General features: G+C 48.4%; 12 protein-coding genes and 1 non-coding gene across 28 annotated transcripts; 5 read left to right on the top strand and 8 right to left on the bottom strand.

The window, feature by feature from the left end:
• Positions 1 to 3,555: 3,555 nt before the first annotated feature.
• Positions 3,556 to 60,497, bottom strand: SLC7A8 (solute carrier family 7 member 8). Of its 3 annotated transcripts, XM_060096463.1 has the most exons (12): positions 60,022 to 60,497; positions 59,566 to 59,758; positions 39,654 to 39,858; positions 38,207 to 38,358; positions 18,321 to 18,446; positions 16,679 to 16,832; positions 15,942 to 16,065; positions 13,489 to 13,592; positions 9,579 to 9,675; positions 7,716 to 7,865; positions 6,050 to 6,227; positions 3,556 to 5,544 (listed from the first exon to the last, which is right to left on the bottom strand). In XM_060096463.1, exons 2-12 carry the CDS (start codon positions 59,714 to 59,716, stop codon positions 5,399 to 5,401), a joined length of 1,587 nt encoding a protein of 528 aa, XP_059952446.1. In that variant the 5' UTR covers positions 59,717 to 59,758; positions 60,022 to 60,497; the 3' UTR covers positions 3,556 to 5,398. The 3 variants fall into 3 exon arrangements, with proteins under 3 accessions (XP_059952446.1, XP_059952445.1, XP_059952447.1); XM_060096462.1 differs by lacking the exon at positions 60,022 to 60,497 and having other exon boundaries at positions 59,566 to 59,867; XM_060096464.1 differs by lacking the exons at positions 16,679 to 16,832; positions 38,207 to 38,358; positions 39,654 to 39,858; positions 59,566 to 59,758; positions 60,022 to 60,497 and having other exon boundaries at positions 18,321 to 18,436.
• LOC132489474 (U6 spliceosomal RNA) lies at positions 23,188 to 23,294 on the top strand. Its single transcript, XR_009531884.1, has one exon. It is a non-coding gene; the product is annotated as a U6 spliceosomal RNA (small nuclear RNA).
• Positions 60,498 to 87,133: 26,636 nt separating the features above from the next.
• LOC132489321 (uncharacterized protein C4orf3-like) lies at positions 87,134 to 87,408 on the bottom strand. The gene has a single exon (XM_060098228.1). The coding sequence runs from the start codon at positions 87,406 to 87,408 to the stop codon at positions 87,202 to 87,204; it is 207 nt and encodes a 68-aa protein (XP_059954211.1). The 3' UTR covers positions 87,134 to 87,201.
• A 1,567-nt stretch (positions 87,409 to 88,975) lies between these two features.
• RNF212B (ring finger protein 212B) lies at positions 88,976 to 111,515 on the top strand. Its single transcript, XM_060096461.1, has 15 exons — positions 88,976 to 89,059; positions 90,577 to 90,677; positions 92,522 to 92,574; positions 93,079 to 93,153; positions 98,225 to 98,340; positions 99,697 to 99,757; positions 100,477 to 100,505; positions 101,617 to 101,663; positions 101,885 to 101,927; positions 102,087 to 102,147; positions 102,525 to 102,573; positions 108,150 to 108,189; positions 108,486 to 108,586; positions 109,281 to 109,342; positions 110,859 to 111,515. The coding sequence occupies exons 2-15, from the start codon at positions 90,578 to 90,580 to the stop codon at positions 110,922 to 110,924; spliced, it is 903 nt and encodes a 300-aa protein (XP_059952444.1). The 5' UTR covers positions 88,976 to 89,059; position 90,577; the 3' UTR covers positions 110,925 to 111,515.
• HOMEZ (homeobox and leucine zipper encoding) lies at positions 110,654 to 120,674 on the bottom strand. 2 transcript variants are annotated; one of them, XM_060096459.1, is made up of 2 exons: positions 120,481 to 120,674; positions 110,654 to 114,757 (listed from the first exon to the last, which is right to left on the bottom strand). In XM_060096459.1, exons 1-2 carry the CDS (start codon positions 120,518 to 120,520, stop codon positions 113,163 to 113,165), a joined length of 1,635 nt encoding a protein of 544 aa, XP_059952442.1. In that variant the 5' UTR covers positions 120,521 to 120,674; the 3' UTR covers positions 110,654 to 113,162. The 2 variants fall into 2 exon arrangements, with proteins under 2 accessions (XP_059952442.1, XP_059952443.1); XM_060096460.1 differs by lacking the exon at positions 120,481 to 120,674 and adding an exon at positions 115,151 to 115,289.
• An 8,531-nt stretch (positions 120,675 to 129,205) lies between these two features.
• On the bottom strand, positions 129,206 to 134,361 carry PPP1R3E (protein phosphatase 1 regulatory subunit 3E). Of its 5 annotated transcripts, none has more exons than XM_060096455.1 (4): positions 133,968 to 134,361; positions 133,537 to 133,670; positions 130,051 to 131,403; positions 129,206 to 129,745 (listed from the first exon to the last, which is right to left on the bottom strand). In XM_060096455.1, the coding sequence occupies exons 3-4, from the start codon at positions 130,465 to 130,467 to the stop codon at positions 129,320 to 129,322; spliced, it is 843 nt and encodes a 280-aa protein (XP_059952438.1). In that variant the 5' UTR covers positions 130,468 to 131,403; positions 133,537 to 133,670; positions 133,968 to 134,361; the 3' UTR covers positions 129,206 to 129,319. The 5 variants fall into 5 exon arrangements, with proteins under 5 accessions (XP_059952438.1, XP_059952439.1, XP_059952440.1 ...); XM_060096456.1 differs by having other exon boundaries at positions 130,051 to 131,184; XM_060096457.1 differs by lacking the exon at positions 133,537 to 133,670 and having other exon boundaries at positions 133,968 to 134,054; positions 134,221 to 134,361.
• Positions 134,362 to 134,494: 133 nt separating this feature from the next.
• Positions 134,495 to 150,725, top strand: PABPN1 (poly(A) binding protein nuclear 1). Of its 4 annotated transcripts, none has more exons than XM_060096450.1 (7): positions 146,054 to 146,419; positions 146,781 to 146,895; positions 147,604 to 147,671; positions 147,979 to 148,085; positions 148,551 to 148,638; positions 148,725 to 148,876; positions 149,807 to 150,725. In XM_060096450.1, the coding sequence occupies exons 1-7, from the start codon at positions 146,069 to 146,071 to the stop codon at positions 149,844 to 149,846; spliced, it is 921 nt and encodes a 306-aa protein (XP_059952433.1). In that variant the 5' UTR covers positions 146,054 to 146,068; the 3' UTR covers positions 149,847 to 150,725. The 4 variants fall into 4 exon arrangements, with proteins under 4 accessions (XP_059952434.1, XP_059952435.1, XP_059952433.1 ...); XM_060096453.1 differs by lacking the exon at positions 146,054 to 146,419 and adding an exon at positions 146,546 to 146,631; XM_060096451.1 differs by lacking the exons at positions 146,054 to 146,419; positions 146,781 to 146,895; positions 147,604 to 147,671; ... (2 more) ...; positions 148,725 to 148,876; positions 149,807 to 150,725 and adding exons at positions 134,495 to 134,566; positions 134,865 to 134,952; positions 135,432 to 135,871; positions 136,494 to 136,727.
• Positions 150,726 to 160,688: 9,963 nt separating this feature from the next.
• SLC22A17 (solute carrier family 22 member 17) lies at positions 160,689 to 167,803 on the bottom strand. 3 transcript variants are annotated; one of them, XM_060098226.1, is made up of 10 exons: positions 167,560 to 167,622; positions 166,845 to 167,351; positions 166,649 to 166,752; positions 164,366 to 164,520; positions 163,619 to 163,784; positions 163,277 to 163,422; positions 163,008 to 163,113; positions 162,630 to 162,847; positions 162,231 to 162,342; positions 160,689 to 160,856 (listed from the first exon to the last, which is right to left on the bottom strand). In XM_060098226.1, the coding sequence occupies exons 2-10, from the start codon at positions 167,250 to 167,252 to the stop codon at positions 160,853 to 160,855; spliced, it is 1,419 nt and encodes a 472-aa protein (XP_059954209.1). In that variant the 5' UTR covers positions 167,253 to 167,351; positions 167,560 to 167,622; the 3' UTR covers positions 160,689 to 160,852. The 3 variants fall into 3 exon arrangements, with proteins under 3 accessions (XP_059954209.1, XP_059954208.1, XP_059954210.1); XM_060098225.1 differs by lacking the exon at positions 160,689 to 160,856 and adding an exon at positions 161,479 to 162,088 and having other exon boundaries at positions 167,560 to 167,803; XM_060098227.1 differs by lacking the exons at positions 160,689 to 160,856; positions 162,630 to 162,847; positions 163,008 to 163,113 and adding an exon at positions 161,479 to 162,088.
• A 4,302-nt stretch (positions 167,804 to 172,105) lies between these two features.
• Positions 172,106 to 180,524, bottom strand: EFS (embryonal Fyn-associated substrate). 4 transcript variants are annotated; one of them, XM_060098220.1, is made up of 6 exons: positions 180,507 to 180,524; positions 175,481 to 175,759; positions 175,083 to 175,223; positions 174,241 to 174,963; positions 173,753 to 173,842; positions 172,106 to 172,540 (listed from the first exon to the last, which is right to left on the bottom strand). In XM_060098220.1, the coding sequence occupies exons 1-6, from the start codon at positions 180,522 to 180,524 to the stop codon at positions 172,106 to 172,108; spliced, it is 1,686 nt and encodes a 561-aa protein (XP_059954203.1). The 4 variants fall into 4 exon arrangements, with proteins under 4 accessions (XP_059954203.1, XP_059954206.1, XP_059954204.1 ...); XM_060098223.1 differs by lacking the exon at positions 175,481 to 175,759 and having other exon boundaries at positions 174,241 to 174,618; positions 174,847 to 174,963; XM_060098221.1 differs by lacking the exon at positions 175,481 to 175,759.
• A 12,883-nt stretch (positions 180,525 to 193,407) lies between these two features.
• On the top strand, positions 193,408 to 198,319 carry CMTM5 (CKLF like MARVEL transmembrane domain containing 5). Its single transcript, XM_060096068.1, is given in 7 exon segments — positions 193,408 to 193,590; positions 193,593 to 193,769; positions 194,825 to 194,977; positions 195,406 to 195,498; positions 195,701 to 195,785; positions 197,138 to 197,194; positions 198,279 to 198,319. Coding segments are annotated over 7 exon segments (789 nt in total).
• Positions 198,320 to 198,385: 66 nt separating this feature from the next.
• Positions 198,386 to 222,232, bottom strand: LOC132489316 (myosin-6-like). Its single transcript, XM_060098219.1, has 37 exons — positions 222,032 to 222,232; positions 220,681 to 220,824; positions 220,232 to 220,388; positions 220,107 to 220,134; positions 219,712 to 219,820; positions 219,352 to 219,444; positions 218,345 to 218,408; positions 217,980 to 218,078; positions 217,444 to 217,547; positions 217,221 to 217,359; positions 216,394 to 216,662; positions 215,940 to 216,110; positions 214,446 to 214,755; positions 213,685 to 213,755; positions 213,307 to 213,394; positions 213,099 to 213,216; positions 212,833 to 212,956; positions 212,412 to 212,548; positions 210,911 to 211,166; positions 210,522 to 210,764; positions 210,196 to 210,372; positions 209,765 to 209,910; positions 209,448 to 209,538; positions 207,002 to 207,391; positions 206,524 to 206,650; positions 206,314 to 206,432; positions 205,755 to 205,951; positions 205,026 to 205,209; positions 204,687 to 204,852; positions 204,425 to 204,549; positions 203,210 to 203,518; positions 202,766 to 202,969; positions 201,761 to 201,886; positions 201,273 to 201,548; positions 199,580 to 199,675; positions 198,769 to 198,903; positions 198,386 to 198,409 (listed from the first exon to the last, which is right to left on the bottom strand). Exons 1-37 carry the CDS (start codon positions 222,230 to 222,232, stop codon positions 198,386 to 198,388), a joined length of 5,817 nt encoding a protein of 1,938 aa, XP_059954202.1.
• A 5,513-nt stretch (positions 222,233 to 227,745) lies between these two features.
• On the bottom strand, positions 227,746 to 248,321 carry LOC132489315 (myosin-7). Its single transcript, XM_060098218.1, has 38 exons — positions 248,121 to 248,321; positions 247,719 to 247,862; positions 247,269 to 247,425; positions 247,071 to 247,098; positions 246,338 to 246,446; positions 246,162 to 246,254; positions 245,995 to 246,058; positions 245,479 to 245,577; positions 245,147 to 245,250; positions 244,346 to 244,484; positions 244,121 to 244,239; positions 243,863 to 244,012; positions 243,408 to 243,578; positions 242,487 to 242,796; positions 242,149 to 242,216; positions 241,728 to 241,815; positions 240,980 to 241,097; positions 240,711 to 240,834; positions 240,292 to 240,428; positions 239,789 to 240,044; positions 238,920 to 239,162; positions 238,594 to 238,770; positions 237,637 to 237,782; positions 236,414 to 236,504; positions 235,322 to 235,711; positions 234,964 to 235,090; positions 234,687 to 234,805; positions 233,716 to 233,912; positions 232,988 to 233,171; positions 232,649 to 232,814; positions 232,394 to 232,518; positions 231,519 to 231,827; positions 231,075 to 231,278; positions 230,070 to 230,195; positions 229,583 to 229,858; positions 228,581 to 228,676; positions 228,325 to 228,459; positions 227,746 to 227,763 (listed from the first exon to the last, which is right to left on the bottom strand). The coding sequence occupies exons 1-38, from the start codon at positions 248,319 to 248,321 to the stop codon at positions 227,746 to 227,748; spliced, it is 5,808 nt and encodes a 1,935-aa protein (XP_059954201.1).
• A 21,356-nt stretch (positions 248,322 to 269,677) lies between these two features.
• Positions 269,678 to 277,741, top strand: NGDN (neuroguidin). The gene is made up of 11 exons (XM_060096449.1): positions 269,678 to 269,706; positions 270,057 to 270,116; positions 270,741 to 270,812; positions 274,745 to 274,882; positions 275,136 to 275,220; positions 275,305 to 275,357; positions 275,609 to 275,732; positions 275,820 to 275,988; positions 276,770 to 276,926; positions 277,068 to 277,125; positions 277,579 to 277,741. Exons 1-11 carry the CDS (start codon positions 269,695 to 269,697, stop codon positions 277,596 to 277,598), a joined length of 948 nt encoding a protein of 315 aa, XP_059952432.1. The 5' UTR covers positions 269,678 to 269,694; the 3' UTR covers positions 277,599 to 277,741.
• Positions 277,742 to 279,280: the final 1,539 nt, after the last annotated feature.

Genomic DNA, 279,280 nt, shown 5'->3' with positions numbered 1-279,280 from the left:
TGTGGAGGCCAGAAGGTTTTGTAAGTCAGGCAAGTCAGGCCAGGCCTCAGTGGTGCAAATGCAGAGGGGCTGTGTACAGCATTGGATGCTAAAATAAAGTATGCAGGCAGAGACAGGGCTGTCTGCAAATCAGGCAATTACACCTCTATTTAGCGTTCTTCCCTCCCCCCTCCCCCCCCCCACTCTCTGTGCATACCTTGAGATATTTTCTCTGAAAGCCCTGACCTGGCCTGAGGAGATCTGCTTGCACCCAGGAGACAGATCTCAGGTCCCAGACAGGGAGATTTCTGCCTTCTCTCCATTTCAGAGGACGCTGTGGCGAACAGGTACCAAAGCTGAGCTGCTCCAGTTTGGGAGCAGTGCCTCAGTTAAACACCAGGTGGTAATATTGGCCCAAAATTCGGGACTCGAGGGGCCACTGTGGTCAGGAATCAGGTGAACCGGCAGAGGGCAGCCTCCCACAGCCCTGGCAAGGGCAAGACGCCCGGAAGGAGGAAGAGGAAACATGGCCGAGATGGGGGTCTTGCAGGTTACAGGGAGAGTGGGCAGGCGGAGAGGACCAGGGCCAGGCCCTTGTCTCAGTGAGGAGGAATTCTATTCACTCCGACGATGAACTAGTGATGATAGTTAAGGCCTTGCATTTTCTGGTGGTATGCTTTTTCAGTCATTGAAACATACCTTTTTGCTTGCAGACCATTTCCCTGTGAATCAGATAGGAAAGTAAGCAAGATAGACGGTGTACTTATCCTTGCTTTATAAAGGAGGAAAACGAGGCTGAGAGGCGGCCACCCAAGGTCAGGCAAGGCTGTGGCGCTGACGTGGGGGGGAAGGGCAGGGGTCTAGTTCTTAAAACCCCCCGGGGAAGAAGGGCTAGGGAAAGGGGGAGCCGTGTGACTCAGAGAGCTTTCTTTGCCCTCAGTCCGGCACCCTGGGGGAGGGCGAGACTGCGTCAGGAGCGGGCGAGCCGGGGCTGGAGGAAGCTGGGAGGTGTGCAGATAGGCCGGCAGGAAATGAGAACGCTCGGAGCTCCGCCGTGGAGGAGATAAGTGATCTCGGCCCCTCACCTCCCTGGCTGACGTTGCCGCGTTGCCGCGTTTCCCAGTAACCGGGGCGCTCTGGACGTCTGGGCAGGGAAGGAGGGGGCGCTGGAGGGGAAGGGGGTAGGGAGGGCAGTGCTAGTCAAGGGCTGGGGGATTCTTGGGTGCTGCGGAGTTGCTCAGGAGCGGATGGAAGCCCCCCCGTGGTCCCTTGGTCAGCAGGATCATTTTCTCCCTGCAGCTGCTGCTGCTACCTGTGTGCATTAACTGAAACAAAGCCCCTGTAGTATCTTAATGACTTTGTAACAGGCCTCAGTTCAAACACCACCTCTTTCACCAAGTCCTTCCAACAGGGAGGCAGCGAGCATGTCAGGTAGAACCTGGCTCAGATCTCCCTGTCACCTACCACTCGGTGACCTTGGGCCAGTTACTTAATCTCACTTGTAAAATGGCAGTAGGAATGCCTACTTTGTCGGTTGTTTAATTAAACTTTGAATAAGATAATGTATGGAAAGCAAGTGGTCTCAGCCAGTCAGTCTCCTTCCGGCCCTCTGACTGCCCCCCTGAGGGGTTTATCTGTGTCTCCTGAGTGACACGCTACCTGCAGCTTTGTCTGAAGCCTCAATTGGACAGGTATTTTTGCACGTAGGTCCCAGGCACTGTGCAGGGCGGGTCCAGCCCTGCCTGCAGACAGGCAGAGTGGGCAGTGATCTGTGATGTGCACACATACGTGCCATGTGCATTCTTATCTTCTTTCCCCCAAAGACTATTTGCTCCTTAAAGGGAGGTCAGATACTTTTTCAGCTAGGGTGACCACATTGCCTGAACTAAAATTAAGGACAGGTGGGTTGACATACATGAATGTTCTTACGGAGACAGTGAAACAAAATATTTGAAGTCTGTGCTGACTTGGAAAATTCAAGAGTAAGTTTGCTATTCCCACAGCGTATAGCAAAATCCTGGATACAATGGTTAGAGAAATATTTATTGTTTGACTACATTAATAAATGAATGCATAAGCAGCTGTGATTTCAGTGACCTCCAAAGGCTCCCAAATTCCCCAAGATCAGAGCGTCTGAAATTCCTCTCATTAAAGTGACTGACAGGGTTAAGACAGCGTAAAGGCCCAGGTTAAAAATAAATGCATGTTGCCTAGGAGGAGACCCACATTTGCCCTTTTGAGCAGGTTGAAAAGATCAGCAAGTGTCACCTTACAAAAGAGAGGGGGGCCCCCAGGGACAGGTGTCTCCAGGGACTGAGAAAGGTTGGGGAGGGCTGGACTTGCTGGAATGGGGTGACATGAGGAAGCCTCGGGCAGCCTGGGGAAAGGAAAAGTGTGTGTTGGGGAACTGGGGGAATCCCCAAGGGGGATGTGACGCTTGGAGAAGGGCCTCTTGCACAAGACTGGCCTCTGCCCAGTTTGCTCTCACTCTTTTGGGACAGCCATGGGCTGGGAGATTCAGGAACCCTTTGAGATTAGATTCAGTCTTCTTTTTTCATCCCTCTAAAAGGGCTAAATAGGTTAACTGACTTGCCTAAGGACACACAGCTGTTTGGTGGCTGGGCTGGGTCTCAGAGCCAAGTGTCTGTGCCCCTGTGAATGGCAAGCCTCCAGCCTCAGTCTAGAACGCCAGCCACAAAACAGGCGTGTTGGGGCCAGACTGGGAGTGGAGGCCTCTTGCCTGCCAGTGTCCTCACAGTGTTCCAGATGGTGAAGGGTGACGTCTTCACACGCCCCTCACCCCCCGCCCCCGGCCCCGCCTCCTCCGCATGTCTGTCAGCAGTGCTGGCCCTGGAGTGATGCTGTCCCAGGACAGGCAGCTGGGAGGGCTGCCCACAAAGGAGGGACTCCGAGCAAGGACGAATCCTGTCAACTTCCTCCAGCGATTAACCCAGAGCGCCAGGAGGTACTTGTCCTTACCTTGACTGCTTCCTCCTCTTTCCTGATCCCTCAGCCCTCCTAGTCTTTCACTCGGACAGCTGAGTGGACCCCACCTCAACTCCCAGTCCCTCCCATCAAGCCCTTGGCATCCAGCTGGGTGCTCTCCTAACTGCCTATCCCCCCACCCTCACTGGGGTCTCTCCACAGGCTCAGCCTGTCCCTTCCTGATGCCTTCCCCTCTCTCCACTCAGCTTGGTGCTGTCTGTCGCCCATGTTCCCACCCTGGGTAGGGATGAGTTTCTTCTTCCCAGATAGTTTGCAGGCTCTCAGCATAATACATAGGCAGGAGGTTAACACTCGTGACTTCACAGAAGCAATGAGAAAGTTTTCGGTTCAAAACGAGAGGGAGCTGTTAAAACGCGCTGGCATTGGGCCCTGGGACAGCTCGAAGCTATGGAGCGCAAGGGCTTTCAGGAATGCCATCCTGGAAGGAACCTGGCAACCAAAGACCTCCCTCCTGACAGAGACAGGAAGTGCCTGGCGACTCTGTCTTGGAAGGTCATTGAATTATTAACACCACCAACTTCATTTCCATTTAAAATTTTATTACATCAACAGAAAAAAAAAACCCTCACAAAACAAAACACACAACTAAAACCTAAACCAACTCAAAGACAGAAGATTATTATCCAGGTATAACTAAAACCCTCCCCGAAAAAAAAACACAAAACCTTAAAAATCCAAAAGAAATAGAAATGCCAGCTTCAAAAATATTTATCCAAAAAGTAAGGCATCCACTTTACAAAAAACAATAATTGAAGGAGGTTGGAGGAATGAGAAGAGGGAACAAGAGGATGGTCCCCTGACCCTCCAGGGGCCAGCCCCAGTCTGCCTGGAGTCCACTCTGAAGGGACCACGACTTGGACGAAACCCGCATCTTACCAATGCAGGCCGGGTGGGAAGCTGGGAGACCCAAGTGGGCCAGGAGGACTCCCCAGGTTTTCCAGTTTCAGCAGACAGGACGGGGAGTTGGGAGAAGGGGGGGACTCCTGCTTGGGATAAAAGAATCCCAGTCCTTAGCACAACAGGTGTGGCTAGGAGGCTGCAAGAGCCCAGGGCAAACACCAGCACCTTCTTTGGAGCACAGGGAATGGCAGCTTCTGCCTGCAGGACAGGATGGCTACAAGTCTACAAACCATAGAGAACGGGCTTTTCCGAGAGCCTCCAAAGTGGGTACCTTCTGCCACTGTCCTCTCATCCTGTCTTGGAAGCTGTCCAGACAGGACAGTGGTGTGAGCAGAAAGGAGGGAGGGGTTATCTGAGTTGGGGGAGGAACTGGCCTTCAGAATACACTTTCTTCCCAAACAGTCTCCGAGGTGATGGGATGGGTACCTCTGGGGAGATGGGAAATAGCCCTCCCTCCCTGGAAGGCTTTTCATGCCAGGTCTGACCAGAGGGCTGGAAATAAGGGGGTATTTTTAGGCCCAGTTCTTGGATGGGAGGTGACTTAAGGCTGATTTGGCTGGACTTTCAGGCATGAAGGGCTTGGGGAGCCTTCACACCCCAGGAGCCAAAGTCCAGAGAGGAGGAGAAGGGCAAGATGGGGGTGCTGGCAGTGCCGGCTGCCTGGGGCTGTGCTGGAGCATCACTGCGGGGGTGACAGGGTGGCGGGCTCCTTCCCATGGGGGTGGGAGGGAGGAAGAGAGGAGCTGCTTTGTCATTAGGAGAGAAATGTCCGTTACATTGGAAATAAGCAGCTTTCTGGCTTCAGGAAGCTTTGGCACTGAGTTGGGGGGAGGAGGCAGGGGCAAGGCTGGGTTTCTACAGTCTGAGCCTTTCCCAATCTGTTCCACAGGCCTGGCCGGGGTTAGGGGAGGGGGCAGTCCTCCTGCCCATTGGTCCTTAGGTCAGTGGGGAGATGCTGTCCTGACAGGAACCTCACTCTGCACAGAAGGCCCAGGCTGGGGGGTGGGGGTGTGTGGAGGGAGGATGGGGAGGGGTGGGGCAGAGGGAAGCATCACCTCTGAGGTCACTGGTGAAGGGAGGGGCATTTGGGTCTCTTCAGCTGACCTTTAATGGTGACAGATTCGCTCGAGTCTGTCCCCAAGTGACTCACTGTTGCTGCCACTTCTCTTGGAGCTGAGGCCTCCCTCAGCCTCAGGAATGGGGAGGGAAGGCAGCCCTGAACTCAGGTTCCTGAGGAAGCGACTAAGGGTGTGGGCCCAGGAGGGAGGGCCGTGTAGGGCACCCCTGGAAGCTCCACTGCTTTAGACACAGGCCTAGGGGGTGAGAGGAGGCTGGATCTTTGGGTCCAAATGCCAGTATCTTTGTTTATAGTTTCTCACCACCCACACCCAGGTCCTGCCCCTGCTTGACAGAGGCAGAGGGGTGTGTGTGTGTGTTTGGGGGACCCAGGCAGGGCAGGAGGGCAGAGAGGGGGATGAAGGAGGAGGGAAGCAGCTGAGGGGGGGGGTGGTCCTCAGGGCTCCTCTGCATCCTTGTCGCTGGGGGCAGCGGGCTGCTGCTGCTGCTCCATGTCCTCATGGAGCTCCTCTGTCCCTGAGGCCTCCTCCACCTTGGGGTACACAACCATACACATCTTCTGGCTCACAAGGGTCAGCAGCTCTGCAGGAGGAGGCCACGTAGAAACCAGATCAGCGCTGAGCGTCCCACCAACTTGGCCAGCCAGACCAGGGCCCTTCCCAGCTCTCCTGCTGCAGCGTTTGGCCTCAGCTGAGCCGCCAGCGCCAAGAGGGGACTCCCTCTCCAGGAGACGGTCACCTCACCTACCTCCTCCGTCTCTGGGCAGCCTGTTTGCTGGCCGCTCCTTCTCCTCAAGTCTCCATGACCACCGACCGCCAATTCTAGGGTGTCCCCTGGTCTCCACGCAGCCCAGGACAGCTGCTATAGGATGGCCACTCTGGCAGGCCTAAGGTCTGTGCGGAAATATCCGCTGTTCTCCTCTCCTCAGAGGTCTCTGGGGAGGCACCTGCCCTTTCCTGTCCCGACCCTTTCTCCAGTGCTCTATGGCCCAGCCTCCTGATCCTGGTGGGGTTCCCCAGCCAGACTGCTGACCACTCTATTCCAGACCAGGGGGCCCTCTAGCCACTCAGAATCTTCAACAACTTACCAATGAACTTATTGAAACACCGGGGCTTGTGTTGCCAGTAAACACCCAGGAAATAGACAGGCACCCCTGTCAGCATGATGGCCAGGCCGATGCCACACACCACGGGCTCCGACCACAGGCTGAAGACCAGCAGGAAGGCCCAGAACAGCAAGTAGATGATGGGGAACAGCAGGTTGATCTGTGGATCAGAGGCACCGTTACCTGCATGGATCCTATGGCCCCCAGCATCAGGGCACCTTCCCCCTTCTTCACCCACGGGGAAGCGCTTTGAGGGCAAAGCTGGGTTTCACTCAGCTCTGTGGCTCCCACACCCCGAGCCCTGATGGGGCAAGTGCTGTGTCAACAGACGTTGGCGAACGTTAGCAGTGGGACAGTTAGAGGAATGGGGGGCCTAGGGAGGGGACAATCCTCATTGTCCTCCCAGGTGGGATCAGACAAGGCCTCATCATCCAGCCGTGTGCCTGTAGCAGCCAGAGAAGCCCATGTAGGTTGATGAGCTTGCTGGTATATTGATATATGTTTGCTGAGGTCCTCGGGAGAAGCAGAGCAGGAGAAATGAGTGAGGGGCAAGAAGGAGATGGCCTGTCAGTCAGGCCCCCCTCCCCCAGCCGGCAGGATGTGGCCAATGTCCCTCCCTCTCACCAGGGACAGTCCCAATTTGTTTCAAGCAGTTTCTGCCAAGACGAGAGAAATCAGGAAACCTAGTGTGGCATAAGGCAGCCCGGGGCCTTATTTACTTCAGGAAGAAGCAAAGTCTGTGGGCCCCACCCCCTCTTGTGACCACAGGTGGGAGTCCCCTGTAGAGTCTTCAAGACTCTAGACTCATCTGCCTTTCTCCTCTTGTCCTCTCTTCTTAGAGGGTATGCGTATGGTAGGGAGATGGGGTTTTTCTACTTCCTCTTCTCTCTAGCAGGCTTTCTAAGAGTGGTAGGAAAGTGGCAGAGAGATTTCGAGAGCCCTCGACTCCTCAGCTGGCAGAATCTTCTAGAAGCATCTAGTCTGTGTTTCCAGAATAAGATTGTTCAAATAGCTCAGGGATATACCCTAGTCTTCTAATTCGCAGGAGAACCCATAGCACTCTGGCATATGTTGTTCTGAGCACTCCCATCTGCTCCTATCACAAATTCCTTGTACAATCGAGAGTTTCACCAGGCACCCTACTACGTGCAGGGCCATAGTGGTTTAAAAGGGGAGGATCACGGAAGGCTGGAGTGGACTGGGAAGCTTCAAGGAAGAGAGGTCCCTGAGTGTGGAAAATGGTTAAAATTTGGAGAGGCAGATGGGAGAAGAAAACTCATTCCGGGATGAGACGGAGAGATTGCATGAGTGAACCCAGCTACCTGGAGGGACGAGTAGGAGACTGGTCAGGTTAGAAGGTCGAGGAAAAATCAGCTGACTTTAGAGCCATAGGAAACAAAGGAATGACAGGATGGAAGTATCACTCCATCTAACCTATTCCTCCAGCTGCAGTTTGCTCTGGTCCTGTCCCCAGTGGAGAATGGAAATGGCTGCCCCATTCACACATGGCCTTTGCTTCCCAGAGGGTCTCCCACACTCATGGAGATGATGAGCTGCAGTCAGCAGCGAGAACAAGGTGATGTAAAAATCTGAGCTTAGTTAGAACCAGTGGAGGAGGGGGAGGGGCCCCAAAGGGAGGTTTTCGCACCTTGATGGGGCGGGGGATGTCTGGCTTCTTCCACCGAAGAACTATCTGTCCAGCAATTGTGACGCCGTAGAAGAAGTAGTTGATGAAGCCCACATAGTTGATAAGTGTGTACATGTCACTGGTGACAAGCATCAGCAGGGTGGAGATGCACTGGGGGAAGTGGGAGAAGCTCATCGGTGATCAGAAAGGCATGAGGAGACTGGAGGAGCTGTTTACTGGTCGGGGCTGTTCCCCTGCCTCTAGGCAGGCGATGCCATTTTATAGCAGATCTCTCAAAATGGAGACGTTACAACCTCTCCTAGAAACCCAGGTCATTGCTAACACTTTCATCACCAGGAAGTTCTTTCTCACCACATGGGTGATAATCAAAACATTGAACCACAGATACAGCAGGTACAGCATGGGCACTAACCAATCAGAACAGATATTGGCTGTAAACAACTGGACTGGCCACACTGGTGGCAGCCGGCCCTATGCCACCCTGGTCTCATTTATATTTCTTCCTTGGTTGAAGCTCAAGCTAATTTTGTTGTTTTTATCCCTTAGGGAAGGTTGTTAACTGCAGATTAAGGCTTTATTCTTGCCCTCATCCTCTTTTCCTGGTTGAGTCATCTAATTTATTTTTCTTCCTTTTCTTTTTTTTTTTTTTTTTTTAAATCATCAACAGTTATATAGCACTTCTTAAGTGTCAGGTTCTTTCTTTAGCATTCTACAAATATTAACTCATGTAACCCTCATAACATCCCTGTGACGTTTTCTTGATAGAATTCACTTTCTAATTTCAAAATCATCTGAGTGGCTCTCTCGGAACCATGTTCTTTCCCTCTGCTAATTTGTTTCAGGCCAACAGAAGGCTCGGTTCTCCTGTAAGATCCGATGGTGGAAATAATCGGGAAGATTTTAAGAGATGAAAAAGCCAGATTCTTACTGTACTTGCCTTGCAGTCATAGGCCTGCACCATTGGCTTAAACTGAAAAAAGTTTGTGGCTCACCGGGAGCATTGAGTCTTCTCCAGTTGCCTTTCACCACTAACCAACCAGGATGACCTTCCTCCTGTATCTGAACATTCTGAAATTCCCCCTCATGTTGTACAGCGAATGCCCTTTACCCCTGAGAGCTCTACTACCCTGGTCTAACTGCTTCTCTGGTGAACCAAAGTCATTTTTGATATTTTAGTCAGGATCCAGAAAGAAAAAAAAATAATCCCAAAGACTCATCCCAAAGCAAAGGAACAAGTCTTTGCTCCTTCTGTTTGCTCCCTCTAAATGCTTCTACTCCGGGGTAATTCCACCTCCATTTACCACCATTTACCATTTACCCCTCCCATCCTGAGCTTCCTTTTCTCCATTTTCGGTTCACCAGTTTACCAGTCTTCCTTTATGATTTTTCTTATTTGGTGTACCCTGAGACCAAATTTGTTTCAGTGATGTTTCCCAAGAGACTGGCAGAGCCCCCTGAAGCAGGAAGGTGGATGGGGAGGGCTGGGAGTGCGCAGTGATCAGCCAGGAGCAGAGGCCCAAAGCTGCTACCCTGTGGGTAACAGGTGCAGGGGGAGCCAAGAAAGAAGTTTCTTTGTGAGGCTGTAAAATCTTGAAGCAGCCACTTCAGTCTGACCCAAAAGTATGGGAGAACGGAATGAGTCAGCCTGGGAACCTTAAGGTATTTCAGGACTCAGGGTCTTTCCTTGCTATATCTCTTGATGTTAATCAGGCCCATGTATACCATTTGCCAGATTATTTAAGGCCCAGAGAAACCCAGGAGCACAGGGGTGACAGGGGCATGTGTGGGAACTGTGAACTCCCAGCTCAAAGCAGCACAAAGAGGAAGGGTGTGTGTAGGGCTGGCAGAGGGAGGGAACCTTACTGTGAAAAGCAAGGCTGGGATTGGGGTGCAGCGCTTCACGTGGATCATGGCCAACACACTGGGAAGGTGGCCCTCCCTGGCTCCAGCAAAGAACAGCCTGGCAGAGAGAAAAGCAGGTCAGCCTGCGATGGCCCATGGACATCCAAGGATGCTTCCTCCCTAGTCCAGCTCCCTCGTCCATGCCCACCTCTGCCCACACAGGAGCATCCCCCCTCCAGCCAGGTACCTGCCTTCTCGTGCACACCTTCCAGCCCACTAGCCAAATGACCCATGTTCACAAGGCAGGTGCAGGCAAACCAGAGGCAGTCAGTGGATAAGTGGATGGATTCTGGAGTGTGGAGACCCTGAGTGTGGTCTGGGTGGCTTGGGGTTACTGATGACTGTGCTGTCACTCTGTGGGTCTCTCACAAAACCTGGAGCGCTGTAGGAGTAGCCTCTCTCCTTTGCCTAAAGCCTTAATCCCTTTAAAAATGTGCCTCCTTCCTCCTCAAGGGATATAGGTTCTTTGAGACATGGGGACTAAACTGTACATGGAAAGCCTTAAAAACATGCCTATCCTACTCAGGAAGTAGCTGCCTTTGTGGGGTGGGGAATCGGTGGTAGACCAGGAAGGGACACGTGAGAACCTGGGGGATATGTGGAAGTGTTCTATATCTTGTTCTGAGTGGTAGTTACATGGTTGTCTACAATCGTCAAAACTCATCAACCTGAACACTTACGATCTGTGTATTTTATTGTATGTAAATTATACCTGAACATTTATATCCTTAAGCTACTTATTCTATTCTCCCCCAAAATCCTGAAGAAATGAATAGAGTTAGTGAAAGGTGTACAGATATTGTGATGATAAAAAAGATTGGAAATACCCTAAATGCCATAAAGTAGATGATTACATAAATTATGGTATATCTATAAAATGGAATATTACGCAGACATAATGCTTTTGAAAAAAAATTGATTGTGTGAGAATATGCTCACAATATAGCATTAAATGAAAAAAGCAAGATAGAAAACTGTACGATTCCATGCAGTATGATTCCTATTAACTAAGATATTATTTACAGGCATGTAAAAACATTAAAATATCAACCAATTACCTCTGGGTGGTAGAATTATGAGTAACTTAAATTTTCCTTTTTAGATTTTATAAATTAAAAAAATTAAAAAATAGGAAACTTATAATTAGAATAAATTTTTTTTCTTTTTTGTTTTTGGCTGCACTGCATGGCAGCTTGTAGGATCTTAGTTCCCCAACCAGGGGTCGAACCCGGGCCCTCAGCAGTGAAAGCACAGAGTCCTAACCACTGGTCTGCCAGGGAATTCCCCCCAAATTATTATTATTATTATTATTTTTTTTTTTTGGCAGTACGCGGGCCTCTCACCATTGTGGCCTCTCCCGCTGTGGAGCACAGGCTCCGGACGCGCAGGCCCAGTGGCCATGGCTCACGGGCCCAGCCGCTCCGCGGCACATGGGATCCTCCCGGACCGGGGCACGAACCCGCATCCCCTGCATCGGCAGGCGGACTCCCAACCACTGCACCACCAGGGAAGCCCCCCAAAAATTATTTTTTAAGTTAAAAAAATAAAATTTTATTTTGAGATAATCATAGATTCCTATGCAGTTGTAAGAAATAATGCAGAGCAACCCTATGTATCCTTCACCCAGTTCTCCCATTGGTAACATATTGCAAAACTATACTGCAATATCACGACCAGGATATTGATGTTTACAAATTATTTTTAAAAAGAGAAATTTTAACATAAAGAGCAGCCTTCTTCTTCTTTCCTCTCCTAAGAAAAAGAGAGAATACTGTAAGCTGTTAGGAAATAATTAGGCCACTTTTCATTGGAAATTAGGCCACGTTTCCTTTTTTCTAGGATTTTGTAGGGAAAGGAGCACCTAAGCATTGAGAGGAAGGGGATGGTGTGATGGGGACAGAAAGGAACAGAATCAGCACACTGGGTGGTCTGAAGGGAACTGTCACTTTGTGATTTGTGTATGGCGGAGAGTGGAGCTAACAGCAGCGGCTCCTCAGAAGCATGGGAGTCGATTATGGTCCCAAGTACCCATATGTACACCACCAGTTGCCATCATCAACTACCTCGTCCTGTGTCACTAGTTTCATGCAGCCACATGACATCGCCCTCTGCAGTGCAGCCTCATGCACCCAGTGGAGCCCCAGGTGCTCTGTGGGCCTCACCATGCACATAACCAGGGTCCCAAGTTCACATCCCTCCTCCACATGCAGCCAGGACCAAGTGGAATTGGCAGGTCCAACAGCATTGGCAAGTCAAGCTCACAAGAGACAATCCTTGCCCAGCTAGCCGACCACAGAGGAGACATGACATTAAGCATGACACACATGCACACACGCTCCTACTTCTCAGGAAGGATCATCCTCTCCACACCCCCAAACACAAAAGAGTAAGAGAGAGAAGGAGGGAAGGAGGCAGGAAGGGAGGAAGGGAGGAAGAGGGGAGGGAAAGAGGGAGGGAGGAAGCAAGGAAGAAAAGGAGGGAGGGAGGAAGGAAGGGCCAGAGGGAGGGAGGGAGGGAGGGGGGAAGGGAGGGAGGAAGAAAGGAAGGATGGAAGGAACTGGAAAGATGAGTTGAGGAGGCCTGCCGGGTGAGCTGTGTCTCTGAATCCGAGGCCGAGCGCACCGGGCCGCCGCCTCCCTCATGCACACATAGCTGGACCACATGCAGACCGCTGCTCGGCCTACCCGAGGGACAAACCCCACTCTAAAGTGACTGGAGCCAGTCACTCTCCTTCAATAGATCCCAGAGAGCCTCATGGGTCACTGCTCTTCCACCGCTTGCCCTCGGCTGGGGCCTCCAGGTGGTCACTGCTCCTGTGTAACACGCACACGAGGTTGCCGTGGGTGAGTGTCGGAGGGTCCTGGGGTACGGGGGATGCCCACACTCCCTCTTTCTTGCCCTGGGTCCTGAAAACATGACACTCCCTTGTCATGTCACAGGAACTCCTCTCTGATGTGACGTTGGCTTTGGAAGCAGCTGAATTCGGGGGCTCACTGCTTTTGCTGTATCTTTTGAGTAGGACTGTGCCCTTGGAGGACGGGGGCTTTCTAAGAACCCTGGGAGGACCCTTTGGACCACATCAATGGAAATCATCCAGCATCTGCCAGCCTCAACCGCCCATTCTGGAGATAGCAAAAAGGGACGTTAAGAAGGGGGCAGACGTCCGGATGTGTGCAGGCAGGGGCTAGGGACTCCTGGGCCCATTCATGCTTCGGGCTTTCCTGAGTGTTTGGGGTAGGGGACGCGGCTTTGGACAAATGCTTTCCTTCCGTTCTTCCCCACCCATCTCACTTCACACCCCTATCCGCGTCTCATGGGTGGCCACACTAGGGCCTCCTACAGCCACCTGTCAGTTTAACAGGGAGGAGGAGCCTGCACCCTCAGGGCACTCAGAGATGAGCCCATTCCATCTGCAATCTGGGCCCAGAACTTTCATGAGAGGCCAGCCAGAGGCCCCAGGCACGGGTCCCTCCCTGGTCTTTCAGAGTGGGGTTCCTTTCCAGCCAGCACAGCCTGCTTCCAGGCAAGTGGGAAAGGGGCTCAGAGGCTGCAGGCAAGGCACTGTTCTGTTGCCAAGCACACAGCCTGGGGGCTCCTCAGCTCTGCTCCCCTGGACACGAGGTGGGATGGCGCTTCTTGCCACCGCAGCTAAAGCCACACACGTCGTGCGTCACTACACGAGCAGCACAGGCTCCTCCGTGTCCACACAGACACACGCACACGCCTTCGTGTGAGCAATCACCCCCTGCAAGGTCACCACCCAGATGGCCATTCAGAACCCCGCTGACGGAGACAAGCCTCCCACGTATACACAGAGCAATATGCACAGCAGAGTGGCCTCTGGCCCAGGAAGGGCCTGGACGGCACTCACCGGGAGGAGGTGAAGAGGGACCCATTGACTCCTCCAAATGTGGACAGGGCGACGGAGATGGGCATGATCCAGGCCATGACCCCTAGGAGCTTCTCTCCAAAAGTCTGGGAGAGAAAACAAGGGGGTGAGCATAAAAGGAGAGGTCACAGCCTCCCACCTGCATGTCACTGCTGGGACTGTTCCCTCCCAAACCCACCCCTGCTGAAGTCCTTGAGAGGAGGGACCACAGCTTCCCTGCCCCAGCCTCTCCTGCACCCCTACTTCCCTTGGTGATGACTACACAGTGGGGATTCAGTAATGTTTGGGACTGACTAACTAATGAATGAGACTGTGTATGGTGGTGATAATAACAATAAACAACTAACATTTGCTGTCCTTGTTTTATGGATAATGAAATTGAGGCACAAAGCAATTAAATAGTTTGCCTAAGATCACACACCCAGGAAGTGGAGGGCCAGGACCGGAAACCAGCTGTGTGAGTCCAGGCCTCGCGTACATTATACTAGAGCGACTCAGCCAGGCTGGGTTTCAAATCTTAGCCCAACATTTGGGAGCTGAGACCTTGAGCAAAGTTCTTAATCTTTGAGCCTCAGTCTTCCCATCTGTAAAACAGAGATAAATCCGAATTCATAGAAACAAAAGATATTGTGTGTGGGGGAAGTGATAAGAACAAACCACTACGTAGGCCAAGAAATAAAAGGTGGTGAAGCTATAGACTAGTCTTCATGTATTAAAAGAATATAGGGACTTCCCTGGTGGCGCAGTGATTAGGAATCCGCCTGCCAATGCAGGGGACACGGGTTCGATCCCTGGTCCAGGAAGATCCCACATGCCGCGGAGCAACTAAGCCCATGCACCACAACTACTGAAGCCCGCGCGCCTAGAGGCCATGCTCTGCAACAAGAGAAGCCACTGCAGTGAGAAGCCCGTGCACCACAACGAGGAGTAGCCCCTGCTCGCCGCAACTAGAGAAAAGCCCGTGCGCAACGAAGACCCAACACAGCCAAAAATAAATAAATAAATAAATAAATAAATAAATAAATAAATTTATTTTTTAAAAAAAGAAAGGATATAAAATGTTGGAGAATCAGCTTTTTCTACATTCTCTGAGCCAAGTACACACTTGATTTATAGCACATTTATATTTATATATAATTTATAGCACATTATGAGGAAGGGGTTGTTTAGAAGAGCTGTCCTGCTGGGGAGGGTTAGTGGTCATGTGAACAGGCTGCCACGGGACAGTGGAGGGCCTCTTTTTTTATGGTCTTCAGAGATGAGACACATGATGACAGTGGCAGGGTGGGGCTGTGGCCCAGGTGAAGCCACATGAGGGAACTGCAGGTCTTTCCCAGATATCAAGGACCCCAATTCCTTGGACCTGTAAGATCTCTTTCCCCAAAGAGCACAAACTGCATATGCTTTTCCCTAATGAGGGAAGGAGTCAAGTTGTCCAGGTGAGGATACGGAGGCAGAGAGAAACTACGAGTCTTGTGCAAGATTATGTCTTTCTGAGGAGGAGCGCATCTCCTTTATACAATCATCATATTTAAAGTTTAAACTGCCCTAAGGACTTCCCTGGTGGCGCAGTGGTTAAGAATCCACCTGCCAATGCAGGGGACATGGGTTCGAGCTCTGGTCCGGGAAGACTCCACATGCCGTGGAGCAACTAAGCCTGTGAGCCACAACTACTGAGCCCATGTGCCGCAACTACTGAAGCCCATGCGCCTAGAGCCTGTGCTCTGCAACAAGAGAAGCCACCACAATGAGAAGCCCGCGCACCACAACGAGGAGTAGCCCCTGCTCGCCGCAACTAGAGGAAGCCCACGCGCAGCAGCGAAGACCCAATGCAGCCTAAATAAATAAATAAATAAATGAAAGTTTAAAGTGCCCTAGATCAGGAGTTAGCAAACTTTTTTTTGTAGAGTCAGATAGTAAATATTTCCGTTTTGTAGGCCATACAGTCTGTGACAATGACTCAGTTCTGCCGTTGTAGCTGCCCATCACAACCTGGCCATCCGATTGCTTCTGGGCACCTGAAGACATGGCTTCTGCCCTGAGGACCTAAGAAGACTTCCAGTCCCACAAAGCCATGGATCAGAGGAAAGTGAGGGGGGCTAAGCCTGCAAGTCTATATCATCATTCCCAGTTTGAGGGCATGTGAGTTTGATTTCTTTCTTTCCTTTTTTAAAATTGAAGTATAGTTGATTTACAGTGTTTCAGGTGTACAGCAAAGTGATTCAGCTATATATATATTTATATATAATCTATATATATAAAGATATAAATATCTTCCTTTTCAGATTCTTTTCCATTATAGGTTATTACAAGATATTGAGTATAGTTCCCCGTGCTATATGGTAGGTCCTTATTATTTATCTATTTTATATATAGTAGTGCATATCTGTTAATCCCATCCTCCTAGTTTATCCCTCCCGAGTTTGATTTCTTACCACAGCAACTGCGTTTGATGCCAGCAGCTCCTGGGGGGACATTGCAGTGACATAAGCGACATTGGCAAAGACATACACAAATGTGACCAGTGGGATGGAGATGAAGATGGCTCTGGGAAGGTTCCTGTAGAGGGAGAGGAGGTGAGAGGGGGGAAGGTCTGGCACCTGGGACCACCTGCTTCGTCATGGGGTCCAGGGAGTGCCTTCTGTCTTTCTGCACGAAGTTGTCCTTGCAGCCTTCTGCGATGCTCCCTCTCCCTGGGGGGTGGATTTTGTCTCCATATGGGCAGGATAATTGAAAGGAAATGAAACAGCTTAGGTTGGGAATATGCTCCATACCTGTTGATCTCTTCCTGACCAGAATCTCCACCATGCACTCCCCCCGCTCCCCGAACACACACCTCAAGATACAAAGACCTGCCTGTCATGAGACAGATGAGTAAGATGCCTGGAATCCTCTCAGGGCACATTTCATTCTCTAAGACAGGGGTGTTATCTCAGCACCATTTTTTTCAGCTTTTCACCTGCTCTGGCATAGTCACTGGATCATTTTTCTCCTGGTAGGTTGGGTGACAAATGGTCTAAGTTCCTGGAAGATGAACTGGTTCTTCAGGATAGACCAGGTCATGGTCAGAAGGGGACTGAGGGGAGAAGTAGGACCTGTGGCTCCCTCTTTCCAGTGGCAGGTGCCATGGATTTTGAAAGGGGAGAGGGAGAGCTGGGCTACTGCAACTCACTTGTAGGGATCGACAAGCTCCTCCGTCACGTAATTTAGAAAGTTCCAGCCCCCATAGGCAAAGGAGCCCTGAAGGAAAGCCAGCGCGATGAGGCCGATGTCAGGTTCTTGGAAATTCTCAAATGCGTTCTTTGGCTCCAGCCAGAAGTACTGTCCTGTGGACACAGGGACAGAAGGCTGCTCAGAGAGACACGTCAGAACTTGGCAGGCCCCAGTCTCCAGTGAAGGCCACATATTGGAGAAGCAGGGCCGAAAGGAGCAGAGAAGTAGAGGTCTAGGACCCCCCAGGACATGGTAATGATGAGTCCAAATGGCAGCTCAGCTTCAAAGCACAGTTCTGAATGTTCCTTTTTTAAAAGGCAGAGTTCCTTGGAAAGAAAGGTCAGGGGAGGTTACTGGGCAGGGCAGGGTAAATTGGAACTGGCTTGCCGGGATTCAGAGATGCAGGATTGGAGTCACTGGCAATCTCCTGATCACCTTCCCTCGTATCTAAGTTGGTACATTTTCATGGAGAAAAGCACCAAGAACAACAAACATCAAACATAAGCTTCCGTGATGCGATTATTAGCTCAAGCTTGTTCTGCTTTCTTTGTCAATATCCTCCTGTCTCTTCCTAAGGTGTGTGTTTGGTCTCCCCTTTCATGGAATAGATCTCCTGAAGACACGGATTCTTCAGTGAGGAGCTTTTCAATGGCCTTCCCAGCCCTCAGCACAATATCCTGCACACAGTGGATCCTCAAGAAAGGCTGCTGATTAAGGTCGTAGTAAGATACTGAGTAGCTGACCACACTTTACATCTTCATCCATAATCAAGGATTTGGACAGGAAATAACGAGATGAGAGTGATCAGGAGAAAGCACTGGGACCAGATTAGGAGGTCCCAATAAAGACTGGGCTGTCTTTATCATCGAAAAGACAACCCAGTGATTTCTTTAAGTCTAATTTCCCGAAAACAATACAACCTGCTAATGAATTTAATCCAATGGATGAAAATAATTAGACACGTTATACAGCAGAAGCTTAATTATGTTTCCTGGAGTCAAAATCCAGGCACCCCACGCCGCCTCCAGAGCTTGTGGGTGGGTGGGAGTTCTCCTTGTTTGTCATCTGACTTTCTCCAGGAGCCGGTGACACTGGGCAGAGTCTAGTGCTGCCACAGGTCCCATGGAAACCAAATACAGGCTCGGGCTTGGAAAGGGTCACATCCAATGGGGAATGTTGGCAGGGGCCCCAGGAATGTAGAGCTCTCTCCTGTAGAGATTATGAGTAATTTTGAAAACGTATAAAAAGCTCCTCTGTCTCCCGTTTTAAGATATGGACAAGATAAAATATAAGATACAAAGAGCTTCCCTGGAGCTGGGACAAAAGGGCAGTAGTATTCCAGAAATCTGGAATCTTCATCTACCTGTGCTGGAGCCATGAGATCAGCATGGGAGGACTGAACTCTGCACACCGGGGTGGGGGGTGTGTGTGCCCAGCTCCCGGCCACCGTGGAGAAAATGGTTTCTCGCCCCCTTTGTCAAGCAAGTGAAGAAGAAAAGTCATTCAAGGAGAGAACTGGGACATCTCAGGGTGTGTACACATCCAAAGACAGTGTGAGGTATGTGTACACACAAGGGGTGGCGAGTTCTGATGACACCCACCTTTGCAGATCTGTACAACTCCCATGACGATGATCAGGCCCAGGGCCAGGAGCTTCCCAGCTGTGAAAACGTCTTGAACCCGGGTGGCCCACCGCACACTGGAGCAGTTGACCCATGTGAGGAGCACTGAAATGACAGACCCCCAAACATACCCTCAGGGCCATAAGGAGGCTACAGGACCCCTCTGCACAGAAGCAGAAACGCTCCTTGCTCCTGATGATAAGACTGTAACGGGTGAGCCAAAAATGCTACAAGCTCAGCCCCAGTGTCCAGAAACTTTGGCCAGGATAGTAGGTTGGGTTACAAATGGGGATTACGTGCCACAAATTAGAGCTTGGTCAGAACATGCCCTGCCCAGGGCTGGAAGCCAGAAGTGAGCATGGAAGTGCGGGCACTGGCTTTGGGGAAAAATCAAGCCTCTCATCAGGGCATGAGTGTGGGCTCTGTTTTCAAGATACTGTATGTTCAAGAGGATCCCTGAGCAGCTGGTAGGATCCTGGATGTCATCTTCCTGAACCTGATTTTAGGGCAACAAGGTTTAGTGGAATCCTTTGTTACTTAGGTTGATCACGTTATAATTTACATTTAGTAAAATTCATTTTTCTAAGTGGATAGTTTGATGAGATTTGACAAATGTATTGTTTAATCACTACCACACCCTCTATATAGAACATTTCCAACACCCCAGAAAGTTCTCTTGTATATTGTACTCCTTTGAGGTCAGTCCCTTTCCCTTACCTCTGGAAACCACCAATTTGCTTTCTGTCCCTTTTCCGGAATGTCACGTAAATGGAATCATACAGTATGTAGCCTTTTGTGTCTGGCTTATTTCACTTAACATGGTACTTCTGAGATCCATTCGTGTTGCTATGTATATTAATAGTTCCTTTTTATTGTCAAGTAGTACTCCATTATATGAACATATTAGTTTTCTATTCACCGGCTGATAGACATTTGGGTGGCTCCCAGTTTGGGGCTATTATAAATAAAGCTGTTATAAACACTTGCATAGAAGTTTTCTAGTGGATCATAGATGTCTTTGAGGGGAGTTTTCATTTCTTTTGAGTAAATACCCAGGAATGGGATCCTGGGTCATATGGTGAACGTGTTCGACTTTATAGGAAATTGCCAAACTGTTTTCCAAAGTGGTTATATCATTTTGCATTCCCACCAGCAGTGCACAGTCCTGTTGCTCTGCATCCTTGCCAGCATTTGGTATTGTCGGCTTCAAAAGTCTGACCATTCTAGGGACTTGCTTGGAGGTCCAGTGGGTAAGACTCCATGTTCCCAATGCAGGGGGCCCAGGTTCAACCCCTGGTCAGGGAACTAGATCCCGCATGCATGCTGCAACTAAGAAGCCCACATGCCACAACTAAGACCCAGTACAGACAAAATAAATAAATAAATAAATAAAAGATGTGGTACATATATAAAATGGAATATTAAACAAAAAATGTGTGACCATTCTAAAGGATGTGTAGTGGTATTTCACTGAGGTTTTGGTTTGCATTTCCCTAGAGAATAATGCTGTTGAGCATGTTTTCATGTGCTTATTTGCCACCATCCCTATATCTTCTTTGGTGGCATGGAGGGCTTGGAGTCACAGGGCTCCCACAGAGACACCAACAACATGGAACCTCCAAGGGCTGGCGGAGAGCTCAGAGGCTGAGCTGTAGGACAGTTTTACTGCCACACTCCTTAAGCAACTTATGGGAGATCAGGGGCTGTGGGAACCCAACTTCCTTGTGGTTATGAAGTACTTGAAAACGTGGGAAAAAAATTAAAATCCTCTTGCTTCCTTTTCCCCTGAAACAGTGACCAGGACGCCCCCTAGTCCTCCAAGGGTACAAGCCATACATGTAAAAGCACGAGACTCTCTCTCTTCTCAAGCCTCTAATCAGGCCTCTGACTTCACTTGAACAGCTGATCAAGTTATATCATTACCTTATCCTGAAACTGTGCTTTTACTTTTCAAGTACTTTCCAACCTTACTTGATTCTGAGAACATTTCTGCAGGGTAAGGACCTGACATTATTATCCATCTGTAACCTTCCTCCCTGAGCTGTTTCTACCTGGCAAGCTCCTCAGCTTTCAAGATCCAGCTCAAATGTCACCTGATCCGTGAGTCTTTATTATTTTATTTATTCCTGACAAGGTGCCTGCCAGGTAAGATGTATCAGCCGCGTTTTGTAGGCAAGGAACAAAGTTTGCCCCTCCTTTCTACTCCCAGACCACTTTGTTAATAAGGTTGGCACTTATTTCTTTGTATTACAATTATCTGTTTCTTTTTCTCTGTCTCCTTGTAGACTAGGAGGGTGGGACTGTGACTTTTTCATATTTTTAACCCCAGGGCATATCACAGTAGTGCCTGCAAATAGTAGGTGCTCAACAAATACTTAATACTTGAAAAAGAAAATGCCACAATTCATCAGTCCTCCAATCTCATCTCAGTCTACACATTCTATGACGCATACCAATCTCCCCAGCTCCCCAGGAAACTCCTCAGTTGGTTTCACAAAGTCAAAAGAGCAGCAGGAAGCATAACTTCAAGGGTAGGAACTTGACTCCTAGTGGAGGAGCTTTTATCCAAGACAGTGTCATAGAAGGAGAACCAAAACATGTTGTCAGAGGAAGGATTTCATATGCCCGAATGGGGAGAACATTTTGTAAATGTTCTGTATGGACCGAGATGTCCTGATAAACACACATTGGGTTTATCTTGCTCAATTCAATAAGGATTTCAGGATCACATGCCTGGTAACAATTCAACCTAAATCACTCCAAGCAACTGGGCCTGTAATCTCAACTTCTCTCTAGGGCCTCTGGGTACAAGGCCAGGCCCCTGGGACCCAGAAGTTCAAACAGATACAAACAATAATGACTAAAGGATACAGGAGACTGATCTATGAAAGGAAGATTAGGAAACAACACCCTTGTGGCTCGAGGATTGGTAAGGATTACAGAATAAAGACCCAGGTCATGATCTCATCATGCAGAGAAGAAAACCATCCTCACCAAGGGGAGGAGAGGGCAAAGGTGGGGAGGAGGAATGTGGCTGGCATAGAAAACACAAAGGGACCTTATCCAGGCAGCCAGAAAGACTTCTCCACAGTGTTCCTGGGGGGATCGAGATGTTTGAGGAAGGGACAATTTGTCAAATTAACTTACTGTGGGTGTCTTCTGTCCTGCCTGAGCCTATACATACAAGAACCCAGCCCTTGATTAATCTTTGACCTTTAGCGTTTTCAGGGATCTTTCAGACATAAAAGAGATATTCTGAGACTAGGGTGGAGGAGACAGGCTGCCTGTGACACTTATCTCCTTGGACAACGGCTGCAGGCCCTGTCTGACCCTTTGCCCTGCAGTTGGGCGATCACAGCATGTGACGGAGGGGAAAGAGGGTACTTTCAGTCTCCTGGTACCACAGGATAGCGTCCCTCACAGCAGGCTGAAACCTGAGCCTCCATCCGGAGAGGAAAGGTCAGTGAGTGAAGGCAACACTTGCCAAGCCCCTGCCCTGCTCAGGCGTCCTGCCTCTGTCTGTCTGTACCCAGCGCCCCTTCTGTTGCTGAGGGCTATGTCCCCACCCTCTTCCCAGCCAGATCTTGAGTTCTGCATGCTTGAGATACAGTGACCTCAGGGAAGCCACATGTAGATGGGGATCAGTGGCCACTGCAGCTTGAGATGTGAGGGTTTTCATCCAACCATCCATCCATCCAACCACCATCTATGAAGAGCCTACAGGTGCTAGATACTCTGGTGCGGGGAGTTACAAATAAGACACAAGTCCCTTCCTGTTCTCAGGAAGTTGACACTGTAAGAGCGGAGATGGATGAGCTAAAAGATGATCACAAAGCAATATGGTGACAGTACAGCTCTTCACAGAAGCTGACAGGCAACTGTGAGGAACCCCTAGCCCAGCCCAGGGAAATCAGATGCTTCTTGTAGGTGGGGAAGACCCTAGCAATACAGAGGATTTTATAATTTGGGGCTAGCTGGACAAAATAAACAAGAAGGCATAAGACTCTGGTTCTTGTCCATTGTAATCTGGCCATGGGGGTGGTACAGCCCCATGGAATACCAGCCTTCTGTGTATTTCTTGGGCATTTTCTCCCCTCTTTTTTTTTTTTTCTTTCTGTTTCCTGGCTTTAAAAAAAAGCTGGGGGGTGGGTGGTGAAAAGTCTCATCTTCTCATCAAGAAGATGCTGAAGTCAGGGGTTGGTTACTTAATCGGCCCAGTTTGAAAAGCTTATTGTCAACGTAACGGGAGGGAGACAAAAAAATGAGGCAGGCAGGAGGAGGGGGCTCAGAACTCAGAAATCTTGTACCCTGCCCAGAGCCCAGAGCCTAGCAACTGCCAAGTAGAAGAGGTGGGCTCAACGCTTTCTGCCCTGGAAAAGCTGCAGAACTGGCAGAGATGCAGAGTCCTTGTCAGAGCCATGACAGTGCAGATCCTGTGGCTGACCTGGAACATGTCCACGGTGGAGAGGGTGGGTAAGCTCCTGCTCTCTAAGAGAGGGCACCCCTCACCCCAGGTCAGCTCTGATCCTCAGAATCTGATCCCTGGGGAGTCATGAAGCCTCTCCTTCACTTCTCCCCCTGACAATGACACCAGAACTCATGGGACCTGTGGTAGGCAGAATAATCGCCATCCCAAAAATGTCAACATCATAATCCTGTGAATGTTACCTTACAAAAGGAATTTCACAAATGTGATTAAGGATCTTCAGGTGGGGAGGTTATCCTGGATTATCTGAGTGGGCCCAATGTCATCACAAGAATCCTTATAACAGGGAGATAGGAAGGTCAGAGTTACAAAGGAAATGTGATGATGGAAAACAGAAGTCAGAAAGAGAGAAAGATTTGAATGCTCGCTTCAGCAGCTCATATACTAAAATTGGAATGATACAGAGAAGATTAACATGGCCCCTGCGCAAAGATGACACGCAAATTTGTGAAGTGTTCCATATGTTTACAGAAAACAAATTTATGGTTACCACAGGGGAAGGGGAGGAAGACAGATAAATTAGAAGTTTGGGATTAACATATACACACTACTATATATAAAATAAACAGTAAGGTCCTACTGTATAGCACAGGGAACTGTATTCAATATCTTTTTTTCAATATCTTATAATAAACTATAATGGAAAAGAATCAGGAAAAGTATCCATATAACTGAATCACTTTGCTATACACCAGAAACTAACACAACACTGTAAATTAACTATACTTCAATTAAAAAAGAGAGAGAGAGAGAGAGGGAGAGAGTTGAAGATGCTATGCTGCTGGCTTTGAAGATGGAAACAGGGGCCATGAGCCTAAGAATATAGAGGGCCTCTAGAAGCTGGGAAAGGCAAGGAAACAAGCAAAGGAGAGCCTCCAGAAGGGACACAGCCTTGTTGACACTTTGAGTTTAGGACTTCTGACCTCCAGAAGTGTAAGGTGATAAATCTGTGTAGTTTTTGTTTTTTTTAAATAAATTTATCCATTTATTTATTTATTTTTGGCTGCATTGGGTCTTCGTTTTTGAGCATGGGCTTTCTCTAGTTGTGGCGAGCTGGGGCTACTCTTCGATGCGGTGTTGCACAGGCTTCTCATTGTGGTGGCTTCTCTTGTTGCAGAGCACGGGCTCTAGACACGCGGGCTTCAGTAGTTGTGGCACGTGGTCTCAGTAGTTGTGGCTCGTGGGCTCTAGAGCGCAGGCTCAGTAGTTGTGGCTCACAGGCTTAGTTGTTCCGTGGCATGTGGGATCTTCCTGGACCAGGGATCGAACCCATGTCCCCTGCATTGGCAGGCAGATTCTTAACCACTGCGCCACCGGGGAAGTCCCAATTTGTGTAGTTTTAAGCCATTAAGTTTATGGTAATTTGTTACAGCCGAAATAGGAAATGAATACAGGGCCAGGCACCACACAGAAAGACCAGAAAGCAGGGGGCATACCCTTCAAGAGGAAAGCTTTTTAAAAGCAACCAAGCAGGGACTTCCCTGGTGGCACAGTGGTTGAGAATCCGCCTGCCAATGCAGGCGACATGGGTGTGAGCCCTGGTCCGGGAAGATCCCACATGCCACGAAGCAACTAAGCCCGTGCGCCACAACCACTGAGTCCACGTGCCGCAACTACTGAAGCCCACACGCCTAGAGCCCGTGCTCCGCAACAAGAGAAGCCACCGCAATGAGAAGTCTGCGCACCACAAGGAAGAGTAGCCCCCACTCGCCACAACTAGAGAAAGCCCGCGTGCAGCAACGAAGACCCAATGCAGACAAAAATAAGTAAATAAATAAAGTAAATTTATTTAAAAAAAAAAAAAGGCAACCAGGCAGCACACACCAGGACCCCAAAGGAGTGTGTGTCAGAGGCCTTGCAGGACACCCAGTGGAGGGAAGGAGGGAGGAGCTCTAAGAGCAGGCAGCGAAAGTGAGGTCATCAATGTGCTGACCTGGTTGGCGAATTTCCACATCACATGCACCCCATGACAGCATCCCAGCTCTTCCACACACCCAGATCCTATGGCTAGAGAGTCACTGCCTTCTCTTCCTCCCCTCGGTAACTCAATACAGTAGTAAACAGGCACGCCCTAGGGTAACTCTACCTGTGCTTTTCCTCTCAGAAAAATTCAGGGCAAAAGACTCCCCATATCCCTCCTTCATCTAATCCCAGCTTCTCCTCCTGTCTCCTCCACAGTCCATACAACTTCAGGCCCATGTATGCAACCCAGATGCACAGACACCCACAGGCCCAAGAGTTACAAACCTCTTGCGAGGCAGGTGGAGTGCCGCAATGTTCACAGACACGAGTCCTTTGTTCTCTGCCCCCAGACTTTTGTTGGTCTCCTAACTTTACAGACCAGAGGCTACAATCAAAGGTCATAAAAAGATATCATGATGGAAAGCCAAGAGATGAAAGAACTCAGGAGTCCAGAGTCTGAGTTCATTCCTCCCAGCAGAGGGTAAAGAGTGGCCCCACTGTGTGCAGTCTTGTCGTGGATGACGCCCAGCGCTCTGCGGCTTCCCCAGGTGGAGTTCACCCCACGGAGTGGGAGAGGTGAGGCACACGAGCTCCAAGGATTACGAATATTGGAAGGGAAGAATAGGAACGACATTTGAGGGGAAATTTTACCTTAAATTAGTACATTAAAGACTGTCGGTAAAAGAAGCAATTGAAAATCAGTCTCTCTAGTCCATTTTGAAACAGAACATCAGTGAGTCATTAGCATAAATAAATAAATCTTCCTTCAGAAAATTTTAAGGATGGATTAGGGGATTGTGGGGCTGGTCTTAAGTCCCTACAACCTTCACAGAACCAGGGCTGTGACTTTATCACTCTTTCCCTCATCTCTACCCAGCAACACCTGGCGGGTGGAGGACCACGTGGGTTTCTGGTGTCTTTTTCAAGTGCACAGCAAGCAAGTAGAGCTCAGAGCAGCTTGTATACGGAGTGACGTGGTAACGGTGCAGGTGGGGTTGAGCAGATCGGAGGGATGGAGGCAGAGATGGCTCCCTCGGAGGGACCTGGCAGCCTGGGTGGACTAAGAATCAGACAACTTAGAACGTGAAGAACCCAATGGCCATGATGCCCTTCCCGGCATGGTCACTTACTCTCTGGACAAGCCAGTCAAACTCTTTGAACCTCCCTTCCCTCTCTGTAAAATGGAAGTGTGGTCCATTTTAATCCCACGAGGATGCTCTGTAACCTGTGTACTGCCGTATAAAATGTTAAGTGGTTATTTTTATTGTTCATACGCTAAGAAAGTAGAACTCGAAAAGAGGCCACGACTTGCTCAGGATAATGCTGACGACTGGCAGCAAAGCAGAGTGGATGGGAAAGGGGACGGTTTGGAGGGTCTCGGAGATGCCGTATCACACATCAGGACCTATCTTGCACTGTTGCATTGCTTCTCCCTTCTTGCTTCCTCCTCCATCCCTGACCCTTTGCTTCAATTTCTCATCTGTTTCAGGCTTTTTTTCAGGAGGATACTCATCCACAAATTACCTGCTCTGGGGTCCTTCAACCCAAGCTGTCTGAAAGTGTGGGCACAAAGGTGGATTAGGGGACTATGGGGCTGGTAAGCATAAGGCTGAGCCACTGAACCAGGAGCCCAGATGTTCAAGCTTGTCTCTGTGCCTTGGTCTCCACAAGAAAGTTGCACCACCCATTCTGCAGGACGGAATGCCCTACAGAAAGCAAGGAATGCTGTTGTTGCTGCGCCTGCTCTACCCATCAGGCCCAGAGAAGAATGAAACTTCCCTATTCTTCTGCAGGCAATAGTGCACACAGACATTAACAACACTCTGCTGGCAAGGGTGATCTTGAGGTCCTGTATCTGCCTGGCACACAGTAGGTGCTAACGCTTACTGAATAGAGGATGGATAGATGAACAAATCTAGTCAGAAAATACCAAGTGTGCACAGGAGCCATTGTTCTTCCCTAGGGAGTAAATATCAGGGTTTTTACATTGTGGGACAGCCCCATGAAGCAGGGAGGGCAAGTACCGGTGATGCTAGACAGAGTTGGGGGCAGGGTACATATCATGGCTCCTTCTCCTTCCCCCGAGAAAGCTCACAAAGCACAGGCTATCCCTCAGTGACCACTGGATGACCGTCTTCAGGTCCTCCCTTGCTTCTGGACACAAGACTTTGGCTTCTTGCTGAGTTGGGCTGGCAAAGGGTCATTTTGTGTCTTCATCAGAGGGCCAATGAACACTTTCCCACATGGGTCCCCAAACCAAACACATTCTTTTTGCCAAGCCAGCTTCTGCTCCATGAACCACACTGGTCTGGTCTGATGAGTGAAAGTCAGGAAGGGATCATTTGGACAGGGGGCTGGATTTTTATTTATTTATTTTTGGTTTTGTTGGGTCTTTGTTGCTGTGCATGGGCTTTCTCTAGTTGCAGAGAGCAGGGGCTACTCTTTGTTGTGGTGTGCGGGCTTCTCATTGTGGAGCATGGGGCTCCAGGTGTGCAGGCTTCAGTAGTTGTGGCATGCAGGCTCAGACGTTGTGGCTCGCGGGCTCTAGAGTGCAGGCTCAGTAGTTGTGGCATATGGGCTTAGTTGCTCTGCGGCATGTGGGATCTTCCCGGACCAGGGATCGAACCTGTGTCCCCTGCATTGGCAGGCGGATTTTTAACCACTGCGCCACCAGGGAAGCCCAGGGGACTGGATTGATTGTTATAAGAACAGTGCTGATTAGAATGACCTGGTTGGGGCTCATTTGCAGACAGCTCTTGGTACTGGAGGGAGAGGTCTGCACCCTACTACCCAGAGGCACATTTCCAGCCTCATGGGCAGTCAGAGAGACCCAGAACCTCATCTTATATGTGAGTGAAGTAAGACCCCTGCTATTAGTGCCAAAGACAGGACTGCCCCCCTTGGCCCCCCCCCACCAATTCTGCCTCTACACCAGCCTTTCTTGTAGCATATGCACATCACCCTTCTTTCCCTTCTCCCATTCCCACATCCTCTCTCTCCCTTGCTCCTGTCAGTGGTACCTATGGTCACTGCTGACAGTGCCACTAGGGGCTCTGAGTCTGTCATCTGAAGATGCTGGCCAGACTGCTTTCTGGGCAGCAGGAAGTAAGATGCCAGTGTGAAAAAGGGCAAGGCTAGGATGGCTGCCCCTCAGGATCCAGGAGCTTGTGTTCATTGCCCCCAGGGTTTTGGAAAATTATTTCCCACAAGCAGACTTGTTTTTCTGCCTTGTGTCCCCTCCTCTAGTCCCTTATCAATGTCACCATCAGATTTCCCTCCAACTCCAGGAACTCCATTTGGATTTCTTGGTATTGCTGGCTCATTCCTAGGAGTAAACTGGAGGCAGCTTGGAAAGGCTTGTTTTCCTTTAGCATTTCCAGAACCAGGGCTTTCTTTGTCTTTTCAGATAAGAGAAAACAGGCAGTAAAAATGCCCAGACTTGCCAAAGTCCATAAAGACAGATGGTGAAGAAGAGAGGAAAAGAGTGAGCATGAGAGACAACACGGGGGAGGAAGGAAAAGGAGGAACAATACACACCATTACGAGTGAGAGAGAGCGAGCTTGAGAGGAGCATAATAGAGAGAGAAGGCCAGGACAGAAAAAAGAAAGATGGAATGTATTAAAGCAGATAGCTGCTGAAAGGGAAGCTAGTGACGCCACTTGGTAGAAATCAGAACACCCTGTTCCCCTCCAGAGCTTCAAAATAAGCACCTTTCCGGGATGGAGTTCCCCAGCCCTCTGAAGCAGCCATAAATTTCACCCAGGTCATGGGCCAGCCAGAAGCTCTGGTTTATTAGTCTCCCTTTTTGCTGGGGCATGCACGTCTCCGCCTTCTGCCATGCTCTGGCCAGCTCCCCCTGACTCCCTCCCTCTGGACCTGGAGCAAAAGGGGCGGGGTGATGCCCCTCCGACGACCAGTCCTCAGGGTGGTGCCTGCACCCAGCAGCGGGTGAGCTTGCCTGCCTGCCTCGGTGGGTGTGGCAGCACTTGGCTCTGTGATAGGCTGGAGCCGGCTCTATAGAAGGAACTGGGCACGTGTTTCTAATTGTGGAAAAGATGCTTCCCTTAGCCTGCCTAACCTCAGCCGGTTCCAGATCTAGGAGGTAACCACTGCCGGCTGCCAGAAGGCACTGATAGGCAAAGAAAACACCCGAGCCCTATCTGAGTTCTAAGGCACACAATCCTGAGACTTAGATAAGGTTCCAGTTCTACCCACACAGGCCAGCCTGAGCTATCTTTCCTCCTCATAGACCTCAGAGAGCCTGGGAGGAAATTGAGGTAGGAGTAGAGACACAGAGCCAGCTCTCTAGAACCTTTCTGGGCTCACCCAGGGCCAAGACATTTTTCACATGGGACCAGGAGCCGAGTTATAAAGTCTCAAGTCTCTGCCTACCCACAACAAAGGCTGGTATTATTGCATGAGTAAATAACTTGACTGGTGAAAGACAAAAACATCAAAACAAAGCAACAACAACAACAAAGTCGAAGTAGCTCTTCCCTATAAACTAAGCCCTGATTCCAGCTCCTGTAAGGTGCACAGTGGGGCTCTGAAACAGATCTTACCCTACCACACTACAGCAAGTTTTCCCTTCTCCGGCCCTTTTCATCTTGAAGCACTGGCAATGTTTTAGAAATCTAAGAAGCCCCTCTAAGCAGAGATGTGCTGAACCTTTGGAAGGGCCTCTCTCCTCCAAGGACAAACAAGCAGCGGAGGAGGGGTGCACAGATGCTCTGGAGCTTCTCGACCCGGACATTTACAGCTAAGCGCCTGCCCGTGTGCTGCCCCACCCCCTTCCCTTCTCTTCCTGGCTCCCTCTTACCCTTCCTTCTTATCCTCATCCCTCCCTGCCAGTTGTTGGACCTGAAGTTTCTGCTGAATCACCATCCAGTACTTAGTTTAGCCAAGAAGCCCGAACACCCAGCTCAGCAATTTCCAAGAGCTGAGTAATTCTTCAGCATTAGCTAAACATGGCTCCTGAGCTGGGGTGGGGGAGAAGAGAAAAACAGAAGACACAGGGAAAGCAGGGGAGACAGGATACAGCATGCTGTGCTACCTGGGGGAGCCCCCTTTAGTTCCTACTCATTACTTTTCCAGCCCAGGCCTAAAAAATTCCAGCTATCTCGTGCCCCAATTCTCAGGGCCAAGAACAGTATCGAGCACATCATGGCCCTTGATAAATGTTTGCTGAATGAACAAAGTGCTGTGATTCTCATTTATATAAGGCTTCCCCAGGGTCCCAATCCCCTTCTATTCCAGAGCAGGCTTTTGAGCAGCATCCTGGGGTAACCACCCTGAGGAAGACTTCCAACCAAAGACCTGCTCAGCATCTCAGGGATTTGGAGAGGATGTGGAAGGCAGAAAGAGAGAGAAAACATTGTTAACTGCTCATTACAAATGCTGGAGACGGTTAAGTAGAAACATATTTCATTTGAAACTTATTTAATTTTGATTTGTAGATCAACTAGATTTCTCTCTCTTAGTAGTCAATCCGTCGACACGGCCGGCTGATTCTACTTCTAATCCTTTCTTGTTTTTGTCACCTTGTAACTTCGTTTTTATTTTGGGCCACCACCTCTTTGGCCTGGAAAAATGCTTAGCCTGCTGACTCGTCTCCCTGCTTCAAGTGTCACGGTCTTCTTCACTTAAATGTGAACCTAGTCATGTTACTCCTCTGCACAAACTCCTTTGATGGTTCCTTGGATGAAGTCTGCTCTTCTCTGCATGATATGTAGAATCTTTTAGGATCTGGCTCGTACTCACCTCTTCTGCCTTATCTCCCGTCTCTCTCCTAGGCCTCACCCACACAAAAGTACTTGCTTTTCTCTGAGTCATTTCTTTCTTGACTCCAAGTCTTGCCTATGCTCTTCCCGCTACCTGGCTCTTCTATCGTATGCCCACCTGGAGACTGCCTACTTACCTTTCCAGACTCAGCTCAATCTGGGAACCTTCCCTAGCACTCCTGTCCCAACTCTGAAGCACCTTTCTCTGTGTGGTACATTCTTTTGTCATCACATTACATTGTAATTATTTGTTTGTACACCCATCTTTTCACTAGCCTTTAATCTCTTCCAAGACTCTGTATAAATAATGCCTCACCTCCACTCAATGTAGGAGCTCAGTATGGTAATTAACTGACGGATTTGCAGTTTCTTTTTTCCTTGGAAATCCATTTAAACGGGTGACCCTGATTTGTTCCATCTGCCAGAAACCCAATTGAGTGGATTTTATATAACTGTACCCAATTCATGGCTGAAATTTTGAAATGGGACTATGGGGTCTCTGTGTCTGTTTGCGTGTTTGTATATGTCTATATACATGTGTTATAGATGTGTGGTATTTTCTACCTCCAAGCGGTATTGCCAAAATTAACTTGTAAAAGAGCTCCATTTAGTTGGCTTAAAGAAAATTAAGCAGAGGGACTTCTCTGGTGGCGCAGTGGTTAAGAATCTGCCTGCCAATGCAGGGGACACGGGTTTGATCTCTCATCTGGGAAGATCCCACATGCTGTGGAGCAACTAAGCCCGTGCGCCACAACTACTAAGCCTGCGCTCTAGAGCCCACGAGCCACAACTACTGAAGCCTGCGCGCCCTAGAGCCCGTGCGCCACAACTACTGAGCCCACATGCCACAACTACTGAAGCCCATGCACTCTAGGGCCTGCGTGCCACATCTACTGAGCCCATGTGCTGCAACTACTGAAGCCCACATGCCTAGGAGCTGAGCTCTGCAACAAGGGAAGCCACCACAATGAGAAGCCCGCACACCGCAACAAAGGGTAGCCCCCGCTCGCCACAACTAGAGAAAGCCTGTGCGCAGCAATGAAGACCCAACGCAGCCAAAAATAAATAAATTAATTAATTAAAAGAAAAGAAAAGAAAAGAAAAATATCTTGGCATTATGGTTGACTTTGTCTAATGTCTCAGGAAGTTTTCATGGGTAATCTAAACATTAATTGTTGGAAACAAGTAAATTAAATAAATGTAAATGGGATAACAGTTTTTAGGTGAATTCTTTAATAATTATTATGTTTTATGGTATGTCCACTTAAAAATGGTTTCTCAAAATCTTTTAGTAATTTAAAACTTTGGAGTTTTGCTAAGTTAAATGATGGGGATTCACTGAATGACTAGATCACTTCCAAATAAGATAAAATACTGAAACATTAACTGCTAAAGAAGTCTAAGTTTACCTACTTCTGTCTTATTACAGAAAAACTAAAGAAGTTTACATTTATTAAAAACATGTCTTGTGGGGCTTCCCTGGTGGCGCAGTGGTTAAGAGTCCGCCTGCCAACGCAGGGGACACGGGTTCGAGCCCTGGTCGGGGAAGATCCCACATGCAACAAAGCCCATGATCCACAACTACTGAGCCTGTGCTCGAGAGCTCGTGAGCCACAACTACTGAAGCCCGCGTGCCTAGAGCCTGCGCTCAACAACAAGAGAAGCCACCCAATGAGAAGCCCACACACTTCAACGAAGAGTAACCCCCGCTCGCCACAGCTAGAGAAAGCCCGCATGCAGCAACAAAGGCCCAATGAAAGCAAAAATAAATAAATAAATTTATTAAAACAAACAAACAAACCAAAAAAAAATGTCTTGTACCACATTGAAAAAAAGCATTATGTTATGAGGAAATGTATGGTTTAGAAATTATGATATGCATTCATAAGTTTGCCAATCAAAAAAACACTGGTATGACAGTTTACAACTGCTTAACAAAGATGACACAATTATCTTTTTTCTCCCTACCTGATGTCTCTAAAATTTGGAAACTCAGTGAATATTCTTATTTTCATGGCAATATAGTTATTTGTATAAGTTCAGTAAGAATCTGTTCTCCTTATAACATGATACAATTAGAAATATTGGTTATGGGACTTCCCTGGTGGTCCAGTGTGTAAGACTCCAAGCTCCCAACACAGGGGGCCTGAGTTTGATTCCTGGTTAGGGAACTAGACCCCACATGCATGCTGCAACTAAGAGTCCACATGCGGGCTTCCCTGGTGGCGCAGTGGTTGAGAGTCCGCCTGCCGACGCAGGGGATGCGGGTTCGTGCCCCGGTCTGGGAAGATCCCACATGCCGCGGAGCGGCTAGGCCCGTGAGCCATGGCCGCTGAGCCTACGCGTCCGGAGCCTGTGCTCCGCAATGGGAGAGGCCACAACAGTGAGAGGCCCGCATACCACAAAAAAAAAAAAAAAAAAAAAAAGAGTCCACATGCTGTAACTAAGAAGTCCACATGCCGCAACAAAGATCCCACGTGCTGCAACTAAGACCCAGCAAAGCCAAAATAAATAAATAAATAATTTTTTTAAAAAAAGAAATATTGGTTATATTACCAGGGCTTTGACTGGATTGTCATATTTGAGAGAGACATACATAGAATTAAATGTGACCAGACAGCTTTAAAGAACTAAGGCTGACTTCATGGAGCCATAAAGCCCCTTGGAAAAACCACCTGGTACCTTGCCTTCAGGGTTCCCAGCAGCTTTACCAGGTGAGTAAGGAGAGTTCCTTCCTTGCAGGGACAAGAACCTCAAGATAATTTTGGGAACCTCAAGGAGAGAAAAATTCACCCAAATTCATAGGTATTACAGGTGAATCTAATGTCATGTCCTCGGTGTGGCTTCCTGGCCTAGAGAGGCAATTAAAAGTTCAATCTGGCAATTCCTTATGAACAGTTCCAGCAAAGCATATTTTAAAAGGCCTGGACTTATGTAAATAATCAGATCAAGTTTAATAAAATTAAATTTATTTTACAAACAAATGAGTCTTAACTTGGCCATCTTTGGTAAAGATGAAGGTGATTTTAGAGAGAGAGAAAAAATTATGTTTCAATAGAAACTATAATACATGCTTATGGATATTAGATTCTAATTCTGTTAATCATCTTTGAGGTTTTGTTTTTCTACCTGTAAACTGGACTGGATCCTGAATTCTTCTAGTTTCCTCAAATATTTGGCTACAACTCTCCAAGCTTACATTTTCAATTTTTCTCTCACTTTTGACTTGAAATTATTGAGAACTAAAACTCTCCTTTTCTTGAAGCCCTAAAAACTGTAACTGAACAACCTGATATAAACTTAAGCAAGATCACCACAATAACCCACATTTAGACAATCTTTGTGCCTATTGCTTTGTAAGCCACTCAGGAAGTTTACCTGAACACCAGATGACATCACAAGAGATTTCAAACTACAAAAGATGCTTTGAGCCTAACCTCTAGAAATCTCAGCTGGCAACTCTCAGGACTCAGACACTGGGTTTATAATTTGCTTCAACCACTAACCTCTATTCTTCTTTGTCTCCACAGAAACGCCTCTTATTAAATACCTGGTTGGTTATACCCTGTAGGCCTAACTTTGAGTGCCCACCTGCATCACCACCTCCTGAAATGAGTAACTGAAGTCCTGACCTATTGTCAGGACTAAGAGACTCGTTCGAAGAGATATAAAGCAATCTATCAACTCAACTTTTGGACTGTGACAATTCTAGAAGAAGTTTCGAAGGCGAGACTGTAGGGGACCAAAATGTTCTACCCCAAAATGTCTCTGGCATGCAGATTAGTTCAAGCTGAAAACAATCAAGGCCCAAAAGACTCAGGAAGAAATTTTGCCCTTCCCTGCAACTGCCTAAAAAGAATTTAGATAGAGGACCTGTTCCTGGAGTAGTGCTATCACCAGAGGTATCAGCAAAATGTGGGCTGGGCAGTGGGGAGATTAAAGATTAGAGTCCACTCTCTGTCCCATTGTCTCCACATGGCTAAGCAAACAGTTTTTACCAAACATTTGCTTTTCATTTTCATGTCAATTACCTTCCTCCCTTTGAAGTCCTAAACCTCTACCCCAACATTCTCTTTTGTCTTTAGCTGAAGGTGGTATTTAAGGTGAGGGTTTTGACTATTTTGGCCAATTACTCAGTTTTTCTGGGGCTCTTCTAAGTATAGTTGTTACTAAACTTTTGTTTCATTTTTTTCTTGTTAATCTGTCTCATGTCAATTTAACTCTTAGACCAGCCAGAAGAACCTAGAAGGGTAGAGAAAAATTTCTTCCTTCTCAACAATATATACAAGGCTGATGAGATACGCACAGCACTCTTTGGGGACCAGGGGAGGGCAAGAAGATAACACTGTCCAGGTACCTGAGGTGATATGCTTAGTGCATGGGAATGAGATGTTTGGGGCTCGAGAATATGAAACCTCAAAGGAAAATGAACTGAGAGTAAGGGATTTAGAAGTTAGGAAGGACTGTTGAACACTCTGATGTCAAGGGATTAATCTGTAAGAGATTTACAAAACAACACACACAGGTATCTACCAAATCATCATGCATCATGCATCTGGAAACTTCCTGAAGAGGAACTGCAAAGCAACTCACGGTTAAAAGTAATACCTACAGTGAAATCCTTAACCTTCCAAATCACTCAAGGAAGGAGGAGAAATCTGAAGCCCTGGAAAACTAGCCTCTTCAGAATCATAGTAGAAAGAGAGAAAACAAGATAAGGAGCTTTTTTTTTTTTTTTTTTTGCTTGTGAAACGCATGCAGGGTACTCCTTTCTCCTCAGGGCAAGAAAGGAGAAGGAGCTTCTTTTGTACAAGGCATTCTGGAAGAGGGGGACTTGAATGAGAAGAAAAGATTCTAATTCAGATGCTGGATGTGACCCCAGCCCCAAAAGAGAGGAAGGAGGTCAGGAGCTGCCCGAGTGAAAGGTGGCCCAGTCCCCAAGAGAGGGGGGACAAACAGAAGGAAAACCCATAGTTAGGGAGCAGGATATATGAATGGGGGACCCCAGAACACCTGGCGCTCCTTCTGTGTCACTGGGACCACTTTGTTTATAACTAGAAACTCAGGTAGTAGCCACAAGATGTGGCTAAAGGATAAAAGTGCAAGCTGCAGTAATAACTTGTCAAAATGTATGTCTATATACCCAGATGTGTGTGCTGAGAGATGCATTTTACTTAGAATTATTAGGATACCTATCCACTGTTACCAGGGCTCCTGGGCAGGGGAGAGGGGTAAAGATAAGAGGAAGCTTTCCTGGTCAACTCTCTTTACATATTACTTGACTCTTACTTAGAGAACATAGTCACTTACTTATGAAATAAGAAAGGAAGGAAGGAAGGGAGGGAGGGAGGGAGGGAGGGAAGGAGGGGGAGGGGAGGGGGAGGGGGAGGGGGGGAGAGAGAGAGAGAGAGAGAGAGAGAAAGAAAAGAGAAATACCCAAGCAAATCACAAAAGGAAGGTACCAAAACCAAGTTCTAATCCCTCCCATTCCCCTGCTTTCTAACTCCCCCCTCCCACTAACATACTTGCTCTGGAGAAGGGAGAAAGGCTTTTCATTTAATTAAAATATAAAAGACTTTCTTTTTTTACTGCCTGGTGGCTAGGGATATTTGCTGACTCAGCAGTGAATAATCAGCTTTGACCTAAATAATAGAATAACTCAAAGTGGCAGCTGCAGTTGCATAAGCTGGAGCCAAATCTGCAGTTCCTCCTCTCTCGCTCTCCTCCCCACTTCACTCCCTTCAGGCTCTGAGAAGGCAAGCCAGTTACAGCAGGTTCTTTCTACCTCTCCACCCGCATCCGGCCATTCCCACCATCATTTCTCATCCGATCTTTTCCAAAACTCTAGAGGGTCTTTGCGCAAGGAGTCACCTGCCTAGGCTTGGCAGGTTTGGGGAATGCAAAGGAAGTCGTGGGGTCTAGTTGCCCGGGGAACTCTACCCTGTGGCCTGGTTTCTCTCCTAGGGGAGGACTGTACAGCCTCAGGGTTCTTGATTTATAGTTGGAGGGTAAGGGTGGCCTGTCGTCTGAGGTACTTTAGCAGCATCAGCAGGAAAAAGGAAACTGTGTCTGTGGGCACGAGATGCTGAAACAGCAGTGGCCTGCACTCTGTGGTCCCCCTTCCCACCCCCATTAACCTATCTGATGGCAGAGACAGCCACTCCTCCTGCATTCCCATGCCCCCTTCCCCCTCCTCTCACCTCCTGCAGCTCCAGATCCAGCCAGCAAGCAAGGACCAAGTGACTATCCTCCTGACCACCCTCGGTGACTACACGACAGGATCACGAGGTGCCCGATGCTGTGCTAAGAATACTCTTGTCTTGGGCAATCCGTGCCACGGCAACGTACAGCACACGCGAGATCTTAGCTTCATCTCATGGGAGGTGGGCCGGTGACCTTGCCAAGCACTGGCTGCACTTAGAAAGTGGTGCGGAGATGCAGGCTTGGGAAACCCGGTTCTGGAGCCCATACCCCTCTGCCTCCAGATCCACGAGCAGGCCCAACTGGCACAAGGAGTACGTTCCAAACAAGTACGTTGGCTCCACAGTGCCACTTGCCTGGATGATGGGGTTTATCCCGGGGCCGCACACCACTGCCAATGAGGGCACACACCCCTCAGGTCCCACCCCAGCTCCTGGGTGGGCGAGTGACCCCTCCCTCCCCTTCCCACCAGCAGGACAGAAGGAAGTGTCAAGACCAGGGACAGAGTGTGACCAGGATGGTCACTGCCTTCAGCTAGGTGGATGTGTGTTGGAAGGTGTGGGAAGGCAGGGACTGAGCTGACTCTAGAAGTGGAGCCTCTGAAAAAGTCCAAATATTTACTTTAGAAATTAGTTTTGAGCTAAAAGGTACAACATACCCCAATCCATTGAGATCCCTGATTATCAGAGATTAAGTGTTGAGACTTCCTAGAAATACAGGTTGCCAAACTTCTCCATAAAGCCTCTCTAACATATTCCAGCTCACAGAGATCTCTCCCTCTTTTCGGATTTTTTACTGCAATTGAATCCTAACCATGGAATCTGTCTATATGGCTTTTCTGCCTAGTTAGACAGAAAACTCATCAAGGGCGGGGACCATGGACATGCTATTTGTTTTCTCCCAACTCACACCTTTACACTCTCCTCCCAGAGAGTTTTAAGATGTGAGCTGGCAGGTTGAGAGGCCAGAAAAGTCTTCCCACGAGAGGCAGGGAGTCTCCAGCGTGGTGTGTGTGCTGGAAAGAGAAGGAATCACCTTAGCTAATTCACTTTCTTAGCTCCGTTCCCTTTTCTGCTCTAGGAAAATTGTAAGACTGGCCCAGCTTGCCTTATGGATTTGTTGTGAGGCTTGGGTCAGATGATACAAGTGAAAGTACTTTATATGATGTAAAGAACCCTGCCAGTGAAAATTACTGTGCCTGTGAACAGCTATCAATACTTAAGTTTCTTCTTCTTCTTTTTTTTTTAAAAAACCAGATAATTATATGTGGAATCCATGTGTCCACAGCATGCAAATCGGAAACTGAGAAGTAACAAGGAAGAAAAAAAAAGGAGGGGAGGAAAGAAAGAGGGAGAGGAAGGAGAACCAGAGATGTGTAGACCACGAGGAAGGCTAGAAGACGCCATCCTGAGAGCAAGGACCAGATGGCACTTACGTAAGCAGATGGCAGCCAGGAGGCGAAGGCCAGACTCTGGGGGGAAGCAGGTGGGGAAGAGCGGCTGCAGCACATAGTTGGAGAAGGTGAGGGCGATGACAGCCTGGTTGGTGGGGTAGATCACCAGCACCGCAATCCATAGCCTCAGGAACCTGGTGGGGGAATGGGACAGGACTTGAGCCAAGACACCAATAAAGACCCCCGCTGCCATCGCCTGGCAGGGCAGGGATTCAGAAGCCAACAGGGAAGCCTGGGCAAGTCACTGGGCAGTGTTAGGAGAGGCAGATGGGTTAAAGGGGTGCGGTTCCTTTTTGTTTTCAGGGATGCTGAGGAACCCAGGCACTGCTCAAACGAGACACCTAGCCCTCTGCAATGACGGTAAATTGGTTTAACGATCAAGAGCTGTTTCAACTAGTACTGACACGTCTTGGTGTTCTTTCTCTCTCCCTGCTCCTTTCATCATTTCATCATCTCTTCTTTACCACTCTGGCCCCCAGCATCCACTGGTGGAAAAGAAAATTTGCCACCCCAGAATCTTCACAGCCAGGGCATGCTAAAGGTGTGGCCACTTAAGCAAGTGCCAAGGGGAGGCATCGGCTGGGGGTTTGAGGGGGAAGTGTCCTCCACGCCCTTGGGCCCCTTGGTGAGGTTTGAGCTCTTCAGTAACAGGGCTGCAGGGGCTGAGGATATTCAAGATCAGGGTCTGGAATCAGGGATACCGTTATCCTTGGTAACGTGAAAAGTACCCCGTACCTTAGTGGTCACTCTCATTTGTCAGGATAAAAGGGCTTTGTTTTTGTGATGTGCTTTCCCTGTGCATCTCCAATCAGAGTTGTCACTGAGTTCTACTTGTTCTCACTCATAGAATCTTGCCCACTAAGGTCAACAGAGATTAAGGGAATTCCCTGGAGGTCCAGTGGTTAGGACTCCATGCTTTCACTGCCAAGGGCCCAGGTTCGATCCCTGGTCTGGGAACTAAGATCCCACAAGCTTCATGGCGCAGCAAAAAAAAAAAGAAAAGCAGAAAACAAAAAACCCTAAACAGAGATTAAAACTACAGTCTGGGGCTTCCCTGGTGGCGCAGTGGTTGAGAGTCCGCCTGCCGATGCAGGGGACATGGGTTCGTGCCCCAGTCCAGGAAGATCCCACATGCCACGGAGCGGCTGGGCCCGTGAGCCATGGCCGCTGAGCCTGCGTGTCCGGAGCCTGTGCTCCACAACGGGAGAGGCCACAACAGTGAGAGGCCCGTGTACCGCCAAAACAAACAAACAAACAAAACTACAGTCTGGTTCCTCTGCCACTCTCAGGGCATCAAGAGGGCACAGGCTGAACTGACAACCATGACTTAGAGGCAAAAGAGGAATCCCAAGCTCTAGCGCTCTTCGGCATGCTGGAAAGCCCTGGCCTTGGCTTCTGGGACCGCTCGGTCCCCTGAACATCCTCTTACCCAGCCAGTCCTCCGAAGATGTCCTTGACGTAGGAGTAGTCACCTCCAGATTTGGGGATGGTGACCCCGAGCTCAGCATAGCACAGGGCTCCCACAGCTGTGATGAGGCCTGTCAAGATCCACACGATGAGAGCGAGGCCCACAGAGCCGGCGTTCTCCAGCACACCTTTGGGTGAGACAAAGATTCCGGAGCCAATGATGTTCCCTGCAAGAGGCACCAAGGGTACCAGAGGAGACGGTACAGTCAGTACAGTTGGCAGGACCAGCACCTGCAGGGGTACTCTCACCTTTGATCTGATGCAGTGCCTTTGGGATGTGTTAATCCCCTCCAGGCAGGTATGTCTAGCAATAATTCTCCTTAGAAGTAAGGGAAAGAGGAGCAGACACTGGACACGTAGAGACCAGGAACTTGGTTGGGTACTTTACATGCATCCTTTAATCCTCAGGACAAGCCTATAGAGTCAGATACCATTTCTCCCATTTTACAGAGGGGGAAACTGAGTCTCAGAGATACCAAGTGCATCACCCAAGTCCACACAGTAGTAAGTGGTGGTGCAGATTGAACTAACTGGGCTGAACGAACGTAGTCCAGCCAAGGTGGTGACAAAGGCCTTACTTAAGGCTGGCTGGAAATGGAAGGGCTGGAAAAAATGGGCTGTTCTGAGACCGGCTACCAGTAAGAAAGCTTTAAAAATGAGCTGAAGGGTAATGCCTTTGGACAGATTGTGGTCACACCCTGTGTCTGGGGGTCTTCAAGACCCACAAGTATGGACAGCACTCCTGGAGGCTGGCCTCTACCCAAGACACACAGCCCCACCCTTGGTGCGGAGCATGAAATAGCCCTATCAGAACAGCCCTGGTAGTTTGGAAGTGGTTTGTCGGGGTGCAATATGTGCGAAGCCTCAGCACCATATTCTTCCAAAGGTCGCTCCCCTCCATTGTCTCATGTGCCCCTCACTACCACCTCATGGAATCAGGAGGAGGAGGAAGTACAGGCGTTTCTCTCTATTTTACAAACACAGAGACTAAGACACAGAGGGGTTAAGTGGCTTTCTCCAAATTCCACAGCTACTGGTAGGTAAAACTGGATCTAGAAGTCAGTCTCCTGATGCTTACTGCAAGGGCTCTTTCCTCTAATCCACTTTTGATCTGTGTGCAAGGGGATGGTCTGCTGCTGAGAGGTGAGGCTGGCCCCAGGGACTGAATGTTGGCTACTAGGATGTGTGTGTCAGGCGGGGGAGGAGCAGAAGTGTGGAGGCAGCTCCTGACATGTTCCTTCCTAAGCTTTCCTTTGTCCACTTCTTATGAGTCCAGGGATCAGGGTCTGTGGGATAGGTGCTTTGAAAGCTCTCTCTTCATGCCCCACCCCGCCAAACTAATGAGGGCCTGGGGGAAGAAGCAGAGACTAAATAGATCCAGGTCGAAATATAGAGCTGGCGGCCAGCTGAGGCCAGTTGGATTTGACAGTGTTCTGAGGACACCTCAAATTCCCACCATCTCTCTTTAGTGGTTTGGGGACTTCCCTGGCAGTCCAGTGGTTAGGACTCTGAGTTTCCAGTGCAGGAGGCTCGGGTTCGATCCCTGGTCAGGGAACTAAGATCCTGCATGCTGCACGGCACGGCCAAAAAAAAAGAATGCCCTCTCTCCAGTGGTTTGGAACAAGTTCTGGGCTAAGTAAGACGCAGAGTATACGATTTTATGCTCTAATTTCAAAAACTGACTTTTGGATCTCAACTACAACTCAACCTCAATCCAGTCCTGAAACTTTCACTTCTAAACCAAAATTCAGTCAAAGGGGAAGAGAAGAGAATATTCACATCCTAAAAGCGGTAATATTTCATTCTTTCGGGACGTAGAATATGCTGCCCCTTTTCAAACTAAAAAATTGCTGTGTGAGATGAGTAATGAGAGAGGGAAGGGCCCAGGAGGAGCATAAGAACAGCCAAGTGGTGAGACTGAAATACAAAATCGGAGGGCCTGGGGCTACAGCTAGATTCAGATGGGAAGGAGGCACATTTATGTCTCAAACAGGCCTTCTTTCCCCTAGTGCTAACTCTATCCCAACAGAACAGGGCTGCATATAGAAGTGAAGCTAAAAGAAACAATCCCTCATGTTCAAGTTTGTGATCTAAACATCAGGCAAAGAGAGATAGAAAAATGAGATCCCAGGTGCCACCAGTTCTTAAAGGCTTTTCCTTTTTTGGTATTTTTATTTAAAGTCCTAGGCTTGGAATGAGAGCACACCTTTCTGCCCTCTTCTGTCCTCAACCTGTCCCCATGTGTGCTGTGCATGGATGTTGGGTCAGTGGAGACTAAAAGGGCCTCCTGGTAGCATCCCAGGACTCAGGACACAGTCACCCTGTCAACTGACCCTTCACCTGCCACACTAAACGTGAGATGGGATTGCTGATAGTGCTGAAAGGTAATAGTAAACTCCCTGCCTGGCAGGAATTTATCAGAAGAGTCATCTGTAGGGCATTTTAAAGCCAGGCAAGAAGAGAGAAATAGAAGGTTATAAAACTAGCTCGAGGGGTTAGAAAAACAGTCAATATGGGAGAAAAACAAGGTTTGGCTTTGGTCTTTAAGGTGCCGAAAGGGTGGTGGGGAGATAGCTAGGCAGTTCTCAGAACCAGGAATGGCTGCTGCCACAGGGAAAAGGGCGGTGGATGTACTGAAAAGATTCCATCTTCTCAGGAATGAGGAGTGTCAAAGTTCCACTAAGGTTCTTAGAAAACACTGCAGTGGAGATGAGTGAGCACTTCGGTTCTCCTGCTTTCGTTCTGACATTTCCACAGTATGTGCCCCTCCCCATCACCCCAGGTGGAGGGTGGGAGGTGAAAGACCAACAGCCCTTTTCGAGGGTCTGACTACTTCCTGTCTCCACTGATTCTTGGATAACGTGTCCTTCCATGCAGCTGCCGTAGTAGATGGTGAGGGTTGGCACTGGGACAAGAGTTCTCGTTTTATAAAACTTGAGCTCTCCCCATCAACAATCTTAATTTTGATCAATTAAAATGACAAAGATAAAAGTGGAAAAAAATTGAATTATGCTAACCAAAACTGAGCGCTACGGGATGGGAAGGAGAGGAATGCCTTGCCCTGATTCTAGGAAGCCGCTACCTAGAAAACCAGAATCAGATGTCTCCTCCCCCTTATCAGCCTCTAGAATTTCTACAGGGGGAGGAATGTCACTCAGAGCACAGCTATGTACTGGAGCCCAAAGAACATTCACATTACATTTACTTAAAAGTGATGCTGGGACTTCCCTGGTGGCGCAGTGGTTAAGAACCCTCCTGCCAATGCAGGGGACACGGGATCGAGCCCTGGTCCGGGAAGATCCCACATGCCGTGCAGCAACTAAGCTCCTGTGCCACAACTACTGAGCCCCCATGCCACAACTACTGAAGCCCGTGCACCTAGAGCCCATGCTCCGCAATAAGAGAAGCTACCGCAGTGAGAAGCCCCTGCACCGCAAAAAAGAGTAGTCCCAGCTCGCCTCAACTAGGGAAAGCCCATGTACAGCAACAAAGAGCCAACACAGCCAAAAATAAAAAAATAAACAAACAAATAAATAAATAAATTAGACTACAATTCTTCAGCCTGTGGAAGGAAAACCACATTCAAAGAAAGACAAACAAAATGAAAAGGCAGAGGACTTTGTACCAGATGAAGGAACAAGATAAAACTCTAGAAAAACAACTAAATGAAGTGGAGCTAGGCAACCTTCCAGAAAAGGAATTCAGAATAATGATAGTGAAGATGATCCAGGACCCTGGAAAAAGAACAGAGGCAAAGATCGAGAAGATGCAAGATATGCTTAACAAAGACCTAGAAGAATTAAAGAACAAACACCTAGAAGAATTAAAGAACAAACAAACAGAGATGAACAATACAATAACTGAAATGAAAAATACACTAGAAGAAATCAATAGCAGAATAACTGAGGCAGAAGAACGGATAAGTGACCTGGAAGACAGAAAGGTGGAATTCACTGCCGTGGAACAGAATAAAGAAAAAAGAATGAAAAGAAATGAAGATAGCTTAAGAGACCTCTGGGACAACATTAAATGCAACAGCATTCGCATTATAGGAGTCCCAGAAGGAGAAGAGAGAGAGAAAGGACCCAAGAAAATATTTGAAGAGATCATAGTCGAAAACTTCCCTAACATGGGAAGGGAAATAGCCACCCAAGTCCAGGAAGTGCAGAGAGTCCCAGGCAGGATAAACCCAAGGAGAAACACGCCGAGACACATAGTAATCAAATTGACAAAAATTAAAGACAAAGAAAAATTACTGAAAGCAACAAGGGAAAAATGACAAATAACATACAAGGGAACTCCCATAAGGTTAACAGCTGATTTCTCAGCAGCAACTCTATAAGCAAGAAGGGAGTGGCACGATATATTTAGATTCGATGGAGAGATCAAAAGCTTTACAGACAAGCAAAAGCTAAGAGAATTCAGCACTGCCAGACCAGCTCTATAACAAATGCTAAAGGAACTTCTCTAAGTGGGAAACACAAGAGAAGAAAAGGACCTACAAAAACAAACCCATAACAATTAAGAAAATGGTCATAGGAACATACATATCGATAATTACCTAAAACGTGAATGGATTAAATGCTCCAACCAAAAGACACAGGCTTGCTGAATGGATACAAAAACAAGACCCGTATATATGCTGTCTACATGAGACCCACTTCAGACCTAGGGACACATACAGACTGAAAGTGAGGGGATGGAAAAAGATATTTCACGCAAATGGAAGTGAAAAGAAAGCTGGAGTAGCAATACTCATATCAGCTAAAATAGACTTTAAAATAAAGAATGTTACAAGAGGCAATGAAGAACACTACATAATGATCAAGGGATCAATCCAAGAAGAAGATATAACAATTATAAATATATATGTATCCAACATAGGAGCACGTCAATACATAAGGCAAATGCTAACAGCTATAAAAGAGGAAATTGACAGTAACACAGTAATAGTGGGGGACTTTAACACCTCACTTACACCAACGGACAGATCATCCAGACAGAAAATTAATAAGGAAACACAAGCTTTAAATGACACAATAGACCAGATAGATTTAATTGATATTTATAGGACATTCCATCCAAAAACAGCAGATTACACTTTCTTCTCAAGTGCACACGGAACATTCCCAGGATAGATCACATCTTGGGTCACAAATCAAGCCTCGGTAAATTTAAGAAAACTGAAATCATATCAGGCATCTTTCCTGACCACAACACTATGAGATTAGAAATCAATTACAGGGAAAAAAACGTAAAAAACACAAACACATGGAGGCTAAATAATACGTTACTAAATAACCAAGAGATCACTGAAGAAATCAAAAAGGAAATCAAAAAAGACATAGAGACAAATGACAATGAAAACATGATGATCCAAAACCTATGGGATGCAGCAAAAGCAGTTCTAAGAGGGAAGTTTATAGAAATACAAGCCTACCTCAAGAAACAATAAAAATCTCAGATAAACAATCTAACCTTACACCTAAAGGAAGTAGAGAAAGAAGAACAAACAAAGCCCAAAGTTAGCAGAAGGAAAGAAATCATACAGATCAGAGCAGAAATAAATGAAACAAAGAAAACAATAGCAAAGATCAATAAAACTAAAAGGTGGTTCTTTGAGAAGATAAACAAAATTGATAAACCTTTAGCCAGACTCATCAAGAAAAAGAGGGAGAGGACACAAATCAATAAAATTAGAAACGAAAAAGGAGAAGTTACAACAGACACTGCAGAAATACAAAGCATCCTGAGAGACTACTACAAGCAACCCTATGCCAATAAAATGGACAACCGGGAAGACATGGATAAATTCTTAGAAAGGTATAACCTTCCAAGACTGAACCAGGAAGAAATAGAAAATATGAACAGACTAATCACAAGTAATGAAATTGAAACTGTGATTAAAAATCTTCCAACAAACAAAAGTCCAGGAAATTATGGCTTCACAGGGGAATTCTCTCAAACATTTAGAGAAGAGCTAACACCCATCCTTCTCAAACTCTTCCAAAAAATTGCAAAGGGGACTTCCCTGGTGGCACAGTGGTTAAAAATCTGCCTGCCAGTGCAGGGGACACGGGTTCGAGCCTTGGTCCGGGAAGATCCCACATGCCACGGAGCAACGAAGCCTGTGTGCCACAACTGCCAAGCCTGCACCCTAGAGCCTGCGAGCCACAAGTACTGAAGCCCGCGTGCCCAGAGCCTGTGCGCTGCAACAAGAGAAGCCACCGCAACGAAAAGCCCACTCACCACAACGAAGAATAGCCCCTGCTCACCAAAACTAGAGAAAGCGCACACGCAGCAATGAAGACCCAATGCAGCCAAATTAAAAAAAAAAAAATTGCAGAGGAAGGAACACTCCCAAACTCATTCTATGAGGCCACCATCACCCTCATACCAAAACCAGACAAAGATACTACAAAAAAAGAAAATTACAGACCCATATCACTGATGAATATAGATGCAAAAATCCTCAACAAAATACTAGCAAACAGAATCCAACAACACATTAAAGGATCATACACTATGATCAAGTAGGATTTATCCCAGGGATGCAAGGATTCTTCAATATACTCAAATCAATCACTGTGATACACCATATTAATAAATTGAAGAATAAAAACCATATGATCATCTCAACAGATGCAGAAAAAGTGTTTGAAAAATTCAACACCCATTTATGACAAAAACTCTCCAGAAAGTGGGCATAGAGGGAACCTACCTCAACATAATAAAGGCCATGTATGACAAACCCACAGCAAACATTGTTCTCAATGGTGAAAAACTGAAAGCATTTCCTCTAACATCAGGAACATGACAAGTATGTCCACTCTCGCCAGTATTATTCAACACAGTTTTGGAAGTCCTAGCTATGGCAATCAGAGAAGAAAAAGAAATAAAAGGAATACAAATTGGAAAAGAAGAAGTAAAACTGTCACTGTTTGCAGATGACATGATACTATACATAGAGAATCCTAAAGATGCCACCAGAAAACTACCAGAGCTAATCAATGAATTTGGTAAAGTTGCAGGATACAAAATTAATGCACAGAAATCTCTTGTATTCCTATACACTAACAACAAAAGATCATAAAGAGAAATTAAAGAAACAATCCCATTCACCATTGCAACAAAAAGAATAAAATACCTAGGAATAAACCTCCCTAAGGAGGTAAAAGACCTGTACTCAGGAAACTAAGACACTGATGAAAGAAATGAAAGATGACACAAACAGATGGAGAAATATACCATGTTCTTGGACTGGAAGAATCAATATTGTGGAAATGACTATACTACCCAAAGCAATCTGCAGATTCAATGCAATCCCTATCAAATTACCAGTGGCATTTTTTACAGAACAAGAACAAAATATCTTAAAATTTGTATGGAGACAAAAAAGACCCCGAATAACAAAAGCAGTCTTGAGAGATAAAAACAGAGTTGGAGGAACCAGACTCCCTGACTTTAGACTATACTACAAAGCTACAGTAATCAAGACGATATGGTACTGGCACAAAAACAGAAATATAGATCAATGGAACGGAATAGAAAGCCCAGAGATAAACCCACGCACCTACAGTCAACTAATCTATGAGAAAGGAGGCAAGGATATACAATGGAGAAAAGACAGTCTCTTCAATAAGTTGTGCTGGGAAAACTGGATAGCTACATGTAAAAGAATGAAATTAGAACACTCCCTAACACCATACACAAAAATAAACTCAAAATGGATTAGAGACCTAAATGTAAGACCAGACACTACAAAACTCTTAGAGGAAAACATAGGAAGAACACTCTTTGACATAAATCACAGCAAGATTTTTTTTGATCCACCTTCTAGAGTAATGGAAATAAAAACAAAAATAAACAAATGGGACCTAATGAAACTTAAAAGCTTTTGCAAAGCAAAGAAAACTACAAACAAGACAAAATGACAACACTCAGAATGGGAGAAAATATTTGCAAAAGAATCAACAGACAAAGGATTAATCTCCAAAATATATAAACAGCTCATGCAGCTCAATATCAAAAAAAACAAACAACCCAATCCAAAAATGGGCAGAATACCTAAATAGACATTTCTCCAAAGAAGACATACAGATGGCCAAGAAGCACATGAAAAGCTGCTCAACATCACTAATGATTAGAGAAATGCAAATCAAAACTACAGTGAGGTATCATCTCACACCAGTTAGAATGGGCATCATCAGAAAATCTACAAACAACAAATGCTGGAGAGGGTGTGGAGAAAAGGGAACCCTCTTGCACTGTTGGTGGGAATGTAAATTGATACAGCCACTATGGAGAACAGTATGGAGGTTCCTTAAAAAACTACAAATAGAATTACCATATGACCCAGCAATCCCACTACTGGGCATATACCCAGAGAAAACCATAATTCAAAAAGACACACGCGTCATGAAGAACCTAGGGGTAAAACGGGAATAAAGACACAGATCTATTAGAGAATGGACTTGAGGATATGGGGAGGGGGAAGGGTAAGCTGTGACAAAGTGAGAGAGTGGCATGGACATATATACACTACCAAATGTAAAATAGATAGCTAGTGGGAAGCAGCCGCATTGCACAGGGAGATCAGCTCGGTGGTTTGTGACCACCTAGAGGGGTGGGATAGGGAGGGTGACGCAAGAGGGAAGAGATATGGGAACATATGTATATGTATAACTGACTCACTTTGTTATAAAGCAGAAACTAACACACCATTGTAAAGCAATTATACTCCAATAAAGATGTTAAAAAAATATATATTATTTGACCAAATTGCAGGCAAATGCAAAAAAAAAAAAAAAAGACACATGCACCCCAATGTTCATTGCAGCACTATTTACCATAGCCAGGTCATGGAAGCAACCTAAATGCCCATCGACAGACGAATGGATAAAGAAGATGTGGTATATATATACAATGGAATATTAGCCATAAAAAGGAACGAAATTGGGTCATTTGTTGAGACGTGAATGGATCTAGAGACTGTCATACAGAGTGAAGTAAGTCAGAAAGAGAAAAACAAATATCGTATATTAATGCATATATGTGGAACCTAGAAAAATGGTACAGATGAACCAGTTTGCAGGGCAGAAATAGAGACACAGATGTAGAGAACAAATGTGTGGACACCAAGCGGGGAAAGTGGTGGGGGGGGCGGTGGGTGGAGTGGTGGGATGAATTGGGAGATTGGAGTTGACATATATATACTAATATGTATAAAATAGATAACTAATAAGAACCTGCTGTATAAAAAATAAAATTAAATTAATAAAAAATAAAAATTTAAAAAGTGATGCCTATTATATACAATCTTTAGTGTAATTATTTGATTAATATATATCTCCCCCACTAAGACTGCAAGCTCTGTGAAAGCAGAAACTGTATTGCTTACCTGTGAAATGTCACATAGTAAACACTCTATAAATATTTACCAAGTAAATGATGTCTGATGTCAATCTAGAAATGATCTCCACAGAGCAATTTAATATACCTGTTTATATGGAGCCTCCAAAAGCTTTGAAATATGTCAAGTGTGTACTGTAGGCAAATGAGTAAAGCAACCTACTCATTTCACTGCTGAGTAGACTGGCTACTGTTACCATCTCCAATTTATGGGGAAAGAAAGTGGGGCAACTATTATTCTCATTTTTCCAAATGGAGAAAATGAGGGAGGTATTATTATCCCTATTTTACAGATGAAGAAACTGAGACCCAGAGAGGTAGTTATTTGCCTAAATCACAGGGTAAGTTAGTAGTAACTGGATTAGAACCTAAATCTTCTTTCACAGCCTTAAGCTTTTCCCTGAAAATTGTCAATTTTACATGCTCCACCCTATAGGCAATGAGAATGGTTCACAGAAGATGCTTATTAAAGAACTGGAACACAGATCTGATTCTTTCCTTCTACTGCAATACCACGTTCAATGATGATTTACATAATGTTCATGTCCATTACCTTACTTGATTCTCACAGCTACTTTCTTGGGTGCACAGGTCAGGCACTATCATCCCTATTTACCTTTGCAAAGACTGAGGTTCAGAGAGGCGAAGAGCTTTGATCAAAGTCACATACTGCATAGGTAGCAAGGCCTGAACCAGAGGCATGACCTTGGACTCCTGGCCCAAGGGTTCCTCCTACTCCAAGCTGCCTCTCCTCTAGAAATTACAGAACACACACCTTAACTGCAGGGTTTTTAGACTTTACACTGTCCAAATGAGGGTTATCTGGAGTGGCTTTGAAAGAGGAAAACTGGGGGCTTCCCTGGTGGCGCAGTGGTTAAGAATCCGCCTGCCAATGCAGAGGACACAGGTTCGAGCCCTGGTCTGGGAAGCTGCCACGAGCTGCGGAGCAACTAAGCCCGCGCACCCCAACCAATGAAGCCCGCGCACCCCAACTACTGAAGCCCGTGCGCCTAGAGCCCAGGCTCTGCGACAAGAGAAGCTACCACAATGAGAAGCACACGCACCGCGAAGAAGAGTAGCCCCTCTCCCCACAACCAGAGAAAGCCCACGTGCAGCAACGAAGACCCAATACAGCCAGAAATAAATAAATAAAATAAATGAATTTATTAAAAAAAAAAAAGAAAAAGGAGAACTGGGAAAGGGCTTTTCTACCTTGGCTATGAACCTTTCTTGATGAGAGGTTGGAAGAAAGTTGATTATGGCAGAGATTTTTTTTCTTCATTGTTTTCCTCTTAGACTCATCAGCTACAAAGCCATTCAAGAATGAGATGCCCAACTGTCTGGTAGAGCCAAGGTACTGGAGGTCAGGGTTTCAATCCTCTCTTTCATCCACCCCAATTGGGAAAATAACCGTCTCATCACATAGATCTTCTTTAGTGAAAAATCAGTCCTAGAGTGCCTGGACAATGAGGTCCAGCTTGGCTTGTTCTGGCAAAGAAAAGCCAAGTGAACCACTCCATTAAAAAGGGGACAAGTTGTATCAGTGAGCAAGTTGTCACTAGAAAAACTGCTGGAATTGAGAAAATCCACATTTGCCATGAATAACTGATGACTTCACCTGTGGGCAAATACTTATGTGATTCCTATTAAGGCCTTACTCACTTCCAGGCCTGTCCATGCTAGAAGGCTGTAGTCATCAAAGAATTTCCTAGGGCATGGAATTACAGACTTCTAATGCCCAAGAGACTCTCAAATCCAAAAGGCTTTGGCCTTCCCTACTGACTCATGCTCGTCTTGGAATCTAGCCAGAGCTTCTCCTGGCCCTTGGAGGTTCTGTCCTTTTCTATGATATCCAGAGAAAGCCAAGGTGAACCTTCTTTGTGCTTCTCCCACAAAGTGGCTGGAAGGGTCTCAGGCTTTTCAGAACTAGGGGAACAGCATGGAAGCAGTGTCAGCATATCGAGGCCAGGCTTTGATCCTCATGGCAGGCCTGGAATCTCACCATGCTTCTCACCCTGTGTCCACTTCCCATCAGGATTGTACAAACAGCTACCTCAGGGTGACGGCTGATCAAGACTCCGACACACACCCTGTGGTGTTGCCATCTCCTGCCGAACAGAGATGTGGAAGGCGCTCTAGGACCCTGCTGGTTTGGATTCCATGCTAAAGAGTGAAATGGGTGCTAGACTTAGAGTCGGAGGAGCCATTGAGTTCTTGCTTTGCCACTCATAAGCCGTGTGACCTGAATTTTTCTGAGAGCCTCTGCTTCATCTGTTAAATGGGAATACTTGCTCCCTCCTTGCCTACCTCACAGGGTTGTTGTGGGGATGAAAGGTGATCACACATGCATGGAAACACTTTATAATCTGTTTAATGCCAGCAAATATAAGAAGCTACTAGGATTTATAGCAGTAGGGATAGAGATAATCTCTAGAAGACACCAATAATGGTCTTGTTTTGGAAGTTTGGCTCTGAAATAGCACTGCAGAGCCAGGACCATGAAGCATTGTCTGGGTACAATTTTTAGATGCCACAGGTGGGTGGCCAACAGGTAATTACATCTCAAAAAGTATTTATTGAGCACCCACTCTGTACATGCTTGCTTCGAAAGGTAATTGGGAAGTACTTGTTCACACATGGACTTTTAACATAATAGATGGAGCCAACCACCACCCACCAGCCATTGAAAGACAGGCATCCTGGCCTGAGGGGCTAAGAGTGCTGAGCCCTCAAAAATGACCATTAAGGATTCATATCAGGCTTCCAGCATCTCCTTGTCTGGTTGGGAAACCAGGCACCAGCAGTGAGAGGCTTTGTCTACCTCAGTGGTTCTCATCCAGCGGCAATTCTGCACCATCTCCCCACCCTCAGGGGACAATTGGTAGTGTCTGGAGACATTTTTGGCTGTCACAACTGGGGAGGCAGTGCTACTGGCATCTAATGGGTAGAGGCCAGGGATGCTGCATGGGACAGCCCCCCAAAACAACAAAGTATCTGGCCCAAAAGGTAATAGTGCCAAGGTTGGGATAAGCCTGTCATCATCTGGTTAATTCCTAAAGTCCTTTTCAAATCTGAACTTAAATGAGATTTGGGTGCTTGGTGTTTTGTTTGTTTTTTGCTAAGTGCAAAAATTTATTGTTTATGGGAATAACTCATTTTTAAGCTAAAAAAATATTTTTTCAGCACACAACATTAAATTTACCACCTTAACCATTTTTAAGTGTACGGTATTGTTAAGCATATTCAGGGACTTCCCTGGCGGTCCAGTGTTTAAGAGTCCATGCTTCCACTGCAGAGGGCGCAGGTTCGATCCCTGGTCAGGGAACTAAGATCCCGAATGCAGCCAAAAAAATAAAGCATATTCACGTTGCTGGCAGACAGGTCTCTAATGTATGATCTGGCTTAGACTGACTGCTATTTTTCAACGAATACTTTCTAAGCACTTACCCTGTGCCAGGCTGAATACACGGGGATGTGAAAATGAGAAAGACTCAGTCCCTGCCCTCAGGGAATCGTGTGGAGAAGTGAACATGATGCATGTGGACACCACCAGGGAGAGCAGAAGTTGCATGAGCGCAACTGTGACTCATGACAAGATGTTAGGGATGGAAAAGGTCACCGGAGGAGGCTGTTCAAAGAAAGCTTCCTGGAACAGGGAAGCACAAGAAGCTGATGAGTAAGTAGACTCAAGTCAACAGAGAGAAAAGGAAAAGCATTGGCTGCTTGATAAACAGGTCAGACTTGGGCTGAATTTGCCAGTTCTTCTCATCACCCAATCAACCTAATCTAATCTACGTTTCTAAACCAGAATTAGTGAGTGTGGAGGTGGGGTGGGAGTGGGGATTGGGGGAAGAGGAGGTGGTGGACGATGAGCTTAAAGGAGAGAACGAAACTAATATTTACTGAACATATACCATAGGATACCAGCCTTATTTTATTTTATTTTATTTTATTTATTTATTTTTGCGGTACGCGGTCCTCTCACTGCTGTGGCCTCTCCTGTTGCGGACCACAGGCTCTGGACGCGCAGGCTCAGCGGCCATGGCTCATGGGCCCAGCCACTCCACGGCATGTGGGATCTTCCCAGACCGGGGCACGAACCCGTGTCCCCTGCATCGGCAGGCGGACTCTCAACCACTGCACCGCCAGGGAAGCCCTACCAGCTTTATTTTAATACTCAACAAGAAATTTCTATTTTACTGATAATTAACTTGTTCCAGGTTACCAAGCTTGTAAATAGGGAAGTAGTTTAAAAATCCAGGACTATCTCCAAAGCTCTTCCTGTTCTGTGATATCATCAATGGTTCCTCCCTTTCCACAACATGCTGACACAAATCATGGAAAAATTCATTCTGTGCTTCCTACTTCCAGCATCAGGGCCCACTTAACAAATGCCTCCTTATCCCTAAGGCAACCTGACCTGGCTGTATCAGCTGCTGAGTAAACACCCTATGCAGAATTGTACTCTAAAGAGGCAGCTAAAGCATTTACGCATCTCACAGATGTACAAACAGACACCTTGAAAATCTATATATACTGAGAAAAGTACACTAGCAATTCTGCAGCAATGGAACACCCTCTGGGTTGTCGACCTTCACAATATGCTGCTCAGTGTGAGGCTGCCCAGAGCATCTTAAGGCATGATGTGAAATCCTCTCCCCAGGAGTGACGTCACTGGTAATGCTGAAGATATTTACAGCAGGGAGCAAACCAATGGGAAGACTCATGACCGTGTGGAAGGATGAGGGATGAGATGCAATCGATAAAGCTTCTCAGCTCAGACTTCATTCATTCTATAAATAAAACAGCTTAAAATAGACTTGAGAGATAATTTGGCTTCTTAGAAGTAAAATTTACCGGTGCTTAGCACAGGGCCTAGCACATAATGCTGAATGAGTGTTTGCGAAATGTTAAATATGGGCCGATCCGGATCCTATGACCAGCAGCCCCTACCCCTGAGCCAGGGAGCTGTCTGCACTTTGCCATTCCAGATGTCCAGGGAGAAGAGCCAGTGGGGGGGTGGGGTGGGGAGGGTGGGGAGGGCTCTTTTGCAGGCAGGTTCTGGGAGGGGAACAAGGCATGATCCTTCTCGCTCTGTACGCTCAGCTGGGAGTTAAAAATTAGAAGGGATGGACTCCTAACTTTCTGTTGTTTGGGGTGGTTCAGAATATATTCTTGGGATTATTTGCTCATGCCTGCTTTTTTGATAACCCCTCACCCCCCCCCAAAAAAAATAACAACCAAACAACAAGAGCAACAACAGACATTCCTGAAGCATTTCTTTGCAGGCAGCTGTGCTGCTGGATTAACCCTCAGAGGAAAGCAGAAAACCTTGGTAGCTGGGCAACTTGAAAGCCTCACCCAGTATGCCCCATACCTCCGTGCCACTTCAGTAAGCCGATTTCATTCAGAAAAAGTGATATATATGGTGCTGGCCTCTCTGAGAAGGTCATCTGATCTGGGTACAGGGTGTTTTTGTGTTGCTGCTTTTCTAAACAGAATGGGCTGTTTGGTTCTGTTTCTTGGAACATAGTTTTTTACCTGCTGGGTTTCTATTTTCTTTCCCTAACCTAAGTGTCTCCTGCTACTCACTTATTCTGCATAACTCTGCTCTTTGAGAGAACATATTGCAGCCCTGCCGGTAGCAGGCTCAACCAGCTTGCTCCTTGAGCTCCCTGGTTCCTGGCACGAAGCAACAAGATACCTGGTTCCAGCCACCCTGAGCTCCATGCTGTGGAGCATTTTGATTAAGCCCAGTGGCTTCAGAGTTCAATGACCTGGATGGGAATCCTGGCTCTGCCACTGTTCAGTTACTTATTCATTCAATCCCATCCTTTCTATCACAGTACTTATTTCATGGGATTAGATGAGAATATTCATAAAGCACTGATCAGGTACTACGAATTGGGTGCGTAGTAGTGCTCAGGAAATGGTAGCTACTTGTATTATTATTATTATTATTATTACTACACCGCTGGGTATAGCGTTACTTCCCAGCTCTGTGACTCAATATCCCCATGTTTAAAATAGAGTTATAGAGACTTCCCTGGTGGCACAGTGGTTAAGAACCCACCTGCCAATGCAGGGGACACGGGTTTGAGCCCTGGTCCGGGAGGATCCCACGTGCTGAGCCTGCGCTCTAGAGCCCGTGAGACACAACTACTGAGCCCATGCGCCACAACTACTGAGCCTGCACTCTAGAGCCCACGTGCCACAACTAGTGAAGCCCATGCACCTAGAGCCCGTGCTCCACAACAAGAGAAGCCACCGCAATGAGAAGCCCGCACACCGCAATGAAGAGTAGGCCCCACTTGCCGCAACTAGAGAAAGCCCGCGTGCAGCGACGAAGACTCAATGCAGCCATAAATAAATAAATAAAATTAATTAATTAATTAAAAAATAAAATAGAGTTATAATACCTATTTCCATAGGACTGTAGTCAGGATTAAATAAGGTAATATATGTAAAGAGTTTATAGCACAGGAACTGGCATTTAGTAAGAGCTCAATAAATACTATATTTTAAACATCTTGTTAGCTGAAAGAGAGTGGTCTAATAGCTAGACCTGCATCCAATATTGCTCTGCAGCAAATATACCAAGGTAACCCATAAACATACATTGTGCTAAAAACAAAATGGTCTAACAAATCATGAATCTTTTCTGTAGGCTCTGTAGCTGAACTAGTGCCTTCAGACCTAGATTCTGGGTACATACCTAAATACATAACTGATATAAAGTGACCTAAACAGCCAGGAACTCTGTGGGCGCCTCTACCATGGCTACAAAGAATGCTGGTCCTGAGAGGAAAGGTGTGCATGTGGGAGAGTTAATGGGAGCGTGGTCTGTGCTGATCACATCCTGCAGTAGCTGAGCCAGCGCACCTCAGGCTCCCCGACAAGTGTTCCTGCAGCTGTACCAGAACGATACCTTCTTCCACTCCCAGCCGATTGCTCAGTTCTCATTTATAGTGGGACACTTCCTCGCCTGGGACGCAACACTAACTGCTTCATCTATAAAAACAAATAAGGACCTCTGCCCAGGATCTAAATGAAAACACCTCTTTTAGGACATGAAAATTAAAAGAGTAGAGAACAATGCTTACAAGCTTGATTCAAGATTCAGACAAGCTCTATGTTTGAGTCTTCAATACTTTTCAGCTGTGTGACCTTCAGCAAGTTGCTTGTCCCTCTGAGCCTCTATTTTCTTATCTGGATAAAGGGCGAAGAAGTGCCTACCACACGGGATTATTGTGAGGGATAAATAAGACAATGTATGTTTGGTAACTGGACAGCGTCTGGCACATAATAAGTGTTTAATAATGACAGCTATTAACAGTAGCTTTGATAGCATCAATTAATGAATTTTGCTGCTCCTTCATACTCTCCTTAGATTTGGAGGTGACTCCACATTCATGGAGAAATCTAAGTTCACCTGTTGCCAACAGGTTTCCTTGGCCAAGTATGTGGAGAGCAATAGCCTGGTTAGATTAGGGCAGAGGTGATGTTGAAAAATTAAAAACAGGTCAACCTCATTTCCAAGTTGATGGAATTATCCCTGGCTTAAAGATTTTCAAGCCAGGTTCCCAAGAGCCCTTCAGATAAATACTTTTCATTACTACTGTCTTCAGATCTTTGTCCAAGGCTCAATTAAATTCAACAATCATTTGAGTAACTGTTTCACGTCAGGGACTCTGCTGAGCACTAAAGATTCAGAGACGTATGCGACACATTTTTTTTGCTCAAGGAAATAACAGTTTAGTCATTTTCCGTCTACTCCCAGAATTATCTTCTCTACTTCATCTTTCTCCATGTCCTTCAGGATGCTTCTTAATCTAGTTCTGGGTGAGAACTCCTCTCTCTTTGTGCTTCTCACCATTCACCTAACTTTGTCCTCCTTACACAGCTCAACCATATCATAAATTTTCAATGTTCTCTGTCTAATGTATATAAATCTCATCTCCCCAGTCAGATTATAAATAATTCTAGGGCATGAGTCTTCTATTAGTTCATTTTATATTCTTGTAACACCTGCCATTTTGCTATTCCTATTTTAAATCATCAATGATGATTGTGAGTGAAATTTTATGAGGTTTTATGAAACATAGTTTAACTTATCCCTCTAAGTCAATTGGATATGAGATAGATTTGAGGCAGTTGCTACTTTCCCATACCTCATGACCTGATTAACTTAGGAAATTTCCTTTCTCTTTTTGCCTTCAAATTCTCTTCCTTCCACAGTGTTGACAGTGCACACCAGATCACTGAATTCCATGTGAAAAATGCCATTTCTATTTTTGCATTTGGTCTTGAAAAAACTTGAATCACTGTCATCCACTCGGAAACCCCTCTAGAGGACAGGGCAGCTACTCAGCACATTTGTAAATCAACAGCCACACAGGAGGGGAAATGGAAAGGATTTCGTCTCCACAACACCCTAACGGGGAAATGTGTGTCTCAGCTTAAATGGAGATACAATCGTGACTATTAACTGTACAAGGACTCTTGCACTTTGGAAAAATATCCTGATTTCTCTGAAATCACATATTTGGGATCTCTTTTCACCATAGACTACCAGAGTTACTATTCTGGTTGCTATAATACCAATGGGAGCATTGGGACTATTCTTACTGTGAAGTGCTATCCATGAGGCTGTGGACAAATCAGTAGTAGCATTCAACTAAAACTATACCTCTTATACCTGGACACTCCCATTTCTTCATAGTCTTAGACAAACGATAAAGAAAGAGACAAAAACAAGCTCAGTATATAGGAGAATATTCTCTACTCTTGAATACCTGCACATATGTAGGGGTGGGTGAGCAAGGCTGAGGCAGGAAGGAGGTCTGATTGTGCTTGTGTGTATGTGTCTGTGGATATAACCGAACCTTCCCAAAGGGGGAAAATTCTTAATCCTCTCAGTCAAACTGGTGAAAGAGGTAACAGGCTCTGGGCTATTTATAGACCTTAAATTGGCATGTGCTATACATATTGAGTACTTTGCTGATCTCATTTTTTATAGCAATTGAAATAAAGGAGAGACAGAAAAGGTAATGAGAGATTCAAATCATGACTATAATTGTTTAAAATAACATTACCTTTCTTAAACTGTAGATGCCTGGAAAACCTCCCAGAGTCAGAGAATTAGATAAAGTGGGATTCCACTTTGAAAGCAGAGTGGAGATACCATGATGTATGAAGGCTGGGTGTAGAGGTGAAGAGGACTATCTGAATATTGTACTGATTTTATTTGATTTCAAGGGTGTTCTCCAGTGCCACCATTGCTCAGGTGCCAAAATGCCTCTGTGCTACCATGAGGACCATGGGGTTATCCAAGTGCTGTGGGCACCAGGATACCACATGCCTTCAAAAGGAAGTCTGCACAGAAACCTATCTGGCCTGACTGTCCCATGCCCCTTTCTCTGGGAGAAAGGTAAAGCCCTCTACCAAAGACAGCAGAAGAAACTCTCACCCTCTGGAGTGAGGACAGTAATGACCCATTGCCCATCGACCTCTAGGGCCTCTCTGGAAAGAGGAATATGTGTTGTCTCGAGATGGAGCCATATTTGGGACCCCCTGCCCGGTACAGTACAGTTAGGGGGTTGGAGTGGCCTGCACTGGCACTCTCGGGGACACTCAGGCTCCCCCAGTTTCAAAGCCTCCCGCCGGGCTCCCCATTCTAGTTATTCCCATTTCCCTTTGAGGACCTCACAGGGTCTTCCGTGGATGTTAAGAGACGTGGATGTTACATGGACTCCATTAAGCAACGAGAGAAACTGCCAACTACACATTTACAGAAAAGCAAAATCGGTCTCTTCTTTTCTCCCATAATTTATTTCCTCATCTCTGAAATGGGAATAACAGCCCTATCACAGGTATTTCGCCAAGAGAAAGTGCTATATAAGGTGTAAAAGCTATAGAAAGGCAAAGCATTCTTATACTGCTGTTTGTAGCTATATTTATTATTACACACCCCCTAGGCCCATAGTCTCATATAATGTAAACAATGAAACAGCGACTAAGTATGTCTCAAAAGCCAGTCCACACCCTGCTAAGGAGATGGCTGGAGGAAAGCCTGTTAAAAATCTAGGTTCCCCAGCCCTACCTTAAGTCAACTGAATCAGAACCCTCAAGTGTGGAGCCCGGAGACCTATATTTTCAACAAGCTCCCAGGCAACAATGACCATCAGCCAGATGTGTGCCCCTATTTGCTCCATTCCGTGAACACTGGACAGAACTTCTCAGCCGGGTTTGGAGGAAGAGATGTATGACATACAGCACTTCCTATACCTCTCAAACTTGACCAGTGGGAATAGGTTACAGCACAGGTGAATGACAACTCTTTTCTAAGGGAGCAGGAAGTAGAAATAGTGCTTTACGGGGGTTGGGGGAATGAGGGGTTAAGGTTCTACAAGAGGACCACCAGACGGGGAGGAGTGGTCGGTGGGGAAAGGAATTGGACTCACCTACAATGATACCACAAGCACTGACCAATCCAATCTCTTTCTTCAGGGCCACTCCGCCCCCTCCAGAACCAGTCTCGGGGCTGGCCTCCGACTCGCTCCCACCTGGGTGGTTCTTTCCAGTGTTGTTTCGGTGCCTGGCTCCTTTTTCCATGTTTCTCAGTAGGATTTCAACCTCCAAAAGGTCTCTCTCTTTCTAATGCATATGGGTGTAAATATATTTAGAGAGAAAGCCTTTCAAATGGAGATGTCCTTTTCCGTGATGTGATAAGGACCACTCCTACCCTCTTAAAAAAAAAAAAAAAAAAAAAAAAGACCCAGGCAGATAAAAGAGAAAAATGAAAATATTTCTACTCTGCCTTCACACTTTCTTGTCACTCGTGCTTACAAACAAGGAAAGTGTTGCTGGGGGCGGCAGGGGGGAGACATAGATATTTAAATATAAAAATAGAACTGTACCAGCTACTCCGGCTGGAATTCTCCTGAAAAAGGATGTAGCTCTTCAGAAACCAGGACCTTTCTGCAATGTGTACCAGGCAGTGGCTTATTTCAGATGCTTCAAAGAGGTAGTCCGGATTTTCCTCAGCTCTTCCCCTAAGAAAATAGATTGTCTTTACCTCCCCTTACCCTTTTCTTTTATGATGAGGATAAAAGTAGTTTTAATTAACTGACAGGAAAAAAGGCAATCCTCCGGTACTCTCTTCTCTCCCAGAAACAACTGTGGACCCGACCGGTTTGCTCTAGGTCCTATTTCCACCTGGCGTGTGTTGCTTTCCCCTCCCCGTCTCCTGCCTTCCGCTTTCTCCAGATGTCCTCTTCGGACTCGCTTGTTTTCTTGTCCCTGTTTGCCTTCTTCCGATCTGCGTCCTCACGGCACAGACTGCCCCATCTCCCGTGGTTACAGGAGAGTGGCTCTGGCACAAACGAACGTGTTCCCCTTTTAGCGAGGGGTTTTATGTGCTGAGCTAGCTCCGCCCCCACCTCCTCCGTTCCTATCCATCCTCTGTCTCCTCCTTTCTGTTCAATGTAAATAGCATCACACAGCCGCCAAAGATCACCGAGAAGATGGATTAAAAGACTTCCCTTTGTAATCGATCGGCTCTCTTTTCTCCATCTTTCTCTTTGTAAGTAGTGGAAGTATTAAAAATCCTCCCATGTCGACCGTTCCGGCAGAGTTCATGAGCTGGTATAGCATTACAGGTCTTTCAGCAGATGTGGGCTTTATAAATAAGGCACCGGTTGTGCAGACACTTTAGTACCATCAGAAATACACTGGCGAATGTATTAAAATATTTATGTCTGGCAGATTTGAGGATACAGGAGAGAAGGCTGTAGGGACATTACCTTCAAGTATCTGAAAACAGGAGGAAATTCAGGGTGGGAGAGGGGAATGGAAAGAATTAAGAATAATGGAAAAGAGGTTCATTTAGTATAATTGTGAGCAGCTGTGAGGAGTAGCGTGGAAACAAAATTACCCGGAAGAGGTGGCAGCCTCAGCGTTCGCAGCTCTTATTTAGTGTTATCTGAAACAGGGGGGAAAAAAAGAAAAGACCCCCACTCTGGTCCCAGGAAAGAATGACACAAAATCTGGTGGAATGGGGCCTTTCACAGCTTCTAATACTTTTGCGTCTATAAATTATTAGAAAGGCAGACTGGAGAGGGGGTGGGGAGCTATAAGCACCTCTCTGATCATGAAGCAGATTGTTTATGTTAAGAGATTACTTATTTCCATACTGATACTGTATCTTGGCTTCTGTGAAGAATTTTACCCAGAAACTACTGCCTTATGTGAGAGCAATGACACTTATTTATAATTGCAAAGTACTCTGAAAAAAACAGCAAGAAGCAATATAGCAGACAACACTGTAAGTCTAAAATGAAATTATTTTGAATCTGTATTACATACATTATGCAAAAGCACTTGATTTTAAAGTGGGTCTAAAAAATAAAGTTCCCCAAGCTGACCACTAAGTACAGAAATTGGCCTCACTTTTTGTAGAATGTTCCAAAAGATTTTGGATTTTCAGGGAAGTAAGTAATTCCTTAAAATGGGGATAGTTGAGCTATTGTAGGAAGGGCTTTTCCACATGGGGTAAAGTCCAATTGGCAATCTTTTCCACTTCGCCCCTTGACCACTCAGCAAGTATTAAGAGGTTTCAAAGGTTAGGAGTTCAACGGCTTCTCCTTCTGCAGTTCAAGATATAGCAAATTGAAAGCCTCAGCAAAAAAAAAAAAAAAAAAAAAAAAAAAAAAAAAGTGAGGGTGGTGATGTAAAAAGGATTTTTAACAAAAAGAACAGACAAAGCAGGGAATATATAGCACAAAACTCCATGGGAGGGGATGAGTCATGGGAAATGAAAAAATTTTGAATTGCTTTTGGCCTTTCCTGACAATATCAGAAAGCATCAACCATCTGGTTTGAAGACTTCTGCTCAAATTTCAATGTCAAGTTATAAAACAAATAATCTTTCTGCTCTCAAACATGAATTCCTTCAGTAATGTTTCAATTCAAACGGTGTAGATATAATATGAGATAAAACATGAATGTGATGAATTTGAGGTCTCTTGCCAAAACTGGTGCAAACTGATCACAATATGGTAAGCTTTAGCCACCTCAACGTATGAACTAAGAAGCTAAAGGGAGAGTGGGATCAAATACAACTTTGGGATGCAATGGTATTAAGCACACCCAATTGGAAAGAAAGGATTTTTGAAATTTAATATTTCTCTTTCTTTAGCACTTGGAGCTTACAAGTGGCTTATCATTATCTATTAATGGTACAATGTAAAAGGTGGAAAAGGAATCTCCCCACCCCACCCCCTAAATAAACAGGACCAGTTATTCATATTATAAGGCTTCCTTCAGGTTTGGATCTTTTTGTGAAATAAATCCTAAGTGTGTCAAAATTCCACATGGTTCACATTGAACGCAGGAGAGAAAAGTCTTCGCGAGATATGTTGAGAAAAATCTATAGAAATAATTAACTGCAGGTTATTAAATTTTTAACACTGAGTTCTTTTTTATTCATAACTCGATTCTACATTTGCCTTTATAATTTAAAATCTGTTGTCTACATTTAAATAGTACATTATCTACAAACTGTTTTCTGCACAATATCTTGATTTTTTTCCCCCTCATTAAATACTTTGGGGAGACAAGGCTGTAATTTTTCCTTATTTTAAAGATTAGGAAGCTGAAGCTCAGAGAATGTCTTACCTGAGGACAAAGATAAGACACCTTTGGACAAGTGGGATATCAGTGGTTTACACTGAGATCTTCCCAGGACACTACAGCTACTTGCTGATGCCTCAGCTTATTCTGAGGGAAACAGAAGACCTTTGATCAGGGCCATGTCTACGCTTCTTGAATTGGTGTCATAACTGTGCTTTTAGAGACCCGCCTTGATGCCACACCTAACACCCATTCAGTGAGACCCACAGGTCTTAATCTGCCCCCCACCGCCCCATTTGTCACCCCTTCCCATAGTCCTCGGTTTGGTCAGTTTCCAAGTACTTTAGTACAACTCTGTTTCCAATATCTGAGTCACTGTTTACTGTTGTTTTTCATGCTGAAGATGCGAAGAAATTGATCTTTTTACCCAGGGAAAGTGTGGGTAAGAGGGTCGTTTTCTTAGGAATCTGTACTTAGGAAGAGAAAGGCTGTGTGAGGCTGACATCTACTGCACAAAGAGGGATATGGCATGGGGGCATGCTGCTTGTATGGAAGCTGAACAAAAACGCTGTCATGTTTCAATATTCCCTTTTTGAAACAACAGGTAAGAAGCATCTGTTAATGCAAAGGGGTAGAGTTAATGCACAAAGCACATTCACTCCATTCTTCACTTTTATTTTTTTTCCTGCCACGCCGCACGGCTTGCCGGATCTTAGTTCCCCAGCCAGGCTTCGAACCCAGGCCCCGGCAATGAACGTGCTGAGTCCTAACCACTGGACTGCCAGGGAATTCCCTTGACTTTTTTTTTCTGGACCCAATAGACAAGCACTTTATTCTTGTTCTTTGTAGCAGAGCTATAAGGTCTGAGGTCACTAAGAGAAGACCCAAATCTCTTCTGGGAGGGAACTCACAGTCCATGCTCCCACTCTACTCTTCTTCTCGCACCTACCTGCCCAGAGTCAGAAGGAAACCCTGATTTCAATGAAAGCCAGCTTTCTTCTTAGAATTCCAGCGACCACTGCCTATAGTCAAACAGTGGCTTCCTGAGCTAGTGGTTCTAAGAGACTTTATTTCATTAAAAATGGAAAGCAGGGCTTCCCTGGTGGCGCAGTGGTTGAGAGTCCGCCTGCCGATGCAGGGGACATGGGTTTGTGCCCCAGTCCGGGAGGATCCCACATGCCGCGGAGCGGCTGGGCCCGTGAGCCATGGCCGCTGAGCCTGCGCGTCCGGAGCCTGTGCTCCACAATGGGAGAGGCCACAACAGTGAGAGGCCCGCGTACCGCCAAAAAAAAAAAAAAAAAAAAAAAAAAAAAAGGAAAGCAGATGAAAATTAGTGAGCAAAGAAGAAGGAAGTAAGAAAGAAAAGGCCAAAACAGGTAAGAAAAAAAGGAAGATGAAATGAGGAGATACCCTCAGTTAATAAGCCCTTTTTAGGGTATGCTCTGTTTGCCTTTTGGACATATTCCTAAATTCAAAGGAAGTTGTATCTTCTAGGGTTTATGTAGTCCTGAGAATCTGGATGGAGCAGACCCTGTTCTGTTATGATGGTCCATTAGTTCATGCTCTTCTGGAGATAATAATGAATTCTTGCTCTGACACTAGAGACAAAAATTCCAGCAGATTACTGTCCTGTCTGCTGCACTTGGCCAACCCAGCACCAGTGGGAAAGAAGTAAAGATGCATTCCCTGAGGCAGGCTGCATGTCCTTCACTCCTTCACTGGGCCCATCCGTCATGGCGACTTGGTATTCTTTTTAAGGATTTAGGTGACTTCAGTTCTGAGTACTTAAATATGGAAACTTCCACCTCTTCATTGGTTTTCACTGAAGATTTGTGTTTACCAAAGATGAGAGCCCCTGTCTTTTTTTTTTTTTTTAATAAATTTATTTATTTATTTATGGCTGCATTGGGTCTTCATTGCTGTGCGCAGGCTTTCTCTAGTTGCAGGGAGCAGGGGCTACTCTTTGTTGTGGTGTGCAGGCTTCTTATTGCAGTGGCTTCTCTTGTTGTGGAGCACGGACTCTAGGTGGGTGGGCTTCAGTAGTCGTGGCACACGGGCTCAGTAGTTGTGGCTTGCTGGCTGTAGAGCACAAGCTCAGTAGTTGTGGTGCATGGGCTTAGTTGCTCTGCGGCATGTGAGATCTTCCCGGACCAGGGCTCAAACCTGTGTCCCCTGCATCGGCAGGCGGATTCTTAACCACTGCGCCACCAGGGAAGTCCTGAGAGTTCCTGTCTTTTAAGATGTGGAAGAGAAGTTCCCTGAGGTCAGAGATTTGTTTTGTTCATTGCTGCAACCCCAGTACCTAAAGTGGTACCTGGCACTCAATCAATATAATTGAATGGGGCTTCCCTGGTGGCGCAGTGGTTAAGAATCTGCCTGCCAGTGCAGGAGACACAGGTTCAAGCTCTGGTCCGGGAAGATTCCACATACTGCAGAGCAGTTAAGCCCGTGCCCCCCTACTACTGAGCCTGCGCTCTAGAGCCCGCAAGCCACAACTACTGAGCCTGCGTGTCACAACTACTGAAGGCCGCATGCCTAGATCCCGTGCTCCACAATGAAGAGTAGCCCCCACTCCTCGCAACCAGAGAAGAGCCCGCGCACAGCAACAAAGACCCAATGCAACCAAAAATAAAATAAATAATAAAATAAATAAATTTAAGAATATATATAATTGAATGAATGAATGAATAAATGGTGATGTGCATTAATGCATAATAAATACATAAATTACATAATAACTGATGGACTGATGTGCCGACTAATTGTAGCAAGATGTAGTCCTCAGTGCCTGGAGAGGGACTGGATTGTGGAAAGAGGGGAAAAACACCATCCAGGGTTTGACTTAAAGATCATTTCTTATAGAGCACAGATCTCAAGCAGGCCCTCAACACTGCCCAGCGATCCTACCACAGTCCTTTGGTTATTGCCTCTTCCACTTATCTCCTCCTCTCTGCAAACCAACACCATCCGCCAAATCTTCACTTTCAGTTGACATCCTTGCCTATTGTTTCATGGTGAGAAAATAGAAATAAGCGGAAGAAAACATCCATATCCTGGGGCTTCCCTAGTGGCGCAGTGCTTGAGAATCTGCCTGCTAATGCAGGGGACACAGGTTCGAGCCCTGGTCTGGGAGGATCCCACATGCCGCGGAGCAACTGGGCCCGTGAGCCACAACTACTGAGCCTGTGGGTCTGGAGCCTGTGCTCTGCAACAAGAGAGGTTGCGATAGTGAGAGGCCCACGCACCGCGATGAAGAGTGGCCCCCACTTGCCACAACTAGAGAAAGCCCTCGCACAGAAACGAAGACCCAACACAGCAAAAATAAATAAGTAAATTAATAAACTCCTACCCCCAACATCTAAAAAAAAAATTAAAAAAAAACAAAACAAAAAAACAAACAAACAAAAAACATCCACATCCTCCTACCACTAAATCTGTACATCTTTCCCCACATACACGACCTCCCCTCCCATAGAAACAGATGTGGTGTCCATGCTCCTGTGTTTCTATCTCCCTGACTTGTGCACTAGATTCCCTGTCCTTTCTTACCTACTCATGAACTTTGCTCCTGCAATTACTCCTCTCTCTCCTGCATTATCAGTTTTTTACTCTCTCCTGGATTATTCCTATCAGCATGCAAATATGCTGTAATAGCTTCTGTTTAAAAAAAAAAACTAATAGAACTTCCCTTGACTTTACTTCCCTATTCAGCTGCCACCCAACTTCTCTGCTCCCCTGTTTTCACTTCTTCACCTCCATTCATGCTTGAATCCACTAGTCTTAAGCTTTTGTCCCTATCCCCATGATGAAGCCATTCCTGTCAAGGTCACCAATAGCCACCGCAGGGCCCAATCTAGCAAGTGTTTCTCAGTCTTCGGCTTACTGATCTCACAGCAGCCCTGGCTCCTGGGATCCACTCTTCTGGCTTTCCCCTACCTCACTGGCCTCTTAGGCTCCTCAGCTGGATCCTTTTCTCTTCCCAACCTCTCCTCTATCCTCCCTCGCTACCTGGGTGATCTTATCCAGCCCTATGACTTTCAGTGGCATCTACACACTGATATTTCCCAAATTTATAAATCCAGCCCTCATCTCTCCCAGAAATTCTAGAACTAGCTATCTGTCTACATGATGTCTCTGTTGGATGGTTAATAGGTACCTGAAACTTAAAAAGCCCAGTGCCTGTGTGCCCCTCCAAACCTGCTCTTCCTCCAGTATTCCCCACTTGAGTAAATGGCACTCCTTGGTCAGGCCAAATATCTTGGAGTTAACCTTGACTTACCTTTTTCTCTTATCCTTTATTCAGCATTTGGTTTATCAGCCAATCCTGTTAGCTGTTAATTTAAACTTATCTAGAAATGACTCACTTCTTACCATCTTCGCTGCTACTACCCTGGTTCATTACCACCTCCTCACCAGCTCTCACCTGGACTATTCCACTGGGCTCCCTGTTTCGACACCTGTTGTCCTAAAACGTCCTCCTATACATCATTCTCAACAGAGCAACCAGAATAATCCTTTAAAATCATAAATCAAGAACTTCCCTGGTGGCGCAGTGAATGAGACTCCGAGCTCCCATTGCAGAGGGCCTGGGTTCGAGCCCTGGCCAGAGAACTAGATCTCACATGCATGCCGTAACTAAGGAGCCCAACTGCCACAACTAAGGGGCTGGCGAGCCACAGCTAAGACCCAGTGCAACCAAATAAATAAATAAATATTTTTTTTTTTTTTTTTTTTTTTTTCTTTTTTTTTTTCTTTTTTTTTGCGGTATGCGGGCCTCTCACTGTTGTGGCCTCCCCCGCCGCGGAGCACAGGCTCCGGACGCGCATGCCCAGCGGCCATGGCTCACGGGGCCCAGCCGCTCCGCGGCATATGGGATCCTCCCAGACCGGGGCACGAACCCGTATCCCCTGCACCGGCAGGCGGACTCTCAACCACTGCGCCACCAGGGAGGCCCTATAAATAAATATTTTTTAAAAATTGTAAATCAGGTCATATCTCTCCCTTGCTCAAAATCCTCCAGCAGCTGCTCATCACACCTAATTAGAATCAAATCAGAAGTCGTCTTTCTCATGGCCTCTGGTGACCACTCCAAAATCATATCCATATAATCTTCCTTCCACTTAGTCCTTCCAGACTCCTAGGCCTCCTTCCTATGCTTTGAACACTGAGCTCCGCTTCAGGCTTTTACACTAGCTGGAGCTTCTGTGAGGAACACTCTTCCTCTAGACAGTCACGTGTTCTGCTCCCTCGTATTAGGCTTGTCTCTCATCTAATGTCACCTTGCAGGGCTTCCCTGGTGGCGCGGTGGTTGAGAGTCCACCTGCCGATGCAGGGGACACGGGTTCATGCCCCGGTCCGGGAGGATCCCACATGCCGCGGAGCGGCTGGGCCCGTGAGCCATGGCTGCTGAGCCTGCGCGTCTGGAGCCTGTGTTCCGCAACGGGAGAGGCTACAACAGTGAGAGGCCCGCGTACCGCAAAAAAAAAAAAAAAAAAAAAAGTCACCTTGCAGAGGATTTCTCTGATCACCCAATAGAAAATCAGTCTTTATTCCATCACCTGAACCTTATTTTTTGTCATTATTACCTAACATTATTCGTTTGCTGGTTTGTTCCTTGTTTCCTCTGTTAAAATGTAAGTAGGGAAATAATATTATAGTTATAAGTAAAGAATCTTTATCTTTTTTTTTTAGGGTGTCTTCTTTTATTTATTTATTTGTTTGTTTGTTTATGGCTGCATTGGGTCTTCGCTGCTGCACATGGGCTTTCTCTAGTTGTGGCGAGCGGGGGCTACTCTTCGTTGCAGTCTTCTAATTGAGGTGGCTTGTTGCGGAGCACGGGCTCTAGGCATGTGGGCTCCAGTAGTTGTGGCATGAGGGCTCAGTAGTTGTGGCTCACAGGCTATAGAGCGCAGGCTCAATAGCTGTGGAGCATGGGCTTAGTTGCTCCGTGACATGTGGGATCCTCCCAGACCAGGGATGGAGCCTGTGTCCCCTGCGTTAGCAGGAGGATTCCTAACCACTGCGCAACCAGGGAAGTCCCTATCTTTTAGGTATATATGCCAATATATTTATGGATGAAATAATTCGATGTCTTGGATTTGCTTCAAAATAATATAAGGGGAAGTGATGGAGAGGTAGTTTATCAATGAAAGAAGGCTGTGAGTTGATAGTGTTTAAGCTGGGTGATGGGTAGGTAGGAGTCCATTATACTATCTTCTCTAGCTTTGTATATGTTTACATTTTCCCATAAAAACAAACAAACACAATCTTTGCTCATTTCTTTATCATCATATCCCTAATGTCCAGAGCAGTACTTGACATATAGAAGGAATTCAATAAATACATATTTATTTAATAGTTATTGCACTTTGAATCAGGAGAGTAAAGGTATATTTTCAAGATAAAAGTTAATCATTTACTGCCAATTGTTGAAATCTAAGTTCCAAAGGAGATTTTATAAAGAGTATTCCCTTCCAGGCTTCACATCCAAGAATGTCTTAATTGTGGGAATGCCAAAAACTAAACTTAAGAGCAATTTTTAAAAATATAGCTTAACTAGGAGATCAGCTCGGTCCTTTGTGACCTCCTGGAGGGGTGGGATAGGGAGAGTGGGAGGGAGGGAGATGCAAGAGGGGAGAAGATATGGGGTCATATGTGTATGTATAACTAATTCACTTTGTTATAAAGCAGAAAATAAGGCACCATTGTAAAGCAATTATACTCCAATAAAGATCTTTACTATATATATATATATATACATATATATATATATATATATATATGGCTTAATTTCTCACCTCTTTCTCACCAAATCATGATAATTAACTGTCATCTCCTATACTACTAAAATTGTGAAGCAAAGTTGGGAAGAAAATACAAAAATCTAAAAGGCTATGGTGGACTTCCCTGGCGGTACAGTGGTTAAGAATCTGCCTGCCAATGCAGGGGACACGGGTGCGAGCCCTGTTCCAGGAAGATCCTACATGCTGCGGAGCAACTAGAGCCCGTGAAGCACAACTACTGAAGCCTGCACTCCTAGAGTCCGTGCTCCACAACAAGAGAAGCCACCGCAATGAGAAGCCCGCGCACTGCAACGAAGAGTAGCCCCCACTCGCCACAACTAGAGAAAAACCCGCGTGCAGCAATGAAGACCCAATGCAGCCAAAAGAAAAAATAAAAGGCTATAGTGTGGAGATCACTGATGTAGAACGTACAATCTATAGTAAGAGAATGTGATCTTTTAGGAAATCTTCAATACTACACAATTAATCAGATTAATAGAGAAATAAATTCTAATAGAAATTTGATTACATATACAGGGATGTGCTCAATTAATTTCACTTGCATATTCAGCCAATATTGATCAACTGTTTACTGTGCTAGATACAGGGAATATAATGGTGAACAAAGACCATCTGCCTTCAAGAACCTCAAGGACTGTGATGATTGATTCTAGGTGTCAATTTGACTAGCCACAGGGTACCCAGAGTGCGCATTATTTCTGGGTGTGTCTGTTAAGAGTGTTTCTGGATGAGATTAGCATTTGAATTGACGGATCCATTAAAGTAAATTGCCCTTCCTCACGTGAGTGAGCTTCATCAAATCTGTTGAGGGCCTGAATAGGAGAAAAAGCAAAGGAAGGAGGAAATCACACCTTTTTGCTTCCTATCTGCTTGCTGGAGTTGGGACATCTCATCTCACCTTTTCTACCCCTCAGATTGGGATTTAAACCATTAACTCCCCTGATTCTCTGGCCTTTGGACCCAGACTGACTTACACCACCACCTTTCCTGAGCCTCTGGCCTGCGGACAGAAGATCATGGGACTTCCCAGCTTCCGTATTGGGTAAGCCAATTTGTTATAAATAAATCTCTCTCTCTCCCTCCCCCCATATATATATATACACATATATCTTCTACTGGTTCTGTTTCTTTGGGGAACCCTGACTAATACAAGGACCTTAGATGCCAACACTTTAGATCTTTCTCTTTCCTCCTAGAGTCCAGGTGCAGCTTAGTTTCCTATGAGACAGGAGGGAAGAGGGCAGGACACAACCTTTAAAAGAATGACATAGCCTTTGAGGATACAACAAAAACTGGTTAGAACCTACTAGGCCCAAGATGGCGGAAAATTCAACTTCCAGTAGACCTTGAGCCTCATTGTATGCTCATTGTAATATATTAGCATGCTAAATGACAGCCACCCACCAGCTCCATGACGACAGTTCGGAGGCTGACCATTTTAGGCCAAAAAGTGGGCGGTGGCCCAGTTCCTGGAAACTGCTGCCCCTTCTCCAAAACAGTTAGAATATTCCTCCCACTTAGCACAGGAAATTACCCAGCCCATAAAAACTAACCACCCCTGCATCCCAGGGCCACTCTCGCCTTCTGAGACGGGTAGCATTCTGCCTGTGGAACAGTGTATTCCTCTCTAAATAAACCTGCTTTCACTTTACTGTGGCTCGCTCTTGAATTTTTGCTCTTCAAAGCCAGGACCCTCACTTGGTGGCCCATTCCAGGGACTCACCTGAGACCTGGGACCTGACCAGCCTCTCATGCCCCATTTTCCAGCAACATCTTGACTCCCCAACAAAGGATCACTGGACATTTGAGGAAAGCTCCAGCATGACCATAACAAACATAGGTGATACAAGAAGCAGAAGAAAACTTCCAAAAAATTACAATTACTATACTCAGAAAGGGGAATTAGAGTGAGAAGATAGGACCCAGTTCTGAGGCCAGGTAATAGCCCCATTAGGTCATGCCAGTTACTGGGTTCAAAATCAAACTCCTCTCAGTTCCCCAGACAAAACCAAACTCCTGTGTTCCTCATTTTGTCATGGCCATAGTATCACGTTATCATAGTATCATGACCTCAATCACCCAGGCCTGAGACCTTCATCTTTTTCCCTCCCTCTCCCTTTTTAACCCCATATCCAATTGGTCACCAAGTCCTGTTGGTTCTGCCTCTGAAATTGTCTCACAGCTGTCTTACTATCCCATAGCTGCTGCCCTATTCCAGAACTATTCATCCAGCCCCATTGCAATAGCCTACCACTTAATCCCCCATCTGTGACCTGCCATCCCTTCATTCTGTCCCCAGAGTTATGTTTCATAAAACACGGGGTTGATCATGTTTCTATCCTGCTTAAAAGCCTCTGATGGTTCTCTGTTGTATAAAGCAGTGGTCCCCAAGGCTGGCTGAGTGAGCATCAAAATCACCCAAGGAGCTTTTAAAATTAAAAAATATACTGGCCACAGGGAAGTGCTCAGGTAGACCTTCTCCTATGGTACCCTCTGGTGGCAACTCCATGCAATAGCTGACTTTCATTTTACCCACAAAATTCCCTCTGAGATTCTAATTAAGATGGATCTGCCCATTGGTTGGGGGAACCACTAGCTTAACAAATAAAGTCTAAACTCTTGGATGGAGGCATCAATCCATCTCTCTAGCTTCTTCCCCATAATATCTTCTTATCCTCATCATCCTTTTGGTGTCCCATTCACTCTTCCCTTTAGCCACACTGGACCAGACTGTACTTTCCCATACTAATGTGTTTACTGATGCTTTTCCCCTGATTGGAATGCCCCTCCTCTCCACCTGCAGGATAAAACTTTCCCATTTTTAAAGGCTCATTCAAATGCCTGTTCCTCTAGGAAACCTGCCCAAATTGACCTTATCTCTCTTTTTTTCTGTGTTCTCATAGCATTCCCTACTTCCCCAGGGAAGCCTTCCCAGACGGTATGCTCCCATAGTTACTGGTGTTTTGTCTCATATGACAGTACTTAAAGTACTTAATAGTTATATACCTATTATTGAGATTAAAGAAAATGTCTTCCTCTCCTACTATACTGGAAGTGACTTGAAGGCAAGAGCCATAACTGTTTCCATGTACAGAGGGTACATAATATAGATGCTCAATAACATTTGTTGACTGAGTTAATTAATGGTTTTGAAATGATCACATATTCTGTTTTGTAGTGTGTGTAATTATATCTATATATATTTGGATTCCTTATTCAGCCATAGGCTTTTTGAAGAGACAGATACAATTTCTTATGTCTTTGTACCACACCCCTATCCCCACCTAGATCTCTGCCTGGGATAGAGTGGAAGCTTAGATAAAATTGCCCCATGGGGGGCTTCCCTGGTGGCGTGGTGGTTGAGAGTCCGCCTGCCGATGCAGGGGACACGGATTCGTGCCCCGGTCCAGGAGGATCCCACATGCCGCGGAGTGGCTGGGCCCGTGAGCCATGGCCACTGAGCCTGCGCGTCCAGAGCCTGTGCTCCGCAACGGGAGAGGCCACAGCAGTGAGAGGCCCGCGTACTGCAAAAAAAAAAAAAAAAAAAAAAAAAAAAAAATTGCCCCATGAGTATCCCAGGAGAATGCAGATTCCAAGAGAGCCATGACTTTGTCTTCTCCCTTGCCATATCCCCAGGGGCTAGAGTAGTGCTTGGTCCCTGGCATTTGCTTAGGAAATATTTGTTGGCTGAATGATTATAATTACCAGATAGATCCTTCTCCCATAGTTCCTGGTGGTACTAACCACTAATCTTCAATTTATTCCTAAATTTCTCTTCTCCCATTGAGATGTATTTCCTGTTTGAGTGTGCTAAAGCGTGTCTTGAAGCAAGGTAAAATTGTCCCTGATAAATTCCTTTCCTATTCCATTGTTTATCAAATATTTACTGAGCACCTACCACATATCAGACACTGTGGAAGGACTGGTAAGCCCAAAGTAAAAATATAGACCCAGTCTGGTTAAAGAGGGAAGTGAACACAATGGGATGAGGGTCATGATAGTGACATGCAAAGGCTGCTCTGGGAGCACCCTTCAGTGGGCAGGCCAGAATAGGCATCTGGAGAAAGTGATTTCTGAGCTGAGTCTGGAAGGACGAGTAGAAGTTAGCCTGGAGAATATGCCAAGCAAAGGAAACAGCTTGCCCAAAAGGCACACCAGTAGGAGAATGTGACTTAAATGCAGTGTGACTAAGACTTCCCTGGTGGCGCAGTGGTTAAGAATCCACCTACCAATGCAGGGGACACGGGTTCGAGCCCTGGTCTGGGAAGATCCCACATGCCACAGAGCAGCTAAGCCCGTGCACCACAACTACTGAGCCTGTGCTCTACAGCCTGCGAGCCACAACTACTGAGCCCACGTGCCACAACTACTGAAGCCCGCACGCCTAGAGCCCATGCTCCTCAACAAGAGAAGCCACTGCAATGAGAAGCCTGAGCACCTCAATGAAGAGTAGCCCCTGCTTGCCGCAACTAGAGAAAGCCCGCGTGCAGCAACGAAGACCCAACACAGCCAAAAATACAAACAAACAAATAAATAAATTCAGTGTGACTGAAGTGCACCGTGCTCTTGATCAAACATTGAGAGATGCAAAAAAAAAAAAAAAAAAATGCAGATCATGAAGAGCTTTAGTGCCATACTCAGTAAATTGTCTTGAAAGTGTTGGGCAGTTTTAAGCAGAACAGTGATTGGATCTGGCAGCTTGGTAGGATGGAATGGATTGGGCAAATCTATAGGCAGAGAGCAGTTACGAGGTGATTAGAGTAATCAAAATAAGGAATAAAGAGAAACAAAGCAAGAGTGATGAAAATAGAAAGATGATGGATTCAAGGTATATTTATAAAATATATACTCAATGAACACTTGTATGTCTAGAAAATTACTTACAGAAATAATTGCATGGGTGCTTAAAGATAAATGAATATAAAGATGTTTACATCATGTTACATCATTACATCATGTTTTAACAATAATTAAAAATTGGAAACACTGTATGTCCATCAATATGAGATTAATTAAATTATTACTAATCAAAGCATGCAAACTTTAAAAAGAATGATGTAGAAATTGGGTCATTTGTAGAGATGTGGCTGGACCTAGAGTCTGTCATACAAAGTGAAGTAAGCCAGAAAGAAAAAACAAATATTGTATATTAATGCATATATGTGGAATCTAGAAAAATGGTACAGATGAACCTATTTGCAGGGTAGGACTAGAGACACAGATGTAGAGAATGGATGTGTGGACACGGGAGGAGAGGGAGGGTGGGATGAAATGGGAGATTAGGATTGACATATATACACTACCATGCGTAAAGTAGATAGCTATCGGTAACATGCTATAAAGCACAGGAAGCTCAGCTCCATGTTCTATGACGACCTAGGTGGGTGGGATAGGGGGTGGGAGGGAGGTCCAAGAGGGAGGGGATATAGGTATACATATAGCTGATTCACTTCATTGTACAGAAGAAACTAACACAACATTGTAAAGCACTTATACTCCAATAAAAACAATAAAAGAATGATGTATAAAAATAAAAATATTAACTGAAAACAAATCGTAAATTGATCTTATGTGTATAATATCACATTTTTATTTAAATGTGTATAACATATGTGTATTGTGTGTTGGTATATGCATTGAAAGAAATTCTGGAAGGATTTACATAAAGGCTGTCAACCATGTTTGTTTTTGGGGAATAGGGTCAAGGGTGATGAGTTTTCATTTTCCAATTTATAAACTTGTGTTTTCACTTTTTTCAAAACTAATTGCAACATGTGAGCCTGGATAGAAAAAAACCTTTCTTCTCTTTCAATAAAGGACATTTGTGGAAGAATTGGTGAAATTTGAATAAGGTTTCTAGATTAGATAATAGTACCATATCAATGTTAATTCTTTGATTTTGATAATGGTACTGACTTTATGGGAGAGAATGTCCTTGTTTATGGGAAATTCACAGTGAAATATTTAGGAGTAATGGGGCCTTATGTCTGCAACGGATTCTCAAACGGAACAGAAAAAATAATAGCATAACAAAGCAAATGTGGTAAAATGTTAACGTTTGGGGAACCTGGATTAAAGTAAACAGGGGGGCTTCCCTGGTGGTGCAGTGGTTGAGAATCTGCCTGCTAATGCAGGGGACACAGGTTCGAGCCCTGGGCTGGGAGGATCCCACATGCCGCGGAGCAACTAGGCCCGTGAGCCACAACTACTGAGCCTGCGCGTCTGGAGCCTGTGCTCCGCAACAAGAGAGGCCGCGATAGTGAGAGGCCCGCGCACTGCGATGAAGAGTGGCCCCCACTTGCCACAACTGGAGGAAGCCCTCGCACAGAAACAAAGACCCAACACAGCAAAAATAAATAAATTAATTAATAAATGCCTACCCCCAACATCTTAAAAATAAATAAATAAATAAAAATAAAGTAAACGGGAATTCTTCTATATTTTCACTTCTTTGTAAGTCTGAAATTATATATATATATATATATATTTAATTTTTGGCTGCACGCGGGCTTTCTCTGGTTGCGACGAGCAGGGGCTACTCTTCTTTGTGGCGTGCGGGCTTCTCATTGCACTGGCTTCTCTTGTTGTGGAGCATGGCTCTAGGTGTGCTGGCTTTAGTAGTTGTGGCGCACTTGCTCCGCGGCATGTGGGATCTTCCCTGACCAGTGATGGGGCCCACGTCCCCGGCATTGGCAGGTGGATTCTTAACCACTGTGCCACCAGGGAAGCCCCTGAAATTATAAAATTAAATGTTTTTTAGAAAAGTATAGAACAGAATATAAAGTATGCTATAATTTGTGTGTGGAGGAAAATGGAATCTATATATGCATTTATTTGTAAATATATAAATGATCTGTGGAAAGATATACACAACAGCTATCACTTTTTTGTGTGTGTGGTACGTGGGCCTCTCACTGTTGTGGCCTCTCCCGTTGTGGAGCACAGGCTCTGGATGCGCAGGCTCAGTGGCCATGGCTCACAGGCCCAGCCGCTCCGCGGCATGTGGGATCTTCCCGGACCGGGGCACGAACCCGTGTCCCCTGCATCGGCAGGCGGACTCTCAACCACTGCGCCACCAGGGAAGCCCTAAGGATAATTCTTTGATATCAAATTTTTTAAAAAACTGCTTTACATATATACTGGGGTTGATCAAATAAGTAAATGTATAATGGGTGTTGGGAGCTAGGGTTCTCACTGTCAGAAAGAGAAGACGGGGAGAAAGCAAGAAGGGAAGACTGGAATGAACCCTGTGGTACTGGAAATAGATTTGGAGACATCAGCAGGAGCTCATGTTTAGCTTAATATATGTACAGATAAAGAGACAGAAACAATGAGAGAAAGTGTGTATCCACTAGTTAGTATACGTACATATATTACCTAGTTCTGTCCACTGAGAGGGCCTAGAAACAATGACATCTCCATAGTGATGAGAACACCTTATGTCCAAATTTTGGTTTCAAAATACCATTCTCCAATAAAGGCAACCAAAGATCCTTGGAGAAATGTCTAATTTTAGAGCTGGGGCAAGGAAAATACAAAATAAGTCTGGAGCATCTTGTAGTACCAAAAAGGAAGTGTTTAAAATTTTAAAAGGATGTAGGAGTCCACCTGAAAGAGTTTCCCAATGGACAAATGGAATAATTTGAGCAACAAAATAAATAGTGTAGTATTAGATTATAATCCAAAGTATAAAATAAATGTACATGAGTCCATACTGAGACACATAAATGACTGAATACATAACTAACTGGTGGAGTAGAAGCAAACCTTTACAGAAGAATTCCAAGTAATGTATGGAGATACTCTTCCTCATAAGAGGTGGTACTTAAACACTTCTTCCTAGTTTTGAGGCTGGGCTGGACTTGCAGTCTTGCTTCCAAAGAATATAGAAAGGGAAAACATTAACTTTAAAATGGGGAAACCTGGAAAACACTACCTTAACCAAGTAGTATTCATTTTTAAATTATGTCATCACAATGTTGTCCAACCATCACCTCCAGTTCCATAATTTTTCATCACCTCAAACAGAAATTCTGTACCTATTAAGCAACAACTCCCATTCTCTCCCTCTCTCAGCCAGCCTCTGTTAACCTCTAATCTATTTTCTGTCTCTATGAATTTGACTATTCCAGATATTTCACATAAATGGAATCATACAATATTTGTCCTTTTGTGTCTGGCTTATTTCATTTACCATTGTTTCCAAGGTTCATTAATGGTGTGGTGTGTATCAGAACTTCATTCCTTTTTATTGCTGAAAAATATCTCATTGTATGTATATACCACATTGTTTATCCATTTATCTATTGTTGGACACTTGGGTTGTTTCCTTCTTTTAGGTATCATGAATAATGCTGCATCAATATTGTGAACGTTGATGTACAAGTGCCTGTTTAAATCCTTGTTCTCAATACTTTTGGGTATATACCTAGGCATGGAATTGCTAGGTCATATGGTAGGGTAGTTCTATGTTTAACTTTTTGAGGAACCATCAAACTGTCTTCCACAGCAAAGGCACCCTTGTACATTCCCACCAGCAATATACAAGGGTTCCAATTTCTCTGCATCCTCCCCAACACTGTGGCTTTCTTTTAAAAAATTATAGCCATGCTTATAGGTGTGAAATGGTAACTCACTGTGGTTTTTTTTTTTTTTTTTAGCGGTACGTGGGCCTCCCACCGCTGCAGCCTCTCCCGTCGCGGAGCACTGGCTCCGGATGCGCAGGCCCAGTGGCCATGGCTCACGGGCCCAGCCGCTCCACGGCATGTGGGATCCTCCCGGACTGGGGCACGAACCCGCGTCCCCTGCATCGGCAGGCAGACCCCCATCCACTGCGCCACCAGGGAAGCCCCTCACTGTGGTTTTGATTTGCATTTCCTTCATGAGTAATGATATTGAGCATCCTTTCATGTGTCTATTGGCCATCTGTCTTTGTAGAAATGTCTAATCAAGTCCTTTGCCCATTTTTTAACTGAGTTGTTTGTCTCTTTGTTGTTAAGTTGTAGGAGATATATAATTTGCAAATATTTTCTCTCATTCTGTGTGCTGTCATTTTGCTCTCTTGATAGTGTCTTTTGATACACAAAAATTTTTAATATTAATGAAGTCCTATTTGTCCACTTTTTCTTTTATTGTCTGTGCTTTTGTCATAGTTAGGAACCATGGCCAAATTCAAGGTCATTAAGACTTGCCCCTAAATTTTCTTCTAAGATTTTTATGTTTTTTGCTGTTATATTTAGATATTTGATCCATTTTTAGTTAATTTTTGTATATAGTGTAAGGTAAGGTTTCAACCTTATTCTTTTTCACGTGGATATCTAGTCTTCCCTGCACAATTTGTTGAAGAGATTATTCTTCCCCCCATTGAAGGGTCTTGGCATCCTTGTTGAATATTAATTGACCATAGATGTGAGAGTTTATTTCTGGATTCTTAATTCTACTCCATTGGTCTATATGTCTATCCTTATGCCAGCACTGCACTGTTTTGATAATGGTAACTTTGTATAGTAAGGTTTAAATTTGGGAATTGTGAGTCCTCCAACTTTATTCTTCTTTTTCAAGATTGTTTTGGCTATTCTGGATCCCTTGAAATTCCATATGAATTTTAGGATGAGTTTTTCAATTTCTGCAAAAAACACCATTGGGATTTTGATAGGGATTGCATTGAATCTGTATATCACTTTGGGTAATATTATCAACAATATTAAGTAGCTTTCTATGTGCAAGTCTTGCATCTCCTTGGTTAAATTTATTTCTAAGTATTTTATTTTTTTTGATGCTTTTGTAAATGGAATTGTTTTCTCATAGACGACTGACTTGACAAAGGCAATTTAGTTGAAAAAAGATCTTTTCAACAAATGGTCCTTGAACAATTGGATATCCATATGCAGAAAACAAAAACAAAAACAAAAGACACACACGCACAAGGACTTTAATCCATACCTCAAATCATAGAGAAAAATTAACTCAAAATGAATCATATTCTTAATGTGAATACAAAACTGTAAGTCTAGATTTCTAGCATTTTAGAAGAAAATATGGGAGGAAATCCTTGTGACCTTGAGTTTGGCAAAGACTTCTTAGATATGACACCAAAAGCATGCTTCATTAAAGGACAAATTGATAAATGGGACTTCAACAAAAGTAAAAACCTGCTCTTCACGGGGAATTCCCTGGTATTCCAGTGGTTAGGATTTGGTGCTTTCACTGCCAGGGATGCACGGTGTGGCCAAAAAAAAAAAAAAAAGAAAAGAAAAAAAAAACAGAACAAAAAAACCCCTCTGCTCTTCAAAAACCACTATTAAAAGACTGAAAAGAGAAGCCAAAGACTGGGAATATATTTGATAGAGAAGTTTCTTCAGAATATATGAAGAACTCTCAAAATTCAAAATATGAAAAAAAAACCCCAAAATACAACCTAGTTAAAAGTGGGCCAACGATTTTGACACTTCACACACACTTCACGCACATTCATTTGCTTATATATAAGCACATGAATATGTGTTCATCATCATTAGTCATTAGGCAAATACAAATTAAACCACAATGAGAGGGACTTCCCTGGTGGCACAGTGGTTAAGAATCCACCTGCCATTGCAGGGGACACAGGTTCGAGCCCTGGTCCCAGAAGATCCCATATGCTGTGGAGCAACAAAGCCCATGTGCCACAACTACTGAGCCTGTGCTCTAGAGCCCGAGAGCCACAACTACTAGAGCCCATGCTCCACAACTACTGAAACCCACACGCCTAGAGTCTGTGCTCATCAACAAGAGAAGCCACCGCAATGAGAAGCCCATGCACCGTAATGAAGAGTAGCCCCCGCTCGCCGCAACTAGAGAAAGCCCGCTTGCAGAAACAAAAACCCAACACAGCCAAAAATAAATAAATTAAAACAACAACAACACCAACCACAACGAGAACCACTACACCACACCTATTAGAATTAATCAAAATAAAAGACTGAACATTCTGTGCTGACAATAATGTGGAGAACCTGGAAATCTCATACATTGCTTGTAGGAATGGAAAATGGTACAATCACTTTGGAAAAGTTTGGCAGCTTCTTCAAAAGTTAAACATATACCCCACATAGCTACTATTTGATCTAGCCATTCAGCTTCTAGGTATTTCCCCAAGGGAAAAGAAGGCATATGTCCAAACAAAGACTTGTACAGGAACATTTATAGCAGCTTTATTTGTTATAGATCCAAACTGGAAACAACTCAGATGTCCATCAATAGATGAATGGACAAATTGTGGTATATACATATGATAAAGTACCACTCAGCAACAAAAATGAAAGAATTATTCATACGTGCAAGAACATGAATGGATCTCAAAATCATTATGTTGAATGAAATAAGCCCGATAAAAAAAGTCTGTGTGATTCTTGTATATAAAACTCCAGAAAATGCAAACTAATCTCTAGTGATAGAAAGTACCTGTGTTACCGGGGGAGAGAAGTGTGGGGAGGGTTGGGAGGGATGGTTTACAAAGGAGCATGCAGAAACTTTTGGGGATGATGGATATCGTCACTATCTTTATTGTAGTGATGGCTTCAAGGCTTTATACTTATGTCAAAACTTACCAAATTTGCATTTTAAATATATACAGTGGATTGTATGCCAATTCTATCTCAATAAACTTGTTTAAAAAGCTAGTAATCTGGGCTTCTCTGGTGGCGCAGTGGTTGAGAGTCCGCCTGCCGATGCAGGGGACATGGGTTCGTGCCCCAGTCCGGGAAGATCCGACATGCCGCAGAGCAGCTGGGCCCGTGAGCCATGGCCGCTGAGCCTGCGCCTCTGGGAGAGGCCGCAACAGTGAGAGGCCCGCGTACCAAAGGAAAAAAAAAAAGCTACTAATCTGATGTACAGTTAAGTTCATTTGTTTCAGTCCCCAATTTTTAGGAGTTGCTTTTCAATTCTATTTTTGAATATGTAAAATAATTATATTTCTATAGATAAAATTATATAACAAGTTAAATTCAGGGAAGTCCTCCTTTCATATTTTTACTTCTATAATGTTCCCTTCTTATCTTCATAGGTAAATTTTTTTTGTAATTTCTGTTTTATCTTCTAGTGTTTCTTTTTGATATGCATTTATTAATATATCCCCCCCCTTTTTTTTTTTGGCCACAGCATGCGCCATCTTAGTTCCCCAACTAGGGATCAATCCTGTGCCCCCTGCATTGGAAACGCGGATTCTTAACCACTGGACCGCCAGGGAAATCCCTATATTTCCCCTTTCTCCAACAAAGAATTGCACATTATGTAACCTTTTACACCTTTTATTTTCATTTAACAATAAATTTGCCTCATATTAGTGTATAAAGATCTGTCTCATTTCTTTTTATATGTGCATAATACTCAACTGTGATTTGTCATTGATAAATAGTTATCAATCTTTTGCTATTATAAATACTACTGCGAAGAATAACTTTGTTCATAAGCGGTCTCATATTTTTGCCAGTGCATCTTTGAGACAGATTCCTCGAAGGATTGCTGGGTTAAAGATAAATACATATGTAACTTTCCTAGACAGGGCCATGTTCACTACAGAGTGGTTACACTATTTGGCATTCTCACCAGCAATATATGAGTGTCTGTGGCCCCCTAAACTTGCCAACACAATATGTTATGAAATACTTGGATCTGCCAGTCTGAGAGATGGAAAGTAGTACTTTGATGGAGTTTCTGTTTGCTTATCCAACTAAAAGTGAGGTTGAATATCTTTTAATATGTTCAAGGGCCATTAAAATTTTTTTTCTGTGAACTGTTTATGTCTTTTGCTCAAATTTCTATTGTCATTGGCTTTCTCTTTTTAGAAGTTCTTTGTATAGTAAAGCTATTAGCCCTTTGTGATTTAAGTTGAAGATATTATTCCCCAATTTGTCACTGTTTTTTATTTCATATATAGTGGGCTTTTCTCTCTCTCTCTCTCTCTGTGTGTGTGTGTGTGTGTGAGAGAGAGAGAGAGAGAGAGAGAGTTTGGACATCTAAAAGGTCTTCTTTTATTTCTATGTAGTCAAGTTTATCAATCTTTTCTTTTATTGCTTCTAGACTTTTGGATCATAGGAAGAGTTCCCCTAATCCTTAATTGTAAAGGTGTTCACCCATGTTTTCTTCCCGTACTTGTATGTTTCAATTTATATTTAGATTTCCAATCCACTTGAAATTTATCTTGGTGAACAGTGTGAGATACAGACCCAATGTTATATTTTTCCAAATGGCTATCCAGTTTTCTCAACTCTTTATTAAAAAACTCAATCCTGGGAATTCCCTGGCAGTCCAGTGTTTAGGACTCCACGCTTCTACTGCCAGGGGCGCAGGTTCCATCCCTGGTCAGCCTGCATCCCACTGGCTTCGCAGTGAGGCCAAAACAAAAACAAAAAACAAAAAAACCTCAATCCCACCCTGCCCCCACTGAATTCCTCACCTCTATCACAAATTAATAATTTCAAATGTACATGTTTCTATTTCTGGACTTTCTATTCTATCTTACTGGTCTGTATGTTTACCCATGCACCAATAGCACACTTTTTAAATTATAGAGACTTTATAATATGTTTTAATATTGGGTGTGGCTAGCTTCCCACCCCACATGACACTAAAAGATTTTCAGGGTTTTCCTGGATACTTTTGTTTGTTTGGATATTTTCCATATTAAATTTATAATCAATTTGTTTAATTCTAGAAAAGCAACCTGTGTTTTTTGTTTGTTTTGGATCAAGTTAAATTTATAAATTAACTTAGGAAGAATTGACATCATTGGGATGTTGACTCTTGCTATCCAACATTATGATGTTGACTTGTTATTTTATTTATGTTGACTTTTGTTTCTTTGAATAATGGTTTAAAGTTTTCTTCATATATATTTCGTTAAGTTATTGCCTAAGTATTTTATCTTTATTTTTATTTTAAATAGTCTTCTCTCCTCTTACATCTTCTACCTGATTATTATTTGAATATGGAAAGGTTACTGTATTTCTTTCTGTTAAGTTTATAACTTGTTACTTTACTAGATTTTCTTATTATTTACAGTAATTTCTCAATTGATTCTCTCCAGTTTTTCAACATACAATGATATAATCTGCTAAAAGAGGTGTTTTTATCTTATCCTTTTAAATTAGTGTTCCCATACCATGTTAAGTGGTAGTGGTAGTCTTGTCTCATTATTGACTAGCAAGAATGACTCTAATATTCCTTTATGTAAAAAACATGCAGGGGACTTCCCTGGTGGTCCAGTGGGTAAGACTCTGTGCTCCCAATGCAGGGGTCCCGGGTTTGATCCCTAGTCAGGGAACTAGGTCCTGCATGCATGCCACAACTAAGAGTCCACATGCTGCAACTAAGGGGTCCGTATGCCGCAACTAAAAGATCCCGCATGATGCAATGAAGATCCTGCATGCCACAACTAAGACCTGGCAAAGCCAAAATAAATAAATAATAAATAAGTAAATAAAATAAAAATAAAAAACATGCTGGATTTTGCATACACATACACACACATCTTTTAATCATATTAAGGGAATATCCATTGATTCCTACTTCATTGAAATTTTAAATCAAAAATGGATATAAATTATGACAAATGTTTTATTGGCAACTGTGGAGATTAGCGTATATTTCTTCTTAGAAATATTATTTAATATAATAAGTTATATTAATAGATTTCCTAATATTGAACAATCCTTTTGTTTTTGTAGTGAACATCACTTGGTCATAATGTATACTTTTAAAAATATGTTGTTGGGGCCTCCCTGGTGGCGCAAGTGGTTGAGAGTCCGCCTGCCGATGCAGGGGATACGGGTTCGTGCCCCGGTCTGGGAGGATCCCATATGCCGCGGAGCGGCTGGGCCCGTGAGCCATGGCCGCTGAGCCTGCGCGTCCGGAGCCTGCGCGTCCGGAGCCTGTGCTCCGCAACGGGGGAGGCCACAACAGTGAGAGGCCCGCATACCGCAAAAAAAAAAAAAAAAAAAAAAAAAAAAAAAAAAAAATATGTTGTTGTATACTATTCTATTTTCTGTCTTATTTAAGATTTTTGCACCAATATTCACAAATGAGATTGTTCTGTAGTTTTCTTGTGTGTATATGTGCAATCTTTATCATTTTTTTTTGCTAAGTTCCTCTCATAAAATGTTTTTGTAAGTTTTCTCCTTTTTCTATGACCCAGAATGCTTAAGTAGAATTAAGATTATATTTAGGAAAACTATGCAATGGTTTGAGTTGTGGGCTGAACTAATCGCTTTTTAATGGAACACCTTTTTAACCTGAAAGAACAAGTAACAAACAAACTATACTTATTCAGATTTGGGTATTTGGTAGACATTTTCTCAAAAATACACAAAATGAGCTTGTCATTTCAAGGAAAACAAGTGACTAAGTATTTATTGCCAATGATAAATCTCAAATTTTCAGATGAAAATTAGAATTTTGGGAAACTTGTATCTGCAACTGTGAACCTGACAAGTTCCCAATACTCAAAAGACTGTTCTGGTGAGGTAGGTGGTGATACAAATAAAAGTGATTTTAAAATATTATATAATGAAGTGTGTCAGTATTTAGTATTGTATCATGAAATGTGTCAATGTGTTTAACTCAGTGAACCAATATTTTCCAAATGACCAATTTGGTCTAAATGCAAAATGTTACACATTCATTGATATGGTGTCAGATCTCACGTTGCAGCTAGCTTTTAACAAACTCCCACCTCTTGAATCTTGGTTTAGTATCAAAGAAAAATGTTCACAAGTATCTAAATAGGCTATTAAAATACTACTCCCTTTTCCAACTACGTATTTGAGTGAGTCCAGATCTTCACACACTTCAACCAAAACAGTACACTGTAACAGAGTGATTGCAGATGTGTGAATCCGGCTGCTTTCTATTAGGTCAGATAGTAAGAAATTATAAAACTGTAAAACAAAAACAATACCTCTCTTCTCACTAAATTGTATTTATTTGGGAAAATATAGTTATTTCCCATAGGTTATGTTAACATTTAATGGGTTTATTTTTATTGTTGTTTTCAAATGAATAAAAAAATATTTAAAAAATTTTCAATCTTAATTGATAATATGGTGAACATTGATAGATATAATACAATCCACAGAAACCAAAGCTCTGTAGGGAAGGGTGTCTTCAATACTTTTTTTTTTGTCTGTGTCACACAGCATCCAGGGATAGGGGATCTTATTTCCCTGACCAGGGATGGAACCTGTGTGCCGGCCATGGAAGCGCACAGTCCTAACCGCTGGACCGCCAGGGAATTCAATACTTCAATACTTTTTTTTTTACCTGTATAATCAAGATTTATTGGACAAAATTATTAGCAAGTAGCACAAAAACAATTCATGCAATCTGTTTGGTACCCTCAATGAAATCCCAGTTCTGTTTCTCTAGATGCTTCAACCTTGCCTAAAAAGTTCTCCTCGGGCAGGTTTGTTAGGTTCTCTGAAGGCATAATTGTTAAACTTATAGTCAGCATTAGACTAAAAGCCTCCAAAATCAATCCCAGATTTCACACTAACCCTAAATGCCATTCTAAAGAACAGAGGATGTAGAGTTTACCAGATCTATGCCCTGTTTCTAAGGGACGGGAAAAATATTTAGGCAATTCCAATATATAAAATGTCACCAATTTCAAGGACAAGAGCCCATTTCTAACATTTGTTATATAATAGGAATAGCTTCTGAAGGGCTTATAGTAGCTGCTTTGGGAATGTGACCTTTTTGATTAAATACTAGCTGATCACTCCTGGGAAATAAATTCTTGTTAACATATTTAGATAAAAAAGAATGTAAGCTCCACAAAGGCAAGGATTTTTGTCTGTTTTGTTCAGTGCTGTACCTGGCCCACAGTAAGTGCTCAAACATTTGCTCAATGAGTAAATATGGTGACTTTGCTGGAGTATTAAAGTAAGTTACAGACATAATAAACATGTTTTGGCCACAAACATTCCTAATGCAACCACAATAAAAATTAGGTTTGAAACACACAGTCCTACTTTGCAGAGTTCAAGAGCTTAAAAGTGAGGGGAGGCATCCAGGTAAGAGGACATGCACTCTAGCCTTCCATTACTGGATATTATATACTTTCTCTAAGATTGTACCAACCTAGCAACCATAACAGAGGTCCACTTAATCTAAAAATTAAACTGGCACTTACAGCAAATATATTGTGGGCCTGCATTTTCTGTATAGCTTTTAACTCCTTTTTTCAAAATCCTTCCCTTGCTTTTGGATAATTTATTTCTAAATATTTCACCTTATTATTTCATATTATCTGCATCATACTAAACCTTGGCCAACCCTTTAAATGTTAAAGGAAAAATATTAATCTATTTCCTAATGAGTATAATAAACCTTCATGTATAAATACTTTTTACGTTCAGCCTCTGTAAAGCCACCAGATAACCTGTAAAAAGTTTTAAAACGTGAATCAGAGCCAAGTTTTAAGAACTTAGCTATGAATGTCTGAGATCATTACCCATTTAATATAGTCCCCGCAAAGAATAACAGAATGTGTAAAATGAAATGAAGGTCCCTTAGAGTTTGAAATTCTTCTGGTGCACAGTCCTGTCTTCTTTGTTCAAGAAGTTTGTAGTCATTTTCAGGATCCACTCCAGGAGCCAAAATTCTTAATTTAGGTACCAGGCAAACCATTCAGGGCAAAAAATACACGAAGAAGAACAACACCACGTCTAAGAGGACGAAGAGCCAGAGATCCAACCAGCAGGAATGTTTTGGTAACCGGTCTGCCCCGGACTGAGGCCACACTTCATGGTTCTGCTGCGGCCTCTTGGCTTCACCCAAGCCTCGCCGCTCCCGGGAACCATCCCGACCATCTTCGGCCGCCGAGCCCACTTCCATCTTGCAGCAGTCGCTGCGCCGCAACCTGAGTACTTTTTATTTTTTATTTTTATTTATTTATTTATTTATTTATTTTTTTGCTGTACGCGGGCCTCTCACTGCTGCGGCCTCTCCCGTTGCGGAGCACAGGCTCCGGACACACAGGCTCCGCGGCCACGGCTCGCGGGCCCAGCCGCTCCGCGGCATGTGGGATCCTCCGGGATCGGGGCACGAACCCGTGTCCCCTGCATCGGCAGGCGGACTCTCAACCACTGCGCCACCAGGGAGGCCCCTGAGTACTTTTTAAAAGGTAAAGGAGTTCTGAGACCAAGACGCTTGAGAACCATTACTTAGCAGCTTCCTCAGGAAAAGCTAATGTTCAGATTTTTTTGTCAGCAGCCTTTACACCTGAACACAGGATAAGGGGATATAAAATTCTTGGATCATATTTTCTTTTTGAAAATCTTGAAAATGCAGTTTCATTGTTTCTAGCATAAAATGATGCTGTAAAGAAGTCTGACACCAGTCTAATTTTCTTTTCCTTATAAATGACTAGTACTTTTTGTCTGGATGCTCAAAGGGTTTTTTCCTTATCTTTAAAGACTAATTTAATAGTTTTACTAGAAAATGTTTTGGTTTAAACTGTTCTGGGTCAGTTTTCTCCTATACACTGTAGGCCTTTGCAATATGTAGACTTAAGTCTTATTTCAGGAAAATTTTCTCAAAATTTTGTTTTAAATATTTGTTCTGATACATTGCTCTGGTTTTCCTTGTGAGGATAAATGTGTGTGTAAAATCTCTTTTGCTTGTTCTCTGTATCTATCACTTTCTCTTGAAAACTTTTATCTTTCTTTTTAGAAAAACCATTCTCCTTTCAGCCCTTAAATGTGCTTTTTTTATTTCTGAAAAAAGTTAAAAAAATTTTTTTCCTGAGACTGGTTAGTTCTCATTTAATACGCGACTCTTCTCTACCCGTATCACTTTTTAGCTTTTCTATTTCTGATTTACGCTTTTCTTGCAAATCATCTATTATTTTATTTCCCTTAAAAATATTAGGTTAAAGAAAGAGAGAAGAAAAAATACTAAGTTAAAGTTTTCATCTGCTTTGTGACCACATTTTTCTAGTGTGTTATGTCTGCTTGAACATTATTAGGTTTATTTTCACCTTGTTTCCATAGCATGTATGGGATTAGATCATATTTCTTATTTGTTCCCAATCTTAAATGAGGTAGATTTTCCCGGACTATTAAGAAAACGCACTCTTGGGCTTCCCTGGTGGCGCAGTGGTTGAGAGTCCGCCTGCCGATGCAGGGGACACGGGCTCGTGCTCCGGTCCGGGAAGATCCCACATGCCGCGGAGCGGCTGGGCCCGTGAGCCACGGCCGCTGAGCCTGCGCGTCCGGAGCCTGTGCTCCGCAACGGGAGAGACCACAACAGTGAGAGGCCCGCGTACCAAAAAAAAAAAAAGAAAACGCACTCTTGCCTCTCGGCCCCGCCCACGCCTCGCTCAAGCTCTGGGCCCCGCCCACGCCTCTCACACAGCGCCGCGGGCCACGCCCAGCCTCTTGCCTCTCGCCGGTGCCAGGCTGGCTGTATATTTTCCCGCCATTTCTTGAGAACTGATAGATTTCGGTGAGATCCGAGGCCTTTTGGGATCACTGCGGCCAAACAGGTAGGGAGTGTAGTTAAAAAAGAGCTACTGGTAAATCTGAGACTCTGCTAAATCTCCATCACCCCTAGAAATCAGACGAGTCTTGCCCTCACAAATCCTGTTAACAGCCCTTCTTTTAAAGGGTTCATTTGGTCAGCGCATTTGATTAAAATTGTTCTTGCTTCCCCTAAACAAACCAGGGCATATATAACTGTGACCTTTTCAGTAGTTCTTTAGACTCACTTTCTGGTAGAAGTTAGTGTATCTGTGAGCAACAAATAGGTATCTGAAGCTCATGCCTCTATGTAATGTCTTTGCATTGAAACGTTTATTCAGTAAGTTTTTATCGTGAATCTTGCCCTTATGTGACAAAAATATTACAGTGTGGCACAAACCAGCCAATATTCTTTGAGCAAATGTCTCCATAAACTACTTTAAAATTTTTTTAAAGAAAAGACTTCAAAAGAAAAAAGACTTCAGTGGGGAAAAATTTTACCTTCTGTTTTGATTTTTTCCCCCAATTTAATTTTACATGAAATTAAAGTAATATATATTACATTCTTGTAGTATATGCATGAAATTAAGCATAAATCTATTAAATGTATGAACTAATTACAGCTCTATGTGTCAGCTCTGTATTTTTTTTTCGGTACGCGGGCCTCTCACTGTTGTGGCCTCTCCCGTTGCGGAGCACAGGCTCCGGACGCGCAGGCTCAGCGGCCATGGCTCACAGGTCCAGCCGCTCCCATGTGGGATCTTCCCGGACCGGGGCACAAACCCGTGTCCCCTGCATCGGCAGGCGGACTCTCAACCACTGTGCCACCAGGGAAGCCCTCAGCTCTGTATTTTTTATGTCAGTGTCTTCATTTAAAATCTTACATTTCAGTGAATATCAGATACATCTTTTGAAAAATGATGGGGTTGGAAAAAATGTTAAATGATTTTCAAGATCCCTTCCAGATCTATGATTCTGAGTTTCTATGGAGTAGAAGGAAATGTGAAAAGCTGAGACATCATTCATAAACAATGTTTCCATTAGATAAAATGTGTCCCAAGTGGCTAATATGTGATCTTGTATATTTGGTCTACAACCTCCTCCTTGCTCCATATTGCTGTATCACAGGAAACTATTAGGAAAGAAATAGATTTTTTTTTTAGGATTGTTTTTTCTAATTACAAATTAGTGCCTGAATTAATCCAGAAAATTTAGAAAACAAAAAAAGTGTAAAGGCAACACACACACACACACACACACACACACACATACACATGATCTCACCATTCAAAAAAAAATCATCATTGTCCTATTACTCTTCTAGATATGTATACTTTTTCTCTTTAGAAAATGACATAGCATAGTCTTCAGTCTGCTTTTTTCACTTCAGAGGTATATGTACTTCCTCACATCCAATTGGAATACCCATAATAATATGCCCACATCCCAGTAAGTTAGCAGAAACTAAGCAAACATTGTTAAGTAGATTTTGGAACAGCTATAATTATGTTATGCCCCAGGTTATTCTCTTTCTCTGCTGCAGAATGGATTGGTTTCACTGCAACCTGTGTTTCCGAAAAGATGGGGCCCATTTCTTTGTCACCAGCTGTGGCCATATTTTCTGTAAAAAGTGTTTGACTCTGGGTGAGTGATTTAACTGTTTTCAGATTCAGGCAAAAATGTTTTTAACCTAGAAATAATGATTAGCCATTTTTCTGTGTAACTTGGAATAAAAATCACTTAGTAGGCTGAAGGTGGTGTGTGTATAATAGGAAACTGTTGATTATGAAAATCGGAGGAATCCATTAAAAGGAATGATTTAGCAAATGGACTGTCTATTACTTGAATATCAAAAGGTGCTTGTCAGTGTTCTGAAGCCTGTGGCAGGGAAAGCCACAAGGTTGTCAGACTGATCAGAGAAAAGAGAAAAAATAAAAATAATGAATAGAAATTGGGAAAGTGGTTGATAACAAGAGCCATTTCTAATGGGAAGTAGTATAATCTGTGAAATCAATTTAATTAGAAATGTTGACGATGGCGATAGTGGTGGGTGATACCTTTGTGGTTTAAACAGTATTTTCATGTGTACCAATTTTATGTATCCTCACCACAATCCCAGGAGGTAATTATTAGTAGACCCATTTTACAAATGAGGAGCTGGTTCAAATAGGTGATTTGACCAAGTTCTTGCAGCTGTTAAGTCTTAGAAGAGACAAATTTAAGGTGTGTCTTTTTTTCTTAACTTACAAGGTACGTATTATATTCTGTAGGTATGTATTCTGGGTAGTAGGTCCAGAAGAGGGACTTAGGATGTTTTGATCAGGGAAAATTTCATAGAAGAGGTGTTGCTTCAATAGAGTTTTGAGTAATAAACTGGAGTCTGCCAAGTGAATTAGGCAGGGAAGATCATTCTGGTTTAAGAGAACAGCACGTGTAAAGGAATACAACATCATTAAACTTAGTACAGGGAAGTACATGTGGTTGGGATTGGTAGAGCATAAAAGGATAAAGTAAGAAATGGTGAGAGATGAGGCTAGAGAGGTAGGTAGTGGCCATATGATGGAAGGCTCTATATACCAGGCTAAAGAACCTGAACTTTATCCTGCAGGTGATGGAGAGCTGTGGAAGTTTCTTTGTCTTGTCTTTTTCTTAAATAGAAGAATGATTTGCACTTGCTAGCTCACTCTGGCAATAATATGGAAGGAAGACGGGGAAAAACTTCATCCCCAAGGAAAGAAGAGTCAGGTTAGGTAGCCTCTGGAGAAGCTTTTTCTCTAGGTGAATCTCATGACCCTTTTAAGTTATCTGCTAATGTAACAAAGCTACTACTATGGTAACAGCAGCTCACTTTGGAGCGGTTTGTCTCGGTGAAGCATATGTCATGTGATGTTTTCTCCGGACATGGCATTTATCTTAATCAATAACCAGCACCACTACTAAAATTTTAACTTCACAGGAAGATTAGGAATTTTAATTTCCACATCTTTCAGATTGGGTTAGTTAGAAAATGAGAGTAGGAGAGCTTCAAAACAATATCCAGGAATATTAGCAAAGTGAGAACAAGGCAGGAATAGTTGGAGAGTTTCTTATGGTGCCTAATGTGTGCCTACTGTCAGGTAGATAGAATAAAAAATAATAACTTAAAGTTGAGATCTTTGGTACTCTTCCCAGACTCTAGTAAATGTACACCCCTGTACTCCTGCTGGGAGGCTACTGTCCCTCACCTGCAGAAGAAAACTGGGAATTTATAAAAAGGGAGATGGGTAGAGGTACAGTGTGAAAGCCTTACTTCTCATTAACATACAAGTTTGAAACACTGATTTCGAGAATGGAGCTCAAGTCGATGTCCTTTTATAGCACAGTGACATTTTGAATTCAGTAAGAACCCTCTTTTCATTAGCTAGCCTACTTGACTGTTATCATGTACTTTAGGAAAATCTTACCTCATGCCCATGAGAACCAAACATTTTTTTCCCTTTCCCCGCTAGAAAAATGTGCTGTTTGTGGAACTGCCTGCAAGTATCTGGCTCTTTCTGATAATGTAAGTTTTTCCTCCCCGTCACAAACAATCTTATCCCATTCCTGGTGTGTAGGAACTATACAAAGAATACAGTGGCTAAGAACTGAAATTTTGGGGGAATTCCCTCGTGGTCCAGTGGTTAGGACTTGGAACTTTCACCATGGGGGCTTGGGTTCAATCCCTGGTCAGGGAACTAAGATCCCGCAAGCCACGTGGCACGGCCAAAAAAAAAAACTGAAATTTTTTTTAAAAGAAAGAAAAAAGGAACAAACAAAATGTGTAGATAGCAATTGAAAAACAAGGAGGTAAACTAGAGATAAAAGAATTACTTGTGGATTTGTGGCTACTGTCACAGAAGCACGAGGTAAGGATTAGGCTATGTAGTATACATCTCCTAGCGCAATAGTGATCGCCCTCTTAGCACAGTGAAATAATACCTGGTGCTTTAGAAAGGATGCTATGTCTTTAACCATATTTGCCTGTATTTTATTTCATTCCATTGTGGATGTCTTACTCTCTTCATAGATGAAGCCTCAGGAGAAGATGTACTTCAAAAGCCCCGTGGAGACAGCTTTGCAGTATTTTAGTCACATCTCTCAGGTATGAGAAATAAAAGTGAAGAAAATCTGATTTTCCAAGCAAGTTATAATTGCATCTTATTTCTTTTCCAGAGGTTCTCTTTAAACTGCATTTGTATATTTGTATACAATGGGGAGAAATTGGCTGCCCTGTTTGCTTTCTTCCCTGATGATACAAATCTCAACAGTTAACTTTTTACTCACCCAGAATCTGTGATAGGCTGTAAAAACTACTATGTAGCTGACATCTTGCCTTGTGATTCCTAGTTCTATTTAATAATTTTTGAGGATAAAAAAGGTTCTAGAGAGCTTTGTCTTCTTTCTTCGCACATTTAATGAATCTTCTAAAAATTGCTTTGAATATACAGGCCTGACCCTGCAAACAATGGATTTAGTAGCCAAACTTTCAAGCTTTTGCTTATAGACCTAAGTTCAAAAAGGGGTTTCTTGTTCTCCACTCTTATTTTTCAATAACCTCTCTTAGCAACACATATATATTTAATTCTTCAGTTAGTATTTATAATAGGTTGCCTGAATTTTGGAAGATATTTTTCTTTTCCTGATGCATGATATGTTGTCATGCCATTGACTTGGTCAGGAGCAATAGAATTGTGGAAGGAAGTAAAGAGGAGACAGGACAACCATTTGAGAAAGTTCCTAAATTCTAAAAACTTTGGTTTTTCCCTTCCACTCTCCAGTTCTCCACCAAGATCATTTCATAGCCTCATGGGATTGCTATCTGGGCACATTTCTTGAGATTTTATCACTATTTTTCTTCTCTACTCTTCTCGTTCTTACGAGAATATTTTTTTATTAAACGTGAAGATGGTCCTTTGTCATGTTTAGCTGAAGATAGTAGATTTAATTTTTCTTTGGTGTCTCCCCCTCAGTCCTGACTCTGGAGATAGAGGAAGGGAAATTAAGGCTTTCACTGCATCCTGTTTTTAGCTGCTTGGGTGAACCATCATATTTGAGATACTATTTAACATTATGGGGAGATAAAATCCAGCTGAGACTCAAGGAGAAATGTAAACAAGGTCACATGAACAAGAGAAAGAGCAGACCTTTGGTTAATAACTAAACCAAGGGTTAGTTAATGATCAGTAGAGAAACTATATGTAGTCTGAATTCTACCCTGCCTAATCATGGGACCAATTACACATGGTCAAGTAATCAAGATAAAGTACATGGAAAGGGTCAGTTAATCATCACTTGAGTGAAGTGCCTGTTTGGTGAAGTCAGCAATGTCTGAAAATGTGTTTTCCCAATCTGTGAAGTTGAATAACTGATCCAAGTAATGTCTAGATTGTCTCATTCAGGCTTCTGCTCATATTTTTCTTCCTCAGTCAGACCTTTACTGACTCTCATATCTCAAATAGCAGCCCCAAGTCTACTTCTTACCCTGCTTTATTTTTCATCATAGGTCTTATCTCTAACATTATATAATTTATTTATTGTCTGAATCCTGCACTGCTTTCCCTTAGCATAATGTGTTCAAGGTCTATCCATGTTGTAGAATGTATTAGAACTTCATTAGTACTTTATTCCTTTTTATGACCAAATAATACTCCATTATATAGCTGGATATACCTTTCGTGTATTCATTCATCCATAGAGGTACATTTAGGTTATTTCCACTTTTTGGCTATTATGAATAATGCTGCTATGAATATTTGTATACAAGTTTTTTTTCTTTTCTTCCTTTTTCTGCGATACGCGGGCCTCTCACTGTTGTGGCCTCTCCCATTGCGGAGCACAGGCTCCGGACGCGCAGGCTCAGTGGCCATGGCTCACGGGCCCAGCCGCTCCATGGCACGTGGGATCCTCCCGGACCGGGGCATGAACCTGTGTCCCCTGCATCGGCAGGCGGACTCTCAACCACTGCGCCATCAGGGAAGCCCTGTATACAAGTTTTTGTGTGGACATATATTCATTTCTCTTGGATATATACATAGGAATTAGATCACTGGACCAAATGGTAACTCTATGTTTAACTTTTGGAACTGCCAGACTGTTTTCCCAAGTGCTTGCACATTTTACATTTTTACCAGCAGTGTATGAGGGTTTTGATTTCTCCATGTCCTCACCAACACTTGTTTTATCTGTCTTTTTTTTATAATAATCATCCTAGTGGTGTGAAGTGCTATCTCGGTGTGGGTTTGATTTGCATTTCTCTGATGATTAATGATGTTGAGCATCTTCTCATGTGCTTATTGGCTATTTGTTTGTCATCTTTAAAGTAATATCTATTCAGGTCCTTTGCCCATTTTTAAGTCGGATTGTCTTTTTATTATTAGTTGTAAGAGTTCTTTATATATTCTAGGTACAAGTCCTTCACTACATATGTGATTTGCAAACATTTTCTCCCATTTTGTTGGGCCCATCCACTTTAAAATTAAGAGGAATGGGCTTCCCTGGTGGTGTGGTGGTTAAGAATCTGCCTGCCAATGCAGGGGATACGGGTTCGAGCCCTGGTCCGGGAAGATCCCACATGCTGCAGAGCAACGAAGAGTAACTCCCGCTCGCCACAACCATAGAAAGGCTGCGCGCAACAATGAAGACCCAAAGCAGCCAAAAATAAATGAATAAACAAATAAATAAAAATAAAAATAAAATAAAAATAAAATTAAGAGGAAGTAACATAAATGTCCATTAAGTAAATACAAATAGGAAGAACAGACAACATCGAGCATCAAATAGAGTAGGAAATAAAGAGAGAGAAGAGGTTGAGAAAAAGAAAGGGAAAGATATAGGTTCACAAAAAAAGACAAATTCAGAGCAAAAGGCACAAATGAAAATACAGAGAGACTTCCCTGGTGGGCCAGTGGTTAAGACTCTGCGCTCCCAATACAGGAGGCATGGGTTTGATCCCTGCTTGGGAACGAAGATCCCACATGCCATATGGTGTGGCCAAAAAAAAAAAAAAAGATAAACGAAAATACAGAGAAAGACTTTAAAAATTTTTTTATTTTTTATTTATTTATTTATTTATTTAGGGCTGCATTGGGTCTTTGTTGCTGCATGCGGGCTTTCTGTAGTTGCAGTGAACAGGGGCTACTCTTGGTTGTGGTGTGCGGGCTTCTCATTGCAGTGGCTTCTCTTGTTGTGGAACATGAGCTCTAGGCACGCGGGCTTCAGTAGTTGTGGCTCTTGGGCTGTAGAGCGCAGGCTCAGTAGTTGTGGTGCACAGACTTAGTTGCTCCGTGGCATGGGGGCTCTTCCCCAACCAGGGCTCGAAGCTGTGTCCCCTGCATTGGCAGGCTGATTTTTAACCACTGCATCACCAGGGAAGCCCAAGAAAGACTTTCATAAATTTAGTGTTGGGACTGACAAACTTTTTCTTGAAAAGTTAGTAAATATTTTAGGTTTTGCAGGCTATGCAACCTCTGTTGCAGCTACTCAACTCTGCTGTTGTAGCACAGAACAACAGCCACAGGCAATCTGTAAACAAATGGGTATGACTGTATTCCAGTAAAACTTTATTTACAAATACAGGCAGCTGGCCCTGATCATTAGTTGGCTGACTTGGAAGTCATATGTTTTGCTAACATACTTAAATAACTACCATATAAATCGTTTGAATAAAATCAGGTCAAGGCCTGATCTCATAAATAGATCAGATCAGTTTCCCATCCCTCACTTGAATTTAAAGACTGAACAACTGAGATAATCAATGGTGCCTTTGAAGAAAGGTTTTATTTAGTTGAAGATTATTTTACCTGAAAAGAAAAAGTTTATCTGTCAGTTTTTAAGACTTCTGAAACAGTGTAGTTGAGTTCTTTATCACTACTGAGCAGGTCGAGGAACCTTAAGCCCCAGTGTGAGAGGCTTTGATCACAAACTGTGCAACCCAAAACTTAACTCCCTGGCTGTGCCGCGTGGCTTGTAGGATCTTAGTTCCTCGACGAGGGATCGAACCTGTGCCCCCTTCAGTGGAAGCGTGGAGTCTTAACCACTGGACCACCAGGGAAGTCCCCTTGCTTTTGATAAGGAAGCATTTTTAGGATTCTTTTTTGCTCAAATCTCTTTGAGCACCAAGGTAGTTTTGGCACGTAGGTTAGTAGGTCTCTTGGCTATATATTGTATCTATCCGTAATATCTATTGCTCGCCAACCCTTTGCCATTTTAGATAACTCCCAGGATTGAGTGCCTTTTTTCTGCTTCTGCATTGTTCAAATTTTCTAAAATGAATATGTTTTACTTTTATTGAAAACAAGAACAACTTTAAAAAAATAGACTACAGTGAATTCTTATCTGTGTAGAATTAGCTTAGTTTGCTTTTGAGTAGAAAGGAAAGAGTGTAGAGACTATATAAATTTGGAAGTAGAATTCTTTAGTAAGGTGGCAAAAGCAACTTGCAAATTAGATGAGAACAAAAAGTTTATGACAAAAGTACCAGATCTAGGAAGGACCTAAGAAAAAAGGTTTACGGTGTGAGTAGGGAGGAAACAAATGAGACCTGAATACTGCTGTGTATTCAAAAGTAGAACCTGACAAAGCTAAAATACTTTCCATATATTAACTTTTGATCTGATTCAGTAATCCCATGATAGGCACATCAGTATATCAAATGGTAAATGAAAACAAAAGATAAAATTATTTACCCTTGGCCAGAAATAAAATTCAGGAATAGGTAATCTCCTGTGCCTCTTTGCCCTTTACTGTAGCAACATAAACAGCCTACAAGTGTCTATGTGTGAGTATCTTAGGGAAGGTAAATTGGTTACCAGTGCTCTGTAGAGCTAGGAATGTGGAAGCTGAGTCCAAGCTAATAGTAAACAAGTAAGGTCAGAACCAGTTCTAAGCTTGGAAACATTTTTTTGGTTGTCACTCTTCTTGCTCAAGTTGGATGGTTATATTTTTAAAGGGTCATTCTATGTCAGAATGTTCTCATTAAGATATTAGGAAGGCACTTTTCTGGAAATGAAAAGCTTTGGCTTTCCCTAGTTTTAGGGAATCATGAGTTAGCTCAGATGCTCCAGAAGAAAATGATCAGTAATAGAGTATGAATTGATGGGTTTCCATTTGTTGCTACAAGTAAGGGGAAAGGAGTTATGGGGGTTGTATGTCAAAGGTCTGTTTTTCCCTAGTAGGTGTGGATTTTCCAGAAGAAGCAAACAGATCTCCTCATCGCCTTTTATAAGCATAAAATTACCAACTTAGAAGCAGCCATGCAGGAGGCACAGCAAACACTGACAAACCAGGACAAGTAAGTGACGAATGAAATCACCAGAGAGCCTTTTTCTTCCATAGAAGCTGTAGCCCTTATTTCCTTATGGTTCCAAAGCCTAAAAATTGCTCCATGTGTGTTTATGTTTGTCTTGGTTAAGTCAGGTACAGAATTTTTGGTCTCTCAATCTCCATTTTATTTTATTTATTATTATTATTTTTTAATATAAATTTATTTATTTATTTATTTACTTTTGGCTGTGTTGGGTCTTCGTTTCTGTGCGAGGGCTTTCTCTAGTTGTGGCAAGCGGGGGCCACTCTTCATCGCGGTGTGCGGGCCTCTCACTGTCGTGGCCTCTCTTGTTGCGGAGCACAGGCTCCAGACGCGCAGGCTCAGTAGTTGTGGCTCACGGGCCCAGTTGCTCCGCGGCATGTGGGATCTTCCCAGACCAGGGCTCGATCCCGTATCCCCTGCATTGGCAGGCGGACTGTCAACCACTGCGCCACCAGGGAAGCCCTCCATTTTATTTTTCTCTTTCTTCCCCCAAGGGGCCTTCCCTACTTTATAGCTTTCCCCTTTTACTTCCATCTGTCGAAAACTACTTCTTCAGAGAAATCAGACATGAATTTTCCACAGTAATAATGATGGCAGATTTAAAATGTTACCTCTAGGAGGGTGTGTTTTGGTTCTTTTTTTTTTTTTTTGGCTGCGTTGGGTCTTTGTTGCTGCACGCAGGCTTTCTCTAGTTGCAGCAAGCGGGGGCTACTCTTCATTGTGGTGCTGGGGCTTCTCACTGCAGTGGCTTCTTTTGTTGCAGAGCATGGGTTCTAGGCACACAGGCTTCAGTAGTTGCAGCACATGGGCCCTAGAGCGCACGGGCTTCAGTAGCTGTGGCACATGGGCTCAGTAGTTGTGGCTCATGGGCTCTAGAGCACAGGTTCAGTAGTTGTGGTGCATGGGCTTAGTTGCTCCACAGCATGTGGGATCTTCCCGGACCAGGGATTGAACCCATGTCCCCTGAATTGGCAGGCAGATTCTTAACCACTGCGCCACCAGGGAAGTCCATGTGTTTTGGAAATCTTAAGCTAAAAGATGGAATCCCTGATGGAAATTTTCAGACATCAGCAGACCAGGGGAAAATGTGTGGAGAGGAAATGCAGTTCTGTGTAAACTTCTGAAATCATACCAAGTGACTGCTTATTTTGTCCACCTGATTCTTCTCACCACAAAAACCCTGCCATTGCCCCCTTGAATCACTAGATCTCTGACAGAAACACCTTGTATAGTGGCAGGCATCTCTCCGGAAGCATTAACTAGATGTTGATAATAAAAATCAGGTTTTTTATCCCACTGACCTGCTGGAGCTGATTGTTTCTTTTTCCATCTTTTGCCTAGAGAGCTGTCAGTCTTAAGGAAAGAGAATGGAGAACTGAAGAAATTGCTAGCCATCCTAAAGGTGAATGAAATAGATTTTCCATACTATTATTTTCTCTCTTACTTGGCCCATCTATCTAGCTGACTGAATAGAATTAGTGTTTCCTAACCTTTTTCACATCATGGCTGGTAATAACTGATAATATTTGTACAGCAAGCACACTGTAGTAAATGGACGAGGCCACAGAAGACCTTGGAGGGATGAAAGGACAAAATCTAGCACAGTGGTAACCTATTCTCGAATATCAGTGAGTCATGGCATAACACATGGGAAGCTCTCTTATAGAAGAGATATCTGTGGTAACTTAAAATTTGTCTTCAAGAATCCCAAGGCACCTCAGGACCTTACCTGTCCCTCAAACTCTATTTCCTGGACATTTGTCTCTTCCCAAGATTGTCCTTTGTGTTTATATAATGTTCCTTTTGATCTTACTCTTTTAACTCTTCTAGCACATTGTAATCCTGTCATTTTCCTTGCTCTCCCCATAGACTCTCTATATTTCCCCACATGTATCAGTCTACAGGATTCCCAATATGTTTTTGTGAAGAGGAACTAAAATTTTCTCCCCCCAAAGCTAATAATTTTCTGAGGAAACACTCACTGTTGCTGTTTTTTCTTCTATTGGGCATCTTAGTAACCACAACTAGAGGACATTGCAGCTTAGCTATCTGACGAGTAAGATCCATTGATTGGGACCATTGAGCTACAGCTTCCTTCACTCCCATTTTTTTCACCTACAGGAATCTCCAAGTTGGTACCAAGGAAGCAGGTCAGTTTTATCAGGTCCCATACCATCCCTCTTTGAAAATTTCTATCCTTTCTTTTTTTTTTTAATTGGAGTATAGTTGCTTTACAATGTTGTGTTAGTTTCTGCTGTACAGCAAAGTGAATTCTATCCTTTCTTGGCACTTGGCTGTAGCTCCTGTGTGGGCTCTGAGGTGGAGGGAATGGTTTATGCATTCATCTTTCACTTCTCCAAGAAAGAGCTCCTCACTGAAAAGTGCTGAACTAAAATCTTGGATGAATGCTCACCCTTGACCGTCGCCTTATGAAATCCTACTCACCCCTCAAAATTGAACTCATGTGTCATTTCCTCTGTCAGCACTTTATTAGGCAGAGTTAGATGTTCTATTATATCAATTTATTCAATAAATATTCATTAAGTACCTACTGATGGTGAAGCACTGTGTTAGGTGTTGGGTGTACATCACCGATTATTCTAATTGTAGATGTCTGTACCCTACCAGTTATTATATATTTTTAATATCAGCTCTGCATTGGTGGATTAAAAAGACATGGCCCCTGACTCACAGAAGCTAGAGTCTAGTGTTCTATCATACTTCCGTACTTTTGACATACCCATTATAACACTTTTGTTGCTCTTTTTCTTTTTGTCTCTCCCACTAGCCTGTGAGCCTCTCAAAAATAGGAACCATATTCTAGTTATCTTTGTAAGTTCAGGATCTAAGACATATGAGCACTAAGTAAACGTCTGTGGGTAGATGGAAGAGGGGATGGAGAGAGTGAGGGAATGGCAGATGTATGAATGGATGGACAGATGGATAGATATATGTAAAGTTGAGAGTACCTGGTGAGGCACTACGGGAAGGAAGAAAGAAGGACTTCAGAACTTCTATTATGGGCAATAGAGAAGTGGAGAAGATTTCGTTTAGGGAATTGGAGAGCCAAGGAGTCCCATATGGAAAGCGTGCCTCTGTATTTTGGGCTAATACCTGTAATACATGATTAGTAAGCAATTTGTGCTCAGAGAGAAGGCTGTTATTTCTGTAAATAATGACCTGATTGATCCTCTAAGGTGGCACTAAGTTCTGCTTAGAGAAAGTAGAGCTGCCTTTTTTTTTTTTTTTCCTTCCTTGCAGGTCAACCACACCTCGACCAGTGGGCATTACTTCTCCATCACAGTCAGGTAGAGACCATGTTTTGCCCAAATATCTGTGTGAGATGAGTAAACATCCTTTTCCCATGTGGAAGATGGTTTCCTCTCAGAAAGTATAATGTGATTTTCCGAATCTTATGTATGATATGAAAAGGCCATACTCCTGGACACTCACTTGTAACATGTAGGCTAGGCAAAGCAGGGCGCACCATTGATGGCAACTTTTCATTCTGCATTTTATTCCCTTTCAGTTACTCCACGACCCAGTTCTCAGCATAGCAGCCAAGTGGTCAGGTGAGTAGAAAGCTACACAGCAGCATTAGAACTGTTGGCAAAAGATGCAAGATGAAAGAAATGCCTAGATACGGCTGAGACAGGGACTGAGGAGACTTTATATCTGTGTAAAAGTTTAATACCAGGTTTGTTTTTTCCTTTTTGTTTTGCCTTATACAGTCGGTCCTCCTCAGTGGAGTCTATCCCTTATAGAGGGGCTGGCTTTAGTAACTTGGGACAGGTAAGAAATATTCACATTGTCTTTTCAGATTGAGATTTCTAATGCTAAATTAAAGCCAGGGTTAAAGCAAGAATATTAAACTTATATCGGTTTTGGCATGAATTATCTGATGCCTTGCATGGACTCTCTTTCAGCAATTCAGACCTGATGTTAGAAGCTGACCTAATTCATGACTCGGAATGAATAGGGGTGAAAATAGTGGACTGCATTAACAGTGTCCATCATGTTCATTTTGGAAGGAATAAAGTGTGGATCTTTCCTGGAGTCACGTACCCACTCTGGGAGAAAAACATATGCTTCAGTGTATAGCCATAGCATGAAATATGGAAGCCAGAGAATCAGGATATATTTATTAATGTTTATTATTTGTCCCTCAGGGAGCCAGAGCGCTGCAGGGAAGGAGCACTCCAAGAGACTCTTTTACTGGTGAGAGGGGCAGGGTAGGGGAAGGAGTCAGAAGCCAACACATTCTGAGCAGATACCAGCAGATTTCTGGTTTTCTGTGCATAATACAAATGCCATTTTACTGTTTCTCCAGACAGTGGTTCCAGGTATCCAAATACAACTTTTCAAATAATGATATTTCTGTTCTTAAACTGATAAGGGGAAACTTGAAACTTGAGTATTAGAAAGTCACTGAAACCCTCTGGTCAGGAGACGGAAAGTAACTTTTAAGTAAAATAATTGACCTGGATTTTAATTGCCACAAGATGGCAGTAGAAGTTAGATCTAAAAGAAAGATTAACTAGATGCCAATGTTAGCCTGAAGGGTATCTGGCTTTTTCACTGTGTATCAAACACAAAAATATTCCAGTGAAGAAATATTTTGGTTCCACCCACTTAATTTCTTGTCTCTTTCCCCTTAGAACTATTACTGTTATTACTGTCTTTCAAGGCATTGGTCAGCCCATAGAGTATACTTGGAGAGGATTTCCCTTTCTTTCTCAAGAGGCAATTTTGAAATTCACAGATCTCTTCCTGGATAACCATTTTTGAAATTCACCAGATAGCCTCCCTCCAGTTCTTTCCTATTCACCCCTTTGAAATACGTAGGTGCTCTAGCCAATTTATTTCTGTCAGGTTAGTAGTAATACTCTCTTTTATTCCTGATTTTAGTTATTTGAGGCTTTCTTCTTTTTTCTTGGACAGCCTGGCTGAAGATTAGTCCATTTTTTAAACAGTTCTAAAAAGGAAATTTATTTTAAAAAAATTTTTAATTAAAGTATAGTTGATTTACAATATCATCTAAGTTTCAGGTGTACGGCACAGCAATTGAGATATATATATATATATCCGTACCATCTTCCAGAAAAAAATCGAATGAACTTTTTGGCCAACCCAATACAGACATATACATACATATGTATGTATATTTATATAACTGAATCTATATATATATATATATATTTTCAGATTCTTTTACCTTATAGGTTATTATATAACACTGAGTATAGTTTCCTGTGCTATACAGTAGGTCCTTGTTGGTTATCTGTTTTTTTTTTTTAATTAATTAATTTATTTATTTATTTTTGGCTGCGCTAGGTCTTCGTTGCTGTGCGCGGGCTTTCTCTGGTTGTAGTGAGCAGGGGCTACTCTTCGTTGTGGTGCTCTCATTGCGGTAGCTTTTCTTGTTGTGGAGCACGGGCTCCAGGTGCGCAGGCTTCAGTAGTTGTGGCACGTGGGCTCAGTAGTTGTGGCTTGCGGGCTGTAGAGCACAGGCTCAGTAGCTGTGGTGCGCGGGCTTAGTTGCTCTGTGGCACGTGGGATCTTCCCAGACCAGGGCTCAAACCTGTGTCCCCTGCACTGGCAGGCAGATTCTTAACCACTGTGCTGCTAGGGTTATCTATTTTATAGATAGTAATATGTATGTGTTAATCCCACCCTCCTGATTTATCCCTCTCCCCACCCCACAGGATTGGTCAATTTTGTTTATCATTTCAAAGAGCCATCTTTTGGTTTTCTTGATTTTTCTCTATTATTTTTCTATTCTCTATTTCATTTATTTCTGCCCTAATCATCTTCTTTCCGTCTGCTTTTGGGTTTAGTTCTCCTCGTTTCTTAAAGTGGACGGTAGCATTATTGACTTGAGATCTGCTTTTTTAATATAGACCTTTACAGTTATAAATTTCACTCTGAGCACTGCTTTCACTGCATCCTTTTAAGTTTTAGTATGTTGTGTTTTTGTTTTCATTCATCTCAAAGTATTTTCTAACTTCTGTGATTTTTTTTCTTTGACCCATTAGTTACTTAGCAGTGTTGATTATCCACATAATTGTTAATTTCCCAAATTTCCTCCTGTTAATTGATTTTAATTTAATTTCATTGTTGTTGAACAACATACTTTGTATGGTTTAGATCCTTTTAAATTTATAGCCTAAAACATTGTCTATCCTGGGGAAAGTTCCCTGTACACTTGAAAAGAATGTGTGTAGTCTGCTGTTGTTGGGTGGAGTGTTCTATAGATATCTGTTAGATTTAGTTGGTATATAGTGCCATTTAAATCTTCTGTTTTCTTGCTGATCTTCTGTCTTGCTGTTTTATCTATTATTGAAAGTGGGGTATTGAAAGCTCTATTGTTGTTGAATTGTCTATTTTTCTCTTCAATTCTGTCAGGTTTTGCTTCATGTATTTTAGGACTTTGTTGTTAAGTTCATATATAAGTGTTATATCTTCTTGATGGGTTGACCCTTTTGTCATTTTGACCTTTGTCTCTAGTAACAAGGTTGTCTTAAAGTGCATTTGTCTGATATTACCCATTCCAGCTCTCTTTTGTCTACTGTTTGCGTGGAATATCTTTTTCCATCCTTTTACTTTAAACCTATATGTGTCTTTGAATTTACAGTGAGTCTTTCATAGACGATGTATAGTTGGATCTTTTTTCACCATTTGGCCAGTTTCTGCCTTTTAATTGGAGAGTTTAATACATTTATATTAATGTAATTATTAATAAGGAAAGTCTGCTTCTGCCATTTTGCTATTTGTTTTCTATGTGTCTTTTTTTATTTTGCCACACCACACAGCATGTGGGATTTTAGTTCCCTGACCAGGGATTGAACCTGGGCCCCCTACAGTGGAAGCGTGGATTCTTAACCACTGGACCACCAGGGAAGTCCCTGTTTTCTATATGTCATATGTATGTTTTGTGCCTCACTTCCTCCATTTTTGCTGTCTTTTGTGTCAAACAGCTATTTTCTAGTGTACCATTTTACTTTCTTTCTTGTTTCTTTCACTATATTTTTTGTTATTTTCTTAGGGATTATAATTAACATCATAATTTATAACAATCTAGTTCAGATTAATACCAAACTTAATTTCAACAGTATACAAAAGCTTTTCTCCTATATAGTTCCATTCCCCTCTCCATTCCATTGTGCTGTTATTATATAGATTATATCTTTAAAAATTGTGTTCTCATCAACATAAATTTATAATTATGTTTTATGCAGTTGTCTTTTAAATCAGATAGGAGGAAGTTACAAAAATACACTTATACTTTTATGTTTATCAATGTAGTTATCTTTACCAGTGATATTTATTATTTCTTCATGTAGATTTGAGTTACTGTCCGGTGTCCTATCACTTAAGCTTGAAGGACTCTCTTTAGTATTTCTTGTAAAGCAGGTTTGGTAGTGATGAATCCTCTTAATTTTGACACTCATCTGGGAGTGTCTTAATTTATCCTTCATTTTTGAAGGATAGTTTTGCTGGATTCAAAATTTTTGATTGACAGTCTTTCAGCATTTTGAATATGTTATCCTCCTATATTCTGGCCTCCATGGTTTCTGAGGAGAAATCAGTGCCAGTTTTATTGAGAATCCCTTTCATGTGATGAATGGCTTCTCTCTTGCTGCTTTCAAGTTTCTTTTTTTGCCTTTAGCTTTCAACAGTTTATGATGAGTCTAGGTGCGGATCTCTTTGATTTATCCTCTTTGGGATTTGTTGATCTTCTTGGATGTATAGATTAATGTTTTCATCTAATTTGGGAAGTTGTCAGCCATTATTTCTTCAGATAATTCTTTCTGCCCTTGGTCCTCTCTTTTCTCCTTCTGGAACTCCCATTTTGCACATGCTGGTGTGCTTGATGGTATTCCACCAAGGTCTTTGAGGCTTTGTTCATTTTTCTTCATTCCTTTTTCTTTCTCTTCTTCACACTGGATAATCTCAATTGATTTATCTTCAAATTTGCTGATTCTTTTTTCTGACTTCATATCTCTAGTGAAGTTTACATTTTAGTTATTGTACTTTTCAATTCCAGAATTTATATTTGCTTCTTTTTAATATAATATTTCTTTATTAGTGTTCTCTATTTGATGAGACCATTCTCATACTTTTGTTTGGTGCTTTAGACACGGTTTCCTTTAGCTAACTGAACATGTTTAAAATAGCTGATTTAGGGACTTCCTTGGCAGTCCAGTGGTTAAGACTGTGTTTCCACTGCTGGGGATATGGGTTCGATCCCTGTTCAGGGAACTAGGATCCCGCATGCCTGTCAACGTGGCCAAAAAAAAAAAAAAAGAACCGCTAGTTTAAAGACTTTGTCTTTAAAATCCAATGTATCTGGGCTTCCTCAAAGACAGTTTCTATTGCTTGTGCTTTTTTCCTTTACATAGGTCATACTTTCTTGTTTCTTTCATGCCTCATAATTTTTTGTTGAAAACTGGACAGCTAAATAATATAGCATGGCAACTCTAAGAATCAGATACTTCCTCCCTTCCCAAGGTTTGTTGTTGTTGTTGCTGTTTGTCATTGTTTGTTTTGTGACTTTCTAAAACTGATTCTGTAAAATCTGTATTCTTTCTTGTGTGGCCACTGAAGTCTCTATTTGGTTAGCTTAGTGTTCAGCTAATGATTGGACAGAGCTTTCCTTAAACACCTAGTACCAATAAATCCTTCAGTGTTTGCTGAGGAACTGTGTGTTGGGGTGCACCTTCAACACTCAGCTGACGACTGTGCCTTAGCTTTCACTTTCTGCTTGTATGACCTCAAGGTAGTCCCAAGGTGAGAGCCTAGGGCCTTTTCAATCTTTCCTGAGCATGCACACAGCCCTGTGCATGCACATGGCCTAGATTCCCAAGAACTTGTTGTTCCTTTTCAAAATCCCGGTGGACAGGTCATTCCACAGCTTTTCCTTTTATGCTTTTTGGTTAGCCTATTGTTTGCCCCAACTGATATTCACCTCCTCAGGCAGCCTAAACAAGTGCCTCTAATTATTTGCAACAAACACTCCTGGAGAAAAGGCTTTTCATACTTGGTGAACTCTTAAGCTCCAAGTCCTGGTAAGTTTGGCTCCAAGTCAGGTCAAATAAAGGCAGCCTTGCAAGTGAAGTCTTCCAGTGAACAGCTAGGCAGGTCAAGTATGACAATTCTCTGGGAATGAGGTTTTGAAAGAGCTCCAACCCCATTCCATCCCCTATGATGACTGCCAAACTGTTGATTTTCAAGGCTACCATGGAGCTGGAGAGGGAGAAATGGGAATAGGGCAAGTTAAAATGTCACAAAACTCACTGTTCTTACTCACATTCAGCTGTTTTTCTGGAATAAACGTTCCCCAGATTGCTAAAAGCCCTTTGTTAATTTCCAGAATTCAGAAGAAGTTGATTCTGACTGTTTCTGCCAGTTTTCTCATTCCTGTTATGGAGAGAATCTGTGGAGGTCCTTACTCTACATTTTTACTTCTGTCACTCCCAGCCAATTTAATGACCCTTTGTCTTTAGCCATCCTTTCTGATAATCTTCACCTTAGAGGGGAAACCAAGGACAGATACATTAGAGTGCAACAAGGCAGTGATGGATCCTTGCCCATAAACTCATGAAAGGAAGAGGAAAGCACCTTTATGATCCACTGCTAGGTGACTTGTGGGCTTTTTCACTTGCCATTAGCCCCCAAGTCTAACATATATACCAAAATCTTTGATCCCCTGTTCCTTTGCCCTGGCCCCCCAAATACCTGGATCTCTTCTTGGTTCATGAATTATCTCATAGGCTCATTTTTATGCTTTTCAGAAACCCCTTCACCAGCTTCCACTCACAGCCTATCTTATAGGTAAGTAATACTGCTTCCTTTCACTTGAGATCTGTTCCCACTGACATTCTGCCAGCAGCCCTGTGGTTACTTCTCCAATGGCCTATACCACTGAAGTTTATAATCTACCTTGTAAACAAAAGAGAAGGTTGAACAGTACTGTGTCTAATATACATCTGAATTACTTAATTGTATTCTGAGTTGCAAGCAGGGGATTCATTTCCTCTCTGGTTTAAATGTGTAGGCCCTTCCTTTACACATGGCTTTTACTTTAACCTTTCCTTTTCTCTGCTGATGCTTTTATTTCCCCTCCTTAGACCTTCATCTGCCTCCTCCGGACAGGGGATTTTTTCTTTCAGACCATCCCTAAGTGGTGGGGATTCAGGTCAAACAGGAGTCCTCACCCCCAATAATTCAGGTAAGTTAAATAACATTCCCAAAGGAGTGGAGCTTCAACCATTGACATATACACTAAAATGAAGATTTTCAAGGGGCAAAGAAGTTGGGATTTTTACACCCCAGCCCCTGAAAAAAGCACTGTCTCAAGTTTAACTCCTTAATATTCTTTAAGAGTTACCCCATTTCCTTCACAGTGAAGGCAGGCTTTGGATTGTGCCTAAATATCACTCATCCTGTCACCAGGAGTAGAGTTCTGCTCTTTAGCCAGAAGGTTGGCCTGTAGAATTAAACTGGCTTTTTGTTTGTTTCTTTTGAGATCCCTATGTTGCAGCATTGCTGGGAGCTTAGTGCTGAATGAGAATGATAAAACCAGCATCATTTTTTCTCCTCATGTTTTCCCAAAAGGTACCTCTGCTACCAGTCCTTGTGATAAGGGGCTGTCATCTTTCATAGCTCACCAAAATCTTTATATTGTCTCTACATCTTTCTGCTCATAGTTAAACTCAAATCTCAGACCTCTGTGTCACCACCCCATCCTCACAGTAAAAGAATGGACTTTATAACCCACCTCTTGAATTGCTTAGCTAACAGTCTTTTCCCTTCTGAGTAGTGTACTGCAGACTAAGAACCACTTATTTATCCTGATGCATAAATAACAATACTGAGAAACTGCCCCAGGTAGTTATCTTTCACTATTTAATTCCATCCTCCAGGTCAGAGGGAGAGCAGAACCACACTAGAGGGTCTTCCTGGTTTCCAGCTACCAGCCCTACAGGTGAGCCCTGGCCAGTCTAACTGGTCTGCTCATGAAAAACTCACACAGTTAGGCCTGCACACTTAATGCCTCATTCTGGTCTCTTGTTAAAGTGATAGAATATAACCAGTGGAGAATGATGTGGTTTCAAGTGTGGTAACCACAGGTACACAGTTCTCCAGAGTGGTGTCACTCTGATAATATGACTGTCAGATTACCTTCCTGGTTTGGGGTTTAAAAATTAGGTCACATAGTAATGAAAGGTTTTAAACTGAGAGGTCTTGGCCAGGGTGAACTAAGGATGTGGACACAAATGACATTCCCAGGAGTTTCACAGAAAGGGATTTTCAATGGAATATATATTTTGGATAGAGGTACTGCTTGAACTAGGAAAAACCATTTTCATTTCTCCAAAGAGCAACAGCAGAATAATGTTTTGTAAATTTATGAGACTATGATTCTGATCCAGGAAACAAGAGGAAAAGAGCATGGGAATGAGAAGAGAGGTTTGTAAGGAGCTCTATTAAATGAAAAGTCCAGTCTTGCCTTTTAAGTTCACTTTTACACCTTGGGTTTTGAGGATATTTAGGCCAAGCTCCTGGTGACCTACTAAGGTAGGTAAATATTTTGCTCTCATGTTCCAAAATTCCCTTTATTTTCATCAGCAAGGAATTAGGGTCTAAGCCTTAACAGACAATGCTGGGGAAATAACATCCCTCTAAGACCCTTGTAAATGGAGGGATTAATCTACAGGTGAAAAAAAGACTTAAGAGACATAAACCATCTGCAAATAAATGGCCTCCAGTTGGATCTTGATTGGAACAAACTAAAAAAACATTTATGAGACAGTTGAGGAAAATTGAATACTTAGTGGACATTTGATATTAAGGAATTGTTAATAGTGTTTTTTTTGTAGGCATGATGCTATTGTGGTTATGTTTTTTAAAATAGTCTTTATCTTTTGGAGATGCATACTAAAATACTTATGGATAGAAAATTAAATGATTGTCTGAATTCTGCTTTAGCTTAATCTAGTGGAAAGGGGCAGTGTGAGAAAGTAGAAATGAAAGAAAATTGGCCATGAGTTAACTGTTGAAGTTGGGTGATGAGTACATGTGAGTGCATTATACTACTGTTTTTGTATTTTTTGAAAATTTCCATAATAAAGTTAGAAAAAGAGTTATTGAAGAAAGTACCACTTCCCCAGAGGCCTAAGAACTCTGACTCCCTGGTAATCATCTCTGGGTATGGTAGTCATGTTCCAGGCTTCCCAAAACTGTTTGATTTTCAAATATTCGGCTTTATCACCATAAACCACGGAAATGCTCCAGTTTCATAAGTAGCAACAAAGCCTTTGTCGCATTAGATGTATCAAATCTTAGTTTGGAAAAGTTAGTTTTCATGAAATGGAGAAAACTATGGGGAAGCAACAGCAGCGGTTTACTGTCAGGATAAACTTCATATAATGACTTGAGAGGGCCTTACTTGCCCTTTTTGTTACAAACACCCTTAACTGCCTTCCTGTCCTGTGCTGCAGAATCTCTACCAACAGAGGCAGATGGGATTAGCCAGGGGGAGAGAAGCATGGAACACTCCCAGATAGACCATCTTCAAGATCTGATCTATACATACTGCTGAAGGACGGATGGTAGCATCTCATACTCATTTAGGTGTGATGGCCTTGGACAATGTACCCCTACCTTGTTTCCTGGTTTCACTCTGTACCTTCTCTCTCTCAATCTTAACCCTATACACCCTGTATTACTTCCTATGAAAATGGTCAGGTCAGAGCTTCAGGAAGATGTTTATATCTCTCCCACAAGATACAGGTAGCTCCCTTATTTCCTGCAATTTGAAACAAGGTTATAAAAACAATTCTTGGCATCATTGGGGGTGGGCGGTGGGGTGATATACTTATTAACCATGTTTTATTTCTGGATTTCACTTTTTAGCTTTGGATATATTCTCCCACTGCCGATGTTAACAAGCCACAACACTGTTCCTTGCCCTAATTTATTATACTTTTTCTATTTGCCTATTGTTTCCTCTGTGCCTAGGTACTATTAAGTATGTTGATTTTCCTTTCTGTTTGGTAATGGGTGGAGACACAGGCTTACTAAAGTACACAGATAATGAAATAAAGAGGATGTCCTTTTATTGCTACTGCAACTCTATTGGTATTACAAGCTCTCAAATGGTGGAATGGGCAAAGAACACTACCACTGAGATCAAACATTTATTCTTCTTTGGGTACTAAGGGGTAGAAATGAGGGATTAAATGGGTAGGCCACTGGCAGGCATACCTTAAGCAAAAACATTGGAAAAATGTAAAGATAGCATCTGCCAGAAATAAATTTGGTCTTGGGAATGACCTTGTAGCTGAATAGGATCCCACTACCCTTTCTGAAACTGAATTTATTTTAAAGGCGTTTCTAAACTCCCTCTCTTCTGAGCAAGAGCCTGTGCTGTAGCAGGTGCAGAAAAAAGTCTGCCTAGTGATAGATATTGATCTACTAACTTTTCAAGTTTTTGTTCTTTTACTTTACCTCAGTATATCCTGCCGCTTCAAAAATAAATAAAAAGCACACTAAATCAGAAAGTTAATGGATTTGGCTCCATTTATCTCTAAACCATAGAAGTGGCAAAGTGGAGGTGAGAGAAACAATTTTATTTTTGGCCTTTTTATTATTATGCTAGCAATTTGGGGCTTTCCACTTTTTTATTTCTAGATGGTTAACCCACTGATACCTTTATATCTGACCCCAACTGATGAAAACCATTCTAAAACATCAATTAATTCAGTTAAGGACCATGGTCCCTCTGTCTCCAAGACAGATTGTATAAAGTGAGGGGAAAGTCTCTTTTCTGGACACATTAAACCAACACCAAAAAGATAAAAAAATCAGTCTCTGAAAAAAAAAAATCAGTCTCTGTCAAGCTAGGCAGGAGGGACTGTCAGGTTTGTAAAACCAAACCTGGAACCTACCTGCACTGTCCCTCTGAACAGTAGAAACCATTCCCTCTCCTCTCTACCCCTCAGTAATTCTAATTCTACTTTTTTTTAAAGGACATCTCCCCTAATTCCCACCTCCAATAAATATCCAGTCTAAATTATTCTCCACCCAATTATTAAACTTTTTCACAAGCTCCGGGGGGAAGATTTACCCTGAGACAAATAGTGAACAGAATGGGGGTTTTGGAAAGATAAAAAGGTACAAGGCATAGTGGTCCAGTATTAGAAATGAAAACATTCTGCTCCCTGTGTGACTCAATAAAGCAGCAGGAAAACATATAAAGTCAAGCTGGTATAAGGAAGAGGAAATATTTGTGATTGACTGGGACGTACTGAGATTCTTGGCTGCATTATGTGTGGACTTGTGCTCAGAGAGAAAAGAAGGGGGGTGCAAGGCAGCCTTATACTTCAAGGAAAATGGTGGGGTGGGACTGGGGGATGTACTGGAATCTTTACTCCTCCTTTCTAGTCCTCCATAGATGTAGGCCAAAGCCTGGCCTCTCTGTAGTACACTAAGGGGAAAGAACAGCCGATACGAGGAGAGCAAGAGCCTTTTCCCGGCCCCATAGTTTGGACCAGACCCATAGCACTCTTCTCATTGAGGCTGGAGGCCTGGATTTCTGCCCATCCAATCCCCAGCTCGCTTTGTCCTCCATGATCATCCTCCCCGGTCCACCCTTACTACATCCCGCTGTCCCCCACCCTCAAAAACACAAAGCTTTTCAGTTCTTTGCCACAAGGTAAGTAAAAAAATGTGGTTTCTTTGTTTAAACAGTTACTAAGTTGGTTCGTCTTTTAGTAACAGACCTCCCCTCCCCCAGTGCCCCCTCAGTCCTGGATGATCACATCATCATCATCGTCGTCGTCTTCTTCCTCCTCCTCCTCTTCATCCCCGTCATCTTCTGGCAATTCTTCCTCCTCCTCTTCCTCCTCTTCATCTAGACAAACCACCACTTCAGCTGGCTCAGGTAATCGAGAGTCAAACCAATCCAGTACCTGCTGGGTGCTAAGCCTTGATGCCTGACTCAGTTGAGGGATATCACTTTCCCGTAGCTGTTGGTGGGTTCCCCAGTACCTCTCCAAGGGTCGTATATCTGGTGGGGGTGGGGGGATCGGCAGAGGTGGTGTCTCAGCCCATTCATTCAAGGAGCGGGTTGAAGGTGGTGGTGTGGGAATTGCTGGATCCTGGAAACTAGGGGCACCAGGTACTGCGTTGTCCCGAAACCATTTTAGTTGCCCATGCTTCAGGGCATAGCGTGTGTCACCAAACCACTGAATAATCTCAGGCCGAGGTAAGCCAGTGATCTGCTCTAATTTATGGTAATCCTCACGCCGTGCCCACTGGCACTGTAAAAAAAACGATTTGAGGATAGCCAGCTGCTCTTTGGTTTTGCGCTTGGTCTTTCGCTGGCGTTGCATATCTGGGGAAAAGTACTCTGCAGGGCCAACCCTACCGGGTGCTGAGTTATGCCTTAGCCCCTGGGGCCAGGCTGGCTCCAGCTGTGGGCGTAGTGCCTGTTCATTGGGTGACAGTGGCTGTGGGATACAGCCCAGCGGCTGGAGGGGTTTAGAGGTGGCAGTAGCTCCATTAGCCAGTACCTGGAAAGAGGAAGAAGAGGTAGAGGAAGGAGGAGTCACATTAGATGTTGACTCCTTACAACTACTGGCAAGTAATGAGACGGGTGGGGGCTTATCCCGAGCACGGGGCTGGTGGACAGCTGTGGAGTGGTTCCAGGAAGCAGTACCTAGGCCGTGTGACTGGTCAGGACCCTTGCCTGCCTGCTCCTTAGAGAGGCCACTGCCTTGAAGATCCTGCCAAAATTGTGATTGGTGGGGGAATGCCCCACTGCCAGGTGCCATCGGGGGCTCCTTTGCTTTCTGGTGACTCAGTGGCTCTGAGGGCTCTGAGGGCTCTACCTTCAATCCTTTCATCTGGGTGGGCTCGCTAAGAGTCAGGGGAACTATTCCAAGACCAACTTGTTCTGGAGGTGGCACTGGAGAAGGAGGCACCTCCTCTGGGGGCCGCCCTGCATGATGAGTAAAAGAGAGAAGGGATTTGAAATGGAGTTGGTCCCGATGGTAGACTACTCGGGCTCGAGTCTCTTCAATTTCTTCGGATGACCAGCTAATGCCACAGCGGAGGCGCTGGGCCATAAACCAAGTCTTGACTTTCTCCATCTGCAGCCCATAGCGTAGGCAGAGAAGAGCAATGTCTGCTAAACTGGGATAGGGAAAGTAGCTGAAGGTTTGTAGCAAGTGTTCATTGCCATCCAGCTCACTGGTCTGGGCTGCTTGGGTCCACACAAGTTGTAGCTCCTCAGAGATTGGAGGGAGACAGATGAGCCCCGCAGGGGAGCTATTAAGACCGCTGGCCTCTTTATTAGGAGGCATGGTGCTTTCTGATTTGTGCCCTTCAGAGATAGCTGTAATAAGAAGAGAAACAGCTCGATCACTGGGGCTCCTCTTTCAACCCATTGTTCAATTTCTACCAAACAAAACGTTGGACTCCAAAACAATCAACTTCTACGTGTACTGTGCTGGATTGCTTTTAAAGTGCATAACAATTTCTCATTTAATTTTCATAACCTTGTGAATCATCAGAGCCTGCTATAATTCCCTTGTAAGTATGAAAAAACCAAAGTCCATAGAGGTTAAGTTATCCCAAGTCACAAGACTACTAGTGAGTGTTGTCACCAAAAACAAAATCTGACTTCAGAGGTTAAAAAGGAAAACATCCTTATAGCCTTTATCTTTCCCATTCAAATTCACTCCACCCTCTAAGTTAATGGAACAAGAGTGACAAAACTAAGACTCACCAAGAAAACCAGAAGAGGTGTAATCCCAGAACACTTTAGCTCTTAACAGATTATCTCTAGAGTTATCTCTAGATTCTCTCTAGAATATGGAAAGGTTAAGAATACAACGTGTGAAAATCTAGAAGGTAGGATAGCAGTCCCTCTGCCCAGCCCCCTTTTCTTTCCCTTCTTTGTGGGCGAGTGTTAGGGGGAGGGGATTGATGGGTTTTTTTTCTAACTCTCAGTAGGATAAGATAGGTCAGCTATCTGGGATAAATGGGGCTTGCTCCTCCTCGGTTTTGGTCTGGTTAGGGTAGAGGGAGGGGAACTTTCCTACCCCTGTCATCCTCAGAACAAAGGTTATTCCCCTCCCCCCAGCCTTTGTCTCTTCCAACTGCTGAGTCTCTCTCCAGGGAGCCTAGAGAGCTCCCTCAGACCTTAGCAGCCCCTCCGCACAAGACGGGAGGCCCTCAGCTCTTATCTTTTCAGTCCAGCTTTCTTCTCAGGACCAGGTGGGCTCTCTCATTATAAACTGTAACGGGGTCCTGCAAGCTACCCAGCAGCACCAGGGCTCCCAGGGTCATCGTGGGTGTGGGGACTGCAGGGAAAGCCTCTGACTACGCTTCATTCTTGGAAACCTGCTCAAGCTATTTCCCAGAATAATTCTGTTGACCGATTTTTTTTTGTTTGTTTTTTTGGCCATGCCTGGGGCTTTTGGGATCTTAGTTCCCCAACCAGGGAGGAACCCGTGCCTCCTGCAGTGGAAGCACAGAGTCCTAACCACTGGACCGCCAGGGAGTTCCCTGTTGACCAAATTTTAACTCGGCTCCCTGTGTGCGCATTAGAGACTTTAAAACATCTGTCATCCTTTACTCTTAGAGGAATCCCATCTGAGTTTATAAATATTACTTCTGATATGTTATGGATAGGACAGGATTCCGATATAAATGCTACATGATGAATTGAGAAAAATCTCAAGTCCAGAAAGTTACACATAGTGCAGTGTAATATCGGGGATTTTATATGATGAACAGAAAACTTCGGAAGCATTCTAATGGGTGTCACCGTTCCCTTTTAACAAGCAAATCTTAACAAACTGAAGGCCATGCAGACCCTAAAGGCAGTACAGCTTGAAGAGAACCTTAAAAGGGTAAATGAAGGCAGCATGGCATAGTGGGTTAAAATACGATTAAGGCCAGCCTGCAGTTTGAATCACAATTCTGCCACCAGCCATGTGATCTTGGGCAAAAGCTACTGAACTTATAGGAGCCTCAGTTTCCTCATGTGTAGAAAACGTTGCATGTATGTAAAGTTACATATATTTTTACAGAGCACCTACTTTGTGCTAGATGTCATGTGTAGGCGGGGCCTAGAGCTGTTAGAGGTGGAGGTCTGGGGTGAGGCAGATTTGAGGTGAATCGCAGCTTCTCCACTCCCTAGAGTGCTCGCTAAGCTTTATTTTCCCATCAGAATAAAAGGAGGCCATAACAGTGTCTACCTTGCAAGTTTATGACTAAATCAAAAAATGCAACTGACGTCATGCCTAGACCAAAGTAAAGGCTCAGTAAATTAGAGCTTTTATCATTGCTTCAGCCTCACGGGCTGATTCTGATATAAGGTAATGCTCCTCTTAGACAACAGGGGAAGCGAGGCAAAGACTGAATCCTTTAAAATGACTGTTTCAGTCTGTTATTGCAGTCTTAATCCTAATGAGCAGTGGAGGAAACCAGGGTGTCTCTGATTTTGTACTTTTTTTTTTTTTTTTTTTTTTTTTTTTTGCGGTACGCGGGCCTCTCATTGTTGTGGCCTCTCCCGTTGCGGAGCACAGGCTCTGGACGCGCAGGCTCAGCGGCCATGGCTCACGGGCCCAGCCACTTCCGGTATGTGGGATCTTCCCGGACCGGGGCATGAACCCGTGTCCCCTGCATCGGCAGGCGGACTCTCAACCACTGCGCCACCAGGGAAGCCCCTGATTTTGTACTTTTTATATTTGGGGAGTTGGATATAATTCCAGAAAGGATTTTGAAACTTTTAAAAAGTAGCAAAATCACTGCTTTAGAATTGAATCCATAATTTGGATATAAGTTCTTTTTGATTACTAGGTGAATTGCCAGTGTGGTAGCTCTACCTTTACCCTCCAGGTCCATCCCAGACACAGCTGAGGGGCTCTGAGGAAGTGCTTGCACAGCCAGGCACTAAACCACCATTTGGAAATTGTGGCCCACCAGGAACACCACCAAATCTAAGCTGGAGAACACTTGATGCTCCAGCACTTGACATCCACTTAACCTTGTCTGTGTCCTGTTTTTTAAGGTCACATAACAGTTTAGATACGAGGAAAAGGTAGCATAAGGAATAAAGCAGTCCAGTGTGAGGATGAAGACTGCCAGACAGGAAATAAGGCAGGCACAGCTATAAGCCCACCAGGAAGCATTTTACTTTCATTCATGTGGTTTGCTATCAGATTCCCATATCAGCTTGATATTTCAGTATAACATACAGTAATGCAAAGGTCATATCTGGTATACTGTATGTATCTACAGTTTTCCAGTGACACAAAACACAAGTCGTGGAAGACTTCCTGATACAGAATTGTGGCTTAAATCAGGGCACAGCTGTAGAGCTGGTACCTCCCTGGAAGAATCTGGCTTTGATATAGGAGAAAACTATCCAGGGAGTGGCTCATGAGAACTATAACAAAGAGGGTAGACCCTACAGTAATCAAAACCACAGTGAAGACACTATAGTGTCTTATGTCCTTGTACCTCATTTGGAGAAGGGAGAAAAAGGGAAGGAAAGCTGGAGAAATAAGGACTCCTCTGGGCAGAGGTGGTGGTGGTGGTATTATCAATTCTGAATTATTACTAAACTTGTATCCATGCCAGATATGCCCCACTGCTACTTAAAATCATTAATAAAAAATACAGTCAGGGTAACACCCTATTTCCCTTTGGGCTTTCCATACCCCTGAACAAAAGGCAGAAAAGAATGGGCTGCCTTAAGCTTCCAGTGTAGGTGTTCACACAATCCTAGGAAAAAGAGGTCTTCAGAACTTGAACCTAGGCTGGGAATTCCCTGGTGGTCCAGTGGTTAGGACTCCACACTTCCACTGCAGGACTGCAAGGGGCATGGGTTTGATCCCTGGTGGGGGAACTAATCCCGCATGCTGCACGGTGCCAAAAAACCCTCAAGCCTAGGCTTATGGTTAAAAGCAGGAAACAGTTCAAGTGAGAGACCAGATATGAGGCTGCTAAATTCCCTAAATCTTTATTCAGAGAACTGAGGTATGTTTCTGAATGAAATGTGTTTTGGTGATAGTTTTCAAGGGCCTTAAAGGACTTTTAGTGATATTCAATTCATGTGCTTCTCAACTTTTTTGATCATGAACCTCTTTGAAAATCAGAAGTTATAAACTCTCAGAAAGTTATGACTTACCGCCCCCCTGCCCCATAAACATTCACACTTATACATTACATAAAGTATAATCTCGGGGGGTTTGCTGATTGCCCAGAAGCCCTGGTTAAGAAACTCTGCCTTATGTCCTCCCAACTTAATAAAAGCAATGGTGGTAATGCTTAAAGAGAAACAGTTTATGAATGAATGGAAAGAATGTTTGGAAGACTCAAGAGAATTTGAATTAGTCTAGAAGCTACTAGGCATTGGTGATATTAGTTGGAGAGAGTGGAAGTGAGGGGTATTCAACTGGGCCAAAAGCCTGGCTTAACTGACCCCTACTGGATTACATTATCAATACCCATAGTGCACTGGAAACTAGAGACTGGTAGGCTACTCTAGTGTGGCAAAGTCAGCTGCTTCCTTCAGCTGCCCTATGTGCTTAGGCCAGTTGTGTGTAATTCCAAACCTGCTTAGGCTCATTGTTTTTCTGTATATAATAATTAAACATCACATAAACCTATGAAAAATTAGTGCATTAAGAATTGTTTCTGGGAATTCCCTGGGAGTCCAGTAGTTAGGACTCCGTGCTTTCACTGCTGAGGGCCCAGGTTCAATCCCTAGTTGGGGAAGTAAGACCTCGCAAGCTGCACAGAGCGGCCAAAAGAAAAAAATTGTTTCTATGAAAACAAAGTCAAATGCTTTGGAAAGACATAATACAAAGGAGTGTACATTAAAAAATTTTTTTGATTTGGGAGTAGGCAAGAAAACTGTAAAAGACTGGAGGGGCAGGGGATTTTAAAAACTCAGAAGTATTCTGCACTCAGATTGCTTCAAAAGTGTTTAAATTCTCACTCCACTTTAAAGAAACCAAACGTGGAAATCACAGATGATGAGAGGCAGTGGCTCCAGGCTCAGGCTGCACATTAGAATTATCTGGGAAACTTAAACCAGGGCATCAACCTCCTCATTCTGACTTAATTAGCCTGGACTGGGGCCCAGGCATAAGTAGTTTTTAAAAAGTTCTCAGGGTGCAGCCAGATTTGAGATTCACTTATGTAGTTTATACTAGAAAGACAATTGGGACTGCCAATCAGCATACTTACATAAAGAAAACGCCTGGACACTAACCGAAGAGATTGGTGAAATGAACGTACTTTTAATGACAGTTCTTAAGATATGTATGCATCATTTAAAAAATTCCCAACTTTAACTGGCTTTTTTGTTTTTTCGGAGTTTTTTTTTTGTGTTTTCAATTACTGCCACCTACTTATCCTAATCATAAAAAGCGCTTCAAATGTATGGTGAGAAGGGGGTTCATATGATAAAATATCACATCTGGGCCCTCATTACCAAATAGGTCTCAGCTTGAGTCTTCTTTCAGTTTAGAAGTCTCAGATTAGGACGCAACACCAGGAACCTCTGAGGACTCAAGTTCTCACTTTCCTAGTTGGTTTTCTGAGTATGTCTGGGTAGGGGTCAGAAGGGGCAGTTTCTCTTAAACCTTGCATTCCCAAAGGCCACTGCTCCCCAGGAATAAGGCCAGGTTTCTGTACATGTGTTGAGGTCGCTAGGAGGTAGTCATGGAGGGGAGGAGGGGAGGCCTGGGAAGGAAACGTTTCTCCTATCCTCCATTTCACAGGCAGTCTAGAAGGCTCCAAACTGGGTCAGAGAACAAAAAGTTCCTGCACTTGGGGCGATGAGCCCCAGGAAGCAGGCGAATCTCAAACCCTCCCCTCGCCAAGGGCGTCCCTACCCAGCCTTCCCCTCCTCCCTACACACCCACTCACCCTCCCCCAGTTACAACAGGGAACCGAAAAGTCCAGAGGAGAAAGGAGAGAGAACCAGGCGACTTCGAACCTAGAATTCTCCTCCCCCCAGCGCGGGGATGGGGCTCCGGGGGTCGGAGATCATACAGGGGCTGGGAGGGGAAGTCGAAGGGGCTGGGGATCACTCACCGCAGTCCGGCCCGGGCGGCGGCTCCCAGCCTCGCACCATGGGCCGGGGGGAAAGGGGGAGAAAGGGCAGGGGGCCTCCGGGGTGAGAGTGGGGTTGCTGCCCGGTGCGGCCTGCTCCGAGCCCACCCGCGCGGAGGGCTGGGACCGGGACTGCCCCCCCCCCGCCCCCGAGAGCGCGCCCGTCTAGCCCAGCCCTGCTTCAGCGAGTTGGAGGCGGGGCGGATGGGTGGGGCGGGCTCCAGGGGCGGTGCCAAGTGGCCCGAGTCCTGATTGGTGAACGCAGGTGGGCGGGCTCGGCGGAACGGACTGGGCCGGCCATTGGCTGCGTGGGCCCCGGTTGAAGTCGGCTATTGGCTCCGTGGGCCTCAACCGGGGTGGCTATTGGCTGCGTGGGGCAGAGAAGATGTCCCCCCGGGCTACGATGCAGTGAATGGTACCCCCTCCCACCCTCGCCTTGCGAGCGCCAGATCTTCGGGGTCCACTGGGCAATGTTCCTCCTGGAATTCCCCAAGAAATTCACAGCAGTTTGCTGAACTGTCCAGACCGCCTACAACTACTCCCCATTTGTTTCCTTCGGAAGGAAGACTTTTTCAGTATCCCTTTGCCAGCCTCACACAGGAGACGCGCGTTCCCAGACGAGGGCCCAACCGCTGTCAGCAGCGTCACTGTAAACGAAGCGCCTAGAGCAACCGGGAACTTGTTCTCGAGATGGATCAAATGTCTTGGACACCCTTAAAGACGAGGATCCTAGCAGCCCGGCACCTTCGGCCGCTTCCCGGGTCCAGCTGTCACCAGACAGGTGTTCTCAAAGACGAAGTGCTAGAGGAGGTCACCTCGTTCGGACTTACCAGCCTCCCCCCCAACCCTAGTAAAGAGGACCTGGAAATGTGCCTCATATTTGGGGACCTTGGTTTTTGTTGTCAAGAAAGGGAGTGCGATAAAATGGTCTTTCCACCGAAACGGTATTCCACACCGAAATTCTGGGCCAAAGGTTTGTATAGTTAGGATTCTCAGTCTTCTGACTAAAACTTGGGAACAGTACTTTCTGACGTGACTCTTCTGTTCTCATGCTAGTCTCCTCTTGTATTATTTAGGTCACAATAGCTTATATACCGACAATAACTTATAAAACAATTTCAGACTTTGCCCTGTGTTCCACAGATCTCGCCACTTCCCCTGTACCCCCTAAAAGTCAACCACCATAACTGCTACTTCTGATTCTTCATTGCTCCAGTCTAAGGTCAAGAGCTCTTTCAAGGTTGCCAAGCATGAGAAATATGTCTCTAATTCAGCTTGGAGCCCCATTTTCCGTTGCTGGCCCTGCATTTGCCCCTTCCTCCCCTCTCTCCCTCAATACATTTAGTAACAATCTCAACTCCTAAGAGCCATGCCCTTCAAACCAGTATCCTGCAAAAACATCATAGGAGTAAGCAACAGAAAGAATATTCTCAGCTTTAGAATTAGAAACTTTTGATCCCTGAGTGTTTAAGCCAGGGCTGGTGGTGCATACAGACCTTCTCCTAAATCATGACTTATTACAATACGCCAATGGTTTGTATGTAACGAAGGAAGGGAAAAGTGAAACACTGTAGGCAGCAGGCAGCCCTCAGCTGTCGATGGAGAGCTTATAGTTTTATAATCCAAACAATGAAAGTGGATTGACCCTGAAGAGCTCACGCTTATTTGGCAGGAACTGTGAAAATTTAGTGGCTGCCCCTGGAGGGTTCAGTCAGTCACTCTGGGCATCACAGATCATGGGCTTGGAATTATGAAAGGTAGACAACTCAGTCACATTTCTTGTCTCAGAAGGATACTCACTCCCAATTCAGGTGTAGGGAGAAGAATCAAAGACAGATTTAAGGGAGGAAGAATCCAAGGAAAGAAGAAACTCCTCTGGCCCAGTTCTGGAGAACAGGCTGAAGCCTCCCTCCTTTATGTGGGTTTCACCCTAACACTTTATTTTTTGTTTGTGTTTTATTGTTTTATTGGAGTATAGTTACTTTACAATGTTGTGTTAGTTTCTGCTGTACAGCAAAGTGAATCAGCTATCACCCTAACACTTTAGAAGATAGAGTGGACTGGGGTGGGGGAGTGGAAGAGAGGAAGAGGTCCAGACTTGTCATTATCAGAGAAGGGAGGGTCCCACCTTCAGCAAGACAGTAATCATCCCAGCTCTTCCAGGGACTAGTGCTGAAGAATGTGGATTTACCACATCATCCTTAATCTTTGGTGAAAACTCCCTCTCCCTTTGCATGGCTCAGAAATATAGCAGGACTGACCAGACACACAATGACCTAATAGCTAAGGAAGTTGGAGGAAGTTAAGGGCCCTCTCTTGCACAGAACTATTCCAAAGCATGGGAGGAGTCCCAGCAATGTGTTAATATGATCATAGGTTTTTGTAGAATTTGAAAAAAAAATTTAAACTGCAGTTGGTCAAGACTGATGTCTCTTTCCTTTCTGACTCCTCCTCCATCACACTTCTCCTTTTGTCCAGTGGCAATGAAGAGGCCACGGGCATTTGGGGATTGACTAACGAAGTTGAGCTGGGAATACATTTAGTTTGGGTGTAGGAGTTACACATCTGTGATTTGCAGTTACTTCTGTGAATAAATAGTAATTATAGTGTTATGGGCTGAACTGTGTCCTGCTAAAATTCATGTTAAAGTCCTAACTCCCCGTACCTCAGAATGTAACCATATTTGGAGATAAGGTCTATGCAGAGGTAATTAAATTAAAATGAGGTCTTTAGGGTGAGTCCTAATTCAGTATAACTGCTGTCCTTATAATAAGAGGAAATTTGGATGCAGACATGCAGGTAGGACCATGTGAAGATATAGGGAGAAGGTGGCTATTCACAAGCCAAGAGAGAGGAACCTCAGAATGAAATCAACCCTGCCAACACCTGGATCTCAGGTTTCTAGCCTCAAAACCGTGAGAGAATTTCCATTGTTTAAGCCACCCAGTCTAAGTATTTTGTTATGGCAGCTCTAACAAACTTAATACAGCTTCCAGGAATACTCCCAATGTCAAAAATTCAGAGTTTATGATATTCATTATTGCAAATTTGAAAATGCTCCAAAATCTTACACCACATATACTAAAGACATTTGGTAGTGTTTTTCCAAGTTTGACAAAAATCCCCCCAAATTATGTGACATTATTACTTACAAGGTGTGAAGGTGAAATTTTTTTTAATTATCAAGAATTTTTAAAAAAGTGATCATGGAGATAGAATCATCTCTTTACGGAAAAATTATATATAATCATCATATAAAAAGACTATCAAAGAGCAGGCAGCCAAAAACAAAATTGTGGGGAAAAATATTTAGGTTTGCCACATACGTAATTTTAAAAATTTGTTATTTTTCTTGATTTTGTGATACTGTGATATTTATCAGCTTTTTAAAAGTTATAATTTTTAAAATATCTTTTCTCATTCTGAAATATTTATTTTACTTGAAAAAGGCCCCAAAAGTTGTATGCTTCAGACAACCGAAAACTTGGATCTATCCCTGGGATTAACGAAACAGATATGGTGAGTTTCTGCCCCAGTTAGGGAAACCCTGCTCCAGTGTTCTGCGCTCTGTCCTAAAAAACAGACGTGAGGGCTGACCAGTCACTGACCAGTCACAACTGCAAGTATTGAGGATTTGGGATAGCAAAAGCTGCAATGAAGGAGTTTGCATTAGAGAGATTTCAGACAAACCTACCGCCAAACTAAGATGTGAGAAGTCTGGAAAGACATTAGGGCCACAGAGTGACTCTAGGCGATAAGCCATGGAGGGAACCCATGGAAAGCCCCCACTTACCTCTCCTTGGGGATCTGCTCCTCATGCTGACTCTACCCTTCAGCATATCCGGTTTCAATTACAATGCGTGTACTAAAGAGTGGGTGCTCTGCAGTGACATCACAACTTGGCCATTATGATGTAATGATGAGGTATCTGATTATTCTCGGGCTAGGGCTTCCCTATAAGGAACAGTCTCATTACTTGGTGGATAATTGGACTCTCTTCATTCAGGTGATGTGGGAGTCAATACTATGTTAGAACTTGATCTTTTTCAAATAGACAAGAGGTCCTCGCTTTTCCTCTCCATCATATTTCTTGTCCTTTGTTTTAGGATGGCCCTTGATAGACAAAAGGGGCTTTGCTTTTCCCTCCAGTGCCTAAGGAGCAGAATGTAATTTAAATGGCCCCCTTAAGAAAAGCACCCCACCAAAGGGGAAACACGGGGCCTTCACCTGAGCTGTTCCCTTTAACTGCAGCAGCAGCTGGTGCTGGGTGCAAGGGAGCTATGAGCTGGGCCTGGTAACTTTCCCTACCACTACCCAAAAGGGTGGCGTGATACTATAGGGGTGTCTCATACCAGGGCCACCCAACTCCTCCACATCTCCTTCCCATCCAACTTTTGCATAGCCAGAGGACTCCAGCAGACAGGGAATAGGACTTTCCAGACACGAGATGGCCAAGAAATGCAGGGTGCCTCTGGGTCTCTTGCCACCCTCAGCCCCAAACAAACAATACTTCTCAGTAGCTTATATTTCTTTTCATATTTCAACTTTATTTCAAATACGAGGTCTTTTATCCAGAAGGGAGGGCAGTTGCATGAGGAGGCTGAAGTGAGGCACAATACGAGTGTGTCTGGGGCCTAGTGTACAGAGCTGCACTGTGAATAGGGTGGGGAGGCTCGGGAAGGGTCTGATGAGAACGGTGGTTTGAGGGGGATTCACATAGCAAACTTTCATTTCCTCTCCAGGTTAGCTATTCAATGGGTTGATTATTCAGTTGTTGTTGTTTTGTTGTTGTTGTTTTAGCAACTTCACTGTTCTTCAGCGATATCACTGAAAGAAGTGCCAAGGCTGGGGACATACCAGTCCCTTTTGTTTCTCTTTCTGCCTGGACAGGGAAGGGAATGGAAACTAGAAGCAGAAAATGAAAATTTCTGACGTGTCCCTTGCCATGAAAAATCGTGGGTCTGACCCTGTGGAGAGAGGCCTGTTTCATAGCCTGGGAATGGGAGGTGGTCAGGAGGCCTGGGTTTAAGTCCCATCTGGAGTTGCACTAACAAATTCTCTGACCCTGCTGGGGTCCCTTCTCATCTCTGGACCTGTGTCCTCATCTCTAGAGGAGTCTGGACCCAGTGATCTCTAAAGACAAGCCTTTTCAGGTCTCTGGATTCTATGACCTGCGGATTGCAAGGATCCAGAGGGGCTCCAGAGAAACACAGGAGTTAGAAGCAAGGGAATGTGGGATTAAATTGGCAAGTTGAGTTAGGGCTTATTGTGAAGAGAAATGATATATTCATAAAAGAAAACAAAGGAACAGGAAGAATACTTAGGAAGACATCTTGAGGTCTGGATGAGAGGAAAGGGCAAGAGTGTTCCTGCTGTGTTGCTTCAAGGACCCGAGCCCCTGACCATGTAATGGTTTCTCTTATGGCCCTTCCCAGTCCATGGCTAACAGGTTATACCCTAAATTGCCCCCATTCGTACAGTCATCAGGCTTTAGAGGAAAGTCCCCACCACAACGCCTAACACATGACAAATCTCTGAAGTTTCTGCCAAATTCCTAGTGTTTCCCATATCAGATTAGACTAGCAGCTTACCCCCAGGCCCTGGGGCAGCTCTGTATGGGAAGAACCAGAAGACTCATGTCTTGGCTCTGTAAAGCTGAGAATAGGGGCAGGGGTGAGCCATGGTACTTCTTAGAGAAAAAGCTCAGGAACAATGAACTCTTTTTGGTTCCCTGCCCCCAACCATTTGCATTTATCTGCTTAGTAATACTCAGGTTCCCAGAGAGGGCCCAAGCACGGACCATCCAGCAACTGTCCTAGTCAGGGACCCTTCTAGTGGAAACTTTAGGGAATTGGCCTGCTCAAGGCTAGTTGGGGTAGTAGGAAGGGGCACAGCATACCAACAAGTGTGGAGGACTGGCTAGGGCCAGGAGAGAATCCCAATGTATGGCAAGGCTGGAGTTCAAATGGGTTCCCAAGTTCTCCAGCAGGCGCAGGTGCAGGCGCAGTGGTTCCTTGCTGATCCTGCAGAGCCGGGACACTGGCGCAGGAGGCAGCAGCAAGCTCCTGGAAGTAGCAGATGAAGCTTGGGAGCCTTGGTGCTTTGCCTTCTCCAAGCCAGCTGGGGAGGCTGGGAGGATGGGAAGGCAGAGCACAATTAGAAACTGTGGTCTTTTCCTAATAAGAGATGGTATGTGCCAAGGTTTTTTTTTTTTGTTTGTTTTTTTTAATGGCAAGGTTTTAATTTTGCTTTTAAAGGATAATATTATGACATCATGGTTATGCACTGAAGCTCTGGAGATTTCCTGGGTTCACAGTCCTAGCTCTGCCATTTACTAGCTGTGTGATCTTGCACAAATTACTGAGCTTTTCTGAATTGTTTTCTCTCTAAAACAGGAATAACATTACTCAACTCATAGGGTTGTTTTGTGGATTATAAAGCATGCAAGACACCAGATTTTACTGGCTACGTAAGTCAATGTGAGCTCTTGCGACTGCTGATACACATAACAGTAATGCATACACATTACGCAAGAGATTATCACACACTGAGCCTTGACCCACTCTCCCGCTCCATTATCCTCCCTTGGGCTCTTCATTGGTGACTAAAAAGTGTATTGCTTGGTGGCTTTCAGTACACTTTCTCTCGTCACTCTGCTGGAACTTTGACCTGAGGGTGATCCACAAGATGCATGAAATTCTTTGTTTTTTCCACCAGGTAAAGATGATGCTTAAATGGGCATTTGTTTGAGGAATGAATGACCCAGGGTTTCTCTCTTTCAGCCATTTTTCTTCAAAGGATTAAAGATTTGGAGAGGAGGGGCATGGTAATAAGCCCCATACTCTATTCTGAACGCATGTATGGGCACGTGTGCGTGTACCCTCGCTCACTAAGTGATAAAAGGGGAATCCAGAAAATTTTGAGAAATCAGTAACAGATAGAAATGGGTGTGGGGAGCTGGTTACCTGGGAGCTCCTTGTTCATCTGCAGCATCAGGAACCGCTTTTCCCTCTTCTCCCTTCTAGAAGACTGTCAAGAAGGAGCCTGAGGGAGGAAGGTGGATCAACCATGGTCTTGGAGAAAAGGAAGTAGGTTCTCCACTCCTTCTTCTTCAACAAGGATGAAGAGGGAGGCAGATGGAAATAGAGAAAGTGAAGGTAAATACCGTATATGCTAAAAGAAAAATGAAAGTGATGAGAAGGGGACAAGGAAAGAGAAAAGCAAAGAGCTTAAACATAGGGTGAGAGGAGAGGAAAAACAAACAACCAGCTGAGGTTAACCAGGAGAGACATAAGGCATAAATGTGAATGGGTAGAAGAGTTCAGCTTTCCCATTTCACTTGCTCAAGGTATGGAGCAGACTGCCATCTTCTGGTACCATTTAATTTTCAAGGTGCTCTGATTCTTGATTTGAAATGTTTTCTGTTTCTTATACCTATAATCCTTTATACTCAAGAAGGCCCCAACATTGTTTCCTTTCATTTTAGGGGCTCCCAAGCATCATTTTCCCCTAGAGAGGCAACTCTGCAAAGCTGTCTCACAGCACCCAGGCTGGAAGTCTGTTGGGGCAAGAGCAAAAAGCAAGGGGCAGAGGATGAGCTGTGGTTTGAAAGAGGCCCTGGAATACCCTGAGGCTGCAGGCTGGTTGCTGCAGACTGGATGCTTCCTGGGCTCTGGAACATGTGTCAAAAACTGGAGAACCATTCTCAGGCCCAACCACACGCTTGGGGTGCTGTGTGTTCTGAACTGTAAGCACTCCAACTGTAGGCTGGAGAAGGTGGCTTCTAATCCACACTCTGCCCCTCACAGATCATAAAATGTCAGAGCAAGAAGGGGCCTAAGAGATCACCTAATCCAAATGCAGTTTCTCAAGGAGGAAACTCGGGCCCAGAGAGGTGAAGTAACTTGCCCAAAGTTATCCAGCTAGTCAGTGACTTCCTTTTCTTCTGTGGCAGAAGGAATCCTGTGATTCACCTGTCTCTTGACAAATACAGTCCATAAAGTGCTTAGAGGTCATTAGAAGGCACCCAGAAAGGTAAGGCTGGCATTTTTCTGGAAGCCCCTGAGTGCACCAACACCTTAGGCACCACATTATTTGGCTACAAGGACAAGCCTGGAGTTGGTTTTACTTTCATTTTCATCCCCAGGGCTGCCTGGAGGCTGGAGGAAGGAGCTCTGATGCTACCTGCCATCACTCCCCAGCCAGTCAGTGAAGACTGAAGCTAGGGGCTGGCAGGCGTGACAAGGGAATCCTGTCATAATGTCAGGGGCTGGGGAGCAATGGCCAAGTTCCTGGGACTTAAGCAAGGCAATTATGGCTGAGTTAAAGCTACGATGGGCAGGGCTGGGGAACCTGCGGTGGCTAAGGCCAGTAAGAGGGAATGAGCCAGCAATCTAAATGATTTCAACTGTGGTGGGCTCCTAGTTCACACAAAATACATCCTCGGTCCCAAAGAGTTACCCTCAACCTTTGACTGCCTAGGCCGGACGGACCTACTACTCACTTTCTCCCAATGCCCACTCACGGAAGAGGACGTCACTATCGTCCTTTTACTTCTTTTCTAATCTTCCAGCACCCTTTCCGTCTCCCTCTATGACTTCGGTTCCTCCACTCACATCCACCCCAACCTCCCCGACTTTCGTTGATTCTACCCACACCCCACACCCCTTTGGTTTCCCCCATCCTCCTCGCCCTCCCGGGCTTGACTCTCTAGGGCAGCTCCCCGCCAATCTCGGTTTCTCCCATTCCTCCCCACCAAATCTTCGGGCTCCCCCAGCCCCCCGGTGCCTTTGATTTTTTTCCGCCGTCGGACGCAGGCATCTCAGATAAAGTGGATCCAGCCCTGGAGCTCCGGGGCTCCACCACTGCCCGGGTGCTCGGGCCCACGGAGAGCATAGTCACGGCCGCCGTTGTTGTCCCAGAACTCGTGGCCGCTAACGCGGTAGCGCAAGGCGAAAAGCAGGGCGCCACCAATGGGTGGCGCCGGCAGGCGGAAGGCGAAGCGGTCGGCGCGCGGCGGGGGCGGGGCCGGACCGGCGTAGGCAGCGGGCTCCTCGCGTTGGGTCCGCCAGCCGTCAGCGCTCCAGCGCACGCTCACGCGCTTCTCGTAGGCCAGGTCCAGCACGCGCGCGCTTCCGGCCACGCCCAGCGGGCCCGCCTCGGCGCGTTCCAGGCAGATTCGCTGCGCCCGCAAGCGGGCCGCGAAGCCAGGCTCGCTGGCCGGGTCCAGGGCAGCGCGCGCCTCCTGCTGGGAAAGGAGGAAAGGGGAGGAGGGAGCCCAGGAGAGGGGAGGGGAGGGGAGAAAGAGGGGGCGGGGTCAGGGCGAGGCATGGGACCAATCGGAGGCCGACCCCGGCGTCCGGGCAGTCAGAGGGGAGCCCAGCTGGGAGAGTGGCCTAGAGCCACCTGCCAATGGGGACACCAAAAGGGATGAGCAAGAGCAAGTACAGGGTTCGGGGTGGAGATGGGTGCTCCTAGATAAATCCACTCCCATAAACCCGCCGAGGCCAAATTGGGTAGGTCCCGGGGAAGGGGCGTACCTCTGCCGCCTACCTGGAGACCTCGGGCGCGGGGCTGGCACGGCGCGAAGTGGCGAAGGGCGTCCCTCTGCAGCTGGACCTGCACGTGGCGGGGTACCCGAGGCAGCTCTCCCGGGCGGAAGCGGCGCACCGCGGCCAGCTCCAGCCCAAGCGCGTCGGCGAAACGCACTCTCTTACGGGTGTCGGGGCTGCGGCTGTGGGGCACCCGGGTACCGCTGCCTCCGGCGGGCGCAGAGCGAGCCCTGCGCTCCCGACTCGGAGCGGGAGCTCGGGATCGGGCCCCGAGGCGCGTCCCGCCTTCTCCTGGCTCCTCCTCCGGCTCCTCCTCGAGGCTGGGCCGCTGGCTGCGGTAGTAGGCGCGCTCTGTCAGCGCGGCGATGAAGCTCAGGTTGCGGGGGATGTCGGTGCGGGGGGACCGCTCGTGAGACATGGCACCCCCCGCCCCGGCGGAGCCCTCCCGCAGCGCCGCCGCGCTGCCTTCCTTTCCTGTCTCCCACCCGCCTGGTGTCGGCGCAGAAGCTTCAGGCGCCCTTCGCAGTTGCGTACTCTCCTTGCTGTCACCTCCAGAATCCTCCACCTCAGCTCCCAGGGTATTTGACCATCACCTCCTGCGTCTCTCTGCTCTGAGCGTGCGCTCAGCGGCGCTCACCCTCCGGTCCCGCGGCCCTCGCCGACAGCCCTCTGACAGGTGGCTCCCCATCCAGCAGGAGGTGGGCACTCCAGCCTACAGGTCCTGAGTGAGACCACTCTGCCTTTTTTCTTTTCTTTTTTTTTTTTTAACGGCCTCAGCCTTTCGGCACGGGAAGAGTTAACGCAGGGAGTAGAGAGTAACCTTTCCTTTTCTTTTCGGGGAAGTTTCAAAAGGCCCAGCCTGTAACTTTCTCTTCAGGGCTCAACGTCTTCTTTCCCAAACCCTAGGCTCCAGGTTTGGGAGGATGATGGTAGGCGAAAACATGGGAAGGTCACGAAAGCTAGTTAGAGTCTCAAACAGAAGCTGAGATGTGGTACTCAAAAGGGTGGGTGGCCCATTTGAAAGAGTTCTGAGCTGAGAGTTGTGGAAAGACATAGTTTCTGGTCTCACCTCTGGTGCTATTTAGTTGCGTGACCTTGAGCAAGGCACAACTTCTCTGGACCTCAGTTTTCTCATCTGTAAAAAAGTGGATTAGAGTTCTGATCTCTAACCTGACTGTACGCTCTTTGACGGCAGAGGCTGTGTCTGATTCATGGTCAGTTTCATCACATAGTAGGCCCTCAAATTATTGAATGAATCATCACATATCTCTCTTGGAGCTGGGGCTGTGGGGTTCTAGTTCCAGTGGGAGCTCCAAGAAGGGCACAGAGCCGCTTTTTACTCCTTCATTTTTTTCTGTATTAGTGGGGGAAAAAATGTGAAGTTTAGTTTTTTTCTAACTTCCTCCCGATCTTATGTAGCACTTACAGTGTGCTAAGTACAGTTGTTTTACAAATACTAACTCATATAATACAGCCATCATAGGACTAAGGAGTATTATGCCTATTTTATGGATGAGAAGATTGAGGGAGAGACAGGATAGGACTCTTGCCCAGGGTCACATAAATTAATATTTGGGGAGCTGGAATTAGAAGTCAGCAGTCTTGCTCTAGAGTCTACTCTTTTATCCACTTAGTTATAAGTGGATTAAAACATTTCATGGTAATAGTTAACATTCTCAGAGCATTGAAATGGGGAATCTTAGAGTGGAAATGGAGTCTCTAAATTTAAAGCAACAGGAGTGTTTAACCATAAAATCACAAGTGACTAAGTTGGAAATAAATAGTGAGACATATGCTATCTTATTATATAATTTATTCCTGCTTGCATTTTAATTCCAGTACTAACCACAGCAATGCTGTTTAGCCAGGACTCATTTTTAAAGTGATATTGAGTTTTATTTTCTTATTTTACACATACGTATATAATCCATGGACACATTCTTTTCATATTTTAGGGTATAAAATAATGCTACAGTAACTTGTGTTACAGTCAAGCAGTTAAAAATTGTCTTCCTTGCTCTGCTAAAATATGTTATTGACAGAATAGGTAAGGTTCCATGTCAGCCTAAATGGCTCGAGGTTTTCTGGGAAAAGCTCTGTTGCCTTGTCTACGGTTTGAGATGCCATTCCTTGGCTCTGTAGTGTTGGCCTGAGAAGATCCTTGAGGTACACAGCTTTGGACCTGGTGTAATTTGTGTTGGTCCAGCAGTCTTTGTTTCTTAAACAGCCACTGCAGTGATCTTCAAACATCTGACTGGGCCTACTCAATAACTGGCCAGGGGCATCGAGTGATTTCTTCAGTCAACATTTACTGAGGGTCTATTAGGGTGTTAGGACATAAAAGTGAATAAAATTCAGTGCCTGCTCTCACCGAGCTTATAAATAAATGGGTGGGCAGACAGAAATCTATTCGGATCCTGTGACAAAAGTGTTATTTCAAGTAAATGTCTTAGAAGAAATCAGGACTGCAAATGAAGGACTAGGCTAGATTATTCTATAAAAAAGAAGGCAAACTTGGGACTTCCCTGGTGGTCTAGTGCTAAAGAATCCGCCATCCAATGCAGGGGACGTGGGTTCGATCCCTGGCTGAGGAACTAAGATCCCACCTGCCGCGGGGCAACTAAGCCCACGTGCCACAACTACTGAGCTCACGCACCTCAGTGAAAGAGCCACGTGCCGAAAACTACAGAGCCCACCTGCCCACGTGCCCTGGAGGCCGCGCAGCACAACTAGATAGAGAAAAAACCCGCACGCCACAACTAGAGAGAGAAAACCCGCATGCCACAACTAGAGAGAAGCCCGTGCACTGCAATGAAGAGCCCACGCCACAAGGAAAGATCCTGCGTGCCTCAACTAAGACCCGACGCAGCCAAAAAAATAAAGAAAATAAATAAATAAAATTACATTAAAAAAAAAAGAAGAAGAAGAAGAAAGCAATCTTGCTGGTGGCAGCTGGAATGATCAGCCCAAGGACAAAGAAGAAATGAGGATGGTTGAAATGATACAGTCATAAAGGAGTGGAATCGGTGGTATGTTCAGAATATTGGGGAGAACTGAGTCTGGGTTTGCAAATGATGTGGATTCAGTTTGGCCTTGTAAATGGCATGATAACAGCATTGATTACCTGAAGCAAAGAGGGACCTTGAAACAATACAGTGTTAAAGTTAAGACAAACTTTCAAATCAGAATCAGGTTGAGGCCCATCTTCTCAGTATGTGGCTTTGGGCAAATTATGTAACCTCTCCAAGCCTCACTTTCCTCATCCATAGAATGAGGATAACACAACATAAGGATTGGTGTGAAGATAAAATATCAAGTGTGTAAAGAAAGCACTTAGTACCTAATATGTCTTCAAAATGTGTTAGTCATCACCATCTTTACAGAAAAGACCTTTCTTCTCTAGTTACCATAGAGGCAGATGGGAATACCAAGGCTTGGACTGGAGGTAGAAGCAAAGGGAACCAGCATGGAAGGAAAATTGGGTTACCTCTTTCGGCCTTTGGTTGGAGAGCGCTCCAAATGGAGCTGAAGGAAGTGCCAGCTGCAAGAGCTGGTGGGCCCCAATCAGAATGCCTGAGGGTGCCCTCGTGTGGATCAGCTGTGGTCAGATGGCTTCACACCCTGTGTAAACATACTGCCTTGTATAAATGATAGACATTCATGTATGTGCATATATATATATGTAATCTGAAAGGATAAACATCAACCTTGACATTGGCAACCTCCAGGAAGGGAGGTGGAATTGGGGGAAGGGCAGAGGGAGGGGGATTGAGGACTTGTATTTTTTTTCTCTACACTTCCATATTATTTGACTTTTTCATAATGAGAATAAGTTCATGTGTTGGCTAGAAAGAACTAAAGAAGAAACCAATCTAATTACACACACAAAAAAAGAAGAAGAAGATAAAGAAAAGTTACCTGCAGAAACTGCTTGCGATCCAAGTCCTGACTCCCTGATGCTTGGCTAAAGCCCCAGCTCACGTAGAGACCACTGGGTTAAAGGTTCTGGAGAAAAGAGGAAGTGAAGTGTTTGGTGTCTGTGTCACGTCTGCTAGTCCCACAGGATGAGGCACCTGGCAGGCAGTTCCCACCGGAATGGGAACTGCTCCTCTTTTCTGGGCACCCATTCCAGGGCTGGAAAAGTTCAACAAGTGCATGGAACGTCAGAGACCTTCTGGAAATGCTGAATTTGCTCCAAGGTTTCCTGAGCCTCAGCCGGCTTCTCTGGGTAGCCTCCAGGGTCAGGAGCCCCGTCCGGCTCTCCATGCCCTCCTGGCCCTGCTCTTCCTGGCCTCCAGCGGCCCTCTCTCTTCCTGAGTTGTGGCCCTTCCCAAGCCTGCGTCCCAGCCCCGCCCCTCTCTCTGGACGCATCTCTGGGCCCCATCATCACCCGGCGCCGGGCCCTCCCTCCCGCCCCCCCTTTCTCCTCCCTCCTTCCTTCCCTCCCTTCCTCCCTCTCTCCCTCCCTCCCAGCTCCTGCACCAGGAAACAGCCGGATCCTGGCAGCGGCCTGACCCGTGAGATCCCTAACCTGGCAGGCAGGCGGGGTTGGAGACCGGCTGAGGGTGGGGGTGAGGGAGGAGCTGGGCCTTTGGGCTGCACTGGGGGGAGCGGGAGTAGAGATGGTGTCGGCAGGAAGCCCTTGGCCCTGGGTTTCCCGGGAGGACAGTCATTAAACATGGATTCGGCCACACAGCTGGTAGAGCGTTGGGGGCAGGGGCCTGGTCCCGGGAGCTGCAACCCCAGCCCTTCTCAGCTCAGACCCTGATCCCTGGTCTTCCCCACCTAGCTCTGATCTCCCCCTCCCCTTCCCAGGGCTCCACGCTGGGCAGGAGGATGAAAGGCCCCAGCTGGGGGCTCCTTGCCACCAGCGCTGGGTCCTAAGAGCTGCCATCCAGGCTGGGTGAGTGTCCCCTTCCTTCTCTGTCCCGGGCAACCCTTTGCTTCTCCCCCTTTCCCTTCAGCCCCTGTCTCCTCGCCCATCTTGTGCCTCTGCCAGCATCTTCACATCTTGCCTCTGGGGAGGTCCTAAGCCCCTTCCTCTAGCCAAAAAGGTGTGTACTGTGGCGGGGTTGGTGGGGGAGGTGTAGAGGTGTCATAGAGCTGTTGTTGTCTTGTTATGAAAAGAATCTGAAGTATTTTAGGTGAAATTTACTTGTTTTACATTTAATTTGGCATATTATGAATTTGAGGGCCAGCCCCTCATGCCCTGGCCCTGCACCATGGCCTAATTTCCTTGTTCTTACTCTTCCCGGCCCAGTGGTTTCTGAGATTTCCCCTCACCTCCCTCCCTGTCTCATGGGCTGGCCAAACCTGAAATGCCTCCTTCTGGGTTGCCTCCTCCATATATTCATGCCAGTCTTTTGTGTTTGACTCCTACAGCTACCCGGATGGCGACCCCAGCCTCGGCCCCAGACACACGGGCTCTAGTGGCAGACTTTGTAGGCTATAAGCTGAGGCAGAAGGGTTATGTTTGTGGAGCTGGCCCCGGGGAGGGCCCAGCAGCTGACCCGCTGCACCAAGCCATGCGGGCAGCTGGAGATGAGTTCGAGACCCGCTTCCGGCGCACCTTCTCGGATCTGGCAGCTCAGCTGCATGTGACCCCGGGCTCGGCCCAGCAACGCTTCACCCAGGTCTCTGATGAACTCTTCCAAGGGGGCCCCAACTGGGGCCGCCTTGTGGCTTTCTTTGTCTTTGGAGCCGCGCTGTGTGCTGAGAGTGTCAACAAGGAGATGGAGCCACTTGTGGGACAAGTGCAGGAGTGGATGGTGGCCTACCTGGAGACGCGGCTGGCCGACTGGATCCACAGCAGCGGGGGCTGGGTAAGAAACTTCTCCATTGCTGCCCTGAATATCCCTCTGAAAAGTCGGTCTCCAGGGAGAAGACGGGGGCTCTGGCTGGAGCTGGGGGCGGCTGTGCTGGGAATGAGGCGCAGGGGCTGAGTCTCCCTGTTTGGGTGGAATCAGATGCCCTCACTATGGGTATCACTGGACTCTGCACTCCAGGGCTGCCATGCAGTCATCACTGGGTGGGCTCATGGTCCAAAGCAGAGGACAGAATATACAGTAGACAGTGTAGTGCCTGCAGAGAAATGGCATCCAGCCATCAGAAATTTTTTACACCTGAGTACATGGCATGGGGGGGTCAGGGATCAGGGATGGGTGGTGGTCAAGGCAACCCTTGGCAAAGGATGCCAGTTCTGAGCAGCATTTTTGGCCAGGGAAAGGATGGGATTCAGTTGACGTAGAGAAGGGCAAATGAGCCAGACGCTCAGGGGGCATCAGAGGGGCTGTCGGCCAGGAGCTTCGGCCAGAGAGGAGCTGGGGGTGGGGTAGTGCTTGCAGTGGATGGAACTGGAACTCTCCCTCTCCTCTTTTCTCCACTCGTTCCTCTCCTGATATCCCTTTCTCCTTCTTTCTCTCCTACTTCCCTTCTCTCCCACAGGCGGAGTTCACAGCTCTATACGGGGACGGGGCCCTGGAGGAGGCGCGGCGTCTGCGGGAGGGGAACTGGGCCTCAGTGAGGACAGTGCTGACGGGGGCCGTGGCACTGGGGGCCCTGGTAACTGTAGGGGCCTTTTTTGCCAGCAAGTGAGAAAGACCAGGGCCAGGTGGGGCGAGGTGTGGCTGGGGGACAGGAGAGCAGGAACAGAGCAGAGGGATGCCCTTGGAAGAAGTGGGGGAAAGGATGGGCATGGAACGGGGATGGGAAGGGGCAAGGTAGCGTGCAAGAGAGCTGAGTGTGCCAGGCAGGCGGTTGAAAGAGTGAACTGGAGCTATTGCGGAATGTATTGGGAAAGTCAGGAGATGGAGTCATTCCAGGGTTGGGGGGAGGTGGGAGGGATCATGCCTAGAGGTGTAGGCACATGAAACTCTACCTAGAGCTTGATTCGCAGCCCCGAGGAAGGTGGACTTGCATAAGGGGTTGGTGTCTCCTTTGAATGAGTGAGATTTGGGGCAAACACAGAAGGAACATCCCTTTGGAATGGGAGCTTGGGGTTCTCAGGGGATAGGGAGAGGTGGCTGTGACCATGGGCTGCTGGGACATGCGTGTGCATGTGCACGGGTGCTCGTGTGCATGCTGGGCTGCTTGTCTAATCTGGTGGCAGTGGGGTTCCTCGAGGAGAAAACATTCCCTCTTGCAGTGGTGAGAACAAGGGGCGGCTCTCTGTCCCTCCTCCCAACGTCCCCTCCCCTCTCCCCTTGTCCTGCTGCCTCAAGGCCGAGGGAGAAACACTGTATCCAGACTGAGGGCTCTGGCCGCTTTTCTGCAGCAAGTCGTCAGCAGGGCTTTGGAGAGAAGAGCAGTTCCGTAGCTGGCCTTGTTCCTTCATTGTCCCCCTTCCTTGTGCATCGCGCACTTGCTGCTGCCTCCTGGGCTCTGACAGAAAGGCAGGGCTGCGGAGCCGGCGGGGGATGGAGGCTGCGGGAGCGGGAGCCGCCTGCTGCCTCCTCTCCCACTGGGGCACACTGGTGCCTAAATTGTTCCCTATCTCTGGGACCTTTTGTACCCAAACTTAAACTCTAAATTGGGGCTCTTACTGATTTTCCTTTGGAGTGTGTGGACGTAAATGCAGATCTGGAATACAGTCTGGGTCCTGCACTGTGTCTCGGAGAGACTGTTGATGTCTTGAGAGGAACATTCCAGCTCTGAACCCCATGAATGTGAGGGTGACGTGTACTCCGTGACTGGCCTATTCCATGTGGTGGGCTTTGGTGCTGCTTTATTAAGGGCCAGGTGTCTGGGTTCCACAGTACCTCCCAGGACCTAGAAACATGGATATTTTCTTGGAAGCCACGCTGTTTGCATGGGTTTTAATTTGTACCTCAGAGTCTGAGGATGTTAACTTTAGAGCTCCCTGTCCTCTAGAACAGATTCAGATGACAGCTTTTTCTTTTGAGAAAGACATGATTTCACTCCAGATGTATGCCCTGAGCCAGACCTCACTGCTGCACTTTCCTAGGTGCTAAAATTGCTGCTCTCCAATGCTGACTTCTTCTGACACAGTGCTCTAGAACCCTGCCCTTGATCCTGAGCACTGACCAGCTTAGCTAGACCACGGTTGACTCTTGGAGATTTTCACTTGGTCCCAGAATGTGGCAACATAGTTGTACTCACTAGAATGTGGGACCAAAATTGGCCTCAGGTGTTTAGCTCAGACTTTTGCTTTTGAGAGAGGGCTGCACTTTTTAACGCTATTTATAGGGGAGGTGGTGGACTGCATGGGCCACTTGGTCTGTTGTGAGTATGCTGGTACCAGGCGCTCAGAGCCAGTCTGTGGCAGGCAGTTGGGGTGGGGGGGTCTCTGACTTGCTCAGGACAAACTAGGCCAGTGGTTTTCCAACTGCTTGGCAGAGCCCCGAAGTTTCCTAGGGGTTGCCTCAGGAGTCCTTGGGGGAGATGAGGCGGGGGCACTGAGCAGGCCAGGCGACTTGCCCTCAAACAGAACAGCTCCCCTGTAGCTGTCTTACATATCGGGGTTCAGGGTAAGATTTTATTTGCATTAAGGGGTTTGCTGCTGAAAAACAAAGTTGGAAAACCACTGACTAGACCGTCAGCTCCAAATTGGAGCCTGTGCTCCCCCAGGTTTGGGTCAGACTCTTCCCCCTACCCTCTACCACAGGACGCCTAGCCCTGGTAGCTCTCCTGGGGACCTTTAGCAAACAGAGGTAGCACAGACCGTGGTCAGGTTACCAAAAAGCCCGGCTCTGAGGCCTTCACACCTGGGTGGAAGGAGAGGCTGTTTTCTGAAAGGGTAAAAGGGCTTGGTCTGGATTCCCGGAAGCATAGCTTGGATGGGACCACAGAGGGCAGTTTTGACCTGTCCTGCCCTTCTGAGCTTGAGGGGGAATGGAAACCCCAGAGACTCTTCTGTCAGGGAAAACTAGCGACTCTCTTCTAGAGCCATATAGTTCCTTGGGATTAGCTCTTGGCCAAGAAGGCTGAGTATGGCTCCCAATTTTTAAATCCATTTCATTTTTTTAAAAATAAGGGAAATAAATCTTATTGCCATTTTTCAGAGATTAAATAGGTGGAGAGGGTGTTTCTTGCTCTCCAGAGCCCAAAGGGACAAATAGGGACTTTGCTTAGGCCAAGGAAGGAGCAGAGGTAGGGCAACTAGGTCCTGCACTTATTAATCCCACTCCCCACTTATTCTAGGGCATACACTATTTTACTTTTTTAAAATCATAAAGCGGCGGGAGAACAGATTTGGTTAGTTTAGAAGAAAAGAAAAAGCTCTATAAATATAAATATATATTCCTGTATTTTTATTTAATAATTTATAAATACCAAGTTCATTTGACTTTTATTTTTGTGTAATATGTAATGGTCGTATTAAAAAAAATAAATAAAACCCAGAAGTTTAATGAGAAGGACTGAGCAGGGTTTGTGACTTCTATACTGTATAGCCTGGGGTCAGGACATTTCTTGATCTAAGCATCTCATCATGACCTTGTTAAGGCCATGAATTAGATTAACAGGGATTTGGGAAAGTATTGAGATAAAAAAGTTTAAAAAAAAAAAAAAAAGGAGGGAATTCCCCAGCGGTCTAGTGGTTAGGACTCTGTGCTTTCACTGCCGAGGGCCCGGGTTCGATCCCTGGTCAGGGAACTAAGATCCCACAAGCTGCGCCATGCAGCCAAAAAAAAAAAAAGAAAGAAAAAAGAAAATCAGAGTTGTTCTCCCATCCCCCCATCCTAGCCAAATGCCCAAAGCCAAGAACTCCATCTGTGCCAACCCAAGCATTGAGAGGGTGTGTGTATATGGTACTCTGGAATGGCCACAACAAAACCCAAAACAAAACAAACAAAACCTACCAAAAATCTTTATGATGTAATCAAGTCCCCTGTTGTGGTTCAGCCGCTAAATCAGAAGTATGTGATAATGAGCATTTCTCCTCAATATCCTGCTGCCTACTTCAGACTTAAAATAAGTCTGGCAAAAATGGAGCCCTTGCTTACTTTCCTGCTCCCCTGAGACATTTGGTTTCAGCCATTGTAATGCAAACTGTTAAACTGGATGGGATCTACAGGAATTGTTCAGCCCATCCCTCTGTACTTCTAGTCTAGGACCACATCAAAATCATGTCTGACAGGAGTAGTGATCTTAATTTTAAATTACAAGTGGGAGTTTCTAGTCTTTCTATAATCCAATGCAATATAATGGTATTTGGGTTTATGTATTAAATTGTAGTGAGAAATACACTGCTTAGAGGAATCCAGTGTTGTATTTCTATTCTCTCTATATAGAAAAATCTACGGGACAAGCCATGTTAAAATCAGACAGTGGCTTGGTGAACATGGCTCTAGGGAAAAGGGAATTAGATGCTCTTAATAGTTAATATCGTCAGGCTATGATAGCTAGTGTATTTATCCCTACTGCAGTTTGACTGGTTTATAGTTTACCTAATTCCAAAAAGCATTTGCAGCATCTTACTATAATACACAAAAGACAAAACAATAGGAAAATATAGATTTTTAAAGTAAGGGTAAAGGGAAAATTGAAATATTATAATAAAATGACAGCAAAAAGGAAAACTAACACAGAAAAGCATTCTATAAGCAGTATTCCCAAATACTAAAGGTAGGCTATGAATTCAACTCTGAGCTTCTTGGCAGCTAAAGAAAATTGGAAAACACAATGAGATTCACATCCCTCCTAGGATTTATAAAACCTTTCAGTTCCTCAAGGTAGGCAAAAAGTTTTGTGGCTCTTCTGAGAATACACTGAGTGATATAGTGGACACCAGACTCTATAACACCTGACAGCAAATATGATGTTGAGTTTTACACTACCGTTTCTTGCAGAAACACCAAATGGGGGATTCAGCAGGTCCTAAGCTTGTTCTATCAGGATCGTCACAGTTTAGCTCAAATATGCCCTATGATGCCACAGTTTAAAATAGGGCTAAATTTCAGACTATCTAAATGGACAGATGGATTGTTTATTCTTCAGACAGTTCTCTGTGAATGTTATTTCTCCAAATGATACTTTTGATAAAAATTGGGCAACATTTAGTTACACTTTCTAGCAAATGGATGGATTATAAATATTCTGTGTTTTTAGTTGAGAGCAGATCCTTTGAAAACTTTAAAAGCTGCCTTAAATGTGGATACAGGTGAGATACAAATAAATTAACAATATTTTTAAAATCAACCAGAAAACATAATATAATGGAATGCTATCTAGTTTTTTATTCATTCAGTCATTCATTCATTCAGCAAATATTCAAGCATCTTAGGTGTGCTGAGGACAATTCTAGGCACTGAGGTAGAGAAGTGAACAAATAGGCACAAATTTCTGCCTTCACGTTACTTTCATTCTAGTAATGGAAACAAACAAAAGCTAAATACCTACCTACCTACATAAATAAATTTCACAACATTCATTAACATAACATTTCGTGTTAGGTGCCAAATGCTATGGAGAAAAATAATTCATTAGGGCGGGATTGGGAAGGTGTATGTATAGGTTTCAATGTTAAATAGAGTGAGTGGGGAAGGCCTCATTTCTAAGGTAACTTCTGAGTAAAGTCATGAAAAATGAAATTGGAAAAATATTTTTATTGACATGGAAAAATATTTCTGTTATCTTATTAGGTAAAAAAGAAAATAGATTAGAAAACAGAATATATGGTATGATCCCATTTTGCTAAAAAAAATATGTATATACACACACATATATATACCTCTATATGTATTTGTGTATTGAAAGCTTCAGGAAGGGTATATGCCAAAATATCATTAGTGATTATCTCTGGGTGGTGGATTTTATGGGTGATTTTTTCTTTTTGCTATCAGTATTTTAGGATTTTTTTATAAGGAACATATAAAAAAGAAGTTTTTCAGGTACAAAGTTTTCTAAAAGTTAACCAAGCAGAATGGAAATTAAGCAGCCCAAGAGAGGCTCCTTCTCACTTAAATGGCCACCCCACTTCCATGCAAGGTTGGACCTAGGGAGTTAAGGTAGGTTGGGCCAGACTTTGCATTAGAAAGTAATTGGAGTTGGCTCCAAAACAGAGGTAAGTAAATGATCAAGGCTCCAAGGTTCTGTGTCAACATTGTCCAATAGAAATATAATGCAAGTCATGTAAAGCAACTATACTCCAATCAAAGATTTTAAAAAGTCAAAAAATATATATATAATGCAAGACATATGTAGTTTTACGTTTTTTAGTAGCCTCATTAAAAAAACCAAAAAGAAACAGGTAAAACTAATTTTAATAGTATTTTTTTAAACCCAGTATATAAAGACTACTATAATTTCAATCTGTAATTAATACTTAACAATTATTAAGTTATTTTACATAAGTATCTTTTTCATCCTGAGTCTTTGAAATTCCGTGTATATCTGACACTTCCAGCACATCTCAATTCAGAGCACCATTCACATTTCAAGTGCTCAGTAGCCACGTGTGATGAGTGGCTACCATATTAAATAATGTACTTCTAGATTAGAGGGAATTATTGCAGCCAGTGAAGGTAAAATTTCCAAAGCAGGAGTTAAAAATGGGGATGAAACTATTAGGAAGCCAAGTATTTATATGTTTAGTGAGAAAACTTTTCCCTTCTGGACAGAACTGGACATGCCCTCATCCATTTTTACTGATTTAATTCTCCTTTTCTCAACTCGACAGATCATTCACTTTTGTTAACACACTTTTCCTTCTTCTAGGGCAAAACATCACTGAGTTTCAGTTTTTCCAAAACTCCATGGCCCTCTATTGATAGGTTATTACTGAAGGAAAAGTATACTTACTTTGATGTTCTCTATGCCTCAACAACAGGCAGGATATAAACTTATTACAGAAGATCGTCCATTCAGTTAACATTTATTGAGCACACAGTGATAGCCAATGGCAATACAAATATAATTAAGAAGGTGTCCCTGCCTTATACACTTTCAGTCTAATAGGGAAGTATATTACAGATCACCATTCAAGTATCTCTTTAAAATGTGTTTGTAAAAGTAATCATGCTTATTAGAGTAAGTTCGGAAGCTGGAGTGTTTTTTTTTAATTTTAAATAAAAATAATATACGATATTGTGGGAAAAATCATAGAACATAGAAAATTATAAAGAAGATCAATCATAATAAGCCTACTACCCAGAGAGAATCACTATTAGCATTTTGGTATATTTCTTTTCCTTCAGTTGTCTGTGCTTATATTTTATGATCATACTGTATATACAATTTTGTACACTGCAATTCTGCTTACCATTATATTGCAAGCATTGTCCTTGTCATTAAAAATGTTTTGAAGACATAATGACTATATAAAATTACATATATGTGTGTATAACAATTTTCCTGAAAAGTGCCCACTTGGACAATCAAGTTGTTTACATTTTTTTTTCACTTTGATGAACATCTTTATTCTCAGATGTTTACCTAGGTTTTAGATTATTTCTTTAGAACAGATTATAAGAAATACAATTACTGTGTTAAGAATCTCAACATTTTAAAAACTTTTGTTGCATATTGCCAAAGAACAGATTGTACTGGTTCTTATTCCTTTTCTTCTCCAATGCCCAAGTTGTTTTTTTAAAAAATCAGATATACATAATTTTAATCATACTTTATATACAATTTTACATCCTACTTCTTTGGCCTAACAAAAAATATTTTTATAAGTTACCACACACTATGTGTAAACCTTTTTGTAAAAAAAACAGGCGCATAAAAAAATAAAAATAGGTGCATAATAATCTTGTGATGTAATTATAGTTTGCCTAAACATTTATCTCTTATTGGAATTTAGTCTTTTTCCAGCTTCAGCATTGTACGTAATGTTATCTTTGTGTATTAAAACAGACCTTATAGAAATTTTGATCTGAGCTTTGAAATCTGCTTTTGGATTCCCTGCTCACTTCTAATTAGTTATGACTTTGGGGAGTTACTTCATTCTTTCCTCATCCCTAAAAAAGGTTATGGTTTTGGGACTATTTGCTTCATAATGTTGTTATGAGAGTTCAATGAGATAACATAACAAGGAGTCTAGGATGCTGCCTGTTACAAAATCAAGTGCTCAACAAAACTGGGGTTCAAAGGCATTATTTTAAAAATCACATTGCCCTTAGTTGGCTTTCTTAGTTTAAATTAGGTATCTATAAACATCCAAGTCTTGATTTGGTTAAAATCAGTAGAAAAGATTTTTCTTCCAGCAAACTCACAGTCTTTTAGAGCTTGTCTGCGATGCTCAACTTAGTTCTCCCAGACCACTGAAGCTGAGATGGCTGATGAAGTAATTTTCAGTGAAAATTTAAGCAACTGTGACTCTGCTCCAAGTTCTCCTGTTCCTGAGGTAAGGATTTGTGTGAAAAAATGAGGGTGAGGGGAAGAGTGGGGTATACTGTGAAGCTTTTGACTTTTGGTTTGCTAGCAGGAATCTCCTCTTGTTCAAATCCCTCTACCCAAGTCATGTACATCCTCTCCAGGTTGTTTGAGTAACTATTTGGTTGGGCTCATGTGAATCTGGCTCTCAAACCATAGCTTGGTCTGGCTGCAACTATCCCTCTTGCAAACTTAGCACTGCCGTTCCTTCCTTTTTAATAAATATGTAGTATCACCACTAAACTATGGCAACCCTGCTTTCCAGGGCTAGGTCTCATTGGTATCTGAGTGCAACGGTGAGGTGGAATTCCTCTGGGGTCTGAAGGAGGGTCTGGGAAAGCGTTGTATACGAAGGGTGGCACCCAGATCCCCAGTCAATGTATCCTTTGGTCAACAAACATTTATTTGGATACTTACTATGTGCTAGGCATATTGCCCCACGGTGGAGATGCAAATGTAGAAAGAATCCAGCCTCTCATCTCCAAGCTCTCACAAGCTCTAGTTAGGAAAGGAAGCACAAAATGATTAAGTGCACAGTGGAGGTAGGCCCGCCTGTCATGGGAGAGGAGGGGAGGCCAGTTAGTGGAATGCTTCACAGGGGAGGTGATGATGGGGTTTGCAGTGGTCTGGCTGAAGAAGGACTGCACGTACAGAGGCACAGACCTGGGTGCAGATACACCCACTGGAATGAAGAGTGTGGAAACAACATTCACGAAGTAGCCTGGTCTGGAGGTCTCCAAGGCCTCAGTAAGGAGTTTTGAGAGTTAACCCGGCCAGTATGGATTGGAGTGGGGACCCACTGGAAGCTGACCCATTAAGCGGCTGCAGCAAACAGTCCAAGCAAGAGAAGAAATGAAACTGGGGCATGAGCAGAATGCTTGGAAAGTATGCCTGTGCAGGAAGACAGCACATACAGGGCTCATGACTAGTACTGGAGTGAGGATTCCTCCCTGCTTTCTGGTTTGGGGAGACCTGGTGGACGCTGGTGCCAATAACCTGGGTGGGAAAGATAAGCTCCTTCCTAGAGAGCGCCATTCAGAACCCTCCATTTCCAGCAACATCCCATCTACTGGTGCATTCCTGGTAGAAGACGAGTGTCCAGAAACCGCCACAGTATTTCCGGCCTCTGCCTTACAAGAGCTCACGAGTTGGCAAACAGCAGCATCAAGATGGCGGCCTCCTAAAGACCAGTCATGTGACCTCAGCTTTCACTGGGAGCCAGTCCGTCCGTTCGGGGGCAAGGTTCACCTGTCACGAAACGGGTGTCAGCCCTTCGAATCTCGCGAGCCAATCGGCATCTGAGGCTGGGCCACTTCGGCGAGGCGATCGGAAGATTGGTCCTTTCCACTCGCCTTGCCAGCGGCCAATCACCGAGCGCCATACTTCGCGGACCCGCCCTTAGGCGGGAGAGAAGCAGGAATGTCTCACAGCTAGGCGGTATTGTTACCTAAGGACTTGAGAGGAGGTGGGACGTGTGTTGATTGACCGACCGATTTCTCCTACCGGGATTTGAGGATTTGGCGCAATCCCCCCGCCTTAGGGGTGGGGTCTTATTTGATTGCCAAGTAATGTTCCCCAATGGAGTCCTAGTTCGTGGTGACGGGCAGGCTGCTTGACTAATGACTCCTCGGCGTGGCCGGCGCAGCTCTCCAATCGCTGGGCGGCTGGCCCCAGTCTGAGCGGCGATGGCGGCGGCGGCGGCGGCGGCAGCAGCAGCGGGGGCTGCGGGCGGTCGGGGCTCCGGGCCGGGGCGGCGGCGCCATCTTGTGCCCGGGGCCGGTGGGGAGGCCGGGGAGGGGGCCCCGGGGGGCGCAGGGGACTACGGGAACGGCTTGGAGTCTGAGGAACTGGAGCCTGAGGAGCTGCTGCTGGAGCCCGAGCCGGAGCCCGAGCCCGAAGAGGAGCCGCCCCGGCCCCGTGCCCCCCCGGGAGCTCCGGGCCCTGGGCCTGGCTCGGGAGCCCCCGGCAGCCAGGAGGAGGAGGAGGAGCCGGGACTGGTCGAGGGTGACCCGGGGGACGGCGCCATTGAGGACCCGGTGAGGGAAGGAGGGCGAGCGAGCAGGCCGGCGAGCGGCCGGCCGTGTCACGGGAGGCCCAGAGCTCAGGCGAGCGGGAGGCGGGCGGGGGATGGGGGTGGGCGGGGAATAACGTGGCTGGGGCCGGGCTGGGGAGGCAGCCTCGACCGCCAGAAGGGGCCCAGCCGGGTTGATTCGGGCGTCATGGGTGCCTTAGTGTTGTTCTAGAGAAGGTAGCTTGGTTTTCTTTTCATTATGACCCTCGCGTGGGGCGAGAGAAATGGCCGAGCATGGCTGGGGCCGCGCGCGGAAGGAGAGCAGGGTAGAACCCCTGCGTTGGTTCCTCTTAAGCTGTTCTCCATACCCTCCCCACTCATTGTAGGAGCTGGAAGCGATCAAAGCTCGAGTCAGGGAGATGGAGGAAGAAGCTGAGAAGCTAAAGGAGCTACAGAATGAGGTAGAGAAGCAGATGAATATGAGTCCACCTCCAGGCAACGGTGAGTAACTGGCGGTTGCACGCGGAACCCGGGTACTGAGATTGGAAGGGTTATCGGAGCACGGTTTATATGGAATTAGATGCTCGGAACCTTGGAGCTGCTTGTCTGAGCAGTTACTGGGCAGTTGCTGCAGTCATAGTCCATTGTGTGTTTTTCTGACCTTTGTGAGACGGGGCCTATGTTTTGGTGATGGTAGTCTTGTGCCTCCCTTTGTCCCTGTTACAAATGTGTTGCTCTTTGTTCTTAGTCTTCCACTATCCTTTTTGGAGGTTGCCAGCTGGTATTTGACCTTCAAGTCCAATAGTTCTTCTTTCATTTGGAGACCTTTAGTTAGGAGTCCTAAGATAAAGTGCTCAGCTTCAGGGGGCTTCTCCTCTAATCCAGAAATGTCCAGCCTCAGCCGACTTAATTTTGTTCACTTTTCAAATCATTTTAACCGAAGCTACTCAATAGGGACTTGATTTGGGGGCAGGAGGGAATTCCTGTATTGTTTTCTTTGATTTTTAAGACTGTATTAATCTATTCCTTAATTTTTCAAGTATTTAGTGAGCACCTACTGCATGCTAGACTTTTCTAGGTAATGGGTACAGCAGGGAACAGAACAGACCAAAATCTTTACCTTTGCTGCTGCTTGTGGTGGTGGTAGTGGTGCATAGATTGGCGAAGTAGAAAACAAGCGTTTTTTCCCTGATCCTTTTATCTTCAAAGCTGGCCCAGTGATCATGTCCATTGAGGAGAAGATGGAGGCTGATGCCCGTTCCATCTATGTTGGCAATGTATGTACCAGAGCCTTGACTGGGGTTGGGGAAAGCTCTTAGTTTGGGGGATTATTTATTAGGAGTCTTGAAAGGAACCATTTCCAGGATAGGTGGTGGATTTAAGGGGTGGAGGGAGGGTTGGAATGAGGTGAAAGGTAACGGTGATTAGCAGAGGCTCTGGGGTTGGAAGGAAAAGAGGTTAGTTCCTTAGAGAACTAGATATTGATATGCTTTGGTGTGTATGGATGGCCCAGCGCAAAGGCTAGGCAGGGTACCTGTGGAGATGGGAGTTTGCCCTGTTACCTGTGAAATGTACCCCCGACAGGTGGACTATGGTGCAACAGCAGAAGAGCTGGAAGCACACTTTCATGGCTGTGGTTCAGTCAACCGTGTTACTATACTATGTGACAAATTTAGCGGCCATCCCAAAGGGTAAGTGGGGAAGTTGAGGTCGTTTTAGTCACACTTAAAAAATAGATAAATTATGTTTTATATTGAGCAGTAAGTAACCTAGATGTTAAAGTAAGTAGTCCATCTTTTAAGATAGGTGTTAATGTTGATACATACCAAGGATTGCACATAAAGTTGCCTTCAGGGGCCCAACAGATAACAGAGATGGGGGCTGGGTGTGGGGGGATCATGAACTATAAGGGGGGGGCACCTTCTGCTTGGCCCCCACCTTTTTCTGCCTTGCGGAAAACCAGGCCCTCTGTATCCTATCTTATAATTTTCCAAGAGTAGCTGCAAATTTTGATTAAAATCTTCCATTAAGAATTTTTTGGACAAATAATTAAAAATATGAACACACTGTACTCAAACAAAGCATGCCTGCAAGTTGGATTTGACCTGTGAGCTGCTATTTGTATCCTCAGATAAAGTGGCAATTACCCTTTTCAGGTTTGCATATATAGAGTTCTCAGACAAAGAGTCAGTGAGGACTTCCTTGGCCTTAGATGAGTCCCTATTTAGAGGAAGACAAATCAAGGTAAGCCCTGTGCCCTTTGCTGTTCTGGTTCTCTGTAAGCTCTCCAGGTTGGCTCTAAGGCATTGTGTTGTACGTGTCATTCTCAGGTCATCCCAAAACGAACCAACAGACCAGGCATCAGCACAACAGACCGGGGTTTCCCGCGAGCCCGATACCGTGCCCGGACCACCAACTACAACAGTTCCCGCTCTCGATTCTACAGTGGTTTTAACAGCAGGCCCCGGGGTCGCGTCTACAGGTCAGGATAGATGGGCTGCTCCTCTCCCCCGCCTCCCATGAGCCCTGTATGCTTCCTTCTCTCCTCATCTGAGGAACCTCCCTCTTTTACCTTCCCCTTGGTTCCGGGGACTTAGTCTCCTGCCTGTGCAGGGTGAGGAAGGTAGTTGCAGGCCAGGAGGCCAGCCTCATCTTTTTCTGGAGCAGGAATTGGTGATAAGGGCTGGATCTCTCCACCCTGTTCTGAGAGATGCTTCTCCACCCAGCCTTTTTTTCCTTGAGAGTTGATGGCAGTGAAGGTGTTTACACAGAACGCCCGGGAAGAACAGGGCCTCAGAGCAGTGAAAGCACTGTTTGGACATTTGCTACTTTTCCCAGAGTTAGGGAGGGGCTGAAGTTTGAACCTCCCTTGGAAGAAAACCAGAGGCTAGTTGATCCTCCTCAACAGCCATGTGGGAGGATGTCGAGATATTTACTCTTTAGCCAGTCTTTTGCAACTTTCTTGTTGGGCCTAGTGCGGCACCCATGTTGTTGCTTTACTTTACTTCCATTTCTTTACATTTAAATAGACAGTTTAGGCATATAGACCTTGGCTTTTCATAAGATTTACCTGTCTGCTCCCAGGAGTTAGGGAGGATCTGTTGGTGAGAGCCTCGCTTTTAAGAGCTGTGGAGAACTGGAATCTGGATAAACAATGAGTCCTTTTTCTTGCCCCTCTGTCTCAGATGCATTTCCTTATTGCCACTGTTTGGCGAGGTAATAACAGTTAATTCCCCACTCCCATTTGCCAGGTGTGTCACTATTTCTGGGATTGTGGGGGTCAGTTTTAGGACTTGGGAAACTTCTTTCCCCTCTTCCCTTCTCAATAACTGGGGCGAGGGCCCACGGGGAGGGGCTTGTACTGAACTATTTAGTGATCATGTTAACACCTAACTCTCCTTCTTTCTTCCAGGGGCCGGGCTAGAGCGACATCATGGTATTCCCCTTACTAAAAAAAAGTGTGTATTAGGAGGAGAGAGAGGAAAAAAAGAGGAAAGAAGGAAAAAAAAAAAAAAGAATTAAAAAAAAAAAAAAAGAAAAACAGAAGATGACCTTGATGGAAAAAAATATTAAAAAAAAAAAAAAGATATACTGTGGAAGGGGGGAGAATCCCATAACTAACTGCTGAGGAGGGACCTGCTTTGGGGAGTAAGGGAAGGCCCAGGGAGTGGGGCAGGGGGCTGCTCATTCACTCTGGGGATTCGCCATGGACACGTCTCAACCGCGCAAGCTGCTCCCCCTGTTTCCCTGTCCCCCTTTGCCCCCTTGCGGGCTGCTCAAGGGTAGGTGGGCATGGGTGGTAGGAGGTTTTTTTTTTACCCAGGGCTCTGGAAGGACACCAAACTGTTCTGCTTGTTACCTTCCCTCCATCTTCTCCCTAGCTTTCAGAGTCCCCTCCTGCCTGTTCCTGTCCTGCCAGGTCTACCACCCACCCCACCCCTCTTTTCTGGCTCCCTGCCCCTCCAGATTGCCTGGTGATCTGTTTTGTTTCCTTTTGTGTTTCTTTTTCTGTTTTGAGTGTCTTTCTTTGCAGGTTTCTGTAGCCGGAAGATCTCCAATCCGCTCCCAGCGGCTCCAGTGTAAATTCCCCTTTCCCCTGGGGAAATGCACTACCTTGTTTTGGGGGGTTTTGGGGTGTTTTTTGTTTTTCAGTTTTTTGTTTTGTTTTGTTTTCCTTTGCCTTTTTTTCCCTTTTGTTTGGAGGGAATGGGAGGAAGTGGGGACAGGGAGGTGGGAGGTGGATTTTGTTTATTTTTTTAGCTCATTTCCAGGGGGTGGGAGTTTTTTTTTTAATATGTGTCATGAATAAAGTTGTTTTTGAAAATAAAAAATGTTTGGCCTTTTGGGTGTATGGATCATTTATCTTCCTGTTGTCTCTTAAATCCCAGATGGCTGTTAATTCTCCTTTCTGGAAGTGCTGGTGGTGTGGAGGGGAAGTTCCCACCTAAGGAGTAGGAGTCAGAAGTACAACTAGCAGGAACATTGTGTGTTTAGCTGAGCTTGATGGGGTTTTCTGGAAAGCATGTATCCCTGACTGGCATTTGAGAGGTACATTAAATGAGCCTGGGAATATAAAGGAATGGCCAGATTAGAGTGCTCTAATAGCACTTTAGTGTGTCCTCTTGATAAAATTTATGTGCAAATGAATTATCCACGCCAACAGCCCTAGATTCTTATGTTGGGGTCTGGGTAGTCTTTTTTGTCTTCTCTATCCCAAGGTAGGCTCAAAAAATGAAAAAAAAAAAATTAGGGTGACTTCCCTGGTGGCGCAGTGGTTGAGTCCGCCTGCCAATGCAGGGGACACGGGTTCGGGCCCTGATCTGGGAGGATCCCACATGCCGCGGAGCGGCTGGGCCCCTGCACCACAGCTACTGAGGCCCGCATGCCTAGAGCCTGTGCTCCACAACAGGAGAGGCCACCGCAGTGAGAAGCCCGTGCACAGCAATGAAGACCAAACGCAGCCAAAAAAAAAAACCTTAAAAAAAAAAATTAGGGCTTCCCTGGTGACTCGGTGGTTAAGAATCCGCCTGCCAATGCAGTGGACACGACGGTTTCTAGCCCTGGTCCAGGAATATCCCACATGCCCCAGAGCAACTAAGCCCGTGCGCCACAACTACTGGGCCTGCACTCTAGAACGCGCAAGCCATAACTACTGAAGCCCGCGTGCCTAGAGCCCGTGCTTTGCAACAAGAGAAGCCGCTGCAATGAAGCCTGTGCACCGCAATGAAGAGAAGACCCCGCTTGCCGCAACTAGAGAACGCCGCAACTAGAGAAAGCCTGTGGGCAGCAATGAAGACCCAGCGCAGCCAGAAATAAAAATATTTATTTAAAAAGTTAGCATTTAAAGATAATTGCAAAGCTTATGTTCTCTAGCAGTTCAGTGGCCACAATATGTTCAGCCAACTTGTTTTTCTTTTATAAATTTATTTTTTTTTATGGCTGCGTTGGGTCTTCATTGCTGCATGCAGGCTTTCTCTAGTTGCGACGAGCAGGGCCTACTCTTAATTGCGGAGCACGGGCTCTAGGCATGCAGGCTTCAGTAGTTGTGGTGCATGGGCTTAGTTGCTCCACAGCATGTGGGATTCCCAGACCAGGGCTCGAACCCGTTTCCCCTGTGTTGGCAGGCAGATTCTTAACCACTGCGGCAGGGAAGTCCTAGCTAACTTATTTTGGATTGTTCCATTAATTAGGGCAAGTGGCTTTCGTTGTTTGAGTATCCTTAAGTTTAGTAGTTGAGTTACTTGGTCATGTTAATGACCTAATTTTTCCATTTTATATTCTAATGTTACATTGGTCTTAAAAGCCTTTGGTACTATATTCACACACACACCCCTTTTTGTAGACCCTCCATTACTTACAGAGTTCGTAAGTATTAAAACCTCTATATGTTCTATTGGGCCGTTCACTTCTGTTCCTAGGATTTTTGTTCATGATTGCCTCTGACTGAGATGCTCTCTTCAATAAGCTTAGGTTAAAGAAATGGCTCTCCATATCCGTGGAGCCTCAGCCAACCTCCCAAATGGTTTTCTGGTTTTTTTTTTCCAAATGGTTTTGTATTCTGAAATTTCAGGTATCGACCATCCCATAATTTAATATTTGATCATTTACCTCCTATTGTGTCACTTGTTAGGCATTTGGGGGTCTTCTCTAACTAGATTCAACTAGAACAGTGTCTCATAAGCTGAGTACGGAAACTTTAGAGGCTGATTAGCAAGAGGCTGGATAAAGTGTTCAGTATTAACTATTTTTATTAGAAAAATGTGCAACATCTTAAGTGGCTTGATGCTGCTAATGCTGGGAAAGCCTTATCTATCCGCCAGGTGGCAGTAAGTGGCTATCTAAAAAAATCCCTGTAACCTGTTGGATCTTGGAGGATGCATTGCTTTTTTGACTCTTCTTTGTTTTTAATTTTCTGTGTTCAGTCAGTTCTCAATATCCTGGTCTGTCCTCTATCCTACTTTAACTGCTTGAGCAACTCCCCACCTTGATTGTAGTGGACTCCTGGCAATAACCTGGCTCCAAACTCTTCGTATTTCCAAAAAGGCCCCTATGCTGCTAAGTGTGGAACTAAGGTTTTTCCCAATTTGATCCAGATTGATTTTTCCTGCCACATTCTTCCCTACATCTCATGTACTGTGCATTCCAGTTGAGTTTTACTTTATTTTCATGTATTGCTCATGCTGTTCCTCCAGCCTGCTATTCCCATCACACCTACTCTGTCAGAATCATAAGATAGAAGCCAAGGTGTATAAGCCAAGTAACGCAGCCAGGAAACTTATTTTGATTTCCTAGTTAGGATGAATCACTCCTGCACTTGGCAAATTGCTCCTATCTCTATTTGGCACTTCATGCTTTCATAATTAAAATAATTACATCCGTGTTTTCCCTTAAGGGCATGGATTGTGCCTTTGTATGGCTCACAGCACCTGCCACTTAGGTGTTCAGAAGGTGTTAATTCACCTTGGAGGGTCCCTTTATTCCGGGCCTGCTGATTCCTATTCTTTTCTTAAGTAAATAAATTTATTTATTTATTTATTTATTTTCTTTTTGGCTGCGTTGGGTCTTTGTTGCTGTGCGTGGGCTTTCTCTAGTTGTGGCGATCAGGGGCTACTCTTCGTTGTGGTGTGTGGGCTTCTCATTGCGGTGGCTTCTCGTTGCAGAGCTTGGGGGTCTAGGCATGTGGGCTTCAGTAGTTGCAGCATGTGGGCTCTAGGGCGCGTGGGCTTCAGTAGTTGTGGCACGCAGGCTCAGTAGTTGTGGTGCACAGGCTTAGTTGCTCTGTGGCATGTTGGATATTCCCAGACCAGGGCTCAAACCTGCATTGGCAGGCAGATTCTTAACCACTGCACCACCAGGGAAGTCCCTGTTGATTCCTGTTCTTCACAGGAATTAGATTTCCTGCTTTACCTGGTCTGTTCATTTTTCCTGTATCATCCTCAGTGATTTTAGAGGAAGTAGCTTGGAAAGCAAGTTGCTTTCTTTGAGAAAGTTTGGTTACTTTTCTGTCAGTCATTCCTAATAAGCTCTCTCTTAATCAAGGGACAGCAATGAGTCCGGTCTCATTCGGATTCTGTGGGAAGGAAGTGTCCTTGAGGAGGAGAGATTGGGGAAGCCTGTCTATAAGATTTCTCTGGAGTGAGTCTGAGTCAGAGATCCTTTGAGGGACTGTGGGTGATACGAAATGAATGAGGACAGCCCAGTGCTTTCTCAGAATTTGCCCAACCTGACACCAGCAACAGAACAAAGCAGTGGCTGGTTTTTTTCAATAATGTAATAGCTTTCCTCACTTTTATATGGTTAGATGAGTAGATTTGATTTCTCAAATCATCTAATTTTAAAATGTCAACCCTGCTAATGCCTCTTTCTCCTTTATGCCTATGGTAATCATTCATTCAACAAACAGACATTTACTGAGTCCTTACCAAGTGCTGGGCACTGTTCTAAGTGGTAGAATTTGTTACAGAAAAAGGGATCACTAAGTAAAGGAACTTTAATTTTATTTGCTAAAGAAAGCTTGCAATATTTCTGACTTGCATCCTACCAAAAAGCTCTATGGATTTTTTTTTTAAATAAATTTATTCATTTATTTATTTATTTTTGGCTGTGTTGGGTCTTCGTTTCTGTGCAAGGGCTCTCTCTAGTTGTGGCAAGCAGGGGCCACTCTTCATCGCGGTGCGTGGGCCTCTCACTGTCGCGGCCTCTCTTGTTGAGGAGCACAGGCTCCAGACGCTCAGGCTCAGTAGTTGTGGCTCACGGGCCTAGTTGCTCCACGGCATGTGGGATCTTCCCAGACCAGGGCTCGAACCTGTGTCCCCTGCATTAGCAGGCAGATTCTCAACCACTGCGCCACCAGGGAAGCCCCAATGGATTTTTTTTTTAGATATAATTCACATACCATAAATTTGCCTTTTAAGTGTACTTAAAATTCAGTGATATTTAGTAGATATATTTATAGTAACCATATTATTTATACATATATATGTACATACATATATAGTAACCATCACCACTACCTAATTTTAGAGCATTTTCATCATGGCAAACAGAAACCCTGTGCCCATTAACAAGCATTCCCAATTTTCCCCCCATCGCAGTCCCTAGCAACTACTAATTATACTTTCTATATCTATGGGTATACCTTTTCTGGATATTTCATATAAATGGGATCGTACAATATGTGGCCTTTTCTGTCTGGCTTCTTTCATTTAGCATGTTTTCAAGATTCATCCATGTTGTAGCATTTATCAATACTTCATTCCTTTTTATGGCTGAATAATATTTCATTGTACAGTTGACCCTTGAACAACATGGGTCTGAACTGCATGGGCCCACTTAAACGTGGGTTTTTTGCAGTAAATACGTACTATAGTGCTACATGGTCCATGGTTGGTTGAACCCATGGATGCAGAACTATGACATGGAGGGTAGAGTGTAAAGTTTTTGAAGATTTTGAACTGCATAGAGGGTCGACACTCCTAACCCCCAAGTTCAAGGATCAACTGTATAGATATACCACATTTTGTTTATCCATTCATCAGTTGGTGGATATTTGGGATATTCCCATTTTTGACTATTAGGAATAGTGTGCTACAAACATCTGTGTACAAATTTCTGTGTGACCATACCTTTTCATTTCTCTTGGGTATATCTTTTCATGTGCTTACTGGCCCTTTGTATATCTTCTCTGAAGAAATGTCTAGCAGATCCTTTGCCCACTTTTTAACTGGGTTATTTGTCTTTATTGTTGAGTTGCAAGAGTTCTTGATATATTCTGAATACTAGACCTTTATCAGATATATATGATTTACAAATATATTTTCTCCCATTTTGTGGGTTTTCACTTTCATTTATTTATTTTTGGCTGAGTTGGGCCTTCGTTGCTGCACGCAGGCTTTCTCTAGTTGCAGCGAGCGGGCTTCTCATTGCGGTGGCTTCTCGTGGAGCATGGGCTCTAGGCACACAGACTTCAGTAGTTGTGGCATGCGAGCTCAGTAGCTGTGGCTTGCGGGCTCTAGAGCGCAGGCTCAGTAGTTGTGGTGCACAGGCTTAGTTGCTCCGTGGCCTGTGGGATCTTCCCAGACCCGGGCTTGAAACTGTGTCCCCTGTATTGGCAGGAGGATTCTTAACCACTGCACCACCAGGGAAGTCCCGGTTTTCACTTTCTTGATAGTGTCCTTTGAAGCACAAAAGTCACGAAGGTTTATGCCTATGTTTTTTCCTAAGAGTTTTATAGTTTTAGCTCTTACATTTAAGTCTTTGATCCATTTTGAATTAATTTTGTGTATGGTGTGAGGTAGAGGTCCAGCTTCATTCTTTTGCATGCAAATAATGCATTTGTCCCAACCCCATTTGTTAAAAAGCCTATTCTTTCCCCATTGAATGGTCTTAATGGTCTTAACACCCTTGTTGAAAATCAATTGACTGTAAGTCCACAGGTTTATTTCTGGACTTTCAATTCTGTTCCATCAATCTATGTGTCCATCCTTATGCCAGTAGCACAGTTTTCATTACTGTAGTTTTGTAATAAGTTTTGAAAGTGGAAAGTGTGAGTCTTCCAATTTTGCTTTTTCCCCAAGATTGCTTAGCTATTCTGGGTCTTTGACATTTCCATATGAATTTTAGAATCAGCTTGTCAATTTCTGCAAAAAAGATGGCAAAGATTTTAACAGGGATTACACTGAATCTGTAGATCAGTTTATAGAAGATTGCATCTTAACAATATTAAATCTTCCAATCTATGAATACAGTATGTCTTTCCATTTATCTAGATCTTTAATTTCTTTAAACAATGTTTTGTAGTTTTCAGTGTACAGGTCTTGCACTTCTTTTATTAAATTTATTCCTAAGTATTTGAGGTTTTGCTATTTTAAATGGAATTCTTAATTTCATTTTCAGATTGTTCATTGCAGTTGTCTAAAAATACAGCTGAGGGGCTTCCCTGGTGGCGCAGTGGTTGAGAGTCCGCCTGCCGATGCAGGGGACACGGGTTCGTGCCCCGATCCCGGAAGATCCCACATGCCGCGGAGCGGCTGGGCCCGCGAGCCATGGCCGCGGAGCCTGTGTGTCCGGAGCCTGTGCTCCGCAATGGGAGAGGCCACAGCAGTGAGAGGCCCGCGTACCGCAAAAAAAAAAAAAAAAAAAAAAAAATACAGCTGATTTTTGGAATTCCCTGGTGGTCCAGTGGTTAGGATTTGGTGTTTCACTGCCAGGGGCCTCGGTTCAATCCCTGCTCAGGGAACTAAGATCCTGCAAGCTGTGTGGTGCAGCCAAAAAACAAAAAAACAATTGATTTTGTATATTGATCTTGTATCCTCCACATTCAATCACAAGTTAAGTAACCTTACTGAACTTGTTTATTTAGTTCTTATAGCTTTTTGGTGGATTCTTTAGGATTCTCTGTATACAAGGTCATGTCACCTGCAAATATAGTTTTACATTGTCTTTTCCATTCTTGGTGCTTTTTACCGGCATATCTCATTGTATTGGGTTTTGCTTTATTGCACTTGGTAGAGATTACGTTTTTTACAAATTGAAGGTTGGTGGCAACCCTGCATTGAATAAGACTCTTGGAGCCAGTTTCCAACAGCATTTGCTCACTTCATGTCTCTGTGTCACATTTCGGTAATTCTCACAATATTTCAAACCCCAAACCAACAAAAAGTTTATGACTCACTGAAGGCTAAGATGATGGTTAGCATTTTGTAGCAATAAAGTATTTTTAAATTAAAGTATGTACATTGTCTTTTATAGATATAATGCTATTGCACACTTAATAGACTACAGTACAGTGTAAACATAACTTTTATATGAACTGGGAAACCAAAAAAATTGTGTAACTTGCTTTGTTGCAGTGGTCTGGAACTGAGCCCACAGTATCTCTGAGGTATGCCTGTATTTCATTTTCTTGCCTCATTTCCCTGGCTAGAACCTCCAGTACAATGTAGTATAGAAGTGATGAGTGCAGACATCTTTGTCTTGTTCCTGATCTTGGGGGTAAAGCTTTCAGACTTTCACGGATAAATATGATGTTAGCTGTGGGTTTTCATAGCTGCCTTTTATTCCATGGATGTTTAAGGTAAACACTGCTCTTCTCCATGTATACCATGTTCTGTCGTGTCTCTAGGCTTTGCACTGTTTCTTCTTCCTTTCTGTCCCTGGCAAACTCAAGACTTACCCTGTAAGGTCCAATCCAAATATCTGAGAATCTTTCCTTGACTGCCTCCAATAGAGTATATCCTGTCCTCCTTAGAGCTGCTACAGCACTTTTTATATTTTTCTGCATTTTCTATATAGGATTGTAATTATTTATCTCCCAGTGTTCTAAACTCTTGCAGGCAAGGACCATGCCCCCCTGCCCCAGACCTGAGGCAGCACAAGACAGTAGTGGATAATCAGTAAAAAGCGGTTGCACGGTAGCCAGGCTAGGTTGACTGAATGAGGAATGGGAGTGGCTTTCATATCACTTCATGTAACTTTTTTTTTTTTTTTTTTTTTTGCGGTACGTGGGCCTCACACTGTTGTGGCCTCTCCTGTTGCGGAGCACAGGCTCCGGACGCGCAGGCTCAGTGGCCAGGGCTCACGGGCCTAGCTGTCCACGGCATGTGGGATCTTCCTGGACTGGGGCATGAACCCGTGTCCCCTGCATCGGCAGGCAGACTCTCAACCACTGCGCCACCAGGGAAACCCCTCATGTAACTTTTTTAGGTTAGAAATGTACCCCGTATATCCTTTTAATTTTCTCCTCAATAATCCATTATGGCTTTTACCTGTGAATCCAACTAAAACATTTCTAAGAACTGTTCATGCTTTGTCAGTACAACCTCTCCAAGGAAAGTAGTCATTTCCTTGTTTGCCCGTAAATGATCTTCAAGTTCCTGGGGTACCTTCTAAGCTTAATATTACAGGATAAGTAATACTTTCTTTCATGGTGTTTAGAATTATTTTCTATCTGGTATGTGGTAAGAAGATTGCAGGCTCTCAGTTCTCAAGATCTGGCTACTCTAATTACCAGTCACCTCAAAAGTTACCTCTCCAAACCTCAGTCTCCCCATCTGTAAAAAGCCTAAGAAATAATAACCATTTTTCATGGGGTTATTGATGACGATCCAGTGAGATCATGTGGTTGGTGAATTTTAGAGCAACTGACAGGATGCCAGTTGTAGCTACACACATTGGTCCTGTCCACCTAGACCAGGAATTGCTTGGGGATGAGGGACTGTATCTTTGTGCTTCCTAGATGCTTCTTGTATGCTATCATTCTCTTTGCCTTTACCTCTTTGGCTGAAGTCAGAGAGACTTGCTGTCTTTCACCTACCCTCCTACAGGAGTTGCTGTAGCTTCCTGAGTGTTTTTATTTTCTTGCCCTGGACCTTTTTCCAGCGGTATGCAGAGAATGGGTTCTTTGAAATGCCTCTTTTTTTTGCGGTACGTAGGCCTCTCTCTGTTGTGGCAACGGGCTCAGCGGCTATGGCTCACGGGCCCAGCCATTCCGTGGCATATGGGATCTTCCCGGACCGGGGCACGAACCCGTGTCCCCTGCATTGGCAGGCGGACTCTCAACCACTGCGCCACCAGGGAAGCCCTGAAATGCCTCTTTGACACCATTCCTCACAGTGTGCTTTGGACAGTGTCATTAGCATGTAAGTAACTTCTTGGCTTTACCTGGGCTCTTCCAAAAAGTACTTATCTACCATCCTGTTGGTTCTTACAGAAACTCTGGAGACAGCAATGAGTATGATCTCTCAGTGAGTGTTATCATTGGCAACCCAAAGTTAAAAAGTCAACATTGGAGTCAGTTTGGACCACACAGACCCTGTTCTACAGAATGTGTGATGCAGAACCTCTAACTGTGAGGGAACTATGGTGGAATAAAAAGAGCCGCCAGAAGGCCTGGATTTAAGTCCTCGCTCTGCCTCCTCATGGCAGTTCCTTCCATTTCTCTCATTTCCATTTCCTCAGTAGTTAGATAGGATAAAACTACTAATACCTATTACAGGGGGCTGTGAAAATTAAATGAGAAGGGTTCTTATGAGTTCTCCAGTGATTACTATTGAGAGCCCAGAAGCATGGCTTAGTTCCTAGAGCTTTGGGCCTGGGGCATGGACTGGCAGAGGGGAAGGATAGGAACACTGGTGTTGCAGGGATCTCTGGGTAACAGGGCCCCCCTTCTCTGGAAGAGGCTGGCCTCAAGATCTGCTTTTCCTAAGAATTCCTCTCTCCAGGACCTCCTCACCCTTTCCTACCTCCAGGCCTTTGCTCTCCCTATGTCCTTTGAATTGAGAGCTATGTACCTGTCTCCTGGGCCCTTGCCTAAGGTCTTTCTGCCTCTCTGAGTCTCACCTCCTTCAGGAGGCAGCCTTTCGATGCTCCAAACCACTGGTCTCTCTTCCTCCTCATTAATATTCCCAGTGTTAGATGGATTTTAAGCTCCTTGAAGGATGGCCCACGCCCTAAACATCCAGGATGGAACTGGTCTGTAAATCCGGCACATGAAACATTTGTTTAAAGAATTAACAAATACAACTTTTTGAACACCTATCGTGGGTCACATGTTGGTGTTTCAAAGTTGAGTAAGACAAAGTTCCTGTCCTCAAGGGGCTTACCATCTAGTGGGATAATTTAAGAGGCACTTACAATGTACTATCTTGTTTAATCCTCAGAGCAACCCTTGAAGGAAGCTGGAGGTTAAGAGACTTGCCCAAAGCCAGGCCAAGGCTAGTCAAAGGCAGGCCCTGGCACTGAGGTGGAAGGCCTAGTCTCCTACAGCCCCCTCCCAGGGGGGCCTAGAGACTCACTCCTCACTTCCAAGGGTAGCACGCAAAGATTGGAAGGAGTTGGGAAGCTGGCCACGGTGTGCATCCCTAGAGAGCTCCAGCTCCAGGATCCAGTTTTATCCCAGCTGTCACTCGTTAACTTTGTAAACTTGGGCAAGTTACTGAATTTCTGAGTGTCAGTTTCGTCATCTGTAAAAGAAGAAGAATACTGTCGTGGACATCCATTGTGTTTACCTGCACAACTCCAGTCCTATTTCTGCCATCAGCACTCAGGTACTGCTTTCCCCTCCCCACTTGTCAGTAATAGGGGTGGGGTGCTGTGATACACAAGCTAGCCAATCACTTGCTCTCTTGTCTTTTCTGGCTCCTGGCCTTTTATGACTAGCTCTGCTTTTCCTTCTACTCTGTGAGCTCCGCACCACAACCTGCCCCACCAGATCCCTTTAATAAATTGCCTTTGTGTTTAAGTTCATTAGAGTCAGTCAGTTATTATTGCTTGCAAAAACAAGAAACTTTAATTGATCCAAACACCTACCTTGCAATGTTGTAAGGATTAAATGATTAAGCGAAGTTTGTAAAGTGCATAGCCTAGTCCTAGCAGAATAGCAAGCAGTGAGTAAGGCTTGGTGGTAGTTGTCTGTAAGTTAACATGGTGGGGGAGTGAGAAGAGGGGGCAGGTGCAGGGAGGGGGAGGGAGATTTTTACTGGCTTGGGTTCCACTGAGAGAAACCTTCCCCTAACAGACAGTGAGAAGGACAACAGAAGGGAGGGAAGTCCAGGCTATGATATGCTCATTTATTCAAAATGTCTTTATTGAAACAGAGTGATAGAGCAAGAAAGAATGAGGCCTGGGAGGATGTCTTTGGGCATAGGATGGAGCCCAGACCTGGTGGATACAGTGTGGAGCTCCCTCCCCGTCCCCTCACTCTTGCCAAGGAAGTGAACACAAAGCAGCAAGGAGGAGACGGGGTTGAGGGCAGCCCTCTGAGCTCTCCATGATGACTGGCGTGAGGTGCCTCTGAGGCTTCAGGGCAGCCCTGCCTTCCTCATTCAGTCCTCCCGCTCTCCTTGCCAGGGCCTTGTGCCACCTTTCTGTATGGGCCAGCCTCCTGCCAGGGTGCTCGAAGGTCGCTCAGAGGGCAGGGTTGGGGGTGGCAAGCAGTGGAACGTGGTCACAGCGGTTAGGGGGTGGCTGCCGCAGCAGGGAAGGCCGGCGGCACAGCTCCCCATCCCGGAGCACCTCAGGCAGGAGCTTGCGTTTGGTCTCCGGCAGAAGCATGATGCTGAGGATGCAGAGGAGAGCACAGGCCGCCAGCACCACGTGCTGCAGGAAAGCTCCATGGCCCATGTGGAGGCGCTGGGCTGGGCCACTCAGCCCGCCAAGTGCCCCCAGTGCCATGATCAGGCCCAGGCCTCGGCCCCTGGGAGAGACGGACAAGGCACTGAGCCTGTAGCTGTGGGCCTCACCCCAGCTCTTCTCCAGCAGCCTCCCCTTTTTCATCCCTCAGGCCCTGTCCTCAGCTGGAGACCTGGAGACTCCCCTGGCAGCACCCCTGCTCTCACCGGACAGTGGTAGGGATGACTTCAGCAGCAAGGAGGGTGCTGAGGATGCCAGCAGCTTGGGAGGAGAAGAGGCCAAGGACAGAGAAGGTGGTGATGGCGGCCTCGTTCAGATCTGGAGGACCAAGAGAGGAAGCATGTGAACGGAGGTGGGGAGATCATGCTTGGCCTAGTCCCTGCCATCATCCCCTCTGATCCCTAGCTGGGTGGGTCTGGGCATTCACTCATTGCTTGAGAGAACAGACAGGATTGTGCAGCCAGGGGGAGAATTGTGGAAGATCTGGGCAGGATCTGGTCTGGTTTTGGGAGGCCTGTGCCAGAAGCAGTGGCTGAGCCCGTCTGAGGCACCTCTGCTGGGGTTTCTTTGCTGAGCCCACACCATGGGGAAGGGAGGATGCTCACAATCCCACAGGCCCAGCAGGACCAGGGACGCAATGCCAGTGAGGGTCATCGAGAGAAGCAGGATGCCCCGGCGGCCAAATCGGTCCACGGTGACTCCCAGGAAGACGCAGGCCAGGGCAGCTGTGCCGCTGGCCAGCAAGGAGCACAGGTAGAAGTCTGATGGGCTCCCTCCTCCTCCCACAGGCTGGTAGCAGTGGCGAATGGCGTGGGCAATAAAGCTGTGAGACAGGGTGGGGAGGCGAAGAACGGCGTCTGAATCTCCATCTGCAGCCTTTCACAGCCCTGGCTGGCCTCTATAGGGGTCCTCAGGCTTTCCCCACCCGGCCAGCCCCCATCCCAGCTATTGGCCTGGCCCTTGGCTCAGACACCCAGGCTCACTTGGTGAATCCCAGGATAAGTAGATTTTTCCAGATGTTGCGGTAGTTGAGGAGGGAAGCGAAGGAAAAGGAGGATGTTGCAGGGAGAGGACAGGTGTTCTCCAGGTCTTGGGAGAGAGAGAGGAGCTATCTGTTAGAAGGAACAGCTGAGAACCCAGGGTCCTCCCACATGGGTGGTAGGGACCCTGGGAGAAGGTGGTACAGCTACAACAGAGGGCACCATCATGTGTGCACACTGAGGTATCACCTGTAGGGACCCCTGTCTCTTACCCTGCAGGGCCTCCTGGGCCTCCTCTCCCAGCATCTGCCCATGGGGCCGGTTCCGCTCAGCCAGTATCCTCAGCACAGACTGGGCCTCCTCAATCTGTCGCTTCACTATCAGCCACCGTGCGGACTCCAGAAACAGACCAGGCCAGCTGGGGGTGGGGTGGGGGGTACACTGTGAGGCCTCCTGAATCCTGACCCAGGGACGGAAAACTCCCACCTCTGAGGGGCTGGGGCTGGAGCAGGCCTGGACAAGGGGCAATGGAGAAGAGGAGGGGTCTCCAGGCTAGAGCTAGGTTGGAGGCAGAGATGGGAACGGCCAGACAACAGGTGGAGGGTGATACTGACCCATAAAACAGGAAGAGGATGCAGGGAGCGGTGATCATTCGCTGCAGAAATCGCCAGTCCTTAGAGACAAGGGCCAGGCCCAGGAACAGGAAGTGCCCCCCTACTCCCACTAACTCCCCTGCCAGGGCCACCCGAAGCCTCTGGGTTGGGTCGCACAGCTCCAGGCCTGGAGATACAGCAGGGACAGGGAGGAAGGAGGCGAGGGAGAGAAGAGGGGAGAGGGAGGGAGGAGGACAGAGAGCAAGGTCAGCCCCTGAGTGGAGGCTGCAGCCATCGCCTCCCACAGGCCAACCTCTAAGGCAAAGAGTGGAGAGATGTTCAGTTCTCTCTCCTCTCCCACTCAAACCTGGGAGGGCTCGAGGGTCAGAGTCCCTGGTGGGTTTTCAGCATTCCCAAATTATGGGCCCTTTCACACCAGACCTCTTATTTGACTTTCACATTTAACCCTTGTTCAAGGTCATACAGCTACTCAGGATTTCATTTTTAAAATAAGGCTCATTCCCTGACAGCAGTAAGTCCAGAGCAAGGAAAGCCTTCAAGATCATGGGAGGAGAGGGGTGTGGAGAGAAGGAAGACCCCTGGATCCTTCAAAGGCCTGGGCAGAAAGACAGCTGAGATTCCGGACAGTTGAAATCGGGGGCTGAAGAAGGGACTGAGGGGATCCTAGGGAGCAGTGGGAATGGCCTGGGGATACAGACAGGCAGGCATGAGTCCCTAGGGAAGGAGCTCTGGGGGGGTGCCACTCACGCATCAGGTAGACCCCAAGGTCAACACCGGCAAGCAGAAAGCCCAGGAGGAATCGGAGGGCCATGACACCTGTGGAGGAGCCTGCAGCAGCCCCTCCCACTCCACAGGGGCCCACCAGTCCCAAGGTCAGCAGCACAATCCCACGACGGCCAAACCTGGAAAGTAAGGGAGAGCCTCTGATCACCCAGACTCCCTGGGGGAGGAGTTGCTGGGTGGGGCCCAGCTGCCCACTTCAAAGCTGGAGGTATGAGGATGAGGCCCTGGAGTAAGGCTAGAGAAGATGGGAGAGGATGGGGGCCATGGTTGGCTACTGGGCACCTCGCGGCTATGGTTCTGTGGGGGTAGGACCATTGACTCTTGGGATGGGGCTATTGGTCAGAGATGAGGACATTTCTTCATGGAAGTGAGACCAACCATCAGAGTCGATGGGATATTGCTTAGGGGACTTGGAACCATTGGTCCTTGGGCATAGAGCTATTGGTCAATGGGGATGGAGCTTGTCTTGCTCAGGCTGGTCAGAGGAGATGGGGTCATTGATATATGGGGTTGGAGCTATTGATCTATGGAGGTAGGCCATTGGCCACTTGTCCATGGGGATAATATTGGTCGGTGAAAATGGAGCTCTTGATCTTAGGGGACTGAGTAATTGATTTTGGGGGATGAAGCCATTTTTCCGTGGGGTTGGGGCATGGGTCTACTAATCCATAGGGGTGGTCAGTGGGCATGGGGCCACTGACCAGAAGATGGAGCCATTGATCCATGGGAATGGAGCTCTTAATCTAGGGGATAGGGCCATTGATCAGCAGGGATTATCACTAATCTTTGAAGATTGGACCGTTTGATCTTTAGGGATGGAGCTATTGATTCATGGGATAGGGATCTCAGTCCATGTAGATGCGGCAGTTGGCCAGTAGGGATGAATCTATTAATTCATAGGAATAATCAGTAAGGATGGGGTCACAGACCAGAGGAGATGAGACAATTGGTCAATGATGATGGTCACTGACTATAAGTCAGTGAGGACAGGGCTACTGAAGGCTAGGCTATTGATTTTGGGGGATAAGACCACTGATCTATGGGGATGTAGACTGGGGTCACTGGTCATTGGGAAGGGGGCACCGATAGCCTAAGAGTGAAGCTACTGACCCAATAGGGTGGAGCCATTTTTCCATGGGGCTAAGCTTATTGGCTAAGGTTACTGAATTTAGGAGACTGAATTATTGATCTTTGAGGATGAGGTTATTATTCCACAGGAATGATGCTACTGGTCTGTGGGTATGAGGCCACTGATGCATAAGGACGGGCTATTGGCCTATGGGTTTAGGATCATTTGCCCACAGGGGTGTGTGACTATTGGGCAGTGAGGATAGGCATTGATTTTAGGGAACTGGATTATTCAATGTTGGGTTGCCTTTGATCCATGGGAGGTGAACTATAAATCCATTTGGATGAGACTGTAGACCAGTGGAGATGAGTCTAATAATCCACAGGGATGGTCAGTGGAGATGGAGTACCTGGTCAGTGGTGATGGTGTCGAGGATCCGAGGAGATGGGAGTTTTGACCCCTGGGAAGAGCTATTGGTTGGTGGGGGTGGGTTGCTGATCTTTGAGATGAGGCCACTGATTCCTGGAAATGGGGCTTTTGATCTGAGAGGATCTGAGAGCACTGAAGATCTATGAGGATGGGGCTGTTAGTCTTGGGGGAGGGGTGCTATTGTGGTCACTGATCCATGGGGGTTGAACTATTGACCCCCATGAGGGTAGTCATTTGTTTATAGAGTTGAGCTGTTGGTCAGTGTGAATGGAGCTGTTGATATTTAGAAATTAACATAATGAGCTTTAGGAATGAGGCCTTTGAGATGGAGTTAACAGTCCAGGTGGATAGGGCTGTTAGCAAGGATGAGTCTGTCAATCCATGATGATGGTGAGGGAGGTGCTTGGTGGTGATAGGGATGATAGAGGAGAAGTTAGGACTTTCGATCTGTGGATATAGGGGTTTTGGTCAGTAGGGATGGGCCTATTGTCTTTTGAGATGAGGCCATTGATCCATGGATCTAGGCGTTGGCAAGGAAGGAAGAGTTATTCCCTGTGTGGAAGAGGTATGGAAGGAGTATTTCTTGATGGGGAGTGAAGCTGAGACAGGGGTGAGGCTGCATATCATTGAACAGAAGAAATCCGGAGAACAATGCAGAGTCCACCGAGTCCCCTTCAGCCTCTTGCCAAGGCAAGCTGCCTGGGCCAGCCTCACTAGCACCCCCTCCTCTCTACTCGTCCAGCTCTCACCTGTCTGCCGGGTAGCCCAGGAACAGGTAGCCAGAGGCAAAGCCCAAGATGAAGAGGATCTGCTCCAGGATCACCTGCCAGCCCAGGTCACACACCAGATCCCACTAGAGACGTGAGAGGGACGGAGCGGGTGTGAGGCCCCTCGCTGGTCGCTCTCGGCCCGCCCCCAAACCCGCGGCCCACCAGGCTGCCTCACCTGGCCGATGGCGTTGGTGGTGAGCACGGGGAGGCCGTTATAGTCCCAGTCCTTGAGGCAGTGGTTGAAGTCCGGCGGGGCGAAGCCACTGCACGAGGGGTCCGTACTGGTGGCGATGCGGCTGGCGGCGCTGGCTGCTAGGGCGGCGCTGGCGACGCTGACGCCGCTGGCGTTGGGGGGCTGCTCCCAGCCAGAGGCGTTGGGGGCGAAGGCCCCGTAGTGGCAATGCAGCGGGGGCGCCAGCGTGAAGATGGGGTCCGAGGCCATGCCCAGCGCCACAAAGAGCACGGGCAGGCAGCAGAGGCCGAGCTGCAGCTGCTGGCCGCCGCCCAGCGCCCCCACCTGGGCGAGCAGCGCCTCGAAGCTGAGGGGGCCGGGGGGCACGGCCAGCGACAGGCTGCTGCCCATCCCGTCGCCACCCGCGTCGCCCTCCCCCTCCCGCTCGCGTTCGCGCTCCCGCTCACCCTGCAGCTGCTCCGTGGGCACCGCATCTCCGAGGGTCCCGACCTGCTGTGTGTGGCGGGGGTGAGGTAAGGGGTGTGTGGGGTGGTGGCAGGAGAAGGGTGAAGCGGAGAAAACCGCAGAGTAAGGGAAGAGGCCGGGAGCCAGCGGGAGGAAGGCGGGCGGCGGAGGAGGGGGCGCAGGAGGAAAATGCCGGGCGCTTGGCGGGGGTGCGGGGAGATGATGGCGTAGCCCCCAGGGCGCGGGCACTTACTCCGTTGGGGCTGGGGGTGATCTCTACAGTGCTGTCGATTTTGCTGCCGCCCCCGCCATTGGGCTCGGGGGTCCCGGTGGCCACCCGGGGAGCCAGCTTGCCGACCGCAGGGGCCCTGGCGGCCCGCACCGAAAGGATGCACTGCCCTCTGGCCCAGTGGCGCGCCCGGTGCCCGGACACAGAAGCCGGAGAGACCCTGCTCTGCAGCTCTGCAGCCGCGGGCGCCTCCTTCGTCTCTGCGATCTCTGCGCTGCTTTCCCCTCCCCTTCCTCCAGACTCTCCTCCCCTTCCCACGTCAGCAGAACCTTCGGTCCAGACTCTTCGTCAGAGAGAGGAAGGGGGGCCAGGGCCCAGCGGAGGGAGAGGATGGGGCTCTGTCTCCGTTCCCTGGGTCTGCGGGCCATTGCAGTATAAAGGGGGGGGGGGGAAGACCCTGAAGGATAGTAGATTCCAGGCAGATGCCAGCAATTCCGCCTTTGCTTCCAATTCTTCCTTCTCATCTACCCATCCATCCACCTACCCACCCACCCATCCATCCATCCACTCATTCATCAGTAAAATTTATTAAGTGTCTGCTATGTTCTGGCCTTGTGCTGGGCTTTGGGGATAACAGGATGGACAAGACCGACCTTGGAGTAGCTTACTGAGGAGACAGACGGGTATACTGGAAATGATGATACAGGGCATGCATGTGGTGTACTGGGCTGGGCACTGTACTCAGCCTTGGCCTTAGTCCTCTACAAGACCACTTGTCTGGTTTCACCACCCCCTCCCTGGCTGAGTCTCCATCATTTCTCAACAGCATTTGGCACTGTTGGCCACCCCTTCCTCTAACCACTTTTTTCCTTGGCTGCTAAGTCCCACACTCTCCTGGTTTTCTTTCTCTTGCTCCTGTTTTCTCTACTGCAGGCTTATCCTCCTCCTCCTTGCCATCACTCAGTGTCTGCGATCTTCAGAGGCTTGGTTCCAGGTCCTCCTGTCATCTCACACTGTTCTTTCCACCTCGGGATCTCACCTCTGCCCACGGCTTCTATCACCCCCAGTATAAACAATACGAGCCAATACAAACCTGATCCCCAGATCTACATTTCCAGTTCCCACCTCTCTTCTGAGCCCCAGACCCATGAAGCCACCTCTTATTTGACCTCTTACCTTGGATGACTCACAGGGATCTCAAACTCAATACATCCAAGACCAAACTCATGTTTCCCCCCAAACCCCCACCACCCTGGTTGTCTTCTAGTGCTTCTTTCCTCACTGAATGACACCCTCATCATCCAATTGTGGCCAGATGCTCAGTTGACAGCCCTTGGAGCGCCCTTGTCCTTACCCCCATGTCAGATCCTTTACAAAACCCTGTCCATTTTACTTCCTATATAGTTCTCAGATATTCTGCTTCTCTTCAACTCTACCACCACTAGTCAAGCTACCTGTTGTACAGACTTAGCCTCAATTCTTAACCAGTGTTCTGCATCTGCTTTGTTTCCATCCCTCTTCCCCATCTGTTGTTCATAGTGCAGACAGAGTGATCTTTTCAAAATGCAGATCTGGGACTTCCCTGGTGGCGCAGTGGTTAAGAATCTGCCTCCCAATGCAGGGGACGTGGGTTCGATCCCGGGTCCAGGAAGATCCCACATGCCGGAGCAACTAAGCCCGTGTGCCACAACTACTGAGCCTTGCTCTAGAGCCTGTGAGCCACAACTACTGAGCCCACGTGCCACAACTACTGAAGCCTGTGCGCCTACAGCCCGTGCTCCGCAACAAGAGAAGCCACTGCAAGGAGAAGCCTGCGCACCACAACGAAGAGTACCCCCTGCTCGCTGCAACTAGAGAAAGCCTGCGCACAGCAACAAAGACCCCACGTAGCCAAAAAACAAAAGTGTATCTGTTCATGTCCCTTTCCTACTTAACAGCCTTCAATGTCTTCTCACTGTCAAGGTAAACACTAATTTTCTAGACACCTCAAACGTGACCCTATGCTCTCTGCAGCTCCACCTCACATCTCTCCCCAAACTCTCTGCGCTCCAGTCACACTGACATTCTTTCAGGTTTTCCAGTGCCACGGATCCCTTGCATTGAGCTGGTCTTTACACCTAGAAGGCTTCTCCTCCCCCTTAGTCAAGTTTTCCTCATCCTTCAGCTGTCAGCTTAAGCATATTTGCCTCAGAGAAGCTTTCCCTAACTCCTTGAACTGCTACTCAGAGTGTGATTTACAGACTACCAGCAGCTGTATAACCTGGGAGCTTGTTAGAAATGCAGAATCGCAGCCCTTTGAGTCATAATCTGCATCTTAACCAGATCCCTAGGTGTATGTACATTAAAGTTTGAGATACACTTCTCTAAGAGATTTGATATCTAATAGGTACTTTATTCTCTAATTCCAGGTAAGGGCTGAAAAGGCATGTCCTATCAGTCTCAGCCAGGAAATCCATTCCCTCTTGTCTCCACTGAACCACACTTCTAATTTGTCTCCTCTGTTCAGAAATTTTCCAAATGTGGGAAACTATTGTAAGGCACTAAGCAGCCTCACACCACTTTCCCTCCCCCAACTCATTTTAGCGTCTCTTCGGGATTTACTTTTGGTGCTGTCACAGCCAACATTCCTTGGGGGTTTGTTTGTGTCCTTGTGTCTGTCCTGGAATTATAATCCCTTTAACTTTCTGTGGTGCTGGGCTGTCTACATGCATTATCTTGTTAGGGCCTCACAACAAGCCTGTGAGATCATTATGCTCATCCTCATATTAAAGATGAAACCAGGACTTGGAGGGACTGAGGGGATTTACCTGCAGACATATAGGTACATGGAAACTTGCACTGAGACCTCTGACTCTAATTCCAGGCTGATCTCTTGAAATTCTTTCTGGAAGGTGATGGAGGATGGCCCCTGTTACAAGTCTTCAACACCTGGGGTAAATTTTGGTGGCCTCAGAATCTGAAAATGAGTTTCCTTTTGAGAGTGAAATGAGAACAAAGAACCCAAAATGGAGGAGGCAAATGCATGGGGAAAGGGGCCAAGAGACTAAGACTGTGATTGAATTTTGGGGTGCCTCCAATCCAGTCACTGTGCCAGAGTAGCATCTTGGGAAAGCAGAACTGAAGCAATGGATCTGTGGCTTGGACTACTTCCCTTGTGGTAAATGGCTGGAGTGATCCCCTATCTAAGCCATGGCCCATTAATTTCACCAAAGCTCTGTGGACTATGGACTTCCAACGCATTAAATTCACTGGCCCCTCAGCTCCTCTAAAAAATGGTGTGTCCAGAAGGACAGTCAGGAAGCCTGGAAAGGGGAGTTTAAGGGGCTAGACCTTCTTGGGTTAACTGAAGGGAGAGGGTGCCCAGGCCAGCAGCGCTCTCCAGTTGGCCAGAGCTGTCCTATGGCACAAAGCTGAGGACAGCTGGGGTGACCTCTTCAGCATGGCATCATGAAGGCTCTCTTGTGGCCACCCTCTCCACATGTGCACCTCTCTAATGACATCACTTGACATTGGTCTTGGAGGAGAGGCCTTGGTCACAAATCAGGGCCTGCCTTCCTGGTATGCCGTGTTGCAGACTCTTCTTGGTTCTCTCATCCTCCGAGTCTCAGCACAGATACCACCTCACCTCCCCAGCAATTCTGTCTAAAGTCTCCAATGGCCTCTCCCCTCATCTAGTTAGTCTGGCATATCACCCTGTTTATTTCCATTACCAGCAACAGTCAACTTTGTGGCAGGTTTCTTTCTTTACTTACTTCTTTTAGCTGACTTGTTTATATCCAGCCCACCCCCATGATGTACCTTCAGAACTGCGCCTGGCACATCACATGGGAGCGGAGAACCTGCCAGATGAATAGTTGTTGAAGAAACAGCAAAATTTCCCCCAAAACCCTAAAGGCAGCCTGCCCACAGCGTGCGTCTCATCACTTTGGCCAAGGATGCCAGGCCCACTCCCCAGGCTCCCAAGAAGCAGAGTCAGGGAACCAGACAGCCTGGTTTATTGAGATGCACCAGCGCCCAAGGCCCATCTCTCCTGCCTCCTGTGGGGAGGAGCCCTCTGGCCTCTCCCAGGCCTTCCCATTCTGGGTGGCCAACGTCCTGCCCTCACTCTCAGCTAACAGTGAGGCACTGATGTTTTAGAGCCAAGACACAGGACAGGAAAGGGGCTCCGGGTGGCCCCTTCCCCCAGAACCTGAAAATGATTCAGGTTTCAGCTACCTGAACCTCTGTGGGGCCGAAATCCCAGAGGCAGGCGGCCACGTGGTGCCCAAGAACCTCTGCGTCAGGCTGAGGGAGGAGGAAGGTCCAGTTCCTCCTTGCCCTGGAGGGCCTGGCGCCTGCCCCTGACAAAGCAGGGAATAATATTAAATATAAATAATTTATACAAAATGGCTCGTACAAAAAGCCGCGGGGCAGGGGAGGAGGTGCCTCTGTGAGAGGCTGAGATGACTGGGGCGGTGGGAGGGGGAGAGATGCCTCCACCTCTCCTAGTCCCTAAAACAGAGCCCTCCAGCTGCCCAAGGCCTGGAGGGGGCTCTGGCAGGCAGGCGAGGGCAGAGCAGGGCCAAGGGGCTCAGGGGGCCAGGCTGGTGAGCAGGGTGGTAAATTGCAGGGCCCGCCCTGCCAGCTCCGCCACACACTGCACCATCTCTTGGGCCGCGGGGCCGGATGGGTAGCCCATGGCGGCCCCCTTGACGGCCAGCACCGTGGCCCGCAATGCCTGGCCCAGCGCTGTGCCTGCAGCTCCGACCTGTGCTCGCAGAGGGGTGGAGGCTGCCAGGCGGCCCAGGGTGTCCCCAACAAACACCAGGCGGTGAGCGGCCACCAGCACCTGCTTGCCGTGGGGCACGAAGAGGCGCGGGGGCTGGTTGGCCCGGGTGCTGGACATTAGGGCCGCCACGGCTGCCTGCAGTGTTGAGTAGTGGCCCTGGCACTGCCCGGCGTAGAAGTGCAGGAGCTGTAGATCTCCGGCGGGAAGAACCAGTGGCTCCCCTGGGGACGGGGCCTCCTGTGGGCCGAGAAGAGTGGTCAATGGGATTGCTCTCATCACTGCCGCTTTTGTTCTCATTTCCTTTCTCCTTCCCTCCCTTTGTTCCTCATTCCTTCCTTTCTCCCTGAGCTCAATTCCTTTAGATCGTACCTCTGCCCATCAGACAATTTAGATTCTCATAGCGAGTGGCAGGAAGGTGCCCAGAATTGATGTCAGATAAATCTGGATACAGACAACCTCAAAATCAAGTCTCTGAACTTCATTGTTTCCTTGTCTCTAAAATGGGGAGCCTAGGACTGCACTGTCCAGTGCAAACGTAAGGCGAACCACCCATGTAATTTCATATTTTCTAGGAGCCACATTAAGAAAAGTACAAAGAAATTGGTACATATTTTCTAACTCCATATATTAAAAATGTTGTAATTTCAACACTGTAATCAATATGAAAATTATTGAGATTGTTTTTCATACTAAGTCTGCAAAATCTGGTGTGCACTTTATATTTACAGTACATTTCAGTTTGGACCGGTCACATTTGGAGGGGATCGGAAGCCGCATGTGGCTGGTGGCTACCAGACTGGATAGTGCAGCTCTCGTCTCTGCCTCCTAAGGCTGCAGTGAAGATTAGCTGATACGATATACAGAAAGGGCTGAGAACAGAGAATTGCACACTGTAAGCACTATGTGAGTGCTAACTACGGCTGTGATCAGTGCTGACGCACGCGATGTGCTGAGCATAGGGTCTGGCACTTGGTACAAACCTGACAAATGGTAGCTACTGTGATTAGGACCATTCTAGATCAGGTCGAGGAGACCACCTCACTTTCCCGAGGCCCAGAGAGATTAACTGGCGGCTTCAGAGCCCCAGGCTTCTTAGTGGTGGAGCACGGATTAGGAGCCAGGTCTCTTAGGAACCCAGGAATTCACAGTTGGGAGGGGCCTCAGAAGTCACCCGGCCGGGCAACTCTCCTGCTCGCTTGACTGCTCGGTTTACTGACTCTTCTCCAGCACATTCTTTCCTCTCTTTCCGAATCCCTGATGTCCTTTTCTAAGTTCCAGCTCCTTCCTGAATTCTAACTCCTCTCTACTCCAACCGTCCTGTTTCACTGAACTCTTACCCCCATCCTAAATCGATTTCCCTTGATGCTCGAGTTGAGAATAGCCCTTCTTCCAAGTTCCTGCTCCTCCTCCCCCAGTGCCCCTTCTCTAGCACCACCCCCATGGGGTTACCTGCTGCTCTGGTGGCCCCCTCTCCAGCAGTTCAGGATCCCCTGGGGAGGCCTTATCCCGGGGCCTGGCTCCCTGAGCTTTATTCATGCCCTGCAGTTGCGGGGGAGAGGGTCTCAGTGCAGGGGTGGGGGAGCAGGCTGAGGTCTAGCCTCCATGGTCTTCCTACACCTCCCCACTCCCACGTGCTCCCGAAGGTCTCTCCTGCCATCAGATCTGCAACCCCTTGACTCTAGGTCCGGGAGAGCTCTGGTGGCAGGTCAGAGGTCTCAGGGACCCCAGGCTGGGTTTAGGGGGAGGAATGTGGCACCGATACAAGTGATGTGGCCAAGTACTGGGGCCCAGGCCATAGGGTACAGGGCCATGGATGGGGATGAAGGGAAGGGAGGAAGCCAGGGTCTGCATCTGGGGCCTCAGGCCTCCTTGCTCCTCTCCGCACCCCCGGCTCTCCTGGAGCCATTTCTGGTGGGGCTGGCTGGAGGCGAGCTCACCTTCAGGTGGACATAGTCATACTCCTCGGCCATCGGGATGCCCTCATACTCATTGTGGTGTCCTTCTTGATGGTCCTCCACCTCCCCGATCTCTGGATCCCCCTCGACCTTGGGGCACCCGTAGCCCGGCAGGCGGGGTGGGGGCGGGGGTAGAGGCCGGTCCTGGATGCTGCCCTTCCGGCCTGGAGCAGGAGAGGGGGCCGGGGAAGGGCTGGGGGCCTCTGGGACAGGCAGGGCTGGCAGAGGGCGGCGGGACAGGCTTTCAGCTGAGGGCAAGCGGGGCCTGTGTGCGGGTGTGGGGCTTCTGGCCAGAAGCAGGGCCAGGGCGTCCAGGTCATTGGAAGCTGAGGCTGCCAGGGGCTCTGGAGAAGGGGGTGTCTCCGGCCCCAGCAGGGGGACGTCGTAGATGCCCTCGTCAGTGCCCCCGCTTTCCCCGTCTGCCAGCAGTTCTTCCGGTGCTTCGTACAGATTGAGCAGGGCGGATGCTCGTTTCAGGTTGGAGGGGGCAGCATAGAGGGGGGGCCCTGGCTCCCGGCCCCCCTCCCAGTCCAGATCTGGCTCCAGGTCTGACTGTGGCTTCGGGGCCAGAGGCACATCATAGGGAGCTTCATCTTCTCCAGGGGACTGGGGGACAACCCAAGCCAGAGGGCGGGAGAAGGAGGCCGGGGAGTCATAGGGGCCATTAGAGGGAACTCGGAGGGCAGTGGGGGGTACGTCATAGACCTGGAGAGGAAGCAGTTGGTTACCCTCAGTCTCAGCAGTGGGCCCCCATTCCGCTAACCCCCACCCCTGAGAGCCGTCTGTTCCCTGCCCAACATACACACAAACCTCTAGCCCCTCACCTCCAGGGCATCTCCAGGGGCAGCCTGTTGGGTCCCACTGCCTCTGGGGACCTTGTAGATGGGATCAGGGGAGGGCGGACAGGGTCCAGCCAGAGGTCCCGAGGTAGGACAGGGCCGAGCTGGGGGTGGCACCACATACACCTGGGGGATGAACACAGGCAGGTGGGTCAGGTGGTGTGGGGACCAGGGGATCAGATAATGTGTGCCCGGGAGGAGCTTAGACATCTTCCAACACCCTCCCTGTACCAGTGGGGAAAGAGCCCAGAAAGGGTTGGCCAACAGGATTAGCAGAGCAGAGCCGGTGCAGAGCTGCCGTCTCAGGGCTCTCCCTCCTCCACGTGCAGGCACCGGCGGATGGCATGTCCTGGCCTGGGGTTTTGGGGGGCTCCAGCTCTCACCTCCTGGTCCTCATTGCCGTGCTCTGGGGCTGGATGTGGCGAGCCAGGCTGGGCTGGCGGCACCTGGGAGAGGCCAGGCTTGGGTGTCGGGCCATTGGGAAGGAGCTTCACTCTGTTGGCAGGCACAATGCCCTGCTGGCCATGCAGGGAGCAGAGGCACCAGCCGTCCAGCCCACCAGCGCCTTCCCTCTGCAGCACCCGTAGAACGTCCCCTCGGCGGAAGGACAGTTCCTGGGGGGACTCGGCGGTGTTGTCGTACAGTGCCCGGGCCAGCTGGGCCTGGTGGGTGAGGTGGGAGTAGGGAGAGGGGTCTTCACACACATATCAGGTCATGTCACCCCCTGCTCAAAACACAGAGCTCCCCACTTCCCTCAAGCTAAAAATCTGACCTCCTGACTCAGCTCTTCCTGACTGGGCCCTGCCTGTCTCCAGCTTTATCCCTTGCATTCTCCCTCTCTATTCCTTGATCTAGACAAGCTCTTTCCCACCTCAGGGCCTTTGCAGTTCCTTTACCTGTCCCCTGACTGTTCATTTGACTGGCCCTTTTTCATCCTTCAGTTCTTCTGAAATGTCTTCTTCTCACTCTTCTCCCCACCCCATTCTGTGTCTGTCTCCACCCATTGTTTCCTTCACAGTACTTTATACTATTTGTCTATTTACTTTAAAAAATCAATTTCTTCCCTTGTACTGTCAGCCCTGTGAGAAAAGGGATTTCTATATTCCTAGCCTCCGCAATAGGCCTAACCTGGAATCAGTCCCTCATGAACATATGTTGAATGAATTACGTGAGAAAGTACTGAAAAGGTCTCCCATAGAATCTCCTTTACCTTCCCTGTTTCCCAGTCAGCATCCCCTATAAGCAGGTTAGATTAAGCAGCCGCAGAGACCCCGCATTCTGAGAACGAGTGGCAGAAGCCCAGCCCAGACAGAGCCTCGGCATAATAAGGAAGAAAACAGAAACCAAAGCAATTGTTTTGTTCTCAGTCTGAGGAAGTAAGGTTCTACCAGCAGAGGCTGAGGTTATCATGGAGAAAAGTGTATACGCTCGTGTGTGTGTGTGTGTGTGTGTGTGTGTGTAGGCAAGGGGGCTGGTGGACCAACCAAGAGCAAACATTTATCAGCCTGTTTCCAGTCCTGTCTGGTGGGGACATCTAAGCTTTTTCCTTGGAGAGCTACAGGCTCAGGTAAGACACAGACATCAAGTGCAAATTATATAGCCAGACACTGAGCGAGCGTTTGCACTGATCATCTCATCTCATTTAATCCTCACAACAACCTGATGAGGGAGGAGCCATCATTATCCCCATTTGGAAAGGAAATTGGAACAGAGAGTTTGGTACTTTGCCCAACGACATACAGCTGGTGCGGCATGATTTGAACTCCAGGCTGTGGGATTCCAAAAGCCTCTCACTCACTCCTCTGCTGCCTCTTCACAACCACAAGCCTAAGGATCTACTTTTGGGGAGTCCCCTGGTGGCCTAGTGGTTAGAATTCCAGGCTTTCACTGCCATGGCCCACATTCAATTCCTGGTCACAGAACTGAGATCCCACAAGCCGTGCAGCGCACACCCCCCCAAAAAAGGATCCACTTTTTTCTTCTTATATTAGTAACAGTAGTTAAGTCAAGAGGGCCCATGACATATATTCAGACAAAACTATAATTCAGAAAGAAACACACACCCCTAAGTTCACAGCAGCACTATTCATGACAGCAGACATGGAAACAACATAAATGTCCGTTGACCGATGAATGGATAAAGAAGATGTGGTACATATATACAATGGAATATTACTCACCCATAAAAAAGAATGAAATAATGCCATTTGCACCAACATGGATGCAACTAGAGATTATCACACTAAGTGAAGTAAGTCAGAAAGGGAAAGACAAACGCCATATGATATCACTTATATGTGGAATCTAAAGTATGGCACAAATGAACCTATCTATGAAACAGAAACAGAATCATGGACATAGAGAACATACTGGTGGTTGCCAAGGGGGAAGGGACTGGGGGAGGGATGGAGTGGGAGGTTGGGGTTAGCAGATGTGAGCTATTATATATAGAAGGGAGAAACAACAGGGTCCTACAGTATAGCACAGAGAACTATATTCAATATCCTATGATAAACCGTAGTGGAAAAGAATATAAATAAGAATGTACATATATACGTATAACTGAATCACTTTGCCGTACAGCAGTAACACAACATTGTAACTCAACTATACTTCAATTAAAAAAAAAAAAAAAGGGACTTCCCTGGTGGCGCAGTAGTTAAGAATCCGCCTGCCAATGCAGGGGACACGGGTGCCAGCCCTGGTCCGCGAAGATCCCACATGACGCGGAGCAACTAAGCCCGTGGGCCACAACTACTGCGTGCTGCAACTACTGAAGCCCACACGCCTAGAGCCCACGCTCCACAACAAGAGAAGCCACTGTAATAAGTAGCCCGCTCACCGCAATCAAAAGTTTGCTGCAACTAGAGAAAGCCTGTGCACAGCAATGAAGACCCAAGACAGCCAAAAATAAAACAATTAAATAGGGCTTCCCTGGTGGTGCAGTGGTTGAGAGTCCGCCTGCCGATGCAGGGGACACAGGTTCGTGCCCCGGTCCGGGAAGATCCCACATGCCGTGGAGCGGCTGGGCCCGTGAGCCATGGCCTCTGAGCCTGCGTGTCTGGAGCCTGTGCTCCGCAACGGGAGAGGCCACAACAGTGAGAGGCCTGCATACCGCAACAAACAAACAAACAACCAGAATTAAATAATAAAAATTTAAAAACAAAATAAAAAGATAACAACAACAAAAAGACTTAAAAAACAAAACAAAAAGAGGACCCGTGGCTCAAACATGACTCAAGTTCATAGGAAGTCTTCATGATGCCCAAGTTCCCTTTGCTAGTCTCTCTTCACTGGGCTCTGGTTCCACCAAGTTATTTGGTAGAATCAAGCTTAAGTCACCCACAATGTCAAAATATATTCCACTTCAGTTATGTTTCCTGAGTGACCCGAGCCTGCTGGCAGGATCCCAGGCAGTGGTGGAAAGCAGGTAGTTAGGCGTTACTGAACAGGTAATCCATGTGGGCTGACTAACTCAGTGAAACATCTCAAGCTCAAGATCTCTGGCAGGCTGCATTTGGCCACCAGGCCCTGGGGGAAGGATGGCTGGCTCAGCCAGCATGAGTGCATGTTCCTTGTGGCTGGTGTTTCCCTCAGGTGGAGAGGTTGTCCAGCCCTTTATGGCTGGGTGATTTTAACAATAAGCTGACTTCTCTTGCCTGATTCCAAATTATCAAACCCTTTTCTGATTATATTTTGGCTTCTAAAGGATGTTGTCCCACAGAAAGCCAAAACGCTAGCCAGATGACACAAATTCCTGGTTAGCTTGGCCTTTTTCTTTCTAACTGTAAATTAGAAATTGATGTTTTGGATCTAGCCAGGGGGTTAAAAGCATGGTTTCTGAGGCAGACAGATGTGAGTTTGAGTCCTGGCTCTGCCACTTTCGAGCTGGGTGACTTTGGGCAGTTTGTTTAACCTCTCCAAGCTTCAGTTTCCTCCTATATAGAATTCCATATCCATAGCTGAATATCCACTTTCAGCTAATAACAGTACTAGCCTCACAGGGTTGTTGTGAGGACTGGGTGAGATACTGCATCAAAGAATCAGGACAAACCCAGACAAAGCTCAGGGCCAGCTTAGGGCCAGTAAATACTCAATAAATATTAGCTGTTATTAGGATCCTGTGAGTTTCATAAGAATAAATACCAACACCCCTCGCTCCCCCAGGCAAAAGAAAGATCTACCTCCTGGGACTACAAAGCTGACCAGCTGACCACTTGGCTCCTGAGAAGGCATCTTTATGACAGAGTACCCCACTATGTTCAGGACCTCCCCTTCTTCTGGCTCCGAACTAGGGTCTGCTTGCCATCGTATAGATTGAGGAGCTGAGAGGTGTTTGGTCTGAGAAGGAATGAAAATCTAACTCATCCTCGAGGGGTGTGGGAGGATGTCAGAAGCCATGCTTCTCTTCCCAGCCTCACAATCCTCCTTCGCAGGATGCCCATTCAGAGGGGGCCAGAAAGCAGGTGGCAGCCTCGTTTTCCCTGGGAATCCTAAGGCCTAGGGAAGGGTGGAAAGGGGACAGAGTTGCTTGGATTCAGACTACAAGCAGTAGAGGACAGAAAGCAGGGGCGGGGCTGTGAAGAGTTCCTCCCTGTGTCAGGTTTGAATTCTGTCCAATGGGACCAAACCTCTGGGCCTTGCAATTGCGGGAACCCAGGCCAGAGTCCCTGATAGACTGATTGATGATGGGTGTGGCCACCCCAGCTCTACCCCACCCTCAGGGGCCCAGCTGATTTGTGAGGGAGTGGCTGTCTTAAAGGGGGGTGGCCAGTGGGCCACACGCTCACTGGGAGGCCTCCTCCCACTGGCCCATCATGCCAGCTGTCTCCTCCCTTTGTCCCCAGTCCTAGGAAAGTGGCCAGAGGCTGGCTGACATCACCTCCCCTCCTCCCTCTATTTTCTCTTGCTCCCTGCCCGATCTCCCTCTTTTACTTTATTTCCCACCTTTCTGCCATCCCTCCTCTAGAGAAGGCCCCCCTTGGGCCCTTTGCCCTCTCCTATTTCCCTGGAGCCACCTCCGTTCTTTCAGCCCTCTCCCAACCTTTTACTAGCCTCCCAGTCACAAGCCCCTGCCAACCTCCAGTGGCCATCTGTTCCCGCCCATAAAGAAGCAGATAGGGCTCAGGCTTGCCCCCTCCCCTCCTTCCAGGAGCAGCCTCTGGAAAGAAAAAGGGGAGAATGGGGAGGAGGAGGAGGAGAAAAGGGGGAGGCCAGATCCAGTAGGAGCTACGGATGAGGAGTGAGAGGGGGAAAGGGAAACAAAAGTGCCAGAAGGGGGACACAGTCTTCCGAAGAAGCAAGGGACCAAGGAGCGAGACAAAGAGAAGGCAGAAATAAAAGTGACAGCAGTGCAGGACAGGCTGTGGACGTCTCTGCCCGGCAGCCTCCTCTCTCTGGTGGACTCACCGACGTGGCTATGGCCATGGCCTTGGCCTTCCGCGCGGCCAGCTCCAGGCCAGGCTCGGTTTCGCTGACTTCAGCAGCGGCTGCCCCGCACCATGGAGGCGGCCCCCTGCTGCGGCGCCTGAGTCGTGGCCTCCGCAGAGGTTGGAGGAGGAGAAAGAAAACCCACGAAACTCCCCAAATGGGAGGCAGCTTGGCCGGGCAGGAGGAGGAGCGGGGCGGGCCGGGGCGTCGCTGCGGGACCTCATCCAAGGGCGCGCGCTCTGCCCCGTCCCCGCGGCCTCCCGGGGGCTGCCGGGTGGACCAGGCCCCCGGAGCTGCCTGTGCTAGGCCTAGGGGGCACCCCGGATCCGCACGGGCCCAAAGCTCCCTTCCAGTGCCAGGGCGGGCGAGGAGGCGGGAGCTGAGGCTGCGCTCGACGCCTCTCCGGGCCGCTCAGGGCGGCCCCGAGGGCAGGGAGAAGCCGCCGAGGCGGTCGGGCTGGACGAGCGAGTTTAGGGGCCAAGCCTCCCCACCCGGCTGCCGCGCCGGAGAGCGGTGCTCCCGAGGCTGAGGGGCGTCGGGGGCTCTACGGCAGCCCCGCTGCAAGGGAGGGGGCGGGGGGGCAGCGAAAACGGAGACGTTCGTCCCTCTTCAAACTCGCCCGACTTGGCGAACCGAGGCCAGGCTGGCGCCGAATGCCTCGGAGAGCGCGGCGGCTGGGCTGGGCGGCCCGAGTGGTTGCTTTCTGCCCAGACTCTCGCAGCCCCGGCGAGGCGGCGGGTTCCCAAGCACGCACACTAGCTCGCAGCGCGCCTGGGGGTCTGGGGGCGCCGCGACGGCGCCTCACTACCCGCACGCGGGCCCGGCTCGAAGGGGCGGGACGGCCTTCCCCACACGCCCCCCTCCAGCCCTCGACGCCGGCGCTCCCGCTCCCACCCTCGGCCCCCGGCCCTCGGCGCTGGCCCCGCCGCCCCGCTTACACGCACCCTTGGCGGGCCCTCTCCGCGCGCCCCAGGGCTCGGGGCAGCCCGGGTGTCTCTGGCAACCGAGAGAAAGGCCACAAAGCAAAAGAAGGAGCAAAGAGAAGGCGAAGGAGGAGCAGAGGCCAGGGTCCTGCGGACTCGCCTGGAGGTGGGGCTGGGGGGGGACACAGAGCGCTGGGAAGGCTCCGAGGGTCGCGCGCGGCCTTCAGGCTCACCCCCCCGCTCGCGGCTCCCCTTCCCTCCCCTTCCCGGGCTCCCGGCGCCCTTTCTGTGCAGCTCCTTTCTCCTCCCCTCGGGCCCTCTCCGCTCCGGCGCGGGGCTCAGTCCCGGGGATTAAGAGAAAGGAGGGAGGGGAAAAGGGAGGGGAAGGGAAGGGGCGGAGGAGAAAGAAGGACGGTCCCTCTAAAGGCGGGTGTTGAGTTTCAGCTCAGGACCCTCGGGCCAAATTGCACGCCCCCTCCCGGCTCCTCTCCCCCGTCGGCTGCAGCCCGGCGTCGCGGCGAACCTCCAGGTGGTCTGGTTCGCTCCCTCCCGGGAGCTTTCCTCTCCCCGTCACGCCCCCGATCTCCCCCGCCGGCCCCGCGCCTCTCTGCATCCCTTTCATTAGCCCCACATCTGTCTTTCCCTTGGGAGGGAGCACGCTCCTTCCGCCTTTCTGGGGTCCTCCGTGGAGCCTGTCTACTCCCTTGGCAGGGCCTCCGCAGGGGTCTGGGGCTGGACACGGATTCGAGCCCTGGCGAGAGAACGTGATGCCTGAGCATCTGGTCCCGGAGCCGCGGGCGGGCCGGTTGTGCCGCCTCTTAACGCTTCTCTGCCAGTCTAGGCCTGTCCCCTGCCCTCACTCTGGCTCGCTCCTGAGGAGCAAAAGTGGGAACTTCGGGCACAAAAGGGCAGGACTCTTTCAGAGGAGCTGGGATTGCCCCCAGGCTTCAGCTGGAAGGACGCGGCTCGGGTCTCAGTTCGCGTGCGCTGCCTCCCTCCAGTTGCCCACCCCCTCCCCACCCACCCCGCGTTCTTCCTTTGGGAAGAACACATCGAGGCCTCTCAGAGGCTCCAGAGAAGCCTTCCTTCTTCCATTTTTGAGGTTCCTGGAATTTAAAAAGTGAGATGCCAAACTGGATTGAAAAACTGTAGCATGTTTTCAATATTTACATTTAACACATTAACACTTCAAACACGTAAAGTAGACAATGACTCTATGTATGGCGTCATTTGGAGATAACATCAGAAGTCTAATTTAAGGCCCTTTGTGAACCTGAGGCCGGGGATACAGAGAGGCTCCCTACCTCCCCTCCCATCCCCCTCCACCCTCGCATTCCACAGGCCCACTCTTCCAGGCATTTGCCAGCAGGGGAGGGGGAAGCACCTGACCCAGCTCCTTCTTCTCCCTGTTGCTTGGGCACCTGTGAACAAACTCAGACTCCTTTAGGATGGGAGAGGAACTTTAACATTTCCAGATGCATCTCAAGGGAGAGCTCCCCCATTCCAGTTTCAGCCTGGTCCAACTTCTCCCAGACCTCAGCCCTGGGGGGCCTGGCTGCCTGGAACACAGATATTCAGCTTCTGGGGAGTGACTTGGTATATGATCTCTGCCCAGGGGACTGCCAAGGCAAATTGGGACTCAAGATGGAGGTGGGCAGGAAACCCTTTTCCAAAGATGAGTGCTCTGATTGGCACAGGGGAAACAGATGGAGGCCGGAAAAGGCTAAGCAGGAGGGAAGTGCTGGGACCCGGCAAAATGGTGGTTTGAGAGGAGGGCAGTGAGGCTCACTGCCCTCATTGTAGCTGAGCGCCTAGCTAGTGCCCGGAGCTAGGTGAGGGAGTTAGAGTGCAAACCTGCAGGAAAACAAGTCTGTGCTTCTGGAGTGCCCAGGCAGGAAGTGGAGCCAGTCAGACTCCGGAGTGAATCCTGGTTTGTCAGCTCTGTGACCTTAGTCAAGTTCTGGAACATCTCTGAAGCTCAGTTTCTCATCTGGAACAGTGGCTTTGGTGAGGAGTAACTATATGTAAGGTGCATAGCACAATGGCCTTTCCTCTTCACCTTGGCTTCCCACAACTCCCCCTGCGCCCCCAGCTTGTACCTTCATGAAAGTTCAAAGTGTTTCTTTGTTGAGGGCAGGAGGAGCCTTCTTCCTGTCCTTATGCCTCATCTCTGCCCTCTCCTTCGCAAACTGAGGTTTCAGGTGATTCTAACTTGTTCAAGGAGAGTTCTGGGCTCCAGGTTAGGTTGGAGAAAACCCAGGCTGGGTGGTAAGCTAAGACCCTGGGTGGGAGGCAGCCTCAGGCAGGGGGGCCCTCAGCTTCGGGGCTTGCATTTGCCGCTATTCAGGGGGTAGAAAGGCAGGAACCCCTCCATCAGGCTTTCTGGGTCCCAGTCTTCTCTCCCACTCTTGTCCTTTCCCAGCAGGGCCAACCGGCTGATCTCCTCCTCATCCCACCCTGTGACCTGTTCTTGTTATTCCTGCTACTCAGAATTTCTCGGGTGCTCATGGATTCTTCCAGTTCTCCTCTCTTTGGACCCCCACAGCATCCAGATTGGCTGCATTCTAATCCTGGCTCCCACACTAGCCAACTCCAACCTTGGCAAGCTATGTGACCTCTGGGAGCCTCTGGTTTCTTGTCTGTCAAATGGGATAATAATGGAACTGAGGATTAAGAGAATCCTGAGAACTGGAATTCCCTGGTGGCGCAGTGGTTAAGAATCGGCCTGCCAATGCAGGGGACACGGGTTCGTGCCCTGGTCGGGGAAGATCCCACATGCTGCGGAGCAACTAAGCCTGTGCGCCACAACTACTGAAGCCCGTGCGCTTAGAGCCCGTGCTCCACAAGAGAAGCCACGGCAATGGGAAGCCCGTGCACAGCAACAAAGAGTTTCAGAAGCCCATGTGCAGCAACGAAGACCCAATGCAGCCAAAAATAAATAAATAAATAAATAAATTTTTTAAAAAAAGATTCATTCATTAAAAAAAAAAAAAAAAAAAGAATCCTGAGAATAGTGCTTGGTCCATGATGTGTAAATGTTGGCTCAAAGCAACTGTTACTACTGTTACCTGATGCCAGTTCTGTGGGGCAGCAGAACGTCAAGGACATGGAACTTGCCTTCAAGAAACCCACATCATGTAGATCATGCTTGAATACAGTTGATACCTTCCCACTGAACTTGGCATAAAATCCAAATACTCCGGACTTCCCTGGTGGCGCAGTGGTTAAGAATCTGCCTGCCAGTGGGTTCAAGCCCTGTTCCGGAAGATCCCACATGCCGCAGAGCAACTAAGCCCGTGCGCCACAACTACTGAACCTGCGCTCTAGAGCCCCCGAGCCACAACTACTGAGCCCATGCGCCACAATTACTGAAGCCTGTGCACCTGGAGCCTGTGCTCCGCAACAAGAGAAGCCACTGCAATGAGAAGCCCACGCACCCGAACGAAAAGTAGCCCCTGCTCGCCGCAACCAGAGAAAGCCCGCACGCAGCAACGAAGACCCAACGCAGCCAAAAATAAAAAATATATATAAATTAAAAAACAAAAAACAAATGCTCCGCCACAGCCTTTAAGATCCTATGTGAGCTGGTCCCTGCCCACCTCTTCACCTCATTTCATCCCACCCTTTCCCTTAGCCTTTGCTTTCTACCCACACTGTCCATTCTGTTTCTGAAACATGTCAAGCTCTTTCACCTCTAGGACTCTGCATGTCCTGTTCCCTCTGCCTGGACCACTCTTTCCCAGACTCTTTCCATCATCTTGTCAAATTCCACATCTTCAGAAAGGCCTTCCCTGGCTTTTTTATTTTTTTAAGATTTTTTTTTTTTCCTGCGGTACGCGGGCCTCTCACGGCTGTGGCCTCTCCCGCTGCAGAGCACAGGCTCCGGACGCTCAGGCTCAGCGGCCACGGCTCACGGGCCCAGTCGCTCCGCGGCACGCGGGATCCTCCCGGATCGGGGCACGAACCCGTATCCCCTGCACCGGCAGGCGGACTCCCAACCACTGCACCACCAGGAAAGCCCTAAATATTTTTTTTTGATGTGGACCACTTTTAAAGTCTTTATTGGGGCTTCCCTGGTGGCGCAGTGGTTGAGAGTCTGCCTGCCAATGCAGGGGACACGGGTTTGAGCCCTGGTCCGGGAAGATCCCACATGCCGCAGAGCAACTGGGCCCGTGAGCCACGGCTACTGAGCCTGCGCGTCTGGAGCCTGTGCTCCGCAACAAGACAGGCCGCGACAGTGAGAGAGGCCCGCGCACCGCGATGAAGAGTGGCCCCCGCTTGCCACAACTAGAGAAAGCCCTCGCACAGAAACGAAGACCCAGCACAGCCATAAATAAATAAAGCAAAACTGTCAAAAAAAAAAAAAAGTCTTTATTGAATTTATTACAATATTGCTTCTGTTTTATGTTTTGGTTTTTTGGCTGCGAGGCATGTGGGATCTTAGCTCTGACCAGGGATCAAACCTGCACCTCCTGCATTGGAAGGCGAAGTCTTAACTCCTGGACCACCAGGGAAGTTGCCTTCCCTGACTTTTTAAAGTTAAGTTGCCCCTCCCTCCACCCACCACCCACCTCCCAGTAATTCTCTATTTCTTAACACTGTTTCATTTTCTTCATAGCACTTATTATTATCAGAGATTATCTTGTTTCCTTATTTATCATCTGTCTCCTTCTAAAACGTAAGCTCCTTGAGGCAGGGACCTTATCTGGCTTGTCCTCCTCTGCGTTCCTAGCATTTAGAATGGTGCCTGGCACGTAATAAGTGCTCAATAAATATTTGGCAAATGGGTGAATGAACAAGGCAACCATGACTGTAGGACAGAGTTGAGTAAGCCAAAGGCCCACCATGGGGGAGGCACCAGCCTTGGGCTGGGGGAGGGAGTTGCTGGGCTTTTTGTCCTGTTCACTCTGATTCCCTGCGTGTCTCCCAGGCCAGACTGGGTTCTCTTTGAAGGCAGGCTCCAGGCACCTTGTAAGTAAAGGTGATACTACAAATAATTAGCAACCGGTACCATCGTGGCATCCCCATCAGGACACAGGAGCCTGTTCCGGAGGCCTCCGTCTGGGCCAGGCGGTCTCCCTTTAGTTGCAGGATCACAGGGAGGCTGTAGTGTGGCCGTGCTCCAGCCCTGAAGACAGTATCTATCTACCAGCCGGGACAGCAGTAATATTTCAGCATTTTAACCACCAGTGCTCCTGCCTCACCTCAGGTGAGTGCAGATGAGCTTCAGTAGGCCCTGCAGGGCCCTGGTTTCAGCACTGTTGCAGGGGCTGCTAGGCTGGTTGGCCACTTTTGTGGCTAGGTTACCCCCAGCCCTCCGCCCAACCCGCATCAAACATGCACATTTCTACAAGAGAAGAGAGGCCCCTAGGCGGAGAGCTGATCAGAAGGAGGGGAAGGACTTCAAGGCAGTGGGTGAGAACTCGGATGACTTTCTGAGGAAGGGCAGGACGGCCATCGTAGCGTTTTGCAAGCTTTCTTGGCCGAGGTGGGGTGCTTCCTGTCACATCCTCCCTGCTCTTTCCTGCTAGGGGCTGATCTCTTCCCAGAGGCTCAGGGGTGGGACTCTCAGCTGGTCCCCCGTGGCTGCCAGGTCAGGCCCAGGCAGGTGAGGACACATGGGGAGGCACCCTTGATATTGGGTGCTGGATGAACTTTCCTTTGCTTCTGCCTCTACATTCTCCCCATTGCCACTCCCATCTCTCCACACCCCTAGGGATTCCCTGGAAGCTGAAGCGACTCAGGGATTCTTAGTCACCCCAAGAGGAAAACCCTCTGGAACATGTTTCTCATGGCAGGGAGTCATCCTGAGGAGACCCACAGCTGCTCCTGAGATAAGGGGGGGAGACTGAGCAAATGGGAAGAGGTGAGTGGGGACGTGTGGCTCAGAGCGCAAGTTCTGCGTCAGGCCTGGTCAGGCAGGGGACTGCCCTTCAGGGGTTTCCTTAGAGGAGGTCCTGGTACAGAGGCAGGGGACACCCCAAAGGCCTCTCCTGGAGGGAATGTCCCACGCAACCAACGTGGGTCCTTCGCGGCATCAACAAGTGAAACAAGTACCTGGGATCACTTCCAGCTCTTTCAAGCACGCTGTCCTGGATAGGGGCCAAGATCAAGAGGTCCGGGCCCGTGTCAGCCTCTAAGGTTCTGATTGGTTTGGGGGAGACCCAAGGGATCCAGCTCTTCTGGAAGGCCCCCTCAAAGCCTTTTCTGGGGTTGGGGGTTGCTCGGGAACACCAAAAGCCTCCCCGGGGGCCACGTGCCAGACCTAAGGCTGGGGAAGAGGAAGCTGGAGCCGCGGATCCCAGCCAGCAGGGCTGAATGCCTGAGCGGGCAGGAATGCCCTGTGGCCTGGGGCAGGTTCAGGTGAGACCTGTCCCAGCCCATGCCCAGGTGAGTAGGAAGGCCCTTACAGGGGGGCTTCCCTCCCATCTGCAGCCAACCAGGGATCAGCACAGTGTGGCATCTCCATGCCAGGAGCTTAGCTTTGGAGTTGATCAGGGCTGGGGTGGGAAGCCAGTTCTGCTTCTTCCTAACTGTGTGACCTTGATGAGGTTACTCAGTTTCTTTGGGTCTCAGTTCTTCATCTTAATATGGAGACAATAGTTTCCATCTCATAGTTTTATTATAAGGGTGAAATGAGCTGATGCATGGGCAGGGCTTGGCACCGTCCTGGCACATGATGCTCAGGAGCTGAGGGGCGGATGGAAGTGAGAGCATGCCTGGGAGCCCAGGGGCAGAAGGTGGGCCAGTGGGAGCGGGGTGATGTAGTCCTGGCCTCAGTGCTCTTCCTAGGTGCCCCTGCTCTCTCAGCCACCACCTGCTTCCCCTTAGCCCTCACCCCACCTCTACTTCCAGGCCCCTGCAAACTCACCAGAGCACCTTCTCCCACTTCAGAATGACCCCGACCTCAGCACTCCTCTGCTTTGCCCTAAAGCATTCGAAGGATTCCTTCTCACTCTGCCATTTAAGTTATTCCTGGTTCCCTTTGTTTATTTCCTGAGTCCTTGGTTACCAGTGGGGTATTTTCTAAGGGAAAGCACATGCAGATCAGGAAACATCATTCTAGAGACAATGTCTGTGTATGAGTGTGTTGAGGTGGAGCGGGGTGGCATTGTGGGTGTGCGGAATGAAGGGGGTTGATGGACAAGGATGAAGAGAAAAAGGTGGGAAGGAGGGAGGCAAAGAGCCCCCCAGATGGGGTGGCCCCTGGCTGACCTGAGTCTTCGGGGCCAGGCCCAGCTGGAGCCTTGCCAGAGCGCACATACTCCCTCCTGGCCAACAGTGGTCCATGGAGCTGAGACTGAATGGGCTCACCGCCTGGCCTGAGAGTGGCAGCTCCCCCTGCCGTGGTCCTCATGCCCAAGGCCCAGTGAGTAGGGGTGGGGGCCAGCTGATCTGAGAGCTGGGTGTTCCTGTTGGCTCTTAGATGAGGCTGTCGCCTTGCCCCTCCTCTTCCTGGCTCTGCCTTCTCATTCATGCGATGGGAACAGTCACCCACCACTTCTTCCATCAGGCCCTGCACACCCAGCCAACAAATTGATGGCTCCAGGCCTTCCTGGCAGCCTGTGGGGTTAGGCCTGTATCCCTAGCCCGAAGAGGGTCAGGGAACGTTCAGGTATGGGGGGCGGGGTGGCCCCCGGGGAGGGTGGGTAGAAGTTAGGGAGAGGGTAATGGATAATGAGAAGTCATAGATGATTGTGGTCATAGAAGTTGGGGTCATCGAAGATGAGGAAGCAGTCAGACAACAGAAGGGGTCAGAGAACAAAGAGATAGAGGGAAATGTTCACTAAGGTCGGTGACCAGGAGGACATCTGAGAAGAAAGGGAAGAGAAGAGACAAGGCCATGGGTGGGAGCAGCAGGGATCGTAGAAACGAGGCCTCTTGGAGAGAGACCAGGATGGTGTTCCCTAATTTTGGGTACCAAGCGAACCAGGGAAATTCCAATAATGCCTGTTCTCAAAGGCATAGAATAGCAGGATACTATTGCTTTGACCCATGCCCGGAAAAGTATAAAGAACAAGTTTTACCCAATAGGTTATTGGGCTTACAATGATGTGAATCACAACTTCCGTGAGTCTAGCATTTAAATCAGCTTTTGAAAACACTTGCAAGTTTTTTGGGTTTTTTGTTTTTGGTTTTTGTTGTTGTTGTTTTTATGGTACGCGGGCCTCTCACTGTTGTGGCCTCTCCCGCTGCGGAGCACAGGCTCCGGACACGCAGGCTCAGCGGCCAAGGCTCACGGGCCCAGCCGCTCCACGGCATGTGGGATCTTCCCGGACTGGGGCACGAACCCGTCGGCAGGCAGACTCTCAACCACTGCGCTACCAGGGAAGCTCTTGTTTTGTTTTTTAATCTCAGGTCACACCCTCCAAAAGGTAGTGGAAAAAAAAATTGAATAAACAAAACAGGTTTGCTGCAGATAAAACTAGGACTCCTAAACTGCTCCAGTCAACCTGCTTCCACAAGGCCCTGCTGTCAGCCAGCGCGGCACCCAGGCTGGGCCAGCAGCATCCGGCATGTACCAAGTGGGTGCTCAGGGGCCTGGCTGGGACGTGCTGAGCAGGGCAGGAGCAGAGATGTGGCTAGGGTGGAGGAAGCTCTCAGGTTTGGGGCTGGGGACCAGATGGAGCATGAATCCATGAGCTCAGGGAACAGCTGGGGGAGGGGGCACCCAGACTAAGTGGAAGCAGTTTTCTCACTGACCTTTTCCTACAGGTGGTTGCATTTTTGGCAATGGTCTTGGGAACCCACACCCTCCATTTGCGGCCCCAGAAGGGCTGTACCCACTGGCCCAGCTGCTGCCCCAGCAAAGGACAGAACCCCACTGAGGAGTGGCTGAAGTGCAACACTGTGTTCATGCCTCCCCCAGAGACCACCAGCCTTGCCCACCACCCAGAATCCTGCAAGGCCAGTGAAGACGGACCCCTCAACAGCCGGTCCATTGCCCCCTGGAGATACGAGTGAGTCTGCTGGCCCCTGTCCCCTCCCGAACACCTGCTCATGTGCTGGTCAGCGTGTGTGTGAGGGACCAGGGGAGTTCCAGACAATTCCAGCCTACCTGCCCCCTTTTACCTCAGGGAGGGTATCAAGTTTGGGTGTTAGACAAGGCCTAGCTCTGACTCTTATTGGGTGACCTTGGGCCAATCACTCAAGTGTTCAAAGCTTAGTTTTTTTCATCTGTAAAATGAAATAATATTCCACAAGCTAATGATGCAAATCATAGGAAATAAGATACGAAAAATCTGTACTTAGTACAGAAAATGTTGGTTTCTTCCTTTCTTCTTCTTCTTCTACTTCTTCCCCGCCTCCTCCTCCTTCTTCTCCTTCTCCTTCCCCTACAATGGCTGTGTTTTTCTAACTAAAATATCAGAGAATAATGTACAATACAGGCACGAAGCAGCCCAATACCAAATGCTACTGCCCTGAGCCATGAATGGGTTATAATTATACCCTCCCTCTGCTCTGGGCGGGGCAGCTGGGTGGTTGGAGCCCCAGGCTGGTTATCTTTGATCATGAGCAGTCTTATTCTTTTGCTGTGTGCCACACACATAATCCTCTATTTGTGTCATGATGTAAAAAAATGTTAGGAAGCCCTGAAATCGGGACAATGAATAAAAATATTAAAAATTAGTGCCTTAGGGATCCCAAACATATTTCTCTTGCAGTCTTGCATCCTCACGGGGTGTCTGTGTTCCCACTCTCTGTAAGTCTAGTTCTGGCTTAGCCTTGTCTTTGGGGATGGATGGAGAAGGTCAGTGGGTAGGGAGGGGTCAGCTTTGATTGAGACTAGATCCAGGGTGGCGACTGTAGGTCACTATGCTTTGAAGTGGTCTCAGAAGGCTGGCTAGGTTCTGGGCTAAATCTAAAGAGGTGGGAGCCCCTTTGGGGAAGCTGGGTACCAGATGGCTGACTCGGCTAGGATCTAGACCCCTGGTTGGGAGGCCGTGAACCCCCGATAACCACTCTGCTGTTCTTCCCCAAAGCGTGTTCTTTGCAACTCTTGTCCCACAAGCTGTTCCTCAGAAGAAAAAAAAAAATGATGATGTCAAGTAAGTGGGGGAAAAACTGCTGCAGGCCCCACTCCTTGGAGGTTCCCAGTGTGCCCAGCACCTTCACGGCAAGAAGTCCGCAGAGAAGAGACCATTAAACTCAGCGCTTCCCAGACTCATTTGGCCACAGACGCCTTCTGCTGCAGTGTACTTATTGGGGAATGCCACTCTGGGAAATGCCACACTAGCTGAGCCCCAGTTTGCGAAGTCCTGTCTATTTGGAGGATGGTTTTACAACCTAGGGGCTGTTTCCCTCTGGGCTTCTGGGGTCCCAGACCTTTGGAGCACCTACTTTTCATGCCTTTTAGGGACCATGAAATCCTTTTAGAATAAGTCAATAAGCCTTACCACACACTCTTATGTGTGCTTATAATACATGCACAGCCGGTGTCTGGAGGACGGGCAGGATATGGCAGATAGTGGCTTCCTCTGGGGAGGGGGACTGGGGAGACAGACTGTCAGCCTTCACTTGATGCTTTCTTATACTTGGATATAAGAGCAGTTTTTACTTTAAAAATTTTTAAAAACCCTAAAAAAATAATAACAATTACAAAAAGGAACCTCAGACTAGAGCCCAGTGTATGTATCAGATGGAACCAGTGCTGGTCTGGTGGAGGCTCTGGTGGAGCTGCTCACCTGCCCCACCTCTCTTAGGGCTCTGGGACCAGCTGGAAAGTCACTCTTCTATGCCCGACCCTCACTGACAGTTGGGGGAAATAAAATCCAGGGAAGAGGGGGTGACTTGTTCAAAGCCACCTGACATGCTGGTGGGTACCAGAGCTGGAATAAGAAGCCAAGCCCCCAACAGTCCTGGCATTTCCACCCTGGGACCTCGCTGCTCCTGGCCAGTCCCCTGTTTGCCGGCCAGCCTTACCCCCAGGACCTGACGCTTGCCACCCCTGCAGGTTGGACAGAGACTTGAACTGGCTGTAAGTGGCCTGTAAGACGGGAATAAAGACACAGACCTACTAGAGAAAGGACTTGAGGATATGGGGAGGGGGAAGGGTAAGCTGTGACAAAGCGAGAGAGTGACATGGACATATATACACTACCAAACGTAAAATAGATGGCTAGTGGGAAGCAGCCACGTAGCACAGGGAGATCAGCTCAGTGCTTTGTGACCACCTAGAGGGGTGGGATAGGGAGGGTGGGAGGGAGGGAGACACAAGAGGGAAGAGATATGGGGACATATGTATATGTATAACTGATTCACTTTGTTATAAAGCAGAAACTAACACACCATTGTAAAGCAATTATACTCCAATAAAGATGTTAAAAGCTAAACAAACAAACAAACAAATAAAAGTGGCCTAATTTGTCTTTGGCATTCCTGGTGCCTGAACATCTTGTGGTCCCCAGCCTGGTCCCTCTTCCTCCCCACTGTCAGTCCTCACCTACTGCTCTCTCCCTCTGCCCTCCAGAGTTTCCGCTGTGGCCCCCCATCCCTCCCCTTCCCTGGCTCCCTGGCCCAGCCCTAAACACTGGGGTGGGGGTCAGGCCGCCCTCCTGGCATGCTGGAGAGACAGAGGCCCATTGAGGTACTGCAGCAGGCACACAGCGCCCCCTTGTCCCCCAACAATCTGCCTTTGTCCTCAGTTCTGGCTGCTACTGCTTGGTTCTGGGGGGTGCTGCCTGGGCTGGGCTCCAGCTCCCACCCTCCCTAAAAGGAAAAGGGAGAAAGCATGGTGAGGAAGAGGGTTAAGGTTAGGGAAGAGGGCCACAGACTTCCTCAGGCTTGGGTCCTTGGGGGCTCCTAGGCCGGCCCATTTCTCAGCTCACCTCCCAGCTCATCCTGGTTTCTCCGCGGACCTCTTCCTCCCCTCCCTTCTCCCCTCTGTGGGCAGGCGGGGTTGGGCTCCAAGTAAGGGGAGGGTTGACCACTCCCCCCTTGCCCGTGCCTCCCCTCCCATGTGCTGCCTGGGGAGCAGTGCACGCACCAGCCGAGCACTCTGGGCAGCGGGGTGCAGGCCCTTCTGGGTAGCCGCCTTCTCCAGGGTCCCACAGCAGCCCTGCCCGCTTCACTTTCAGGTTTCTCACAGTGCCTTCCTGCTCTTCTCTGCTTCCCCATCCTGTCAGTTTTCCATTTTCCTGTTTTCCTTCCTGGCTGGTGGCAGTGGGGGCTGTGCCCGGTGGGCCCCGTGGAGATGCTCAGTGCTTGGAATCGCCGGGACCGGCCCCCTGAAGAGGGGGCAGCTGCGGGGCTCCAGGGCTTCACCGTGGACAAGACGTTCCTCTCGTCCCTCAAAGGCATCCTGCTGGAAACTGAGCTGGTAACAGCTGCCTCCCTGACCTGCAGCCTCCATCTCCCAGCCCGGCCCCCCCCAGGGCTCAGCCCTCAGCAGCCTCCCTCCCCAGGCTCTCAGGACACCCCTCTGGCCCCAGCTGCCCCCCCCCAGGGCTCAGCCCTCAGCAGCCTCCCTCCCCAGGCTCTCAGGACACCCCTCTGGCCCCAGCTGCCCCACTTCCCCACCCAGCCCCTCATCTCCCATCTGGAGGCAGCCACAGCAGGTTTCAGTTGCTGCAGGAAGGACTGAAGTTAAACAGAGGACAGCCCTCTGGGACATCGAGGGGGTGTGAGGCACAGGGACAGCGGGGACAGCGGTAACGCCAGCCGGTCTTTCCCCGGGCTTTAAGATGGCCACTTCTTGGCATGTCCAAGAAGTTCAACTACCAAAAAGGGCAGACTTCCTGCAGCCCCACTTTATCTGCTGCCTGCTCCCCATGAATATCTGTCCTCAGGAAAGGAGCTTCCCTGAGTCACTTAGCAAGACCTACTAGTAAACTTAAGTCTTCTGCATATACGCCATCCTACATCGCCAGAGCTGAGGGGACCCCAGAGTCCGCCCTGGAGCATCTGCCTTCTAAACCTTGCCTCTTGGCATGGAACCAGAGGCTCTGGTCCTTGTCAGAAGAGTTTTAGGCATCCAGGAGTGGGGGAAGTGTTATGGGGCATGGGGTGCCTCCTGGGGGCACAGGCTGATGTGGGTGCCACTCCAGGGGCTGGCATTCCCATTGTACTCGGGGCTAAAGCGGGACCCACTATCTTGTGGATTTCACAGAGTGGCGGCTCCTGGAGCCGTGCAGCTTGGCCAAACTGCTGGGGCTGCTGGCATCCCGAGGCAGGGGGAGCATGGGCGGGCAGAGGTGGGGGGCCAGAGTCGGACCTCAATAGGTAAAGGCCCTGGATGTGGGTGGCTCCAGGGATGGCAAGACCTCCAAGGACAGGTGGTGGGGCCGGCTGGGGGAGCTCCGGGGAGGGAGAGGGCAAAGGCCTGGCTGTGCCTGTGTCCCCTTCCTGGCAAGCTTCCCACCCTCGGTCCCGCAGGCCCTGACCTTCATTATCTTCATCTGTTTCACGGCCTCCATCTCCGCCTACATGGCTGCTGCGCTACTGGAGTTCTTCGTCACGCTAGCCTTCCTCTTCCTCTACGCCACCCAGTACTACCAGCGCTTCGATCGGCTGAACTGGCCCTGTCTGGTGAGGGACCCTGCCTCCCCCACCCCGTTCTGGTCCCTTTCTTCTCTGCACGTTGAATTTTCCTTTCCTCTCCCAGCCTCTCTCCTTTTCCTGGTTTAACAAGGAGTCCGGCTCCCATACCCAGCACTCAAAACACTCCTTTGACCCACATCCCTCAGATCTGCTCCCTTGTCCAGGTCCAGCCCCAGCCCAGGCCCCTGGCTTCTCGTCCTGGTCCTGGTCGCTCTGCATTTATCTTCATCCCGCCCCTGGGCAGCTGTGTGAGCTCTCTCTCTCTTTGTGTCTCAAGCATTTTATGTCGTGTCCAAGGGTATCTCCATGTAGGGATTCACAGTGCCTGAGGGTCAAGCTGCTGACTAGCCTGGAAAACCTCAGGGTGATGCTCCCTGCCCTCTGCTTCCCTTTGACCCTGCACCCCCAACCCCCAGGACTTCCTCCGCTGTGTCACCGCCAGCATCATCTTCCTGGTGGTCTCCTTTGCGGCTGTGACCTCCCGGAATGGAGCTGCCATTGCTGCTTTTGTGAGTCCAACCCCACAGAGCTCTCTGGCTCCCCAAGGACCTTTGGCTGGTGGTTGCACACTTTGTGTGCCTCTCTCCACCCCAAGCTCAACCCAGTGCCCAGGGTCTGCCTCACACCTTGCCCCATATCACCCACCTCCCTCTCCCCAGTATCAATGGCCCGATGGTCTTTGTTGTGCCATCCCTGCTCCTACGCCCACAGGTTTTTGGCATCATCCTGGTTTCCGTCTTTGCCTACGATGCCTTCAAGATCTACCGGACTGAGATGGTGCCCAGGGCCACCCAGGGTGAGTGCCTGTGCTCTGGGGAGAGGAGATGTCCCCTCCACCCGCTGCCCCAGCTACCCCACCCTGCCATGCCCTACCCCACCTGGCTCCATCTTCACAGGGGAACAGTAGTGATACTGGGGCTACCTGGCTCCTGAGCCCAGCCAGAAAAGGGGGACAGCAGAGCCCAGACACGTCTCCTTTGGATTCACTAGCTCCCCAGCCTACTGTCCACCACCCCAGCCTACAGCGATGGAGCCAGGCCTGAGAAGTCACCGGGGATTTGTCTGTGGGGCCTGTGAGATCTGGTTTCTGATGAAGCTCGGCCAGGGAGGGGGTGTTATGGACGAAGGGGAGGGTACAGGAGGAAGCTGGTCATTCCCAAATTAAAAGACTTGAATCCTACTGGTGAATCTTTTTCTTCCCCCCAAATTAGGCAGACTAGGAATGCCAAAGAGTATTCATGGGAATGTTGCCTGGAGCAGGTCATGGTCCCTTCTCTGGGACCAGGTGTGAACAATGAGGAAGTGGGGGCTTAGACATCCTCCAACATAAAGCTTCCATGCCACAACTCTCGTGTGCAAGGCCACCTTGCGGTGTGCCTTGTGGCCGGGCACCCAGGCTTCTGTGTCTGAGAAGGCGCAAGCCTTCCGGATGTGAATGAGCGCCCACTTGCCAAGCTATTCACACCCCCGTCTTAGTGGGTTTGAGGTGAGGTGCTTGCCTGGGGCGTGTGTAGAGCTCCCCCTGGTGGTGTGGGGAGGACTTGGCCCGCAGGCTGCCAGGGAGAGGTCAGCATCAGATGAGGGCAGAGATTCCCACATTGCTGGAGCTGCATGAGCCCTCAGATATCAGCTGGTTCAATGCCCTCAATTCACATAAGAGAGGACACGCCCAATTAGGGGAAGTGACCTCTTTATTTGTGACAGAGTTAGGGCTGGAGCCCAGCTCTCCTAACACCTGAACAGGTGTTCTGGATATTGTACTGAGCCCCTGTAACTCATAAAAAATGGCCCAGCCTCATTTCCAGCTCCCTCCACCAGCAGGTCCACCTTCCCAGCTTGCCAGTGCCTCAGCAGGACATTTCCTGAGCATCCCATGTGCAGACCCCGTGCTGGGTCCCAGGGGTTCAGAGGTGCCCAGCAGGCCCATCCTTGAACGCTCACAGATGGGAAAGAAGACCAGCTAGTGAAAGGCAGTCATGGCTCAGGGGCACTTTGGAGTCGGCCCTGCCTGGCCCGTGACAGCTCCGTGTGGCCGGGACATCCTTGCCCAGCCCCGCAGAGCAGCGTGGCCTAGCTCGTCCAAGCTGACTTGCTAGCCCCTCTCCAGTGCTTCTGTGTCCCTGCCCTGAAGTGCCTTCCTTCTTCTAGGGCGCTCCTTCCAGATGCAGGCCCCAGCACCCAAGCCCTGCCTGAGCCTGAACTCTGGTAGAGTTGTTCTGCTCCCCTCGGCGCTAACCACCAGCCACTCTGGGTCTGGCTTTTCCTGCCTCTGGGTTCCCGTTCTCCTGACCTCATGTCCTGGCTCCTCACCGGAACTGGTAGCCTCTCCAGGGCTAGAACCGACTGGCTTTTGTGTTTCTCTGGTCTCTGCTCACAGTTCTCAGGACTTTACCGACAGGCCATTCTCAAGACTGGTGACCAGCCTTGGGCAGGGGGCGGTCAAGGTCTCAGAAGAGGGAGCGGAAGGGCTTAGCCAGGGGAGTCCAGGAGATCGGGGTGGGGGCAATGAAGGGATGAGAAGGTGGTCAGGAGGGCCTGGCCATATTAAAGTCCAGCAGGGGGCAGGGATTTGCTAGGAACAGAGTGGGGTAAGGACCCGCCTTGTCCCCTGAGCAGCCGTGTGACACGGGCCAGCCTGTCCCTGGTGGGAGCTCAAAGGGAGCAGAGTGTGCTCTGTGGTGCGCACCTGTGCGGGCCCTGCTCATCTGTGTCTGTGTGAGAGGTCAATATGAGACAAGCGGTACTTAGGTTTGGTCCACACTTTGGTTCAGTTTGGTGTCAGCTGGCTCCAGAGTCTCAGGATGCCCTCACGATGAGGTGTGGCCCACAGACCCAGCCGACTGTACCGGGGGCTGATGGGGAGCGGGACTCCCTGTGGGTTACTTCTAAGGGGCTGACCAGAAAGGGACCTGTGTCACCCTCTTTATCCACATCTCCATCCCCAGCCAGCTCTGAGCCTCTCCTGGCATCGGAAGAAACAGGTGTCCCAGGACAACTTTAACTCCTGTGGCCTCAGGGGTGGGGTAGGTGGAGGGTGGCTTCAGCTTCTGCAGTGCAATTCTGTCTCCTAGTGTCTAGAACTGGCTCACCCTCTGGTGCGTTTGTTTCCTCCACTTTTGGAATTTCTCCCTCTCGTCCCTTGTCTGGTTGGCTGAGCAGTAGGGGGACTCACGGCTCTGGCACCTCAGGGAAGCCGCCTCACCTCCATGGGTCTCGGTTCCTCTTCTGTAGATGTGGGGTGTCTTGGCTCCCCCAGCTCTGACACAGGGGCAGGGCCCCCCTCCCCCAGGAGTCCAGGATGGCTCCTGGATGGTCGGCGGGGAAGGATAGGGGCTCAGGCAGAGTCTGGCACTCATGTTTATTGCAGGTCAGCAAGAGCGAGGTTCAGAGGTAGTGTCACTCCTCATCGTGCATTTTTTGCTGAGAAAGAATAAAAGGTGTGAGGGGGCAGCTGGCGGGAGGGAGGAAGGGTGTGGGGAGGAATCTCTAGGGCTTTGAGGGGCCTAAGGGAGATGCCCTTAGTGGGGAGAGGTTCAGGCCTCAGGGATCTTGGGGTCCCATTTAGGGGTCCTTGTGGTTCGGGGGGGTGGGACTGGGCTTTCTAAGGAGGTTCCAGTCTGTGGGGGGCTTCTCTGAGCAGGAGGGGGGATGCTCAGGTGTGAGTGCTGTGGGACCCTCAGGGCTATCCAAATACAGGGGGAGGAGTGCCCACTAAGAGGGCACTGACATTGGGGCCGCGCTGCTGGGGGGTGAGTAGCAGGGTCTGGGGAGGGACCCACCTTGGCGCCGATGTCGCGGCTCTTGGCCCGCAGCTTGTTGACCTGGGACTCGGCGATGTCCGCCCGCTCCTCTGCCTCATCCAGCTCGTGCTGCACCTTGCGGAACTTGGACAGGTTGGTGTTGGCCTGTTCCTCCTGCGGGGGTTTGGGGGGCGGGAGGATGAGGCGAGAAGGGGCCCAGCCTCCTAGTCTGTCCCTGACCAGGGGCTCAGTGCTCTTACCCCTCACCCGTGTTCCTGCAACAGCCTTGCCAAGGGTGTCCTGCTCCTGGCTTGGCCCCCTCCTCAAACTTGTCCAGCACTCAGACTCCCAGCCACTCACTGCCCAAGAGGAATCCCACGCTGCCTGGTCTCCCTGCCCTCAGAATCCAGCTTCACCTCACCTGTCCAAATGTGACTCTGACAGTGCTCCTGGACCGCCGGGGGTTCCTGCACAGGTGTGCTCATCAGCACGTCACATCCACACTTCTGTGCTCACCCGGATGTCCTCCCCACTGTGCTATGCCTGCTCAGGTCCTCTTCCAGGCCCAGTTCTCCTGCCACCTTCCAGCCTTCAGCACTGGCTGGCCCCCTGACCTGCATCAGCAGCTGCACTGCCTTCTCTTGGGCTTACCGGTATATGGATTATAAGCAGCTTGTGGGCAGGTCCTGGGTGGAATAAGCTTTGCTCTTATTAACTTAGAGTGCCTGACACAGCTCTGAGTTTGAGAGTTAAAGTGAACAGCAAACCCTCCATCCAGGCCTCACGCTGGGGTGGACACTTGTTGGTTCTGACACATAGGAGGGGTGTGTGGAGAAAACCATGAACTCACCGCCTCCTCGGCCTGGCGCTTGTAGGCCTTGACCTTCAGCTGCAGCTTGTCCACCAGGTCCTGCAGCCGCAGCAGGTTCTTCTTATCCTCCTCCGTCTGGGGGCATATGGGAGGGAGAAGCCAGTTTTAGGGGCGGGGGCAGAAGCGATTATCTCTCCCTCCCTCACCACCGCATCTTCTCCTCACGCCTTAGCTGCTCTTCCCTCCAACAGGTCAGGTCAAAGAGGTGGTGGGGAGGGCTTCCCTGGTGGCGCAGTGGTTGGGAGTCCGCCTGCCGATGCAGGGGACACGGGTTCGTGCCCCAGTCCGGGAAGATCCCACATGCCGTGGAGCGGCTGGGCCCGTGAGCCATGGCTGCTGAGCCTGCGCGTCCGGAGCCTGTGCTCCGCAACGGGAGAGGCCACAACAGTGAGAGGCCCGCGTACCGCAAAAAAAAAAAAAAAAAAAGAGGTGGTGGGGAAACTTCATCTCTGACACTGCTTATAGGTCAAAGGGCACGGCAAGGTCCTCAGTCCAGGATCTAAAAAGCAAGGAGGGCTGTGGCCTTAAGGTGAGAAATGGGAGGAGGGGCTCGGAACCAAATGGGATTTCTTCATCTGATAATATGGAGACATCAGGGCTGTTCCAGCTCTAATCTGGAGCACCAGAGGTGCTCTTGGCCAGTGGTTCTGGAGTGAGCAGAGAGGACTAATGAAAGCAGAAAGAAGGGATTATCATAATCCAGATTATTCTAATCTATCATAACCCAATATACATTGTACTGGGTCAGGTATTGGGCACCAGGATCACTGGCTCCAATGTCACGTGATCATTCCTGATCATTGCACGTGCTAGGACGCTACTGCCACTTATGCCCACAATACACCTGAAGTTCTACATCTGTATCTCTTTCCTGTGCCTCTCATATCCAGCTGTCAAATGGATCAATACCCACTTCCTCTGTCTCTCCTGCCCAGGCACACTGTGAAAATAACAGGTCAGAGGCATAAGCTCTGAGCTATACAGATAGATGGAGGGCTTAGAACATTTTGGGATTTCTTTCTCTAAGGCCTTCTGTTTGTTGTCCCAGAAGTTCCATGGAAGATCTGAGCCTTTTCCCATCCTTGACTTTTATCACTAAAATGCCACACAATGCCCCTGCCTCTGAGACTGGTGGAAAGATTGCTTGGACTGTTCTGAAGCCTTCATGGTAGTGCTTCAGGTTATTAAAAAACTGGGGAGGGCTTCCCTGGTGGCGCAGTGGTTGAGAGTCCGCCTGCCGATGCAGAGAACACGGGTTCGTGCCCCGGTCTGGGAAGATCCCACATGCCGCGGAGCGGCTGGGCCCGTGAGCCATGGCCGCTGAGCCTGCGCGTCCGGAGCCTGTGCCCCGCAACGGGATAGGCCACAACAGTGAGAGGCCCACGTACCACAAAACAAACAAACAAACAAAAACTGGGGAAATGCTGGTTCAAAGAGCTTTCAAGAAGTAGAAGTAGATTCTCCCTTCGCTAGAAACATTCATGGACTCAAGCCAAACAGTCTCCAGAGATTGTGAAAGAAAATTAATCTCAAGACAGCTTCTCAAGGAGCAGGTGGCAGGAGGGCTGGGTGGCTCTGTGTGGGGCCGGTGTGGGTCAGGAGGGGGGGCGAGGGATGCGCTTTCATGTCCACTCCTAAGGGCCCGGCCCCAGAGCAGCGGCCGCGCCCACACCTGGTAGGTGAGCTCCTTGATGCGACGCTCGCTCTTCCTCATGCCCTTGATGGACTCTGCGTTGCGCTTCTGCTCGCCTTCCAGCTCATTCTCCAGCTCCCGCACCCGGGCCTCCAGCTTCTGCAGCTGCTTCTTGCCGCCCTTGAGGGCGATCTGCTCGGCCTCGTCCAGCCGGTGCTGCAGGTCCTTGATGGTCTGCTCCATGTTCTTCTTCATGCGCTCCAGGTGCGCACTGGTGTCCTGCTCCTTCTTCAGCTCCTCCGCCATCATGGCGGCCTGTGCATGACAGAGAGTGTAAAGGAACAGGGCCCTGGGGCCCCTTCTTTCCCATTAAGGATCACCTCTTGCCCATCCTGCCATTTGCTCCCCGAGGCCCTCAAACCCACAGAGTGGCAGAGTCACCGCTGTTACAGCACAGTGGCCTGGCCTGGACCCACAGCCCTGGTTCGAGTCTTTTGGGGAGGGCAAGGAGGGGAGCGGTCACTCACGTCCGTGATGGCCTTCTTGGCCTTCTCCTCGGCGTTCCTGCACTCCTGCACTGCCTCCTCCACTTCGCTCTGAAGCTGGGACAGGTCCGCCTCCATCTTCTTCTTCTGGTTGATGAGGCTGGTGTTCTAGATAAAGGTAAAGAAAACTACTGAATGTATGCTTTGCTGCCTGATTCTACACTTTTACCCAGAGAAAATTAGAATGGGTCATTTTTAAAAAACATGTCTTGCTTTTAGTATTTTCCTTGCTTTGCACCTGCTTTCTCTTTTCCTATGAAAATAGATACATTCTACACATTCTATCTAAAGGGACTCAGCTCTGAAGAAAGACTTCAAGCAGGAAAGGGTCTGTAGTTCTACTCCTGAGCTCTGTAGTAACATGTCTGTGCAGGAGTATGAAAATATTCCAAGGAAAATGGGAAAAACTTGGTTAAAGGGACTGTATTCTGGAAGTGATTATAGTTATAGAACGAGTGGGGTAAGGAAGAGAGGACCACATCAGCGGGTGATGTCATTCCCATATGTACTAGATTACGGAACAAAACTCCACAGGGCAGTGCAGTGAGATGGACATAAAAACTCATTACCGAGTATAGCTGAAAACAGTGTGTATGGGATTGCAGAAAAATGGTGTTCTGTGGAGAATTTGGCTTGCAAGTAGATGCAGTTGTGCTTCTTTCAACTCCAAAAGTCCCATTTTAATACAGCAAGCTGAGGCTGGCTGTCTTCTAGATGTAGGATATCCCATAACAGCATGCATTCCACAACTCCCAGATCTGTGATTTTGCCAGGCACCACCAATCCACCATGACACTCTTAGCTTTTAAGTGTAGACCCCTTTCTCAAGGTTGTGGTTCCGCAGCCATGACTAACAGAGGCGAGCTGGTCCAAGAGATGAAATAATTTATGATCCAGGTTGGACATATGCTTTCTCAGGGCATCTGATTCAGAGCATTGCTAGGTGTCCTGGCTCTGCTGCTCGGCAGGTTTCTCCTGGCCTCTCACCTGGGAGTGCAGCAGCTGCACCCGCTCACTGGTCTCGATCAGCTCCTGCTCGGCCAGCTTCCGGGACCGCTCCGTCTGCTCCACCACGGCCCGCAGCTCCTCCAGCTCGGCCTGCAGCAGGTTGTTGCGCCGCTCCACGATGGCGATGTTCTCCTTCAGGTCATCGTTGGCACGGACCGCGTCATCCAGCTGGATCTGGGTGTCCTGCGCATCAGGAGAGTGGGCGTGAGAGAGGCGGCTGGGCTCTGGCCCATCAGAAGGCTGTCAGCTGAACTGGATGCTGTGGAGAGCCCCTGGCGGTGGCTCAGGTGGGGCCTGTGGGAGGTGTCTGCGACGGCCCCGGGGCAGGAGGGATCTGGTGCTGTGATGGGACGCCACCCCCCAACTCGGCCACCACCCCTCTCTGGGTGAGGTGACTTCCTGCTTCCAAGAGTCACCAGGTACCTTCAGCAAGCTCTGGAGGCTCTTGACTTGTTTCTGGGCCTCGGCGGCCACGCGGTTGGCGTGGCTGAGCTGGATCTCCATCTCGTTGAGGTCGCCCTCCATCTTCTTCTTCACCCGCAGGGCCTCGTTGCGGCTGCGCGTCTCCGCGTCCAGGGAGGTCTGCAGGGAGTCCACCACCCGCAGGTGGTTGCGCTTCGCCTGCTCCATCTCCTCGTCCTTCTCTGCCAGCTTCCGCTCCATCTCTGCCTTGATCTGGTTGAACTCCAGCTGGGCCCGCAGGATCTTGCCCTCCTCGTGCTCCAGGGAGGCCTGGAGGGGAGAGGGACCGAAGTTGACAGTCAGGGCACAGGGTATATTGGGGAGGGAGGCTGGGAGGATGCAAGGTGTCACCCAGGAGGGGAAGAGCTGAGAAGAGATGGGGAGGGGGGACCTGCATCCCAGGCCATCCGGGTGCTCTGGGGGAGGAAGTGCTGGATATCCCTGGTTTCCTCTGTCAAGGAAAGGGTTCTGAGCTCACAATTGTCAAGACCCTCCAGCACCAACACTGCATGATCCTGACACATCTAAAATATCATAGAAAAGGGAAGGATTTTTACAACCACAAATTCAAACATTTCTCTTTGTTTCCCAGGCCCCTCACCCTGTAGTGAAAAAAGTTAGAAGCCCCAAATCTCAGGGCTATCGCTAGGTTCTTACAAATGAACAATAACAATAGCTAATATATATTAAGCGCTTAAGCACGTTACCTCATTTAATCTTCATAATAGTCATGCGTAAAATCTCATGAGGTATGTACAACTGATGCCATTTTACAGATGAGAAAACCGAGGTACAGATAGCTTAAGTTACTTGCCCAATGACAAAGTGGTGGTCCTGAAGCCAAGTTTCAAACTCAAGTCTGTTTGAGTCTGGAGCCCATGCTCCCACCCCCTGTTTGAGGGGTTGTTATGATGGCCAGGTTTCAACTTTATAAACCCAGTGGGAAACAAACCTATGATCAAGCTGTGTGTGGCATTTTCCTTTGCACAGACCTTGGCTTTGGAGGTAGTCATGGGTAGTGGGTATATGACCTGGGACTAAGAATAAGGAGCTGATAGATTTTGTCTTGGGTCAGCATCACCCCCAGGTGAGGGAGAGTGCGGAGTCAGAGACAGGAGGGCGGGGGTGGGTAGGAGAGGGTTGGAGGCAGGGGTGCAGGCAGAGCCAGGCCCTCACCTCGGCCTCCTCCAGGGCCGACTGCAGCTCCAGCTTCTCAGCCTCCAGCTGCTTGCGGACCTTCTCCAGCTCGTGGATGGTCTTTCCACTGGAGCCCAGCTGCTCAGTCAGGTCGGAGATCTCCTCTGTGGGAGGGGCGGGCCGCTCAGCTGGGGGCAGCCGGGGTCCAACGCGGGGCACGCCTCTAGGAGCCGCTGGGTGGCGCCACGTGCGGACCCTCCCTGCCCCGCCCCCGCCCCCGCCCCCGGCCTGGGCCCCGCACCCTGCAGGTTCTTGTTCTCCCGCTTGAAGGTCTCCAGCTGCTCCAGGGACTCCTCGTAGGCGTTCTTGAGCTTGAAGAGCTCGGTGCTGAGGGAGCGCGCCTCCTTCTGCGAGGACTCCAGCTCCGACTGCGACTCCTCGTACTTCTGCTTCCACTCGGCCAGGATCTGCGGGGACAGGACGCGGCTCACCGGGCAGCCCCAGCCCCACCTCCAGGGGCGCCCAGGCCCCTCTCCTGGGCTCAGCCTCCTCCCAGCCTCTGCCTCCTGGGAGGACGTTCCTGACTCCCGCCTGCCCGCCTGCTCTGGCCCCTGGCTGCGAGCCCCCAGCCTGGGCCCACCTTGTCGAAGTTCCTCTGCTTCTTGTCCAGGGCCGCGGCGGCCGCGTTGGAGCGCTCCACGTCCACCATCAGGTCTTCGATCTCATTCTGCAGCCGGTGCTTGGTCTTCTCCAGCGAGGAGCACTTGGCGTTGACGGCCTCGACGGCCTCCTCCGCGTCCTGCAGCCTCTGGGCCAGCTTCTTCCTGCCCGGGGCGGTTGGGTGTATGTGTGTCACTCTACCTGGGAACCGTGGGGCCTTGGGACGGCCCCTCCCTGAACTGCCCGATGAGGAGGGCCCGGCCCTCCCACCCAGCTCCTTGGGACACTGAGCAGCCCTTCAGGCCCTGGAACCCCAGCCTCCAGGGAGCCAGGGCTTCGGGTGCTTAGAACAGAGGCTCTTCCTTACTGGGAGCGGCATCAGGGTGGCAGCCCTCACCTCTCCCCACCCAGGCTGATCGGCGGTAGCTCCTCTGACCAACAAGCTTTTTGCTCGTCTTATACGTGAGCATCAGGTATAACCCGGGCCAAAAGCTCGCCCGTCACAGGAAGTGAGTCAGGGCCAGCCAGGGTTCACTCAGAGCGCAGGACCCCAGCTCCCTCGCAAGCACCTGTATTGCCCACCACGTTTCTCCCTACCTCCTCTCTTCCGCCTCAAATCTGCCTCCCGTGCCCACTCTGCCTGTCTCTACCCATGTCCTCTTGAGCCTTCCTCTCTTAGAAGCAGGGTGGGGGGCTGCCCAGGACTCACTTGGCCTCCTCCAGCTCCTCGGTCCTCTGGATGGCGTCCGTCTCATACTTGGTCCTCCACTGGGCCACCTCTGAGTTGGCCTTGGACAGGACGCGCTGCAGCTCGGCCTTGGCCTCCGTCTCCTCCTCGTATTGCTCCCGCAGCAGGTCACAGTCGTGCCGGGCTGACTGCAGCGCGTGGGCCAGGGCGTTCTTCGCCTGAGAGGGGCCGCACCGGGAGGCGGGCTCAGCGTCTGGGAAGGTGGGAGGGAAGGCCCTCTCCCCATTCTCCAGATCCTTTTCATATCTATGAACTTCAACCAAGCCCTGGCCTCCTTCAGGGTGAGGGCTGGTGTGGAATCTCAGCATCTTAAGGTACCTTCCCAGTTTGCCCATCCCTTGCAAATAAGAAAGGAGGCGCTCAGTGATGTTCGGGTGTGGCTTAGCTGAAGAGTAGAAGAACCTGGCCTGGAGGTTTTTTCATTACAGAGGCCTCTCTGCAGCTTCCAGGCTCCATTTCTGAGGTTGGTTGCCCCAGGGCTGCCATCAATCCTGTCCGCTGCCCCGTAGCTGGGCCTCACCTTGCCCTCCTCCTCCAGCTGCCTCTTGAGGTCCTCCAGCTGCTGGGTGTAGGAGAGCTTCCCTCGGGTCAGCTGGGAGATCAGAGCCTCCTTTTCCTCCAGTTGCCGGGACAGCTCACCTGCAGGTGGGAACAAGCGTTTGTGGGCCATGGAAGGGGGCAACTGATGCTCTTCCGTGAGGCAGGCGCAGGGCTGGTTAGGGGCACCCACCGTTCTCCGTCTGCAGCTTGGCTCGCTGGGTGGAGAAGTCATTGAGGGAGCGCTGGGCCTCTTCTAGCTTCGCCCGGTACTCGTTGGCCTGGTCCTCCAGTGTCCGGGACACCTTCTCCAGGTTTGCCTTCAGGCGGTAAGGGACAAGAGAAAGGTGAATGTGGGAGGGGCTGGGTTGACTGGAGGAAGGAAGGGAGGGCCAAGGTTGGGGAGAGCACAGAGGCAGGGGGTGGGGGGTGAAATGGGGCGGGGCTGGAGGGGCACAATCTGGAGAGGATGCATGAATTAAAGAAGGGAGAGATGGTGAGGAGATGGAGACGCAGGTGGAGGGCAAGGCAGGTGCAAGGGAGAGAGGGAGAGAGACCAGAGGGTGACGAAGGGAGTGAGAATAAAAGCGATGGCAGAGAGGAAGTGGAAGGAAGGCGCACTGCGAGGCTGTGAGGGAGGAGAGGGCGAGGAGAGGAGAGCAGAGGCCCACCTTGGCCTTGATGATCTGCTCCATGTTGGAGGTGACGTCGTCCAGCTCCAGCTTGAACTCGCTCTTCTCCTTCTCCAGCTTCTGCTTCACGCGCTGCAGGTTGTCGATCTGCTCGCCCAGCTCGGCCACGCTGTCGGCGTGCTTCTTGCGCAGGGTGGCCGCCGTGGCCTCGTGCTGCAGCGTGGCCTCCTCCAGGTCCCGCCTCATCCTCTGAAACTCAGCCTCGCGCTTCTTGTTCATCTCGATCTGCACGGCCGTGGCCCCGCCGGCCTCCTCCAGCCGCTCACTGATCTCCTCCAGCTCCCGGGACAGGTCTGAGCGCAGCTTCTCCACCTTGGCCCGGGCAGTGCGCTCGGCCTCCAGCTCTTCCTCCAGCTCCTCGATGCGTGCCTGGGCAGGGTATAGGGGGCTCAGACCCACCGCCTGACCCCTCCATCAGAGCTCCCTCCCCAGGGCTCTAGAAGGCTCCTGGCCAAAGCACCCAGGTCCTGCAGAGCAGTGGTTCTCACCAGGGGACATTCTGTGCCCCAGGGGACAGTCAACGAGGCCTGTAGACATTTCTGATGGTCATGACTTGGGGAGGGGGTGTTGCTACTGGCATCTAGTGGGCAGGGGCCAGGGAGGCTGCCAAACATCCTATAGTGCATGGACCGTCAGTGGGAATTTGGTTGAAGCCAAACCTTCAAGGCATTTCCTGGAGGGGCATCTCAGACCCAGTCTGAGCATCTGCAGCCCTGAATCCTGAGAATCTGTGTTCAGAGAGGGATCTTGAGATCCCGTGAGGTCTTGGGTCTCAAAGATTCCACAGATTCACTAGGCTCTGCTCTGCTAACGATAAGGCAGGAAAGCTGGTGCTTGTATTAATCAACCATATTCCTCACTCTCCAGGGCTTACTTTATTTATGCCCAGGGCTGGGTTCCAGCTTAATTGTTCCCTTCCAGGCCAGGTGAGTGCTAGCAGGGTGCCCTCCTCTGTATCATGTCCTTACCTCATTATTTTCTGGCCTTAGCCTTGGCCTGACTAAATTGGCAGAATGTCCCATTTACAATTTTGATCTGTTGTCTGACTAGGAAGGAGCAAAGGGGAGGATTGGTGGGATCCCTTCATCTATGGTTATGGAGGGTGTTGATGGAATGTGTGTGAGGGGGTCCTGGGAGAAGGAGAGAGAGGACCACCACACCCCTGCTCCCAGGATGGAGAATGGGGACTGAGTGCAAGAGCTTGGGCAGGAAGAAGGAGGAGCCACAGCCCATTGCCAAGACCTGGTGAGGATAACAGCACAGTTGTTCTGGGTTCAACAGTCAAAGAGGTTGCCCAGACCAGGGTAGGAGAACCTGGGGACGTCCTAATATTCACGCTAAAACCCAGAAGGGGCACCCAAGAAGATGGGAGGGAAGAGTATCACTGAAGGCAGACCAGCCCCTGAGCAGCCCCCAGAGGAGGGGAATTGTGTTCATGTGTCACTTGCACCCTGGGCTATCGACCCTGAATGCTGAGGGGAGATCAGTTCTCTCCACTAGTGGTCTCATAAGAAAATGAGAGGATAAATAGCTGAGTCCCTGTGGCCTTGGAGTCACTATGTCCAGATGTGGCCGTATAGCTTCTGCAGCTATGAAATGGGAATGAGAGTACCTGCCTTCCTTGCTTCCAGGGCTCTTCTGACAAACTTGGGACTAAAAGCACATTAAAATTCAGGGTGCATTAAAGGCAAGGGAGACTCTGGCTGTGAATTCAGTCTCCTGCAGAGGGATGAGAAAGCCATGCGAAAGACAAAAGAACATCTTCTTGCAAGTGGCTGGCTCACTTCTCTAGCCTGAGCTATATTAAAATAACATATATATGTTGCCTCCTGGTTGACAAAGTGGGCTCCTATACAATATCTCTCTGCAAGGCAGGGGTCATTAGTCCCATTTTACAGACGAGAGGAGAATCTGAGGCTCAGGAGGGGGAGTGACTTGCTCAAGTTTGCAGGAGCTGACTCCATATCACGGTGCTCTGTGGGGATCCAGCCTGAGTTAGTGGCTAGGGTAAATACCTGGGAAGAATAAGAACAGAGCTTCCCATGGGAAGGTGCTCCATGAAGGCCCTTCTCACCCCCATGAAGCGGGGAGAAGCACCAAAAGTAAGGGTTAGAGGAGAAGGGAGCCCTACCAGTTGTCCCAGAGCAGAAAACCCATGAGGTGGAGCATAGCTCAGCAAGAGAAGCCCTTTTAGTAAGTATGATCCCCACCCTCTCCCCCAAATAGTCCCCCAAATAGCTGAAATAAGACATTATTGCTCTAATGGGGGAAGGCTGATGTTCCCGAGTGCCTGTGAGTCAGGGCTGTTGGGGCCTCCGGGCGGCTTGGAGTTCTAGATACTGTCTAGAACCCTAAGCAGCTCCTACAGCCTCATCTGCCTCAGTGCCATTGAGCTCCCGGGTGGCTACACCCAGAAGAACTTCACCTGGTTTTCCTTCAGTTTCTTCTGCAGCTGAAGGGCCAGTGCCTGCTCATCCTCTATCTTACTGTTCAGCTGATTAACGTCAAACTCCTTCCTGGAGGAGAAGAGGGTGACAGGTGGTTTTCCTTTCTCTGTGCCCATCCTCTCCTTCTGCCTCGGCAGGCAAGGACCAGTCCCCTCCCCCTGGCCCCGAGGGTGAAGGTGGGGGGCGGGGGCTGTGTGCCCGGAGCAGCCTTGGCCAGAGGTGCTGCAGCACCTTGCACTCTAACCCTCAGGCCAGACACCCTCAGTAGCCCTTCCTGGCCGCCGCAGGCTCCTACTTCTTGAGCTTTTCTTCCAGCTGCAGCTTGTCATTCTCTAGGTCCATGTTGCTTTCCTGGGTCAGCTTCAGGTCACCCTCCAGCTTCCGCTTGGCTCGCTCCAGGTCCATGCGCACCTTCTTCTCCTGCTCCAGGGATCCCTCCAGCTGGTGGAGAAAAGAAAATGAACAGGATGTAGGAAACCTGAGATCCACAGTGCATCCTCTTCTGCTCCCTTCTAAACCCAAAGTCCAATGGGATTGGAAGTCAGACCAGCAGAGTTAGCCCTGCAAGCATGAAGGATTAGAGACCCAGCCTAGTGAGGCACTGCAGAAAGAAAAGGGCCCCAGGGGTCATGAAAGTTAGTTCTAGGGATTGGGAACCCCTTGGGCATTGGTGTTGCCTGAAAAATCCCAACCTGAGAGGGATGGAGCATGGTTGTTACTACTCACATCATCCACCTGCTGCTCCAATTTGACCTTAGACTTGGTCAGGGTGTTGACCTTGTCTTCCTCAGCCTGAAGGTCATCCAGGGCTTGTTGGTGGGCCTCTTGCAGAGCTTTCTTCTCCTTGGTTAGCTTGGCAATGATCTCGTCCAGCCCAGCCATCTCCTCTGTCAGGTTCTTCACCTGTTGACCAAGAACCCCATCCCCTTTAGGGTCAAAGGTCACCAACCTGGAGACATCTGTGGAGACCTCCAATGCCAAGGACCGGGGCCACACTCAGGTCTGGGAATCCTGAGGAGACTTGGGCTGGAGCCAGAGGGAGCTGCCCTCACCTTGTTCTCTGTTGCGTGCTTCTCCTTCTCCACCTTGGCCAGCGTCAGCTCCAGGTCATCAATGTCCCTCTTGAGCTCAGAGCACTCGTCTTCCAGCTTGCGCTTCTTGGCCGTGAGCTCGGCGTTCATCTCCTCCTCGTCCTCCAGCCTCTCGGTCATCTCCTTCACCTTGGCCTCCAGCTGGATCTTGTTCTTGATCAGCTGGTCGCAGCGCTCTTCCGCATCATTGAGGTTGTCTTGTTCCTGGGAGAAGAGGACAGAGAGGAGAGATGGTGATGAAAGAGAGAAGAGATCCAGGGTCTTAAAGAGAGCCAGAGCTCTGAGACTCATAGTCCCTGGTGATGAGACGGGCTATAATCCAGGGGAGGGGAGAGGAGAAATGGTCTCACCGCCTGCACTTGGAGCTGCAGGTCGTTCTTCTCCTGCAGCAGGGACACCATCTTCTCCTCCAGATCCTTGCGTCGAGCCTCCGACTTCTCCAGTGTCTCTTTGAGGCGCCCAAACTCCTCCTTCATGGTGGCCATCTCCTTCTCTGTCTCTGCGCTCTTCAGCAGCGGTTTGATCTTGAAGTAGAGCTTCATCCAGGGCCAGTTCTTGACCCCCATGAAGGCCCGAATGTTCCACTGGATTACCAGCAGGGCATCCCTGGCAAAGAAACATGGAGGCAGGGAAGGGCACTGTAAAAGAGCACTTCGCAATCATGGGGCCAGCAGCACTCGGCTCCCAGCACATCTAAGCAAGTTTGTAGGCACCTGAGGGCAGGAACCCTGTCTTGTAGCCTTGATAGGCAACCCCACCTCAGCATAACCACACTGAACATGGAGTTGCTCCATAAATATTTATTAATTGATCAATTCAACAAAAGGGCAGTTTTTATCTTCCTTACTGGAGTATTAGTAGCTATGGAAGCTACCACTTGCAGAATGTCTACTGTGTTCGGTGTTTCTAATCTCATAAGAACCTCAAGCACGTTAAAAATATGATATTTTCCATTTATGAATATCTATAATATATGTGTAAGACATGAAGCATGAAACAAAATGACTGTCCGTGAACTCATCACCCAAACAAGAACTAGAGCATTGCCATCGCTGATTCTACCTGTGGGCTCCACCCCATCCCCTTTCCTGGTCCTTCCACCAGAAGCAGCCACTACCTTGAATCTTGTGTTTTTTGTTTCCTAACTTTTTCAAAAAATATTTTAACCATATATGTATGCATCTTTTAACAATATGCTATTTTAAAAATTATTTCTGACCTTTATAAAAATTGCATCACACAATAGGTATCCTTCTGTGACTTGCTTTTTTTACTCAGCAATATGCTCTTAAGGTTCAAACATATTGTACCATGTAGTTTTGGTTCCCTCCTTTTTCGTTCCTTTATAATATTCCCCTGAATGAGTATTCACCCATTCTCCTGTGGATGAAAATTCAAGTTGTTTCCAGATCTTTGCTATTTTGACCAATGTTACTATAAAGTTTCTTTTTTGTCTCATGTTGAATATGTGCAGGAGTTACTCTGTGGGAATGCACTCAGGAGTGGAAAGGTATGTAACTGTTCAGCTTTAAAAGAAAATGATACGTTGTTTTCCAAAGAGATTGCACACATTTACACATCCATAAGCAGTGAGTCAGACTTTTTGATTTTTGTCAATCTAGTGTTTAAAAATGGTATCTCATTGGAGTCTTAATTTGTATTTCCCTAAGGGGAATTTTCTTTTTTAAAGAATTCAAAATGAGACCCAGAGTGGCAAAGTCACTTGCTCAGGCTGGCTAGTAAGTGGTGGAGCCAGGATTTGAATTTAGGTCTCCTGACCCATGCCACTTCGCTCTGCTTGTCTGCCTCTTACATCTCTGGGAGTTCCTCTCTCTTTCCCTCCAGCCTCACCTGCGCTCCAAGATCTTCTTGAACTCAATGCGCATGAGCTGACCCCGGGCTTGTGCCTGGATGCGGGTGATGATGCGGCTCAGCCTCTCATCCCGCATCTCCTCCAGCAGCCCCAGCAGCCCCGCCTTGAAGAACACCTGGGGGTGAGGGGTAGAGATAAGGGGGCCACAGCCTCAGAGAAGGGTAGCCAGGGTGGAGGGAGAGTGTGGGAGACCCTGGCTCAACTTCCCAGGGCCCTGTTATCCACACATCCTAGACCTGGGAGTGAAATGTGAAAAACAAGACAGAAAGGAAGCCTGGGTTCCAGCCCTTGGTTGATACGGGTAGCCAGGAATCAGGGGTCTGCCTTCCAAACTCCCAACTGGTCCACTCAGCATGGTCACACATCTTTCAACGCCACCCTACTGGGCTCTGGACTCACCTTGGTGTGGCCAAACTTGTACTGGTTGTGGTCAATGTCCAGGGAGCCCAGCAGCTTCTCTGTCCCTTTCCTGCTGTCAATGAACTGGCCCTCGGGGATGGCTGCCGGGTTCAGGATGCGGTACCTGGGAGGGAGTTGCCCGTAGTTACCCACGTTCTGCACTGATCTCTGCCCAGAGAATCTGAGGCCACCTGAAGATTCCCCTCCCACCCGAGGCTGCCCATGCTCCCCCTGTTCCCTGAGCCCTGGAGGGCCCTGGTACCCACCTCTGCCGGAAGTCCCCATAGAGGATGCGGTTGGGGAAGCCCTTCCTGCAGATGCGGATGCCCTCCAGCACACCATTGCAGCGCAGCTGGTGCATGACGAGGGGATTGTCCATCACCCCTGTGGCAGGAAGGGAGAGGGAGGGCGTCAGCCTTAGGGCAAGTGGATGCCAAGTGCCCTCTCCAGACTAGACCCTTGTGCATCGCTCACCGGGAGCCTTCCGTTCATTGGGGATGATGCAGCGCACAAAGTGAGGGTGGGTGGTCCTCAGGTTGGTCATCAGCTTATTCAGATTCTCCTGGGGGTGGATGAGAGTTGGAGGTCAGGAGCCACAGTTTCCATCCCTTTGGTCCCTGAGCCCTGGGACCCAGACAACCTGTCACCAGAACCCTCAAAGGGATAGGGAGCTGATACATAATTTATGATGTGAGTTCAGGCTTGTATAGAATTTACATGCCCAAAACGACCACATAACTCTAGCTTCTTTCCTCTCTAAACTCAGAGCATCAGGTTAGGGTGGTGCAGACAAAATGCTCTGGGCTGGGCCTGTCCACCACAAGTCTCTTGGCATCTCTGGGCCCTTCTTACCCGGTGGAGGGCTGATACTGTCTGAAATGATGAGCCCTTTTTCTTGCCTCCTTTGCCTTTACTGCTGTCCCCTAATAACAAGAGAAGGAATGATAAACGAGGGCTTGAACACAGAGGAGCCCTCGGGTAGGGGCAAGGCTCTGCTGCTCACTAGATGTGTGACTTTGGGCAAATAATTCTCTAGGTCTCAGTTTTCTCATGAGGAGGAGAAGAAGATTAGAAAAGATCAAGCATGGAGTGTGCCTTTCCGGTGCCTGGCACAAAGCAAGCATTGAAATAATATCAGTGCTTTCTCTTCCCATTCCCTTCTAACCCCTACCCATGCTTACATCTTTCCACTTTCTACTTTTCTTCTTGTACTTTACCCTCATTGTTTCAGTTCACACCCTTTCTCTTCCTTCTCTGAACTGGAGGCTCGTTTGTTCTACTGTATGTTCAGTGATCCTCTCAACATTTACTGTGACCTCCTGCAGGCACGGCTCCATGCCAGGCCTGCGGCAGTGATGTGCTGCCCCCCTCACTGATCTTCAGTTGCTCAGAGTCTTGAAGAGATGCACAGCATGTACAACAACGTCCATAACCCAATGGGCAAAATGGCACTTCCACAGAAGGGGTAGAGATGGGCCGCTGTGGGATCTCCTGACCCCCTCCCATGGCTCACGGGCTCCCTCCTGCCTTTAGAGTTGTGTGCTTTGAAGCAGCGGGATCCTGGCCCCTTGCACCTCCAGAACTGCTCTGGCAGTGCAGGGCTGCCCTCTTACCGACATCAGTGGAGGCATACGAGGAGAAGAGTGTGGCCATGAGCTTGAGGGAGGACTTCTGGTACAAGCCCACTACCGTCTCGTTGAGCGGGTCTTTGTTCTTCTCCAGCCAGCCTGTGATGTTGTAGTCCACGGTGCCAGCGTAGTGGATCAGGGAGAAGTGGGCTTCCGGCTTCCCCTTGACATTACGCGGCTTCTGGAAGTTGTTGGACTTGCCCAGGTGGTTGTCGTACAGCTTGGCCTTGAAGGTCATGTCAGTGGCCTTGGGGAACATGCACTCCTCCTCCAGGATGGACATGATGCCCATGGGCTGATGGCAGCGTGGGGAGGGGGAGAGCATCACTGAGTGCACTCCCAGGCTTGCAGAGTCCCATACCCCGACAGAGGAGAGACTGCAGCCCAGTGTAGCAGGCAGGCCACAGAGAGCCCGAGCTGGTACCTCGTGTCCCAATACAGGAAGCCAATATTCCTGGAGTTAACCTAAATCCGAATACGTTCAGATCTGGCCAATGTAACCTCTTTCTGCCCCAGTGGACCCAGAGAAGAGCCCTGTACTCCCAATCCCCAGCCCCCGGCCCCACCAGGGCTCAAGAACAGCCCCTTCTTCCTGAATGGCTCCCTGCGTGGGGTGAAGGCTGGGACAGAAGTGTGTCAGAGGCGCCAGACCACAGGGCAGGCCAGACTCGTCCCTATATGACGGGTAACAATCGTTCAAGGGACGGTTAGAGGGATCCGGGTTCTGCACAGTGTCCTGCACTTCAGAAAGTGTAGCAGCTCTTGACTTTTCTTGGGACAGGGATCCTACTGAGAATTTGGCGAATCCAAAGACTCCCTCCCCAGAAAAATGCACATACACACGCATACTTGCATATACACCTCGCCCACCACCAGTCCACACACACTTCTACATACAATTTCAGGGAAATCTGAGGCCTCTGGAAGAGCAGCACCGTGGATAACTACGCAAAGCTTGTGGGGAAGGCCCTGTTTTCTGACTGGCCGTGGCTGGGCTGGGGGAGGGGCAGGTGCTGCGGCCTCTGGCCTCCATCAGCAATGGAGCCCTGGGAGCAAGTCAGCACTGGGAGCCTCCCACCAGCTCCGTCCTGTCTCCCCTGAGGAACCTCCATAGATAAGAGGAGCTGAAAACAGGCTTATCCTCAGCCAACAGGGAGAGGATGGGAAGCCAACATGTCTAGTTTCAGCCTCGTTTCTTCCCATGAATGATGCTTCTCATGGGGTGTCAGAGGGGCCAGGAACCCTCTCCTTCACTACATCCCCCTCTTAAGACCCTGGGAGGTGTCCACCAGACAGGACAAGGTCTTAGGTGCTGGGGACAGATGGAAGGGCTGGACCTGTGTATGCTTCTGATGTCACAGTGTGTGAAAGCAGGGCTTGGGATTCTGGGGACTAGTTTCCTGGGTGTAGAGGGACAGGGCTGCCACTTTGTCTGGGATGGCAGGTGAAGGGGACCGTGTGGAGGGGCCGAATCGGCACCTTCTCGATGAGGTCGATGCAGGCCTGCAGGTCCATGCCGAAGTCGATGAACTCCCACTCGATGCCCTCCTTCTTGTATTCCTCCTGTTCCAGCACGAACATGTGGTGGTTGAAGAACTGCTGCAGCTTCTCGTTGGTGAAGTTGATGCAGAGCTGCTCAAAGCTGTTGAACTACAGAGCGGGGGGTGGGGGAGGGGAGCAGGTCAGACAGGCAGCTGTCCGTGGCCCATGGGGTGGGCCCAGGGCTGCGTCCAGCCCGGCAAGGGGTGCAGCTGGTCCCTCCCCTCCCCTGTCAGGGCGGGGAGGGAGAGCCCCCTGAAGACACATGACCGCCTCCACCACTGCGGAGCCCACCGCCATCCCCGTGCCTGGCCTGCAGCCGGCTCAGCCAGCAGTGGCTGCCTGTGCGAACCAGTGAGTTACGGTTCTCCTGGCCCCGGGGCTCCCCACTCACGTCGAAGATCTCGAAGCCGGCAATGTCCAGGACGCCTATGAAGTACTGGCGCGGCTGCTTGGTCTCCAGGGTGGCGTTGATCCGCGTCACCATCCAGTTGAACATCTTCTCGTACACGGCCTTGGCCAGCGCCCCGATGGAGTAGTACACCTGCTGGACATTCTGCCCCTTGGTGACGTACTCATTGCCCACCTTCACTCGAGGGTGGCACAGCCCCTTGAGCAGGTCGGCTGAGTTCAGCCCCATGAGGTAGGCGGACTTATCAGCATCTGGTGGAGAAGGAAAGGGATAAGCAAGCACTTTCAGCAGACCCTCTTTCCCTGCCCAGGACCATCAGGTCCTGCCTCTCTCGTTAAACAGTTGCAAATAGGGACTTCCCTGGTGGCACAGTGTTTAAGAATCCGCTTGCCAATGCAGGGGACACGGGTTCAATTCCTGGTCTGCGAAGATCCCACACGCCGTGGAGCAACTAAGCCTGCGAGCCACAACTACTGAGCCTGCGCTCTAGAGCCCACGAGCCACAACTACTGAGCCCACGTGCCGCAACTACTGAAGCCCACGCTCTTAGAGCCCGTGCTCCACAACAAGAAAAGCCGCCGCAATGAGAAGCCTGCACACTGCAATGAAGAGTAGGCCCCGCTCACCCCAACTAGAGAAAGCCCGCACGCAGCAACGAAGACCCAACGCAGCCAAAAAAAAAAAATTGTTGAAAGGCACCCCTTTTGGACACAGAATGGGAGACCGTGCTCCTAGAGGACTGTCTCTGCATGACGGGCAGACACCCATCCCCTCAGGCCTTCTCAGCGCCTGCTCTCCTGTCCTCGAACCTTCAGTGCCGTCGGGCTCGGCCTGCTCCTCCCGCTGCTTCTGCTTGAACTTCATGTTTCCGTAGTGCATGATGGCACCCGTCAGCTTGTAGACGCCGGCCTTTTCCTCAGGAGTGAAGCCCAGCACGTCGAAGGCGCTCTGGGGCAGGGCGAGAGAGGCAGAGTGAGTGACGGGGCGGGTGGCCCAGGAGCCCCGGGACCCTCCCACTGCCTCCTCGCTCACATCCGTGGCCGCCAGCTCCTCGGAGTCGTCGATGGAGGCCACGGACACCTCCCCCTGAGACACGAAGGCGTAGTCGTAGGGGTTGTTGGTGACCAGCAGCATGTCTGTCCAGGCGAGGGACAGGGCGGGGGACAAGGGGGTGGGAGGGGGCACGGTGGGGGGGAGGGGTGGGGAGAAGGGAAGAGCGGGAGCAGGTAGAGAGGAGGACCGTCAGCAAGGACCAAGGGGAGGACCCAGAAGAAAAGGAAAAGTGGGCGGCGAGGACCCAGGGTGGAAGGATGGTGGGCGAATGACAGGTGGGAGAAGGGGAGGCAAATGCAGAGGAGAAGGAGTAAAGCAGCAAGGAAGGGTGGAAAGGGAGGCAAGAATTGACACAGGGGAGTCCAAGGTGAGGGAGGAAGAGAAAGGCAATGGGCAGATGGAAGGAGGGGGGGTGAGCAGGCTGGCGGGACGGGTGAGGAGGAGGAGGGATCTGCCCTGCACAGGCGGGCTTGCGGAGGGCGCTGGGGGCAGCAGGGCCATCGGGCCGGGCTCACCCAGCAGCTCTGGCTTCTTGTTGGACAGGATCTGGTAGAAGATGTGGTAGTTCCTCTCAGCCTTCAGCTGGAAGATCACCCGGGACTTCTCCAGGAGATCTGAAGTGAGGAGAGGGGAGGAAGGCAGGTAAGGAGGGAAAGAGCCAAGCCAGCAAAAGGGTGGAGGTCAGGGGAGAAGAGCTCTCCCGGCAAGTGGAGAGAGCCAGGGGAAAGATACGGTTGAAAGGAAGAAGAATTCTAAAGCCAAGAGGCAAATGTAGACAGAGACAGAAGATGGAGGGGAAATGTTGAGGTGGGGCATCCAGCGGGAATGAAGGCAGAGGTGGAGGACCCGGAGGTGTGGGCAGGGCTCCCCACGTACTCACAGGTTTCTATGTCTGCAGAAGCCAACTTTCCAGTGGCTCCAAAGTGGATCCTGATGAATTTCCCCTGGGGGCAGATGGGACAAAGAGTGAGAGAACTGGCCACAAGAGACACACGGAGATCCTGGACCTCATTGCAACCCAGAATGCCCTGGACGGTTCTGGAAAGGTAAATGACTTCTTTGGAATCCCAGTTTAGTATCAGTAAAACAGGGAAGAGGATGCCCATCCCCACATGCCACCCAGGGATCTCTGAGCAGAAACAACACAGGAGGGGACTTCCCTGGTGGTCCAGCTGTTAGGACTCTGCTCTCCCAATGCAGGGGGCCCAGGTTCAATCCGTGGTCAGGGAACTATCAATAGATCCTGCATGCCACAACTAAAGATCCCGCCTGCCACAGTGAAGATCCCACGTGCCACAACTAAAGACCCAGCTCAGCCAAATAAATAAATAAATAAATATTTTTTTAAAAAAGAAAGAAATGACACAGGAATGAGCACTGATAGAATGTGTCCTGCTTATACCTCTGATATGAGCTCTTGTAATCCTCCCAATAACCAGCAAGGTAGACACTGCTACCTCTGTCCCACTGATGCAGGAACTGGGGCTCAGAGAGGTGTGGGGACTTGCTGGGCAGATGGAATGCTGGGGAATTGGCTCCAACGCCCATGTTCTCTTCCCACTTCCAGTGTGGAAGAGCTTTGGAAACAGTCATAAGGAAAATCTAGAATGTGACCCAAATCAGCCCTGTTACTTGGCTCTGGAACAGCTGTGGTGGCTCTGGGTCTCTTTTCTTGAGTTACCAGCACTTGGGGGGCCAGGCTGAGTGGGGAGGGTTTGGAGTGTGTGTGTGTGTGTGTGTGTGTGTGTGTGTGTGTGTGTGTTATTTGATATCCCCAAACCAAATGCAGGACAATCAACCAGGTGGGGTGTCTGTTGGCAAAACTGCACCGCCCTTTTTTTTGTTGAGGCCGCATGAGGCCAGTTGGCAGTGGTCAGGTGCACTCACGAAGCGGGAGGAGTTGTCGTTCCGGACGGTCTTGGCGTTGCCGAAGGCCTCCAGGGCAGGGTTGGCCTGGATGATCTGGTCCTCCAGGGTGCCCTGCAGAGGGAGCAGAGTGCGGGGCTGCATCTCCAGTCCACCTCCAGGTGGTGGTGGGGAGGGCGGGGGTGTGGCTGGATGAACTGCTGGGGGGTCTGCAGCTCCAACGGGTCATATTCAGACCTCAGAGTGTGTGTCTCCTGCCAGGTAGGTCTTGAGCACTGGGCTCAGGAGTGCAGTCTTCACTGTTTCCCAGGGCAGGGCTAGGGGTCCCCTGGTCAGCCCGCCCCCAGTCCCCCTCTGCCGAGCCCGTGGCCCACCCGGCACCTTGGTTGCATTGACGTCCTTCTTGCCTCGGTCACCTATGGCTGCGATGCTGGCAAAGTACTGGATGACACGTTTCGTGTTCACAGTCTTCCCTGCCCCAGATTCTCCGCTGGGGGCAACAGGGACCCATCAGAACCCAGATTCCCACCACCCTCCATTCGAAGTTCAGCACTGCACCCCCCTCTCTCAGAGTCCCAGCCATCTAATCTCCTCCCCCGAGGCCCAGCTCCCTGCAGAGTCTGCCCAGCACTGTAGGTCACTCCGGCACTCCTCGGAGAGCCCAGTTCCTTGCAGTCTCCGCCTTAAACCTTTCCTCCCCACCCCATCACCCCCAGGAATCAGCCTGGGTCCCCCCCCAGCCCACGCCCCTCTGTGGGTGGATGGTGTTTGCTCACGTGATGAGGATTGACTGGTTCTCCCGATCTGGAAGAGAAAAGAGCAGAGGCAATGGGGTCAGGGCTGAGGGCCCAGGTCCATGGGTGTGGGGCTGAGGGGCCACAGGTCAGAGCAGCCGGCTCACCTGTCAGCATGTACTGGTAGGCGTTGTCGGAGATGGAGAAGATATGGGGCGGCGCCTCGCTCCTCTTCTTGCCCCGGTAGGCGGCCACCACCTCGGCGTTGTACACCGGCAGCCACTTGTAGGGGTTGATGGTGACGCAGAAGAGGCCCGAGTAGGTCTAGGGGAGGCAAACGAGGAGTGAGTTGCCAGTGATGAGGGGGGAGGGTTGGCAGTTTTCGGAGTTAGCGAAAGGTCTTAGGAGAGGAAGAGAAAGGAAAACGTATGAAGGCGCGCTCCATCTGAGGACTCCCAGCCCTCAGGGTACTAGAATTGCACCAAGGATGCAGGGATTGGGACAGAGTGCAATACTGCCTGGGCACGAAAGACAGAAACTCTCGGGACTCCAGGAGGTGGAAATACGTGGAGCAGGAAGCCACTAGACTGAGAGGGGCGTCCCGGGGCGCACTCACGTAGATCATCCAGGCTGCGTAGCGCTCCTTGAGGTTGTAGAGCACCGCGGGCTCGTGCAGGAAGGTCAGCATGGCCATGTCCTCGATCTTGTCGAACTTGGGCGGGTTCTGCTGCAACACCTGGTCCTCCTTCACGGTCACCGTCTGGGGGGGGTGGGGCAGTGGGACAGGGGTGACCACACTCCCACCGGGACCCTTGCCAGCCTCGCCCACGTACCTCCTCCCAGAATACAGGCTGGGACCTGGCCTCGTTCCCCTAGCTCTTCTCTCACCAGTGCCTGGGCCCTAGCCCATAGCTCCCCATGACACCAGATAATCTACCTGCCCACTGTCTCTCTCTTCCTAGGAACTGTCCTAGAGTCCCAGTCCCTGTGTCTTGCCAGTTGCCCAGACCCTGTGCCCATGAGCATCACCTTTCAGTCCCTGCTTAATTGTCTAAGGCTGGCCACTCTCTGACCTGTGCACACACACCTTACCCTGATTCTTGGGGGCAGTACTTCAGGGCATCAATTGCTCAGGGCAAACCTTGCCACTAACGGAAAAACATCTCACCCATCTGCCCTACACTCTTCACTGGTCACTGTCAAATGGTTTGATTGCCACTGGTCAGTTTGCCGTGCCCTGACGTCATGAGATCCTGCAAGTAGGTATTCCAACATTTTTTTTTACAGTGGAGAAAGCTGTGGATCAATAACTAAATGATTTGCCAGCATGGTGGCTGCTAGTGGCAGAGCTGGGTTCAGGGTCAAAGTCCCCAGAGGTTGTGGCCTGTTATTACACACCTCAATGGGACGCAACAGTCAGCCAGCATGTCTGCGAGGCACACGGTTCTGAGCCACTGCTGCTGAGCAGTGGCAGTTCTCGTGGCTGGCATGAGGGACCAGGACTGTGGATTTCTGAGTGTCAGTTGTCAGCCCGGGACTGAGCATTCCACTTAAGAGTTCCTGCTCTTTGAGTTCATCGGTAAAAGTTTGCTCTTGGTATGGCTGTGGAGGACTGGGGAGACTCGGTTCATGGAGGAAGCTGAGGCAGAGTGGAGGGATGCAGGTTTGAGAAGGGAGCTTCATTTGATGCTGTGTCTATGCCCTCTTTATCTAAAAGTCCCCTCTGAGGAGGAAACCAGCTGAGGTTTTCAGCCGCCAACCTCCTCTCTGGCAACGGGCTGGCGTGGGGCCTTGTTACACCTGCTCAGACCTAACAAGAAAGGTCAGTTCTCACTCAGAGGCTGGGCTTCTCGAGGGGGGCTCATCCAGCACCCCCCCCTGGCTTTGGCTCTTCTCCAGAGCCCCTCAGGTCCCACTGCATGTGGCTCCACCCCTGCACCCACCACCCTGTGCTGTGCCCCACGCACCTTGCCATTCTCTGTCTCGGCAGTGACCTTGCCTCCCTCCCGGGACAAGATCTTGGCCTTGACAAACTCTTCCTTGTCATCCGGCACGAAGCACTCAGTGCGGATGTCGAAAGGCCGGGTCTGGGCCTCTAGACGCTCCTTCTCTGACTTGCGGAGGTACTGGGCCGCCGCCCCAAAATCGGCCATCTGGGCATCGGTCATCTTGTCCCTCCTCTGTGGCTGAGACAGGAGGGCCCAGGCCTCAGTGGGCGGCATTGCCCTCTGCCCCCGACTCTGCTCCACCTCCTCACCACCTGGGTCCTATCACTCTCACCTCTCTACCTGGCCTGGGTCCAGCCCTCCCCAACTCGGGTTCTGCTTCCCTTGCCCTCTGATGTGAAGCTGAAGGAGAATCTGTCAGGGGTCTGCGTGGGGTGGAATTGGCTAGAGTTTGCTAAGGCGAGGTGCTGAGCTGCTCAGAGGAGAGACAGGGGGCCCCTGGTGCAGCAACCTGGTTTCCAGGAGAAAATTGGGGTGGTTCTCACCCGGCGATCTCTTCACAGAGAATCCTGGAGACTCTGGACCATGGACGGAGCCACAGAGGTACAGCCAGGCAGAGGGAAGAACAGACAAGGAGAATGAGGAACAACGGAGGCAGGCCCGTGGGGAGAAGTAAGCCGGGAGGCTAAACCGAGAGCCAGCCAAGTGGGACAGACCGACATGGGCAGTCAGGGGCAGATGAGAGGCAGAGAGACAGGAAAGGAAGGATGCAGAGCTAGTAAAAGTGAGAGGAGTGGGATGTGGAATCCGAGCTGGAAACAGAGAGGCAAGGAGATTAGAACACGCAGCTGTGAAGGGCAGGAGGAGAGACAGACAAAGAAGTATGATAGTGACAAGTACTGACAAAGACCAAGAGGCAGAATAAAATTGGACAAAGAGAGGGAAGCCATCCAAGGAGGGACAAAGATGGAGAACGCACACGCAGGACACAGAAAGCGGGAGAGGACAGATGCAGGGAAAGAAATGCAGATAGGAGAAGCAAAGAGGTTTCTGGTTTTCCCCTTGGAACCTCCCCTCTGTCAGTGGAAACTTCCCAGGGCTGGAGAACGTCAGTTTTAGCAGAACCCTTGGGCCTCCAACTGACCTGCACCCCCGTTCCCCTCAAGTTGGGGGCTCTGAGGGCTAGCTACGGAGCTCCCACCCAAACCCCATCTTACCTGGTTCAGAGGAGTGTCACTCTGTCCCTAGAGCGCGATCCTTTATATCCCGCTGCACCCACCCACTGCCTAAATTTGGAGTCCTTCCCTAGGGACCCTCCCTCCCACCTCTCTCCCCTCCCAGCCCCTCCTCCCTTGATCCCTTGGCTCTGGAGGTGACAAGAGGACAAGAGGACCTCCAGATTTGCCCATGAAAGGTCTGTCGCCCTAGCCCCTCTGGCTCCAGGGCCTTTTTTTAGTCCTTGGGCACATTCCTCCCCTCCAAAGGACTGATGGGCAGATAGCGGGAAGACAGGACTTCTCACACGACTGCCCCCGCACCACCAGGCCCTTACCTTGGTTATTTTTAACCTGAAGGGTGAGATGAGCACTCTGGGTGAGGGCCACCTTCTTCTGCAGGCCAGATGCTTGTCCCCTGCCCCCAACCACGGGCTCCCCTCCCTCCTTTCCTCCCGGGCCTGTCCTCACACAGCCCAGGCTGGGAGCAACTCCCCACTCTCTCTGGACCTGGAGTCCCATGGTGCTGGGGACTGGCAGCTGGAGCCAGGATGCCCAGGGAGGGGCTTTACTTCCCAGCAACTTGACTCAGTTTCCTTTTGTCAGGAAAAGAATTGCCATGCTGGCCTCTCTGTGCGGTCCTGGTTTCCTCCTGGTCCCCAAGTCTGCAGGCAGGTGTCCTCCTGGGAACGTGAGGCTGCATTACTCTGGGGACACATCTGGAGCCCCCAACCCCTTCCCTGCTGCTCCTGATACGGTGACCACCGTCTAACCGCTCGAACAGGGGAAGGGATTCCCCCATGCCACCAAAGCAGATTCGCACCCAGGCCCACAGTCCAGCACCCTCACACATGGCCTTGGCCACCATGGGTCCGTGCCCATTCTTAAACACATGCATACAGATATTTCACACTTACACACTTAAGTTTGCAGATTTTCCTTCTTGCTTTTATGCACACTGAAACACACATTTGCACAAATAAGCTTTTACCCCTCCTCTGCCACCCTCTGCTCCCAGTGAGGGGCGGGGTAGGGTGGGGAGGAGCAAGGGGCAAGAGGCGTTAATCCCAGGGCCTGAGGGCGGGGGTGTGTGGGGGGGGTGGCGGGCGCTGCTCCCTTCCGCCTCTCTGGGCTGCCAGAGGGTGCAGGTGCTGCTGAGGCTGGCTGGGGTCCTGGCCGCCCCGGGGATTTACACGAGCTGGGCCCCAAGCTCTGCATTCTGCAGGGGTGGGGCGGGGCTCTGCCGTCTGATCCCCCTCCCCAGGTAGAACCCCAGCGCTCCCTCCCGACCCTCGTGGGGCTCATACTCACATGTCTGTCTTCGTGGGTGCCCCCCAGCGCCCCAGGCCCTCAGGGTCCCCCTCCCCAGCCTCCAGTGACGCCGCCTCTCAGAGGCGGTAGGTGTCAGGTCTTCAACAGGCCATGCCTGTTATGACTAAGTGGACATTGTGTGCAGGAAACAAAGCCAGACTCCCCTGCCCTGGCTTGCCCTACACCCTCACACCCAGGAACGCTCTCCCAGCTGCCCCTCCCAAACCATCTCCTGTCACCTCTCAATATAGCTCTAGAGTGGGGAGGTGGGTAGGACGGACAGGGGTCAACTTCTCTGCTTTCCACCAAATATGTGTTCTCTCCCCCAAGGCGCCAACTCCTTAGGACCCTCCACTGCCCCATTAATGGACTCAGGAATACATCTGTCTGCAGGGAACCTGTACTCCATATCCAGTGTCCTTGGGGGGACCAACCCCACATTCCCATCTCCAGCAGGTGCATATGCCAAATTGTTCCCCCAGGGCATGCAAGCTACTTGTCCCCAGCTCTAGGTCACTGGAGGACCTAGTGTGCAAGCTGGGGGTCAGTCCGTGGCCCAGTACGCCACTGCCTGGTTCCCACTGTCATGGCGACGTGATAAGGGGCTGAGAACACCAGGTCAAGCTGGGTCAGGCCCAGATGACAAAGACTAGGCTTTGTCCTCAGGGAGCCCTATGTCCTAAGCAGGCCAGACTGGGTACAGGTGGAGTGGGGGTGAGGGGTAGGCAGGAAGTTCCCACTGTCTCCTGTGGAAGGAGGAGGAGGGGAGGGGTTAAATTGGTCCCAGGGCTCTGCCCCCCGTCTGGCCTGGTTTGCCCGCCTCTCCCTTTCCTAGGCCCCCTTCTCTCCCCAGCTCCACATCCATCCCTGCTCTCCATCCTCCCGCAACTGCCTCCTAAAGCAACTCCTCATTCTGCTAGAAGTCCTGGACAGTGAGGGCACGGGATGGAGACTCCTGCCACAGGAAAGGGGATGAGGAGGCAGGACTAGCCTTGGCACCAGGTTGCCCCTCTTTTGCCTGGCTCCCTGTATGCCTGCCTCCCTTTCCCTCTGCCTGGTGCCCTGTCTCAAAGTTGGGCCTGGGGCTTCCCTGGTGGCGCAGTGGTTGAGACTGCCTGCTGATGCAGGGGACATGGGTTCGTACCCCGGTCTGGGAAGATCCCACATGCCGCGGAGCGGCTGGGCCCGTGAGCCATGGCCGTTGAGTCTGCGCGTCGGGAGCCTGTGCTCCGCAACGGGAGAGGCCACAAAAGTGAGAGGCCCGCGTACCGCCAAAAAAAAAAAAAAAAAAAAAAAAAAAAAAAGTTGGGCCTGGCCTCTGATTCTCCCTGACACCATGTTTCTGCCCATCACGGGGTCTGACATGCCTGCATTTCCATGAGTCTCTGACTTCTCCAGGCCCACCCTCGGCTCGCTCTCTGCCTGTCCCATCTCTGCCTCCACACCCTGCTCCAGGGTCTTCATCCGCTTCTCTCTAACCTGAATGTTCTCCACTTTCCTGATTTTGCTTGCATCTGAAGGGGACCCAGGACTCTCTCCTTTGCCCAGTACTTCCCCACTTCGCTCTCCCAGCTTCTCGATCCAAGGCTCACCCTCCCTCTCTCCTCTCCCATCCTCTCTCAGCACCTTCCTTCTGTGGCTCGGCTGCCAGCCCTGTCAACCGTCCCCCATCCCCGGGTCTGCTGCCCAGTCTCTGGTTGTTCCTCAGCCTCTCTCCTCTGCTCTGGGAGCTTGGATTCTCTGGGCCTCCCCTGCGTCTCCTTTTTCAAGTGTGTCCCTCTCTTTCCTTCACTTATCTCTTCATTGCTCTCCGAGTCCTTCCTAGGAAGAGAAGAAGTGCTAGGCAAGGAGAGTGGAGGACGATGTGAGGAGAGAGGTGGGACAGGCTGTGGGACTTTCCAAGGGAGGACACAGCACTTCCTCTAACTTTTCACTCTGTTGGTTTCCCTGGTCACCGTCCGCCAGGTTTTTGAGCCCTCTCCCTCTCTCTCCACTGCCCCGCTCCTCAGGTCTTGCCTTTTTCCTTCCCTATTCCCCTTCTCCCCTCTCCCTCTCCTCCTGTTCTCTAATACTGGCATCCCCTCCTTCCTGGCTGCTGTACTGAGAGCTCAGAGCCCAGAATGGCTGTGTGTGGTGCATGGGGGAGATTGAGGCCAGGGCCTCCCAAGCCCCTGCCCTCTGTGGCCCATAGTCCCAGGCCTTCCCTGAGCAGCCCAGGTGTGGCAGCGACTCCAGGGGGACTAGGCTTGCTTAGTTGGAGGGGAGCCTGCTCCTTCCTCCACTTTCCAGCCCTCCGGCAACCCATCCCCTCCCCTCCCTTCCCCAGGGTCCTGCTCACATGTGACTCTCCCCAATCCCTCCTCTGCCTGCCTTCCCTCCAGATGGCCTGCTCTAAATGGGCCAAAGGACCCCTGTCTTCCAGCAAGACCAGACGAGGAGGGTCTCGGGAACGGAAGCTACCGTGGGAAGTAACGAGGGAGAAGGATGGAGTGCCTTGGACCAAGGGCCAGGCCCCGGGAGGAGGTGAGGAGGAGAGGAAGGTGGGCTAGGGTACAGTTCTCCTGGTTGTGGTGGGGAGGTGGTTGGAGACCGTGGAGGCCGTGTCTGGAAGGGGGTGGGCTATAGTTGCAAGTCCTTGTTCCCCCTCAGATACCTGCCTCAGACCGGGGCTGGGGGCCTACCTGCCCAAGTGGGTCACGCCTCAGGGGGCACGCTTACACACCAAACCTCCTCCCCCCAGCCCAACTTCAGTATTGTCAGAGGTGAGGGTAGTGTTGATCAGATCTGGGGTGTAGGTCCATGCAGGTGGGCTCACTTGCTCTAGGAGAGCCTTAAGGGCTTCCCTAAATCTCCTTTAACTCCCAGGGTCTCTGGGTCAGGGAGAGGGCTGGCAGGAGAGCTGTCCCCTGCTGAGGAGGAGGTGAAGGGGAGCACCTGGCAGGGCAGCACCGAGGATGCTCAGAGCCTCACAGGCTCCCTAGGGAGGCCTCCTGGGTCTGGACTCCTCCTCTGGAGCACCCACCCCCACCCCGTGTCCATGTCCTTGTGTTCCTGTGGCTGGCAGACTGTGAAGAAGAGTCTAGAGGCAGGATCTCACTTCAAGGAAAATTGCTTTATTCTGCTTCCTCCAAAGGGGCTGCTCTCCAGGCTCCAGGACTGGGAGCTTCGTTGCACCCTCAGGATGGGGCAGATCAAGGAGATGTGGCACAGCTACTCCTCGTTCAAGCCCTTTGGAAAGGAAACAAAGTCCAAACTAGCTCCGGAGAGGTGGGTGTTGGGCAGGAATGGGCACAGGCAACAAAGGGGAGATGGGCACCGATGGGGGGAGGACCACTGTGTGGCCTGAGGGAGGCCCCCTGGTGGTGGGAGATGGGTCCTAGGGGTCAGTGTGGAGGGCAAGTTCTGGAGGGTAGGGCTCTGGGGTCAGCTGGAGTGATGCTTCCTGGGTGAGGACAAGGGGTCCCCTGGGAGGTGCATCTTAGGTTGGAATTACAAGGTTGAAGGCCTAAACTAGGTGGAAGAGAAGTAGAAATAGCAGCTGGGGGAAATTGGGACACACTAGGTGTCTATCAGTTGGGGTCTTTGCTGACCACCCTAGGGCTGGGATTCACAAAATCATTGGTAGTCAGAACGGGAAGAACCCTAGAAATCATGGAGGACTGAGTTACCCCGCCTCTGGGGTCGTGGGGTTCAGCTGTGGGGGTGAATGAAGGGGAGGGATGCTGGTGCGAGGGGCTCTGCCTGAGGGGGACCGATGTGTGTGTGGGTGCTGCCGTGCGGGAAACCCACCTTGGCGCCGATGTCGCGGCTCTTGGCCCGCAGCTTGTTGACCTGGGACTCGGCGATGTCCGCCCGCTCCTCTGCCTCATCCAGCTCGTGCTGCACCTTGCGGAACTTGGACAGGTTGGTGTTGGCCTGTTCCTCCTGCGGGGGTTCGGGGGGGTGGGAGGATGAGGCGAGAGGGGCCAGGGGTTATTAGACTCCCAGCCTGGGGGCCGGCTCCTTGTCCCCTCCTCCAGGCCTGGGCCCCATCAGGGTCACTCACCGCCTCCTCGGCCTGGCGCTTGTAGGCCTTGACCTTCAGCTGCAGCTTGTCTACCAGGTCCTGTAGCCGCAGCAGGTTCTTCCTGTCCTCCTCCGTCTGGGGGTCGGGCAGAAGTGAGCATGGCATAGTCATGGGGAAGCACTGCAGCCCCTTCCCCACTCATCAGCTTTACCCTGAATGCAATATCCTGACCCAATTCAACTTCTGGATCCTCACCAAACACGTGAGTTCTCCCTACAATTTCTTATCAAAAAAGGTACGAATACTTTTAATGGTTTGTACCAAGAAAGAGTCTAGGGAGTGGATGGGCTCCCGGAAATTGCACACAAAACTGTGTGTGTGTGCACAGGCCGTGGGGGGTCCTGGGGGGTCCTGGAGGCCCATGGAGAGTAAGCCCCCTGTTTCTAGAACCCAGCGTGTGCTGGCAGGAACTCTGGGACTGCAGGCCTGATGGGATTTCCTGGGCTGCTGGGAAATGACATTGACTTGATCTAGGTTAAGGACAGTATGCATAGAGGGATGGTGACTCTCTGGATTGGAATGGAAAGAAATTCTAATTGACAGTCTGATTCTAGAAAACACCATAAGAGCTAAAGTCTACACTTCCCTGAGTAACCGAAAAGTTCTGAGATTCGTTTTAATGGTTTGGTGTTTTTTGGTGGTGATGACGCCAGGCTAAGGTTTGGCTACATATTTGCTTTCTGGTAATCTGTGCTGGGTGAGCTCTGCTCAAGCTCTGGTGTCTGCAGGGGAAAGGCTGAGGGGGAATGCTGAGGTGGAACTTGAAGGCCAGGAGGCTCAGAGACTGCCCTCTGAGCCAGGGGACACTCAGGGTAGAACAGGGTCAGGCAGAGGAGAAACAGGGCAGCCAGGGCCTGTACTCTCACTCCTTGACCTGTAAGAGGCTAAGAGAGAACACTTCATCCCTCTGGGGTGGCTGTCACCCTGGCTTCATGCCATGATGCAGAGGCCCCGGCCCCAGAGCAGCGGCCGCGCCCACACCTGGTAGGTGAGCTCCTTGATGCGACGCTCGCTCTTCCTCATGCCCTTGATGGACTCTGCGTTGCGCTTCTGCTCGCCTTCCAGCTCATTCTCCAGCTCCCGCACCCGGGCCTCCAGCTTCTGCAGCTGCTTCTTGCCGCCCTTGAGGGCGATCTGCTCGGCCTCGTCCAGCCGGTGCTGCAGGTCCTTGATGGTCTGCTCCATGTTCTTCTTCATGCGCTCCAGGTGCGCACTGGTGTCCTGCTCCTTCTTCAGCTCCTCCGCCATCATGGCGGCCTGTGCATGACAGAGAGTGTAAAGGAACAGGGCCTGGGGCCCCTTCTTTCCCATTAAGGATCACCTCTTGCCCATCCTGCCATTTGCTCCCCGAGGCCCTCAAACCCACAGAGTGGCAGAGTCACCGCTGTTACAGCACAGTGGCCTGGCCTGGACCCACAGCCCTGGTTCGAGTCTTTTGGGGAGGGCAAGGAGGGGAGCGGTCACTCACGTCCGTGATGGCCTTCTTGGCCTTCTCCTCGGCGTTCCTGCACTCCTGCACTGCCTCCTCCACTTCGCTCTGAAGCTGGGACAGGTCCGCCTCCATCTTCTTCTTCTGGTTGATGAGGCTGGTGTTCTAGATAAAGGTAAAGAAAACTACTGAATGTATGCTTTGCTGCCTGATTCTACACTTTTACCCAGAGAAAATTAGAATGGGTCATTTTTAAAAAACATGTCTTGCTTTTAGTATTTTCCTTGCTTTGCACCTGCTTTCTCTTTTCCTATGAAAATAGATACATTCTACACATTCTATCTAAAGGGACTCAGCTCTGAAGAAAGACTTCAAGCAGGAAAGGGTCTGTAGTTCTACTCCTGAGCTCTGTAGTAACATGTCTGTGCAGGAGTATGAAAATATTCCAAGGAAAATGGGAAAAACTTGGTTAAAGGGACTGTATTCTGGAAGTGATTATAGTTATAGAACGAGTGGGGTAAGGAAGAGAGGACCACATCAGCGGGTGATGTCATTCCCATATGTACTAGATTACGGAACAAAACTCCACAGGGCAGTGCAGTGAGATGGACATAAAAACTCATTACCGAGTATAGCTGAAAACAGTGTGTATGGGATTGCAGAAAAATGGTGTTCTGTGGAGAATTTGGCTTGCAAGTAGATGCAGTTGTGCTTCTTTCAACTCCAAAAGTCCCATTTTAATACAGCAAGCTGAGGCTGGCTGTCTTCTAGATGTAGGATATCCCATAACAGCATGCATTCCACAACTCCCAGATCTGTGATTTTGCCAGGCACCACCAATCCACCATGACACTCTTAGCTTTTAAGTGTAGACCCCTTTCTCAAGGTTGTGGTTCCGCAGCCATGACTAACAGAGGCGAGCTGGTCCAAGAGATGAAATAATTTATGATCCAGGTTGGACATATGCTTTCTCAGGGCATCTGATTCAGAGCATTGCTAGGTGTCCTGGCTCTGCTGCTCGGCAGGTTTCTCCTGGCCTCTCACCTGGGAGTGCAGCAGCTGCACCCGCTCACTGGTCTCGATCAGCTCCTGCTCGGCCAGCTTCCGGGACCGCTCCGTCTGCTCCACCACGGCCCGCAGCTCCTCCAGCTCGGCCTGCAGCAGGTTGTTGCGCCGCTCCACGATGGCGATGTTCTCCTTCAGGTCATCGTTGGCACGGACCGCGTCATCCAGCTGGATCTGGGTGTCCTGCGCATCAGGAGAGTGGGCGTGAGAGAGGCGGCTGGGCTCTGGCCCATCAGAAGGCTGTCAGCTGAACTGGATGCTGTGGAGAGCCCCTGGCGGTGGCTCAGGTGGGACCTGTGGGAGGTGTCTGCGACGGCCCCGGGGCAGGAGGGATCTGGTGCTGTGATGGGACGCCACCCCCCAACTCGGCCACCACCCCTCTCTGGGTGAGGTGACTTCCTGTTTCCAAGAGTCACCAGGTACCTTCAGCAAGCTCTGGAGGCTCTTGACTTGTTTCTGGGCCTCGGCGGCCACGCGGTTGGCGTGGCTGAGCTGGATCTCCATCTCGTTGAGGTCGCCCTCCATCTTCTTCTTCACCCGCAGGGCCTCATTGCGGCTGCGTGTCTCCGCGTCCAGGGAGGTCTGCAGGGAGTCCACCACCCGCAGGTGGTTGCGCTTCGCCTGCTCCATCTCCTCGTCCTTCTCTGCCAGCTTCCGCTCCATCTCTGCCTTGATCTGGTTGAACTCCAGCTGGGCCCGCAGGATCTTGCCCTCCTCGTGCTCCAGGGAGGCCTGGAGGGGGGTGGGGAGAGAGGGTCCGAGGAAGTCAGGGCACAGGGTTGGGGCAGGGGTCTGTCCATGAATCGTGGATACAAAGTGAGTTCAAGAGTGGTGTAAGTGGTTCAGTCAAAGAAGCAGAAGGAGGAAGAAGAAAAGAGAATTTGAAAGAAAGAAAAAAAAAGTCCTAAGAGAAGGTGATTCAGGCTCTCACAGAGGAGAGCAAGCTATGAAGACAAAGAGGAAAATGAAGAGAGCGGTGTTGCCAAGGAAACCGAGGCAATCAGGCACAGAATGTAAAAAGCCGAAGAGGGAGGCAGAGATGGAAGCGGGGTGGGGGAGTGAAACAGGAAATGTTGTCTAAGATGTAACAGGTAAAATGTTTGTGTGAAGGGAAGTGAGTGACTGGTTCATTCGTTCATTCCACAATATTTGTTGAGTGCCTACTATGTGCCAGGCACTGTTCTAGGCTCTGAGAATGAAGCAGTGAACAAAACAAAGGGAGATGAGAACAGGGACCATAGTCTAGAGCTCAGCTTCTTCTCCCACCCCCTGCACCCCCTCTACCCCTGTGCGCGCACCTCGGCCTCCTCCAGGGCCGACTGCAGCTCCAGCTTCTCAGCCTCCAGCTGCTTGCGGACCTTCTCCAGCTCGTGGATGGTCTTTCCACTGGAGCCCAGCTGCTCAGTCAGGTCGGAGATCTCCTCTGTGGGAGGGGCGGGCCGCTCAGCTGGGGGCAGCCGGGGTCCAACGCGGGCACGCCTCTAGGAGCCGCTGGGTGGCGCCACGTACGGACCCTCCCTGCCCCGCCCCCGCCCCCGGCCTGGGCCCCGCACCCTGCAGGTTCTTGTTCTCCCGCTTGAAGGTCTCCAGCTGCTCCAGGGACTCCTCGTAGGCGTTCTTGAGCTTGAAGAGCTCGGTGCTGAGGGAGCGCGCCTCCTTCTGCGAGGACTCCAGCTCCGACTGCGACTCCTCGTACTTCTGCTTCCACTCGGCCAGGATCTGCGGGGACAGGACGCGGCTCACCGGGCAGCCCCAGCCCCACCTCCAGGGGCGCCCAGGCCCCTCTCCTGGGCTCAGCCTCCTCCCAGCCTCTGCCTCCTGGGAGGACGTTCCTGACTCCCGCCTGCCCGCCTGCTCTGGCCCCTGGCTGCGAGCCCCCAGCCTGGGCCCACCTTGTCGAAGTTCCTCTGCTTCTTGTCCAGGGCCGCGGCGGCCGCGTTGGAGCGCTCCACGTCCACCATCAGGTCTTCGATCTCATTCTGCAGCCGGTGCTTGGTCTTCTCCAGCGAGGAGCACTTGGCGTTGACGGCCTCGACGGCCTCCTCCGCGTCCTGCAGCCTCTGGGCCAGCTTCTTCCTGCCCGTGTTGGGGGAAGGGGGGTAGTGGTAGGAGAGGGTGGGGAGGACGGAGGGTGTGGATTTGGACAAGGGTACACATTGTGAGTCTTGTAGAAAACAGTCTTTGAAAACTCAGAAGCATAGTTGGAGAAACCTGAGGACAGGCCCAGGGGCCGAGAATGGGGCAGGCAGAGGTTCTGGGAGGTGGGAAGACCCACAGCACCCGGAGGGCCCTTTGCGAGGCCTCCCTAGTCTCTAGGCTGCAGACACGGAGGACACGTGGGCTCTGAGCACCCCCATCTCCCCTGCCATGGCACCCTGCCCCAGGTGGGAGCACTCTGCCCTCAGACAAACCTTTTGTTCGTCTTATATTCGGATGAGAAACATAACGCGAGCAAAAAGCTTCCCTGAGAGGAGAAGGAGGTGGGGCCAGGGCGGGGTCCTCTGTGTGGTCAAAACGCAGCTAAGCATCCATCCCCTGTGCCGGACCCACTGAGGAGTGGGCTGGGCTGCATCCTACCCTCACAGGGGCCTCAGCCAGAGGCAGGCCGCCCAGGACTCACTTGGCCTCCTCCAGCTCCTCGGTCCTCTGGATGGCGTCCGTCTCATACTTGGTCCTCCACTGGGCCACCTCCGAGTTGGCCTTGGACAGGACGCGCTGCAGCTCGGCCTTGGCCTCCGTCTCCTCCTCGTATTGCTCCCGCAGCAGGTCACAGTCGTGCCGGGCTGACTGCAGCGCGTGGGCCAGGGCGTTCTTTGCCTGGGAGGGGCGGCACCGGGAGGCGGGCTCAGCTTTCCCTGTGATGCAACTCCAGTTCCTGCCTGTCTCCTCACCCTAAATTTCAGTATCCTCGCATGGCCTCACCTATCTCTAAATCCCTAGTGGACCTGGAACGGTTTACTAAGTACTAAAAGCAAAAAAAGTCCGTACAGCACTGCACTATTTACAGAACGCTTCCTGCCCGTCCCCCCGTGCTACTCACTGCAGCAGGCGTTATCATCCTCACCCCTGTTTTACAGGGAAGGAGACGGAGGCTCAGAGAGGTTAGTTGATTTCCCCAAGATCACCAAGCTCTAAGAGGCAGGTTAGGATTTGAGCCCTGGCCTTTTTTAAAAGTCATAGTCGTTTCCCTTTTTCATGAGCCCAGCAAAGTGTGAAGAATTTCAGGAACCAGTGGAGTTTCTTTCTGCAGGTTTCAGCTTGCCCTGCTAATCCCAGGACCACCTGTACAGTTTCTGCATCCCATACCTATACCCAGTGAAGGCCATCACACTTCCCTAGTTTATTTCCTCACCTCACTCCCTCCGACCTGGGCACCCTTACTTCATGCCCTCCAGAGACAGCAGCAGAAAGACAGAGGGCCTCCGCATGGGGAATAGATTAAGGAGGCATGTGGTAGAGTCTGGGCTATTATCCCTTTTGGAAAATGGGGAAATACTGGGTAGACGGCAAGCCTCATTCTTAGGGAAGAAAGTGATGTGGATGCGAGGCCAGCCAGTATGCTGGACCAAGTGCCCTGAGTCCAGGCCTCACCTTAACCTCCTCCTCCAGCTGCCTCTTGAGGTCCTCCAGCTGCTGCGTATAGGTGAGCTTGCCTCGGGTCAGCTGGGAGATCAGCGCCTCCTTCTCATCCAGCTGCCGGGACAGCTCACCTGGAGAGGCACCGAGGCACGCTCAACTCTCAAAGGTCAGTCAGTCCTCTCTCCCCCAACCCCTCCCCTAACCCTCAGGTCCCATTCTCTGGAGAGATACGTGTGTGCATCCAAGCCTGGGGTGGCTTAGGAAGCTGGGAGACTAGGGTGGGGCTCACCGTTCTCGGTCTGCAGCTTCGCCCGCTGGCTGGTGAGGTCGTTGACAGAACGCTGGGTCTCCTCGGCCTTGCTTCGGTGCTCATTCATCTGGTCCTCCAGGGTCCGGCACATCTTCTCCAGGTTAGCCTGGGACAGGAAGGGGAGTCATACGATCTATGTAGGGGGTGCTGAAGGGGTGTGAGGGGTGCAATTAAAGGAGAAGGGAAGAGAAAGGCATGGAGGAACGAAAGGGTCCAAGAAGTGGGTCGAAGAAGGGAAGCGGGAAGCTGAACCATCAAAGAAGAGAGAGGAGACACGGACAGAAAGTGGAGGCAGGTGGAGGGAATTGGAGGAGGGGAGGGGAGAGCAGAGGCCCACCTTGGCCTTGATGATCTGCTCCATGTTGGAGGTGACGTCGTCCAGCTCCAGCTTGAACTCGCTCTTCTCCTTCTCCAGCTTCTGCTTCACGCGCTGCAGGTTGTCGATCTGCTCGCCCAGCTCGGCCACGCTGTCGGCGTGCTTCTTGCGCAGGGCGGCCGCCGTGGCCTCGTGCTGCAGCGTGGCCTCCTCCAGGTCCCGCCTCATCTTCTGAAACTCAGCCTCGCGCTTCTTGTTCATCTCGATCTGCACGGCCGTGGCCCCGCCGGCCTCCTCCAGCCGCTCACTGATCTCCTCCAGCTCCCGGGACAGGTCTGAGCGCAGCTTCTCCACCTTGGCCCGGGCAGTGCGCTCGGCCTCCAGCTCTTCCTCCAGCTCCTCGATGCGTGCCTGGGCAGGGTATAGGGGGCTCAGACCCACCGCCTGACCCCTCCATCAGAGCCCCCTCCCCAGGGCTCTAGAAGGCTCCTGGCCTGTCTGGAACAGCGGGCAGCTTAGTTCCACCGGTGGACAGGTAGAAATAAAAGGATTTTGGTGAGATGGTTTGGACAGCTGAGTTTGGGCCAGAACATTGTACATTCTCTTTATTAGAAGGAAAGTGGTTGAAGCTTGCTCTTGAAGAAGGACAAAGAGACCTGTGTTCCAAGGATAGTTTAAGCAGTTTTGTGGCAAAAATAATAGAAGTTGGAATGAGAGAGCCAGGTTCGTCTGACCAGACAACTAAAGACCCAACACAGTGTCCACTCTAGAGGTAAGAACTGAAGTCACAGACCATCAGGGCTGAAGGGGCCTTAAAAGCCACAGGGAACAAGGGAGGACATATAGACCCAGAGATTGGCAGTGGACTCCCATAGTCACCAGCTGAACCACAGCTGATATAGGAAGCTGGGATTTCTGTCCCCAGACCCGTGAGTGTTTCAAGATCTCTTCCTATGTCATCCTTGGATCAGCCAGCCCTCCTCGAGGTGCTCCACAGCGGAACTGTGATGGCCCAGCACCTCCCTTCACAGACACAGAGCCAGTGCCTGTGATGCTGGGCGAGAACGGCCTGGAGGAGGGCTGGGGGGCTGAGGACCAGCCCAGGGACCTTACCTGAAGCTCTTTGAGCTTCTTCTGCAGTTGGCTGCCCAGGGCCTGCTCATCCTCAATCCTCGCATTGAGGGCGTTCAGCTCAAAGTCCTTCCTGTGGGGACGGAGGGAGGGTGAGGCAAGGGAGGCTGGTTGGGCTCCAGGAGGGCCTGCCAGTGGTTGGAGAAGGTAATGAAACAAACGAGGAGCAAAATTTCATCAAAAAACCCCCAGCTGCCAGGGCTGTTGTAAGGTCCCTGAAAGTGTAACACCTGCTGAAGGATTGAAGTTCAATAGGAAATATAACAGGAAGAGCACTGTAGGTGGAGTGACAGGACCTGGGCTCCGAGATGCTCCCTTCTTTGGTCTGTAAAATGAAGGTGTTGGACTAGGTCGACTCAAAGGCCCCTTTTAGCTCTGGTGGTCTTTAATTCTGTCACTGTTACTTTGGGCAACTTGGTAACCTTTCTGAGCCTTCCTTTCCTCTTTAGTAAGTGGGATCCAAGTACCATTCTTAAAAGGTGGTTTGAGGATCACTGGGATCATATATTTATTCATTCATTCAGCAAGTACTGTGTCTGGGGAAGTGTGAAGACTTCCTGGTGAGACTGTAGACCAGGATGAGTTTCACGGCCTTTCATAGTCCTGACCCTAAAGCACCATAAGATCTTTGATCATCCAAAAATGCCCCACAGACTCACTGTTTACCAAGTGTGAAAGTGGATCTACACATTTTGGAAGATCTTGCAATAAGAATTGGAACCACAAGATCACTGAACAAAGAAGTAGCCAGACCGTGCACTGCTCATACGTGGTGGCTGAGCCATTTCTCTGTGGTCCTCTGAGCTCTCTGTGAAGGACCTGAAAGGATTTACCTGAGAGGCTTTTGTGTGGAGCTTTCCTCCATGTTAAGCAACTGGTCTTCAAAGAGACTTGTGTATAAAGGGAGTGAGCTGTTATTTTCCATCCCTTTTGAGTGCCCAGCAGGAAGAGAGGGCTTGAGGGATCCGGGTTAGACTTTTGGCAGGGAGGCCTGCCAGGCACTGATGTGCGTGTCTGGGGGAGGAAAGCCCTCTTCCTGGAGGCTTTGCCCACAGTCTTGCACCTACTTATGGAGGCTGCATGAGGCTGTTGCCTCTTAGGATGGATGTCTTGGCTCAGCTAATATTGTCATGGGCAGAACAGTCTGCTGGGCGGGGGGTGGGTGGGTGGGGGGAGGAAGGGCGATGGGGCGGGGAACACGCTACTTTTTTAGCCGCTCATCCAGCTGCTGCTTGTCGTTCTCCAGATCCATGATGCTCTCCTGGGTCAGCTTCAGGTCTCCCTCGAGCTTCCGCTTGGCTCGTTCCAGGTCCATGCGCACCTTCTTCTCCTGCTCCAGGGATCCCTCCAGCTGGTGGAGAAAAGGACCAATGTGCCCTGTTAGGCCAAACATCCTTATTTGGTGATTTGGGAGCTTGGTCCCTCTGTGGTTGAGGAATCCTGAGAGGTGTCAAGACTTGGGAAAACTTCTCCAGAATGGGCCGGTTGTTGCCAGGGGACTGTGAGAGCACCTAGCATGGAGGGTTGCTCAGTAACTATTTGATAAATGACTGAATGAATGACTGTGGGATGAAATCCCAAAGCTACGTTCATTCATTCTGCATCCTATAAGCACCTACTGGATACCAGGCCCCATATTAGGCACTGTAGACACAAAATTGAATAAATCCAAGTTCCCACCTAAAGGCAGCTTCCAGTCTATGGCTGGGACCAATACTTCAGTAATGATAACACAGAGTGATAAAGAGTGATTCAGTAGAGATATGCTCAAAGGACTACCTGTGGGAACAATGATCACTGAGGATCAGATCCTGGCTAAAATATTAGAAATCCAAAGATCATTCTTGAGGAGCTTCACAAAATTCCCAAGAAAATGTTTCATGTTCTTACGAGATAACCCTCTAAATCCTGTGGTTGAAGGGAGAGACATATAGGCTTGGACATAAAGTTAAATAAGGAAGCCCACCTCTACTGTTGATCACATCAGCAAGATGAGATACATAAATCAGAATTGATCACCCCTCCCCTTTTCTATTCCCCAGCTCCCTTCTAGAAAGGTGTCAGGAGAGGGAGCACTCTCCAACCCCACCCCACCAAATATACACACACACACAAGCACAGATGGACATGGTATACCTAGGTCCTTGTGACAGTCTACTTACATCGTCCACATGCTGTTCCAGCTTGACCTTGGCCTTGGTCAGGGTGTTGACCTTGTCCTCCTCAGCCTGAAGGTCATCCAGGGCCTGTTGGTGGGCCTCTTGCAGAGCTTTCTTCTCCTTGGTCAGCTTGGCAATGATCTCGTCCAGCCCAGCCATCTCCTCTGTCAGGTTCTTCACCTGTTGACCAAGAACCCCATCCCCTTTAGGGTCAAAGGTCACCAACCTGGAGACATCTGTGGAGACCTCCAATGCCAAGGACCAGGGCCACACTCAGGTCTGGGACTCCTGAGGAGACTTGGGCTGGAGCCAGAGGGAGCTGCCCTCACCTTGTTCTCTGTTGCGTGCTTCTCTTTCTCCACCTTGGCCAGCGTCAGCTCCAGGTCATCAATGTCCCTCTTGAGCTCAGAGCACTCGTCTTCCAGCTTGCGCTTCTTGGCCGTGAGCTCGGCGTTCATCTCCTCCTCGTCCTCCAGCCTCTCGGTCATCTCCTTCACCTTGGCCTCCAGCTGGATCTTGTTCTTGATCAGCTGGTCACAGCGTTCTTCTGCATCAGCCAGGTTGTCTTGTTCCTGAGGGCAAGGTACAGAGGGGAGACTGTTTGGTGGGTGGGGTCCTCGCCCTGGCAAGTGCATGGAGGGACAGGCTCCACCATCAAAATAGGAGGGGAGCTCTAGGATCTCCCCAGCTGAGAAGAACCTCAGAAGGATGGGGAGAGGAAGAGTTTTAGGGCAATGTGACAGGAGCTCTGGGGGATGAGAGCCGAGAGGAAGGGAACCAGAAGTCTTTTTATCTGGCCCTCTTCCTCTGTTCCTCCATCAAAGGGAGGGAACTGCATCTGTTGATGCCAGCACTTTACATATTTACAACCTAGTGAGATGGGTGGCTTTGTTTCCCATCTAGAGATGAGGACATTGAGACTAAAAGATAATGCATTGTTTGCCCAAGTTTGCAAAATTATTAAGCTGTGGACCCAGGTTGAACCCTAGTGGAAAGCCCATGTTTTTAAGTTAGTTCTTTCTCCCTTTCCCTTTCTTTCCCTCGAGAGACCTCTTTGGAGGTCTTTGGAAGTGTTGATTCCAGAATCCTCTGCCTATGACGGCACAAGATGGTGAGCCCCTGGGTGGGGAAGTGCAGGGTGTGTGGGGGATGTGGGCAGGGTAGGGCAGAAGAGCCAGCAGAGGCCCGGGAGCCTCACCGTCTGCACTTGGAGCTGCAGGTCATTCTTCTCCTGCAGCAGGGACACCATCTTCTCCTCCAGCTCCTTGCGTCTAGCCTCCGACTTCTCCAGAGCCTCTTTGAGGCGCCCAAACTCCTCCTTCATGAGGGCTATTTCCTTCTCTGTCTCTGCGCTCTTCAGCAGTGGTTTGATCTTGAAGTAGAGCTTCATCCAGGGCCAGTTCTTGACCCCCATGAAGGCCCTAATGTTCCACTGGATTACCAGCAGGGAGTCTCTGTGGGGGCACAGCAAGAAGGTTGGTGAGAGAGCTTCCTCCCTCCTTCCCGTCCTGAGGCCTTGGCTCCTGGGTCATGGCCCTGTCCTCCATCCACCCCACACTCCGACAGCAAGGCCCACCCTGTGTCTGTATGTGTGTCATGTCCCCTTTGTCATTTGAAGACCTGGTGTGCGCTTTCTCCTTATACTGCCCTGAACCAACCTGGGCCTTAGAGACCTGAGAACCTCCTTTTGAGATCTCTCACCTGCGTTCCAACAGCTTCTTGAACTCCATTCTGGAGAGCACACCCCGGGACTGAGCCTGGATGCGGGTGATGATGCGGCTCAGCCTCTCGTCCCGCATCTCCTCTAGCAGCCCCAGCAGCCCCGCCTTGAAGAACACCTGTGGAGAAGGTGTGTGTGGACATGACTAGGACAGGCAGGAGGGAAAAGAGGGGGTGCTTATCTTAGGGAGGCTAACAAGGCAGGAAAGAACTGGAGGAAGGAGGTCAATGGCAGCTGAAGCTGGCATGGGGGAGCAGTGCTGTCTGGTCCATGGGGAGGGCTAGCACGTGGTTCAGTAATGTTCCTGAGATGGTTGGTAAAAGGAAAGGAGCCATGAGGTGAGGAGTCAAAGGACAAGACAGGTCTTCCTGTAATAAGTTTGTTTCCTCCCTTTCCTCACCTTGGTGTGGCCGAACTTGTACTGGTTGTGGTCAATGTCCAGGGAGCCCAGCAGCTTCTCTGACCCTTTCCTGCTGTCAATGAACTGGCCCTCGGGGATGGCTGCCGGGTTCAGGATGCGGTACCTGGGAGGGAGGTGCCCGTAGTTACCCACGTTCTGCACTGATCTGCTCTGCCCAGAGAATCTGAGGCCACCTGAAGACTCCCCTCCCACCCGAGGCTGCCCATGCTCCCCCTGTTCTCTGAGCCCTGGAGGGCCCTGGTACCCACCTCTGCCGGAAGTCCCCGTAGAGGATGCGGTTGGGGAAGCCCTTCCTGCAGATGCGGATGCCCTCCAGCACGCCATTGCAGCGCAGCTGGTGCATGACCAGGGGGTTGTCTATCACCCCTGTGGCAGGAGGGGAAGAGAGAGGAGTGTGTGGAGAGAGCACGGGACTAAGAGCCAAGGGTTCTGGGTTCTGATCCTGGCTCTGCCATGTACTGGCCTATAACCTTAGCAAGTCAGTATTTTTTCCTAGCCGTATTTTGAGAGTAACCGAAAGGCTTTCACAGTCCTTATTTTATATGGTTTTTGCCTATTATCATAGGTGATAGCCAGGGCAAATATAGCCCATTTTCTAGAGAATAAAATAAGCCCAGACAGGTTAAGGGACTTGACCGAGGTCACTGAACTGATCAGAAGAGAGCCAGGCCTTGAACCCAGGTACCTGAACTCCTCCATCTCCTTATGATTCATTCAGAAAGGGATAAACAATCCTTACACGTGTCACCAGCGGTTGTAAGGCACTCATGAGGTAATGTCCATCAAAGTGCCTTGCACATTACTCTGAGCTACACATTCCAAATGTAAGGCAGCACTGTGGCCAGGGTGGGAAGTAGTGTGTGAGACTCCATGGGCAATGTGATAAGAGTGTGATTTGGAAAGCTCCATGGTGGGAGCTCAGGAGGTGACCTAGAAGGCCCTGACCCCGGGGCAATGCGTCTCAGCCTTGGGCTGGGCCCGACTTCTTCGGCTCACCTGGAGACTTTGTCTCATTGGGGATGATGCACCGCACGAAGTGGGGGTGCGTGGAGCGCAAGTTGGTCATCAGCTTGTTCAGATTCTCCTGTGGCCCAAAACCCAAGAGGAAAAAGTAAACAAAGGGAAAGAAAGAGAAGTGAGCGGAGAGGAAGGAAGGGAAAGAGAGACAGAGAGAACGCGAGGAGCTAGAGGATAAAGGAGGGCTAGGGGAGACGTGGAGGGGGAGAGGATGGGAGGCAGGAGGGACAGTGAGCGAGGTGAGATGAGAAAGGAGTGGGAGACGAGGCCAGCAGATGAAGGGGAGAGAAGACAGTGTGGACAGGATCTGGAAGGGCCTGAAGAGACTGAGAGGGAGGAGCTGGGGATGAACCAGGCAGGGGGCGAGCGGGGCTGGGGTAGCGCTGGGTCACACACTCACCCTGTGCAGAGCTGACACGGTCTGAAAAGATGAGCCTTTCTTGGCCTTGCCTTTGCCCTTTTCCATAGCTGTGGGAAGGAGAGTCGAGAAAACGGGACGAGTGTGCATGTGGGGAGTCTGGACAGGGGGTGAGGAATCACAGCCTCCCTTCATATTTAACCTGCAGGCGAGGGTCTTCACTGTGGGTGCCTCAGCTTCTCCACCCAATTCTATCTCACTGAACCTGTAAAGCTTGGGGCCCAGCCTGACATGGAAGTGGTGGGGTGTGGCACATGACCTGCCTCAGAACCACGGCAGAAATCCTGCTCCCAGTCCCCTGGGTCCCAGTCTCCACTCACGTGTGTCAAACCCAGCATAGTTGGCAAACAGGGTGCCGAGCATCTTGAGTGAGGATTTCTTGTACAACTCCACCACCGTCTCGTTGAGCGGGTCTTTGTTTTTCTGTAGCCAGCCTATGATGTTGTAGTCCACGGTGCCGGCGTAGTGGATCAGGGAGAAGTGGGCTTCCGGCTTCCCCTTGATGTTGCGTGGCTTCTGGAAGTTGGCGGACTTGCCCAGGTGGTTGTCAAACAGCTTAGCCTTGAAGGTCATGTCAGTGGCCTTGGGGAACATGCACTCCTCCTCCAGGATGGACATGATGCCCATGGGCTGAGGGTGGAGGGGAGAGCATCACTGAGCCTGCTTTAAGCAGATGGAGATGGATCCTGCTCTAGGGTCAATATTTGCAAATGGAGATGCTCCTTTGGGTATTAGGTATCAGTGTCAGCTCTGAGTACAGTTATCTATTGACTGGCACCTGTTCAAGCCTTCCCAAGGTGGGACTTTGTTTGATTTCGGAGGGACCTTTGTGAAAGCCTGGGAATGTGGATGCTACAGGTGCTTTACATACCACTCCATCGCCCAGATCCCTGAGATGATGGGGTTGAAAATAGGTGTTCTCTTATGCTCCCCTGTGCCACCCTCAAACTTCCTGCTCCTTGATGGGTAAACCAGGGCCGCAAACACACTGGTGTGGGAGGCCATCCTTGAGGTGCCCGTCCTCCGTGTGTCCACTCTCAAGCCTCTGGAAACTCAGCTCTCCCAGGCACCACCCTCTCCTCGGTGATCAGGATAATGCAAGGTTCTGTGAACTAGGGCTTGGGTTTCGTCTGCTGTCTTGATCGTGATCCCCAGAAGGGAGAGGGGTCTGCCACTTTTCTGGGCCGTTCATGCATGTGGGGTGTGAGTGGAGAGTTCAGGCGGAGGGGCTGAAGCGGCACCTTCTCAATGAGGTCGATGCAGGCCTGCAGGTCCATGCCAAAGTCGATGAACTCCCACTCGATGCCCTCCTTCTTGTATTCCTCTTGTTCCAGCACGAACATGTGGTGGTTGAAGAACTGCTGCAGCTTCTCGTTGGTGAAGTTGATGCAGAGCTGCTCAAAGCTGTTGAACTACAGAGCGGGGGGGTGGGGGAGGGGAGCAGGTCAGACAGGCAGCTGTCCGTGGCCCATGGGGTGGGCCCAGGGCTGCGTCCAGCCCGGCAAGGGGTGCAGCTGGTCCCTCCCCTCCCCTGTCAGGGCGGGGAGGGAGAGGCCCCTGAAGACACATGACTGCCTCCACCACTGCGGAGCCCACCGCCGTCCCCGCGCCTGGCCTGCAGCCGGCTCAGCCAGCAGTGGCTGCCTGTGCGAACCAGTGAGTTACTGTTCTCCCGGCCCCCGGGCTCCCCACTCACATCGAAGATCTCGAAGCCGGCAATGTCCAGGACGCCTATGAAGTACTGGCGCGGCTGCTTGGTCTCCAGGGTGGCATTGATCCGCGTCACCATCCAGTTGAACATCTTCTCGTACACGGCCTTGGCCAGCGCCCCAGTGGCATACGCCACCTGGAAGGTGGAGGAGAGGCCCGGATAAGAGAGTGGTAGGAAAGAGTGAGTTGCAAAGCTCCCACTGCACCATGCTAGCCCCCCATTTAACTTCTGAAGATGACCCACCTGCTGGACATTCTGCCCCTTGGTGACGTACTCGTTGCCCACCTTCACCCGAGGGTGGCACAGCCCCTTGAGCAGGTCAGCTGAGTTCAGCCCCATGAGGTAGGCAGACTTGTCGGCCTCTGGAAGGAAAGGGCAGGTAGCAAAGTTGGTAAAGGATGAGATGACTCCTCTGCAGATGTAGGCTTCAGTGGCTCCACAGCTGCTCCCCGCATCCCTGACTCCCACCTTCGGTGCCATCTGGCTCAGCCTGCTCCTCTCGCGGCTTGAGTTTGAACTTCATGTTTCCAAAGTGCATGATGGCTCCCGTCAGCTTGTACATGGAGTTCTTCTCCTCTGCACTGAAGCCCAGCACATCAAAGGCATTCTGTAGGCAGGCCCCATATTGGTGGAAGCCAGAAATGGGAGTATGGCAGGTAAGTGAGACTCCTCTTCAGCTGGAGAGAGATCTTGTCTCCCGAATCCCTGTGAGTTCTGAGACCCCCATCCCCAGTGGGGAACTCCAAAACTAAGACGGCAGGTACAAGAGCCGGGTGGGGTGTAGACTGCCTCAGCCCCAGCATCAGTGGTCAGGCTGTTCGCTGGAGGTGCTGTGGGTTGTCCACTCATGTTTCCTACTGTTACCCCTCTTCTAGGCCCTACCCTTGCTTCCCTGCCTGGACTTTTCCTATGTGTCTATACCTGTTCTTTACCTAACAGCCTGCCCCATGCCCACGGCATCTGCATGACCACCACTACCCCGCTTCCCTTGCTAACGCCTTGTTTTTTGGCTTGTCTGCTTCTCTGTCCCATGGCTTTCAACCCTCTCTGCTTTGATTAAAAACACCAAGTACTGGCCTGCCCTGTCTTACCACACCCGTACCCCAGCACACCCTGGTTATAGGGCACATTCCGGTCCTCAGGGAGCGCCATACCACTTTGAACAACAGACAGCCAGTGTCTTAGCTCTATTCCTGGGCCAGTGAACTGGCCCCATTTACCCCTGACCGCCAATCCCCTCGCCTCTCAGCTGGGTCCTCACGCACTTACATCAGTGGCCATAAGCTCCTCTGCATCATCAATTGATTCCACAGTAGTCTCTCCTTGGGAGATGAATGCATAGTCATAGGGGTTGTTGGTGATCAACAGCATGTCTGGGGGGAGAAAGACATGGTTAGAATGTGGGTGCAAACCCCTGGCCCTCCCTGGGGCTATCTGCCACATGACCTACAGAGCACATGAACAGGGCTTAACAGGTCCTACATCCCACAGAACTGAATCCAGCAGTGCCATAAACCCAGGGCCTGTCAACAAGCAGCTGCAAGCCCAGGTGACCAGGTTGCCATGGAGATAGTTGGTCTCGGTTGGTAGCTGTGACTCACCCAGCAGCTCAGGCTTTTTGTTAGACAAGATTTGGTAGAAAATGTGATAATCTCTCTCTGCTTTCAGCTGGAAAATAACTCTGGATTTTTCCAGAAGGTCTGTGAATAGTAGGGGAGAAGAAAGAGAGGAAGAAAAGGTTGGGATTTAAGTATAAGGAAATAGAGAAAAAGGAATGATAAATGTAGTGAGAAAAGGACAGAGGGAGAGGGAGACAAGAGAGGGAGAGAGACGCATACACAGACACACAGAGATGGAGATGGAGTCCCAGAAGGAGAGAAATGATCTCCAAGAAAAGTCCCAGAGAAAGACACACAGATGTGCAGAGACAGAGATGGAGAAAGATCAGAGGAAGTCTCAGAGGGAGACGAATATATAGACCTAGAGACACAGAGATGGAGAGAGGGAGAGAGCCTGAGGGGCAGGGCCCTAGAGAAAGACAAAGAGGGAGGTTGAAACAGAGATGGTTGGAATGAGGGTGAGCTCAGGCTGAGCCCTAGCAGATCCATGGCACTCACAGGTCTCTATGTCTGCAGATGCCAACTTTCCGGTGGCCCCAAAATGGATTCGAATGAATTTCCCCTGGAGAGGTGGAGAAGAGTGGTGATGAGTTGAGGGAAGGCTCATACTTGACCCCATCCCTTGACCAGCCCAAATCCCAAGTCCAAAGTCAGGGACCACTCACAAAGCGGGAGGAGTTGTCATTCCTGACGGTCTTGGCGTTGCCAAAGGCCTCCAGGGCGGGGTTGGCCTGGATGATCTGGTCCTCGAGGGTGCCCTGCAGAGGTCAAGAAGGGTAGCAGGTGAGAGGCCTCCTCCTCCCTTTTTGTGGTGCAGGCCCCTGGAGGACAGTAGGCCTACCTTGCCTGAGGTCTGCTCTTTCTTGCTGCGATCGCCAATGGCGGCAATGACAGCAAAGTACTGGATGACCCTCTTGGTGTTGACCGTCTTCCCTGCCCCGGATTCTCCGCTGTCGGGACAGTTGGGCTTATTAGGCAGTGAACAAACATTGTTTGAGACCAACAAGCCTAAAGTCAGGAGAGATTGCCTAGTTTTACTTGGCAGGGGGAGCCCTGAAGCAGGAAGCCACCAGGTAATATGCATCTCAAACACACAGCTGTACTCTGACGTACATATGGTAAAGGGTAGCAACCAGGAAGGATGCCACAAGAAGGTGTGGATTTGGGCAGGTGGAACCTTGTCTTAGCTGGGCAAAGTCAATCAGAGGAGATGGGCCTGGGCTGTTTGGAAAAGAATGGGTGGGGCTGGAAGAATGCGGAAGGTTTACGAAGGGAACGATGAAAGAAAGTGAAGAGGTGAAGAAGACGTGGTGTTACTGGGATTACGGATAAATGGGTGATGAGCTGGAGGGGCGTGAGTGAAGGAGATGGGAGAGGAAAAATAAGAGAGGGATGGGAAGCAGAAAGGAAAGGGGGAGAGCAAGGAGAGGTCAGGGTGAAGGCCAGAGAAGAAATCAGAGCTGGTGTGACGGTGGAGGGAAAGAGAACCATGGGTCTATGCACAGGGCCTGGGGTCCTGATAAGGGCTGGGCTCAGGGAGATTCTGGAAGGGAACAGGTAGGAGCCACACTCACGTGATCAGGATGGACTGGTTTTCTCTATCTGGGGGGGGAAAATGGGGAGGAAAAGTCAGGAGCCACACAAGATGCTCCATCTGGCTTCCCCCCAACACCCCGCCCCAGCTCCCGGCCTCTCTTCGGCAACTCCCAGAGGCCTGAACCCCTCCGGAGGAGGAAGGGCCCGCAGGAAACCCTTTGCTTGGGGCCTGTCACCTGTCAGCATGTACTGGTAGGCGTTGTCGGAGATGGAGAAGATATGGGGCGGCGCCTCGCTCCTCTTCTTGCCCCGGTAGGCGGCCACCACCTCGGCGTTGTACACCGGCAGCCACTTGTAGGGGTTGATGGTGACGCAGAAGAGGCCCGAGTAGGTCTAGGGGAGGCAAACGAGGAGTGAGTTTGCCAGTGATGAGGGGGGAGGGTTGGCAGTTTTCGGAGTTAGCGAAAGGTCTTAGGAGAGGAAGAGAAAGGAAAACGTATGAAGGCGCGCTCCATCTGAGGACTCCCAGCCCTCAGGGTACTAGAATTGCACCAAGGATGCAGGGATTGGGACAGAGTGCAATACTGCCTGGGCACGAAAGACAGAAACTCTCGGGACTCCAGGAGGTGGAAATACGTGGAGCAGGAAGCCACTAGACTGAGAGGGGCGTCCCGGGGCGCACTCACGTAGATCATCCAGGCTGCGTAGCGCTCCTTGAGGTTGTAGAGCACCGCGGGCTCGTGCAGGAAGGTCAGCATGGCCATGTCCTCGATCTTGTCGAACTTGGGCGGGTTCTGCTGCAACACCTGGTCCTCCTTCACGGTCACCGTCTGCAACAGCCCATGTGCAGGCCCTGCTGTCAGCCCCCTCAGCAGGGATAGGATTTGGGCAAGTTACAGGACAACGATGCTCATGAGATAAGGACCCAGGGTCCCAGAGAAGAAAGACCGGATGCTGGGGATGAGAAGGGCTATTTGGAAGGAGTAGGTCCCTACCCAGAGGAAGGGCAATCCTGGTGGCACCCCTCTCTGGCCACCCAGGTGTGGGGGGCATCTATGGTGGCCTCTCACACCGGCCCTGCCACCCACCTTGCCATACTCCGTCTCGGCGGTGATTTTGCCACCCTCTCGAGACGAAATCTTGGCCTTGACGAACTCCTCTTTGACATCAGGCACGAAGACATCCTTCTTGAGGTCGAAAGGCCTGGTCTGGGCTTCCAGCCGCTCCTTCTCCGACTTGCGCAGATAGGGGGCGGCCTCCCCAAACGCAGACATCTCTGCATCCCCCATGGCTGCGCCTGCAGCGGGAGGGAAAAGGAGCTGGCTGCCCTCCCCTCCACTCCCCTCTCGGGGCTCTCCCCTTCAGCAGGAGCCCCGAAGCCTAGCACTGGGCTCAGGGCTCAGGAGGGGTCACCAAGAGTCCCTCGTTCCTTGAGCTCATCCTCTAGCCCGAGAACGCCCTAGCAAACCTGTCGGGGCAGAGGGGGGAGGCTAACTTCTGTCCCCGATGGGGCTCTCCTAGAGGAGAGGGAGGAGTGTCCCCAGCTTCTGGGAGCAGGAAGCTAACTATACCCACTGTACCCGTCTCTGAGCCTCATCCCTCCCTGGCTCCCTCACTAGTCACAGGTAAGAACTCCTGGCCACCAAGCCATGCTCCCAAGGCAAGGCAGAAACTAGAGTTGTGTGTCTTCCCAGATCCCCCCACACCCCATCTTCAGCTCTCCTTACCTTGGCTTCTCGAATGTGCCTTTGAGAGGAAAGGGGCTCAAGCTGGCTGGGGCCTGGAGAGAAGGAGGGCTGGTCAGGACTACTTCCCTGCCTCGCCCTGGCCCCGCCCTTCATCTTCCCTCCGTCTCAGGCCTGAACGTGGGTGGGCGGTGGTGGTGGCTTCTCTGGTCCTGTCCTCTCTCTTGCTTTCCCCGCCCAGGTTCCTGATGTCAACTCAATGAGCCCCTGACTCCTCACTCCTGGCACACGGCCCCACCCTTGCCTATCCCCATCTAGTGAAGCTTGCCTTTTTGAGCCACCTGACGTACAACCAGTGGTCACATTTTGGGGCTTTACAGCCTACAGAGCGCTTTTATGCACGTACTGCTACTCAGTCCTCACCCCATTCTACAGAGGAGGAAATCTAGGTTAACCAGCTTGTTTGTCCAAGAACACGTAACAATAAGTGGTGGAGCCAGGACTTGAACCCCAGTCTCAGGACTCCAAAGCCAGTTCTCATCCTTCCTGTCCTCCGTCATTTGTGGCGAACGCCGTCAGAGAGGAGCCCCTGTGGGTCTCTTCTCGTAGACAGACCCATGGCACAGCCGAATGCTCTCCACAACAGACGTGCACATTCAGTATGTATACAGCACAAGTACAACATCAAGGGTACGAAGACAGGAATAGCCACACCACGTGCCTGTGCCTGGGGGCAACTTTTACAGGGGGCACACACACGGCAGTGGGCTCGACTCCTGGTTGTGCCCACGAGCCCTTCCACCTGCGTGGACGTGGGTAGTTACACATCGCAAGCCTCACAAGGCTAGCATTTATGCGCACACTTCTTAAATAATCGTCCTCCACCTTCCTCTTGCCCCTTCCCACAGATGGACCTACCTGTCCTCGGGCCTGATCATAAACATGTCTCCCAGTTGATATTTTTGTGTCTTAGGCAGTGAGGTACATAGCCTCCCTCACCATGCATTCAGACACCACACACGCGCGCACACACGCACACACACTCCCCTCTTGTGCATTCTGGTCCCACATGCTCAGATACAGAAATCTCCCCCTGTAACACATGAGCCCCCCACTCCCCTGGCACATACATGCATGTTTAGACCTTCCCATGTGTGCTCAGTGACCGGACCTGGTACTCTGCATGAAACCCTGCATACAGCTTGCTGTTTCTAGGGAGCCCCTTTTGAAACCTGGGGTCCCTTTTCCCAGAGAAAGGCCCCCAGCTCTACTCTCTTACCTGAGAGCAGCAAGGAAAGAAGACAGAGTGCAGGACAGAGCTGTGGAAGTGACCTGGTCAGGGGCTGTATATATGGGGCAGCAGGGCGCCCCCCACCCCCACCTGCACCCAGTCCCCAGCCAGATTTAGAAAGGACTGTTGTCACTAGAAGCATTTCCCCCAGGCTCCCCCCCCCCTTCCCAAACCGTGCTCCCCTCCCCGCCACCTCCAGCTAGGAAACAATTGGAAGTGGTTGTCATTGTTATGGCATGGAGTGAGCAGGGTCTGATTCCAGGGGGCGGGGATGGCTCCAAGTACAGCCAAAATACCTCCCAGGCCAGGCCTCACATTCCACAGCTGGCGGGAGAGGGAACTGACCACGACCACCATGACCTCAGGCAGGCAGGGCCCTGGCACTCTGTTCCCCGTCTCCCCCCCGCTCCGTGCTCTCCTGGCCCCTGACACTGATGCCCTCAGGGCCCCTGCCCCCCAGGACCAGCCTGGTTCCTCTTGCACAGTGTCCTTCCTGCTCCTTGGCCTGCGTCCTGCATCCAACTGTGAGATAGGACGGGGCTGAGTGTCAGCAGCAGAGGGGTAGGGCAGAGTTGGGCCCAGGGTAGGGGCTGGATGGGGGCAGCTAGAAGGAGGTTTCCCAGCCAAATGGCAGGAACGACAACCAGGGAGCTTAGAGATGGGGACTCTGGCTCGGGCACTGATTTCTTTGGATGGCTGGGCAATGTGTTGAGGTCACCAAGCCTCAGAGCCAGACAGGTCTTAGTGATGGGTCCAAGTCCTTCACTTTATGGAGAGAGGAAATGCCTTCTTTAAGGTCATGCAGCCAGTCAGGGCAGCAAGATTCAAGGGCGGTGGGGAGGAGCTCAGCAGATGGAGATGGAGCCCAGCCTGTGGAGGGAGGCCTGGGAAGGAGGGCTGGGAGTCCAAGAATTCGAGGACCCACTTTGCGCAGGGGGCAGGACCCGGCTGCCTGATGGTCCTAGTTTGGAGCCTTTTGCCCGTTTTCCTAGCTCTGCCCACGGGTACATAATGCCCTAGCCCAGGGCCATAGATAATACAGCTGCCCTGATCTAGAAGGAGATGCCTAACGAAGACAGCTGTGCCTGCCCACACCCCTCTTGTGTTCTGTGGGGTGATATCTCTCCGGCTCTGGTGAGACTGGTATTCTGGCAAGTTGGGCAGAGGGACAGGAAAGATCTCCCACTTCCCTGGGGGCCTGAGGAGAAGCCACAGAGGAGGGGAGGAAAGGAAGCTGGGGCTCAGCCTGTGAACACAGAACGTAGACGATGCCACTCCTCCTGCAACTGGGTGTGCAAGCTTCACTGGCTCCGTGTCCAGGCAACCACTGCGTGGTTTGGTTTGAAATTTCCCCTCCTTCCCAATCACAGCTCTTCAGCGCACGTGGGTTACTCCATCTGATTAGCTGTCTGCTTGGAAGGAGAGCTGCAGGCTGGGGGATGGGGTGCAGCACAGGTACACTTTGAAGGGGGGTGCAGCAGGGTAGGGCCAATCCAGGTGGGGGCCTCGGTGAGGGCTGCTTGGTAACCAAGACACAGTGTGAGGGTGCTGAGCGGCATTAGGGGCAGGGAGCAGGCAAGTGGGAGGCGGACCATGAACCGCAGGGGCTGCGCGTGCAATGCAGCCGCAGCTCCGCAGTGTCAAGGTATGCAGCTGCTGGGTAGTCCCCACAGGCCCTGCCCAGCAGATCAAATTCTGGGGGTTCCCGACCAGGCCCTGCCAGGTGCTGAGCGATGAGGCCCACTGGTAGGGACCTCAGGACTGGTGATGAAGCGCAAAATCTCTTTTCATCCACCCCTCCATCTTTCCAAGCTAAAGCTGCCGCCCCTCCCTGGTTTCCCAGGGCTCAGACACAGATGCAGGCAATTGAGATGCACAAAGAGTGTTTGGGAGATAGCTGAGCCATTTCAAAGGCAGTATCTTCATCATGGGCCAGCCTCTGTGGCGTGGAAACGAAAGCCTTTTCTACAGTTAGTAATAGTAAATCAATCGTACTTCGTTTCCCTCCCGTTGGGTTTGAGGGGTGCTGGCCTACTGGTGTTATGGTGTTTCTGTTCTCCACACCCCACTTCAGAATAGTACTCGTCTGTCTGCCTCTAGGCTCCCTGCCTCAGTGCCCCAATTTGGAGACAGACTGGAGGGTCTGAGGTCCTAAAGATCCCCACTCTTTCTCCAGCCCTCCGGCACCTACTCTTGGCTCCATTATGATTCTCTTCCTTCTGCTCGCTACTGTTTGAAGACTGAGCAGCTTTGCTGATTCCTTCATTCAACGAGTATTTATGGAACAGCGATGTGCCAGGCATTGTTCTAGTCAATAAGGATCTAATAGTGACCAATACAAAGATCCTCCCTCCAGACAGCTCTGTTCAACTGTTTGTAGAAGTGAAATCCAGGCCTGAGCTTAGAGCCAGTGCCTTTGCTCACATGCCCGTTCCTGGTGGGAGGAGCGAGGGGCCAGGGGCCCCTCGTGTGGCGGGTGTGTGGGGAGAGTGCAGAGTGTACTGGAGTGATAGCAGACAAGACAAAGGAGAGAGGAGCGAAATGCTATAAATAAAGAGGGGCCCGAGGGAGGGCCGCTTCACCAAGGTAGACCAAATAAGGCCTGGAGTGGAAGGAAGGTAATCTGTCTCCCCTGCTCTCCCCTCCCCAGCATTGTGACTGCTTTGTCTGGGCTCTGTCACCACCCCGATCAAGTGTCAGGCCCAAACAGGGGCCATTTGCTATGAACATGCCAGCGGGAGTTCAGAGGAAAAGTTGCTAAAATTACTACCAGCAATGGGAGGAGGAGGGGCGCACTAGGGCAAATCAGAGGAGACCTCAGCATGAAAAGAGGGAAATCAGAAAGGAGCTCCCAAACCCAAAGGGATGGGAGCAGGAGAGGGGTAGAAAGAGGCAGGGGTCTTGGCCCAGGAAGAGGAAGGAGGCACGGGTTGTTTGTGCACATGGGAGAGGGGACCCACCCTGGAGTGGCCCAGCACTCCTATCTGCCTGCCCCCAGAGTCCCTGACCTTGGGGGGATCCCTACCCTGGCTCCACACGAGCCTGGGCTTAGGGCCTGAGCTTTGTGCCTGTCTCAGGTTTCCCTTTAGAGACAGCTGTTCCTTCTTGTCATTCTTTTGTCTTCCTGCTGGCTTCCAAATCTTTGACCCCCTGCGCTCTGCCCCCACTCCCTTGTCCAGTCTCTGCTTTCCGATAGACAGTGGACAGCTGGATGGAGGGGCCTGGGGGGCTGGGGCTGGCCCAGTTTAGTTTGGGGTGCTGGGGAAAGTAGATCTTGCCTTCAGGGAGTGTTTAGAGGGGCACAACTCACTAAAAGAGAGGCTTGGGTGTGTGTGACTAGTCTGGATCTAGGCTGGAGGCCTCAGAGAGCATTCGCGGGGCAACCTGGCAAGCTTTGGAGTCGGTCACAAAGGTCCACTTTGAAACCCAGCCCCTCCATTTCCCAGCTGTGTGGTCGATGTCAGTCATGGAACCTCTCTGAGTCAGTGTCATCATCTGTAACACGGGGATAGTCACGGGCAATTAAGGCCATTAGAGTTTGTACAGATAAAGGTTCCAACACAGTTCCAACACACTATATGTCCCTAGACATATTAAATGGCCTCTTTGGGCATTAGGAACACAGACCTGACTGCAGGCAGGTAAGGTGGTTTCCCTGCCATAGGCTCTGTGCCCCACATCTCCCTCAGTCCCACTAAGTCCATTTGGTTCAAGGGATGGTCTGGGCCAAGGTAGGTCAGAGATCCAGCAGGCCCATGGTCTCTTTCGCCCAGATTGTGGCCGCCCTTGGGAGCAGCATGACCAAGAGGCAGTCCTCAGGATGTCCTAGGTCCAGTCTAGGCCCACAGCCCAGCCCTGAGGCCAGGAGAGACACCACTGCGTGACTGACAGGCCACTGTGCTGAGTCCCACCAGGAGTCACTCAGACTAAGTGGTGACATTGGCCAAGGACACCTGATGGGAGCAGATGCCCTGAGGTGGAAGCTGCTTGACCATTAGAACCAACCGTCGGTTAGATTTTGTGTGTGTGTCCAGGCCTGAAGCTCTTAGTGATCCTGGGTGGAGCTGCCTAATGGAGCTGGGCTGGCCCTAGGGAATGGGAGTTGGGGTGTGGAGGGGGGCAGATAAAACCGAGGCCCTCAGCGAGGGGACTGACCGAGGTTCCTTCAGCGGTTCTAACCATCCCTGGGCTTGAGCCAGACTTAGCATGTAGAGGGCCTAGGAACCTCCCGAAGGAGAATGGCCAGGGTGTTTTGCTATGAAATAATCGGGCAAACTGAAAACCAGCACCCTGGAGTCACCTGGGCACTTCGGTGTTACACCTTGAGCCCTGCACACTGCTCTCTCTGTGCTGGGCTCTAGCTGGGGACCCAGCCCAGGTCCCCGGCTCCACCACCCAAGGACCTCTGGTCTGTTCATAGGCATCCCTGGGGCAGTATCCTGGCTGCCAAGCCTGGATCAGTCCAGGATATAGAGAGACCATGGGATTTAATAGGAGTGGCTGGTAATTGCTCAGTGAGGAACCAAGAGGTTGAGTAATCAGCTGCCCCTTCCCAAGGGGAGAAGGGGTTCTCTATTTTTGTTTAGTCAGAGACCCCCTTTTCCTTTTTTTGGGGGGGGTGTGGTACGCGGGCCTCTCACTGCTGTGGCCTCTCCTGTTGCAGAGCACAGGCTCCGGACGCGCAGGCTCAGTGGCCATGGCTCACGGGCCCAGCCACTCCGCGGCATGTGGGATCTTCCTGGACCAGGGCACGAACCCGTGTCCCCTGCATCGGCAGGCAGACTCTCAACCACTGCGCCACCAGGGAAGTCCAGAGACCCTCTTTTCTTAAACAAGCCTCCCTGGTACCATCGCCTGTCTCCCCACCCCTACTCCTACCATAAATTCAGGCGAGTGGCCATGAGCACATGTGCCTACACACTTTACACATACATGGGTATGTATACATCTCTGTAAAACACCTGTGGTACAGAGACAGAGCCGTATCTGTAGCCAGTCTCAAGACAGAGCATTCGTGTTTGATGAACTCGCCAGGAATGCCTCTCTTCCAGCTGCCAGCCTGTCTCATTCTTCCTTCCACCCTCCATCTGGGTCCCAGTCAGTCACTTAATCAGGCACCTTGCTGAGCCTGCTGCATGCCCAGGTCTGTGGGAGCCACAGGAAGATCACATGGCCTCTGACTCACAGGCATTCCCATCAGGAAGCCACAGGTAGCACACTGGAAACCAAGTGAGGATGGCTCAGGGCTACACAGTGTTGTCCACATCCAGGACAACCCCAAGGCAGAGAAGCTCTTGTTCAGTGTGGGCTGGAACAAAGGTTTCTAGGTGGGGCTTGAAGGGAAGGTAGGACTTTGAGAAGCACTGGGAGCAGGGATGTGGTCTAGGTGGTAGGAATCCCAGCATGACCAAAGGCATGGCAGGGGAATGGCGTGGTGAGGTAGTAAGGACTCAGAGGACATACGCCTGGCCAGACTCTGGGCTCTGGAGATTTCAGGTGGGCTCACGTTGTAGAAGAGGGGGAAAGGGCTGTTTGTACGTGGAGTGCCTATCTGTGCCAAGCACCACGCCTGATGTTAGATGCACATCATCTCCCTTAACGCTCACATTTGCCAATCAATTAAATTGCATTTTATGGTTCAGCAGTGGGGTCCAGAGAGCTAAGAGGTTTGTTCAAGATAAAGCAGAGGGACTTCCCTGGTGGTGCAGTGGTTAAGAGTCCGCCTGCTAATGCAGGGGACATGGGTTCAAGCCCTGGTTCGGGAAGATCCCACATGCCGCGGACCAACTAAGCCCGTGCACCGCAACTACTGAGCCTGTACTCTAGAGCCTGCGAGCCACAACTACTGAGCCCGCGTGCCATGACTACTGAAGCCCGTGTGCCTAGAGCCCGTGCTCTACAACAAGAGAAGGCACTGCAGTGAGAAGCCCACACAACGCGAAGAAGAGTAGCCCCCGCTCGCCACAACTAGAGAAAGCCCGCATGCAGCAACAAAGACCCAACACAGCCAAAAATAAATAAATGAATACATTTATTTAAAAAAAATCAAGCAGCAAGTGTGGTGCTGGGATTCAAGCACCATTCTGTCTTACTCCAAGGTGCTTTCTGCTGACTCTGCCATGTGTCCCAGACTAGCAAAATGGACAGTGTCCTAGAGGCAGCGAAGAATGACTAAAGCTCTGTAGACCTGGGAGCAGTCACTGTGATGTCATGACAGCAGAGTTCGAGGGCCCAGCACATGTATTACTGGGCACTTTGAGGGAGAAGACGCTGGAGGCGGGGAGATTGGAGAGGAGGGTAGGGTAACAATCAAGGTCAGGAGAACAGCGGGGCCAGAAGATGCAAAGGGGAAAGGGCGAGGCTGGAAGGATTTCTCAGGTAGAAATAAAATGCCTTGCTGACAGACTGGACGCAGGAGATGAGGAAGGCAGACTCCTGACTGTGTGATGTTGGCAAGGATGGGGGTAGCAGCAAAAGGGAACAAGCTCTTAGGTGGGCAGGAAGAGGACAACGTGTTTGGTTCAGGGGAGTTGGAGGTCACAGTGGGGCACCTGATGAAGATGGTCTGCATCCCTGTAGGAAGTTGGAATTAATGGAACTGGCGGGCAGGGCTGGTACATGAGACCGACTGCCTCGGGGGATGGCCGTGAGATCGGAGAGCTTGGAGAAGGCGACTCAGAGAGCACCAAGGAGCACGAGAAAAGGGCAGTTTCCTAAAAGCCAGAAGTTCTTCAAGAGGAGCAGGTGGCCATAGCGTCAGATGCCAAAGACAGACTGAATGTCAGGGTGGCAGAGAGGAGGAACTCGGGTGATCTTGGAGCAAGCACCTTCTGCAGTCACCGGGCAGAGCCAGGCTGCAGCAAGGTATTAAGAAAAGGATGAGTGGCCAGCAAGTGGAGGCAGTGTGTGTGACCCCTGCATTTGAGAAGCTTGGCAGTGAGTTGAAAGATTAGACAGCAACTAGAAGGGGAAGAGGGCCGAGTAACACGATTTGCTTTGTTTTAAACATCGAGCAGTCCTGGGCCTCCCTGGTGGTGCAGTGGTTGAGAGTCCTCCTGCCGATGCAGGGGACAGGGTTTGTGCCCCGGTCCGGGAAGATCTCACATGCTGCAGAGCGGCTGGGCTCGTGAGCCATGGCCACTGAGCCTGCGCGTCCGGAGCCTGTGCTCCACAACAGGAGAGGCCACAACAGTGAGAGGCCCGCGTACCGTAAAAATAAAAAAATAGGGCAGTCCTGCACTTGTGAAGAGGGGGTGATAAAAGATGCCCTGGTTTTGTTTTCCAGTCCCTTTTACATTTTCTGGTTCTGGTTTCTTATTCCTTCTCTCTTTTGGGAAGCTGGAGGGGTGGTTTGGGAATACTTGGAGGGCTGAGGTGACTGCCTCCATAAAGTGGGCTTGCAAACGGGAGGAGACTCAGCTGGCTTGCTCCTCATTCCCAGAGATGCACGCAGGGAGCTCACAGCAGAGCACGGGGGCAGCCGTGCTGTCATCCTGTGGCCCTCACCGACTGAGGCCTCCTGTGTTCCACGGTATGAGTACTAGCCTAGGGCTGGAGGGCAGAGAGTAGCCCTACAGAGTGATCTGGAAACATGAGTAGCACCCGTGGCTCAGCTTCTTCTGCTTGCTTATGCCTCAGTATGTTTATTGCACCTGGGAAGATGATGTTCCTGGTTTGACGACCCAGGTACCTCTGTCCCAACCCATAACCTGCTGGGGGAGAGAACGGCTGGTCTCCTGGAGCAGGGCTCTCGCTGGTGTTCCAAGAGGATGGAAGGTGGAGGCCGGTTCTTCTCTGATCTGCCTGCGCTGCAGTGCTGGGCAGCATTCTTGTTGCTGGGTTTGCAAGCCTGAGTTTTAGTGCAGGACTTTGATACCCGTCCTCTGCCACATATGCCCCAAAGTTCTACACAAATATTAGAAACTGATTAAGAGCACAAAGAGATACATACACACATCACGCAGGTCTTTCCTGTCATGGGGCAGGGGTGTAAGCCACCTCCCTGGGTCTGATTTGGAACAAAGGAGCCGGGGAGCTGGCTGCTGTTTTCTCCCAGGGGAGCTTTTCAGGGGCAGCAGGCAACCTGACTGCCAGCTCACCTCGGATCCATGGACCAGACTAGGGATTGAGAGCTGGTCACGGTCCTCAAGGTCTCAAGAGACCAGAGCCGGGGTCTTAGCTTCCCCACCTGCAGCAAGGAAAGAAAAGCCTTTATCAAAGGGCTATGGACTGACTAGATAAAAAAAGCCTGACCCATATTGAGCAGGAAGAATGGGGAGGCAGTAAGATGGGAAGGGAGTTGGTTTGCTGGGAGTGGGGAAGAACCAGGAAAGGGTGCGTGGGGACCAGGAGATGCAGCGGAGGAGTAAGGGGTGAGGCGGAAGAGCTGAGGTTCAGCTGTGAACAGACCAAGACTGCAGAAAGAGCGGCGGAGCTGTGTAGCTGGGTATCTGTGCATTGTGGTGGGAGATGACCTTGCCCCAAGGACAGAGCCTTTATGCTCTGAGAAGTCAGGGCAGGGGACAGTTTCCAGCCCAGTCTCCCACGTCTGGGCCCCTTGTCTCTGAGATTACAGCCTCGGCTGCCAAGAGCAGCTCCATGGGGGTGGTGTGACACAAAGCAAAAGGCCCTTTTGTGGTACTGGGTTCCTAAGAATAGCTCTGGCTGGGCTCCGGGAGGTGTCCCCTATGGCCTGCATGTCCTGGGTCTCGTCCTCAGAGGTATCCCTTTGCCTGGTGTCTAGTGCTGATGGTTTCTAGTAGTTAGGGGAGTAGAGGCTGTCAGCCCACCTCAATCTCTGCTACTTGTGCTTGTCCAGCTCAGCTTTGAGGGAGGGGACACAGCAGCGGGACAGAGGGAGGAGTGGACAAGACACTGGTCCAAAAGTGTTAGGAAAGGGGAGACAAAGGCCACCAGCCTGGAAAACAAATCTGGCACGTGAAGCTGAAGAGAGTGAGGAGTGAGGAGAGGTGGTGGGCAAAGGGGCCAGGAGGGAGACAGAAGCAGGGGGAAAGGTAAGTGGGAAGGACTTGTGGAAAGTGGTGGAAGGAAGCAGATCCACGCAGAGATGTAGGGAAAATAGGTGAAGGGGTAGGAACTCAGGAAGAAAGGGGATGAGGGATAAGGATGGGGCTGGAGAGGAATGGGGGACAGGAGGAGGGGACGGGAATGGATGGGCGTTTGCAGAGAAGAGCAGATGGAAAGAGAAGAGAAAGAAGTGGTGAGAGAACAGTGGTGGGCACCCCTACAGAGACACAGGGCAGGGGAGGAGGTGGGGCGGCTCTTGGAAGAGCTTGGAAAAGAGACACTCCCAAATGAACACCATTCCTGTGAGATAACAATGCAGTTCAAATCCCTCCCTAATCTCCCGCCCTATTCTTAGCCCTGCGTCCTCTCAGAGAAGAGGCCACAGGGCCCTGCGCTCTGTCCCTTCCCCCATGCCCTTGGCTAGAATTAGACAGACATGCCTGCATGGTCATCTGCTAACCAGGGTCCTCCTGGCTTCTGGCACTGTCACTGGAGAAGAGCGTGGAGAGGTGGAGGGAAGGGGACAGGAAGGTCACTGCACACCCTCTGTGGACCAGGCAGCACCTAGACTCCCAGGGGGTAAAGAGGCAGGTCAGAGGCCCCTTTGTCCTCAAAGAGTTTTCAGATCAATGAACACACGGCCAACATGATCACAGGTCCGGAGTGGCAGCACTTAACATGGGTGAAATAACTGAAAATTTGAGTCCATAAATGTAGGAATGCAGAGGCAGGGCAGTGAGGGGAGAGGGCGATGAGGGAAGGTTTCTGCGGAAGGTAAGCTGGAGGTGGGTCTTGAAAGGGCTGGATCTTGAGCAACCCCATCCATGGCCACTGTCCAAAGTTGTGTCCATCCGGGGGAAATAAGGGAGACAAAGGCTTCTATGTTGACCTTTTTGGCCCAGCCTCCAGGGAACAAGGCTGTCATAGCTTAACAGGGAGCAGCAGCCTCCAGGATTTTTAGGCACACTGGTATTTGTTGCTATTTACTTGAAACTGCTGTTTCTTTCTTTCTTGTTCTTTTTCTGTTTTCCCCTTGCCCTCCCTCTTGCCTCTAGTCTCTTTAAATATTTTTCATTGTTTTGATATTTTAAATGGCCAGAAGTTATTATGTATATTTTTATCTTGAGCTCTTTCAACTCTGATGAATCTAAATAAAATAAATGCATGATGAATAATGTACCAAAGAAGGTGAACAGCTGCTGTTCTCTTTCCTATGAGGGCTCCAATTGCTCCTGCAGGATAGGGACATAGATGAGATTCCCTGGATCTTATTCAGGGAGAGAGTGGAGGAGGCTTCTCTTTCTGTTCCTTTTTCTTTCTCTTTCTCGCCCTTCCCCCCTTCCTTCCTTCCTTCCTCCCTCCCTCCCTCCCACCCTCCCTCCCTCCCTCCCTCTTTCTTTGTCTTTCTACTTTTCTTCTCTCTCAAATCATTCTTTCTTCCTCCCTCCCTTCCTCTTTCTTTCCTTCCTCCCATATTATAAAAGTAATGCTTGTTACTTTAAAAATTCAAACAATATATCTTCTACAAGGCAAGTGAGGTAAAGCTTCTTCCACTATTCACAGTCCCATTCTGCAAAGGCAACCATGGTTAAAAGTTGGAGAGTGTCCATCCAGATACACTTTTATGTGTATGTATAAAAATACATGCTTGGGATTTTTTTTTTTTTTTACTGGGACCCACAAAAATGTAATGTTTGTAGTTTTGGAGGTTTCCCAGGGGTCCCTCCTCAAGTAACTTGCATTTGGATGATTACTAGAGTCTCCAGAGGCTGAACAGTAATTAGCTCTTAAAAAAGAACCCAAATGAAAATGAATCCAAGAGGCTCAGGAGGATATGTAAGGGATGCCAACAAACATCCCCCTTTTGTCTCAGCTTGTCTTTGTCCCTGGACATCCTCCTCTTGGAAGAGGGGTCACTTGGACAGAGGGACTCTGCCTGGGGGCAGAAGTGCAGGAGGTATGTGGTGAGCTTTGGGGCCATGGGAAATTATCCTAATACAGCAGAGGTTATATCTGTCTCTGCAGAACCCTAACACTGACATAAAGATGTCTGCTCATTTATTTTGCAAAGCCAATTCTGAACTGTCACATTTTTCATGCTCAGAAATTTATCTGTTCATTTTTCTGTTTGGGGCTCTGTAACTTATCCTTTAGGTCACATTTGTACCTGTCCTTTGCTGACCTTTAGCCAGAAGTCAATCAGAAGTTCTGACCAAGATCCTAATATAGTTGATGACTCTGATGTGACAGCTGGTGTAACGTGGATGGCTGGATTCCTGCTGTGGAAGTATAAGTCCAGAAGCATCTGAAATACCCTGCACCTGATTCTCACCCTGCTCTGTGCTACTCCTGTGGGCCCCCCACTCCCCACTGAAGACCCCAGACTTAGCCAGTACTAAGCGTCCCTGGTTTCTGCCACTTCCCAGATACCTATACCCTGGGCATTCAAAGGGAACAAGGCAAAATTTAAGGTGATGGAAAAAAGAAAGAAAAATTTAAGGTAATTGTTATGGATCCTGACAGAACAAGGTCAATAGGATAGGGGCCTGAAATATGGAACCATCCTGTCATTCAAACAGGGAGTTGGTATGTAGAGGATTGAGGTGGGAGGAGGGCTTGAAATCAAGAGAAGAGAAGGTAGAAAGGGAGAGTGCAGGGGATGGGGTCAGCAGCCCCAAAGGATGCTGGTGAGCCCTAGGAAGGCCTAGCCTCTCTGGGCAGTGCCAAGGATCCCAGGGAGGAGGGTGTGAAAGTGGTGTGGCTCCCACCCCTATGATCTTTCTCTCCTCTCCCGTGTGACCTTGTCACACTGGCAGGGTCAGTCCTGCCCCAGGCTCTGGCCCCATTTCAGGCTCCAGGCAGGAGGGATAGAACAAGCTATTGCCCACCTTTGGAGTGTCATCATCAAGTCACTCTTGCTTCTGTGCTGTAGTTCTGGAAATGCAGCTTCTACCTTGTTCCTAAGACTTGGGCCCCACCCTGTGCCACAGTCTGGTAACTGAGCGCTGGTTTCGTTCCCTCTGCCAGAAGCCCTGTCTTGGTAACCCTCTTAGTTTCTCTGGTGCCTGTCTACTTCTCAGGGATTAGATTTTCCCCCTTAAGCCCCAGACTGGAAGCGGGGGGCCCTGTTTCCTTCGAATAGAGGGAGACAGTATATCTTAATGACTAAGAGCATAGGTTTTGACATCAAATAGGCCTGTGGTCAAAAACCCTGGCTTATGGACTAGCTGTGTGACCTAGGTGAGTTACTTAAACCTCTCTGAGAAAAAAGTGAAGTATCGTGCAGTCTTGTGACTCAAAGTATGATCCGTGGACTGATATATCCTCATCAGTGGGAGTTTATGAGGACTGCAGAATCCCAGGCCCCAACCCAGGCCTGAGTTACCTTTCTGCATTTTAACAAGACCCCCGCCAGGTGATTTAATGCACATTAAAGTTGGAGAAGCACTCATGTAGAGAAAAGAGGACAGGCCCAGGAAGAACTATTTTTGAATCCCAGCACTAAACCACAGTCTTAACCATAAAATGTGGATGGTAATACCCACCCCATATACTTGACTTAAGGATTATGTATATGAAGTTATAAAAAAAAATTGGTACAGCCATTATGAAATACAGTATAGAGGTTCCTCAAAAAATTAAAAACAGGAGTACCATATTATCCAGCAATTCCTTTTCTGGGTATATATAGCCAAAGGAAATGAAATCACTGCCTTGAAGAGATACCTGCATGTTCATTGCAGCATTCTTCACAATAGTCAAGACATGGAAACAACCTAAATGTCCAGTGATGGATGAATGGATGAAGAATATTATCTAGCCCTAAAAGAAGGAAATCTTATCATTTGTGACAATATGGATGAAGTTGGAGAGTGTGATGCTAAGTGAAATAAACCAGATATAGAAAGACAAATACTGCATGATTTCACTTATATGTGAAGTCTAAAAAAAGACAAACTCTTAGAAGCACAGAGTAGAACGGTGGTTTCCAGTGGCTGGGGAGGTGGGGGAAATGTTGCTCAAAGTGTACAAAGTTTCATACATGAAGGATGTAAGTTCTGGCGATCTAACATACAGCATGGTGACTATAGTTAAAAGTACTGTATTGTGTACTTGAAATTTGCTGAGAGTAGTTCTTAATTGTTCTGACCTCCCCCCCAAAAAAGGGTGGAGGTAACTATATAAGGTGATAGATACGTTAATTAGCTTGTTAGCTTGATTGTGGAAAACATTTCACAATGTATACATACATCAAAACATCACATTGTACGTTTTAAATACATACACTTTTTGTCAAATATACCTCAATAAAGATGGGGAAAAAAAGTTATAGGCACAGCTTCCAACAAACAGTGAATGCTCAATAAGTGGTATCTATTAATATTACTTCCACTTGCCTGCTTGGCTTTCCAAACCTGTTCCAGTGCCCTCTTATTAGAATATCTTCCTGATTCTGACTGCTTTAATAGACTAACTCCCTTCATCTGCTGCCAGGCTGGTCTGTACTTTCTTCCAGCATCTGCAATGACAATGTTCCCCAGGATCTGCCCCATCTCAATGGCCCTGTCTAATAATTCCAGATCCCAGCTTCTTCCAGTTTGATTGTTCAACTCATGTTAATGAGAATGATGTTAATGGGAGCGTGCCTTACCATAGCCCAGGAATGAACGTTCATTCCACCAACACTGATCAAGCACCAACTTTGTGGCAGGCACAGTCCTGACTTCAGGAGCTCACAGATTACTAGGGAGAGGCAGACAAGTGGACAGGCAGTGACAGTACAGTGTGGCAGGTACTGTGATGGCGGAAGCGCCAGGTGCTCTGATGGAAGAAATCCTGGAGCACAAAGCAAGGCCACCTAATCTGGACTGGAGATCGGGAAAGGCTCCCTGGAGGAAATGACTTTTAAGGTCAGACTTGAAGGATGAGCTGGAGTAGATCAAGAAAAGAAGGAGCTGGGCAGAGAGACCAGCTTGTCCAAAGGCCTGAGAGGAACTGAGGTGAACTCAGTGTGGCTAAAAAATGGAAGTAATCAGGGGATCTGACTGCAGAAGAGCCTGGGAGGCAGGTGAAGGTTGGTCACAAAGGACCTCATGAACCAAATTAAGGGAGTGTGAATTTTAACCTACAGACACCGAGCAGCCATTAATGTGTTTTAAGGTGCTGGTGTGTGTGTGTGTGTGTGGCAGGGGTGGGGTGGGGGGGTGGTTATATTATCTGATCTTATAGAATTGGTGGTATAACCAGTCATTCTTGGGAAAAGTGACATTGAATTTTCGGATTCATTTGCAGAGGAGATTCTAGATTTGTGGTCACAGGTAGGGAACGAAAGGAACTACCCAGAGAAGCTGAGAATTAGACATGAGAAAGGGGAGGGGGCTCAGGAGAAAGGCAGCCAACCACATTTCTATTCATCTGTAGATTCCACCTTCAAAAGGTCCCGCCTCCTCCCTTCTTCCCCATTCTCTCTTTAACGTCAGGAGGCAAGGCCCCTTCTCATGCCTGGATAATTGCAATAGCACCTTAACTAGTCTTCCATCTGCTCATCTCACCAAATGACTGGCAGACTCAATTTTCTAAAGTACCACTTCTAACATATCTCTCATTCATAGAAACTTCCAGGGCTCCATGTTGTCTCGGAGACAAAGCCTGAATTCCTCTGACTGGCACTTAAAGACACTTCATAAACTGGTCCCAGATTGTCCCAACTTAGCCCTTCACAACCTCCCACCTCCAGATCTGACTGGTCTCTCAACAGTACCCTCACCCCAGGCTGGGCTTTCCCACCTCTTTAAAGTTATTGGGACTTTTCCTGCCTGCCCCTCCAGGCACTGCTCAGTGGCTCTTTTTTTTTTTTTAACTATTCCACTATTAATAGAGAAATTGCCAGCAATATATCCAGGAATCACTTAAAAATATCATTAGGGACTTCCCTGGTGGTGCAGTGGTTAAGAATCCACCTGCCAATGAAAGGGATACGGGTTCGATCCCTGGTCCAGGAAGATCCCACGTGCCGCGGAGCAACTAAGCCCGTGTGCCACAAATACTGAGCCTACGCTCTGCAACTACTGAGCCCACGTGCTGCAACTACTGACGCCCACGGGCTCTAGGGCCCACGTGCCACAACTACTGAGCCCACGTGCTACAACTACTGAAGCTCATGTGCCTCGAGCCCGTGCTCCACAAAAAGAGAAGCCACCACAATGAGAAGACTACACACTGCAACAAAGAGTAGCCCCCGATCACCACAACTAGAGAAAGCCCACGTGCAGCAACAAAGACCCAACAAGGCCAAAAATAAAAATAAAATAAAATAAATAAAAATATCATTAACTTGTGAAGTCCACAATGATTTATAATGTACTTACACATACTTCGCTTCAGTAGATTCTCAAAACTGAAGAGCAAAATTATATTTTTCCCATTTTCAAATGTGGAAATTCAAGTTTTTAAAGGCCTAGCTGGCTCTGATTAAACATGCAGCAATACCACAATATACATAACTAACAAAAATGTTGACGGAATGGATGAGATCCTCTGATGATTCTTTTTTTTTTTTTTTTGCTGTACGCGGGCCTCTCACTGCTGTGGCCTCTCCCGTTGCGGAGCACAGGCTCCGGACACACAGGCTCCGCGGCCATGGCTCGCGGGCCCAGCCGCTCCGCGGCATGTGGGATCTTCCGGGATCGGGGCACGAACCCGTGTCCCCTGCATCGGCAGGCGGACTCTCAACCACTGCGCCACCAGGGAAGCCCTGATGATTCTTTTTAATGTGCATTTAGAAAAAAATTTTTTTTCTTTTTTTTCTTTATCGTTTGACTGTGTTGGGTCTTCATTGCTGTGTGCGGGCTTTCACTAGTTGCAGCGAGCGGGGCTACTCTTTGTTGCAGTGCACGGGCTTCTCATTGTGGTGGCTTCTCCTGTTGCGGAGCATGGGCTCTAGGTGTGCAGGATTCAGTAGTTGCACCACGTGGGCTCAGTAGTTGTGGCTCGCGGGCTCTAGAGTGCAGGCTCAGTAGTTGCGGCACACGGGATCAGTTGCTCCGCGGCATGTGGGATCTTCCTGAGCCAGAGCTCGAACCCGTGTCCCCTGCATTGGCAGGCGGATTCTTAACCACTGTGCCACCAGGTAATTCCCTCTAATGTGCATTTCTTAATTGAAGTATAATTGATTTACAATGTCATGTTAGTTTCAGGCATACAGCACAGTGATTCAGATATCTATCTATCCATCTATCTATCTATCTATCTATATTCCTTTTCAAATTCTTTTCCCTTATAGGTTAATACAAAATATTGAGTATAATTCCCTGTGTTATACAGTAAGTTCTTGTTGTTATCTATTTTATATATAGTAGTATCAGTGGCTCTTCTAGGAAAGTACTTTTTGATTCAGCAGGGCTGCTCCTGAAACACAAACAAAACTTTGTTGAAACTATGCAAGTACAGAAATAACACCCAAGATCTCCTACCCAATCACATTAACTATTTTCAATTCTCAGTTTCTTTCCAAGGTGTGTGTGTGTTTCTATTATATATATACATACAAAAATACATATATGGTATATATATAGGGCTGCTGTGGGTACATACAATATGTACATAATCTTATGTTCTAGCCATTAGAATTTCATATTTCTGCAAACTTAGATTTTATCATTTTTACGATGGCAGATGTTCCACTACTATCTATAACATGGAGAAAATAATATTGCCCATCTTATGGGTTTACTATGAGAATTAAACAAGTTAAAACAGAGACACTCAAACTTGACCATGTTGCAGAATACACAGAAGGCTTATTAAAATAAAGCATCTTAGGCCTTGGCCTCAGAAATTCTGATTCAGTAGGACAGGGTGGGGTGCCTGAATCTGCATTCCAGATGCTACTAGATCAAGTACCACACTTTGAAAAACCACTGAATTTATACATGTAAAGTGTTCAGAATAATGCCTCGCATATAGTAAGCGCTCAATAAATGGAGCTATTTGCTATTTCTGTGATAATATATGAAAATTTACTTGTTTGATATTTAGGTTGCTTATATTTTATAACACTTTTATTGAGACAATTCATATACCATAAAATTCACCTTTTTACAGCGTACAATTCAGTCGTTTTTAGTATATTCAGAGTTGTGTAACCATCATCACTACCTAATTTTAGAACATTTTCATCACCTCAAAAAGAAACCCCCTTCCATTAACAATCACTCTCTAACCCCTTGTTTGCAGTTTTTTGAACTTATAAATAATGTCTCTGTAAACATATATATATATATATATATATATATATATATATATATATATTTATATATGGCTTCTTTTCTTTTCTTTTTTTTTTTTTTTTTTTGCGGTACGCGGGCCTCTCACTGTTGTGGCTTCTCCCGTTGCGGAGCACAGTCTCCGGACGCGCAGGCTCAGCAGCCATGGCTCACGGGCCCAGCCGCTCCGCGGCACGTGGGATCCTCCCGGACCGGGGCACGAACCCGTGTCCCCTGCATCGGCAGGTGGACTCTCAACCACTGCGCCACCAGGGAAGCCCTCTTTTCTTTTTTTGAAAGATTTTGTCAGAATAAATTCCAAGAAATAGATTTCTGAGTCAATGATTATGAGTATTTTTACGTATAGCGTGATAGTTAATTTTATGTGTAAACCTGACTGAGTCATGAAGTGCCCAGATAGTTGGTTAAATGTTATTTCTGTCCATGATTTCAAACTATATTACAAAACTATAGTAATCAAAACAATATCATATTGGCATAAAAACAAACACATAGATCAATGGGACAGAATAGAGAGCCTAGAAATAAACCCACACATGTATGGTCAATTAATTTACTACAGAGGAGCTAAGAATATGCAACTGGGAAAGAACGGTCTCTTCAATAAATGGTGTTGCAAAAACTGAACAGCTACATGCAAAAGAATGAAAACTAGACCCCATCTTACACTATACACAAAATTAACTCAAAATGGATTAAAGACTTGAATGGAAGACCTGAAACCTTAAAACTCCTAGAAGAAAACATAGGCTGTAAGCTCCTTAACTGCAGTCTTGACAATGATTGTTTTTGGATCTGACAGCGAAAGCAAAGGCAACAAAACAAAAATAAACAAGTGGGACTATATCATGCTAAAAAGCTTCTGCACAGCAAAGGAAACCATCAACAAAATGAAAAGGCAACCTACGGAATGGGAGAAAATATATGCAAATCACATATCTGATAAGCAGTTGATATCCAAAATATATAAAGAACTCATACAACTTAAATAGCAAAAGAATTATCTGATTAAAAAATGGGCAGAGGATTTGAATAGGTCACAAATTTATGTTGAAATGGAAAATTTTCATAATACAAATCCTGATAAACAGTATAAAAACTATTGGTTAATGGACTGAGTAGGCTGTCAAGGCACACTGAGCTTCCATGCTGGGCCTGAAACAGCAAATAAATGCTTGAGGCAGAGGCATGAGGACTGGATACCTAGGCCCTGCCTTTTTCTTCCTGAATCCAGCGAAAGATTTAGAAACCAGGATTTTCCCACCCTGGTTGCCGAGATATGGGAGCTATTCCTTGTTTAATTCCAGAAGACCACTCCAAGTCAGGAAATCTGATTTCGAGTCCTAGCTCTGCTTGACAGTTGCAGGTAAAATTCAAGACCATCACTTCCCCTTGCAGTGCTTACTTCCCAAGGCAGACGATAGGAACAATTAATACCCACCCAACTGACTTCATCAGCCTGTGAGAAGCAGGAGTGAGCTTACATACTTGCAAGTATTGGGGAAAGATGAGACAGAGCATAATGAAATACTATATATGCACAGGCTGGGTTTAAACCAAGTTCTGCTGGGGCCTGTGTGACCAGGGGCAAGTCACGTAAATCTGAACTGGCTTCATTTGTTAAACGTCCCTCCCTTCCTGTCGCCGAACTAGTAGGAACTGTTGGGGCTGCAGCTGGGGGCGTCTCTCCGCAGCGCCCCCAGATGCGTGTGAGGCGCGTGAGTGTCCTTACCGTCCGTGTCTAAACTGGCTCTGGGCTTCTCTGGCCCAACTCTCCTATTTATATATGAAAAAAGCTCAGAGATCGAATGACTTCTCCACGATCACACAAGGGCCTTGGGGTCTGTGAGGACTCTAGCGCGGCCTGCGTTGGAACAGCAGCCAGCAATGGCGGTTTCATAACGTGGCCACCTTCTCAGAGAGATGCCGAGGCCCGTCACCTAGCGGCGGGTTCAGGAAATGCAAGAGAAGCCTCTTGAAAAGGACTCGGGGTACTGCGGCGTCCAGGAGCCAATATGTTCTCAGTTCGCTCAGTTAACTCCTTTTTTCCATTGGGTCTTTCTAACTGTCAATCAGTCAGTTGCCGAGTTTTTACTGGCTTAGCTCCAATCATTCTACTCAATTTACTAATAACATGCTTCTTTCCAATAGCATCTCTACGTTAAAGCTCCTCCTAAGTCTGACGAATTTAGCCAGTTCTTCTATTCCATTGGCTGGACCCGGCCCCGCCTCTCGTACATCCTGTTCGGGGCGGAAGTGAGAGAGCCCTTATTCCTATTGGCTTATGTTTGTAAGCGGCGGCGGCCTCTCAAGTCTATTAAGACAACGTCAGCTCTCCGGAAGTACAGTTCCGGAAGGGGCGGGCTTTGTGAAGATGGCGGCGCCCGTGAGTGTAGTGTGTTTGCTTCCTCGGCTTGGTATTGTGGACGTTTGCTTTCTCCTCAGTGCCTCGAAGCAAATTATTGGGGCGAGGGAAGGGTGGTGATGGAAATAACTCCAGGGAGGCTCCCTCCCTGCCACAACGGGGCAAAAGCAGTAGTAGGGAGACGGGGCTGGAGTTACCGCTCCTTTCCAGTAACCTGAGAGGCTGGTGGGCTCTGAGGCGAGGCTGCTTGTGCACCGGAGTGGGAAGGCAGGAAGTCCGGGGTGTTTGAAGGAGAGAGGGGGCTTTTCCACTTCACACGTTCCGTCTTATAATCCTGAGGAAAGAATTTTTTTTTTCTCTCCCTTCCATAGGAGGTGCTGGAGTCAGACCTACCAAATGCCGTAGCACTTCTGAAAAACCTCCAGGAGCAGGTGAGTAATGGCACCCCTTTGGAATAAATTAGTCACGAATCGGCTTTGACTTTGTTTGCCACACCTCTAAACTTTGGTGATTTGGGGGCACATATTTGAATGACCAGATACAGTAAGAGCAAAATGATATAATGAAAACCTTTTCAGGCTACAATTCAGAGTAATTGATTTCTGCGTCCAAAGGAATACAGAAAACTCCAGAAAGAAAGCATCTGAATCAATTTTCTTTATTCTTATAGCTAAAGAAACCGATGCCAAAAAAGGTGACACGATTTGCCCTTTGGGTGCTTAGGTCATATACGTTTATATAGTTCTATGCATTGCAAGTTCAACCGGTACAAAGCTACAATGCCCCCATCACCACTGTCCCAGTCCCCATCCCCTTCCCGTGGTTTGGTAAGATGGTCTCTTTAGCTTTAAGAAGAGGTGGAAAGGTTTTTCTACCTTTTGAGGAAGTATCAGAAACCATCTCTCCTATACCTTCCCAGAACTGAAAAGATAGTGGTGTACTTTAGGCAGTGTTTCAGATAATTTTTAGGTGGCATTGTTTAGCTTTTGCACTTCACAGCTCACAGAGACAACTTGATGTATTCTAATCAGTGGTTTTATTTGGATCAATTTCAGGTGATGGCTGTCACTGCACAGGTGCAAGCTCTGACCAAAAAAGTTCAAGCTAAAGCCTATCCTACAGAGAAGGTAGGACATAATTGAAGAGTAAGCACCCCTTGACTTGATGTTCTCAACAGTTCTTTCCATCGTAGACTTATTGAGTGTCTTGTATGTCCTTAGTGCTGGAGCTTTGAAGATGAATAAGATCCAGTTTCTGTGCTGAAGTCTAGTAGAGAAGACAGGTGAAAGCAATAGGTATAAGTCGTAGCAGTCATGATGAGCGGCTGTGCGAGCTGAGGAGCAAGATTAAATAAATATCACGGAGCAGAGAGAATTAGGGGAGGCATCTCAGAGAGGTAACAGGATTGTGAGGAATAAATAGGAGTCAGAGGGATAGAAAGAAACAGCATGTACAAAGGCACAAAGACCTAAAAGCATGGTGATATTCTGGGAAAGGAGGTAAGTCATGTAGTATGCTTGGGTGTACATTTTGTGTGTGTACTGGGGACAGAAAAGTAGTCACTCTGTGTGAAGAGCCTTGTAGGCCAATTGTATTTCATTTAATATAAAATGCTGTTAATTGGGGACATCACTGACTTTATATATTGAGCATACAATGTTGCTTGTTAATCTATGACATAATGCTAAGATACCATTGATTTAAAGATGTATACTGACTTCAGAGATGTTAAAATATAAAAATGTGTATCTTAAAATTAAATATGGTAGTTTTCAAATTAAGGTCTTATAGAACCTTCTCAGGGACCATTGAGTGTGGGGCAGTATAGAAGGAGGTCTCTGGGGACTTCCCTGGCGGTCCAGTGGTTAAGACTCCGGCTTTCGATGCAGGGGGTGTGTGTTCAATCCCTGGTCAGGGAGCTAAGGTCCCACATGCCTCGCGGTCAAAAAACCAAAACATAAAACAGAAGTTTATTGTAACAAATTCAATAAAGACTTTAAAAATGGATCACTTCCAAAAAATCATTTTTAAAAAAAAAAGGTCTCTAGATCCCTCATACCTGCTTGAGCTGGAAAACTTGGGTGTTACCTGTTTTATATATTGAGCTTTCGTCCTAAGATATCATTTAAGCAAAACATTCCGTAGGTCTACAGAAATATGCAAATCATTATAGTAGGTTAATAAAAATCATTGAAGGATTTTTAAGCATGAGAGTTACAGCAGATTTGTGTTTTAAAAAGACAGCTAGGGCTTCCCTGGTGGCGCAGTGGTTGAGAGTCCGCCTGCCGATGCAGGGGACGCGGGTTCGTGCCCCGGTCTGGGAAGATCCCACGTGCCGCGGAGCGGCTAGGCCCATGAGCCATGGCTGCTGAGCCTGCGCGTCCGGAGCCTGTGCTCCGCAACGGGAGAAGCCACAACAGTGAGAGGCCCGCGTATCGCAAAAAAAAAAAAAAAGCTAAATGAATTTTTTTTTTTTAATTTTAAATTTATTTTTGGCTGTGTTGGGTCTTCATTGTTGCGTGTGGGCTTTCTCTAGTTGGGGCAAGCGGGGACTACTGTTCATTGGGGTGCGCGGGCTTCTCACTGCGGTGGCTTCTCGTTGCAGAGCACGGGCTCTAGAGCGCGTGGGCTTCGGTAGTTGTGGCATGCAGGCTCAGTAGTTGTGGCGCACGGGCTTAGTTGCTCCGCGGCATGTGGGATCTTCCTGGACGAGGGATGGAACCCATGTCCCCCCTGCATTGGCAGGCAGATTCTTAACCACTGAGCCACCAGGGAAGTCCCCGAATTTTTTTTTTTTTTTTTTTTTTTGCGGTATGCGGGCCTCTCACTGCTGTGGCCTCCCCCGTTGCGGAGCACAGGCTCCGGACGCGCAGGCTCCGGACGCGCAGGCTCAGCGGCCATGGCTCACGGGCCCAGCCGCTCCGCGGCATATGGGATCCTCCCAGACCGGGGCACGAACCCGTATCCCCTGCATCGGCAGGCGGACTCTCAACCACTTGCGCCACCAGGGAGGCCCCCGAATTTTTAATGTATCTTCTTTTTGCCTTTTCTTTCCCATCATTCATTTTCATTCTTTTCTTCTCATTTTTTAGTCTTTGCTTTTATTTTGTCTTTCTCTCATACGCTTGTAACCCATTAGAACTTGACAATGCCCAAGCATGTCAGAAGAGCCTATTTCTCAAATTCTTGGCTGTCTTTATTCTGGTATCATGCTTTGATCCATTTTAATGCCTTTTTCAGATGGGCTGTGCATGTGTATCTTAGATCACGATATATTTATTCACTGAACAGATATTTATTAACCTTCAGGATCAAAGACTTCTAATAGGTGCTTTTTAGGCTACAAAGTGCTTTCATATCTTATTTGAGCCTCCTAATTACTTTTGGGGGTGGGAAGGAATTACTGTACGTATTATAGATGAGACGACAGAGGTCATAATTTACCCAATATTTGACTGCTAAATGCCTAATTCAAAACTTGAACTCAATTTGTCTGTCTTTAAATCCTTTGCTCATCCTCCTGTAGCATGCTAGTGTTGATCTCAAGAGCTTAGCATGTTGGTTTACAGATACCTAGGGCTTGGATGTTGGAGTCAGGCTGAGTTTGAATCCCAGCTGTACTCCTATTACTATGTAATCCTAGGCAGAGTATTTAATCTGTCTGAAATAGGTCTTCCGAGGGCTGTGGACTTTTTCATTTTCGTTTTATGCAGTCACGGTGACTTTTTTTTAAAATAACTATAGCTTAGGTCTGCTTACACACGTTACTTTTTTTTATTTAAAAGAATACACTTATAATTTATGATTTTCTGCCTGTAAGTATAATACATTTAAAAAAAATTTTTTTAATTTATTTTTTGGCTGCATTGGGTCTTTGTTGCTTTGCACTGGCTTTCTCTAGTTGCGGCGAGCAGGGGCTACTCTTCATTGCGGTGCGAGGGCTTTTCATTGCAGTGGCTTCTCTTGTTGCAGAGCATAGGCTCTAGGCGCGCAGGCTTCAGTAGTTGTGGCACACGGGCTTCAGTAGTTGTGGCTCGTGGGCTCTAGAGTGCAGGCTCAGTAGTTGTGGTGCACGGGCTTAGTTGCTCCACGGCATGTGGGATCTTCCCAGACCAGGGCTCGAACCCGTGTCCCCTGCATTGGCAGGCGGATTCTTAACCACTGCGCCACCAGGGAAGCCCCTAATACACTTTTAATTTTAGAAAGTTTAGAAGATACATAAAATCACAAAGAAAAAAATTAAACATCAGTGTAATCACCATTCTGAGATAATCACTGGGGTACATTTTTTATTTCGTTGATTGTAAAAGTGATATATGCTTGATGGGAAACCACTTTTTCAGTACAAGCCCTCCATTTCTTGCTTTTCCTCATCTCGATCCTCAGGGGTAGCAGTTGCTAATTATGTTATTTTCAGATATTTTTCTATACATATAATATGTGTGTATTATATTTCTCACCTCCCCCCCTTAATTGGAACCACGTTATTCACACTTTCTATACAGTGTATAAAGTGTGTTGACATAGATAAGTCCATGTCAGTATGTACAGGTCCTTATTTTTACCTATATCATATAATTCCATTGTATGGGGATAAAATCAGTGATTGTTTTGGTTAATTAAAATTCATTACTGTATGGAGACATTTCTGATTGTCAGAACTTGGGGGATGGCATCAGTGGGTGGAGGCCAGGGATGCTGTGGAACATCCTTCAGTGCCTAGACAGCGCTCCACAGCAAAGAATTACCTGTTCCCCAAATGTCAATAGCTCTGAGTTTGAGAAACCTTGCTATAGTCATTTTGGGGGATACTTTATTGATTTTCCTGCTCTTATTGTCATACAGTAATTCTCTGAGCTGTGCTTCTATTGTGTTAGCATAATTTTCTCTGTGGCCATTTTAGGTACAGCCACTTCCTTGAGACTACTCCAGATACCTTATATGAACTGCATGGAAAAAAATTTGAACTTGGAAAAAATTATCCTGTTCTCCCTAGACTCTCTGCCTTATTCTGTGGTTAAAACTGAATTTGCATCTCTTACTGTTTGATTCAACTCAGGGTCTCAGCCTTTTGGAAGTGAAAGATCAGCTGTTGTTAATGTACCTTATGGATTTGAGCCATCTCATTCTGGACAAAGCCTCAGGAGGGTCTCTTCAGGGACATCCTGCAGTTTTGAGACTGGTGGAGATTCGCACGGTATGAGGCATTTGTCATCTTAGAGTTCTGCGTTTCTATATCCTGAACTCCAGGACTGTGACACAATAGCTCTCATTTAAGTGTGTGTTCTCATGTTTAAGGGAGGAAACCAAATGTGAAAAAAAGCATTTTTGTCTTCATTTGCTCTACTTTGTGCATATTTTAGGTGCTTTATCTGGCAACTTAACATAGGGACTTTTGGTGTATGCTTAATTTTGAAAAGGACATGTAATCCTATTTAACCACATTATAGGTTCTGGAAAAGCTTCGTCCTTTGGACCAAAAACTAAAGTATCAAATTGACAAACTGGTGAAGACGGCAGTGACAGGCAGCCTCAGTAAGTGGGGGAAGCTGTAAGTTTATGTGTGGGCCGTTCACAAAGTTCCAGATCTTGTAAAATCTCCTGGGTCTTTTATTTTAGGTGAGAGTGACCCACTCCGTTTTAAGCCTCATCCCAGTAATATGATGAGCAAGGTAAGAGGTTGCATTATCCTGATTTTCCTGAGGAATCTAAGCCTGAATGAGCCTTGTAATGCTTCTTCATCTCCTGGGATTCTCCTATTACCGTTGATTCCCAGCTTGTGCCTTAGAATGTTGAATGTGAGATTCCCCTTTCTCCCTCTTGTTTGTATTCCCACCTTCCCAGAGTACTTCAGCTTTGGATTTTCTTATCGCTTGTTTGACTAACGCTTCCTAAGTTTGTGGACATTATGTTCCTTTTGTAGTTGAGCTGTGAGGATGAGGAGGAAGATGAAGCAGAAGAAGGCCAGTCTGGGGCTTCAGGGAAGAAATCTGGAAAAGGGACAGCTAAGAAATATGTTCCACCACGCTTGGTTCCAGTGCATTATGGTATGGACTGTACTGGCTGCTTCCTCAGCATGAATTGTGTTTCTCTTCTCTGTTCTGGGATAACCCTTGCTGATTTTTATCACATAGATGAAACAGAAGCTGAGCGGGAGAAGAAGCGCTTAGAACGAGCCAAGAGACGGGCATTGAGCAGCTCTGTCATTCGTGAGCTAAAGGAGCAGTACTCAGATGCTCCAGAGGAAATCCGTGATGCTCGGCATCCTCATGTTACTCGACAGAGCCAGGAGGATCAACACAGGTCCGAGTCCTTGCAGTTAGAAATTGTTTTCTATGCTGTAGAGACCTGTCCTTTGAATGACGATGATTAAGTCTAATTCCAAGAGAACCCACATTATCTAGAAAGTGGAGTGCAAAATTTGGTGTGACGGTTTCTAAGAGTTAGGGGTTTGAAGTACAGAATAGGAACTAGCAGGGGAAATGTCTTCCCCCCCCCCCCCCGCTCCCCCAGCTGTTCAGGCTGAGCAAGTGCTACATGGAGAAGAATTACACAGTTCCACCTAGTAGGATTTTTAAGTTCTGTGTTTCACTATCACTGCTCTTTATTTTCTGCAGAAGGCAAGAAAGTCACGTTTTTAAAATGGCATGGAGAGTGCTAGATAAGTTCAGGGAAGCAAAGTAGAAAAGCAGTTATAAGTTGAACACAGACTCATCAGCTTTGCCCAGGTGTCCATCTCTGCAGTTGATAGATTTGAGTGAGGAGGTTCATGTTGAGGATCCTGTTTATGGAGCTGGAATATAAAGAATTTTCTGATACAGTTTAAGTATTCCTGTGGATGGGCTGTGAGTTCATCTCTGGGGAGGAGGGAAGTTCTAGTGCAAAGAACATTTCATTGAGTATTGAGCATTGAGTGTTGAGCACACAGTATCACCTCACTAAATACTATAGTGACTTGCTATGAAATTTCTTGAGAACTGTCTGAACGAGGGGTGAGTAAACACCTGGGCCCAGGTTCTTGGCTGCAACTTTCTGCCTCTATGGACTGAGCATGCTGCAAGTGGTGTCTGTGTTTCTCTGGCAGGATTAACTATGAGGAGAGCATGATGGTGCGTTTAAGTGTCAGTAAGCGGGAGAAAGGACGGCGAAAACGAGCAAATGTCATGAGCTCACAAATTCATTCCCTCACGCACTTCAGTGACATCAGTGCTTTGACAGGAGGAACCCCTCATCTTGATGAGGTGAGGTAGTGATACAGTGATGGGAGGTGACCTTCATGCTTTCAGCTAAATGTATGTGGGCTTATTACCATGAGGAACTGGGGAAGGGACACTAAACTTGGAAGCTCACCGCTATTCCTTCCCATCTCCATGTGTCTCCAGGATCAGAATTCTACTAAGAAGCGGAAGAAGACACCTAAGAAAGGTCAGAAGAAAAAAGGTTAGTGAATGGCTAGGACTTGGGTGATCAAGTGCAGGATGGGGTTTATGAATTGGGATGCCAATTCCGGATTTGCCATCCTAGGTCTTACCAACCTTTATAATATCTCTTCCATACTGGGTGTTAATCTCTTTAGAGGTGGGCATTTATTTTTTTCTTTCCCAAGATGAAAATAAGCATCATTCACAAAAGAGATTTCTGGCTTCTATTTCTGAAGGCCCCACAGCTCCTGTTCAGGTTTCCTTAAGTAAACTATGAAAGTGTCACTTGAAGGAACCATTATCCCATTTCAGTTTCCATCCTGCTTCTAGTCTTTTGTCCTGGGAGGATATAGAGAGTATTGCTGAGGGAACCCACTCCTATCGAGCCCTTCTCTCTAGATGTCCTTTTTTCCTGTCCCTTTGGCTTTTCCCAACTGTCCTTTGCCTCATTCTTGGTTTCCCTTCCTTTCAGGTTTTCGGAGGCGGCGGTGATTATGGGTGTACATATTTAATTTATTTTTTGTCATCCTGGGATACTTCTAATTTCACTGTATGTAGGTTTTTTCCTCGGAATTCATTAATTATTTGCACTGGGCATGTGGAAAGATCTTTATTAATAAAATTGATTTTACTTACGAATTGAAGCCCCTTTTGAACATGTATTATATGACTGGAATCACTGGGTATGGGGTACTTTTGGTGAGAGGGTGATGGAAAAGGGAAGGATGAGGTTTTGGGGGGAATAAGAAAGTTTGGCTTTATATGGTTTTCTTTGATAATACATTTTCACCAGAAACTAGAAGTTGGTTATTTAATCAAAAAATATTGAGAGATTAGAGTAGTATAATCCACTCTTTCAACCCCACGTTGCCCCAAGTTCCTGTATAATTTGTTATAATACAGATCATCTGAAATATATGGATTCTAAGATTTATTAATATATCTTGCTGGCCACCAGGTGGCACTAGGGGCTCAGGAAACCTCCTTTGGTGCTTGACTCTAAGCAAAGGCTAGATAGAACCTTTTCTCATTACCAAGAGTTATTCTTGTCTCCACTTTTCTGAAAGTTTTTCCTTTCTTTCTAAAATAGCATAGATGTAAGGCTGATCTTAGGTCAGTTATTGAGAGTTAGAGTTTATCTGAGTCTAGAAGTAATTCATTGGAGTTAATGATGTGTCATGGAGAGGGATATAATTTGGATCATTACATCAGTAAGACCTAGTTGATTATAAGTCCTATGAATTTGGACTTATACTGGTCTGCCCAGTTGGGGTGGGGGATCTGTTTTCAGTCAGCTGTATCTTGGTAGAAAGTAGTTAAGAGAGACAACCCAGTACTGTCTTCTGTTAACTCTGTGATCCTGGGCAAATCATGTGACATCTCTGGCCTTTAATTTTCCTCAGCTGAAACATAAATGTATTAGACTGAATCTCTGAGATTTCCTCCAAACCAGAGAGCCTAGAGCTGTTTCTCATGGATGATAACCAAGATGCGCTTACTTCTGGGGCTTCTGACTTAGTCCCTGGCAGATCTGAGTGACCCTGATGTGCCCAGAGCCCTCATACTTCCATCTCCTTGAGTGAATCTAAGCAAAGAGCCTCAAGAACATAGAGATTCTTTTTCCTTTCTGGCTGAACTAACTGGACAAGAGATTAGGACTACTACATTCTCTTTTTAGGACTAGCTATTGCATTTGCATCTAATTTACTAAGGATTTTTGGATTGTGGGAACTGCCAAGGAAAAGGAGATGCTCTATTTTTAAAAAAGATCTTAACTTTGTGTTGCATACTGAGCTAAGTGCTTTATACTTAATCCTTGCAAAATATATGTTATCTCTATTTTACTAATGAGGAAACTGAGAAACTTAGGTTATTTATTTGCCCAAGGTTACACGACTAATGAGTTAGAGAACCAGTGCTTGGGGAACACAGAGGATGGAGGACTGCCAAGTGTCCTGGGGTTCATGAACGTCTTCAGGATTTTGTTTTTCCTTTTTTTTTTTTTTTCTTTAAAAATATATTGGTAAGTAGTTTATGACCTGTAGCTCTCCCCTCTTTACTGCACCATTTCTGTTCAAGCCCTTGCCTTCAAAGAAATCACAAGTTCCAGACACTATTCTGGCCTTTTTGCATTATAGGAGTGAACTGAACAGACAAAAATCCCTGCCTTTGTG

The sequence above is a fragment of the Mesoplodon densirostris genome, chromosome 4 (genome assembly GCF_025265405.1).
Source record: "Mesoplodon densirostris isolate mMesDen1 chromosome 4, mMesDen1 primary haplotype, whole genome shotgun sequence".
In the NCBI taxonomy this organism is placed as follows: domain Eukaryota; kingdom Metazoa; phylum Chordata; class Mammalia; order Artiodactyla; family Ziphiidae; genus Mesoplodon; species Mesoplodon densirostris.
Note: the sequence above shows the minus strand (reverse complement) of the source record. Positions and strands in the feature narration are given on the sequence as shown.

Excerpts from the sequence above, each read along its gene's own strand:
- RNF212B (XM_060096461.1), top strand. The coding sequence starts at position 90,578 with ATGGATTGGTTTCACTGCAACCTGTGTTTCCGAAAAGATGGGGCCCAT. Across the intron at positions 90,678-92,521 it reads TAAAAAGTGTTTGACTCTGG|AAAAATGTGCTGTTTGTGGA; the intron begins GTGAGTGATTTA and ends TTTCCCCGCTAG. Across the intron at positions 102,574-108,149 it reads TCCAAGAGACTCTTTTACTG|AAACCCCTTCACCAGCTTCC; the intron begins GTGAGAGGGGCA and ends TATGCTTTTCAG.
- LOC132489316 (XM_060098219.1), bottom strand. The coding sequence starts at position 222,232 with ATGACCGATGCCCAGATGGCCGATTTTGGGGCGGCGGCCCAGTACCTC. Across the intron at positions 220,389-220,680 it reads ACGCAGCCTGGATGATCTAC|ACCTACTCGGGCCTCTTCTG; the intron begins GTGAGTGCGCCC and ends TGCCTCCCCTAG. Across the intron at positions 204,550-204,686 it reads GGAGAACAAGAACCTGCAGG|AGGAGATCTCCGACCTGACT; the intron begins GTGCGGGGCCCA and ends CCCCTCCCACAG.
- SLC7A8 (XM_060096463.1), bottom strand. The coding sequence starts at position 59,716 with ATGGAAAAAGGAGCCAGGCACCGAAACAACACTGGAAAGAACCACCCA. Across the intron at positions 16,833-18,320 it reads AGTTGTACAGATCTGCAAAG|GACAGTACTTCTGGCTGGAG; the intron begins GTGGGTGTCATC and ends CTGTGTCCACAG. Across the intron at positions 5,545-6,049 it reads GTGTTTCAATAAGTTCATTG|AGCTGCTGACCCTTGTGAGC; the intron begins GTAAGTTGTTGA and ends CTCCTCCTGCAG.
- PPP1R3E (XM_060096455.1), bottom strand. The coding sequence starts at position 130,467 with ATGTCTCACGAGCGGTCCCCCCGCACCGACATCCCCCGCAACCTGAGC. Across the intron at positions 129,746-130,050 it reads CCCGCGCCCGAGGTCTCCAG|CAGGAGGCGCGCGCTGCCCT; the intron begins GTAGGCGGCAGA and ends CTCCTTTCCCAG.
- SLC22A17 (XM_060098225.1), bottom strand. The coding sequence starts at position 167,252 with ATGGGCAGCAGCCTGTCGCTGGCCGTGCCCCCCGGCCCCCTCAGCTTC. Across the intron at positions 163,114-163,276 it reads GGCCCAGGAGGCCCTGCAGG|ACCTGGAGAACACCTGTCCT; the intron begins GTAAGAGACAGG and ends CTCTCTCCCAAG. Across the intron at positions 162,848-163,007 it reads CTTATCCTGGGATTCACCAA|CTTTATTGCCCACGCCATTC; the intron begins GTGAGCCTGGGT and ends CCTGTCTCACAG.
- PABPN1 (XM_060096450.1), top strand. The coding sequence starts at position 146,069 with ATGGCGGCGGCGGCGGCGGCGGCAGCAGCAGCGGGGGCTGCGGGCGGT. Across the intron at positions 146,420-146,780 it reads ACGGCGCCATTGAGGACCCG|GAGCTGGAAGCGATCAAAGC; the intron begins GTGAGGGAAGGA and ends CACTCATTGTAG. Across the intron at positions 148,086-148,550 it reads TTTAGCGGCCATCCCAAAGG|GTTTGCATATATAGAGTTCT; the intron begins GTAAGTGGGGAA and ends TACCCTTTTCAG.
- NGDN (XM_060096449.1), top strand. Across the intron at positions 270,813-274,744 it reads AAGCCTATCCTACAGAGAAG|GGTCTCAGCCTTTTGGAAGT; the intron begins GTAGGACATAAT and ends GATTCAACTCAG. Across the intron at positions 277,126-277,578 it reads GAAAGGTCAGAAGAAAAAAG|GTTTTCGGAGGCGGCGGTGA; the intron begins GTTAGTGAATGG and ends CCTTCCTTTCAG.
- LOC132489321 (XM_060098228.1), bottom strand. The coding sequence starts at position 87,408 with ATGGAAGTGGGCTCGGCGGCCGAAGATGGTCGGGATGGTTCCCGGGAG.
- HOMEZ (XM_060096459.1), bottom strand. The coding sequence starts at position 120,520 with ATGGTGCGAGGCTGGGAGCCGCCGCCCGGGCCGGACTGCG. Across the intron at positions 114,758-120,480 it reads GCCGCCCGGGCCGGACTGCG|CTATCTCTGAAGGGCACAAA; the intron begins GTGAGTGATCCC and ends TTCTTATTACAG.
- EFS (XM_060098220.1), bottom strand. Across the intron at positions 174,964-175,082 it reads CCCCTGGAGATGCCCTGGAG|GTCTATGACGTACCCCCCAC; the intron begins GTGAGGGGCTAG and ends CTTCCTCTCCAG. Across the intron at positions 172,541-173,752 it reads GGGGGCCACCAGAGCAGCAG|GAGGCCCCGTCCCCAGGGGA; the intron begins GTAACCCCATGG and ends CTCGGCCCACAG.
- LOC132489315 (XM_060098218.1), bottom strand. The coding sequence starts at position 248,321 with ATGGGGGATGCAGAGATGTCTGCGTTTGGGGAGGCCGCCCCCTATCTG. Across the intron at positions 245,251-245,478 it reads CAAAAAGCCTGAGCTGCTGG|ACATGCTGTTGATCACCAAC; the intron begins GTGAGTCACAGC and ends TTCTCCCCCCAG. Across the intron at positions 242,217-242,486 it reads CTATGCTGGGTTTGACACAC|CTATGGAAAAGGGCAAAGGC; the intron begins GTGAGTGGAGAC and ends TCCTTCCCACAG.